The sequence below is a fragment of the Macrosteles quadrilineatus genome, unplaced genomic scaffold (genome assembly GCF_028750875.1).
Source record: "Macrosteles quadrilineatus isolate MER2022 unplaced genomic scaffold, UCM_ALF_1.0 Scaffold_1__1_contigs__length_201487025, whole genome shotgun sequence".
NCBI lineage: Eukaryota > Metazoa > Arthropoda > Insecta > Hemiptera > Cicadellidae > Macrosteles > Macrosteles quadrilineatus.
This window is the reverse complement of record NW_026542594.1, coordinates 100,819,094-101,107,451: the sequence shown is the minus strand read 5'-3', so window position 1 is coordinate 101,107,451 and position 288,358 is coordinate 100,819,094. Positions and strand designations below refer to the sequence as shown.

At 35.7% G+C, this 288,358-nt stretch overlaps 8 protein-coding genes and 1 long non-coding RNA gene across 13 annotated transcripts in view; 6 read left to right on the top strand and 3 right to left on the bottom strand.

Moving 5' to 3' along the window:
* The first annotated feature begins 48,705 nt into the window (after window positions 1-48,705).
* Window positions 48,706-101,953, top strand: LOC128999291 (ATP-binding cassette sub-family C member Sur-like). Its single transcript, XM_054425702.1, has 32 exons — window positions 48,706-48,724; window positions 55,849-56,031; window positions 56,114-56,492; window positions 61,339-61,476; window positions 64,570-64,800; window positions 65,163-65,333; window positions 65,740-65,895; window positions 66,622-66,786; window positions 67,061-67,198; window positions 67,666-67,828; window positions 70,015-70,193; window positions 70,505-70,645; window positions 71,569-71,646; window positions 71,992-72,106; window positions 72,481-72,586; window positions 74,430-74,691; window positions 75,004-75,141; window positions 75,770-75,982; window positions 82,101-82,360; window positions 82,934-83,044; window positions 83,450-83,527; window positions 84,159-84,256; window positions 86,868-87,073; window positions 88,257-88,478; window positions 88,709-88,866; window positions 89,916-90,111; window positions 90,718-90,955; window positions 91,298-91,416; window positions 91,758-91,945; window positions 100,166-100,269; window positions 100,493-100,689; window positions 101,334-101,953. The coding sequence occupies exons 2-32, from the start codon at window positions 55,871-55,873 to the stop codon at window positions 101,478-101,480; spliced, it is 5,256 nt and encodes a 1,751-aa protein (XP_054281677.1). The 5' UTR covers window positions 48,706-48,724; window positions 55,849-55,870; the 3' UTR covers window positions 101,481-101,953.
* A 606-nt stretch (window positions 101,954-102,559) lies between these two features.
* Window positions 102,560-147,400, bottom strand: LOC128998610 (uncharacterized). The gene is made up of 11 exons (XM_054424860.1): window positions 147,275-147,400; window positions 126,602-126,701; window positions 119,480-119,600; window positions 113,797-114,007; window positions 113,075-113,250; window positions 112,266-112,446; window positions 108,792-108,973; window positions 107,902-108,079; window positions 107,433-107,630; window positions 105,943-106,140; window positions 102,560-105,435 (listed from the first exon to the last, which is right to left on the bottom strand). Exons 1-11 carry the CDS (start codon window positions 147,372-147,374, stop codon window positions 105,296-105,298), a joined length of 1,785 nt encoding a protein of 594 aa, XP_054280835.1. The 5' UTR covers window positions 147,375-147,400; the 3' UTR covers window positions 102,560-105,295.
* A 2,586-nt stretch (window positions 147,401-149,986) lies between these two features.
* On the top strand, window positions 149,987-202,923 carry LOC128998695 (probable cytosolic Fe-S cluster assembly factor AAEL012261). Of its 2 annotated transcripts, XM_054424980.1 has the most exons (10): window positions 149,988-150,254; window positions 162,044-162,136; window positions 167,805-167,960; window positions 170,004-170,115; window positions 181,241-181,396; window positions 197,548-197,667; window positions 198,855-198,974; window positions 199,759-199,978; window positions 200,833-200,990; window positions 202,637-202,923. In XM_054424980.1, exons 1-10 carry the CDS (start codon window positions 150,189-150,191, stop codon window positions 202,876-202,878), a joined length of 1,443 nt encoding a protein of 480 aa, XP_054280955.1. In that variant the 5' UTR covers window positions 149,988-150,188; the 3' UTR covers window positions 202,879-202,923. The 2 variants fall into 2 exon arrangements, with proteins under 2 accessions (XP_054281049.1, XP_054280955.1); XM_054425074.1 differs by lacking the exon at window positions 181,241-181,396 and having other exon boundaries at window positions 149,987-150,254.
* Window positions 202,924-204,830: 1,907 nt separating this feature from the next.
* Window positions 204,831-213,277, bottom strand: LOC128998937 (E3 ubiquitin-protein ligase RNF185-like). 2 transcript variants are annotated; one of them, XM_054425320.1, is made up of 6 exons: window positions 213,130-213,277; window positions 211,415-211,581; window positions 209,962-210,093; window positions 209,047-209,101; window positions 208,569-208,680; window positions 204,831-205,905 (listed from the first exon to the last, which is right to left on the bottom strand). In XM_054425320.1, the coding sequence occupies exons 2-6, from the start codon at window positions 211,570-211,572 to the stop codon at window positions 205,796-205,798; spliced, it is 567 nt and encodes a 188-aa protein (XP_054281295.1). In that variant the 5' UTR covers window positions 211,573-211,581; window positions 213,130-213,277; the 3' UTR covers window positions 204,831-205,795. The 2 variants fall into 2 exon arrangements, with proteins under 2 accessions (XP_054281295.1, XP_054281356.1); XM_054425381.1 differs by having other exon boundaries at window positions 204,831-205,893.
* A 908-nt stretch (window positions 213,278-214,185) lies between these two features.
* On the top strand, window positions 214,186-220,756 carry LOC128999080 (uncharacterized). The gene is made up of 3 exons (XR_008491234.1): window positions 214,186-214,499; window positions 218,094-218,245; window positions 220,514-220,756. It is a non-coding gene; the product is annotated as an uncharacterized LOC128999080 (long non-coding RNA).
* Window positions 220,757-229,399: 8,643 nt separating this feature from the next.
* On the top strand, window positions 229,400-251,622 carry LOC128998877 (glutathione S-transferase theta-1-like). Its single transcript, XM_054425252.1, has 5 exons — window positions 229,400-229,589; window positions 243,289-243,376; window positions 244,673-244,823; window positions 247,045-247,225; window positions 249,637-251,622. The coding sequence occupies exons 1-5, from the start codon at window positions 229,475-229,477 to the stop codon at window positions 249,795-249,797; spliced, it is 696 nt and encodes a 231-aa protein (XP_054281227.1). The 5' UTR covers window positions 229,400-229,474; the 3' UTR covers window positions 249,798-251,622.
* LOC128998794 (uncharacterized) lies at window positions 233,432-236,254 on the top strand. Its single transcript, XM_054425180.1, has 2 exons — window positions 233,432-234,573; window positions 235,631-236,254. The coding sequence occupies exons 1-2, from the start codon at window positions 233,494-233,496 to the stop codon at window positions 235,793-235,795; spliced, it is 1,245 nt and encodes a 414-aa protein (XP_054281155.1). The 5' UTR covers window positions 233,432-233,493; the 3' UTR covers window positions 235,796-236,254.
* Window positions 251,623-252,693: 1,071 nt separating the features above from the next.
* On the top strand, window positions 252,694-272,286 carry LOC128998427 (G-protein coupled receptor Mth2-like). 3 transcript variants are annotated; one of them, XM_054424667.1, is made up of 8 exons: window positions 252,694-252,787; window positions 261,724-261,913; window positions 262,911-263,158; window positions 263,327-263,512; window positions 263,863-263,941; window positions 266,680-266,855; window positions 269,291-269,477; window positions 270,203-272,286. In XM_054424667.1, the coding sequence occupies exons 1-8, from the start codon at window positions 252,739-252,741 to the stop codon at window positions 270,423-270,425; spliced, it is 1,338 nt and encodes a 445-aa protein (XP_054280642.1). In that variant the 5' UTR covers window positions 252,694-252,738; the 3' UTR covers window positions 270,426-272,286. The 3 variants fall into 3 exon arrangements, with proteins under 3 accessions (XP_054280642.1, XP_054280563.1, XP_054280720.1); XM_054424588.1 differs by having other exon boundaries at window positions 261,718-261,913; XM_054424745.1 differs by lacking the exon at window positions 252,694-252,787 and adding an exon at window positions 257,795-257,822 and having other exon boundaries at window positions 261,718-261,913.
* A 2,904-nt stretch (window positions 272,287-275,190) lies between these two features.
* The window catches only part of LOC128998336 (roundabout homolog 2-like), a 281,028-nt gene continuing 267,860 nt past the window's right edge, over window positions 275,191-288,358 (bottom strand). Inside the window, exons 10-18 of the mRNA XM_054424476.1 lie at window positions 284,396-284,731; window positions 283,954-284,179; window positions 282,691-282,806; window positions 281,658-281,848; window positions 280,388-280,554; window positions 278,940-279,181; window positions 277,045-277,138; window positions 276,772-276,851; window positions 275,191-275,769 (exon numbers count right to left, since the gene is read on the bottom strand). Coding sequence (XP_054280451.1) covers window positions 275,572-275,769; window positions 276,772-276,851; window positions 277,045-277,138; window positions 278,940-279,181; window positions 280,388-280,554; window positions 281,658-281,848; window positions 282,691-282,806; window positions 283,954-284,179; window positions 284,396-284,731 — 1,650 coding nt within the window. The 3' untranslated portion in view covers window positions 275,191-275,571. The remainder of the gene's footprint in view (window positions 275,770-276,771; window positions 276,852-277,044; window positions 277,139-278,939; window positions 279,182-280,387; window positions 280,555-281,657; window positions 281,849-282,690; window positions 282,807-283,953; window positions 284,180-284,395; window positions 284,732-288,358) is intronic.

Here is a 288,358-nt window from a genome sequence, read left to right as displayed (position 1 = left end):
TTAGAGTTTTGTCTGTACATTGCTCAGAATTATATATTTTTAGGTTATTTTTACGTCTTATACATTAAATAAGCAGAAACGAGTCTTATCTCAATTTCTGTCTGTCTGTCTGTCTTTCCCTTTGTCTGTAACACTCAAGATGGCATTTTACGCTATCTTCTCCTGGAAAACGAGAGTACCTATCAAGATCCAAGTCATTTTAATGTATTCACTGGATTGGCGAGATTGTCTTTAGCCATTAAAATATGGCCTCACTACTTTGTAAATAATATTACGAACGTTCAAAAATGTAGTTTTGTGCGATTCATGTCAAGTTTTCGTCCAATTTTTATTGCATAATCATCTATGAAATAACGAACAGCTGTTCGGATCAAGATTATTTTTACTAGCTGTCACTGATATGTTTACAAATGTTGTTTACAAATACCGCAACCTTTTTCAATCACGTTTTGAATGTAAATCCCAAGTGATTAAAAACGTTTTTCTTACATAACGGATTTAATTAATCGAAAGTGCAATAATATAGTGTAATAGTTTAACCGTGTAAATGAAATTAAATAACTAGGCATCATCCAGTTCAGGAACCAGAGATTCTTTGTGTATAAATTGTTCTTGAGTTTTGATAACCAGAAAGAAGACCTTGAATCAGTGTTGTATACGGCTGGGAAACTTTAAATTTAATAATGATCGTCGCCAATGGCTTAGAAATATGGTTTCCACTCATTGACACGGCGCTTCAATGGCGGTTGTGTAAAGTGGTAAGTAAAAAATCACAACTGCAGTGGTTGATTGTAACAGAGGTTTACGGATGATGCTAAACTCGCTTTTCTAATGTGTTATTTTCTGTTCCTACCATTGACTATATGTATATAGTCAATAGTACCTACTCACCGTGTGATGCAATCGCTGGACCATACAGCCATGCTCTTGGGTACGTACGCCTACCCAATTATTCATAACAAACTGTTCGACGACGATCCTTGATACCGGTACTTTTCCCTAGAATACACGGCCTACCTACTTAAGAAATAAAATTACAAACGTCCAAAAACCCAACGTTGTGTGATTTTTGTCACATTTCCTTCTAAGATAGTCTTTACCAATCATTGTTTAGAGAATAGGTACGTAGGGCCTAATCTATTAAATAACAAAAAGTTGTTTGTATGAGGTTGTTTTTTTTTTTAAACTGACACCGATAAGTTTACATTAAAAGCTGCTTACAAATAAAGCAATTATTGGGAAATAACTTTGATTGCCGTTTTAAAACGTTTTACGAGAAAATCAAAAACCAAGAGATCAATAACCTCGGGACTTGATTAACTCATATAATTGGTCGGCTGTACTATAATTCTCAACTGTGAACGTTGGTTTTTGGTACCGGTTCTATTCCTTAGAACCGTTGGTACTGTTGGTAGTAGCAAGAATCATTTTTAAGTACCAACACATCACTGTACTTTACAAATTAGTTATCGTTGGTGTTGCACCTTATTTATTATTACAGGCGTATTCAATTTAATTGATGTCTTAACTGTACAATTTTTGCTTTTTCTTTCTTGATTCCAAAATGTTAGTTTATGCTAAGAAAACGATAACGCACTTTAGTAAAACATTTATTCAGCTAACCATAATGAATTGTTTAAACGCTTTACGTTGTTTATGTATCAATAGTTCGTGGCCTATTTTGGTAATATTTACTATAAATTACCAATCGTCTATACCAGGGTGGCTGGACCACCCTGGACCAGTCGTCTTCATTTCATATAGTAAGCCGCCATTTCGGGTCATCATCGGTCCAAGCAAATATACATTGTTATGATGAAATTTGATGACATTAACAAAATATTTTAGATACTAATTTTACAAGTACTTTGTTATGCTTAAAGCGTAGCAAACCCCCTAATTAAGTTCTGTATTTTTGTGTGTATGTCTGTTAGTAAAGCATTAATGTCCTTATTTCTCAGTGTTTCACGGAAAGGACAAAAGTACCTTTATAATGAAAATGTCAACACGAATAAAGTGTTAAATTGGGAGGTTGAAGTAGTACCTTAAATACTTTTAACCATTGTGGAAGGTAACTTTCAATTATAGGCCTACATTAGGGCTATGCCTCATAGATCTATAAAGCATTTTTTAGTTTAATCATTGGATTTAACATATGGACCAACACGACCCAGGTTACATTTAATTTCGAAGCATTTGTTTTGGCTTGAAACTGTCAGATACTGTATTTGCGAAGGTTTATATACTGTATAATAGTTTTGCCAGCATATCTGAAAATATGCAAACCAAATTCTGTTCTTAATAAAAAGGTTTCAATAACTGACTACAATAAGATCCCCGTGCGTAGAACGGGCACACAGCTAGTACTACTATAACTGCGTGGAGCTGTGAGGCAGCAGACGATATACTACGATAACTGCGTGGAGCTGTGAGGCAGCAGACGATATACTACGATAACTGCGTGGAGCTGTGAGGCAGCAGACGATATACTACGATAACTGCGTGGAGCTGTGAGGCAGCAGACGATATACTACTATAACTACGTGGAACTGTGAGACAGCAGACGATATACTACGATAACTGCGTGGAGCTGTGAGGCAGCAGACGATATACTACGATAACTGCGTGGAGCTGTGAGGCAGCAGACGATATACTACGATAACTGCGTGGAGCTGTGAGGCAGCAGACGATATACTACTATAACTACGTGGAACTGTGAGACAGCAGACGATATACTACGATAACTGCGTGGAGCTGTGAGGCAGCAGACGATATACTACGATAACTGCGTGGAGCTGTGAGGCAGCAGACGATATACTACGATAACTGCGTGGAGCTGTGAGGCAGCAGACGATATACTACGATAACTGCGTGGAGCTGTGAGGCAGCAGACCATATACTACGATAACTGCGTGGAGCTGTGAGGCAGCAGACGATATACTACGATAACTGCGTGGAGCTGTGAGGCAGCAGACGATATACTACGATAACTGCGTGGAGCTGTGAGGCAGCAGACGATATACTACGATAACTGCGTGGAGCTGTGAGGCAGCAGACGATATACTACGATAACTGCGTGGAGCTGTGAGGCAGCAGACGATATACTACGATAACTGCGTGGAGCTGTGAGGCAGCAGACGATATACTACTATAACTACGTGGAACTGTGAGGCAGCAGACGATATACTACTATAACTACGTGGAACTGTGAGGCAGCAGACGATATACTACGATAACTGCGTGGAGCTGTGAGGCAGCAGACCATATACTACGATAACTGCGTGGAGCTGTGAGGCAGCAGACGATATACTACTATAACTGCGTGGAACTGTGAGACAGCAGACGATATACTACGATAACTGCGTGGAGCTGTGAGGCAGCAGACGATATACTACGATAACTGCGTGGAGCTGTGAGGCAGCAGACGATATACTACGATAACTGCGTGGAGCTGTGAGGCAGCAGACGATATACTACTATAACTACGTGGAACTGTGAGGCAGCAGACGATATACTACTATAACTACGTGGAACTGTGAGGCAGCAGACGATATACTACGATAACTGCGTGGAGCTGTGAGGCAGCAGACCATATACTACGATAATTGCGTGGAGCTGTGAGGCAGCAGACGATATACTACTATAACTGCGTGGAGCTGTGAGGCAGCAGACGACACACTACTATAACTGCGTGGAGCTGTGAGGCAGCAGACGATATACTACTATAACTGCGTGGAGCTGTGAGGCAGCAGACGATATACTACTATAACTGCGTGGAGCTGTGAGGCAGCAGACGATATACTACTATAACTACGTGGAGCTGTGAGGCAGCAGACGATATACTACTATAACTGCGTGGAGCTGTGAGGCAGCAGACGATATACTACTATAACTGCGTGGAGCTGTGAGGCAGCAGACGATATACTACTATAACTGCGTGGAGCTGTGAGGCAGCAGACGATATACTACTATAACTACGTGGAGCTGTGAGGCAGCAGACGATATACTACTATAACTGCGTGGAGCTGTGAGGCAGCAGACGATATACTACTATAACTACGTGGAGCTGTGAGGCAGCAGACGATATACTACTATAACTGCGTGGAGCTGTGAGGCAGCAGACGATATACTACTATAACTGCGTGGAGCTGTGAGGCAGCAGACGATATACTACTATAACTGCGTGGAGCTGTGAGGCAGCAGACGATATACTACTATAACTACGTGGAGCTGTGAGGCAGCAGACGATATACTACTATAACTACGTGGAACTGTGAGACAGCAGACGATATACTACGATAACTACGTGGAGCTGTGAGGCAGCAGACGATATACTACGATAACTACGTGGAGCTGTGAGGCAGCAGACGATATACTACTATAACTACGTGGAACTGAGAGGCAGCAGACGATATACTACTATAACTACGTGGAACTGTGAGGCAGCAGACGATATACTACGATAACTGCGTGGAGCTGTGAGGCAGCAGACCATATACTACGATAACTGCGTGGAGCTGTGAGGCAGCAGACGATATACTACTATAACTACGTGGAACTGTGAGACAGCAGACGATATACTACGATAACTGCGTGGAGCTGTGAGGCAGCAGACGATATACTACGATAACTGCGTGGAGCTGTGAGGCAGCAGACGATATACTACGATAACTGCGTGGAGCTGTGAGGCAGCAGACGATATACTACTATAACTACGTGGAACTGTGAGACAGCAGACGATATACTACGATAACTGCGTGGAGCTGTGAGGCAGCAGACGATATACTACGATAACTGCGTGGAGCTGTGAGGCAGCAGACGATATACTACTATAACTGCGTGGAGCTGTGAGGCAGCAGACGATATACTACGATAACTGCGTGGAGCTGTGAGGCAGCAGACCATATACTACGATAACTGCGTGGAGCTGTGAGGCAGCAGACAATATACCACGACAACTGCGGGGAGCTGTGAGGCACTAGGCAGCAGACGATATACTACGATAACTGCGTGGAGCTGTGGGGCAGCAGACGATATACTACTATAACTGCGTGGAGCTGTGAGGCAGCAGACAATATACTACGATAACTGCGGGGAGCTGTGAGGCAGCAGACAATATACTACTATAACTGCGTGGAGCTGTGAGGCAGCAGACCATATACTACGATAACTGCGTGGAGCTGTGAGGCAGCAGACGATATACTACGATAACTGCGTGGAGCTGTGAGGCAGCAGACCATATACTACGATAACTGCGTGGAGCTGTGAGGCAGCAGACAATATACCACGACAACTGCGGGGAGCTGTGAGGCACTAGGCATCAGACGATATACTACGATAACTGCGTGGAGCTGTGGGGCAGCAGACGATATACTACGATAACTGCGTGGAGCTGTGAGGCAGCAGACGATATACTACGATAACTGCGTGGAGCTGTGAGGCAGCAGACGATATACTACGATAACTGCGTGGAGCTGTGAGGCACTAGGCAGCAGACGATATACTACGATAACTGCGTGGAGCTGTGAGGCAGCAGACGATATACTACGATAACTGCGTGGAGCTGTGGGGCAGCAGACGATATACTACGATAACTGCGTGGAGCTGAGAGGCAGCAGACGATATACTACGATAACTGCGTGGAGCTGTGAGGCAGCAGACGATATACTACGATAACTGCGTGGAGCTGTGAGGCAGCAGACGATATACCACGACAACTGCGGGGAGCTGTGAGGCACTAGGCAGCAGACGATATACTACGATAACTGCGTGGAGCTGTGGGGCAGCAGACGATATACTACGATAACTGTGTGGAGCTGTGAGGCAGCAGACGATATACTACGATAACTGCGTGGAGCTGTGAGGCAGCAGACGATATACTACGATAACTGCGTGGAGCTGTGAGGCAGCAGACGATATACCACGACAACTGCGGGGAGCTGTGAGGCACTAGGCAGCAGACGATATACTACGATAACTGCGTGGAGCTGTGGGGCAGCAGACGATATACTACGATAACTGCGTGGAGCTGTGAGGCAGCAGACGATATATTTTGTATATGAATGTGAGTCCCCGGCAACACATGTATGTTACATAACGTCGCTGCGACTTCACGAGTCCCATTGTTAACCTGCAACTTGTGCAGTCAACTCCTTGCAACCTAACAACATTACCAACTGAAGCGTAAATACGCCACTTAGTTGAGATGTTTAGAAAACCTCCTTGTATACGGGAAGTAGTTACTAGTAATGGTCCAGGCTCGAGCCAACATACACTTTTATTCTGAATTTTGAATATCATACATTTGCTCGTAAAAACAACCATGAGTGGTTATTTATTAGCCTAATAGTTATCTAGGCTGTATTGAGAGTAATCGTATATGATTAATTTTGTATTAAGGAATTGTATTAGTCAGAGCTAAAAAGTTCGCTTAGTTATTTGAAATATTCTATTGTTATAAATCGAAAAGACAATTGAATCTTGCAATGATATTTTCCTACAGTCACCTGACAAAGCGAGCTTCCTTGCACTGATTATAGTACAGAAAGTTGGTAATTGTTGCTTTTACTTACTTTTGCCGCACTCTTTTTTTTCGCACACCAGTATTCCAGACAAACTACACAAAACAACGTGCTTTTATTATACACGTAATCCGTGTACGCTTGGAAATAGGTTGGCAACACTAAAGATTCTACGACTACGATCAGCTGTTGCAGTGTTTCCCATTTCGTTCAACGCTTGGATTTAACCTAACCTAAAACGTGCTGTTTAGTGTTTGAAAGACTAATTATTTCTATAATTAATAACTATTAATTATTCTATAATTCTATAATTATTATTCTATAATTATTTCAATTTATAATAACTATGGGAAATTATAATGTGTAATACGAGTGCAAATTGCCTTTGGTGCACTCGATAAACATTTTTCTCGTGTGCAGCAAAGTGTCTTTTGGCCCTCTAGTTAGACAAATAACTAAACAATTGTATACCTACTGTAAATGTCAAATTCGAAGTAAAATTTCTTCAGCCGTTCAAGTTTCAATTAATCTTTTAGGGCTGAATTTAATTGCACACACATCTTTTTATAAAATTTAAAACTCACATAAAATAGTACAGTGCCATAGTAGTAGTTATCCTTCCCCAATCACATACTCCCTTAGTGTTAGTTAGTCCATGACAGTACCTTTCAGCGCAGATAAAGGAGTGCCTACTTAAATGTATATTCGATTAAATGCATCAAATTTGTTCTCGACCTCTTGCTTTTATGCAACCACAGCTGTAGGGGGAGGGTTTGGCTTTTAAATGGTGCGTACAATCCGATAGTGCGTAGAAGTCATTAACGGCACTAGCAAATTACACGCGCTTTATAGTTATATTTATAAACAACAAGTCAAAATATTTTAAATTTTCAAATAGCCCTAACTCCCTTTATCGTAGAGCATTTTGCCTACCCTTTGAAAAAATCAAACCCTCTTTACATAAATATCGTACACTGCCTACCCACACATAAGCAGTAACATAGCAGATATAGATAAGTATCACGTCTAAAGCGCACACGGTAGATTATTTGATCGGCCGATAACAAAATCAGCCTAATATAAATCGCCCCTGATTTATGTCTTGGCGCACACGTTGCGATTTTTTTTGTCGAGAAAGGAATTTTTTCGAGTGCGTTAAGCTATCCTGAAATGGACTTTTGTTGAATTAACCTGTGTTTGTGCTCTTCTAATTAGATCAAAGAAAAAAAGAATACATTGTAAATATTGGGTTCCTCCGATAGTAAGTCAGAGACTTTTAAATGGACTGTTTTATAATCTGTACACTTGTTAACATGATGACGGTAAAATTTATTTAATTACTATAGAATGTATTTTGAAAGTTGTGATAAACTGTTACTAATAGTTGGACAACGGATTTTTGACAATCTTTTTACTAAAAAATACCTGTTAATAATATATGCTAATCCAGCTTTGATTGAATAGGGGTAAACTCGGAAATAAAACTTACAAAAGTTTGAGTAAACATGTTTTAATGGTTGTAAAGTAAACGTGATGCACAGATTTGCCGATGATATAATTGCCTCAAAATAATCGCTCGTGCGCGCCTTTACATGTGTATTGTTATGTATGTAGCTTATTTTACCTTATTACAGTGACGTGACACAGTAGAGGTCTACACTTGTGCAGTACTCGCCAGTCAAGGTTGGCAGTACTGTATTGGTCACTGGAGGCCAACGAGACATTCCCAGTCCGCCTACTGAACCGTCAGAATTATCCTCATCAGTACACTCACTGTACACACGTCTCAAGGCCTATTTGTCTGAACCCACTACAACTGCAGCTCGAATAGTCTGGGCACGGCTCCCTGCCTTGGAATATTCGTCCTCCCGATATAGAAAGGGATTTCAAGAATCCGGAGTAATAAACATTCTTTAAATTCGTAAAAAATAGGTTTGATGCATTTTATGCAGTATAGCTATTTGAAATGACCGATAAACTGTAAAGTAGTTTGGTAACATTTCATGAGAATAGCAAAGATTGCAGGTATTCATTGAAGAAATTATCTAATGGTAACGTATGAGGATAATTACGTTAAAGCATATTTAAGTCTTACTCGGTCCTTCTAGAAATATTTTCATACAAAGCTTATTATATCGGCTCTTAAAACTGTATTTCTAAGATGTAGTTTTGATTTTTATTAAACATTGACTACAGAGTTATCTAGACGGAATAGAATATAGGAGCGATGACGTATAGTGGATTATTAACAACACACATAATAATAAAGATAGCTTTTAACTGCCGGGATGATATCAATTAATAAGAAATATATGTAGTATCTATATATTAATGGGCAAGCATGTTTCTTTAAAACCTTTTTTCTCAGCTTGTGTGCATCACATGTAAAATCTAAGCATACTGTTAGAAAGATATTTTCTTGCATAAGTGCAGAATAAGTTATGGGGTAAAATAGAGAGGTCTGTACATTATTTTTGGTCGAGTTTTCGACCATTGTACGACCTATAGTACAATAAAAATATTTAAGTAAAATTACCAGGATGTAGTAAGCTATCTGATAAGGCACCACCCACCCAAGGGGGAGTCCCCATCGAGCCAAAGACGAGTATATGTAGTTTACAATATAAATATTTAAGTAAAAATAATTACTCTATTTCACTTTTTCAGGGTTTCGATTAAGATCTTGCTCTGAATATTTGGAGGAAATACTCCATATACGCTGACATAACGGTTATAATAAAGATACTATACAGTTTACGTATTCTGCGATGCACGACGTGCCTACGTCTACAGACAGAGCAGCGCCGTATCCCGACAGACAGCTGGCACCATGACCAATATACACGAGCTCAGCTAATTAGTACTGTAGTTCCTTCCGAGGTGTTACTGAATAAAAAATTAATGTCATTTTTATAACACCCTTAACGCCCGTTACCACTTAGGGCACAAGCCCATTTGAAGTGAGGACGGGGCTAAAAAACTTGATAATTAAGACAACCTGAACACATGTTACACGGTTCACGGGATACAACACGATGATACAGATGGCTGCCGGAAGGAGGAGATAGGAAGTATGTTTTGGGGGAGCAGGAGATGTATTTTGGTCCTGACCTAGGCGAGGGCTCGTGCCGAGTCTCTACGCAGCTGTGCAGTGTGCACCAATTTGGACCATTGCTACTGCTCTGCTCCACGCACATTGTGTTGTGAAGGAAGACAAATGGCTAGTGAATGCGGTGTGTGTGACGTATTTATACACTACTATAGACGCCCTTTGATAAAAACTCACTCATACTAATTATTCGTACCTGGTAACCAACTGCGTTGTATAATAGATTGCATTGTCCTTGCAGAGTACCGTCTGCGATATGGTTCTCCTGTGATTGGAGAAAATTGAATTTTGTATTGCCTTGAAACAACTCTTACAAATATAATATTTGAAGATCTAATTACCAATCATAAGTTAAAATATAAATGAATACCTTGAAGTATATATTTTTGTATCTGATATAACCACTGACTTTTGGTGTCCGGCAGTTAAATCTCCACAGTAATGACTGATGAGTTTAGTTACTTGTTTGCCAGCATTGTATTATACTACAGTGGACTGTCCTTGTAACTGGAGACCCGATACAAGAGTGTATCATACACTAGTACACTGTATGCTGTATAACGTATACTACACAATGAACACCTTATAATGTACACGGTTAGTTTTCTTTTAGTTGATAAACCAAGCAATAATCCTGTAACGTTTTAACGCAATGTATTTTACTCCAAGTGGATTGATAATAAAAAAGCCATTAGCGACGCTCAGCAGCGAGACGAAGTGGCGAGAGTGAAAACCCTTAGCAATCTTATTTCGAAAACGACTGTGCACGATTAAATATTGTATCCGTTGAATGTATAAAAAAATGCAATTGTTCTGCATCGTTTGTTTGCATGACTATGCATTCAAAAAGTCCACTTAGCATATTGAGTATATTTTAATGGCAGTTTTGCAATACAAATATACGAAAAAATCCCGCATTAAATCAATTATACCAAATGAGTTTTGAATAGATTTTTGTCACAGTTTTTTTTTTTTATAATATGAGGCATAATAGTTTTCAATTGTTTCGGGTTACAGCTTTTAACGTCGACGTGAAGCTTTGGTACTGTGGCATGTCTTGAATATATGGCCGTTAGATCATAATACTGTAATATGCACTCATTTGTATCCCACGTTTAAAATGTTGTGCAAATAGTCTTGCCTGTTTATTTAAAAATTGCCTATGCTGTCGAAGATTTATACTGAACATGTGATTCTTTCAAAATTTAAGACAAATAGAAACTGACACATGCATCATGAATGCATCAGCGAATGTTATCCTTATGTATTTAGTATACTTATACTTCCCCAGCGTGAGAAAAAAATAGAAAGTTATTTTGTATTTAGGCCTACTCACCTAAAAAATAGTCATTGAACAGTAGCAAAAACTTTGGACTGTTCACGACAACTACTTACCAAAACATTTATGTATTTACTGTAAAATACTCGTATTACAAATAATTACTGACCAATCACAGAAACTCCTTTCTCATGGAGCAAAGATGAGTGATTCGTGTTTAAAAAAATCGTAATCACAATGTGATTAAAACGACGACAATGTCACTTTTTGTGGCCGAAACAAACTCCAAGGATCAGAGGTTAACAATTTTGTATTGTTATGCAACACTAAGTGACAATTGGCAAGGTTGACAACAATGTTACAACAATTCCTCGTGTAACAATGTGGCTATACCTATGTAAACAAACTTAAATAAAATAAATACTCTTTACTCAATGGAAAAAAATACCCCGGCGTTGCTACAGATTTGCTAATCTGCAGCACAAGTGAATTTCTTGTTAATTTATTTATATCAATCAACTTGTTAACAGGAATTTTACACTTGAGATACATACTAAGATGCGAATTTTTATAATACCTTACACTCAGATACGAACAATGTCTGTCCGTCTCTACCAAATTTACCTCGTAATCCAGCGGGAGCACTTTCGTAAAGGTTTGAAATTAGACTTTTTGGGTACAAAAAATATTGGAGACAGCCAGACAGCCACCACCTTAGAAAATAAACAACTCATTATAAAATTTACTATTTTTTATTTGGGCTTGTGGGTTGTCACGGTTAGGAATAATAACAAAACCTTTTTGAAATCAGATATTTTGGTGAGAAAAATTATTGAGACAGTCACCAGCTTGGAAAAGAAACAACTCATAAAAATACTAAAATAAAAAAAAATAAAATAAGATAAAATGTACTATTTTTGGATTGGGCATAATGGGTTGCAATGGCTACTGAATAATAACAAAACGTTAAAAAAAAGTATCATGAGTATTTTAGTCAATGGCATGCATAATCAAGCCAACTATACTTAATTCGAAGGTAGGTATTTTAAGCCAAGTATGAATGGAGATGAGTGTAGGATGAGTGGTGCAATCTGGTAGTCTTGTTACTGACTAAGGCTATTAGCACATTACAAACACAGTAATACATAATAGGGCCTACACAATTTAATGGTGCCTAGACGTTGTGGTACATATGAAGCTAGTTTCAAAGTGTCTCTGGATCCATGGATGTCGAGGTGTGAGGGCGGGAAGGAAGATGAGAGGTCGCAGCCATGGTCGTGGTCGTGGTCGTGGTCGTAGTCTAGGTCGCGGCAATGTCGAGGCCCTGCAGGTCCTTCCTGTTAGGCGGAGGTCGACCACACGCTCCCACGGACCATCGACCAATTGTGGACTACCTTGGATTGTAATATGTGTGTGTGTAGTAGGTAATACCGCTATACGTCTAACAGAACATTACCTCATCACTTTCACTGTAAAAAGGCCAATAAAAAGTCCTTTATCGTCAATGTATTACCACAAACCGCCTGTCTGATCGCCATAGCACTTTGTGAAATTGTTCTATGAATGCATAGGAAGTGCTAGAGTTATTTTCAATTTTAAATATATTTATTTATATGTATTTTATTATTAAATAAAAACATAATTATTATTCTAATATCTAATAAATACAATAGCTTACATATAACTTTTTATAAAACGATGAATATAAAAATAAAATATAAATAAATCTTTGCTAAATCTTAGCGCCTTGTCCTAACGTGGCTTTAAAGTCACCATATGAAGCTCATTCTGATAATTTTATGTGTATGCTTCAATGAAATCAGCCGGAAATAATAATGTCTACCTACATTTTGAATATGTTTATCTCATCTTGCGTTACACCATGTTGTGTACTATATAGCTAAATTAAACGAACCAAATAGAACACTTAAGACTAAGTCACACATTCAATTCCCCTACCATTGTTTAACACTTGAACAGTATGTTTAGGTTTATTAACATTTAATTTCGTAATTGAACACGGAGGTTTCATGTGAAGATTTGCCATTCACTGTACTGGTTTTAAGGGTATCCTAGAACATTTGTATAATCAATGTTCACACGCTCGTGTGTGTTGCGATGTGTTTTGTGGTTCTGTTCTACAAACACTTCCACATCCGTCATTTTTGCTTTAATTAAATCCGTTAAAGATTTAAATGTAGAACACTTTACCAGAACGATGATCGACTAAGTGTTATCAAGCAGACTGGGGCTTTTAATGCTCTGTTATATTAAATAAAAATTCTGTCGCTATAAACTAAAAAAAAACATTTATTTAATTTGTATGTTGTGTTTGTCAACGTTATACGGCAAATACCCCTTTTATGTTTTTTGAGGGTGGTCTAAATCCAGGTCTTGTTAATATCTAACGTCGACCTTGTGGCAGATCATCGCCAAACTACATTAGGATCCAGAATGTATTCTACTGGGGTCAAATCAGCAGCCTTCAGATTTAAATGCGAGAATGAACCACTTACATAACCAGGCAATAAATCTTCCTAATTATAGGGTGGTTCAAGGGAACCCTGACAAACCTCGGGAAATTGATACTTGGACCAAAACTAGACAAACATGTCCTATAAGCATACTTTCTTAATTCACTAGTTTTCTATGTATACGTAAAAGAGGTTTTTTGGGTTTCAGTGTATCTGTACATTTCGACATCTAGATTGAAAAATTGACGATATTTTGATAAAACCCTTACTTCTAGAAAGAAATTTAAATTGCAAAGAGATTCGTCAATTTTCAATCTAGAGGTCAAATTTTACAGATACACTGAAACCCAAAAACAACTATTTTTACGTATGAATAGAAAACGAGTGAATTTAGAAACTATGTTTGCAGAACATCTTTTCTAGTTTTGATCTAAGGAAGTTTGTCAGGGTTTCCGTGAAACACCCATACGTTCACCTAATCTTCATACGCTTGAATTATGTACAATATTCTTTAACGAAACCCCTCCAAATTGTAACGAAACAAAACCAGTTGCAGACTCGTCCCATTGAAAGTAGACTTTCGCTGAGCTCAGTTACTGCCCCAGTGGCACGGTCGTCAATTACCCTATCAAACTGTGCCTATCATTGGTCCATTTCCCTTCAGTTTCACTTTCAGTGGTTTCACTTTCGTCTACTAATGAGGTGCAGGAAAGTGAGGGTGAAAGTACGAACGACTTTCCGTTTCTGGGTCATCTCTGACTTGTTTCCTTATCGGGCGGAATCCAACACAAGTTTTACTTTTGATGAAAGAACATGATCACACGTGATCACTCCATGACACACACTTTTAACGCTCGGGGAGAAACATATCGTATGATCTGATGAGCTAGGATATAACTGTGAATCAGTATACAAGTTCTCGCAGATGTGACTTATGTGTAAGAGGATTCAATCGGAAGTTTACAATCATACAAACATTTAGAAACTATCGCTTAGAAGTTCAAGTAAATGTAGTGTTGTAATTTATCATCCCTATTGGATAGGAGAAAATTATAAAAATCAACTCCTCTTTATCAAAAACATTGTTTTTAAAACTTCCAATTCGCCCATCGGGGATTACATATGTATATACTTGGATCCTTTTGCTATTCAAAAACGTAAATAAACTAATATGCTTAATACTGTACAATAAGGGGCTCTCTACAACTACAACATCCCTTTTCAGCCGTCCTACTTGACAATTTTTTATGATTAAGGTGTCTTTCATAACGGCTTATTATCCATTGGAGTGACAAACGGGAACGAACAAGACTGACTTCAGGGCTTCGCCCCTTGTGTTTAATTTATTTCTAGAGACCACTTTCAAAGGTCCAAGGATGCTGAACAACTTTCTTTATAACGATATACACTTTAATTGTACTTTAACAGCTGACCCTTAAAGTTGAATGTTTAACTACAAAATAAGATAATACTAGCTGTTACCCAAGGGCTTCACCCCGTTTGACTTCATAAGTATTAATAAAACTATTGATTGGTTAAGTTAAGCTGAAATTAACAAAACAAAATGCAGTAATACAAACAAATAATCAAACCGATTTTAATAAGGTAATAAATTTAAAGAATAACATACAAATAAGTGCAGCTGAGGTATTTTTAGCGAATTTCCCTATAGGGAAGTAGCTATTACCGTAGGTCTTATGGTAAGACCTGGGCGCGGGACCGATTTACTTTTTCTTTTTGATGTCCCCAGAGGCCAAAAACACTAATCGTTCAAATTCATATATATATATATTTATATATGTGTCCGTTAGCGCGATAACTCGAGCAAAAATGATCCGATTTCGATGAAATTTGGTATAAACGTGTAAACCTACGTTTATTCGAACGACTTCGCGAACCAGCATGATCGGACTATGGGAACGGGGGTTTACGGGGGGTATTATGGGGTAAAAATGGGGTTTTCCCATTTTTGACCCTAAAAATAAAAAATTTTGCAATTTCTTTTTAAACCGTTTTGTAGAGCTTAAAAAAATAAATAATTTAGTATATTGAAGCGCTGTTGTATGCCTAATGGTCACGGAGAAAATTAAAAAATAGTGTAATTTAAAATTCCCATGTTATTCTTATGGAGAAAATGAAAATTGTTGTAGTTTACTTGTTTATGGATATATATTGATAAAATTTGGCAAATTTATTTATTTCATCCTATACTATTGACATATAGTCAAAAAACACTTTTTACCTTTCCCGTAACAGCAAACCTAAGCACTCGTTAAATCTAATGTTATTTAAATAGGGGATAAAAATATGTCTTATTTATGGAAATATTTGAGCAAAAATGTAATAAGACGAGTTGAAATTCGCTTAGTCTGCAGGTTTGCTGCGGCGGGGGTATTTACATTAGTTATATGGAAAGTTCGCTTTAGAAATGAATAACGACCTTTAAGGGGATATGCCTCCTTCTAAGACTTTTTTAATTATTTATTTTAAATAGCTTTTGTGGTTATATTCTGTTTCTACTTCACCAAATTAGAGGATTTATATATAAAAAAATGTTATCCAAGTCAATTTTCTGTCACTTTAGAGTAACTTTAAAAATTTTATGATTTTTTAAAATTTAAATTTTGAATAACTTTTTTTGTTTATCAACATAATGTAAAAAAGTAAATATATTTTACTTTCCCACATAACAATGAACATTTCTGTGTATTGAAACCATGGTAACTCAACAAATACAGCTTTAGTAGACCTTTTTACAATAATAAGAAAAATGTTACACACAAACATTAAACATTAAATTTTATTGGAATAAATAATTGCAGGATGTTCTATATACACACAAACCTTCTAAATACTATTAAGAACACCTGGTTAAAATTTCATTTAAAAATAATTAGTAGTTTTAAAGTTATTCAAACTTACGTAAATGGAGTAAATAGAAAACGTAGTTTTGAGAAAACGAAAATCACTGAAAAAATTCTCAAAATCAAATAAAAGTTTGCACACGTGTTCAGTAATAAATAAGGAATAAAAAATTGTCACTTTTAAAAAATGTCAAAATATTTTATAAAAAGGCCTATAGATAGATGGAGGCATATCCCCTTAAGGACAATTTATGAAATAATGGATAGTTTTGCGCAAGGTTTCTCGTCATGACTAAGATTTTAAGTATATGGTTTAATACGGTTTATGGTTTTGATTTGTAGTTTTATCAAAAGGTCATGGGTAATCTGGGATTTATATTTACCATCTTGTTTAAAACAGTATAAGTATAAGCAAATGTTTCAATTTTTATTTGACTCATTTTTATTTACCCTCCGTTAACCGTTAAGCGACGAAACAGCTTATGAATTTTTATTTCGAATAGGCAACTTTTTTATAATCTAACCTGATTGAGGTAATCACTCTTGCTGGTGTAGATCTAAATCAAACAATTTATTTATTTTTTCAAATTAGTAGTTCTACTATTATATATCTGGTGTGTTCTACTATTAAGACTTAGTTTACAGACAAGAGACAATAAATGTATATTAGCCTGGGATGTTTTTTACCTTGACCTTGTGGAGCGTGGGGATGGCGTTCCCCCTCTGTTTTTTCCAATGGTCTTATATATTTTAACACTAGCAGAGCACCCGTCCTTCGTACGGGGTTGGCATATAAGTATAAAATGCTTATTGCAGTTATACTCAAGCTTTGCGTTTGCAATGGGGGGGAGGACACAGTTTAATAAAATATGTTTCATAAATTTACTGTATGATATAGTATAACACATCTACAATTGCCATAATGTTCTACCATTGCACCTACACAATAGAAAAAAATAAATGATCAAAAATTCGCAAAATATCACAAATTATTCATTAAATTAAAAACTCAAACCTAACTGTTAACAATCCTACTTTGACAGTTCTCATTGTGTATCGCAGCTTTTTGTTGCTGCTTGGTTCAAATTAGCTGTTGTCATATATGCACAAACAAAATAATAATAGTGCTGCACCCTGTTGGGAAACCTTATAACTTTTTATTACTATTGCATAGTATAGAACCAACTTGTAAAGTTGAAACAGCTGACTAAATTCTTTAATTCCCTTTAAAAATGAATACTCATAAGGTTAACATGTGGAACTACGGACCCACTGGGGCGGAGCCCGAAAGGATTTTTGAGATAAGAATATGCCTAAATGTTAATAGGGAATGTGAGCTATCATCATGCCAAATTTCAGCCCAATCCGTCCAGTAGTTTATGCATGATTGAGCAACACACAAACATACACACAAACTCACAAACTTTCAGATTTATAATATTAGTAAGATTATGTGTAAGTCAGTTTAGACGATGGCGAGCGTTGCCAGACTGGACATTTTACGACTACAACACTCATCTTGGGGAGATAACTAACAATCATCGGTGTCATCTCTCATAGACCAAGAATTGATAGCTCACTTGCACCAGGAGAGCTTACTTTTTCAATCCATACCATACTATCCAAAATATCAAGAGATCAAGGTGGGATGAATTAGACCCTTGTGAGTAATTTTAAACTGACTTAAAATACACAATTAATTCGGAACGGAATTTTACCATTTTAACCGTCGCAGATAGTATAGTACCAATTTGAGAGTGAGTTTGTTTCGTTCACCTTTGTAGAGCAGGTGTTGGTGTTGGTGTTGCCATTGTGTGGGGGGAGGTGGAACTGGTTTGCGTCATTTTTGGCAGCGGAGGCGAACCAAAGAGCGCAACGACCGAGAGTTGAAGGTCAGTGGGCTCTGGACAACATACTGGAGTCACTGGAGTCGCTGGAGGCTCCAGTATCTCCTGGTCTTGACACATGCCTGGCACACAAACACTACAGAGGAACTTATTGTAGACTGAGTTTATCTTGGTAAATAACATATAGAACTTAATCGTAGAGATTAAATAACAATATGTGGTACTTAACAAAACGCATTACATGTATCGTGAGACTAGAACATAATATTTTGGAAAGCAACTACAAATCTTACAGTGCATTTTTTACTAAGTAAACACATTTGATGAGTTAAGTAAATATATGTATCAAAACAAATGTACACCTAATTAATATTTGTAAAAAAGATGGGGATCGGAAAGGTTGAGATAATAATGAATTATCTAAAGGTTTGTACAGTATCATGGAAGGTGAACTCTTCGAAAGATAGATAAAATAATTAAAATTTGTATTTTTATTAGTACATATATTTCCATTATTAATAATTGTGAACGATAACACAATCTATAAAGAGATATTTTGAAATTTATTGATTACCCCATATTCACGTTTTACGCCATTTAAAATATAAAAACAAAAAAATATATAAAATGACAACTAAGAAAAACGTAAAAAAAACTTTCTTAAAAAAAAATGCGTACAGTATTATGTTAACATCTAAAGTACACCTTATGATAACACTATTTTTATGTACGACAAACAATCAAAAATTATTACGTATTGAACGATACTATAATATAGGTACAATTGAGCTGTATTTTCCCGCGTTATCGAACATGTGGCGGAACTGCACCGGTGTGGGGGAGAGGGTAGGGGGGTCAAGGTCAGGTTACCATGACGACGGTGAACGCCCGGAGGTGGCGGACGTCGACCTTGCCGCCCCCGCCACAGCAGCCCCCAGATCAATGCCGCCCCCACCGCCCGCTGGTGACCGGGTCAAGAACTGCATCCCTGCGTAACTGCAACGCATCTCCGCTACCACAACAACGACAAGCGACAACATTGAACCAAGTCCAAGAACAACCACGTGTCAGGCAACAACGACAAGCAACAACATTCAACTATGTCACAGAAACATGGAAACATCCACGTGTCAGGCAACAACGACAAGCGACAACATTCAACCATGTCACAGAACCATCCCGTGACAGGCAACAACGACAAGCGACAACATTCTACCATGTGACAGAACCATCCACGTGTTAAACAATAACGACAAGTGACAACATTCAACCATGTGACAGTTGCATCAACCATATCCGTGTTAGGCAACAACGACAAGCAAAAACATTCAACCATGTCACAGAACCAACCAAGTTTCAGGCAACAACGACAAGTGACAACATTCAACCATGTCACAGTTGCAACAACCATCCGCGTGTCAGGCAACAACGACAAGCAACAATTCAACCATGTCACAGAATCATCCACGTTTCAGGCAACAACGACAAGCAACAACATTCTACCATGTCACAGAACCATCCACGTGTCAGGCAAAAACGACAAGCAACAAAATTTAACCATGTCACAGAACCTACCACGTTTCAGGAAACAACGACAAGTGACAACATTCAACCATGTCACAGAACCAAACACGTTTCAGGCAACAACGACAAGCAACAACATTCAACCATGTCACAGAACCATCCACGTTTCAGGTAACAACGACAAGCAACAACATTCTACCATGTGACAGAACCATCCACGTGTCAGGCAACAACATTCAACCATGCCATAGAACCAACCACGTTTCAGGCAACAACGACAAGCGACAACATTCAACCATGTCACAGTTGCAACAACCATCCGCGTGTCAGGCAACAACGACAAGCGACAACATTCAACCATGTCACAGTTGCAACAACCATCCGCGTGTCAGGCAACAACGACAAGCGACAACATTCAACCATGTCACAGTTGCAACAACCATCCACGTGCGAGTCAAAAACGACAAGCGACAACATTCAACCATGTCACAGTTGCAACAACCATCCGCGTGTTAGGCAACAACGACAAGCGACAACATTCAACCATGTCCCAGTTGCAACAACCATCCGCGTGTCAGGCGACAACGACAAGCGACAACAAAAATAAACAATATCACAAGTAAACAAATATATGTGCATCAATGAACAACTACAACCGGCACTGTGATGGTCACAAGTGCAACAATTATGATGGAGACTGTTACATCACTCAGCAATACATTGCCATCAATAATTAATACCATGCGGTAACAACATGTTGGGAAACAGAGACCAAAGCGCAAATTAAGCATTTGAATTTTGTTCAAAACTTGTTTCTGACGCAAAGCGAATAATGCGTTACCCTTTTAATTTTCTAAGATTATGTGGTACAGTATTACTAGAGTCATTAGGTTAACCAAACCACTAATTTATAATATAGTAAATGTGTTGATATCTACCTTAATCAGGTTACAAATATCAAAAAGGTAGCCAACTTAAAATCCATTTTCATACATTGTTTTGTCTCGTATTGACTGTGGTTATACATTCAACTGAACGATGAATTATTAAATTATTATAATTTACACATGTATGAAGGAAGTGGGTGAGCATCACTGAGTTTAGGAAAGCGAACTTTGGAAATAAAGAGGGGGACCCTAAAGGAAATTCCCTCTTTAGTTTAAACCCATTTTACTGTCCGCTTAGTCATAAGCTTTAAAATAACACCTCAATTCTAAAAAATCTGCTAAGTAGGATGACTGGGAAAGGGATGTAACTCTTATTGCGTTAGGTACTGCTTACCATTGTTAACTATCCTTATTTTGTCAAATTTGGCCCAATTTTATAACAATATGGTCGTCAATACCAATTAGTTCGCTTCCCAAGACAACTGCATAATAAGCGTTATTGTATAGACTACATACACAATGGTATCGGATTGATTGTGGTTGTTCTAGGCATTCAAGTGCATGGCACATTGCGGATGCTCAATTATTAGAAATATTTTAATAAATTAAGTCATACTAACTCGACCGGCTTAAAAAGCATCATGTTTATTACATCGATCTCTATTACTACAACGTTTATTCACATGACAACGCTTAGCTGACAACGTTATCAAATACTGTACCATTTTAACTTGTTGACCCTATACAAACATAACATGTTATTTATTTATTTAAAATTTGTACATCTACTAGCATTTAAAACTTAAAAATGGTAGATTATATGAAAAATGTCAAGAACACTTTTGTATGCATTTACAATTTCCTATCAAATATCAAATTCAAAGAGGTTGAATATCAAATAGGAAAAATAATATGGTTTTTAGTTTGAGTCTAAGCTAGTCAGAATGCGTCTCATTTTTTATGTTGTTGTACATCTAAAAACTGTGATATTTCAGCTATTTGTTCTTAGATATTTTTCAACTTGGTGTGGTTTGACAGAAAATTTAAAATGATCAATGAAAGGGTTTTTGGCATTTAAAAAAAGAATTTGGCATTATTTTTGCATTTTAAACTATATAAATTAAAATGGCCGATATTTCGGAACCAAAACATATTTTTCAATGTTTAATTTTTCATACATATATGGTTTATATTTTATTATTGGTACTTCTAATTGTATACTAAATATCGTAAAAATATCCTTAATAGTTTTGAAAATATAGGCTACATTTGAAACAAACAAAATGGTGGATATCTCGCTTACAACTGGAAAATATGAAGTTCTTGATTTGTGTATAATTTTGATTCATAACACCCTTTATTTATTATTTTGTACTTGCTTACGGAGCACCCTGTATAATATGGTAGTAAAAAGAGAAACAAAACCACGGAAAAATAAATAAAGGTAATTTTTTCATGCAAAGAAATCCAGGGTTTTGACCATACTCGTGCAGTCAGTTAACTCTTACTACTTATCTGTTGTGATTTTTACCACCCGTACTGTTAATTGAAATTCATTATACAGTAACATGAAAAAATAAATTACAATACATTTAATTTAATTTAACTTAATGTTTAATTCAAACCCATTAGCTTTTCGTTTTATCGCTGACACAATTAAAAGCTTTTACCCCGTTACAATGTTGTTCCGCCCCCAATATTTAAAATATCGTCAACACCACTTTACGCTCTCAGGTTATAAAACAACATAAACATCACTTAATGGATCTGCCTCGGCTGTACAGCTTTATCAGCTCCTGACTGCAAGATGAATATACTTTGGTCAAGTTAACATCATTAAAATTGTCGTTTAACTAACAAGACGTGATTTAATAAATTCGAGCCTGGCCTAGTTACCTGCCCTTAGTTACTTGAGTCCAATTAACTAAATACTCAGGATTATAAGGAAACATGCACTGAAACTACTTATTACTATTTCAGTAATGAGTGTGTTAACAAAGCGTATCTCGATTAAATAACTGGAAATATTTCAAGAACGTGCATAAATAATATTTTAAACTTAAAACCTATCAATCAACAAAATATTTCTTTTTACTAAAAATAGTGTGCAAAACATACTTTTACACGAAAATGGGTCCGGTAAGCGGAAAAGTTCAATGGGTGCTCGAATGATAAAGGTAAAAATGTATTGTGTGCCTTGGAGATACTCGAAAAGTCGCAATGACAAATTGTACCTAATATAATTTAGTAAAATAAGTCATCGGCATCTGACATTTAAGTCTAAAAACTCAAATCACAATAAGGAAAAAGAGACCTTGAAGTGTTAGTCAAAATTATAAATGGCGATAGACAAAGGAGAGGAGATCTTACAAGGTCAAGGTCGAGATAGAGCAACTACCTCGAGAGGCCAAGATGGCCACCAAACCTGGCACCAAGATGGCCACCAAACCTGTGACCAAGATGGCCTGCTGAGGAGATATACAACTCCTAGTTAGTTATGGATTGGCCAGATCAGAAACAATCCAGGATGAATACATTAAGAGTATAAACAATCATAAATTGGTATTTAAGTAATCAATAACAAAATATCACTGTCAAACTAAAAACAGCCATATTAAAAAAAAAATTAATAAATAGACGTATTTTCACAAATACACTTAGTTTGCTGAATTTTAAGCTAACATTTTACAGCTTGCGTTGAAAAGATTACAACAACTAATTGATTGTTGTTGTGTCTGAATTATATTCTCGATGATTCTTCGAATTATTGGTCAAAATACATATTCAGCAAAATGATTCGTGCTCGTCAAAATATCTATACAAGAGCTTACTTAAAAAATCATTAATAAACAACGAGTAGTGTGCATCTATGCTAGGGTTGAATCTCGAAGTCAGCTATGCTAGGGTTGAATCTCGAAGTCATCTATGCTAGGGCTGAATCTTGAAGTCATCTATGCTAGGGCTGGATGTCGAAGTCAGCTATGCTAGGGCTGGATCTCGAAGTCATCTATGCTAGGGCTGAATCTTGAAGTCATCTATGCTAGGGCTGGATGTCGAAGTCAGCTATGCTAGGGCTGGATCTCGAAGTCAGCTATGCTAGGGCTGGATCTCGAAGTCAGTTATGCTAGGGCTGGATCTCGTTGTCAGCCATGCTAGGGTTGGATCTCGTTTTCAGCTATGCTAGGGCTGGATCTCGAAGTTAGCTATGCTAGGGCTGGATCTCGAAGTCAGTTATGCTAGGGCTGGATCTCGAAGTCAGTTATGCTAGGGCTGGATCTCGTTGTCAGCTATACTAGGGTTGGATCTCGTTTTCAGCTATGCTAGGGCTGGATCTCGAAGTTAGCTATGCTAGGACTGAATCCCGAAGTCAGCTATGCTAGGGCTGGATCACGAAGTCAGCTATACTGTGCTGGAGCTGTAGGATAATGGCAGCTATGCCCGATCATGATGTCAGGTATGCTTTACTGGAGCCGAAGGATGAAAACATCTGTGCTATACTTGAAGCCAGGTATGCTATGCTGGAGCTGTGGGATGAAGTCAGCTATGCTATGCTGGATTATGAAGTTAGGTATGCTACTTTGGAGCAGGAGCGAGTAATGTATCAGAGGGGACAACGACAGCGAGAGGTAGAGGACAGAGTCAAGGTCAGAGGAGCGCAACAACCCCAGGTGAAGGTCGCAGTCGCGCGCCAGAACGCCCGGAGGATGGCCGAAATTCGACCACGAAACGTCGCTCACGGACACTGGGTCGGGTGTGGAGAGATTGTCACTTTCAGCCATTGTGGTTTAGAACAATCCTCCCACTTCCCACAGAGCGACATTACTTTCGCCCCGAAACTGTTTTAGGTGTGGGTAATTTGATATGTAGAAATCTGGGGCTGAAGTGAAAATATTATTGAGTCAGTAGGCCTACTTTGTGCTGTGGTAAATTTGGTAAATTGTGGTAAATTTAGTAGAGGACTAAAGTAGATCTGGCAATTCACATCTTTTCACCACAAAATGTAAATAATCATCGATCAAACATAACTTCTATTGCTATTCTAGTTTCTGGTACTGTTTATACATTCACTGTAACGATTTAATAAGAAACATCCTCATAGAATAAAGTCAGTATGCATTGTATTGAAGACCTCATAGGCGCGTGGTACACGGAGATTTGGAGACATTGTGTTTAAAATTTATGGTTTAAGTTTATAAAATTGGTACTGATATTAAAACTGCTCAATATACAGCTAATCATTGTACGTAAGTTGGCTTATTGTACTCCAGAACATATGAGAACTTTACGCTATTAGCGAAGGCTACTGAACCGCAATTCAAAAGTTAGTTCAGTAGTCATTGCTATTACGCAAACAAAAGAGACCTGCACAACCTACCACTTCTTTCGCTATTGGTCGTTTTTTTTCGTCACCTTCGTAGAAGCGATGTTTTATTAGAGTTATTAGAGTAGCAGGCTGCAAGATGGCGGCTAGACTGGTTATTGCAAGGTCTAGGTCTAGGATAGAGTACAACAACCTCGCGTTCTCTCTCTCTCTCTCTCTCTCTCTCTCTCTCCCGTCATAGTCTAGGCGACAAGGCAGTCTGCATCGCGAATTTATGTGCAGCATAACCGCGCCAATGCCACACCAGAGTGCACTGCTTCCATAATAAACAGTGATTACCTCACTGTAGGGGCGTCACGCCTATCATGTCGTAGACGAAACTATCAATGTTTATGACCAACATGTCGGAACAAAGTCTTAAATGAGTTCCGTAATCACATGTAACCTCGTTTGTACACCTCACGTAGCTTATTTCTGCAAATACAAACATACTTAGCCGAAGTAATAGGATCTGATGTCAGAGACAACAAATTTACTTCTGGTATATTTATTTAGGATTTAGGAGAAAATGTTAAAACATAAAGTTTTATGTTCAAAACATAAATCTGATAAAAATGACATTAAATAGGTATAAAATCAAAATTATAATATTTGATATAAAAAATCCAACGTTTGGAAAAATATTTAAATTTACTGCAATATTTTTATGAACGGAAAGAGTTGTATTTGACTTTTCTTTTCTTTCTAGAAAAACACTCTATACATTTTTATATCGATTGTTTGTTGTACGAGTTAGTTCACAATTGCTTACATGCCTCATTATTTTTTAAAGGGTTTTAAATTGTGTACCTAATAATAGTTTTAAAACTTCTCACACACTGCTATATTGCAGTTGTCTGGCCGAGTAGTCAGATTTATTGACAAACTGGTAAAAGGTAAGGGTGATTATATATATACAGGGTGATTGATATAAGTGTGCCAGCTGTTTTATTCGAAAGTTATAAGAGATATTAATAAATGTTAAATTGTAACTGCCTTGGATTTTTTATTTAAACGGTTTTGGTCGTGTTGGAAAAAATATTTTAGCTTCCATTTTTCCATTATGGCTACCAACTTTGATTTTTCTTAAAGAAGACCCTGTATTTTATGATTTATTTAGAAAGTAAATGACATTTATAAACGTTTTTATTCCTGGTATTATTTCTCTAAAGCTACTCATTTAGGAGTTAGGCTTACAGCGTGTTAAAACTAAGCAAAAATTACTTGCGGTGTATATTCTGCGCCATGTAGCTCCTAAATGAGTAAGTTTAGAGAGAAAATGCTAGTAGTAAATAAGTCTTAAGATTGCATCTACATTATAAAAATACCTAAAAATTTTGATTCCATTATTTCAAAAATTGCCACCATTTTCAAAAATGGCAGAAAATTTTAAAATAAGAAAACTATGTATTTTATGGGGTCTTTAAATTGTTAATATTAAACGGGTAGTCATTTAAGTCCTTCTCTGTCAAGTTTGTAACGGAGCAAAATCTTAGGCTCTACCTGTGTAATAGCATAAACCCTCACACTACTTCACGTTGCGTTTTTCTCTCTAAATTTGGAACTACATATAAGTGTCCTCTTTATACTTTTTTTTGTATTCATTTAACTAGAAACAAAATAGTACTTCATGCATTTTACAAAACGTAGTAATAATAATCATCAGAAATCTTTAAAGTATTTACTATAATATAATTTATGACAGAGACTAACCAGCTAAATGAAATATACATTAGCAAAGATGTAGAGCTTCGGAATTTTTTTTTTTAAATAAACACCACGTTTTATTAAAATTGCCCATGAAAATAACTTAACTTTCTCATACTATTCTATTCTTCCTTTTTTTGTTATTTCCATGGGAAATATGCCATGCATTATAATAATAATTTTAATACATAGGCTATGTACATAAATCGTGTTATCAGTTTTGTTGGAAAGAACTTTGATTGCTGATCAGTCGAACCAGCCGAAACATTGTACAAACATTTTTGGTCGTGGTTGTTTGTGTAATTCAAATAAACTTACAACCAAATAAAGTAAGAAAAAACAATATTTCTTTGTTTGAAATTCATTGTTGGTGATGGTGAGTTAATGTTGTTCAAAGGTTTATTGCGGACATTTTCCATCTCGATGGTAAAATAACAATACACAACGTTTCGGGATCTGGAATCTGATCCCAGAAATCAAAAATCTGATCTGATCTGATCAAAAATGATTTATTACAAGAGTTATAAATTGTATATTTCTCAAGAAAACCAATAACAATAATAATAATATTTCGTTGCTAAGACTACATAACATCAGCTGGCGCTACACATTTAACCAATGATAACCTGCCGCTTTAACTATGTTCATAAATTGAATTGAATAAAAATACAGTCTATCTTTTCAATTGATACGGACAAAAAAATATTCTATGTGGGTGCTGCAAGTCTTCATAGGTCGGAGTTACAATATGTTGGATTAGTTTTAATTAACTCTTCTGATAATTGAATTCACTCTGTCTTGAAGGTAGTTTCCACTTTTTTTATTTACGAAATGATGGATACTATACAGAGCTGTGATCTTTTTATATATACAAATAAATTGATAGTTACGGTTGAGCTCCCTATATATTACAGTGTTTACAATTTTTATAACATTGTAATGTTCAATATTGATATACCACCTTCAATACAAATTAAGCATCTAGTCACAACTTCAAACTAAAACATAACCAATTAAGAGAAAACGAAACTGTCTTAAATAGTGTAGGTACTCATATGATTTACATTTCTGCAGGAATGTGTAGAATATATGGGGGGAGTTAATATAAATGAGCATTGCGTAAGGGTATATACTTAAACATTATGTTTAGAAAATAATAAGGAAAATGTAACGTATTCATTAGATATAGCCCTACCAATATTTTATCGTGATCAACCGTTCAGAAGGTAATTGAAGTAAAAAAAACCTCTCTTACTGAGTTACAGTTAATAATAATGCCACAATCCCGAGTGACAGATATCGTAAGTGAGTATACTGCAGTTAGTAGTATTTCCTTTGTCCCAACACCTTGGGTTCGTGGCAGTTTTGATCTCAGACTGAGCAAGGGCAAATTTTGGGAGTGCGTGTTGCCAAATTGCGATCAGGGCAATGGTCTACTGGCCTTGAATGGGGACGACTACTAGTCAAGGTTGCCTGCCTCTGGATCCCGCCAACATCCAACAGTCTACATACAACATACAACATACAACATACATCCAATGACGCATCCACGAGAAGAGGATGCTACAAGAACAGTCATGTTTAAAACCGCCGTGTTCTATGATAACACAATTATGATACTTAAAGTTTCGCTGATAGAAGTATTATAAAAATGTTGTGAAGAGTTAAAATCCTTAAAGGTACCCTTTCAGTAAGTAAAAACCTAAAGAAAAAATTATTTATTTTATAACTTAATCGTTATTTTATAACTTAACCCCAGTAAAAATTGGTTTTCCCATTTAAATAAAAAGTGTCCAACAACAACAAAATACCAAGGTTGTAAAAAAGGGTTTGTAAATGGAACTATTTGTTAATATAAAGAAATAAAAATTTATCATAAATTTGCTTAGAGCCCTGTAAAAGTGCGTGTCATAAGAAAAATAGGCATGCGAAATAAAAAGTTGCAGAGAAGTAAAAAGAGTCACGTGAATTAAGGCATGATAATGATTACTGCTGTCTGCACGCACTTCCCATGTCATGGGTTAGACATACATGTGGCAGCTTTATGTTCATGAAAGAATATCTTATTGAAAGACAAATTTACCACTAGGGAAAGTATAATATTATTCTGAGACCGTCCGTCCATGCATGCTAGAAGTTCGTTATCTATGGTTGTACTTTCTCATCTAAATACTCGAACTGTGATTCAAAATAGTGTGTATAATTCTTTTCTGATCCCGTCCAAAAGGAATCATCACAATATGCCCGGATGTAAGTTTAAACACATTTTACAGTTAGTTTTATTGTTAACTTACATTATTTGGGTATTGTTTAACAGAGTGTACAATTAAATAACACTTTCGCAAAGACTGTGAGTACAAAGGGCAGTAAGTTATATCTCAGAGTTCGTACGTTTGCAGTAAAGTTAATATGTGTTCATAAACATGGTGTTACATGTTTACTTATTTCAGCAGGTACTAATCATACTAAGCCTAATCCAGCAGTATCAACTATGTATATTATGTAACTGATAATTAGTTGTAATTGTGCTCTAGTTAAGACTCCGCCTTTCTTCCAGGGCTTTCAAAGTTACTATGTTAAGCTACTGGCATTTAATTTAATGGCCGGTTCCATTAATCAGTAAGAAAGCTACATAAGGTTTGTTTACATTTAAAACACGTATATATATATATACTTCTATAATTATTATTTATACTTTGTGTATTACCGTTATTAGACTAATTTATAATTTTCATAATTTTAGACTCATGATTTTTCTCAACAAGGTTAAAGATACTGGTTAATATTATTAATAATAATGGTAATTTATTTATTCCTTTATGAATATTTTACATTATAAAGTGAATGTCAATATGATACAAGATGAGAAGCATAGAATACATTTAAGTAGTTGCAGATACTCAATTAGGAATATGTAGGATAATTTTTCATACAAATCTTATGTGCTTTACAATGAGTCAATTTTGACATATTTCTATTAAGTAATAAGATATTTTTTACTCGACAATGTTAACTGCTCGGACGATAGATAAAACAATTAATTCGTACTTAAGAAAGATCCAGAGAATTCGTGTAAAACAGTAGAACAACTAACTAAACCTCAAATAACCAACGAACAAAGCGTACTCCAAAGTTTACTTTAGTCTGCAGCTGCGTTTCGGGAATCGACTTTTGCCCGATTGACGATTGGCTTGATATTTGTCCGTGCTATTTCGGGTCGGACAAAGAGTACAGCTGCTTTGGCGCGGCTTTATCAGTTTATGAGGATTTTAACGAGGCGAAGAAAATGGTCCAGAGAGTTTTTGGCTCAGACTATGCGGCCGGGCCATGGCGCGTGCCTCGACGTGGGCTCAGGGCAGAGAGGGGCCCTCTGAGTTTATGACCAGAGACTGTTTTGACTTGGGGTGACAATTGTATATTTCGTACCTAGGGCCGAAAATAAGGTTTTGTCGGCTCGAGACAGTTTTTAAAACAATCGAGAGCTGCAAAACCATTTTGGTCCGTGGTACGAACGCTATGTTTCTCCACACAATACCCTATTACCACTTTTCACAACAATAATAATGCACACTAACGGTCAACACTTTTAAGGTTATGGGAAGAAATAACTTGAGGAATCAGCAAAAATAATAATAAATAGTTGCTAGGCAGCGGTGACAATATACAAGTTTACTAACTGCAATGCTGTGGAAGCTGATTGTGTATTTATGCATTAACGTTTTAGAGGTTTACAAGTGGCTTTTTTAAATAACGATGACAGCTGGCATGGCCAGCAAAACGTAACATTCAGCCACCAATTAACATATGTAAAACAGCTAAAAACATCATAGTGTGGTGAAAAAAGTTTAACTATAGAAGAAATAATAACAGTTAAATAAACATAATGATTTACTTATATTAGTTGAATTCTTTTTACATTATACAGCAACTACTATCATTGATGATTTTATAGCTGCAAAGGCTAGTAAAATCTCAACAAATACTGAGAGATTAGTTTGATTAGTTTTGACGAAAGAACAACACCACAACATATGAATAAGTAGATTGTTTTAACAGCTTAAAGTTGTCTAACATGTTTATAGATTAACCTGACTTTGTCGTACAAGAGAGTCAATCGTAAATTTGTCTAGAAGTTCAGTTTATCAAACGATACCAAGTACAAAAATATCAAATAAGAAATTGCTGAAATATTAAGATTTTTAGTTGTAAACTGGGGCAAACCTGACTAGATTCTGCCTTATTCCACCCCATTTTACAACTAAAAATCGTATTATTTCAGCTATTCCTTATTTGATATTTTTGAACTTGGTATCGTTAAATAGAAAATTAAAAATTCCAAATAAAAATGTTTTTGGCATTTTTTCATAAAATCGGCCATTTTTGAGTAGGCTAATTTAAGCTAAAAAAAAAATTAAATTGGCGCCGTTTTTTAATTTTAAATTGAATATAGATGATTTTTTACATGGGCCTCTTCTACCTAAAATAAATACCAAGTTTAATAAAAATCGGTTGAACATTTTCTAAGATAATAATGTTTATGTAAAAAATAAAAAATGGTGGATATCTGGATAACGAAGCGATTTTAGAAAACATTCTAGACTTTCTCTTTATTTTGAACCAAGGAATCACTACGTAAATTATGTCCCCACCTTTTTTGAACACCCTTTAAATATTGAGATGGACGAAATTTTAAATGGAAAACGTAGAGGTTATTTTTAACAATGTTATTGAACAGCTGGTCGGATAATATTACTTATTGATTTGTATGTTTTAGGTTATGCTCGAAATTGATTGAAAAATACCAGTTTGAAATTGATGATACAAAAGGAAGGCTATGCATAGAGTGACTGTGAGCGGAACAAGTAGTGCGATTCATCTTATGAGAGAAGGAGCTCCTGTCCCTGGCTCCTGGTGCTATTTGCAGCTAACATCTGCTCGGAGTCTATTCGGGGCGAGGACCTAGGACAACGACCCGCGTGGCGCGTAGTCACTCCTTCTACAGACCTCAGGGTGGGGGTTCTGTCACCACCCTCTGGCACGATTGTCTCTTAATTGTTCTATTCTTGAGTTGGTTTGATTAAAAGAGGCGATAATAAGATTGTTTAGGAACGTCGACCCTTATATCGAGGGCGAGAAGATTGTAAGAGTAGTTAGATGAATGATAGGGTTACAGTTATTTAGAGATGGTTTTCTTTTCAGTTAAATTATCACGTAGCACGCTGAAGTGAGTGAATTTCAAAGCTGTAAATGCATTTGGATTAATTCAAGTGATTGGAACAAAGAGGGAATGAATATGGGATTGGGGGCGTAACACTGATTAGTTACTATCAATAAGAGCTTCCAAGAAATACAGTGCAAATAGGAAAAATTGCCTTACACTTGTCTATTTTATATATTGTATTACCTTAAACCCTTATAATTATGCCATTATTTATAAGTGCAGACAAATTATAAAAGTGTTAACAAGTGTATCTTGTTAATTTATGATTGTACCAATCGGATTGTATTTAATTGCATTTTTATGCTTTTCGTCCTAAAACCCAGAATGTGTAAATAAAAAGTAGAAAAAAATGTTCTCAGATTTGTTCATTGAGATCAATTTAAAATTATTATAAAAATTACAGTCCTTACACTTAAGGTCTTACATTACTAAGTCCTTACAATATTATATGTAGATATAATTAGCCCTAAGGTTGCGGTTATTGTCCACAGGGGACCTCCCTTAAATGACACAAGGGGGCCATAATATGAGCATTTATGATTTACCAGGCTTGGGTTTAACCGCATGGGTCATAACAACAGCTTATTTTCCACAGGGCATCGCTATTAAAAGTGCCAATAATGTTTTACAACCACTCAATTAAATAATAATACAGTATCCCGTTTTCTAAAACAACCAATGAATTTAAATGAACTGGAATCGAATAATAGAATAAAATTGAAATCTATTCACAGACCAAAATTATTTGCTATATTGTTTACTGAGTGATTATGTGTACAAGTTACTTAGTAAAGTATATTTTACTAATTTATTCTATTTGACATGAGCCAAGACCCAAACAATACTCATTCGACTATCCTATACATCTTATATGTGCGGGATTTTTAAATTTTGAAATTCTAAATCAACGGCTTGAAGGATTTTTAACAATGAAAAAGACTAGCAGAGTAACATAAAAACTTTGAACACCTGTGGGACATAGTCCTATAGGATGCTCACAACTGTAGTATGCCTATGTGTTTCTCAAAACTATCAAGTACCTCTCGGCAAATGTCAGCTCAATCAGTCCAGTAGTTGTCACATGTTGAATTCAGAGTTACACACAAACATCCATAATTTGTAATATTAGTAGGATTTATGAAGCCATAATTCTAATTTTGGGTTGCTGTTTTTTTAACTAAATTTTAATTTGTATGAGTCTTGCAGCCGAGATCATTTTAAGTTTTTTTTCAGTGTCCATAATTTGGTTTAACTTGCAGCCGGTTTCAAACTATAACTGAAATGTGTTAGAAGTAAAAATTATTTGTAGGTACCACCCCTTCTGATAATTCTTTTTGGACATTTTAATACAGTTTTCTGGTCAGATTCGTGTACTATTAAATATATAGTTGTAATATCTAAAACCTAAATTATGAGTATTTGTTTGTGATATTTTGGAGATAGAGTCCTTTTATATATCCATTACATTATAAGATTTAAATCTATTTAAACTGACAAACTTGCCTTAAAATAATCTTGTGTAGATTGTTTGAAGAGATCAATTAATGTTTGAAGTGAGATACCTCCAATAAAGAGGTTCTACTTTTAAGATCAGCCTTACTACATATTTAAACGTTGTATTACGTGTAGGAGGTTATTGAACAATATTGCCATTTTTGTTTGTACAGGGCGACATGATATGGTTAGAATCTCCGAGTTATACTAACCTCTATACGACAGATGTTGTGTACGATGTCCTTTGAAATACCAGAACCCTCGTTACAAAAAACGTGCAGGTCAGCCAAACTTATAGTTACATTACTGGAATTTACGAGAAATTTCTAGTACCAAAGGATAATTGACACTTGGAATAGTTGGAATATACTTGACAAAAAGTGGCTTTAATGTTTTTACCATCACTATGAAGGTACAACTTTGATTGCTTTGATAGGTTCAGAGTGAAAACTGCATGACACCAAAGGTCAAAACCACCCTTAACAACGATGATGGATATTATTTAGAAACAAAGCGTTCCCCAGGTTCAGGTGGGGCGAGGGCGTTGCTACGAGACCAGGAACACCCTTCCTACTGCCTAGGGGGAACTACCCTTGATGGGGGAACGGGGCGAGTGGAGTAGGTCTGCATGGCGATGGTACCGGGACTGCTGCGGGTAACACACACACATTGAAACTTTGGATACCGGGTTGTTTGTATAGTTTATATCTAAATACGAGTGTTAAAGTCGGATGCTTCCTTTGAAATGATAAGAAGCCTCTAAATTGTACTACTTAAAAGAATAAAAGTTAATTTGTGGAAAAATGCTTACTAGAAGGTCTTTTAAACCGTTAGACATAAAAATATTGGAAAAAATCATTAGGAGAGACGAAAACCCCAATTTCTTCAAAAATTAAAGAAAGATGTCCGTTTTGACTACTGCGATACTGATACAAATACTGTTTTAGACACTTTTTAAACATTTTTGAACTGACAAAACCCCACATAACTAATCCGTAAACATTTTCATACATCAAATGATTTTAAAGTTATTATTCATTTTATTACAATGCGTGTTATTAACGTACCAATGTTCAATATAATTATAGGACATATTTCACACCGAGTGCCGGAATTGAGGGTTTGCAGGTTTGAGAACGTGTTTAAAGCACAGTTTGTTGTCCATAGTAGAAAAGTTTAAAGGAATGGAAGCGGGCTGACGCTTTTGCACTACTTTCCCCCCACTGTACAATTAACATGAAATTGTAAAAAATAAATTGAGAAAATCACAATCAACCAAAAACTTAAACCACTTAGTCCACCAAAATCAATTAAGCAATGAAAATATGCCAATAAAACTGTTTCGAGTTTTGATGTTACGGGGTTCTTGAAATGAAAACAATGCAAATAAGAGTTAATGCAAATTCATATCATAGTTTTCTCTATTGTGTATGCTTTATTGCTCGGAGGTTTTACCATCTATAAACAGTTAATTTTCGCTCCAGACCTGCAGCTTATAAAGGACTTTTTTAATCCTACAAAGATATTCCAAACGAGGGGAAAACAACCTATTGTGATGAAAAATTATTCAAAACCATAGACAGTATCACTTTCGGTTGTATGTATACTTAAATAATTTGTTTATGTCATAACCATAAACGCTTAAAATGTTTCAGCATAGAGCCACGTTAGATAATTTGTGGTTTAATTTAACACATATTGCTCAATAGGACTTGGCATACACAATCTTTAAATGTTAAACAAACTCTACTCAGTTCCGTTAAAGCGTTATAAAGTCAATGGTTATGCTCTGCGTCTGGACGGAGAGCGCCGTGACATATCAGAGTAGGCAATCGAGGTACAGAGTAGCTCCCGCCAACCGCCCAGTACTGCCACTGCAACACTGTAGTTCTGGCTATCAATCCAACGTCGCTTTACACTGACAACTATTTGTTTGTATTATGCTTTCTGTGTTACAACAGGCCTTACACATTCGTTGTTTTCAGGCATGATTGTAAATATATTAATAAGCAGTGCAATCATAGAAATATATTTTGTTTAATTTGTAATACAATGATAATTGAATGCTACTATTATTCATAAAATGTATCTTATTCACCTATTCTAAACAACGATATTTTGTTTTAAACATATCTTTATCGTTTCAATTGAAGGACAATCTGATCGATAAAGGTTAAGAAGGAATATATTTACTCTGAACCACAACATTGTTTGTGCGATTGGCTCTCGGCTAACGAATGGTCACACCAGGCAAGTGTGACTTTCCTGCCACACTTTGAGTTGTTGTTGTGGGATTTTGAGTTGTCGTGTTGTTAAATATGATCGTCAAGTTCTTAAAGAGTATTTAGAAACAATTTATATTTTGTTTGGATTACAGTATATACTTAGTGTCTCTAACAATTTTTAGACTAGTGTAATACAGTTTACAGTATACAGTTCCCCTCACACACGGACTTGTAGCCCATTCGGGGGAATAATATTCTTAACAATTGATTATGTATTCCTGTATATTTCATGTTGAATAAAGTGATTTTTTTCTCTTGATTTTTTTGGGGGTTTACTGTGATGTATTTCTATAAATCTTCACAGATATAATTATAAGATCTAAAGAAAAACACTTAGTTACACTGGTTGGAATTAAGACCTTCATAGCTTTAGGATTACCTCTTAGGAAATCGGCACATAATTAAATTGTGATACAGGTATACGATTTATACCCCGAGTTTTAATTGTGTAAATTGTTGATCTTCCTGATTGTCCAAAGGGCAAACAGAAAAAAACATTTCTAGCAATTCTATGGACATGTTATTGAACTTCTGTAAGAAACCTTTGAGGATTGCTATCGCTGGCCCAGTATGGCGTTGTATTGAACAAATGCATTGACTAAAGATATATAAAAACCGATAAATAATAAGTGTTGTAATGCATATTCTCACAAAAATAGGGCCTATAAAACAGGGGATGTACGTACAGAAAACGCCCAAGGTCAAAATGTCTAGACTGAGTGACCTAGACAGTAGCAATAGGCGCAGAGCGCAGAGCACTCATAATGTTATAGCATGGGGTTGGCGGTGGTTGGCGGGGGCGGGGGGGTGACACACTTCGTGGTCGTTGCACCAACCTTTGTACCATTATGTGCATTGCTAGCCAATCGGAGTTAACCTCGTATAAATACATCGGTCGGAATTTAATCTTATTTATAAAGCTAGAGCACTTTTGAGACTAACATTTATACATTTTGTAAACCGTTTTTTATGATTTTAATGCAGTTGGATGAAGGTTATCTATTATTGAGAGTTATTTCTATCGTTATTTCTATTGAGAGTTGAAAAGGTTAATCATATTTGTAAACCAGCAAATAGTATTAACATTCTCGTTGCTGGCTAGTCAGATGAACACGACTGAGGAAGACGAACCGGCGAACGCCATACCGGACTGGAGGGATATTATTTGAAAATTCAAAATTATAATATTATTGTATACCATTATCTTAAGCAAGTGATCGCAATAGTCTTTATACTTTTTAAAACCCCTTTAAAAATATTATGTTTGATCTAAAATGAGTTAATATTCTACCTTTAGCAAAGCTCGGGCGCTAACTACTGTAGGCCTACTGCTAGGTACAGCAATTACCTCAAACCACACTCTTTTATTTGTATTGCATGTCGGATGTACGTAAGTCATTTTCAAATATGAGCTCTAAATAATTTCAATGCAATTAAGGCCTTAGATAAAAATATAAGCCTTAGAAGTACTAAGTTAAAAATATAATACTAAATTGTTGAAAAGGGGTTGACCGCGCCCGTAGAGAAGTGTATTTCCCTACTTTATTCTGCTGTTGACTTGTTTCATGGGATAGAGAGCTATTTGAACAGTGAACGTCCAAGGAGCAAGGTCAGAGTGTCCGAATGACCCTGACCGAAGCGATGGACTGAGTAGGCCTAGTATGTTAATTTTTGGATCACGGTTTTAAAAACGAATTTGGGATGTATCTACAACATTTTGATTTCTTGTTATGGTCACCACAGGTTTATTCCAGCTTATGGCTGAACATATGATATTGAATGGATAAATAAAATTGCATTAATTTATTTTGCTCTAATACATCACATTTTAGAACAACTATTAGCAACTAATACATATTATAACCAAAATTAAACATCGTCCCAAATTTCAAACTAATGTAATGTGTGTGTACCATTGACTTGGAGACCAATAGTCAAAGGCTGTACTTATAAATATTCACAATGTAAAACAAAATATCAGAAACACAAGCAACTGACTATAACGTTATAAAATAAAGTTATTGTACGAAATGGGAAAAGTACACAGCACAAAAAGTAAATAAATTATACAGGAAGTTCAATTATGTTTAAATAAAGTATAGGTAACACCTATGCTTAAAAGTTTACTTTTTATTTGTATCAATCCAGACCTTATATGACAGATAATTACTGGGGTGCATTCAATTAAATTACTGAAAGTTTAATAAATTATCAAAAGTAAAGTTGTTGCAGACACTGACTATGTGGGGGGGGGGGGGTTGCTGATCAACCCCATAGAGCCCCAGCTATACGCAAAAATTTCATTTGTATCAATTCGTAACAACCAACAATGAAGATGGAGAGTAATTAAATACTTCAAATTTAAAACGGGTGTATCGTTTGACAGTAAAGAGTAAACCATTAGCTGAGATGTTCGATCAAAAATATAGTAGAAAGACACAGTCAAATGTAGAACTACAGAGGACCAATCATGTTAATGAAATATAAAGATAAAGTAATTTATTTCTTAGTTTTTTAATTAGTGGGTTTATATTAATAGTTTTTCAGCAATGATTAACAAAATTAACCGGTCAATCGCTGTATTGCAGTTAAAGTATTTCTTGTTCTTATTAAATAAAAAACTACTCTTTTGTCAATAAATTAAGCAATTATTTATACAGAAAAATATTTGCAGGTCTACCCACTACATTGTGTCATAAAAATAAAAAAATAATACTACGATAACAACTACTTAATTGGGTTTAGGAAATGTGTAATCGAAGGCAGATTAATCATAAACACACGTGAGAAAATACTCGTATTACACGGGTTATACGGCAATGTTAATGGTAATTTTGTTTATCACATTATACAGTTTTATGAATTTTACATAATACTATAACAAATATTGAAATATTCATTGCAAAGAAACATGTATAAACCGAGTAATTGATCATTTCCTTATCAAAATATCTACTACTACCTCAGTGGGAATCAAACTGTGTGACATAGCTTCACCTCCCTGTACATCCAACAGAATTTGTAAAATAAATATTTGGTCTATAATAAAGTTGGGATTAAAAGTTTTATATATAATTAAATTTTACATCAATATCTGAAAATAAGACATAAGTCAGTTAAACGTACCAACTCGTACTTAGCAAATAAAAATGATAAAAGTTTTGAAGGAGGCAATTTGTATAACAACGTTCCGGTCGAGAGGCTGTAGCTGGAATGGCGTGAATGACGAGGTAGTACGATGTATTAGCGAGGGGTAGAGGTGGGGGTAGCTTAGGTCATGGTCGTGAGGAGGGGTGGCCCGGGATGTAACCTTGACCTAGCCTCCACCCAAACCCACCCTCCAAACCTGCACAACATACCCTGCCGTACCAATCCAACCTTGGCCATTCACACTCTGTAATAACACATTTTGTAATAGATTGTTTATTTTAAACCTTCTCAAATTTACGTAAATACATGTTTTTATGATTGTTAGTAAAAAACAATTCGTAGTACATACACAGGTACAGTACTGGAGTATTCGATAAGTTATATTTTATATCAAATCGAAACTTTTAAATGTCAACAGGGAATTCGTATCGTATCCTACAAACAATAAATTCTGTAGGCAGGTCATTGTATATTCAAGTGAAGACATTTCTCATTATTTAGGATATATGTGCGAGTTTAGTTACTGTAAGTCATTACTCCGATAATTTACTCAGATACAAAAGTATAAAAGTATTGAAAAGTAGCATGGGGTGGTTCACGGTAGGTATTGCCTATTATGGGGTTTCCATAGCTAATTTGGCTTTAAATCAGGTTACCTTGAATTACGTAAAAACTAAATCAATGAAACTATTTATTATTTTCGAATGTACATTTTTGTATTGTTAGGTTTCTAAATAATTTTCTAAAAAGCACCTGAAAATAAGTCCACTACTACAGGAAGGGGTTTATTTAGTCATGATACCGTCATAAAAAGTACTTGTGAGGCTATTGGGTAAAATTTCCACGTAATTAATTGCAAACACACATCTTAAACATTACATAGGTGCGTAATGGTACAGTATGTCGAAAATAACTTTGCAGAAACTTATTTTTCTACATTTATAGCGGTTTAAAGGATAAGGTTAGCTATGTATTGAAAAATACTTTTAGTTTCATCTCCCTATTATTAGAACCAATATTCCCCTGCCCCCCTCCCCCCGTTATACAGCCTTGACCCCCTGTTGCGAGCTAGGTGCGCATGTCCGCGGCCGCTGCCGGCCGACCACCTTACCAATGAGTATTGCAGCATCCCCCGGGCCCAACGTGTCCTTGTGCATTTCAAGAACAACTTTTACCTTCGATCATTAGATTGTCAAATATTACAGTCAAGAATGACAGTCAAATATGTCTCTGTCTAACAACCTTTCCACCAAAGCCTTGGTCTTCTTTGTAATGTTTATGACCAGTATAACTTCATCAAGTATTTCTCATAGTTCTTTTTTTCTTCCTTTAGAAACTATTTTTCTCGCCTGCCCTATTTATAACCAACGGTGTCCTTAAAAGAGTAAAATACCACCGTACAGTATAGACAACTACACAAATGTATAACAATGTCTGCTCTGTGAGTACTTATGTAAATCCAAATATAGGTAAACTTACAGTACTCAACAAATAAAATATAGTTTTCAAATGTTATAAGGGGTTTGCTGAGTAAATTGCAACTTTCTAGTAAGAAGAAGGACATTTCATCAACACCAGCCGATTTCTTGTATTTAAGCTTTTGATTGTATCTAAGATCTCTTCCTCAGCTGTAGGATACAGAAACATGGAACTTGTGTATTTGCAACGTGTAATTCACGTGTGAATTTGGACAGCTATTTGAGGAGAGGGTAACATATATCCTTATGTCTGCAAACAATGTATTCAGATTGTTGGACACTTCTTTGGAGTCATTGATTGGCTCATCATTCTCAATTATTATATCGGAGGGTTTCATATTAGAGGACTGTCTACTCTGGTTTATTATACCCCATATAGCTTTAGCTTTGTTGTCGGAATCCTCTATTCTGCGATGAGTTGCCTCAGACTTTTTCCCTCTCATCAATTATCTGTACTGGGTTTTCATTTTTCTTTAATTTTGACTCAAAGAATGGGAGGATTCAAGACGTTTTGTCTTGTTGTATAAAACATGTATCTGTTCCTTAAGTTTTGATATTTTATTTGAGTGGACTTTTTCTCTGGGTTTATTCTTATTTATTTTGTTTTTTTTCTTCGGAAAAAAATTTTTGAACCAGTGGGTAGTTTTTGACAAAAACTCTTCTAACTTTGTTTAAAAATATGCTGCATATATATTTTATCCCAAGTTTCCTTAGGTAAGTGATACGAAAACAATTTTATATTTGAGTTTGAAAGAAGCATCTAATATTTATAAATGGCTTTCAGAGTTTGAACTATGTTATTGACATGAAAAGTTGCAGTTTGGGCACTGTGGTCAGAGAGTCCATGTAATAACTGAATTATCAACGCTGCTATTATTAGTTAACAGTCAATGGGGCTGCGAGATCCAAGTGCTTCCCTAGTATATGTCGTTATTGTATTTTGTAAGCCAACAGATGCAATGTAGGTAATGGTCGCCAATAGTATTCCGGCCAAAACCATTATGTAGGGTGTTCCAGAGTGAGTGGTCGCTCCTGGTGGAAGGACAGTAATGTTATAAATGAAAATCTTTGAAGTTTATCAAAATCAAAAGTTGTGTCATGGAAATTTTGCAGTGGGGGAACGGTGTACCTGGCCCAGAACATAGGTATAGGTTGCCCCACCACCCCTCCACACAACCTCACCGTAACTACACGTAACAGATTTGTTTATGTTATGGTGTAAAATTGCCCAATTTAGCAGTTTTACTATTTGAGTTTTTTTTATGCTGTCTGCTAACTTGTGTCAAAACTTCCATGTTTAGCATGAAATACTGTGGAAATAATACAGACATACTCACCAGAATATTATATTTTACCAACGCAAATTGTTTTAGCTTTATAGTGTATTTTAGGTTAAAATAAAAAATGACAAACACTTTATAATGCTGTTAAACAAATAAATGCTATTGCTTTACAAATATTTGATTTTAGTGTATAAAAATACTTTATTTCATATAGTTCATGAAACAGTGTTCTGAATAAATTCTTTGATGATTCTTAAATTACTTTTCATAACTTTCCTAAAAAAAAATAAAACAATTAGATTTTTTTCTTCCTCTGATTGTTTGAGTTTGCCCGACGTGTTCTTGTGTCATCCATCTATATAGTGTCATCAGCTGCAAGCGTGTTTCTTAACCATGTCTTCGCGTAAAGTTCATATTCCATTCCGTAATGAGTGGTCCATGGCGTTTTTTTATAAACAAGATTTGACATACTTTTTTCAACCATCTCAACCGTAGATCAGTTACGATTCCCCATTCAGCTTCTGTTGAACTGCACGGTATGAGTTTATGTTTAGCCTACTCATGTCGAAGTGGTGTAGTTTGCCAGATTTTGCCAAATTTATGTTGTATTCATTCTTTGGCCTACGTTAACTACATTTTTATGTAAAATAATACATACAATTATTTTTAGTTCTTTTCAGGACAAAATTGTTTAGTTTTTTGGACGGAAACATATATTTTTTATAATTAAGTTTTCAATCACAGTTTTTATTAAATTTCCACTTTCGTCAAAAACCAGTGCCGGAACGGCGTTTTCCGGCACCATAACACCCCCGAAAATCAACGTTATATTTTTAAACTATCTATATGCATCATGTGTTTTTATACTATTTTGTATAAAATAAAACATTATGCTTTTAATTTTAAATTTTTGGGAGCAAAGCTACGACGTGTTGTGCTAGTTCCCTTATAAAAGTGGAAAACGACAAGACAGTGCTGCTGCGTGGCCGTGGCGGAGATGCCATCTACTATCAACGGATAGTCAATTGTATAGAGAATTGTATAATCCATAGGGGGAATTTTTTAATTCATTGGGTAATGAAACGGTATTACGTTTTAAAAAGTACTCCAATATATTGTTTTGGATTTTGATTTAATAGTTTTGGATATTTAGTTTTAACATTTCATTTAATTAATTTGCTTAACGACAGTATTAACTACTCACTTTAGTAGTACAGCATTTCATCTTCCAATAACATCCTACAGCCAGTTCTTCCATAGCTTTATTACAACTATTATTTATCTTAAATTATCATTTAGTAATGTAAAAACATCGCACAGTTTTTTTTTGTGGTTTTCATAACCTTCTAAGGCACCCATCTGCAGGTCTACAGTATCCCACCTACAGAACAGTAGTACAGTAGCATCAGTCTACAGTAGTATGTTTTCACCTAGTGGAATATATACACACTAGCTGTTGTACCCGTGCTTTGCAACGGGAAGAGGACACAAAATAGAAACATTTTATTCTTTACATCTGTTGCATATAATAGTTACACATCCGCCAACGCTTTTAGAAACAAAATTCAACTTATGGCCTTAATAGAAACGTTTAAGTTATGACTTTTAAATCTGTAAGTAGTGGATACCACCATTTTGGTTTTGATTAATTTTAAATCTTGTGTAGGCTGATATAAGAAAAACTGACCGAATCTTCGAATAAAACTTTGACATACATGATTTACCTTCATCTCCCTTAATTATTTATCTCTTAATTTATTATAGACATTTTAAATTTTTATTTTGAAGTTGCAAAAATACTAATTATTAAATTTAAATGAATTGTTTTTCACTCTTCTTTATATTAAACCACAAATCCTTCCATCTTCAGTTTCTTCACTCACAATAAATCATTGGCAAAACTAAGTCAGCTGTTATAAACTTTAGAAATATTGCTGTGCCTTATCAATACAGTCTTTAGAAATATTAATGAAACTATATCTTTAGGTACTATAAAAAATTTAAACAAATAATTTAGCATTGAAGACAGCAGAAAAAACTAATATGATTATGAAAGCATCAAGGACTAAAAAAGGTAATAGCAAATACAGTACCTATATGTTTCATTGCATCTCTGATTCTACTCTACAAAAATATCAACAAACAACTTAATATACAAACCAGTTCTTTTAATCAGTTCCATCGTCCATTGCCTTCATTTTCACACTTACCCATTAAGTAAACATAGTAACAGATATTTCATCGATTGTAGAAACAAAAGAACACTGTGTACTGCTTAGTTTTATGATAATTTCCTTGGTTTAATTTAATCAATGGTGTGGCAAAACACAAATAATAAATGTATCAAATAAAGTAAATGTGAACTGAAAGCTATGTTAAGATAAAATAAGAGTATTTTGTATTACCATTTGATAATTAAATATAGTTACACATATACAACAGATTTTAGAAAACAAAAAATCAACCACGTACAATTTAGTTATTGATTATATTCTAAAAGTTTAATTTAAGCATAGGTTTAGCAAAACACAATAACTTAATTTACCTAAATATACATATAAAAACAATGTGATGTGCAAGTTATGTTAAGTTAATCGAACACATGTTAAGCAGTTAGAATTTATTTAAAGTAGCCTCCAAATTCTTACAAACCATCTATACATCGTAATTTTCATACTGTGTTTCCATGAAAACATATCAATAACATTATTTTCATAACTTAGACGCTTTAAAAAATCCAGCAGAGCCGGAGTTGATATAGCAACGGTTATAGAATCTTTTTTTCTATAATCATTGACATAGTTTAAGAATAAATAATCCATGATAAAATGTTAGATGAAAATAAACCTACCTCAGTTATAGTTATAGTTATATACAGTTATAGTTACACCTATAGTTATAGAAAATATTATATTTAATTTCTTTGTATCAGCTGTCTGAAATTGTGAAATATGCAGTTTAGTAGTTCTTCTTGTTTAAATTTAAATGTCAAAGCAAATGTAAACAAACATTGTTAGTGTTCTCATCGCAGCCATGGAGACCAATCAATATTTACTTTTAAAATGTTCACCACAGAACTTTCAAAGCCAAAGGGGCAAAGCCTACGGTCAGTATCGAAATGTGAATAGTCCTATAATGGTCCTTGGTATGGTAGCTATATTTTTGTAAAATTTAAGCCCAGTTGGTTCAGTAGTTTTTTCACCTATTAGTAACACACATACAGACAGACACCATTAGATTTTTATATAATAGTATGGATAAAAGTGTTTTTCTTATCTCTATTAAAAGGCATTCATTATTAAAACTTGATTCATAACATACATTTAATACATTTCTCTAAAAAAAGTTTGTAATTATTCGCATCAACCGTTAAAGCACGGGTCACACTAGGCTGGCATCAGCGGCGAATTGAAAGAAGCCGCTACTGTCAGCTTGATGTGACCATAAAATTCGCAGCTGGCACCGTCAGCCGGCGAGTATTTGTCAGCGGCTGGCGAAGTTGGACATGTTCAATTTTTGGTAGCGAGGCAGCGGCGAATAGAGGTCACGTGACCACTCGCACTCGCTGACGCCAGCGAGCAGCGTATTCTGACCACTTTTAGAAGCGTGCCAGCGGCGACCAAAGATAATTTCCAACTTGGTTTAACAACACAAAAGGACAAAAGCAACTGTTTCAATTTTTTAATTAGAGGTTTAACTAATTTTAGTAATGCCTAGAATGTATGTGATGGTGACTGGTGACATTCGTAAAACATTTTGGTATGTTTCTGATTCTTTTTTTTAGTGCGTTTAAAAACGTAGCATTTTTAAAAAGTATTTTTATTTATAAATTATTTGTATCCATGGCCTGATCCACTAACGTCTCTTCTTGCGGTTAAGCATCTTTTAATAAAATTATTTCTCTTTCATACATCCTCAATTCAATATTAAGTAGTGCTGGATGAGGACCCAAAAAAAAGGACGAAATGGCCTCAAGAACTGAGCTTTAAACTCGGCGATTAAAGTAGTATTTGTAGCATAGAAATTACTGAGCTTAGGTGGTCGGGAAAGCAGGTTATTGATTTCTTTATTCCAAAACTAAACGTAGGCTACAGTACTTGTGAGACGTTTCTTAAAAGAAGTAAAAACGTCAAATAAGCAGCTTACAGTGATTTGTTACAAAACCTCACAGCTGTTCTGTTCCTTCTCACACATCGTTAATATCACGATCACCAGCGGCTAACAAGCAGCCTAGTGTGACCCGTGGAAAAGCCGCTGCTTGGTGGTGCTGGTGCCAGCCGCTGATCACCAGAGGCTGCCGAGCAGCCTAGTGTGACCCGTGCTTAAGCACGAGTCACACTAGGCTGGCATCAGCGGCGAATTGAAAGAAGTCGCGACTGTCAGCTTAATGTGACCACAAAATTCGCAGCTGACACTGAGCTGACTCAGCCTGGATTGGTGAACCGGTGATGCTGGTGCCAGCTGCTGATCACCAGCGGCTGGCGAACAGCCTAGTGTGACCCGTGCTTTAAATACATCACATTATCTGTCAATTATGTGAACTACGATTAATTTTGTCCAGCAAAATACTCATCTGCAATTGCATGATTGTTGCAGTCATTATCCCAGGAATGGGGTGATATTTTGCTCATCAAGAACTTCTGATCTTCTCTCTTGAGCACTCATTATAAATTAAGTCACAAGAGAAGAGTACCTATCTGTTAAAATATTAGATACGTTATTTTTTGTATCTATTAATCTATCTATTACTAATAGGGCCATCAAAATGGAAAAGTTAATCGGTCCCTGGTGTAGGTCTTACCGTGCCACCTACGGTAATAACTACTTCCATATAGAGAAATTCGCTAACAGCAACCGCGAGTGGATAGTGCTGCGGAAGTCGCGCAGCGGAGGTACCAGGAACTACACACAACGTCGGTATTGAAGATTACTCCTTTCCAATAATAATAATAATAACCCCGATATAACGGGGAGGGAGCCGTTACGGATAGCTCATTTTTAGTGAATTTCCCTATAGGGAAGTAGCTATTACCGTAAGTGGCACGGTAACACCTAGGCCCGGGACCGATTTACTTTTTCATTTTGATGTCCCCAGAGGCCGAAAACACAATTCGTTCAAATGTTCTTGAGTAATTGTTGTCCGACTTTAATGAAATTTGGTTTGAAGGTGTAAGGCAGGATACACTTGAATGAGTTTGCAAACTAGCATGAACGGACAATGGGAACGGGGTTTTATGGGGGTAAAAATGGGGTTTTCTCATTTTGACCCTCAACACATAAAATTTTCCAATTTCTCTCTAAACCTTCTTAAAGAGCTTAAAAAACAAATAATTCATTATAGGCTATCAATAGGTTTTTGTACGGCGATTGGTTACGGAGAAAACTCAAACAATTGTAAATATAAATTCCCATGCTATTCTTATGGAGAATATTGTAAAAGGTTGCAGTTTGCTTGTTTATGGACATAATTTGATCAAACTTAGCAAGTTTATTAATTTTATACTAAGCTATAATTTTTTACTTAAAATACACGTTATTAGTTTCTTTGTAGGAGCAAACTAAAGTACTCCTTAAACCTAATGTTATTTGTTATAGATTAATTGCAAATCATTTCAGGCAAATGGAAATTTGCTTAGACGGCAGGATTAGGGGAAATGGTATAATTAATTATGGTTTTATTAGTAACATTCAATTAAAGAAGTGTGTGTTTTTATTGACATAAACAGTTTTTTTGGTAAAGATTGTTTTGACACTTATATTGAAAAATATGCACAAAACAGGTTCATTTGATTTAATTTAGTTTGTGAATCTTGATACGCTAATAAATTAGTTACGATCTTAAATAGCCTACCCGTGTTTCGCAATGGGGGGAAAGAGAATGATGCTGTCATTTAGATGTGCTATATGAAGTTGGTACACATACTGTATATTATTTACCATAGAAACCAAACCCTTATTTTACTATTTAGTGTAGTTAAGTTCTTTAAATTCAGATAAGGGTTCTAATTCTCTAGACAACCAAGTACAGTAGGAAAAGGCACCCATGGAGTCTAAAATTTAATTTAAAAAGATGAACTCATTTCAAAGTGTATTTATACATTTTGAACTTTCAAAGCCCCAATATATTGGATGTCAATACAGCTTTAAGAATCTAATAACATACCGTACCAATAAATGCAATGTCTTGATATTGTTAGTAGGTACTGTACATACAAAGGCTAATTTAGTCAAACCTCTTTACCTGTAGCTTATTATATATATTACAAAGAAAACTATGAGCGAATAAGAACGAATGTCGCAAGTTGCGACTTCGGATTGGGGGGGGGGGATTTTAAGATTTTTGGGGGGATTCGAGCCATTGGTTGGTAGCATATAAACGATTTTTACGACTTCCTTAATTTATTCCTGGGGTAATTATGCAGTCATTGACATTTTATATTAATAAATAAATCATTTTATAATTGCTATAAAATATATTAATACGTTTATTTGGATTTCCACTTTCTGACTCGTTTAAGGTTAAATAAAAAATAATCACTATCATGGAACAAACAACAGATTTATTCGAAAAATACACTGTCTACTTACTCTTCATTTAGGCTATAAAATAATTTGATCGTTAGAGTATTTTTACATGAAATAGAAACATTACTACCAATTCTAAATCTGCTAAATCAGTGCCCCCAAAGTTTAAATTCTGATAAACATTTAAATAACCGAACCAATACAAAAAAATGACACTTCTTTGACAAATTAATACTCTCAATCATTATGTTAAAACAGTATTGCGGATCTTTAAACCGAGATACAAGATAAACTATTGGATTATTGAATATTTTTGTTTGAAAAGGTTTGAGTCATTGACGTAATTAGCCTATTTTTATGATCCGTACAGTTTATGTTCTGTTCTAATATCCAAGATTAAAATTTAAAAAAAATTCTCTTAGCTATTTCTTGATGTTTTAAAATAATTGCTTCAGCCGTCTAGGAGGAGTTTGCGTAAACAAAATGCATAAGAGTCGACGAATAAGAGGTTCGCCAAGATTAAGACAGGCTTAGACAACTTTAAATGAATGAACGAGATATTCACATACCGTCATTGATGAAGCGGTCATAGTGTAACGGGGGGGGGGGGGGAGCACGATGGGGGAGGTGGAGGGGGGGGGGAGGGCGCATTTCAGTTTTCAGTGTTCACGGTTCAGTGTTCAGTGATCAGGTGGGAACTTGGCAGCGGATCATAGGTAAGTGGTGTTCAACCTGTGGCTAACGTGTTTCAGTTACTCGATAAACCATTTAATTACAATAGATATTTACGCTCTTATTTGACTGTAGCCTATCGCTGGGACTTTACATTTTTTACCTGCATTATTGAAGAATGTTCCATTATTCATCCTCAAAAATACAATATAATATGAATAAAAAAATACAATTTTTAATCGAAAAATAAAGGTCATTATTTGTATTTTTAAGGGAAAATTGGGCCAACTTTGTCAACACCATATTTGTACTGGACCTTTTTGTTAAGATGTTAGCTGCTAAAAATGTATTTTTGCTAATCTAATAAATTGTCTATAGTAGACCTACTTGTTAGTATAAAACAACTTTTCATACACACAGAAAAATATAAACAGTGGAGCCTCGATAAGAGAACCCTAAAAAACAAGTGGCCCCTGATAACAAGTGTCATTTTGAAATTCCCTTGAACTTATATTGCCCTTAAATGCATGTTATTGCAAACCTCTAAAGGAGTCAACCATGATAACGAGTCATATTTGATTATACCCATAAGAGTCTTCTTATCAAGGTACTACGATAAACACTGTTAAATTAATATTCAAGAACAGTTTCACAAGGAATAGAAGTCAAACAGTTAAACAGTATGAAGTCCATTCAATGCATGTCGTGACATAAAAAAGGTGATAATCTTTTACAAATAATTTATGAGAACTCAGTCAAATTGTCCATGAGACCTACTTATGACCCCCCATATAATCAACACGTTAACTGTGTGGTTGAAATTTATCTACTGAGTACCTATAAAAATAATCTTCAAATATAGTTCAATAATTCCAATTACGCGAAAGAAACGATTTAATTTACGCAATTAAAAAGTGAAGGTTCACTATTCATAGCCACACATTTAATAGCTTTATTGAGTGTTAGATCCAACGTTTTTTTTAGTATTTTAACCAAGTAAGATATAACTATTAAAATAAAATAGTTCGTACAGTATGTAATATCTGTTGGGTCATTCTTACCCATACAGATGATATAAACCGCATTAAGGTTTATAAAATCTTTATCGGTAAGAATAACCTACTATATTACATACTATATGGGAGGAAATCAAATGGCACCATCACCAAGAGTACAGTAACTAATAGAACAATTAGGCTTACCTAAGAACTAGTTCATATGCATATCATTGAGCCTATAAAATGTGTTACTACAACTTCAAAAGGGTGCTGTAAAAATATCAGCATTTGAAAGAAGAGCCAACTGGCCTTTAATTAACTTTGGTTAAAATTAATTAATACATTAAATTTGTAAACGAAACTTGTAATAAAACCTGTAGTTTCACTTTATGTTTCATTCGTACTCATAACTTCCTGTGTGTAACTTGTTAATGTATCGTTATCATCGTATATCACTTGTTATTATTAACACTTTTACGATGCCATTGTTACTTTTACGAGTTTTAGCGTAATCACTACCTGAGCGTGAGCATTTAAAATGCAAAATACCTCATAATGCATAGAAGTAATTGTACCAAAGATCACAACCTCCTTTGTACTTAAACAGGAATGGAAGTAGTCTATTTTTCCCTTAAATATTCGACTGTATCTGTACATACAAAAATATGTGGACACTATTATTAAAATACGCGAAATTGAACATGTTCCCCACTGAAAACAATATGGGTAGTCCCGTTTGGTAATTCCATAATACCCATAAGGTGTAGGGTTGATATTACAAACCGATAATTTACAGCTACGATCGTTGGTCTAAAGATATACAAGAACACTGCTAGGAACATAATTAGCTGTTTTTTTATTATTTTAAAAGTCTAATAATTGTAATATTGAGGTTCATCTATCTGTAAAAGTGGGTTTTTGGGATTGGTCTCTCAAATTTCTTTGTTTAAACGTCTGTTGCGGCTCAAGCATTGGTCCGTTTGAAAAAAGGGAGAGCACTACCAGTCACTAACTTTTCACGATCTACAACTTTGTAATTTAACATTTTTTCCATCTCCAACCCTTTACCCCCAAATTCAGGCTTGAACTTGAAATGTTACCTTATTTTTCCTGTTTTTAGTGGTTTTGGCTTCCCGGAGTACGGTCTTCGGCCCAAAGAACCTTTAAGATAAAAAAATCCCCATGTTCCCAATTTAACCCCTCTCTATGGATAAAAAATCTCCCATGTTAATATTATGGAGAATAAGAGAGCGGAAAATAAAATGTGGTTTCAAGCATATTAAGGTCTTGGTAACCATTAGGTAAGTTGGTCATGGTCATAAATCATTCGGAAATGTTTAATAGAGACCAATCCTTTCTAAAATCTACCCTCCTTCAGTATCCCTCCTATAGAAAACTGATGTTCAATGTTTCTAGACGTTATAGATATTTTGAATTTTTGTAGGTTTGATGGTCTAAAACTGTATTTTGTTTAAATTACAACAATTTTTGAATTAACTTTTATGTTAATCTCTTATATTTTGACCCCTCCCCCACTCTTCCGTAGAGGGACAAGTGACAATAATATTAAAAATTCTAATAAGTGTACTTTTAAAATGTTTTGATCACAATCGGGGACCTAAGATTTATCTTCTTACCGATGATTTTAAAACCGAAGGGGGCCTAAGATTATTTAAAATATTGTTACGTCCCTCTTACTCTTAAGATTATACAGGGTGACACAAAGGAACCGGACGTTTTTTAAACAGCTGTTCCATTGTTGTCGCAAGTGGTAGGAAGATTGAAGTTATGTCATTACCTTCAGTGAGACTTGCCATTTTTGTTGAAATGGCTCAGTGGACCCTAGGCCATCGCGTTTTCGCACACGATACTTTGGTCCGAAATGGTGAATCCGTCGTCAAATCTAGCGGGATTTGAGTCGATATTTTAACATTGAACGCCATGGAGAACGGTTCCAAGCCGAAATACGCTATTAAGATGGGTTTCAGGGTTCAGAACAACTGGTAATATAACAAAGAAGATACCACTAGGCCTTGTTAGAACTTCGAGAACACCCGAAAACATCGCCAGAGTGAGAGCAGTATTGAATGAATGTTTCATAACAAGGAAACAAGGTGATTTCTCGCTTTAGTGACATACCGTGGCCGCCGAGATCACCTGACTTGTCCACTAGTGATTACTTACTTAACCACGCACTCTGGAGGATTTGAAGTTGCAATTACAGAAGATATCAATGGCATTGAACCAGACCTCCTGACCCGAGTTTCAGATGATTTTCAGACCAGAATGAACATTTGTAGATAATTACATGGCCGCCATATGCATGACGTCATTTAAAAAAAATACTTTTTTGTAACAAATGGCAAATGTTTACCTCACTATGTACATTATTAAAACCATTTTATTCCTTTTAACTACTGTGTACTACTTGTTTAAAAAACGTCCGGTTCCTTTGTGTCACCCTGTACATGTATACCTATACTAATTGAACTAGAGAAATTTTTACAGTTAATGAATTTTTCAATCAGAACATTTCATTCGTTAAAGCACCAACCCCATATCGGGACTCCAACATGTCAAGACTTGTTTGATTCTCCCATAAAAAAAACCCAAAACAAATAATTAGCAACTACCAAGTTATCATTTGTTTTAACGCGAAAACATTCCCAGGCAGCATCCTGTCCCTCGAGGCACTTTCCCAGGTTGGCTCAAATCGAGCCAAGGGCGAGGTATACCTTCCGCAATAATTATTTGTGTAACTCATGTTCGAAGTAGCACTTTGCTGCACATGAGAGAAATTCTTACGTACGAACCGTAGGCTAGTGTGGAAAGTTTCTAAAATGCAGCAAACGCCCTTTGCACTCGCGTAACATTATATGTGTCCTACAGTTACTATAAATCGTATAAATAATTGATCTTTCAAATACTATCCAAGCCGTTTTTAGGTTATGTTAAATCCAAGCATTGGACGAAATGGGAAACGCCTCACCAGCTGATCGTAGCTGTTATATCTTTAAGTGTTGCCAACTTATTTCCAAGCGTACACATACTAAGTGCCTATTAAAAGCACGCTGTTTTATGTTGTTTGTTTGAAAAACTGGATTGCGACAAAAATGAGTGCGGTAAAAGTAAGTAAATGCTGCAATTAGCTACTTTGCGTGATTTAATCAGTTCAAGGAAGCCCACTTTGTCAGGTAACTGTAGGAAAACTTTGTCCTGAGAACTAACACTAAGTTAGTGTGATTTCCGATTCAAAATAAATTTGGAGCCACTCATTGTTCCCTGGAACGGTGCCTATCGCGTCGGCGGGTGACAGCGCCTAGAAAGTTTCCCGCCTTAACAACAGCTTATATCAGCTGATTAATTGTTATGGCTGTAGCATTCGGTGTATTTTGCCTTGTCTTTAACTTTAGTGGAAAGCAGATTTTCTTATAACTTCCGATTGCAAAAATAGAATGACCATCTCGTTGTTTGAGGTCACGACATCAATTTATTTTACCTCCAGCCATACACCATAACTTTATTCGTATGTTATCATCATCTATAGTCTACTCCGTGCAAAATTGCCTCCTCTAAATTGTCAATTTTCACCTTTGCGCAAGTATTAGTTGTTGGATTGTCCTATTAACGGATAATAAAGATTGGTTGAATAATGACAACCCTACAAAGTGATGATACAGTTTATTTCATTAATATAATCATTATAACTACCGTAACTATCATTAATTATTTCCCTAGGTTATCTTTTTCATTTAATAAATGACTTTTCTACTTTTTAAACGGAGACATACTCTGCGATTCTCGCATAAACCCGAACACAAATAATATTTTGCGAAAACATATAACGCATTATATTAATTTCCTGTTCAAAAACGTATGTGTAAATGGTTTATTTGTATCATACCGCAAAACTACTGCCATAATATACATTCCCTTCAATTACAACTTTCCATTTTGGTAGAAGCATTGTTAGAAACTGATAAGGGAGAAGTTAGTTTCGTGAAGTTGGCAAGATATCTAACGAACAATTGTATGTATTTCATATTGTGTGAATCAATTAAAGCACTTAGGCTATGTACAGTTGTATTTTAAACTACAAGCATTTTCGACAATGAACTTCTTTGGCTGTTGTACTCTACAATATATTTTGTGTTTTCCATTAAATACAATGGTTTGGATTGAGTTAGGTCTCTTAGCGACTTAGCACGTCTTAGTGACTGTGTTGCATTACTTACTAAGAAAAGTTTATTTTAGAAGAAATTATAATCAATTTAGTACTTTAATTGGTTTTATAACATTCGGCAGCTTAATCACTCCATTTTATAAACCATACTAGAATCTTTTTTCTAAGCCCATCACATAATATCAGCCTATTTGGTAGTAAACTTACTTATCTGATGCATTGGCGAATTATTTGTGATACAATTAGCTGTTAATTGTCATTTAAATCGGTCAAAACCTTCAGTACATATAGGCTTCTCTCGTTTCTTCCTTTGGATTCTGAGATTTTAGATTCTAAGGGATTTTTTATCCTGGCCACTCGAATGAAACCTTTTAAAAGATGCATCTATAATTTAAGAGATTTAAAACTAAACAAGCCATTTATAATTCGAACAGTTTATCTAGTATCTCAGGCACTAGAACCGTACTCCTTATTCTTTTAATATAATGATTAACAGTATAAATTGTACAACAACATTTAATGGCAAACAGCTAGTAACCTATTATAATATCAGTTAGTTGATGTTTTTCGAAATAGACACTTAAAATTTGGAAGCACTAATATAACAATTACTTATCGTTAGTTGATTTGTATGCATTACGTTTCTAATTCACGGTAAAAACACTCTAATGGTCAAGTTATTTTATAAAAAAAAAGGTACTTGTATGTAACTTTAATATAACTGTTTGTTTTTGTTTAACCTTGAAATTTGACAAGTATGAACACGTGATCAGCCTACAAACAACGAAGATCATTGTCAAAGATAGTCCAACATTCCTTTACCACTTCTTTAAAGATCCAACGGTATCAAAATAAACACTACGTATCGAAGTATACTGTATTTGTTTGTTTACTGTGTGCGGCTCGTGCTGGTAGTTCGTGCTCTGTGGCGGCGGCGAGGCACGAACGTCACACACATATAGCGTTACTCTATGACGCCCCGGTTATTGAGGGGAACTCTAATTCGGAAGTTGGTCCTCTCGGCTGTCACTCTGCTATGAGGGGAGGTGAGATGAGCTTTTGATGAGTAAAAAGCCGCAATGCTGTTACTGACTATGCATTCAACATGATTTATGGGAGGAAATATAGGCTACTAGAGGAAGAGGAAAGTAAAACATTTACTTTAGTGGAGTAATGACAGTAAAAAACACGAAATATTTACGTTAGCCTATCAAATAAAGTATTGTATATTACATTGCAATTAACATACATAATCTAAGAAGTACCAAAGCACATAAAAAGAGATAATAATGTAGCAGCTTTTATACCTGTAAACACATAGTCAAAACTACAGTAAAATATAGTCCTATCGCATTATTTATTTAAAATATCGCTCTTAATCTGTGTAAAAGTAAAACACTTTTTAATACTTTTAATACTTGTCAATGAAATGGCGACCTTCTAATGAAGTAGAAACTCATAAAGTATAATAATATATTCAATAAAAACGAGGTTACGTTAGAGCTACTCTAATTTATATAACGAAGAGTAGAGAAAGCTGTCGAGTTTTTTCAGGGAATACTTCAACATTTAAGTGCACCATAGGTGGAGTCTGATAGTATCAATAGATAAACGTCCGAATGACATGAAACCTATTTTAAAGGTGATCAGTTAGAAGGCAACAAGGCGCTGGAACTATGTAGTTAAAAAAACAAAACAAGATATGGTACCCCACTATCTGTCTTGTTTTTTTTTCACTTCATAGTTCCAGCGCCCTATCACCTTCTAACTGGTCGCTTTAAAATAGTGTTCAGATCGTTTGGACGTTATCTATAGATCATCACACCTGTAACCCATCCAAGCCAATGTAAAGTGCAGATTGTAATTTAGGTATGATTCAGTAACAATCGAACTCCCATGGGTTTCTGTAAGAAAGTAGCCTTCTTTTCATAGCCTACATTTTCACTATAATATCCTATCAAAGATTCACTTTACTATGCGTGTTCAGATTGTGGTATGTGAGGCACGAGATGGACGATTTGTGCGGCCTCGGTACCAGCGGCAACCACACGGACAGCCAAGAGCACAGCCGCTGGCGCTGTCACCTGGACCTCCTCAACACCGCCGTGTACTCCTGCTTCGCCTACCTCGCACTGCTCATCCTGCTCTACCTGCGCTGCTCCAGCATCAAGTAAGTATCAATGCCACTCAATTTAGACGCATGGCACGGCTTATTTAGTTTTGTTATCTCTCTAAATGGTCCATATCTTCAGGAATGAATGCCTCAGCAGCCGGAGGTTCGTTGGTCACTCACTACGCGCGCTGTTGTCACTCCTGCTGCTCCTCACTCATGCTGCTGAGGTCTGCGCCGCTGTCCTCGGTGTCCGCGGCCTCCTTGCCGCAACCTCGGCCCTGCTAGCCTGGCCACCAGCTCTGCTGCTCTACTGTAAGGCCGAGGCCCGCTACCAGCCCAGGTACCTCCTCGTCACCTCCGTGTTCTGGCTGGCCTGTGGCCTCGCCCGCGCCGCCTCCCTGTACACCGCCCTCGACTCTGGACTAGGCACCTCTCATGTTGTTCCCTTGACTGCTGGGACTGCCTCTCTACTCTGTCATGCCTTGGCTGTTGTTGATGTAGTCGCTGTCATTTGTGAGGTAAGTACAGATACTTAATTTAATATATAGTTTTTCAAAAGTGTTGAAAGTATTTGTTTTTCGTCTGAGTTCAAGGTTGTGTTTATTTTTGTGTGTCTTTTAGTTATAATAATATAACTAAAAGACACACAAAAATAAAAAAAAAGTTACAATCAAAATTATAAATAGTTAATACAAAATTACACATTCTATAAAGAATGTGCAGTGACTATAACTACTAATATGCACAGTGACTGTGAACACTGTAAATTATTCAAATTAATACAATCTTATTCTCCATTTCATAGATCTGTCACAATTTGTATAGTATCAAATTCAGTAATAGCATTGACTATATAAACTTAAATACTATACTTATAGGGTTTATATAGTCAATGGTAATAAGCTACCGTACTGGTGTTACTGCTGATGGTTGATTCCTGTGTAAGTTGTGGGACTTAATACTACTCCTGCCATCTCTTAGTTAGCTTAATAAAAACTACATTGATGTATGTTTTATGACTTTGCGTGTTAAGGACGAAATGTATGTTTAAATTTATTTTTACAGGCTCCAAGGGGACGCTTTAGGCCCTGTACCCCTTGGAGCCACCACTGACTCGCGAGCTATAGATAATTGGTTATGTTTGTTATTTGTTGTTCTATATAACTTCTGTGTTGTTCTTTAATGAGATTCGAGAATGCTACTAAGAGATGGCTTAATTATTATAATATTTTTGCGGCCTGATTACACTTTGGTTTAGCTCAATAGAATCAAAGCAATCTGGAACTCTTGCTAAATAAATGTGGTCTGGAATGAAATTAATTACTTCCACCCTAGAACTTTGCTTTTGTTTCCAAACTCGGTTTTCAACCCTCAGAGTGGTATAATGCTATAATGTAACCGCATTCATCGACATGAACGGAGTTAACGAAGCTCTGATAACTGTGTTAAGCTCCAATGTGGTCATAGTAAAAGAAATTACGTAAACTATCCATTTTCTGTTAACAAGAATCCACAAAAAATTTATTATACTGTATACTGCTTTTTGAAAAAGACAAATGGGAATCTTCTTGTTGTTTTTACGTAGATGTCAATCCTATGCTAGTCGATAAAAGCAGTGAAAGTAATTTTTAGTTACAATAAGAGATTGTATCGGGAGGAACAAAGGGCGGTGTTTTGTTGCTCTGCCTGGTTGTTTAGTTCCTCTACGAGCGAGTTGTCACCATCACTGGATCTTGAAGAGAGTCCCTTTAGGGCGAAGCCCTATAGAAAGTCACATTCTTCTTTACCATTCTTCCCTCCAATAACACTAGACTAAAAATTTTTACAAGGTTTGAGATTTCCGAACAAACAAAACTATCATAGATAAAACATACTCCCTTGTGTTGGTTAGTCTATGCTACCATTACAAAAAAATGTGTTAACTCCTTAAAACAAGGTGATGAATTAAAATACTGTAATAAAGTATTATCATGTGGTGTGTTGTATAATGTGCTGGAACAATTCAGTTAGAACGCTAGCATGATTGACAATTGACATACAGTAGATGAAAATGGCATGTATACAGTCAATACTCGTTTCATTTGTTGTTATAGGAACAACGTTTTTTAATTTATTTAAGAAACTTGTAACCGACGCCCATATTTATACAACATTTGAGACCGACATGTAGGCTACACTGCGTTGTTTTACGAGCTAAACAATAATTAAGTGTTGAGAAACCTTATCTATGACTAAGAGACAATAAAGTGGCTCCAATGAAGCAAACAGAGGGCTTCGCTGTAAAAGCATTACCAACCACTTCAGCACTGCTGGCATACAATTGATGACTCATCTGGTAAAACATATAGTCATGGTGAAGTGATATCCACATCAACACGAACTAGGTGGATATGTCATTGTAACATTTGGCACAAAGTGTAGTTCAACGCACTTTAGGAAATTAGTAGAGTGGCTTGTGACAGGATGTAGGTGATGTAAACCGGAAGGAGTCACAGTTCAATCGTGTTATCAGTGACATCCAACCTCACTGTTATCATTCCACGTGATATTTATTGGTCACCTGTTTGGAAAACAAAGTGTCAGGAAACAGGGTACGATTTGGGGTATACAAATATACATAGAGCCACGGTATAAGGTTGCACCGTATAGCTCGCAACTATCGAAGGATAGCCTATGTTGATTGTTGAAGACACTTTAAATTACGAATTCAATTACCTATACTTTGACCCTTATGGAACACATTTTATAACTAACCCTTTATATCAATAATTTCTTATGTAAGCCCACTAATTTTTTATTCCCATATACAAGGTAGAGGTGTTTTCTGGAGAAAAGAACAAATTATAACTGTTATTGAGTTTTTTGTAGCTTCCTGATAGAAGTAGCAAAGTGTCTCATCTTCCGTCTGAATGCCAAAGACTTGGGCCTCTAAAGTGGAGATGTGGTTTCCACAGATAAAACCGTTTGATATCGGTGGGATTGACGGTAAATTATGGTCCAATACATTTGGTGTTATTCTTGCGAACGTTATGCTGAACCACACGAAGTGTTTGGAGAATAAAATAAATTGGTCGCTATGGCTAAAGTAAAAAACAAGTTACTTAATACAGCAAACGATTTGAGAAATTATTCATAAAAAAAAGTTGTGATTAATTTAATTCACCTTATAAATATATCATCGAAAATGATTGAAAAAAATTATACTTTAAAATACTTTTGATGATCAAAAAAAGTTCATAAACATTTGTAATTCAAATTTTAAAAATGAAAAAATAAATATATTTTTTCAAGAAACTCCTGAAGTATGAGTGAATTATATATTTTACGGTGTGGGGGAAGATTAAAGCTTTAAAGTTACACCTTATTTATGAAGAGTGATGCAGAAATAAGGAAGTAATGGAGTACCGACATAAAAGCAAATTATAATATAAATCGGTTCATAGATTTTTGATTGGCGTTTTACTGAACAACCAACAAGCATGATTTTGTGGGCAAAATGATTCATATAACAAAAATATACATTATTTCCATCAAAGATTATTATTTGAAAGTCAAATTGCCCATAAATATACTGTCTCTACCACTTTTGCATTAATTTCATCTTTCTTCATCGGTTTGGCCTCAATACATTCGTTACAGTGTTAACTGCGCTAGACATATAAATCAATGTCAAGAAAGAGAAAGTGTCTCTTCTATACTGTCTTGTACACAGTTTCCCGCGAAATTCCGCCAACGTGTCAGGATCAGCTGATGCATTGTTGAGGTGGCCTGCTGGCGATGACGTCATACTGGACCCACTGCTGTTGAATGATTAATTAACCACTCTCAACTTGGCCCACCCTTTTACCATTTGCTATGGTTATTTTCAGTTGATACCACACATATAAGGTGACAAGTACAAAAATATAGGCCAACATGATTCGAAACTAATAAAAAAATCAAGTTAGTTAAATATCAAATATTACAACAATAGTGAAATTATTCGCATTTCCTGTACTTCAAAATACGTACCATGAGTAGAATTGCGATTTAGTTATGGCATTAGCCAAATCAATACTTTTTCGAATAAATACATAATTCAATACCTAACATTTTTTTACTAAACAGGCTACATTCTTGATACAGACATTCGAGACCAGCTATCGTGTTTATTCCTGTCTTAGTACTTTAGAAAACAGAACATAATGTGCAATAGCTTATTTGCTATATGAGAAATTTGTTCAAATATCTACACACAATGTTATCGATAAAAATATATTTAATACAAAATGGTGTCAATTTTTCTCTTTATACGTTACGTATTACTATTCAAAATAATCCGATTTTCAACTTTTCCTGACAAAAAATAATCATAAACAGAGATTAGAATACACGTAGCTAAATAAACTGAACAGCTTTCAGGGTAACGTTTGATGTTTAATCAAGTGACGATTACTTATAAGCAGCCATCAAACGACCAGCTGTTAAAGTTTGTTCAACTCACTCCAGAACATAAACAGCTGCTTCGTGACGTCATTTGACTTGCAATAATTGTAATCTGTCACCTGTCGCTCAAATATACAGGCTACATTGCTACATATCACTGTCGGAGATCAGCTGCATGTATTGTTACAGCCCAATTGTTACAGCTGATTCAATCTGAATTACGATTACAAAGTTCTACGAAAGGTCTGTTTACACCAGTGTTAGCAGTAGGGGTTCTTAAGTTATCTCTCGATCAAATTTCAAACAAATAACCACACTTTTTGCCTATTCAAACTTTAACAAAATTTCAATATCTGTTTGTAATGTCTATTGAGTTGTAGTATATAGACCTACACATTCCCAACATCAAAGTGCCAAATACATAATGTATAATCGGAACATCTTTACGGGGTCTACTCTAATTAGCGAATGAAAAATGTCATAGCTTTATTTGGAACTAAACATAAGACTAATAATAAACTTAAAATCAAGGCCAATAAATATGTTAATTTTAAATAGGACCAGCCAAGGAATTTTTGAAGCGGAACGTATCTAATTGGAATAAATAAAATTCAGCACAGTAGCATAGTTTTGTACAAGATGTTGACGTCAAACGATCGAATAAGTTTACTATGTTTTAAGCTTTTTAAAATTCAACGAACTATTTTTTTAATTATATGCTTTATTGCCTTGATTTCTTTGTTATTATTAGACTACATTATTTTAACCTCACACCTCACAATTTCATCTCTCGAATCAGTAACAAAAACAATTGTGTCCTGATATGTTAATTTTACTGGGCGGAAAGGTTCCCCTTACAGATTACATTAATAGACTGTAGGGATAGTCAATGAACTACAGTATATCGATACGGTATTCTGTTCATAGCTCCTGTTACAGACCCGACCTTTGATGCGACCTTTATATGCCTCGCCAGCTGTTTTGGACTTCGGAGATCGACAATCAAAGCAGTTTCCTCTTATTCTGATGAGTTGTATAAGTCCCACCCCTCAGGGTATAGGGGTTGTTATTAGTGAGGTACATCGGTGTGATGTTAAGTTTATTCAGCGTTTGGCGTAGTTTCAAAATTAAACTAGAATGACTTAGCAATTACAATAAAGTTTGTACACTTGGGTTGAGAATAAGTAATTCTTTACTAAACGTTCGCATTTTATATTGACAGTTTAGAATCTTGTTCGTGGTAGTTAGAATGAAGTCTAGGACTACGCTAATGTACATGTTTGCACCTTACATTGATGTTACATTCTCATGGTTTCATTATGTATTTGATGCATCCTTAATAAAACTTACAATCTTATTCTCTGGGTTGTTTCTTTTAAATTTTTCACTTTTCTATAAAAACTATAAAATAACGTATTCTATTAAAGTTTACTTCAAACCAAGTTACACATTTGAAGTTTTACAAAAAATAAAAATTAAGGCGTTGATAGCCTATTAAAACCCCTATTGCAATTTTTATTTACTCTAAAAGCAGTTACTACGCTAATGAACATGTATTGTGTTATATTCTCTATAGTACGTTAAAACGAACCATTCAAAAGAATAATGTTACATGAGTTGAAAATGCAGCATTTCATCGTCTATTTGGTGCGTCCTTCATAAAACTTACAATCTTATTCTTTGGGTTGTTTCTTTAAGATTTTGCAATGCCAGCAGGGAATGGCCGTATCATTCCATTTCCAAAACTCCAATATTGATATTTTCAAATTGTGAAAATCACAATTAATTGTTTATGGTTACAGTTCATAAAAACTGTTTATTATGACATGTCAAGTTGAACTTGAGACATATTCCTGTAACTCATTGAACGGTATGCAGCATGCTTCTTTTAGGTAATTTGCGTATATGATTACTTAACCAGTCAAAATTTGTGTTAAACGTAATTGGTAATTGCCTAGATCTCCAGAAATAGCCTACTTTGACAGTTTATAGTTTCATTAGTGTCCTGTCTCCGTTAGAGACCCACAACAAGCTCATGATTTTTGTCACACAAATTAGAGTTATGGCTTCAATTTACTAATTCCCAGATCGTAAACACAAGCAGTGGCTAACCCAGATCTGACGCCTACGTCACTACGCCACTCACTACACCACTACACCACTACGCCACTTCGACACTTGGACAACTTCACTTGATTGGTGATCAATGTTTGTCGGGTGAAAGAACTATTTCTCGCTACAATGCCAGCGGTTATGCTATTAGTTATTCTGGGCGCGCGCTAGTGTATTATTTCGATATTACATGACTACGAAAGTCACTGACTAAGTTGTCAACCACTGTGGCTTTTTGCCTATGATATGTAATAACAATTGGATTTTTTACCCTCATTTACAAACTCTGTATGAGGGATGAGTTCAGAACGATTGAGATGGAAGTTTGGTTTCTTATAGATAAAAACTATAAAATTACTGTTTCATGTAACTACAGTAATTCAATTAAAGTTTACTTTGAAGTACAAAGTAAATTTACAAAAATAACAATTCGGGGGTTGGTTGTTTTTTTAACCCCTATTGCAATTTTTGTTTACTCTAAAAGTGGTTAGCTACATATATCCCTCCCTATTTTATAATGAAAAGAAGAAAATGAAAAGAGAAAAGATTTTATATGTATGAAAATGAATGCAAGGAAATGTAATTGGAGAGATGATGCGATGCACCTCACCACAGCTCTGTGTGTTTAGTGTTTGGTGTGTAAGGTAATGTAGTCGCCCCCGCATAGCCCTGGGTGTGGTGGGGTTTATTTCATCTCGTCCTTTATGGTACTAACTAAATCTTAGTCTTCGTGTATGTGTATACGATTTGCTCAGCTCACTTGTGTACTTTCTTTTCATCACTTTCACAGATGTGGGTTTTTACTCACCTTTACATGATCTTTTTAAGTAATTTTTAGCTTATTTTAAATAACAAATAAACATAACTAAACATTGTAGCTTGTATGCTATGTATATTTAAGTATACAATCAGTTCTACACTCTACGGACTTAACTTGCAAAACAAGTCTTATTTTAACAGGTGTGCTTAGCGAAAAATAATCCTGCAGCAAGCAAACCTGCAGACTAAGCAAATTTACATATGCCTGATTGGGTTTTCAATTAAATTTATTTAAATAACAATAGTTTTAACAAGATAGGCCATAAAGTGTTAAATGGGAGTTATAGCAATCATACAAGTGCTTTAATTACATACACAGCAACTTGGGGCTAAAATTAATACATTGAATAACTATAGTTCTGTACTTATATAATGTATCAGTACCTTATATAACATTCTGATATAATATAATGAAACATCATTTGGTTGACATCCCATGAGATACCTGAATCTAAATTTGAATTATTTTGATTGCATTTCCAACAATAAATACATTTCAAAAAGAGGGTAATATTTTAAAATGATTATGTTATTTAAAACATAAAAATATTGCATTTGTATATTTTTTATTTAGTGTGTTCATACACCAGTGGCATTATTTACGTTTGGAAAGGGAACGGTCCAAATATTGTTAAAACAAGGGATGAGGATGGATTTGGAGAGAGAGATGACATCTGCCTGGTGACTTGTCTTTTGGCTTTTCAATTAAAGGATTTGTTCGACTTGTGATGAAAGGTACACTTTCACACTATAATGGTTGCCTTATGTAGTTCAACCTTTGACTATAAAATAGTATTAAACACTATTTTTCCAAAACCTGTCACATATTTTATGTTGGTGTTTTCTTTATTAAAATTAAGCGATTCTGTTTCATATATTACCTATTTTCATTAAATCATATTCTTTTACGTTGGACTTACAATCATGTATAGGGGCAATCAAAGGTTAAAATTTATACTAGAGGTTGACTTTAATGGTTGGATGATAATATATGTTATACAATAAATATAGGTATTTGTACTGAAATGATAACATAAGATTTGTCCTCTTTTCCTCTCCCTGTTCTGAATCCTCTTCATATCAATGGTCAACATTTTTGTCTACTCCTTCTTGGAAGCTTCTTCCCTGCTAATTACTGTAGTGAAATTTGCACACTACATGTTTTGTATTCCTAATATCCAGATCAAAATTAATTCTAGTAATGTAGCCATATAAAAATATGATTGTTTTGTGACAAAGCTGAAGCAGAATGGAGTGAAGAGGGATGATGAGGTGATGGGAGAGGTTGGGGAAATGTACAGCCACCACAGCGCCCAGTGGTTCTCCCAGGTCACCTTCTACTGGCTGGTGCCACTCCTGAGGGCTGGGTACTCCCATCCTCTTGAGCTGGAGGACCTAGGAATCCTTCATCCCAACGAGACAGCTGCTAATCAGTTCAGTCTGTTTAACTCCGTCTACCAAAGGGCTAAGGTAAGTTTCTCCTGTGTTGCCTGCTGAAAAACTACTGTTTGTGTTTGGCATTGTCCTTTGATAGGATTATTTTACATTAGTTTAAGGATAGACAGAAAATTTGTGTAGTATTTGGGTTTAAAAATGTGGAATTATTAGGGCCGCTTTAGTACATAGTCTTGGTGGGCCTGAGCTCAGGGACACCCATATTTTAGGGGGTTTAGAGGGGGAAAGAAAGAAAGAAAATTTTCCCAAAAGGAAATGGGGAAAGGGGGCCTCATTTTACACCCTCCTTCCTTCGCCTATAGCCCATCACATGCAAACCAAGAGCCTGGAAATTAGTATGAAAGATAAACTGTACATTCATTACATACATTTTACAGGCTACAGGGGGCCATCCTGTGAGGTTGTGGGGTTGTTACATGAGGTGCTACTGGACAAACTTTGTCCTGGGAGGACTACTCAAGCTGCTCGGTGACTGTGTTGGCTTCATCCCTCCTCTCGGCATTGCTGTCGTAATCAACTACATCTCTGCAAAAGATAACATCACTCATGTAGGTGTGTTACTGTTGGTACTTCTCTAGAACTTGTGTAAAGATACAGTTTACTTTTGTTTGGGTGGGATGACATATTTTATTGACTTTACTTTCGATGTAAAAAAGTGAATACTGAATACACATTATAATACATGTAGTATAAAATTGCACTTAGTAGAACATGACAGTAGGCCTATATATTGCAAACTTTAATACCTTATAATTGACACTTGAATGAAAGCTGAAGCTTTTGTAAACCTAAAAGAGTGCTTTGTTTCGCAACCAGTTCAATTTTTGATATTTTTTGTAAACAATATTTATAACAATATATATAAATGACCATAATTGATTAATAAGACTATGCATGGTTACTGTCGGACCTAGTGAGGATTTGATGTGTATACTAACATGAGCCCGTGTTCAGCCAGAGCCCCATGATGTGACAGTGGAGGAGTTACTGGGTAATGGCTATGTGATGGCTGCTGTGGTACTGGTCAGTGTAATGGCACAAGGCAGCTTCTCTCAGGCCAGCACTCACATAGTCAATGTAGAAGGCATCCGGCTCAAGACAGCTTTACAGGTATTGCGTTGCCTTGAACAAATAGAATAAATATAGACTGTTAAAGGAAGGTTCCGCGATGTACCGCTAGAGAGTGCTCATTGTTCACTGCTGCCGTCGTCGTCTCCGTCTCACCGTCTTCTACCAGCACTACCACCCTTGCAAACGGAATTCTACCCACGTATCAGACCCACTTTTCAATACGGTTAAAGTACAACATTCTGGAATGCCGTAATTTTAACGGAAAAGCCCGAAAATCCCTGGAAATATTTAAAACACAGATAAATAATGGAACAAACTCCTACTCCCGTATTCCGGGGAACTATCCAGAAGTTGGCAACCCTGGCTCTAACTAATAAATTATCATAACAATGCTCGCTAGCTCTTGATGCTACAGCGATGTGCGCTGAGCAGGCCCGGACTGGGACCATTTGGGGCCCTCAGCTACATGCTGTGAAGGGGCCCTCTACCGGGGGATTATTTTTTATTAGGTTCTTGTAAACGAGTTCTTTTCAGTGAAACTACACAGCACTCCTACGTGGACGTAGACGCCAGAGATATGCTAACCGCAGCACTGCTGTCGGTCTATATTTAATCGTTTTGTCCATGGTGTAAATTCCATTGTTTAAATTCAGTGGGTAATTTTGTCAACAATATTAAACTGTCTAAAAAATGAAGCAAATTGATCTAAACAATGTAGTCCTTGATCAAAAAGTTGACTGGAATTGTGGATATAATTGTCCACAGGCATTAGTCTATGACAAGGCCCTGAAGTTACGCAGCCTATGCAAAGAGGATGACTCAGCCCAGGAGAGCAGGACGGGCAACTTGACAAACCTCATGTCCGAGGACACCTTTAACATCATGTCCTGCTACTGGATAGGCCACTATGTCTGGGCCATCCCTCTCAAGGTATGTAATAGTACATAAAATACAGTTTCATCAATGACTACTCAATTTTTTATATGACCCATATTAGATACAAACAAATAAAAAAAGATTGTTATTGGCATTGTATCTTTTAGTTAGAGGGAATAGAAGAAAACCAAAATAGAATTAACTACTGTATCAGAAAATGTAAAGGGACGGATGTATGGTGTATGTAATGTGTAACGTGTATGTGTATGTAAAGGGACAATGGGTGTATATTAAGCTTCCCAGTGACGTACTTTAAACTTGATTCCAGATTGGTATCCTGATGTACTTGCTTTATTGCAAGTTGGGCATCAGTGCCATTATTGGGGCCACCTGCTGCATCCTCATCTTGACACCTCTCCAATTTCTTGTGGGAAAGAAGATGTCTGTTAACTCTAAAGATATATCAGTAAGCCAATAGCCAATATTATTTCTTTACAGTGGAAATTTATTTAGATCAGTCCATTACTTGTGTTTATCTCTTATTTTAAAGTTTGTCTCATAGACATATTGCTGGAATAGACGTAAAATATTTTGATGAATTTCACAGAGATAAAAATTAAGAAGAGTCTAAAAGGTAATTAATAATTAATTTTGGTTCCTTATCACTAATACTTTGAGGTTATGTTAGAGTTTAGGAAAGATGGTAATAATGCTAAGCAAATTGGCAAAATAATTATGTACTTTTTAGTACCAAAAACATATCCAAAAGAAATGTGATTTCATAGGTAGGCCAAATTATAATTTTGAGGCTCGCCAATTTTGAATTTTGCCAAGCAATTCTCTTATCCATGATAAATAATACAGTCCAAAATAAGTTCAATGCATTTTGAAATAGCAGTCTGTCCTAAACTAGTTATCTGTTTGTTATATCAGGACTGGAGTGACGAGCGTCTGCGGCAGACCAACGAGGTGCTGCAGGGGATCAGACTGATCAAACTGTGCGGCTGGGAGACTGAGTTCACCAACAGGATCCTCACCACACGGCAAAAGGAACTTGAGTTTCTGAACAAGGACTCTCTGTACTGGGCGCTCATGAGTAAGATATATCTGTGATAAGAACAGTGGATAAATAGGTACCTAAATTTGAAGCCAAGGTGCTAATTCCTCCAACACATGTATTAAAAATAGTGTAAACATGAAAGTATTGTAGAACTGTTAGGGATTACAATGTACAGCTTCTGCTGTACTGCTTTTTGAAACAGTCATCAGCAGTGGTGTATATAAATTTTGCAGTTTGGGAACACTCACCATTAAGTACAGATTAAATAATACAAAAACACCCTATAAACAACAAAATTGGTACATTCATAAAATTCCTCCTGTGAGTTTTTGAGAAATAAAGATAGTAGTCTTACCATGAGACCTACGGTACCTAATAGCTTATTAAAAAAAAAGGAAAAGGAAAAGGGGATGGATTAAGTTGTATATCATAAAGGTTATTACACAATAATTTCTAGTTCAAGGTAGTGTGATGTATTTTTCATTGTATATTTAATGCAATTCTATTGAAACCAATTTCAAATTTGATATGTATCTTTCTTATTTATACAAATTGAAAATTCTAAAAAAGATTCATTAACAATTTAAACAGTTGTAATTACATAAAACCTTACATTACAAATTAAAATGAAATACTTAAACCAAAGCCATTATTCTACAATTCGCGTAGTATCTCTACAGTTTCATCATCACAGTAATTATTCTCAGGCAACTCATTAGCAATTTCATCAAAATTGGCAACTTATCCATCTTTACCGATTTTGTCCAATTTGGTATTCAAGCAGAATTCTCCCTCACAAACCTTACAGATTGCAGAACAGGCAACACCAGTCTTGAAGCACGAACAATGTGATGTGGTGCAAAAACACCTATCATACATATACTGACGTTTGCAACTTGTATCTTGAGTTCCTCAAAACCATTATTAATCAACAAACACATCAAGTACGGTTGTCGTAGCATCGTCGGTATAAGCATTTTTGTCCTGAACCATGTGAACGGGGTTTTATGGGGTAAAAATTGGCTACCCTCAAAACACAAAAGTTTCCCAATTTATCTTTAGACCATTTTAAAGAGCTTGAAAAAATAAATAATTTACTATATATTAATGTGTTTTTGTACGGTTGTTGGTTACAGATAATTCAAACATTTTAAATTTAATATTCCCATGTTATTCTTATGGAGAATATTGTAAAATGATTTCACTTGCTTGTTTATGGAAATAATTTGATTAAACTTGTAAAACCTATTTGTTTTATACTAGGCTCTTAATATTTCACTAAAAACCCATTTTATTAGCCTCCATTTTAGCAGCAAATCTAGGTAATCGGTACCGGTAAACATAATGTTATTTAAATAGATTTAATTGAAAATCAATTCAGGCAAATGGAAATTCGCTTAGTCTGCAGGTTTGCTGCGGCGGGGGCATTTAAGATTTTCTCTTCCTCTTTGCGGTCCTTCCCCCTTATTTAGTAAAGAATTTACAGTTATTTTCAATAATCCTCTTTTATGTAGAGCTTTGAGGTAACTAATTTTATTACTTTATGAATAAATGTGATCGTAAAAAAGTAATAATATTTGTTGAACACCCTGTGTATGGAGTGGTTTAATACGCTTAAAACTAGTCCCAATCGTTTTAAAATAACTAAAACCTTCGAAAACCACACCTCACTCGACCTTAAACGTAAAAACAACATTATTTAGGAATTACCCCCCTTCGAACAAAAAGGGTCCAAAAAGGGGCTTAGGACGCCCAAAATTTTGGGGACTCATCGGATCTTCATTTCTAATATTACAGGTGAAATTTCATGAATGTACAAATTTTGTTATTTATAAAACTGTATTTTACGTGTAGTAATTATCAAAAATCTGACAAACATATTATAGAAATAAAATATACAATTCTTGGAAAAACGCAGCGTGGGATCGCCGCTGCCACACGTTCTCGCCCCACTACACCACTGGTCAACAAGTATTGAAACTTGATTTTACTTACTTTATATTACTTTACTTACTTTACTTTTATTTAAACTTGACAGGTAGCAGCTTGATTTTTAAGGTTTATTTGGTAGAAATGCATTGCTATTTCACATTAGAACATGGATATCCCCATGTTAAATGTTTTATTTTGTTTTCATCAAAATAACATCATCGTCAATAGGTTTAAAGCCTCAATTTATGACTATGAGTAATCCAAGCAATCTCTCCTATTTGTTTCTCCAGCGTTCCTGACTCACACGTCCTCTGCCCTCATCACTCTTGTCACCTTGGCAGCGTTCTATTGGCTGGAAGGCTCACATCTCTCTGCCGCTGATGTCTTTACTGGCCTTGCACTCTTCAACCAACTGACTGTGCCTCTTTTTATTTTCCCTATAACAGTTCCTATTATAATACAAGCATTGGTGAGTATATATTTTGTTAAATTTTATTTACCTTTTGTGTCTACAAGATTTACATTCACAACATTCAATTTAATTTTATCTAATTTACTGTACTGTTGCACATATACTTTGGAAATCCAAAGGCTTTGAAATTGTTTTCAAACTGAAAACCTCATAGAAATAAAAAGTATTATCTATTTCCTACAAACACAACAACCTTAACTGAGGTTCAAAATTGTTGAGCTAAAACGTATTCTTAAAATGAATACTCATTATACAATTAAGTCTAACAAGTTACGTAATTGCTAAGCTCACAACACAGTGTTTGTCAGGTCAGTACAAGAAGACTAGAGGAGTTTCTTGATCTTCCCGAGAGTCGGCCTTTCACTCCTGTAGATGAACATCAAGTAAAGCAAGTTGATGTAAGACCAGTCATGACACGTCAGCCAGAACCTGATGTGGTTGAAACAAGTGTAAGCATTATGAAGATCTTAAATCCATCAATAAAATACCCAACCAATGAATTATTGATTGATTTACTAAATTAATATTGCTTGAATGGGATATTGAAAGGAAGGAGATTTTTCATCCTAACTATGTATTTGAATCCTGTTTTGTTTGTTTGTTTTTGACTGAGGGTGTGTTGGCTATTGAAGTTGGCTGAATATTTTTTCTTACTAAGAGGGTTTTTTAAACTGATCACTTCATTAATGGGCTAGAATACCAAAAGACATGCATTATAGTGTGCATGTAGATAGATAGATAGATAGATAGATAGATAGATAGATAGGTAGATTTATTTGATCATTAAACATTATACATAAAATGCAATAAATCATGTCAATAAATAGTAAACAAGGTAATCAGAGAGATATACATACACAATCAAGCTATTTGATTAAGGTTTACATGCACAAAAAATAGGTACCTATAAGAAAAATTATAAATAATACAGACAGGCTTACTAGATAATATATGCACTAGTAATTAAGTGTAAAAAAGTTAAATCACAGTGGGCGACATACTTGAATAAATAATACACTAGGCAAGCAGCTAGCAATGAAAGTTTTGATGGCATATAGGTAGCTCCATTTGGCCTTAGTAGTTTACAAGTAAGTTAGTAAAATAGTAATTGTTTAGTTGAACATCAAACCCACTCCAGAAATAACTGAACATATATCAAACACACTGTATTAAAACATGTATTCCTCTGCTGATTTATAAGGAAGTACCGCTTAGGCCTGATGTATGCCATGCTAAAACAATTAAAACATTTTTTTTTTCATAATTTACGGTCCACATAAAAATTGTATTATGATTTTTTATATAATAGACCATTATTTGAATAAACAGATCAATATTCTGAATTGAGTATAAAACATGTTAATATTTGTAGAGAGCCAGTAGAGCAGATAGTGTGTTCGGTTTGGGCAACATCACGGAGCTGGATGAACCTGACGAAGATTGTGATGAGGTAACTGTATTCTATTTTTTGTACAATATCAACTTTTAATTTGGTAAGAATTACAGAAGAATTACAATCTAAGATAAATAATTCTTAAAAGGGTATTTTTAAACAATTCCGTACACTAAACTTTTTTTATTCTTTGAAAAAAGTAGGAGTACAACCATCAATTACATCATAATTAAAATGCATATTGCCTTGTAAGATTGTACTATGAATAAAAATTGCCCAGCAGTAAAATCGTTGTAACAAAACACTACCTTCTTGAGGCAAACTTAAAATTTCAACCAGTAGGTACTGTCATAAAGCATCATAAATGTGCTTTAGGTCATGTAACATTGGCGTTTGTCACAGATTGAACCAGATTTTGACAGATTCATGCCCGTAGTAGCCATTGAAGCTGCCACATTCAGCTGGGCAGCGCAAGAAGAGGCAACTCTGGTCATCCCCTCCCTTCACTTCCCTCGAGGTAAAGTGACTGTGTTGTTAGTTTGAAAACTGTTTTTAAAGGTGGAACAAATTTAAAATAAGTACTAAACTAAGTCACAATTTCAACTAAATGACCCAACCTTCATGTTTTGAGGTATATGCCTGAAAAAATTTTACATTAAGACTAACTATTGAATGCCATGGAGTATAAGTTAAACTACCGGTGTTGAATACACGTTTTCTAGTGTAAAAAGCAAATGCAAAGGATCGTTATTTGGGACAAAATATGACAAAGCTCCTATTAAATTTCAATGAAAAAATTTGCAATTGAGTGGATCTTTTGCTAAATAGAGCAAAATGTAGATCTCTAAATGAAATAATTTGATGCAAGAATAACACTCTTTGTTGTTTCAGGTAAACTGACTATGATAGTTGGTAGCACTGGCAGTGGTAAGAGTTCTTTGCTCTGCGCCATGTTAGGAGAAATACCTTGCATTAAGGGAGCTGTTAGATGGACTAAGTAAGTACTTTGGGCTCTCTACTGTGTCTCAAATAAAAGTCTACTTAAATAGCATTACTTGCTTTTGCATTATCAACCCAGGGCCGCGTTAAGGGTCAGTGGAGCCCTGGGCAAACACAAAAGCAGCGCCCCCTTTTTTCCTAGTGTGGGCAGGCAGTGGTTGGGGGACACCCGGTGAGCGCCCCCAAACCTCTGGCGCCCCTGGTCATATGCCCAGTCTGCCCGTTTATAAAAGTGGGCCTGTAGCAACCTCGATAGCATCAGTAGTGTAGCCAGGACTGTGTAAGACCTAGCTGTGTTGCAGACCAAGGGAAGGTGGTTAAGGCAACCCACGGAATCGTTGGGACAGAAATAGTGGTATCAGCGAACCAACACATACTTTCTCTCATTAGCTTATTAACAACCCTTATAATGGGGAAGCAATATTAGTTATATGATACTGTATAATAGGGTCTATGGATAAAATCACACAAGTTACCACAACTGCTGATCCCATAATTTGTACAACATTGGAGATTGTACCATGTTGTTTTAAATTTAAAAGACCATAGCATACTTAAATTTTAACAAAATTGTTCAAATTGTGTTGGTGACAATCCAGTTTTTCTATTTTTATGGATTTTTATTGATAAATCATCATTAGAAATAGAATTTCTAAAAATAAAAAATAAAACTGGAGTATCCATGGATTAGTACCCACATACAAAGTTTTATCTAAATCGGACCATAGGTGTGTCTGTAGCTCAGTACACATCCACACACACACAGACATAACTTCAAAAACCATTTTTTTAATTCAGGAATAATCATTATTTACATCTTTCACTGTCACTGAGACATCATGATTGGCTCACCCAATCACAACACAATACGGTACTTAACATTTTTGCTATCATGGCATAATCCTCTCGATAACAGGGGGGGGGGGGGGGGTGTTGTAACCCCAAAACCTCCTTCCTTGGCTACACCACAGGGTAGCATCGATGATAAGCAAATTTGGAACACTTGTCTCATGTTAAGTATTATACAGGGTGACAAAAAAGTCTGGAAACGGCTTAATATCTTTTTAACTAAATCCGTTACGAAATTCAAACTTTGCACATCAACCCACATGCACAAAAACTACTTTTTTCAAGCATTTTCATTTTTTTACCTCCACCAGGGGACAACCCATGAGGAGTAGGTACATAATCTTTAAAGTAAGCATAGGTTGATATGCACATCATTTTAAAGGTCTAGTCAAGTGGAGTTCATTGCCGGAAACCGCGTCAAAAAAGGTTCATTCGTTACAAAATGGCGGCATTTCAAAGTTCTTGCGGAATATACCTGCACATGCCTTGGTAATGGTAAAATGTCATAGTCAAAATTAGCCGGGAAATCTGAAACCCGGTTAAAATTGTTTTGAAGATTGAATAAACTTAGACAATGGGCTAGTTGACTTTAAAATACAGTTTCAGCTCTCAAGATAATGTTTAATACGAGTATTTACCAATATTAAGGCCTGTAAAGGTATATTCCACAAGAACTTTGAAATGCCGCCATTTTGTAACGAATGAACCTTTTGAGACGCAGTTTCCGGCAATGGACTCCACTTGACTAGACCTTTAAAATTATGTGCATATCAACCTATGCTTACGTTAAAGATTATGTACCTACTCCTCATGGGTCGTCCCCTGGTGGAAGTAAAAACATGAAAATGCTTGGAAAAAGTAGTTTTTATACATGTAAGTTGATGTGAAAAGTTTGACTTTTCTAACGGATTTAGTTAAAAAGATGTTAAGCCGTTTCCAGACTTTTTTGTCACCCTGTATAGTTTACTGTATAATGTTTTTACATTTTCCAGAGGCTGCAGTATAGCGTATGTTTCTCAGAAGCCCTGGCTGCTCAACTGTAGCTTGCGAGACAACATTTTGTTTGGCCGGCCTTACCGCAGCAGACGATACAACAGAGTCATTGCAGCCACAGCTCTGCAGCCAGACATAGACATTCTACCTGGGAAGGACATGACAGACATCGGGGAACGAGGCATCAACCTCTCCGGAGGGCAAAGGCAACGAGTGGTCATAGCTAGAGCTCTCTACTCCCGAGCCAATGTTGTCATCATGGTAATTGAACACTATATAATAAATGAAATCACATTCAACTTTTGTTTCTGCTGTTTATACCTTATTGGGAATTTTTTTTAATATAAACACTATAAAATGTATAAAGCCTTTAGCTTTAAAATTAAAATTTTTGAACTTGGCATCCAAACAGCCTATTTACTGTAATTGAAAATTTTGTGAGTCACCACACATTGGTTTTGGCAAAATAAATGGAGGGCAATTAGATTATCAGAAACATTTTTGAAAGTCCTGCAATAGACATAGTTATGCCATGTAGTTAGCGATGTTGAATAAAAGATTATGAATGTACAGGACGATCCTCTGTCTGCCTTGGACCAACAAGTAGCCCAGCAAGTGTTTGAGGAAGGCATCAGACGACTGGTAATCAAAGAGAAGAGGAGTGTAGTGATGGTGACCCACTGTGTTCAGCTCATCTCCCTTGCTCATCAGGTACTGTACAGCTTCCTGCTTCACACACAAGTACCCTAACCCAGTGTTTCCCAACCAAGGGGTTGAGGCCACTGTGATGTTACGTGGTGCCTATCTAATACCTAACGAGTAACGAGTGTCAGGATAGTTTGAGCTGTTTTATTATCAGTTTGTGGTTCATCAGCATCTGTGTTATTCAATAACGCTAAACATTTCACGTTCAGGAAAGATTTAATCAGATCAGGCTTTTAATTATATCAGCAAAATAATAAATAGAAAACAAATTTTGTCTAAGATCACACATGACTAAGTGGCAAGCAAGATCTTTTTATCTTGTAAAGTGTTACGTAAGGAAAAAGTAACTTTGGAAACACTGCTTAACACACTAAAAAACTTTCATGAATCAAGCATTTGGGTTTTCTTTTAATACAATAACAATAAAATAACTGTTGGTTGTGGCCAAAATAATTTCTTTTAAATTATTCTGTGAATAATACAAGATGACTCTTCATCAAACAATTTCTGAAACCTTAACGGTTTTATTTCCTCCTATCGTCTAGAATGAAACGTATGCTATTTTTAGTACAAATGTAGGGCCTAATTGGTATAGAGTCCTATCAACACTGACAATACGGCTGTGTTTTACAAGGTGGTGGTGATAGACAAAGGTCGGGTGAAGGCGTGTGGGTCGCCAGCAGAGCTAGAGAGGGCAGGAGTGACTGTCCTCGGCCGCTCACTGGGGGAGACTCACAAGGGCCGTACAGCTCGTGAGAGGTGGCAGCTCATCAAACTGGTGTCTCGCATTGGCTTACAGCTCAAACAACGCAACCTGGCTGACGGAACATGGCACGCTGATCATATTGTAAGGTTTCAGAAAAAAAATATTATTGTAATACAAGTAGCCAATAGGCTCAAGCTGTGTTTTTTGGCTGTTCTAAAAGATTACAACCGATGTTCCTCGTAACATCTTTCATCTTGTTAATACTCCGATTTCCTACATATTTTCTTACCTGTATTGTTGATATGATATTCAGAAAGGGTTGTATGTATTGTAAAGTTCATTACTAAAAAACATGAACTATTGGATTATTTTTCAAGAAATGGCCCAGATACTTTGTACGTGTTATATTGTAGAACTTCTTGAAAACTTCCAGGTCACACACTATTGTTTGTTGCAAATAGGGTCTCACAGATATTTTAGCTCATCTGTTTTTGTAAAACTTAAAGTATATTTGAAATCTCTATGTAATGTTGTTCGATATGAGAGTTAATAGAGAGTAGAAAAAAACAGTGTCACATACCTTTCAATAAGAAAATCCAACACTGGAAAGTAGCAGGGGGAATGGGGATTGGGTGAGCTCACCACTGAGGGACACACAAGAAGATCTGGAAGTTCAGATGCACTACACACTTCGAAATGGGGAATTTAGTACTATTATTCACTGATTAAGAGATAGGTTTTAAAGTGGGGACACTTCCACCACGAGGTGGTCAAAAGACCGAGAGATTGCCAGAAAACGGCGCGGCGCGGCACATACGTCCGATCGAGGAAGGTTTTAGACGCTAACTGAATAAAATCATGGTGGGGAAATTTGAATTTTCCATGAGAGGGAAAGAGACAGAGATAGATCACGCCATATGACGTAGGCATCGTATGATTTTAAGGAGAATGTGGGGGAGGGGAATTGCCGTGGTGTGTGTGTGTGTGTGTGAGTAGAGTAGAGTACATTTTACAGACTTAAAATAAGTAACTAATATACAAATAAATATAGGCCTTCGGTATGTACCCTGGTTAGTGCGCACGTCTACTACACGAACTATACCACCGTCTCCGGGATGTGTTGCGGTGATGCATCCCAGGGGCGACTGGAGGGGGGTGATGACTCCTGAAGTAGGATGAGGTCTCCAACATGAAGCTGTGGAGAAGGAGTAGTCCATGTCAAAGTCACAGAAAAAACCACCAGGGTCGTAAATCCTTGTGGTGTTGCTGAGTAGTTGACGCTTAGTACAAGCGCCAAAGGGTAGGTCCAAGTGATAGGAGAAGGAATCCGTAGTAGGTGACCAGTTTAGTCCCAAGATGGAGTAATGAGGTTGCTCTGGATCTTGCAGAAAGACAGGTGTCTCACGATGATCTTCTGGAACTGCTTCCAGTAGGCGAGGGGAATTTGACGACCACTTCCGGAGTTCGAATCCACCTTTCTTCAGAAGGGCGATGAGTTGACCCTGGAGTTGGAGGGCTGATTCTTCGTCAACAGAGCCTGTGATTATGTCATCAACATAGGAATGAGAGATGATGATTCTGGCTGCGTCAGGGAAAGCTTCTCCTTCATCCTTCACCAGTTGTCCCAAGGTCTTTATGGCAAGATAGGGGGAACTATTTAAGCCGTAGGTCACTGTTGTCAACTTGTAGATGTCAAACTCGTGAGAGGGGTCTTCACGCCATAGGATCAGCTGAAAATTCTGGTCTTCTGGGCGGACTCGAATTTGTCGGTACATTTGCCGTATGTCACAGGTAAAAACAACATTATGGACTCTAAAATTAAGTAAAATGTCACAAATGTCTGTTTGGAGTTTTCGTCCAGTGAGAAGGACGTCATTTAGAGAGATACCTGTGCTAGTCTGCGCACTAGCATCAAAAACTGTGCCTAGCTTTGTGGTACTGCTAGTTTCCTTTAGTACCCCATGGTGAGGGAGGAAATAATGAGGTTGAGATAAGTCAATGGTGGAAACCTTTTCCATGTGACCTGCTAAGAGGTAATCACTCATAAACTCATGGTAAAGTTCCGAGAAATTAGGCTGAGATCGGAATTTGTGTTCCAATGCGCGAAATCTGCGCTCCGCAGCAAGCTTAGAAGCTCCGAGAGGGGGGTGAGCCTGTTTGAACGGAAGACTGACTATGTAACGTCCGTCTGAATCTCTAGCGTGAGTGGCGTCAAAATGTTTGTCGCAAAGTTCTTCTTCCGCTGTCCGTTTATTGCATGGAGGTAGTTCTTCCTGCAACCAGAACCTTTGCAACGAGTTATGTAACTCTGTGTCATTGACAGAGAGCATAGATACAGAATAATGTGTTGAAAGAGGAGTGATTGACGTACATGGTGCTTGTCCCATTATGATGAATCCAAAATGGCTGCCTACAGCATGGGGGAGGTTGGGACCAAGCGAGTGGCTTTCGTTAGTGAGTAACTGTGGGAATAAAAATCCACCTAACAGAACATCTACACCGGTACTAGGTAAGTGGAACGTAGGGTCAGCTAGTGTGTAGGCTTTGGCTTACATCTAAAATGAGGAAGGGGTGCTGAGTTACCATGGTGAGGCCTGAGAGAGTGGTTAAGGTCAAGTGTGTCAGTCCTCGGGTAGAGGTAGCCGTTTGAGCAATACCTGTTATTTGAACAGAGGAATGTGTGCGCTTGACACCCAGCAATTGAGCAGCACGCTCAGAAATAAAATTACACATACTTCCCGAGTCTAAGAGAGCCCGGAAGACGTGAGTAGTACCTTGAGGGGAGGTCAATTATTGTACTAACAAAGTACCTAGGAGCACAGTGGATTCGCAACTGTACTGAGATTGAGAAGTCATGGCTGTAGCTACTTTAGCGGGAGAGAAATTGTCTTTAGGTACCTTATGAGGTTTAACGTCAGCTGAGGGTTGTTGAAAGTGTGAGTGCAACAGGCTATGGTGTCTCTTATGACAAATGTAGCAAGTAGCCTGAGATTTGCATAACTTGCTATCATGGTAGCCGAGACAAGAGATGCATCTGTTCTCCTTTTTTACGATTTGATATCGTAGTTGAGGGGTTTTACCCTTAAAGGAAGGGCAAACATAAATTTTGTGGTCTGGTTTACCACAGTCAAAACAAGAGGTAGACGATTGCGTCTTGTGAGTGGTAAGCATAGCCACATTCTTGCTGGGACGGTCAGAGGAGAATTTGACTGACTTTGTGCCTTTGAATTTAGAGGGTTGACCACAATTAGTCTTTATAGAAGAGTGAGTTAGGTGCAAACCAGCGTCTTCCACTTGATCACATTCGATATTGAGGAATTTTATAATTTCCGTCACTTCCGGCAGAGTGTGTGCTTCATGGTCTTGAGTAGACCTATAAGCTTCGAGTTTTTTTGCGAAGGTCCGAGTCTATTTTATGCAATATCAACCGGTACTGAAATTTGGCTACATTAGACACACTCACATTTTTGTGTACACTAGAGTCAAAGAGGTTAATAAAACTAACCCATTGTAATGGATTGCCATCAAAGTGTTTTAGTTCAAGCTTCGGGAGCCTAATATTTACTGACGCATGAGTAAAAATTGAACCTGGCTCGCTATGTGCAGAAGGGGTGCGTGGTTCGTCAATTGGATTCAAGGATTCAATAATGCTTTGAATTTTGATATAAACATCGTTGATATCATCTTGATCAGTAGACAGTTGTGAGGTTGGAGCTTCTTCAGGGGCCAAACCTTCAAGAACTCTTTGAAGGTTACCTTCAAAGTCAGCACGTTTTTTAGTTATTTCTTTTGCATAACTACTTAAGGTTCTTAAGTTGACCTGGCTGAGAGGAGGGGGTAGATTAGCTACAGCTTCTACTGCAGTGAGAATTTTCTCAAACCTTGCTTTGATTAAAGCAGTGGAGCGTTCATAAGTGGAAAACTTGATTGGTCCAGGCATTGTTTAGGTTATGAATTACCTTACAATAAGTTCAATAAAATCTACAATGATGAAACCATAAAAGAAAAAAAGTTATAATAAGCATTAAACATGAATAAATGCTAAGCAATGTTGTTAACAAAGAAACGTTAGTATCAACAATACATAACAATAGTGGATAAATGTATTACTCTAATGGTTTGTTTTGTATTCAAACGTATTTATACAAAGTGGTTAGCCTATAAAAATGTTTTACGTTAGCCTCTTTATGTACAATCAGTGACAAATAGAAAACATAAATGAAAAATTAAAAACTATTCAATATTGTTAAGGGGACACTATTTGTGTTCAAGAGCTGTCAAACGAATATTTAGATGAGCGAAAATAAAATATCAGAGGATTTATAGAACTGTACGGCTTTTAAATGGAATGCCGTAGTTTGAGTCAGTTCCGGATGTTCCACAATGAACACCGTTTGGCTTTGTACTAACAGCTGACTATCTGAAACAGCTGACCTAGAGAGGCTATGAACGGATATCAGCTACGCTCACCGCGTGTTATGATCTCAGTGATCGGTAATAAATAAAGTGTGCTATAAATAGATAGATCATAAACTACTTAAGTTCAATTAACTAAATACGTAATTTGACGATAGAACAATAATTAACAAAATATACAAATGTAAAATTAGGTCATTTACAACAGTGAAGTTAAATCAGTTGAGTCCTATTAATTAACTGTTTAGCAGAACAACAAAATGCACCTAACAAGTATATACTATGATTACTCAGAGACAAGAGAATAAGCAAGAAAAACAAGAAACGTCAATAGTGAAAGGGCTACTAAATATTGTGTAATTAGCAGTCGAGGATTAAATGAGTTACACGAGTGAACAACTAATAATAAACAATTGTTTAAAGACAATGAGCATTTATGATCACAAGAGGAGTTAGCATATTAATGTGGAATATAATTAAATGAGAAATAAAAACAAATAAAAATTTGCAAGGTCAATAACAAATTACGTTATGATCAATAAATGACAGTAGGCCTAGTATCAACAATAAATAAAAATTCACACATACACTTATAACTAATTAAAACTATTGACAAAGGCATATGTGTTGTTGTTATTGTTGTGAGAGGAAGGAGAAAAAAGGAATAACGTTCACATCAAATGCACAGCTGATGCGCTTTGAGTTCGGTCAATCAGCTGATCGATCAGAGGGGGGAGAACGTTCACGATCGATACGATCACCAAATGAAGTTCGCGCAGGCGCGCATATCGTCCAATACAGTTCAAGTTGATTTGCAAAGAGGGGGAAGCGTCGTTTCCCTCGTTCATGTACAACCGACGCAACCAAGAAAAAATGGCGATTCCGGGCCAAAACGAAATAATTAATTTCAATAAGCACTTGTACTACAAAATGTTCAGAGTTTATGCACAATAAAATTAGTGTTTACCGCACAGAAAATTATGAGAGAGAGTTTGAAACTTGAGTTCAGTGAAATAATAACGAAAAATAAACATGTGGCTTTTCAAAGGACGCCGAGTCAAAGTTCAAAGTTGCAAAGTGGCAAGTTTCCAAAGCGTGATTCAAAGCACATCCGGCTCGAAGGACCAATATGTTCGATATGAGAGTTAATAGAGAGTAGAAAAAAACAGTGTCACATACCTTTCAATAAGAAAATCCAACACTGGAAAGTAGCAGGGGGAATGGGGATTGGGTGAGCTCACCACTGAGGGACACACAAGAAGATCTGGAAGTTCAGATGCACTACACACTTCGAAATGGGGAATTTAGTACTATTATTCACTGATTAAGAGATAGGTTTTAAAGTGGGGACACTTCCACCACGAGGTGGTCAAAAGACCGAGAGATTGCCAGAAAACGGCGCGGCGCGGCACATACGTCCGATCGAGGAAGGTTTTAGACGCTAACTGAATAAAATCATGGTGGGGAAATTTGAATTTTCCATGAGAGGGAAAGAGACAGAGATAGATCACGCCATATGACGTAGGCATCGTATGATTTTAAGGAGAATGTGGGGGAGGGGAATTGCCGTGGTATGTGTGTGTGTGTGAGTAGAGTAGAGTACATTTTACAGACTTAAAATAAGTAACTAATATACAAATAAATATTAAACCCTATGCACACTGTTAATTAAATGTTAATAAAATTAATGATTGATGATGAGACTACTAATTACGCTATTTACAGAACTGTACTGAACAAATGTAATGAGTTCACAGTTTTGAAACATGTACTAATTTTCCATTAACATGGTATAAGTAAGTACTAGTGTTGAATTATAAGCTAGTACTTATAAAAATTTCAGACACCTCCAATATTTGTGCCGTTCCGCCGCAGACTAAGTAAGTTCTCTGGCTCCCGATACTTTACGCATGATCTGCCGCTGCCGACTGACGAGTGTGATGGGGAGGATGTAGTATTACGTCGACGTCGAGCTGCTTCCACCACTTCTCTACCTCAGCGACGCGCCGTAACACGCACATCGTCCCTACAGACACCGACGTCACACTACATCTACCCTGTCAAGCGCCAGGCTTCATCTCCCACCATCAACAATGTTCCTAGGTACTGCAGTCCTGCAATTTCATTATCTTTTAGACTGAATGAAAAAACTAAATTATAGATAAATTCCTTGTAGCAGCAAACCTAATTACGTTAATCACTAAACCTACCGTTATTTAAATTTGGAATAATTTTAACAGGTTTAAGGAAATATTTTACTGTAAATCCGATCAGTCAAATGGAAATTAACTTAGTAGGCCTATGCCAGTTTGCTGCAGCAGGGGTGTTTATCATAACTTAAATGTTTTAATTCTCGTTTATTTTGTTAAATGTTTAATGAGTACGTAGTATATTTAAGAACTGTGTCCATAGGGTGAATCTTGTAAGAAAGCCAGTTTTAATTTGAGACAAATTTTTAATTTTACCATCGTAAGACCAATGGTTTGTGGAATCATTACTGGGCATCTTACGAGATTCACCCTGGGTCATGATATTATAAATGTTCCATTTATCACAAAGACAATTACTATTCTGTTTAATTTTTTAAAGGTTTTGTTTTGTTGTTACAATAAAGTTTATAATCATTTTATTTTGCCCTCTTTTGGTTTGTTTTTTATTTTATTTATTATAACTCAGGACCAGAACGTATACGTTTGACATATCATCATCATCATCAGCTTCCGAACGACACCCAAGTGCAAGTGGAAGCGGCTTATTAAGGCAATTGTTTTCAATGTCAACACAAAGGTAAACATAGAAATGGTAATAAAGGTAAAGATAAGAATGATTTCCTATAGAGAACTTAATGTCAGCATACTCCATCAACATACAGCTTCAAAGGTCTAATTGAGTTTTGAAATATTTTGACTCTAACTGAAAATATTAGACAAAACAGATTAAAGGTTTTGCATTGTTAAATTATATAGACTTTGATTTAAATTCATGCAATTTTCTGATCATAATATTTTTTAATGGTAAGCACCTATTTCAGGGAATAAATCAGCTTCAACGTCTTTAAATCAAAGAAATTACCTATAAAAACTACGCTAGCGAAAATGCAATGCACAGACTATGTACAGTAGTCAGATTTATTAATGCAACCGAAATTTTTTAGAAGAGTTTATCAATTCACCAAGTCTTATTTTTACACAGAAACTTACCTTCAGTTGCTGACACCACAGTCAGGGAACACACTCTCTTGAGAAGACTTATATCAACATCTTCTGTTAAGTAAGTGCCTTTTTTAAACTTCTAGAAAATTACTTTCTATTTTTAACATATAGTATTTCTATTTATATTACAAAATTTAAATTTATTTCTAACAGTTATTTGTGTAACTAGTGAGCGAAGGTGCGGCAAAGTACGAGTATGTAATTGCAGCAATTAGCAGCTTTAGGAAAATAGGAAAATACTTTTCAATATCAGCAAGATTTCTTCTGTTTTTTGGAAAAATTTTATTCCTAAATTTTATTTTAAACTAAATATTGAAGCTTAGTGCTGATTTATTTATTTGTACAGTATTATCACATTTTTAGATTTTTTGGTATTTCCTTTTCATAATTTATTTGTATATAATTTGACATTAGTTAAAATTGATAATTAACTATCAGTTAACTGTAGAATTCTTGTAAGGACAAATCAACCACACTTACTGTATGAAGATGCACTTCAGAAAATATACTTCCCATATTGTTAAGATATCCATTTATTAAACATGGAATACATCCATAAATATCAATCAATCAATTTTTATTAATCTTTTATACAAAAAAATGGTTAGGTACTCTAAGTTTACACCTAAGTTATGAAATGTTTCAATCCCCATTACTTAATTATTTAATAGTTTAAAGTCCATCCCCAGATCAGCTACCATTGTGGAGGCTGAACGGCCGCCTCTACACCGCTTGTCCTCAACTACCTCAGACTGCAGTGATGACTTCCTTGATGAGGACGAGACTTGTAAGACTCATTCAACCTTTATAGTTTAAGTGTGATACATACCACACAATTTGACCATTATTTATTAAACTTAAAATACTCACTGTTGTAAATTTGTATTTGTAAATTTGTATGTTGCACTTTGCTCATTAATGCACTTCAAAATGAACTTACAAGAATTTGTCACAAGAGAGAGCATACACAACCACGACACAAGAGGGAAGGTGAGACTTGATATCCCAATGCATAGATTAGCCAAAACTGGGTCATCTCACAAAATCAACTGCATTAGACTTTTTAATAAACTTCCATCATATGCTAGAACTGCACCAGTCAATGTTTTCAAGAAGAAGATTCACGATTGGTTATTAAAAAATCCGTTTTATTGTTTAACTGAGTTTTTAGACTGTCCTGTGATCCTAGATTAATTTGTAGATAGAATTCACCAAGAAATGTTGTTGTTATTGTCAGTAGTATTATATATATAGGTTTATGATTGTTATATGTGTAGATTTTCTTTTCCTTAGTATTATGATAGATTTAGCCTATATTGTATGACGAAGCCTATTTCATGTAATATGATCAATGATGAATAAAGATTTCTGATTTCTGATTTCTGTCAATTAACTACTCATACATACATACAGAGTACCTCTCTGCTTTTCTCTTGTCTTGGAATAATTTAATATTATATTCATATAATATAGTAGTAGTGTTCTTTCTTTATGAGTATTTTTATACTGATTTGTTATACTGAAAATACATTGTTACTGTTGTAAGAAAGACTTAGTAAACCAAAAGTATGGCTTTTATTCATTCAAAATTACAACCATGTTTTAGTTAAGAACAAATACAATATTTACAAACAAATCAAATAATAAATATTATCAGGTGATAATGTTCACATCACCACATTCTCCCCCACTAGTTTTCAAGGTAGGTATAGCATATGTAATCCTTTAGATATGACGGAGGCTTGACATTCCTCTTTGGACGTAGTTCCCCCACAGCTGTCTCTGAAGTTGGGGTCTGAGATACCGTTTGTTGAGTTTCATTTTGAACTTCATTGTGGTCAATGTCTGAATTTATATTTTCAACAATCTCTCTCTCAGTAGTGTTGTCTTCATGAGGTAGATCACCAGGAGGTAGGCCAGCGGGTGCAAGATGTCTCAGGGATACTTGTGATTCTGACCCATCTCTTCTTCGGACGAGAGCGTACTGTGGATTTGATTCCAAAAGTTGAACTGGCTCCACAAGGTCATCATATTTATTAGATCTTACAAACTTTCTAAGCAGGACAGGACCAGGAGCGGATAGCCAAGATGGTAAGGAGTCTCCATTGGTAGATCTTCTGCTATGTATAAAGAATCTTTCGTGCGGTGTGCAGTTTGTCGCAGTGCATAAAAGAGATCTGACTGAGTGAAGTGCCTCCTGTAATACTTCTTCCCATGAAGCAACTGGCAGGTTGTGGTTTTTCAAAGCTAGTAGGATGGTTCGCCATATTGTTCCATTGAAGCGTTCAATCTGAGAGTTCCCTCTAGGGTTATAAGGTGTCGTATGACTTGTAGCTACTCCGTACTTGTGAAGAAAGTCCGTCAGCTCTCGCGACATGAAAGATGAACCTCTATCTGAATGTACAAAGGACGGGCAAAGGACGGGGCTCCAAACATCAAAAATAGATCTGAAAAACATCTGATAACTGTTGCTGAACTAATGTCCTTACAGGGGTAAGCAAATACAAAACGAGAATACTCGTCCACCATGGTTAAAAGGTAACGGTTTCTGGTTGTTGATGGAAGAGGGCCCTTAAAGTCAATATTTAGACGTTCGAAGGGAGTGGTTGCCTTTATCAATTTGCCTTGGAATTGGTGAAATCTTGGCTTCACTTCTGCACATGTTTGACAAGCTGACGTCATCCTTTTTACATCTTCCAGAGTGTAGTTTAGATTTCTAGTTCTAATCCAATGAAACATTCGAGTGACTCCCGGATGGCAGAGAGATTTGTGTAATTCAAACAACTTAGCATTGTCCCAGCGAACCGCACATGCCCGAGAGAGCGTATCTGCTTTTACATTCTCCCTACCAGGTCGGTACACTATTTCATATTGATAAGGTGTTAGCTCTAGTCGCCATCTCATAACTTTATCGTTCTTGATTTTGCTTGTATGCCTCTTGTCAAAGATAAATGATAAAGCTTGCTGATCCGTGTATAATCTGAAGTCTCTTCCGATAAGAAATGATAAAATTGTTGTAAGAAAGACTTAGTAAACCAAAAGTATGGCTTTTATTCATTCAAAATTACAACCATGTTTTAGTTAAGAACAAATAGAATATTTACAAACAAATCAAATAATAAATATTATCAGGTGATAATGTTCACATCACCACAGTTACTTCACTACTTGCAATGATGGCTTTTAAGAAAGTAAAGTGGTTCCAATGACGGATTGACTTATAGCCTTGTATAGGCTTTCTAACACAACATCTATTTAATGAGTTTTGTCTTTTTATGTGTAAATGATGTTTGTAGTGTAAAATTATCAACAAGTAACCTGAAAAAAACTTGCATTTAGACAAAACTCTTCAACTGTCACTACAAAAATAAACTTGAATCATGTGACCTGATGTTCAGTAGAGACTGTTGAGTGGGGCCAGGGTGGCGGAGCCCGGGAGGAGAGAGAGTATGGTCAGATACAGCGACGCATCTACCTGTCATACCTGCAGGCTTGCGGAGCCTTGGCGGGGGCCACATATCTACTGGCTACAGTCTCGTGGCAGGGGCTACGTGTGGGAACTGACTACTGGCTCAGCAAGTGGACTGAGGAGTCATCCAGCAAGGTATGTAAAAGATAACATCTACCTGTTACATGATACCTGCTGGCTACAGACTCCTACCAGGAACTAGGTTTGGGGATTTTACAAATAAATGGCATAAGAAATAGTTTTGAATTATTATTTTAATGGTCTAATTAAATGTTATTCAGTTAGTTTTGTGATGTCCAGGGTTGGGGAATTAAATTATATTCATAGAACAGGCTAGGCCTGTCCCTACAACCAGCCAAACTAAAATACCTTCCCCTGAGTGCTCAGAAAGAGCCAATAAATTCCAGGGATCGATACAAAAGGTGGTTCATGGTTTTAACTGACTTGTTTTGTAATTTAGTTGAAGAAGCGCTCAGGAAATCCTGTAGACGCTGAAGTAGAGCTATATCATCCGCACCCTCGCAAAAGTGTTTGAAGAATTTTTACTAGCTTTTAGAACAACTCCGCAGGCCAGATGAGTATTCTATGTGGCCTATTTGATAGAACTACTTGTCTTAAACTCTATACGTACCATAATTAAGCGAAAAGTAATAAAGAAAGATGAATGTACAGTAATCACTGCTGAAACAAATGCATAATTTCTACAGGGTCTTCTAAGGGTAAGTTAGTATAACTACAGAAGATTTTCTTGAGGGAAGATCTTCTTCTTCAATGTATGGGTTTTCTACAAAATTTCTTGTGGCACAGATGAAAAAATTTGGATAACTTTTATTCAGATGTTTTCAATCGACATTCTCCCAAAACTTAATACTATCACTTACAGCGGGTTATACTTCTGGTAACAAGTCTCAGGGCATTTAACTCAAATAATTGTTATTAGTATTTATTGATGTAGCTAACTGTCATTGCACATAGCTTAAGCTAACAATAGAACTAGGTGTAGGCAAGTTGTATTAGCAAGTTCTAGTTTTTACCTCACATCCACCTGCTTCTTCTTTTACACCCAGTAAGTTTTATTCCCCTTCTGTGATTTCATTGGCAATGAAAATAGTATACTGACACAAATTCAAGTTTAACAGAAATGAGATACGAGATATTTGGTTTGCTTTGATTTTATCAGTTTTCCCACATCCCTCATATTGATGGACTCAACATTTGACTTAATAAGATTCACTGCAGTTTGACAAAAACATACACTAATCCCATTGGTGTAATATACTTGCTTACACAATGATATATCTTATAAGGTTTTTTACAGATGTTGTACTACCTGGTGGTGTACGGTGTGCTCTCTGTGGCTTCTATCCTCCTGTCCCTAGCTACCAATGGCCTGGGCCAGTACTGTGGGGCCAGAGCTCGCCAACGTCTACATGACTCCATGCTAGATGGTCTGCTGAGCTGCCCTGTCCGCTTCTTTGAGACAACACCTCTGGGACGCATCATGAACAGATTCTCCACTGATCTGGGCATCATTGACAAAGTGAGTACTGTAAAACTATATGCATACAAAATTTACGTTAATATTAGGACATGTGAAAAAAAATTTAATATTACACATGTCCTAAAAAATTCTTGTCCATACAAAAGTTTTGTGCATAAGAAATTATGGTTTAGAAATAGTTTAGTTCCACAAACCATTTACAAATAATAAATTTAACTATGACTTAAATGTTAGAACCATACCAATCAATGTTTTTATGTTCCTTAAAGAAAATAGCAACATCTTTGCAAAGACTGCTGCAGTTCCTACTGTTGTGCTTCTCTGCAATTCTTGTCAACTGTATTGTTACTCCGTGGTTCATCGTGCTTGCTCTTCCCATCTGTCTTGTCTACTATACTGTCCAAAAGTTTTATAGAAGCTCAACCAGGTAAAAATGTTAACACCAAAGATTATGTTTATAAACAACAAATTTGCATGATTTCAAAAATAAAAAAAATAAAAACCATTATTAAGAATTAGTTATGGCACAAAGTGTGTTTATTACCAAGGCCACACTAAAAAAAACAGGCCGTAATGCTCGTGAAGCATGACGTCACGATAGAAGACGGCAATGACGTAGTTTGCCATTTGTGATCACTCGATCAGCTGCTTGTTTTCATCTTTCCTTGGAAAATAAATAAACAAATACCCTTTGTCACAAAAATATTAAACAATACGTCATTGCCGTCTTCTATCGTGACGTCATGCTTGCCGAGCATTACGGCCTGATTTTTTAGTGTGGCCTTGTTATTACCCATATAAAATAAAAGCAAAAGCATTCAAACAAAGATTTTATAATACTAGAGGTCCTATGTAATATAAAAAGTATTGTGCTGCAATATTTTTTTATAAACAGTTATGCATTAAACATATAGCTTAACAACTAAAGTAAAGTTAAAGTTTATAATTATTCGTATTAGAGCATAGTTTTGTGTGAGCACAACTCCTCTGTTATTTATGGATCAACTTTAATGTTTAGGGTGTCAAACATTAACTTTTCAAATTATGGGTGATTGCATTTATACACTTGAAAGCATTTTACTTCTGTAAACATTTATCAAAAGACTGTGAAAATAGATAAAACATCATTGTACTTAGCAGTGGCGTGGACATGGAGCGCCCTGGAGCAGATATGGCTTTTTTCACTATAGCGGGATACGATGATGATGTTTTTGCCATTGTAAGGGGTGTGCTAGATTTTGCCGCAGTAGTTGGCCGAGAAAATCCTTGCAGTTGGGATAACTAGCTGAGGGGACACTGCATGTCAGAGCTACTCTCTTCTACTCTTAAATATTATTTATTCGTAAGCCCGATTACAACAGTGTATGACACAATAATTTATCTAGATTTTTCATTGCTATACTTCAACAGTTTTTTATTCACTTGAATTTAGCAAACCCCAATGAAAACCAACTGGTAATTTAACAATTTGCACAGGGAGCTGCAGAGGCTGGATAGCATTTCTCGGACCCCGATACTGTCCCACTTTGCAGAGACTCTGTCCGGCCTAGAGACCATAAGAGCGTTTGGTCAGCAGCAAAGGTTTGCTGCTGTGTTGTTTCACAGACTTGATATCCACACCAACGTCTTCCTGCTCGGGAATTCATGCAACCGCTGGCTTGGAATCGCTTTGGTAACTTTACTTCTTGATTTATTGTGGGGTTTTAACCTAACTACACAACTACACTATATTAGATACAACTTTATTCAAGGGCTTTGATTTCTGCAAATCTGTCATGTTAGCCACAGCGAGTGATTTTGCAATCTCTGATTAAGGACTCAAGAGATTAAAAATTGTCATAAGGTAAGAATGTGCATATGACAACATTTAGAATGGTTTTAAGTTTGTTATTATTGTTTATAGAGGATTTTTTAAACTTAATTTTTTTTAACTTTTCACCATAGTAAGAAGTGTGAGTAAAATTTTAAATTAAGTAAAATTGGTGGTTAGTCTTCTTTTTAGAGAAGAAGATTCTATAATAATAATAATAATACTTTTTTGTCTTGACAATATTCATTGTATCGACTCAACATTACAATTAGGTACTTAATTCTTAACTTAAGTTTACTATTCTACCTCTATTTAACTAATGAACATACCATATCCTCACGATTTCCAAATTGTACACCCACTCCAGAAATTTTCAGCTACACTGTATTACCTATAAATACATTGATCAGTATCATAAATAATTTTTCAAATTCTCTAAGCTTTTAATGTAGGCTATTCTGTTTTCAGGACTACCTTGGTGGGCTGATAGTGTTCATCACAATGATCACATCTCTAGTGTCTGCAGCTCTGTTCTCCAATGTTGTCAGTCCAGCACTGGTGGGACTGGCTATCAACTATACCCTTCTTGTGCCCATCTATCTCAACTGGGTCGTCAAGTTTTTGGCAGACATGGAAATGTATATGGGTTCAGTTGAGCGAGTCACCCAGTATGCCAGCGCTCCTTCTGAGGATTATAGACATTCCAGTAAGTTTGTTTTCCGTTACAAATGATTGGGGAGGGGATAAAACCAATCAGTAGTTTGTGTATCCAACTTGCAAGAGATGAATTGGGTGAATAATCATGATCCTACAACACAGAATCTTCCTGATGACTCGTATTCACATAATCTCACAATTTAAATATAATAATATTTAAGTGTCCTATTAAGTTGACGAGTGTTGTTGTGGAATTCTTACATGGCTATGAGTCAAATGTATTATTCAAACAATCTAATGGTCACAGTTAATCTTTGCACTGTCTTTAGCAAAAACAGCTCCAATATGTTATCTTGGAGTTCTGAAATTATGCACTAAACATATTTTTCAGGATTTGTTCCCAAAAATTGGCCAACGAGTGGAGATATAAAATTCCAAAACGTTTCTCTTCAGTATGACTCTAATCGGGTCATCACAAATTTGACTCTTCATATACCTGCTGGACAAAAGGTTAGTAAACTCAACCATTGATTACTGTTATTCTTCTATATTTATTTTAAAGCTTTAATGTCAAACTTAGCTGAGTTCTTAGAGTCTTTGACTTACAGGTTATTGGAGATACAAATTCAATCTTCAGGGTCGTATCGATAAAGATTCGAAGGACTTTCTATTCCTTTTTGTTAACAAATAAAACAGTTATCAAACCTAGTGCTACTCATATTGTATGTAATTTTAATTGTAACCATCTCATTATTCATACCTTTAGATTTAATCAAGTTATAAAAGGCACCTGGCAATATAAGGTATCGTTTTAGTTGAAGATAATTCCGTAATATTTGTATTGTGTGCAGGTAGGGATCTGTGGTAGAACAGGCAGTGGCAAGTCCTCTCTGGTCATGTCATTGTTCCACATGGTGCCTATATGTGAGGGAGCCATCTACATTGATGATGTCGACATCGCAACTCTTCCTCTCAAAGTTGTACGTTCCCGTCTCTCCATTATTCCACAGGATGTCATCATGTTCAGTGGAACCATCAGGTATGTTCAGACAAAAAATAATTGTGTAATAAATAATTATATATTTATAGCGATGTTTAATAAGTATGAAATAATTGCACCACTGTATGAACGAATATTTTGATAACGTTTTATTTACAAACGAATGAAGAAGTGTCTAAACCATGACATTACTTAGTCAAAACTAAACATTTTAACAATCTAGCAATAGCTGTTACATAATAAATATTAAAATAAAGTGAAGACCAAAGGCATCACAGCTGTGGCTAAGTTGACGCCACACCAGACCCCCGCAGAGACTGGAAGTCCAGGAAGCTTGAGCTTTACATTTCAACCAGACAGAGTTGTATAGCTTCTGAATAATGATGCCGGGTTTGGAGGTTTGAGAGATGTGTTTGAAGTTTGCATATTTTGAGGTTCTATGATTGTTGGCTGATTACATTTGTCGGGTAACACATATGCAGGCTTCACCCTGTCTAAGCTCACTCGTACTTGTTTGCCATTCTATGATATTATTAAGGATTTTTTATTACGAGACATTACAGGATATGGTCCGTTGTAGGGAGGCTGTAGAGCACGTTTCATAGAGTCATCTCTTAGGAAAACATCGGTGCACTTTCTAAGATCCTGAAATATAAAAGTTTAAGGGTTGACTTGGCAAGAAGCTTGGACAGGTCTGATTGAAGACATGTGTTGACAGAGTCGTACAACATAGTCAGAAGAATCTTCATGTCTGGGTCCGTGAACAAGGAGATCAAAAAATTCTTGATGTCCGAAAACAATATTTGCCGTTTGTTCAGTAAAGGCCAGCTGACCATATGAGCATATTAAAATAATCCCCACATGTCAACAACAATACAATAATAAAATTTTAAAAATGTAAACATTCCAAGAAAAACATTCTGGTTCAAGAAGTGCAACTTTTCTCTCTTGTAATATCGTTTCTTTGTGTAACATAATTCATTTCTCTCTCCTTTTATTTTGACTTATTTCATTTACCTTTTCCTTTTGTGTTCATTAAATAAACCCTTTTTAATTTCACTCTAAATTCTGTGTCCCTACTGTGAGAACATTTGGACATTAATGAAACATATTATCTTCTCAACTAGAGCCAACATTCGACCAGATCTTCTTTCAAGACCTTAACGTCATGAAGTGGTAACATAACTATAGTTCAGAATTAAAAATTATACCAAAAGTCCATTATTTTCTGTTGTCAAAATTAAATTAATAACCCATATACAGTCCACTTTATTATTTCTACAATAACCTTTTGATTACGCTACATCTTTGGTCCTTCGAGCCGGATTGTTGATTAACCAATTGATTGGATTAATTATTTGGACTTTTGGTGAAGATTAAAGACGAACATAACCTCATAAACTCTCAATATTGTCGTTCACGCATATTTTGTACTCCCCTCTACCTCTATCTCTCTCAGTCTCTCGATCACATTAGTCTAATAGGCCTACTCCAATGACTGAAAGACTCTGTGACATTATAGTCATTTTGTAAACATTATACCAATCCTTCAGTGTTTATATTTTTTGTTGATTGGTTCCGAGTTAAGGCCCACAAACTGTTTAATTGAACTAGCCTAATTCATTTTTTTATGTAACGAAGTGAAATAACTTTTGTGTCTTGTGTATTTTGACTGTATTTGTGTTCAATGATGGCTCCTGTGAACCTAGCCCCGATTAAGGTTTGTACTTATAAAAGACTAACCAAACAATTCAAAGTTAGGCTTGGAAAAATTCAAGAAAATATAGATTCTATTAATGAAAGTGCTAAAGCAAACAACCTATCCTCTGTGCAAATAAAATCACTTCATAACTATTTAGATGAAATCAGGAAAAAGCGAGACGACTTTGAACTAAATTTCAGGCGCGTTTTAGAACATTGTTCTGACGAAGAACTCGATGGCATTATTCTAAATGATGATGAAAACACTATTGGTGAATTATGTATACATCTTTGTAGTACTATAGAGTCACTAATCCCTATTGACGAACCTCAATCTCCCCCTCAAGAAATGGTGAATGATTCCAACTGTACTGCTTTCATGCAACCTGTCCGCCTACCGCAACTTGACTTGAAAACCTTCTCGGGAAACTCAGCCGAGTGGATTAATTTCATCAATCTTTTTGATAGCGCTGTACACCTCAACACATCTCTGTCTCCAGTATCAAAATTTCAATACCTACTAAGCTGTCTAACTGAAGAACCTCTAAATTTAATTAAAAACTTAAACATCATAGTGCATCTAACTACAAAATCGCATACAATTTGTTGCGCGATCGATACCACAATCACAGACGCTTAACTTCTTTACATTTAAATGCCATATTGGATCTTCCCATTGCTACATCTGAAAATACAAAATCAATACGTGAATTTCTAAATAATTTTCTGGAACATACACAATCACTTATTGCTTTAGAAAGTGACATCACTACCAATGACAATCCTTTGCTGTCAGCTCATTTGCTCCGTAGACTTGATAGAAATTTACGGCAAAAACTTGAACATTACCGCTCATTCAAATCATGTGAAACTCATTCGTTACCATCTGTGGACGAAATCATTAAATTTCTCAATGAAGAATGCTCAAACAGTGAAGATGCCAACCTACACTCTTCAACTTTTTGTCACAAGGCTAATTCAAAGCCTGCCCTCACATCTAGTAAAAATTACTCCAAACCAAACACCCGCTATACTGCACTTGTAAGCTCAGATGATCACTCCACTACTGTAAAGAAATTTCCATCATGCTTTGCCTGTCAGCAAACCGATCACAAAATCTACATGTGTAAGGTTTTTGCTAAAAAATCTCCAAACGAACGTAACAAACTTGTAAAGGAGCAAAATAAATGTATTTCATGTCTTGGCAATCACACACTCAAAGATTGTCGCTCAACAGGCACATGTCTTAAATGTAAACAAAAACACCACACCTTGTTACACTTCGAAAATGTTGTAAAGTCTCCTCCTGTAGCCAAACCCTCAAAACCTTCAACTGCTACACCTTCTGTAGTCGCTTCTGCTCAACCAGAAATGTCGCTCTCAATTTCTCAGCCTGCAACTACGGTTCTGCTAGGCACCGCTCTCATTAAAATTACCGCTAATAATGGAATCTCTCATGTCTTTCGATGTCTGCTCGACAGTGGAAGTCAACTCAACTTCATGACAGAGAGGGCAGCACAGCTATTAAACGTCTCTCGTCACCGCTCTACTCACACAATCGTGGGAATCTCTGCATCGCAATCCTCGACAAAGGGACATGCTCTCCTAGAACTATCCACACTAGGCAGTGAAGTAATTGCTTCAAATCAACCTTTCCATATTCTAGACAGAATTTCCGCTCCTTTGCCTCGTACTCAACTCTCTTTTGAGGTTTACGAACTGGTAAAACCTTTTGTCCTCGCAGATCCGACCTTTCATATTCCTCAGAATATTGACATTCTCATAGGAGGTGCTTTGTTTCCAGAACTTCTTACTCATCAATCCTACCCATTGGGCTCAAACCTTCCATTCGTTATTGGAACACGATTGGGATTTGTGTTAATGGGCAATGCACCAACTTTGTCTAACTCTTCTCCCACCTCATGCGATTCATCTCTACTCTCCACTACGGACGAGCTACATAATACTCTACTTCGCTTTTGGCAACAAGAAGAGGTACCGCAGTGCAATCTTATCTCTGAAGACGATCGCATCGCTGAAGATCACTTCAAATCAACTCACTCCCGCTCTCCAGATGGAACATATGTTGTTCAACTCCCTTTCAAGGACCAACATCAACCTCTGGGCACTTCAAAATCTGCTGCTGAACATAGACTTCACTCAATTGAACGAAAGTTTGAATCCAACTCTAATTTCAAGGAATTGTATACACAGTTTATGACTGAATATGAAAATCTCGGACACATGGTCAAAGCATCCCCTTCCGATCTTTCGCAACCACACTACTATCTGCCTCATCACGGTGTACTGAAGGAAACCAGTAGTACAACCAAACTTCGTACAGTTTTTGATGGTAGTTGCAAAACCAGTACCGGTGTCGCACTAAATGATATTCTTTTAACCGGTCGCAAACTTCAAATTGACATTTGTGACATTTTGTTGAATTTTCGTTCACATAATTATGTGTTCAGTTGCGATATAAGGAAAATGTATCGTTGCATTCAAGTTCATCCTGACCACCAGAAGTATCAGTTAATTCTATGGCGTGATCCAAAGACTCAAGAAATCTCCACATACAAATTAACGACAGTTACATATGGTCTTAGCAGTTCACCTTTCCATGCCATCAGAACGTTACATCAACTTGCTGACGACGAAGGAGGGTCGTTCCCAGCAGCAGCCAAAGTTTTACGGGATAATACGTATGTGGATGACATCATCTGTGGAGCTCATACACTCAACGAAGCTAAGCAACTACGAGATCAGCTGATTGAACTTCTTGCACGTGGTGGTTTTGAGCTAAGAAAATGGACATCCAATTGCCCAGAAATACTCCAAGATTTGCCTCAAGATCATCTAGAAACACCAGTCTTTTTGGAAGCCACTAATCACCCTCATTTTGCCATTCTTGGACTACATTGGTCACCCATTTCAGATTGTTTCACTTACAACTTAAGTCTCCCTGATGGTCCTCCTACAAAACGATCAGTGCTGAGCATTATAGCACGCATTTTCGACCCTACCGGATTTTTGTCACCCGTGACCATGTGGGCAAAAACCCTCATGCAAATACTCTGGTCACAGGGTATCCAATGGGATGACACTCTTCCAAATGAACTTGCCGAAAAATGGCATATTTTTGTTGACGAAACCTCTCTACTTTCGCAGATTAAGATCCCTCGCTCGTTTCATTTCACTACCACATGTTCCTTACAACTCCATGGATTTTCAGATGCCTCCGAAGTAGGATACTCAGCAGTCTTATACTTCCGCTGTGAGTTTTCAACTGGAGAAATCATCACTCGTCAGATTCTCGCAAAAACACGTGTAGCTCCTTTGAAACGTGTTACTCTACCCCGCTTGGAACTATGTGGTGCACACTTACTTGCAAAACTCACAACTTATATACTGTTGTACAATTTTCAAAGAAAAGATTGACCTCTCTCAAACTACATTGTGGTGTGATTCATCAGTAACCCTCACTTGGTTACACACCCCCTCATATCGACTTAAAACGTATGTTGCCAACAGAGTTGCTCAAGTCCAAGAATTGATCCCCTCTCACTCCTGGCGCTACGTTCCCTCAACAGACAACCCCGCTGATTGTGCGTCACGTGGTTTGCTTCCCGCTCAACTCATTGATCATCCTCTATGGTGGAATGGCCCTCCATGGTTAATTCTTTCAGATGATCATTGGCCATCTAATCGCTTCGTTCCCATAAACTTGCAAGACACTCAAGAATGTAAAACTACTCCTCTAAATGTCCTGGTTGCAACCCAACCTCCAGAATGGGATCTTCTCTCCAAGTACTCATCGTGGTCCAAACTACTTAGAGTAACAAGCTATGTCTTGCGGTTTATCCACAATGCACGTAGCTCTGACCGAAGACATGGGCATCTCACTGTCTCTGAACTTAAGAACTCAGAGCGTACCATCATCAAGTGTGTACAAGCTACATGTTTTACGAATGAATTGACTCTACTTCACAAAAACAAACCCAGTACCTCTAATCTTCAACGTTTAGACCCTTTTCTGGATGCTTCCGGCATAATTCGTGTGGGAGGCCGGCTTAAGAAGCTATCGCTGAAATTCAACGTCAAACACCCAATAGTACTTCCAAAGAAGCACCATATCGTTGATCTTCTCATAGACTTTGTCCACACTACTCACTTACATTCCGGACCACAACTGACCCAAGCAATCCTTTGCCAAAACTATTGGATTCTTTCGGCTCGTCAAGTCATACGGACACGTATTCATAAATGTGTAAAATGTTTCAAAGTGAAACCAAAGAACATCACTCCACTCATGGGAGATCTTCCTACCGCAAGAGTAACTCCAGCTCGACCATTCACTACCAGTGGCGTTGACTATTGTGGCCCTTTTGACATGAAAGTTGTCAAGCTCCGCGGAATGCGTCATATCAAAACCTACATCTGTGTTTTTGTTTGTTTTGTGACAAAGGCAGTGCACTTAGAAGTTGTAGAAGATTTAACAACTGAGGGATTCATCGCTGCACTCACACGATTCATCTCCCGAAGAGGATTCTGTAAAGATATCTATTCCGACTGTGGCACGAACTTCGTAGGCGCTGATTCTGCACTGCGTCGAACAATCAAAAACACCCTGAGCACCAAAGAATCTGAAGAACACCTGTTGCATTTCACTTCATCCAGGAAAATAAATTTCCACTTCAATCCTCCTGCTTCGCCCCATCAAGGTGGTCTGTGGGAAGCAGCAGTGAAAAGTGTCAAATACCATCTGCGCCGTGTCATGGGTGAACACATTCTTACTCTCCTAGAATTCATGACTCTGACTACACAAATAGAGGCAATCCTCAATTCCCGTCCTTTGACACCATTATCTAACGACCCTAATGACTGTTCAGCACTCACTCCAGGACATTTCCTCATAGGATCTCCGCTGGCATCAATTCCAGAAGAAGACCATACTGATATTCCACTAACTCGGCTCAAAAGATGGCATCTAGTACAAGCTCTCCACCAAAGGATTTGGAAGCGCTGGCAACTAGAGTACCTTCATACACTCCAGCAACGATCCAAGTGGACTCATAAGACAGAAAACATAAAAGTTGGAGATCTAGTCTTGATCCACTCCTCATCGCCTCCTTTGTCCTGGCCCCTTGCCCGTGTCACACAGTTGCATCCTGGCACAGATGGACAAGTCAGGGTTGTTGATCTGAAGACTCAACATGGTTACCTTACTAGACCAGTTGTTAAAGTGTTCCCTCTCCCTCAAAACTAAGCCATACAACTTGGAAGGACCTGTAAATAGCTGTAAATAATATTCAGAATATTCTTCAGTGCTCCGTTTTTTACACAATTTGGTGTTCATTGTTATAAAACTATCGTTTTATGGAGGCCGGTATGTTCAGTAAAGGCCAGCTGACCATATGAGCATATTAAAATAATCCCCACATGTCAACAACAATACAATAATAAAATTTAAAAAATGTAAACATTCCAAGAAAAACATTCTGGTTCAAGAAGTGCAACTTTTCTCTCTTGTAATATCGTTTCTTTGTGTAACATAATTCATTTCTCTCTCCTTTTATTTTGACTTATTTCATTTACCTTTTCCTTTTGTGTTCATTAAATAAACCCTTTTTAATTTCACTCTAAATTCTGTGTACCTACTGTGAGAACATTTGGACATTAATGAAACATATTATCTTCTCAACTAGAGCCAACATTCGACCAGATCTTCTTTCAAGACCTTAACGTCATGAAGTGGTAACATAACTATAGTTCAGAATTAAAAATTATACCAAAAGTCCATTATTTTCTGTTGTCAAAATTAAATTAATAACCCATATACAGTCCACTTTATTATTTCTACAATAACCTTTTGATTACGCTACACCGTTAATGCTTGAAGATCCTCACGGTACGCACTTCTTATACCTAAAAGAACAATCGGAAGAGTTTCCAGCCAGGATGAATCGTGATGACACATCTTAAGATGACGATGGAATCTCTCCACCATTGGCACAGGGATGGTAACTGCAAGTCGTGATTCTTTCAGAGCCGAAAGTTGTTCCAAGGGACTTGAAGAGGGATGATTTAAATTGGCGGCCTTGATCAGTAGTTATTCTTGAAGGAGTGCCATAACGAGAAAACCAGCATGAGACTAGACCTTTGGCGACTTCTTCTGCAGTAATGCTCTTTAAAGGATGAACCTCAGGCCACCTATAGTGTAACAGTCTATGACTGTAAGACATTATTTGCATGGTCCTGCTGGTGGTTAAGGCCCAATGATGTCAACATGGGTGTGCTCAAAACGTGATGATGGCAAAGAGTATAATGTTCCTAGTGGAGTATGAACATGTCGCGTTACCTCGCATCGCTCACAAGTACGAGCCCAATTGCGACAATCTTTTTGCATACTTTGCCAGACAAATCGATCTGCTACTGGTACAAGTTTTGCAGTAGCTTTAATTTCTGGGTGGCTGAGGTCATGTAGCGAATTAAATACTCTTCTCCGTAGTTCAACTGAAATATAAGGTCTTTGGATGAAGTGTTTGTTTTTTTTTTCAGACAGAACCTAGATCTGAAAGGTCAGTTCACGGACGCTGAACTCTGGCAGAGTCTGGAAGTAGCACAGATGAAAGATGTTGTCGCTAATGATCTCGGAGGACTTGGTTAGTAGCAAAACAAAATAATTTAATAACATGATGATATTTTTCAACTTAAACAAAATAAACATTAACTAATTGCTTGGTCTGATAACCTAACGGCTTATTAGACTTTACAATTAAAATTCTAGTTTATGCCAAATGTAAACATTAGAATATTTATAATTGGACTACAGTTTTAAATGGTAATATAATTTAACATTTATAACAAACCTTGTTGATGCGACAGATGGGCCAGTGAGAGAGGGAGGTAGCAACCTAAGCTGTGGTCAACGTCAGCTGATGTGTCTGGCACGAGCTGTGCTGCATCGAGCAGCACTACTGGTCATGGACGAGGCTACCAGCTGTCTGGACCCTGTGACTGAGGCTAGGCTGCTACAAGTTGCAACACAAGCCTTCGCCGACCGCACAGTCATCACAATAGCGGTAACTTTTAAGTTTCTTCATTTACTATGCATATTCAATATTGATACTAAGTTTATGGGGAAATAATTCACTGTGGCCTAAAAGATTTATCGCGCCTCCCAAATTTGTCTCCAGTCCTACCAAGAGCCTAGAGCACCCACACCTGCCCTAAAACCTTGCCAAAATCCACTATCTCACAGGGGAATATCTCCAATTGTTACCTGATACAGCCAGACTCTTGGATCTCTGAATGCCTCGTAATGCCAACTGATGGTTTTGGGTTTCCATCTTCTGATTGGTAGAATCACCATTCATACTCTTGTGTTGTAGGTCCACCGATTTTCTTGTGGAGTCCACTTATTATGTATGCAATGTCCAGTTAGAAATCCTGTTAGTAATCTTTATAAAGTTTTATTTAGTCTAATAATTCAGTCTGATTTATTGAGTCACAGATCTCCTGGTTTTGAAACCACAATAAAAAGGGACATTAGCTTGCCTAAATCCTCATAGAGTTCCCAAAATTGTTGATCTTTTTATCTTTCTTCTTGCTTAAGCTTCCTTTTGCAGAGCCCAGCGTGATTCTGGCTCCACAAATGAAATAGTTGCCCCTCCCTTTTTAAGCTTATCTGCCTCCGAACTGTGTATAACAGTTTATATGTTTGCAGCATCGAGTATCAGGTCTGCTGGGATGTGACCGGGTGCTGGTGTTGGACCGAGGCAGAGTTGTGGAGGATGCTAGTCCTGCAGAGCTACTGAACCACAAGATGGGACTGTTCTCATCAATGCTTCGCAAGAGTGAGGACCCATTGTAACACTTCATATGACAAAGTGCTTTCACATTGCCTAATGTACAAACTATTAGAGTTACCAAAACATGTTTCTATTACTTTTAAATTTTACTTATAATTAAGTCTTTGTCTCAGGGAAATATAGTATTTTTGTATTACCGTTTAACATCCGAACTTAGTACAGTATAAACACAATATTATACATATTCTTAGTTGAATTTGTTAGAAAACAGTTGTGCTTTGACTGTTTGGTGATATATAGCCGCATTTACATGATGCGTAGGTGGCCAGGTTAAATACCTCAGGTAACTTGAAATACATTGTGGCAGTTAGGTACTCGCATAAATGCAGCCAATATGCTTGGTTCTTTCGCACATATTTTTAATCCCTAAACTGCACATAACATTTTATAAAAGGTAAATGAAAATCATCTATAATGACATATGAATGAAATAATGTAGTAATTGACATTACAAAATGTATATTTGGTCAGTCCCATAACCAGGGGGGGGGGTTTAGGGGTTGAACCCCCCCCCCCCCTTAAACGTGATTTATTTACAATAAAAATTTTGTTTCTGCAACTAAAAAATCTCTTTCATACTCTTTCATTCTAAAAACGCAAGTTTGCAGGTCTAATTTTCAAGTGTACCCGGGGGAGGGCTCCCTGACCCCTCGGTGTAACCCCCCCCCCTTAGGATCATCCTAGTTATGACTGGTTGCCTTTATTTTTTATTAATATCGTAACTTTTGTAAAAAGCTGTAATGAGGATGTCCTGACAGGTCAAAATTAATTTGTATCTTTTTGATTATGAATTAAATAACATTTTAAAAAGGTAGTTTTTTTTGTGTGTGATTTTATCCCTCAAGATTAATACTTGCATTACTTGTTTTAAGATGGACGTTTCTTTGTTTTCTCCATTAACCATATAGAAAAATTCAAACTAAATTGAAAATGAGAAACAAAATTACTTGTCTGAAGTGAACTGGTAGATTTAGAACTTATCCTGTGACAAGCATTTAGGCATTGTGACATCAGAAATGAGGTTAAAGAAAAGGCATACTTGTAGAAAATAATTTTAATTTTATTTACACAGTAGTTTAGTAATTATTTATAAAACTACAATAACACAAAGTTGAGACAATGCCTATATATATATAATCACAGATTGACTTATTCAATTTTAAAATTATTTACATTAAATAATACTTACAACTAGTTATTGAGATTCTACGTCTTGTCAAACTTTGCCTATTAAATTACAAAATGAATTTGAACTTTCAATCTGAACTTTTTTTTCTTCACCTTATTTATAAACTGAAATGTTTCAGAGGTAAAAATACAATTGTTTGGATGTAAAGCTTTTAAATTTGATCATTTTTATTATTGCTTCTATTTGCAAAACACATTAAACGTTTTATCCCTGTACAAATTGTTGCATTTTGTAACTTTAAAAGTTTCAGAACCTCTGTAAAGGCAAAATAGGTTTTAGGTTTATTGGGGATGCAAGGAAGAGAACAATTCTCTGTGGAGGGTGGAGGGGGGCAGGCACAAATATCTCTCGGGCCCATAGCTCGTCACATGCAAACTGCGGGCCTGGTATTACCGTAGGAGTATGTTTCCAAAAGGTTACAATCCAAAAGGTCAAATTAAAAGACTAGCTTTATTGTCATGTATTTTGAACAATTTGGTGCTTTTTGCATTTTTAGTTTTGCTTCAATATACTATGAATTATCCTAAAAAATATCATGGATTCTTTGCAACATTAACCATCAATTGAGACATAATATTTACAACCCGACAAGTAAACGACTATAGTTACGTCTTCCGTCTTTATTATTTGAGCTTCTCACTACCTCACCTTGCTCCATTCTGTGAAGGGCCACATCACAAACAGATCTCCATGAAAGCCCTAAATGTTCAGTAAGGAAATTTTAAATTGGCAATAAGGTCACTTATGCTTGTTTCCAATTCAGTAATCATGCAATTAATTGTACTATATAGGCTATATACTATATTGTGTCTATATAGGCCTAGACCAGCTGTAGCCGTTTTTTTATTTTTTATTTTTTTATTTATTTATTTATTTTTTTTATATAACATAGGTAGTTGAAGGAGACACACATTGATTGTGATTACTCTACCGTCAAAGTTCTGGTTTCCTCCTCAATTGCTAATGATAGGTTAATACAACACAAAAGATGTCATAGCTTACAATAAGCTGTTCTATCAGTTTGGCTTGGTTAAAAAGTTGGTGTGTTTGAACAAAATCTTTCATTTACACCAGTGGACTCAGTGGCTCGATTTAACTTAAACATGGGAATAAAACTGAAAGTCGGAATGTACATTTTACATCTAAAACTCATCAAATGCTCATAATTCAGTTTTATATCCTGAGTTTAGGAAAACACTTACTGTGAGTTATACTTTTGAAAGTATATGCTGGTACACCGTGGCGTATCCAGGGGGTGGGGGGTTAGGGGTTTTGTTTATTGCCTAACGTTGTCATGGTCATGTCTTCAAAGACGGGTAGCGGATATATCCGCATCGTTAAAAACGAGTAAAAATTTATTTTGACAGTATTAAGTGTTCCATTGTGTTTATTTTATGTATACTTGCACAACAAAACACAAATAAGGAAAATTAATTTTAATTTTTTCCTATAATTTTTTCCCATTCTATGTCACGATTTCGCCCGTCCGGGAAGGGTTAAATACTGGAACAGCTTACAATTCAGTTTTATATCAATATTCAACATTTTTTAAACACAAAGAAATATTGGCCACTAAATGTTCTAATTAATGTAATATTCATGTTTATTTCAATGTTAAGAGTTTCATTTATTTTAATGTTAACGTAGTTGTTTCATAAAAAAGTATGTTATTTTAGGTTTGAAGTTTATCCGTCACATTTATGTTATTATAGTTATTATGTCTGGATCAGGAGTCAATCTCTTTCAGTTTTGATCGCATAATCATAATGAAAATGTTATCATTACAGTACCTGTATTTTTAACAACTTGACCAGTTACGGTACCTAAAAATTTCACGTTCAGGTTTTGAGATTCGAGACTCGGGATTTGATTTTTTAAGTTTCGGTTTTGGTTTTGAGATTCAAAATTTCTGGTTTTGACCATCACTAGTTCTTTGTGCAACGCGTGCTAGCAGAAGCTTTGTCTTGAGCTACAATGGTTTTAATGGGACTGTACACATGTGAGCGTTGGAATGTGCGTTTTGGTTTTGGAGTAGGAGGGAGTAGATTTTAAGTATGTTTGCTGTGTGTTTACTTCAATTTACAATAAACTTACCTCATGGTAACTATGAGGTTCTTATCGTTGAAATTTAATCCCTAACAATGTTCTCACTAGGTGCTAGACAGACCTGAACTTTTGTTAAATATGTAGAAGATAGTATTCTCAGGTAATTACAAAAACAAGTTAATATTTTCATAGATTAGGGTAAAGAGTGGAATGGGGGCAAAGAGCTGCAATGGGGGTACTTTGAGTTTGTTTTCGTTTTTATATCTATGGTACAAGGCTCAAACAGAAATGGCCTCTTCAACTTTTATGGCTGTACCGGGACATGCCATGAGACAATTATTGATCCAACGAGCAATGCAATGCTGTCATGGGTTTTAAAGGCTTATCTGAAGCGCGTTACAGTGTGCGGTGCAATGCTCCCATGTGTACCTAGCTTATCTGTCACAGTGGTTCTCTTAACACAGTATTTCCAGTTTCAGAAATCTACAGCACCTTAGAGTTTCAGGCACGTTTTCTGATTGTTGGAACTCTACTGGGCTACAAATCCTAGTAAAGCAATGCACTTTCTCCTGAAGGATTATTTTAAATTAGGAAGAACTCTGGCCCTACAAAGTCGCCACATGTAGGGAAGTTGTCAGGCAGAGGTGGTGTGTCGGATGTGGAGCCTACACGGAATATCACCCCCAACCCTTGCCACCTCTCATCATGCAGCAACCAGTAACCTGGGCGGAACAGAGAACATGTATATGTAATATTGCAACATGTACTCAGAATATCAGTTGTAAACTGTATGTGCATAAACTTAATAACACAATTATTAGTACCAAACTCGAATCCTAAAATTTACAGTTGATAATAATTTATAAGAATGAGATATATTGTAAGAAAATCATAAGTGTAGGTGATGTACAGTTCAAAGTATTTAATTCTTAAATATATTTATGTTCTGCGAGTTCTCACACTTTTGTGATTCCACCTAATAAGTTAACTACCAGGTAAGGGAGAAAAGAAACCCCCTAGTAAGGATGCGTTTTAGAAATATAGAGTAGAAAAAACATACAATCTTTGTGGGGCATACACTACGAAGTAAAATGAAAAAATTGAATTCACTATAGGGTTTTGGTGTAATATTACCTCTTACTCTGAGGTAAAATGGATACTTAATAGAGATATAATTTAGTGCTACCATTTAGCAAATAAAATTAAAATAATAATGGATAAAAACTTACCAGGGTTGTCAGCCATAAACCGCAGGGCCACAGCACCCCCAGCAGGGACAGTGACTGTGTCTTTAACCACAGGATTGTGTAGTTGACGCGGCAGTCTACCATACTCTGCACCACGCCGCACTCCTTCCCCCCTCCCCGCCACCCCCACCACATGGAAACTGTGGCCGTGCAGGTGGAATGTGTGGGATCCTTCACCACCTGAACACACATGGTTCAGTGGTCTATAATTCTTATTATAGGTTTTTAAAACAAAGATGGCTAAACGATCATGCACAAAGTGTTTGATGAATGAGATAAAGCTTTGTTACTGACAGATCAACTAGTTACTGTATTTACTTTGGATCTGGACAAAACTGGACATTTCTCAGGGTACAAACCAGTACCATTCTATTTAATGGGCGAGCACTAGTAATCTGTTCAGCTACACGGACATTAATTTGTTGATTTAGAAATGTAACCAACCTTAAATTTAAGAATGTGTTACACATGTCTAATTTGAAAATATTTTAATATGATTTTACATGAAAAGCAATATCTGTAATTTTGCTTCTATCATAAAACTGAATATATGGTCAGTAATCAGTGGTGGATTTACCACTACGCCAATCATGCCAAAGGGGAGTGCAGTGTATTCTACAAAAACAAATTTTTCAGAAAAAATTTGATTTTTTGTTTTTTTACTATTAATTTGTTGCGGTTGCGGGTGTCAATAATGATGACTCAGTGACTCATTATTCGTGGTCGTGGCTATAAATTAAGTTGTTCCCTTGATTTAGGGAAAATGTTCACGATTTCTCCATGATCGAGGGTGACTATAATGAACCCATAGGAGATTTTCTTCGTGACTATTGCCGTGGTTGCAAGTGACAATAATGATAATGGTCCATTGATTCAGAGAAGGTATTAACAATTTCTCTGTGTTTACTGGTGACAGTAATGATGGTCCCTTGATTGTGGGAAATTTTGACAATTTTGCCACAATCGAGGAGAATTTCCACCTTCGGGGCGGGGACCGCTTCAGGTCATTTAACCTGGGGCAGCAAGTACCCTAAATCTGGCACTTTCAGAACTATAGCTTCAAAACAGTGCTACTGAAATATGGGGCAAAACAAACGGATATAATACATTTTCACAATGTTGCACACTCTTTAATGTTTGTATATTTTGTTTTTAATTGTAATTTAAAGTATTTAAACATAATTTGAAATTAACTTAGTTTTAACATCAGTCTAATATATACAAGTTTTAATTTGTTGTATACATGCCATTTTTGGATGGTAAAACTGTTTGATGGAAACTTTTTCTGCAGTAAAGTAACTGTTGTACACAAAATGATTCAAATACCTAATTTGTTTTAAATTAGTCCAACACCATAAAAAGTGTGTAAATTCTGCTGGACAGTGATAGATCAATATATTTTTCTGATTTACTAAAATATATTCTGATATACTATAAACAGATAAGAAACAATAATGTCAAATTAATTGTACCTTGGTCAATGAGCATCAGTTCGACAGGAGTGTGTAAAGGCACTTCTACAACATGGACACATTGACACATGGCTTGTTCCTCACAAGGCGACGGACGGACATTGGAGTTGCAAACCTCCAGGTCTGCTGCATGACTCAGCAGAGGCGATGAAGGGAAGGTGAGAGTGAGATTGTTGAGGCGAGGCAGTCTCAGAGAGTCTGCAAGTATAAGATTGGTTACTCCATGTTGTTCTATGTTTCAAAACATAATCTTACCTAAAATGTTATTTGTCTGTTTTGCAAATTTTTGCAAATGTTTGCAACAGAAAGAATTATCCATTATTCACTCTTTTAGAACAGAGTTAAATTTAATGCCAAATGTTGTCTCGTAAAGTAAATTTGGACGATTTTCATTCATTAAAAGTAGAAGTGTCAGAGGTAAATTAGGAACTTATTTCTATAGCTTGGTGTTTTTTTCCATTAGACATACCATCAAAGACACTGTACTGGGGAGGAGGCTTGACAAAGTCGAAGGGCAAGAAGAGCGTGAAGGGTAATCTCTCGGGGGTGAGTTCTGGGGGGAGTTTAGTCAGGGATTGTATCTTGGAGAGACACAAGAACTGAGAATCACTTGTGCTGCAGTCTCCATTCCCTACTGTGCTCAGACCCTGTTGAAAGAGAAGATACAAGTTATCAACTTAACAAAGACCATTATTGTAGGTACTTTACATATTTACAGGTATAAAAATAGTATTATTGTTCTTGAACTTTATCCATAACTATGTACTTCCATATTGTACTTACTTACTTACTTACTGTCGTGGCTCCACAAATCTCAGTTTATTCTTCGCCTCGTGTACCAGCCTCCATATTGTACTAATTTATAAATATTTATAAAACATTGTGAATAAAAAATATATATGGTAGTAGAATCAATATGAGTTATTAATTCCTTGAAATACAGCATCCAGCCTGTGTTCAGAATGAAGCTGGAGCCTGGACTAGTTGGAGTTTAAACATAGTTCTAACAATGATAATAAATTTTTAACAATAGCTCAGTCATGAAAATATGTACCCTCTAAAAGAAGAAATAATTTTCTTACGTTGAATAAGATATTAGGCATTTACTATTTGTTGCAATAATGTATAAACTTAAAATAAAAACTTATTTTAATCAGGCTGGGTTTGTTAAATTAAAAATATTATTTTAGAACTGATGCTGATGTACGGTAAATGTACTTGAAAATCACAATTTCATTCACCTTATTCTTATGTGTTTTGTTGATTAATGCTAATGATTACTGAAATTAATGACAGTGTTTATGTCCTACATCTATTAGTTAGTTATAATAGTAAACACTGGTGGTATTTGGGACCTACCTTGACCAGGTTAGGTTGGTGTTGGGGGAGCCTTGTGAGAGGTGACTGAGCGCTCTGGTGAGTTTGGTAGCTGACTAGGGCTGATCCTTGCAGCTTGGTGGTACATTCAGCTGTTGTGGTCACCTTCAGCTGATAGTCACCAAGGTCTTGATCAGCTGTTAGTACAGCATCTACTCTCTCTCCTGGTGAGTCCATGAATACAATTAAATTAGAAATTGGGTAAATAAAATATCAGAACAAAGCAATATTGAGTTTTACTTGAAAACTTATATTTGTTAAAGATGTAATTTATTCATATTATAATGTCCATAATATTTATGTTAGAAAAGAACATATGATGTTTCCTTGGCAACAGAGTTTAGTTGTTTGTTATATTTTGATGAAGTAAGATGTATACACAAATCTAAGTTTTTCATTCTATCAGTTTTACTATTATTAACTTAATTTTTGATCCACAAGACGACTTGTTATTTTAGACGATATTTCCAACATGGTAGCAGAGCGTGGTTAAATTAATTGAGAAGAAGTTAATAGAATAGTGAATGATGAGTAATGAAAAACAGATTGAAAAATTAAGAGGGACTGAGAATTTCACAACATGGAAAATAGTCATGAAGGTAATCTTAGAATGTGAAGGAGTTTATGGAATTGTTAGTGGAGAATTCGGAAAACCAACAGCAGGTACACCAAATTATGACGAAAAATTGGTAAATTGGTCAAAAAATGATGCAAAAGCCAGAAAATATATTGTTTTATCCCTTGAGACGAATCCTCTACTTAGAGTAAGCAATTGCTCTACAGGAAAAGAGATGTGGGAGAAACTTGTCCACATTTATGATGTCAAGTCAACTGAAAATATTGACATATTGAGAAATAAGTTCCATAACATTTCTTGGGAACCTACCCTTGGAATGAATGGTCATCTGGAAAAGTTTGACGAAATCCAAAACCAATTAACAATATACGGTAAGCCTATTAATGAAGACGATTTGTGTGCTCGACTCCTTCAAACTCTACCAAAGGAATATGATCACATATATGTGACTTGGCACGACTCACCAAGGGAGGTGAAGACATGGGACATTCTACAGAAGAAATGTCTCAACTTTGAATTACGTCTAAAGGACAGAGACGAGATGGATGTAGCAGTAGCCATGGTTTCCAAAATAAAAGTAAGTTCTAAACAGCCAAAATATATGGGAGCCAAAAATGCCAAAAAGGGAGACTTGCAAAAATTAGGAGCGATAAAATGTTTTTCATGTGGCAAAAATGGTCATCTATCTAAAAACTGTAGAACAGGTGTAATTTGTTTTAAGTGTCACACAAAAGGACATAAATCAAATGAATGTACCCCCCGTGAGATACAAAATGCTGCAATGATGACTCGATCAAATCTAGAGGTAGGCCTAATTGATAAGTCATTTTTCAGTGAATGTGACAACTGGCTTGTTGACAGTGGTGCTTCTCACCATGTGACAAACCGCAGGGACTGGTTCGCCACTTACAAACCATTTGATACTCCTAAAAAGATGGACAGTGCTCGCCAAGGTGTTCATATTCAGGTCTTGGGGTCAGGAAAAATAGACGTTATGGTTTTTGATGGTAAACAGTGGACTTACAGGTATTTCGATGATGTTTGGTACTGTCCTGATGTTGCTTGTAACTTATTCTCTGTGAGGAAAGCAGGTGAAAAAGGCATTCACCAGACTGTGAAAAACAATGGTAAGTCATGGGTGTTTTCTCAAAATGGAACAATCATTGCTTTGGCTATATTTAATACAGCTAATCAATTGTATAATATGGTTGTTAAGGTCATTCCACCAAAAGAATCATGTTTTATTTTGAAGAAAATAAACAATAACGATGATAAACACTACTTTAACATTGAAGAGAGTAGCAATGATATCGAGCATGATCCCCTTGACAGTAGGCAATCAATTCTAAATGATGAGACCAGAAATCAGCTTGTTGACAGTAATCAGGACAATATATTCCATGAAGATGAGCAAGATATTGTGTATCCAGGAACCAATGATACTGATGAGCAAGACATGTTGTGTCCTAGTGATGATAACGCTATTCCAGGTGATATATTACAAGAGGAGACTTATAACCTGAGAAAACGTGATGGAATAAAAATACCTATGAGATATAGAGATGATTCTGTCATGTGTGTCAGTGACAGAGATAAAAATGAGCTTTTAGCTTCTGCAATACTTACAAACGAAGTACCGGAAAATTATGATGAAGCAATTAGATCTGAGCATGTCGTCGATTGGAAATCCGCTATGGATGAAGAAATAAATTCATTAATAAAAAATCAAACTTATGATTTGGTTGATCAACCAAAAGGAAGAAAAGTCATCGATTATCGCTGGGTATTTGCACTGAAAACAAATTCTGAGAACGAGATCATTCGTTACAAGGCGCGTTTGGTCGCAAAAGGATTTACTCAGCATCCTGGTATTGATTATGGTGACACTTTCAGCCCTGTAGCTCGGTTTAAGACGATGCGAACTATGTTAGGCTATTCAGTTCAGTATAATCTTGCTATCAAACAGTTTGATGTTAAAACAGCATTTTTGAATGGCAATCTTGATGAGACTATTTGGAAGAGTAAGCTTCAACGGTGTGTTTCCCAATCTTCAATGGAAGCAGAATATGTTGCCGCTAGCGAGACCTGTAAATCCCTTCGTCTTGTGAAAGAGATTGGCGCAATTGAAGAAAAGTCTATTCCTATACTACATGTGGACAATCAAAGTGTGATTAAACTTATGAACAATCCAATGTTCCACGATCGCTCTAAACATATTGAGACGAGATACCATTATGTTCGACAGTTGGTCTCTGGGAAACAGATCACTGTCAGATACATTCCAACAGAAGAACAAACCGCTGATATTTTAACAAAGGGCTTATCATCATTGAAACATGTTAAAATGAAAACTTTCATTGGGATGGTGACCTCTTAACTAAAACTTATTTTTCTAAAATGTATTATGGACATTACGGGGGTGTGTTAAAGATGTAATTTATTCATATTATAATGTCCATAATAGTTATGTTAGAAAAGAACATATGATGTTTCCTTGGCAACAGAGTTTAGTTGTTTGTTATATTTTGATGAAGTAAGATGTATACACAAATCTAAGTTTTTCATTCTATCAGTTTTACTATTATTAACTTAATTTTTGATCCACAAGACGACTTGTTATTTTAGACGATATTTCCAACAATATTCATAGAGAGGTTTCAGGCTTGCAATCATTAATTAAAGAAATTATTTCACCGCTTGCTCCTGTAAACTTTGGTAATAAAAGTCGCAGCTCGCAAAAGATTTTTTAGAGTTGAGGAAATATAAAACCTATCTATTCTAGTGTCAAATAGGGAAATTCGCTAAAAGACAGAGTAACCAATGGAGTAAATTTCATCAAAAACCTCTTGCAATTGATTGTTAGTTTGCCTCACACTCACCAGGAGCCATGACTACACTGAGAGCCTCCACAGGTCTGATGGGGTGACCGTCCAGTGCTATGACCAACAGTGAGTGTCTGTCTATTGCCACAGTTACAGGACAACTAATAGATGCTACAGCATACATCAGCCGTAGTCTGTGTCTCTTGTATGACGTCACATTCAACTGAGCCTCGCCCTCCTGGTGATACAGAAAACACACAGTTGTCTTATATTTTGAAAACGTTTTCTGGTTGAAATATGCATTTATATCATGTACAAATTTTCATGTTAGATAAACTGTGTATGACTCATAAATAGATGGAATTGCCATGCAGAATTTGTAGGTAATAAAGTCTAAATGTATACAAAATCCCTAAATGGTCCAGATCGATTTAAAACCCAAACAAATTGAGGGTATACTGTACAGAAACCTGAGAAGATACCTCCAAGTCATAGATTAGGTTTTCCTATTCAATACGTGGGAAGCATTGGATGTCTGAGAAACAGAAAAGAGCCAATATTCTCTGCTTTATTACTTAAGTGGGCTTATCTGGGTACAATTTGGAACCATCAAAATACTGTATGCTTTTCTCAGGTTTAAACTAACAACTTTTGGATTGCAAGGAGGGTTCTTTAACCACTTGAAAACTTAGCTATTAATTAATAAATGTATCTGGAAATAACATCAACCGGTCTGTCAGTAACAGGGGGGCCAAAGGCATCTCACTCCCTACACTCATCTTAAATATGCACAATTTGATTAGGTATATAAGACCAATTATTAAAATTATTGATTTATAAATTGGACAAAAAATTCAATCACTAACCTGGCTAAAAGGTTTTCCATTGATAAGAAGGGCTCCAGAGCCCAAGTTATCAATAGAAGGAGACGTGCTAATAAGAACAAAATGATCATCTTCGTCATAAAGGTCATGATGAGGTTCTTTCTTAGGTGACTGACGGACTATCAGGGCTCCAAATAAGCTGTCCAGCTCTGGGTTACCTGTAAGGAAAGAAAACCCAATGCATAGAAATTAATTATATTTGGAATATTTGTTTATTTAACTTATCTATATAAATAAAATTGGAGTTTTGTCTGTACATTAATATAAAGACATGAATGAACATTAAGTGATCTGATTTAGTGATTTAGAAAGTTTAATTTACCCTGTGTGACTCTCAAAATAAATTGTACTATTGCTTAGTTTTTTTTTTGTTTTTGTTTACTAAAAATTAAACCTCCCATACAATTAAAAATATAATGACCCTATATATTCTTGAATTTTTTATACAAAAATAAAATCCTTATTGATGTCACAAAATAAATTTTTGAGGCGTCGCTAGATGTGTTGAGAGACATACAAAATAAACTCTGTTCCCAATATGATTACCTAACAAAATTCCTCCACCAATTGTCACTGTTCAGTTATTTACAATTTATAATGTGTTTATTTGCTAACACGTCTTAAGTTCATGTTCCAACTATCTTGTCCTTATAGACAGTGTTGAACAAACCCTCAAAGATAGAACAACAAAGATAGATACCAACCTGTATGTACCTGCCAGACATGTGTGCCAGGATTGGTAGCCCTGAACTTGTACTGGAAAGTCGTGAATGTGTTGACGGGACATTGGGTCACCATGGGGGCTCCGTCCATGTACGGGGTCTCTCGCTGGGCCTGGCCGCGCCAGTGGACTGACACTGCTGCCCCTGGTGCACGGTTCACCACGTCCACTACCAGGATATCCTTCTCACATACCTGAACATAGTCATCCTTATCATGGTACCATACTTCAAATCACCGTTACGATTAATTATAGCTGTAATAATAATGTTAGGATGCAAAATATGTACTTGAGTGGATTATTCATCCTACAATTATCCTACACGAGTTCTCTGTCCTTGCATACAATCAAGTACTGTACAGGATGACCGACAGGAACCAGATTTTTTTTAAATGGCTAACATGTGAATGACTTTGATTGTTGCTAGGGGAAAGTGGGTGTCACTGTTGTATATGATGCCATTTTAGAAGCCATAGAGTAAAATACGGTACAAAAATGTATGTGCCTATGATGCGTATGTGCAAATGGCAAGTCTATATCAAAAGCGAAGAACTTTTTGAGTTTACTTTGAATTTGGACCCCATGATATCATTCCTATCTTAAATACAATTTCAAAAGAATTCTCAGGTGAGCTTAATCCCCAAAATGTGATTCATCTTAAGGACGTAATTTTACGGGAAGTGGCAACAATAAATGGTGCCATAAGCTGCTGGGACATCGACATGTAAAGAAGACCTTAAGGATAAGATTGGAACCTGCAATTAAGTGGACTTCAGCTGTCTGACATTGTTTTCCATAAGTAAAAGACCTCTGAAAAGCATAGCAAAATATTTTTACGTTGAAACCAGATACAATACGTTAAGACCACCCTTAAGCTTCTCCAGTCTATACTCGGAAGATATTAGTGCCAACGGTTTTAAGAACATAAAGTGTACTTGTTCTATTTCTAATACAAGAATATTAAACACACATCTTGTTTCAACAAACTCTATTTCCAACTAAACTAATGTTTACCAAAACATGTTTACAAAAATCATCTGTCAACAAAAGATATTTAAACACAAATAAATCATATGACTAAAAGAACATACTTAATACAACATCCCGCCTCAAGATGTCTACATCTTCATGAAGCTCGGTACCGCCTCGGTATCTTGATGGACCTTCCGTAACGGGTAACTGTGCTAGCGTCTGGACGATCACATGAGTTAGATGGACAATTAAGGACCATAGATGAACAGTTTGAAAGAATGCAATCTTCTCCGTAGTATGGTGCAGGAACTAAGAACTTCTGGTTTCGTCGAATGGTTTTCTTGTCAATGTCCACAAGGTAGGAACAAGGTTCATTCAATTTCCTGACTACTTTACCATGTCTACGTAGATCTGTGATCCATACCATGCTTCCCTCTTCTAATTCACTTAAACCCCTCGTTCCATGTCGTTTATCAAATTGCATCTTATACTTCGACTGGTACTTATTCTCCCTCTCAAAAAAGTCTTTATTTTCCACAGGATTTCCAACCAAAGTAGATGGAAGATTGTCTCTTATTTTCCCTCCAAACATAAGTTCTGGAATCAATGGTTCACTGTGATTAGTTGAGTTCTGAATACACACTGGACATGATTTGCTTTTTCTTTCTATTTCTTGAGAAATTCCAGGCCACCACATGGTTTCCAAAGCACGTTTCCTTGTTTTTGTGATTCCCAAGTGTCCACTGTGAAGCCTCTCGAGCATTTCCGCTCGTAGTTCCTGAGGTATTATCATCCGAGTTCCTCGAAGCAATAACCCATCAATACAACTTAACTCGTCTTTCACGTTAAAGTATTCTTGAATCTCATTAGGTAAACTTGATTTTCCAGGCCATTCGTCTAAAATTTTTAGCTTGAGTTGTGCACATATTGGATCCCTCATTTGTGAGTGAAGTACTTTTGTCACATTTTCATCTGTAGTGTTTATTCTAATCATACTGATTTCATGGACGAAGGCTTCCACTTCTTCTGTCAATTCGCCATCTTCATTAGCCGGAATAGGACATCTCGATAGCAGATCTGCTATGGCAAGGTCTTTTCTTGGGGTCCAGGTCATGCGATAATCGTATCTCATCATACGCATTCGGAATCGCTGTAGCCTCGGTGAGAGCTCGTCCAAATTTTGTTTTTTGAAAATTGAGACAAGCGGTTTGTGGTCGCCCTCAATTGTGTACATTTTACCCATCAGGAAACATTTTAAACGGTCACTTGCCCAAGTGCACGCAAGCGCTTCTCTCTCAATGTAACTGTAGTTTTCTTCAACAGGCATTAGAGTCCGAGATATATATGCCACAGGTTTCTTGTTTTCTCCTTCAACTTGTAGTAAAACCACTCCAAGACCTTTTTTTGAAGCATCACAAGAAAGAATCGAGGGCTTTTCCGGATCGTAAACAGTTAAACATGGCTCTGATGATAAAATCTGTTTCACTGTGACAAAAGCTTTTTCCTGAGTTGGTCCCCAAAAGAAATCGTTTTTAGTCTTTAACAAGCTCGTAATTGGCTCTAAAATTTCACTGCAGTTCGGAATAAATTTAGCCAGAAAAGTGATCATGCCCATGAATCTCTGGACTTCATTAGCATTACTTGGGGCTGGTAAGCCCACAACTGCTTGTACCTTGCTTGGATCAGGCTTGATTCCTTCCTTAGACAGCACAAACCCCAAAAATGTCACAGTCTTCTTGCAGAACTCAGACTTCTGCTTATTCAAAGTGATTCCATTAGCTTGCACTCTCTCTAGAACGGCTCTAAGACACTCGTCGTGTTCCTCTTTCGTTCTTCCCCATATCAAACAGTCATCAATGTGCACTAAACAGTTCTTTGCCCCTTCTAAAGCTTTTGACATACGGTGCTGAAACTCTTCATGAGCAGATGTAATTCCAAAAGGTACCTTACAGAATTTATACCTCCCGAAAGGGGTGATAAATGTTGTGTAATCTTGAGACTCCTCTGCAAGGTTCAGTTGCCAGAAACCGGAATTTGCATCAATCTTGCTGAAGTACTTGGCTCCCGCGATCTGGGACAATGAAAGTTCAATCTTTGGAATAGGATAAAACCGACGTTTCACACTGTTGTTGAGTTTGGATAGGTCCACGCAGATCGTAACCCCACCTCTCTTTTTTGCACAAACTACCATTGGTGCGCACCAATCAGTCGCGTGTTCAACTGGGACAATCACTCCTTTTTCAAGCATATTCTCTAACTGCTCTTTCACCTTGCTTTTTAAAGGTATTGGTACAACCCTGGGGGTAGATATAGCATAAGGAACTGCATTCTCCTTCATTTCTATCTTGTACTCTCCTTTCATATTTCCCAATCCTTGAAATAAATTAGGGTACTCAGTAACCCAGTCAATATCTGATGAATCTACAGAAAAGATCCTCTTCACCAGGTTCAGCTCTTCACAGGAACGTCTGCTAAGAAGTGGAACAGTGATCTCCTCAGAAATATACGCATGATCATAAATTGATACACCCTTATGTTCAAGCTTCAGCCTTAAAGTTCCCAAAATATTGATTCGTTCTTTCTTCTTTGCACTGTACACAGGGGATTTGCACTTTCCTAGAGGCAGAGTCTTAATAAAATCACCAAGAACTCCTACTGGAATCATGGTTACATCAGCGGCTGTGTCAAGTTTAAATTTTATAAGCCCTAACACTTGGTTTCCACAGCTTGCTTTTGCCTCCTGGGCCCAGGCTCTGTCATTGTTTTCTATATTCCCGATGAAAATCTCAGGAACCTGTAGATCTCCACAGTCTGAAACTTGCTGTTCGATTTCTTTAACAACGTTTTTGTTTTTTCTCATCCACTTTTCGCGGTAGGGACTGCATCGAAAAAAATTTCCAATCTCGGAACATTTGTCACATTTGGCTTTCCTAGCAGGACATTCGGCCAGTGATCCGTGCCAATCATAACCACATTTCCTGCACTTCTTTGTATTTTCTGCATCCTCGATGTATTTCTGGTCACAAACTCCTTCTGTCCGATTCGGTTTACCGTTTTGAACTGACGTTTTATTTACCAAAAAAACATTAGTATTAGCAAGTTCACGTTTTTGGCGTTCTAGCTCCTCATGTTGGTGCAAGGTATTAATTGCTTTCTCCAGAGTCAATTGAGATTCCAGCTGGAGTCTATCACTCAGACCCTCATCTTGCATACCAATAATGAGGACGAGAAGCATCATCTCATCATTTAGTTCACCCCATGCACACGTTTTCGCAAGGCCATGCAAATCTGTTATAAATTTTTCAGATGGATCACTCCCTTGCTTGTGTCTCAAAAATTTTGATTTCTCATAAATTATATTCCGTCTTGGCACAAAGTATTCATCAAAGGCCCTAAGAGCCTCGTCATAAGTATTAGGTTTTGGTGAAAACGAATCGAAAATATCTTCACTTCTACTACCCATTACAAACAAAAGTACATCGATTTGCCGAGCGTCGGAAGTGCTATCCAGACCGCAACCCCGTCTGTACCTTTGAAAGCGATTCCTCCAGGAATGCCACTCATTCGGAGTAAAAGAGAACGTTTCTGGAGTTGGTAAAGTGATATTGATCATCGGAGTAGGAGTATACATAGCTGCATCATTTTCTCGGTTCGTATGTCCCAATGCAAAACCTCGTGACTCATCTTTAGTCTTTCTAGAGTCCCTTTCTGAAACGTAGTTGAGTTCACTTTGGGTGTCGTCCTCACCGTTATCCTCATACCTTTGCCTCCGAGTATTTCGTTTTTTTCTGCCCTTACTTGACATTATGCGTGGTTTTAGACTTTCAGTTCGATAAAAATCCACTAAGCTGCCACCATGTTCTATTTCTAATACAAGAATATTAAACACACATCTTGTTTCAACAAACTCTATTTCCAACTAAACTAATGTTTACCAAAACATGTTTACAAAAATCATCTGTCAACAAAAGATATTTAAACACAAATAAATCATATGACTAAAAGAACATACTTAATACAACAGTACTCTTTGATTGTTTCAGCAGCCCTGCAATTAGGGGGTTTGCTTGAATTAGGTATTTTACTAAGTGTATTCACATTATTATAACATTGAAATGAAGCAAAATGTAGAATTTGTTTTACCTGAAGAAAATTTGTGTCTGTTAACAATTAATGTGTGTAGAATGGAGTGATATAACTTGTGTGGCTTTTTTACTAAGAGAAGATGTGTCTTAAGCCAGGACCATTTATCAAAGACAGCTAGGTCCAGTTCAAAGCATTAAAAAGCTACTGACATCCGTCAGGATTAAACCAGCAACCTGATTACTAGATGAGCATTATAACCATTATAACCATAATAACCACTTAGCAACCTAGCTAAGACATGAGCAAGTGAACTAAGTTAATTGTTTCAAACAGATCTCCATTTACACTGAAACAATGAATATAAAGTGATGATTACACCACCTAGCATGATATTACAAGCTACATTGCCTGTTTCTGTTTTGTTGAAACAATTTCCTAAATAATTAAATTTAATTATTGCATGAAATAAATAATTACCGGTTCTTAAAGCCTTTTTGGACTAATCCATAGAGGATGCAATATGTGAGTTAGGATAGTGTTATTTTTTTAGGTGACATGACATAACATGACTAATACCAATCCTAAATTATGATCCACGATTCCATCACCTCAATCGTAGGTCCAGGTGCGAGGCCGTTAGCTGTGAGCAGCTTGGCTTTGATTGGTCCTACTCTTCTGCCACATCCCTCCACACACTCTGTACTGTTGTGGCCACAGGAACTGCTGCTCCTGAAACATATAGGTACATAATCTACAGTTATGGAGCACTTTCCCTTGGTGTAGGTCTAGATAAAGGCCATTAGCTGTTGGGTACAGTTCAGTCGTCTACACATCCATCACTAAATTACTGAGAAGGTTCTTGAGATGCAGTGGCCGTGATAAGAGCTTGTGCCCCCCCCCCCTCCTCCCAATAAACTTTAAAAACATTATCACAGGTATTTCCGCCTAAACCTGCACTTTGCTTGGCACAGCATCTCCCGAGTCACCGAGGCGTCATCATCGTTTTCCACCATGATAGCGGAAAAATCGTGATTACTACCAGTAGTCATGAAAACATTATCATAGCCTACCGTGGTTGCAACCAAACCTAGGACTTTCAGATAACAACATCACCATCTCCTCCATTCGTAGCCCAATCCCTAATATCTCACGCGGGGACGGAAACTATACTTTTTTTCTGCAATCGCGGGAAAATCCTAGATATATCACCAGCGGAAAAAGAAACGTCATCATCGTCTTCTGCAATAGCGTAAAAATCTAGAATACCGTGCATGGTCAAGGAAACATTACAATTTTATTCCATTATCGCAGCAAAATCCTGAACGTCTCCTGCGGTCATGTGGACATCATTATCTTCTTCCGCAATCGCGGCAAAAGATTGAAAACCTCACACGGGGAAATGATCTCGTCCATATCCGCGATCGCTGCAAAAGCGTAACTTTCAATCTCGTGAGGGTGATCCTCGTGGAACAGCTTTTACTTTTTTTCTACTTTTTAATCAGGTATTATTGTATTGAGTATTGAGAAAATCGGCTTGAGCCATATTTTCTGCCTTTGTGCTTGATCTCTCAATCTTGTAGGCCAGACTCTGCTTGGCTCAAAAGTAGGTAAGTAACATTTTTGACCTGACTCGAAGTAAACAAATCTAAAGTGCAGCCTCCTAATTAATAGTATCAATGAAAGAATGGAATTATTTATTAGCTAGTTTATAATCTCCTAGGTTTAGTAGCCGATTTGATCGCAAGAAATGGTCAAGTTCATTTGGTTGAATTAGCATAGAAGGCCATCTCTGGTGTGATCTGGAGGCCATATCGGATCTAAATACGGCCCTATTATAGCGCCTTAACACAGTCCACGAGGACAGTTGATGCAACCTGCATGACTGATGAAAATTCTTTTACTTATGTTAGTATAGAATTTCTATCGATCGGTCATGGGGTCAAGTGTGGTGCCAGTTTAGCTGTTGTAAACTACTTGTCCTAGCGGTTTTAAAAATTTTTGTAAAAAAAAACTCATGGTAATTCTCATATAAATATTGTTATGAGCATCAAAATTATCATGCGGGCAGAGCACGTCAAACTGTCACGGGCCTGGTAAAATTTCCCGAAAATCCCGGTCAAGGCTCGGGGCCCCCCCTAGTTCGCGGCGTCCCCCCGTACCACGGGCCCGCTATCGCCACCACTGTTGAGATGGTGAATTTTGCAGAGCAAAAGTCAAAGACAATATACAAATTAATTAATGGAAATAAACAGTCATTGATGAGCATCAATCTATCCTAGGTGTTCTATCCCTGGTGTATGGTCGGGAGCCCAATCAGACTATGAGAAAAGTGTTACCTGGGAAGAAGACACTGTTGTAAAAACCCATGGCATCATTCTAATTTTATATTAAATTTATAATTTGTGGAAACCCATCAAAATTGGCGGTTAACCCTTAAGGTTTTGCGCCTATTCAGCTAAATACAATACAGTGTGATTGAAAAGTTCCGGAACGGTTTAATATACTTTATACTTTTATAGGTAAAGAAATGGAACTTGGTAAATCAGTTATAGCCTTAAATGTCTACTATTTTAAGCTATTATTACTTTTTTACCAATTAAGGGGGGCGGCCAAGGAGGAGTCAGGCAAAATTCTTAAACAGCAGCATACTTTATACTTTTATACTTTATACTTTCTTATGAAATGGCGACCATACTATGTAGGTATTTTAAGCCAAGTATGAATGGAGATGAGTGTAGGATGAGTGGCGCGATCTTGTAGTCTTGTTAGTGACTAAGGCCGACATACCTTAGACACAGCTGTTAATTAATAGCCCAAACAGCTAATGGCAACTAAGGGACCTACAGTTTATAGTGGAATCCGAACCACATTTTTCCTTGGTATATACGAATTGGTCTAATTATCAGGATAGTACTGCGGATAGTAGTAGTACTCACTAGTGCGGACGTTAATCCACACCAGGGAGTATCCCATCCACAGTGCATGCCTATAAATATCCACAATCCGTGACCTCCAAGTAGCTGGATTACAGGACGACGCCACCCGAGGTCGAGTTTGGTATCAATTCAAGGTGTCTGTTAGTAAAACATAATGCCACAAACCCAAACGGACAATGGAGTAAAAAAATGACAGCCGTTCAAAGATTCCTTAAATTTGCAATGCTGTGGGGTCGCCCGCTAGAAGTCGGAAGAAAATCATTAACGTAAGCATAGGTCGATATGCACATCACTATAAAGGTCTTTATTAGTAGAATACAATTCCGCAAATTTGAGCTCAAAATAACAGCTGGGTAAAAAATGGCAGCCGTTCAAAAGATTCAAAATGGCAGATTCTAGAAATATTTGAACGGCTGCCATTTTTTACTCGGTTGTCCGTTTGAGTTCGGGTTTGCGGCAATGTGTTGTACTAAATGAGACCTTCAATTTGATACCAAACGTGACCTATGCTGCTATTATAGAATTTTGTTTTACTTCTCGTGGGCCATCCCCCTTAAAAAAGGTAAAAAAGTAATAATAACTTGAAAGAGTAGCAATTCATGTTTATTATTGATATACCAAGTTTTATTACTTTATCTAAAACGGCAAAAAATATATTACATTGTTCCGGGACTTTTAATTCACACTGTATACAACGCATACAGATTAATTTCACTTATTAATACTTACTTAACTTAGGTACAGGCACAGTAGATAAAACATAGTACCTAAGTTAATTTAGGTCTGACAGATACGGTGTCGTCAGATATGGATGTGGTCTATTCTATTGCAGGTTTTCTTTTAATAACATTCTTTAACATTAACTAAATTTGGAAAAATATTGTGCCAGCATTATTGGACTTCTTTTTAAATAATAATTCCAGGTTATGATGAGCTGGTATTGCAAAATTATTGTGATTTCTAGTAATAATTATTAGCATGTGTGGCTCCCAATGGCATTAAATTATTATTTTTTTATATTTGAATTGTATGATGGTTTATTGATAAAAAATGAGCATTCCATAAACTGTGATCATTTTAAGCCTAACAAAGTACTCCCAAATTAATATTTTTCTTACAATAAACCTTTTTTTCCTACAGTCACCTGACAAAGTGCGCTTCTTTTGCACTGATTATGGTACAGAGAGTTGCTAATTGCTACATTTACTTATTTTTGCTCATGCTTTTTTTGCTGCATTGCTGCATACCAGTATCCCAACCAAACAACACAAAACGGTGTGCTTTTATTAGGCACGTACGTACCCTTAAAAATAAGTTGGCACACTTAAAGATATTACGACTTCGATCAACGATCAGTTGGTGCAGCGTTTCCCAATACACTAATCTATATATATAATTCCGTAAGTCAAATTTTTGTAAAGAAATTGTGAGTGACTGGATGGCCGTAGAAGGATGGGAGGGGTCTTATTTTAAAGGTCTTGACGTGAATTTTGAGGGAAAACTATTCATTTTTCTTATTTTTTTACCATAAATTCGCAACAGAATAAAACTTTTCCCATTAAAACAACATGGGGTTTAATTTGTTTACATCTTTTGAAATTAAAACAGCTGTGCCACAGATTTGAAAACAGTGATCAATACACGCATTTGGTTTACTTTTAGCCAGTCAACTATGAAATGTATACTATAATAAAACTGAAATATTGAAGATTAGTCGGAAAAACGTCTGCATTCTTTGTTTATATTTAAATCATATACTCAAGTTTCATTTTTTCATGCTTTTACGTTATTGTCGTGTTAAGGAATAAACGACATAGAATAAATATTCTGTATAAATAATCAAAGAGTCGAAATTAAATCTAACTTCTGTTTTGTTTTTATTTTCAAATCATATGTTCAAGTTTATTTTAATTTTTTTTTTCTAAGATTTTATTAACCGATCAGCATTACATTGCTATACAGGTTAGGTATAATACAAGAAAGACAAAAATAACATTATTAATTACATTAACATAGGTAGAGGTCAGCTATGGCTAGCCCCTCGGGCACTTATTGTCACTGTTTTAGCGGGTCGGACTGTAAAGGCACTGTCCACCAATGAAACACAAATGGAAAAAAAAATGGTTATAACAAAACATCTTGAGGCAATCTGGGTTTTAGTCGGAGTCTCTGGATTTCAGAAGGTTGGCCTGTGTTATAAAAACCAATGCTGCTGGTTAATGGAAGTTTTGTAAATAATTTTGATGTAACTTTCTTGATGAAATCTTCTATAGGTTTTATTCCCAGTTCTAAATGTATTTGGCGGGTTCGAAAATACCAGGGACATTTTAGAATTATCCTTAAAACTTTATTTTGCAGTTTCCGAATCGAGCTTGATGAAGCAGTTCCCCATACTGGGCAGGCGTATAACAATAGTGGACGTAGAAGTGTTTTGTATAAAAGGGTTCCATTCTTCATAGACATACATGATTTTTTGTTGATTATGGAAATAATTTTGATAATCTGCCATAAGCCAAATTTAATTTTTTATTTATATGAAATTTCCAATTTAACTTTCGGTCGAAGTATACACCTAAATATTTTATTGCTTGGTCAGGAGGGTTCCATGCAATCTGTTCATCTAGAATTTCTAAATTTGGAGGATCTAACGGTTTTCGGAGGGTAAAAATCTTCGCTTCACTCTTCGTCGGATTTATGGCAATTCTCCATTTTGTGAACCATTCTACCAAATCGTTTAAGGAAATTTGAATGTTATTGGCCACAACTTCGATGTCATGGTGTGTAGAGTAGAGTAGGGTGTCATCAGCAAACACGGCTGTTTGGACATGGTTTGACAATGGCAAATCAGAGGTGTAAATGTTATATAATAGAGGTGAAAGAATTGCACCCTGTGGGACTCCGGCTTGAATTGGTCTTATTTTAAATTATGTTGTTTTCTTTATATTTCTACACATTTTAAGGTTAAGGTTGTGTGAATATATACAATTAAAATAACCTATAAATCTAATTGGTTCTAAAATGGTGTATTTGCATTCATTCGTAAGTTAATTTTTTTAGTACAGTGAATATACAACGTAGAGTAATCATATTCGATCATACTTTTATAAAATCACCATGGATTCAAGATGTTTTGGTATGTAGGCTGCTGGATAATATATTCTTTTCATTATAAGTACTGTAATTAATATGAACGCCAGGGGAATACCACAAAGGCGGGGAACTGTTCATAGGAATGACAGTGCGCGTAGCAAGAGTAGATAATGACGAACTTAATCAAGATATGTTACAACCCCTTTTTAGGAGACCCATGGTAGACGAGAGAAATGTAAAGATCCATGATGCAGGATTATTGGACCAAGAGTGCATTCAATGTAGTGCTCTTCATTTTAGAGAAGAACTAACGAATAATCATTTTATGACATGTTGCCATAACGGACTTATTAACCTTCCTCAGTCAAAAACTAATGTAGAACTTAAAAGTTTGTTTGAAGAGAGCACACAACTGTATAAATTCATTCGACAATGCAACAGTGCGATGGCTTTTGCTTATTTTTCAGCCAGTAAGAAAGATATTCCAGGAAAAGGACCATACTGTTTCAAAATTCAAGGACAGATTTATCGTTCAATCTCAGATTTGCTGCCTCAACATGATGAAGACCCCGTGTATGGCCAATTGTACATTATTAACACGGGTCGCCGGAAGACTGCCCCCCGGAAAACTACCCCCCCGAGCAGGTTCCTACGTCATATTGACGTCAGAGACCGGGGGGGTAGTTTTCCAGTCACGGACACTCAAATTTAGTTGTCAAACAGTTCTAATCTAACCTAACCTAACCAACCAAACTTGCTGTAACATTTCGAAAATCTGTTTTATATTCACCACATGCATTTTCTATTATCCAACGGAATTACTTGAATTAAAATTTAAATTACATAGCATGATTTGTCTAGGGGGGGTAGTATTCCAGTCGCGGACACGGCTTCCATATTGGTTAGTTAGCAGATTTTGTGACGTCACGTTTCACCTGGGGGGGTAGTTTTCCGGGGGATAGTATTCCGCATCCCCATTAACACATCAACAACAATTGTACATTATTGACACAGCAACAGAAATCCGTCAAAGGCGTCGAGAAAATAGTGACTTAAAACCTGAAATATTGTCAAAACTAGCTGAAATTCTATTAGAAAATCCATTTGCACAAATTTACAAAAGAGCTTCGGAAGAAATGGTTGTACAAGGTGACAGTGAATTAGAACTTAGGTTTGTAGACAGGATAAATATGGATCGTCGTAGGTATAATAAGCCTACTGCAGATGAAATTGCAGGCGTCTTCAATTCACCTGAAGGCGAACCTCCAATGAATTTTTAAAATTCCAAACAGGGAAGCTTTTATTTATCCTCATTAACCACAAGACCAAAGCTACCTTAGTAAACCAGTATTTATTCACAAACAATGATATGTTTGCTGCCTTTTCATGTTAAACCACTGGAGTGATTCAAATTATTTATTGAAAATGACATCAACAAAAGCAAACAAAGAAGAACAACAAACTGGTTTTTACACAAAAGATATGGTGTAGGGATGCCTATTCTGACACATAGATAATGTTATTCTGAGTTTGTTTAAATACCGGTATTGCAAAAAGTTGTTTTACATTTGAGCTTTTTAGGGACTTATGTCCCTACAAGCCACTAGTACACTATAGTTACACAAATAACTATTTAAGCATTAACTTAGTAGAACACCTAAATATTTATGAGCCTCAATGATGTAGTGTCTGTGTCTGTTGTACCTTGTTACAGCTGACGAGACCTCCAGTACCAGCTTGACACGGCAGATCATCGGCCAGTCCAGCTCGTGGCACTGCCGCAGACATGATGCGTGCTGCAGCTCTGGAACAATACAGTTCATTATGTTTAACACATCATACAAGGGCAGCTACAAATCCTTGTACAAGTCCTAGGACAGTTAAATATAAAAAACAACACCTACGAAACTTGGAACAAAGTTACCTACTAGGCATAGAGGAGTAGCGGATTTTTATCCCCCTGGATTTTTACCCACTGGGCAAACGTGACGTCACAAACCAGGGGGTAAAATTCCGGCCGCGAACTTTTGAGTTTTGCGACATCAGCTCGATGGATTAAACGTGGAATTAAACATATATTTTCACGGTTGTGAACTTCATCAGAACACATCAAATTATAAAAACCTAGAATGTACGGCCCGGATTTTTACACCCGCAATTTTACCCCCGAAATTTTACCCCCGGAATTTTACCCCCTGGCCAGATATATAAACTAGTGAGAATGATTGATTATCTTTATTCAGTTTTAATTTAATAGTAAACATTTTATCATTAAGTAGCCTATCTTAAATTATTTGTAACATTAACTAATCGAACAGGTTTTTAATTTTAATTTTGAGATTTGAGTATCAGGATTCGATCTTTGAAGCCAACTGTTAGTTAATATGATCAAAATAAAACAGCGAATTCTGTTTACTTAGTTGAGATTACAAAATAAATAAATAAAGATAGGCTACTAAATAATGAAATGTTTACAATTAATTAAAAACAGAAATAATAAAATCAATCACTCAATTTCTAAAATCTGCCAGGGGGTAAAATTCCGGGGGGTAAAAATCCGGGGATAAAATTCCGGGGGTAAAATTCCGGGAGGTAAAAATCCGGCCCGTACATCTTAAGTTGTCTAAACGCTAGTTATATGGACAGGGGGTAAAATTCCGGTTTTTATCGCTAATCTAATTAATCACGCTCTGACTATTTTCATTAGACTTCCAAATCCGCGGGGGTAAAATTCCGGCCGCGAACAAACTTTTGGCCACTCAGGCTACTACGTCATAGTGACGTCAGCTTTGCCCAGGGGGTAAAATTCCAGGGGGATAAAATTCCGGCGACCCGGAATAGAAACTATTTTAAAACATTATTTAATGATATTTTACCTCCTCAGGGAGACAAGGGGCTAGAAGAAAATTATCAATGAAAATCATAGTTTGATAATATGCACATTTAGAATTAACATTAACAATTTAATGTTAAGGGTTTGAATTTGTTGAATAGATAGTAGAATAGAATAGCACAAGCCCAACTTAAACGGATACTGTAACTAAGTCAAAAAATGGCAGCCGTACAAAGGCTCAAATTAAACCTTGTTAAAATTTTAAATAGTGGTCAAATTATATCGCCTTTGGTATTTAAACAACATGTGGTTGACGCCATGACACCCACAATAATTATTATTAAGGCCATCTTACACATAGAGCTCGGGACCATGACCATCATATACGTTTTATTTTATTACATTAATCCTACTTTACAATAACACCAATATGCATGATGGTTTACATCAGTAGGCGCTGCTTGATATCACTATCAGTAATGAACTACTATGCAATCCATTGTGTAACTCAAGGACGTGTTATGACGGAATGCTAAGGCTAGTTACCAGGAACTTGAGTAATTACTGAGATAATAAAGAAGTACTAACGCTAAGGAGCCCAGAACCTACGTTGAGTAAATAATACAGCAATCAGCTGCGACAGAGTCTTCGTGGTGAAACACTCAAGCGTATACTAATGACAAATCCATAATACTAATTGTGATATTTTCTATAGCAAGTTCTTGGAGTGTTATCAAAATCGTATGGATTATGATTGCCAAATAGTCTCTATAGCAAAAAAGGCGTTAAGTAACTGAGAATTCATCACTTGATGTAGTCCTGGTCGTTAACTGCAAAAGAAAGAATTGATTGAGTGTGCGTGTGTGAGTGAGGCACGCGATCATCATCACGTGACGGACTGATGATAGTTCTAATATTCGTCACATCGCCACTGACTACAATGCATACTGCGCTCGAAGGTGATAAATATTTATAATGGTCTCCGGCACAGAATAAATCATAGGCATTATAGGTGTCTACATAACCACGAGAGCAAAATTAATCTTGGGTAGAATGCAATCTAATTTTCATTTTACGATTCAAAAGGGTGACGATTTTAACTTTAAAAAATGAATTTGCATGTGCATTTTCATCCTCACCTTTATTATTTGTATCATAAACTCCGAAATTATTAAATATAAATCTACTTATTATAGGTAGGTATGTATCTTCTTAATTATTTGTTTGTAAGTAAACTTTGAATTAAGTGTAAACTCAAGTTTTTGTTACGAAAGTCTATGTGGTTGTCTGCAAAGAAAACATCAGACGAACACCGCGGACACGTCAGAGACAAAACGTACAAACCATTACAGACTACGTGCTTAATTTGACTGAAGTTGTCTTCTGCACAATCAACAAACTACTCGGACGTGTTTCCCTCTTTTCCAGCCTGGTTCGTTGGTTCCCGCCAAAATACACGTCATTGTCCATCATGATGATCCATCGAGTAATCCGTAGAGGAATCCCGCCACAGAGTACATCGGCGGCCATTACTGCCAATCATCCAATCAGCGAGTCAACGCGCTGAAGGAACAATAACTGCGTTGTGCGAGGTCAACTGGGACCGGGACTGGCACATGTACGCCTACAGCACCGTCCATGAAGTAGCTCAACGTAGTCGCTCAACGTAGCATGTAGTGAACAATCTCTGGGACCTCGACGACGACCCAAACCTTTTAATTTCAGCCCCGTTTAGTAATTTAAAAAAGGATGGTATAAGATTCAGTCAGTGAGGTTTCTTTACACGAGAAGAAACGTAAACTGTAATGGACGTGTTGAAAAGATCCAGCTTCCCGTGTATGCTGATCCGAAAGTGCAATGAAATAAATTCAAAAGTGATAACAGCATGTATAGCTTAATAATACAGATAACGCCGCCGCAAGCGGAGTCAGAGTCAGCAATGAAGGAGGAATGTCTGATGTCTACCATCTCATTACTGCATCTTACAACAACGAGCCAGTCAGTCCATGTCTGCAATGAGAAGATGATGGTTGACTCCACGATGGTGCGGTAGGAGCGGTAACTTGTCAAAGCTAATTATTGTGACGTCATCAAAGGCTTTGACGAATCCAAACGTTTATTATTGCATGTTTGTATTTAACGGGACTAACATCAAACGCATGCATTATTATGATCTATATGTCGTCGCATTCGATATCTTACAGAAATAGAAAATTTAAATGATAATAAATGATAGAAATTAAAGAAAGGAAAACACATACCATGAATCAGTAACTTTGCGGAGAGTGGTATTTTCAAGAAGAGGACTTCCACTCTTTTGGGCCTACAACAGTGCGCTGTGCGCTGCACTACCATGACAACATAGGAACGTCGTTTAATCGCATTATTTCAGAATACTATTGATCAAATCAGTTCTATTAATACGAATAATAGTATTTTTTTTAATCCTATCAACCTATACTTGGCAGCGAATATGTAATACCGGTACTTATAAAGTGTGCTCCAACAAATACATTACAATGTATCATTATTTTTTTTATTCTTAATTTCTTTCATCTTTAGGCTTACAATATTTACTTGTGCACGCAAGAAGCATGAGGGTAGTTTATTTTTCGGTCGATTTGAAAAACAAATCTTTGGTTTAAATCATGTGTGTGTTTGATATTCATGAAAGTAAGAAATTAGCATGGCAAATGGTGTCAATGTCCTGATTATTGCTGGCACGCGGGACAAACTGCACCTTGATGACCGGGCGACAGGGTTTGTTTAAAAGGTCCGATCACCCTTCACTGAGGAAGGAGCTTCTCACTGCGACCTCAGACCAGAGGTCAAGCCAAGGTCACAGAGACGTCAAGGTCACCGACTCCGAGGATGACTATAAGTAAGTGCAGTGGAGGTGAGGCCGAGAATACAGGTTTCTTGTACTGTACTATTCAAATTTTGCAATGAACTGCTCTTCCACATGGACCTAGGACCTCAAGTTTATCGATCCAGTTATAAGCAGGTTAACCTCAAACAAAGTGTATACATACGTTACAGCAAACCGACATGCAACATAACGAGCTCTCGCCACGCTAGATAACTTAGATGATTATAGAAAACAAATATGTACCATATTATTCGCAGTGTAAAAAATGAAAATATGCAATACGCTATGGATTTTGTAATATTTGGTAATTAATAGCTGCTTTCTACATGTGCGCAGATTTTTTAAACTTGAACTCCTGCTACATTTTTTGTACTATGAAAATTAGAATATGATTGTTGATTGTTAGCTACATGACAGTGACACGGAAATAGAGCGGTTACTTGTATAGTTGAAGGAATGACTGAAGTTTATGTGAACCTCAAATAGGCTACCAGTTGATTAACTATAGCTCTAGCGTGTACGTTACGGTGCATTTGTCGTTGGTGGTTCTATGTTTTATAATTCAAAGTATGTAGACGATAGTGGTGTGACTTTTACTAACTTAAACACCACTTTTTATTTGGTCTTGATGTAAATTCATTACGCCACCGGTGTGTAAACAATTTCAAACAGTGAATTTTTATTACAATACTGTATTGCATATTAGGAATTTATAACAGTTTCCTATAGGGATACGGTTATGTATTTATTGAATATTACTGGACAGTAATTAAAACTACGATAAAAGTGTCTTGTGCTGAAAACTGTTTTCCACAACAAGTCGCAAGCCAAGTCATGATCCAATCTTTGTGTTAATGATAAGCTACCCAACTACTATAATCTGATTGGTGACTTTGATATTTCCGGACAAACTAATAAACAGTTCCGAGGACAAGCACGTTTTCCGACAATATAGATGATAGACTTTTTAATTTTGGAATTATTAGTTTTGACCTAGATGCATTCATGAATGGGAATTGTTAAGGATAACTTTTAAAAGTTAATATTATTATTGGGGATAAGGTTTGTTTACTACGACCGATTATAATGAAATTTACGTTATTACTGTGTAGAAACGTTTAAATAGTGTGATCAGAAGTTACTTTTATATGAAATAAATTTAAATTGTTTGAGTGTGTTCTGATTTTTTTTTAATTTGAAACTACATCCAACGGTGAGGTATTAAGTTTACGGGAAAATTAATTAAAAATTTGTTAATAGTAAAAAAGAAAAAATCCACATTCGATTATACAAACTTCTATTATTAACTAATTTCAAAATTTTGCCCTTGCTTTTTGTTCTCCACGCTCTTGCGTTTGTATGTTAGTGATAGCATGGACTAACCGTGGTATTTTATGTTTGTGACATTACAGTTACCTACATACACTTGGCTTAAAATACCTACTTTGTATGGTCGCCATTTCAATGAAAAGTATTAAAGTACTATAGTGTTTTATAAGCATGCGTAGACACCATTGGAAGTAAATCTCCCAAAGTAAAATGAGAAGATATATCAAATTAGTTTAAATGTTATATTGATCATGTAAAATGGTAGACTTGTGCACAGCTTTTAATGTTCGAATTTGTCAACTATCCTATCATAGTGCTTACCTTCAAATCTTGGTATGATTCCTGGCGAGATCGATTTTGGTGGACACAAATAGTGTTATTTACCATCGGGGCATGTATTTATGATGCTTTGGACGCAAAATCGAGAATTGATGTAAACAAGGCCAGGGTTTGGATATTTCCTAAAAAAATCCAACACCGTAGATAACACAAATACAACAAATAGAACAACACTATGCCGCACTGTTATCATCATCGTTAACAATTTTTTACTCACTGGGTAATGGAGTGCACCACAGAACGAAGCCGGCTAGTGACGCCAGCAACAAGACCCAGGTGGCGCGAACTACCAGCTGAGTTACTCCTGGGATCTCCAACATCCTAGAGCTGTAGGCCTCCGCCCCCTGCGACGCAGTGAGAGTGACGCCGACGATGTGTAGCGAGTGCCGTCGAGAGGGAAAGTTACGACCATTGTCAGATAACTTCCGTCTGGACCGAGACACCGACAGCGTGGGTTGAGAAACGTCTTACCAGAGCGTAGACAATCGTACATTGACTAGGTTATGTTGTCCAGGGTTTGGCCAATATGTATGTGATAACGTGGACTACACACATACAGTTGTGTGTGTTACAGTGACTAATTGTGCATTGGTCAGGTTACGATGTCCAGGGGTTTGCTAAACTCATGCGATATAGCGTGGGCCATAGAGGTGTGATGACACATCTTGCGGGGTTTCCTAAACTCATGCGATACAGCGTGGGTCATAGAGGTGTGATGACACATCTTGTGGAGTTTGCTAAACTCATGCGATATAGCGTGGACCATAGAGGTGCGATGACACTTCATCTTGTGGGGTTTGCTAAACTCATGCTATATAGCGTGGGCCATAGACGTGAGATGACACTTCATCTTGTGGAGTTTGCTAAACTCATGCGATATAGCGTGGGCCATAGAGGTGTGATGACACATCTTGTGGAGTTTGCTAAACTCATGCGATATAGCGTGGGCCATAGAGGTGTGATGACACATCTTGTGGAGTTTGCTAAACTCATGCGATATAGCGTGGGCCATAGAGGTGTGATGACACATCTTGCGGGGTTTGCTAAACTCATGCGATATAGCGTGGGCCATAGAGGTGTGATGACACATCTTGCGGGGTTTCCTAAACTCATACGATACAGCTTGGGTCATAGAGGTGTGAGTGATGACACATCTTGCGGGGTTTGCTAAACTCATGCGATATAGCGTGGGTCATAGAGGTGTGATAACGCTTCATCTTGCGGGGTTTGCTAAACTCATGCGATATAGCGTGGGTCATAGAGGTGTGATGACACTACATCTTCTGGTGGGGTTTGCTAATCTCATGCTATATAGCGTGGGCCATAGAGGTGAGATGGCACTTCATCTTCTGGGGTTTCCTAAACGCGTGCGATATAGCGTGGGTTATAGAGGTGTGATGACACTTCATCTTCTGGGGTTTGCTAAACTCATGCTATATAGCGTGGGCCATAGAGGTGTGATGACACTTCATCTTGTGGGGTTTGCTAAACTCGTGTGATATAGCGTGGGCCATAGACGTCAGATGACACTTCATCTTGTGGGGTTTGCTAAACTCGTGTGATATAGCGTGGGCCATAGAGGTGTGATGACACTTCGTCTTGTGGGGTTTACTAAACTCATGCTATATAGCGTGGTCCATAGAGGTGTGATGACACTTCGTCTTGTGGGGTTTGCTAAACTCATGCTATATAGCGTGGGCCATAGAGGTGTGATGACACTTCATCTTGTGGGGTTTGCTAAACTCGTGTGATATAGCGTGGGCCATAGACGTCAGATGACACTTCATCTTGTGGGGTTTGCTAAACTCGTGTGATATAGCGTGGGCCATAGAGGTGTGATGACACTTCGTCTTGTGGGGTTTACTAAACTCATGCTATATAGCGTGGTCCATAGAGGTGTGATGACACTTCGTCTTGTGGGGTTTGCTAAACTCATGCTATATAGCGTGGTCCATAGAGGTGTGATGACACTTCATCTTGTGGGGTTTGCTAAACTCGTGTGATATAGCGTGGGCCATAGACGTGAGATGACACTTCATCTTGTGGGGTTTGCTAAACTCGTGTGATATAGCGTGGGCCATAGAGGTGTGATGACACTTCGTCTTGTGGGGTTTGCTAAACTCATGCTATATAGCGTGGACCATAGAGGTGTGATGACACTTCATCTTGTGGGGTTTGCTAAACTCTTGCTATATAGCGTGGGCCATAGAGGTGAGATGACACTTCATCTTGCGGGGTTTGTTAAACTCATGCTATATAGCGTGGGCCATAGAGGTGTGATGACACTTCATCTTGTGGGGTTTGCTAAACTCATGCTATATAGCGTGGACCATAGAGGTGAGATGACACTTCATCTTGTGGGGTTTGCTAAACTCGTGTGATATAGCGTGGGCCATAGAGGTGTGATGACACTTCGTCTTGTGGGGTTTGCTAAACTCATGCTATATAGCGTGGGCCATAGAGGTGAGATGACACTTCATCTTGCGGGGTTTGTTAAACTCATGCGATATAGCGTGGGCCATAGAGGTGTGATGACACATCTTGTGGAGTTTGCTAAACTCATGCGATATAGCGTGGGCCATAGAGGTGTGATGACACATCTTGCGGGGTTTGCTAAACTCATGCGATATAGCGTGGGCCATAGAGGTGTGATGACACATCTTGCGGGGTTTCCTAAACTCATACGATACAGCTTGGGTCATAGAGGTGTGATGACACTTCATCTTGCGGGGTTTGTTAAACTCATGCGATATAGCGTGGGCCATAGAGGTGTGATGACACATCTTGTGGAGTTTGCTAAACTCATGCGATATAGCGTGGGTCATAGAGGTGTGAGTGATGACACATCTTGCGGGGTTTGCTAAACTCATGCGATATAGCGTGGGTCATAGAGGTGTGATAACGCTTCATCTTGCGGGGTTTGTTAAACTCATGCGATATAGCGTGGGCCATAGAGGTGTGATGACACATCTTGTGGAGTTTGCTAAACTCATGCGATATAGCGTGGGCCATAGAGGTGTGATGACACATCTTGCGGGGTTTGCTAAACTCATGCGATATAGCGTGGGCCATAGAGGTGTGATGACACATCTTGCGGGGTTTCCTAAACTCATACGATACAGCTTGGGTCATAGAGGTGAGATGACACTTCATCTTGCGGGGTTTGTTAAACTCATGCGATATAGCGTGGGCCATAGAGGTGTGATGACACATCTTGTGGAGTTTGCTAAACTCATGCGATATAGCGTGGGTCATAGAGGTGTGAGTGATGACACATCTTGCGGGGTTTGCTAAACTCATGCGATATAGCGTGGGCCATAGAGGTGTGATGACACTTCGTCTTGTGGGGTTTGCTAAACTCATGCTATATAGCGTGGGCCATAGAGGTGAGATGACACTTCATCTTGCGGGGTTTGTTAAACTCATGCGATATAGCGTGGGCCATAGAGGTGTGATGACACATCTTGTGGAGTTTGCTAAACTCATGCGATATAGCGTGGGCCATAGAGGTGTGATGACACATCTTGCGGGGTTTGCTAAACTCATGCGATATAGCGTGGGCCATAGAGGTGTGATGACACATCTTGCGGGGTTTCCTAAACTCATACGATACAGCTTGGGTCATAGAGGTGTGATGACACTTCATCTTGCGGGGTTTGTTAAACTCATGCGATATAGCGTGGGCCATAGAGGTGTGATGACACATCTTGTGGAGTTTGCTAAACTCATGCGATATAGCGTGGGTCATAGAGGTGTGAGTGATGACACATCTTGCGGGGTTTGCTAAACTCATGCGATATAGCGTGGGTCATAGAGGTGTGATAACGCTTCATCTTGCGGGGTTTGTTAAACTCATGCGATATAGCGTGGGCCATAGAGGTGTGATGACACATCTTGTGGAGTTTGCTAAACTCATGCGATATAGCGTGGGCCATAGAGGTGTGATGACACATCTTGCGGGGTTTGCTAAACTCATGCGATATAGCGTGGGCCATAGAGGTGTGATGACACATCTTGCGGGGTTTCCTAAACTCATACGATACAGCTTGGGTCATAGAGGTGAGATGACACTTCATCTTGCGGGGTTTGTTAAACTCATGCGATATAGCGTGGGCCATAGAGGTGTGATGACACATCTTGTGGAGTTTGCTAAACTCATGCGATATAGCGTGGGTCATAGAGGTGTGAGTGATGACACATCTTGCGGGGTTTGCTAAACTCATGCGATATAGCGTGGGTCATAGAGGTGTGATAACGCTTCATCTTGCGGGGTTTGCTAAACTCATGCGATATAGCGTGGGTCATAGAGGTGTGATGACACTACATCTTCTGGTGGGGTTTGCTAATCTCATGCTATATAGCGTGGGCCATAGAGGTGAGATGGCACTTCATCTTCTGGGTTTTCCTAAACGCGTGCGATATAGCGTGGGTTATAGAGGTGTGATGACACTTCATCTTCTGGGGTTTGCTAAACTCATGCTATATAGCGTGGGCCATAGAGGTGTGATGACACTTCATCTTGTGGGGTTTGCTAAACTCGTGTGATATAGCGTGGGCCATAGACGTCAGATGACACTTCATCTTGTGGGGTTTGCTAAACTCGTGTGATATAGCGTGGGCCATAGAGGTGTGATGACACTTCGTCTTGTGGGGTTTACTAAACTCATGCTATATAGCGTGGTCCATAGAGGTGTGATGACACTTCGTCTTGTGGGGTTTGCTAAACTCATGCTATATAGCGTGGTCCATAGAGGTGTGATGACACTTCATCTTGTGGGGTTTGCTAAACTCGTGTGATATAGCGTGGGCCATAGACGTGAGATGACACTTCATCTTGTGGGGTTTGCTAAACTCGTGTGATATAGCGTGGGCCATAGAGGTGTGATGACACTTCGTCTTGTGGGGTTTGCTAAACTCATGCTATATAGCGTGGACCATAGAGGTGTGATGACACTTCATCTTGTGGGGTTTGCTAAACTCTTGCTATATAGCGTGGGCCATAGAGGTGAGATGACACTTCATCTTGCGGGGTTTGTTAAACTCATGCTATATAGCGTGGGCCATAGAGGTGTGATGACACTTCATCTTGTGGGGTTTGCTAAACTCATGCTATATAGCGTGGACCATAGAGGTGAGATGACACTTCATCTTGTGGGGTTTGCTAAACTCGTGTGATATAGCGTGGGCCATAGAGGTGTGATGACACTTCGTCTTGTGGGGTTTGCTAAACTCATGCTATATAGCGTGGTCCATAGAGGTGAGATGACACTTCATCTTGTCGCAACATATCGACGGTTTATGCGAGCGCAGATATGAGTAATTTTCGGCCATGTACACATGGCGATGCAGAATTTTTTTGTGTATAGTGAACAAAGTATAGACTTCACAATCGCGTAAAATGTTCCTGAGTTCAACTTCTAACTGCTTTCATTTGAATACATTTCCCATCCTGCATTACACCTTGAAGCTTGAAGACTGCGTTTCCTTGACCCATAGATTAAAGAGAAGACAAATTTATGTACACTCTTTAATCTATACTTGAACCCACTGACATTCTTTCGTAAAAATTGTTCTACCTTTTCAATATAATCTATGAACAGTATGAACTTGTTTCAATTCTTTGCACTTAAATCACGTGGTTCAAAGATATTGAAAGAATTGTATTCCTTTAGTTTGATTCCACAATTTTGCCAAGGCTGAATGCATGTGAGCATCAGTTGCATCTTTTCGGATACCTAAAATGTTCGTTGGGTATTTCCAACGTTATGACCTTTGAGTCGCAGCGCCCGTCTGTCATACAAAGACTCGAGGTTGGCTGACGGATGACAAGACGAATAAAAAATATTACAGAGCATAACTCACGAAGGCCAAGAATGGCCAAGACAACCATTAAATTCACCTGAAGAGTCGAAACTCCTTTTTAAGTTTAAGATTTGAAAGTAATCTAAGTATAATCTGTAAGAACCGTAAATATTTCATTGACAGAAGAGACATGTAGAATCCTAAATCGTATTTTTGAATGTTGGTACGGTACTCACGATGAACGATTTATTAAAAATTTACCTTATTTAAATTATAAAAATATTAATTGATAAATTAAAACCTACGAAAATTTGTAGAGTATTACTAGTGTTGAACACTAGAGAAGTCTATACAGTAATCTATACTTATTAAATACGCAAGCAGGTTTTTTGTGACAATTACTCCTCCGAAACTACTGAACCGATTGACATGTTTTTGGTGTCATTGGAAAGAGGGTAACGTGAAGTTGTGCAGGAAACTTTCTTTTTAGGGAAATAATGAGATATTGAGGCCCTGGAGCCCTTTAAAGTTTCGTATTTCTCCATAAGGATAACATGGGAGATATTTTTTATTTACAGAAACATATGTTTGCTACTTGAAAATAGTCAAAGTCTACTACATAATAATTGCTGTGTATTATGACTCTTAATGTATACCTACTACATTTCAATCAAGGATTGTGTACCTTAAAGTTTACCCATAATGGATCTTAATACTTTATTTTAATGCTGGGAATAGTAAAATTTAGTGGAGAACAAGTTACCATGATTTAGAAAACTTTACTATAATAATTTATGTATTTAAATCACAAATCTTTGACATTATTAATTCATTTGAAACTAAACAGCTGATCGACAAATCAAACAAATCATCTACTTCATGTGAATAATGTTATTACACATAGTTTTTTTAACCATTCTTTTTTACTTGTGGGTGTATTTTGAGTTTGCAGTTATGAAAGCACCAAGCCAAGTAACTTTTATCTAATTTTCTTTATAAACTAACAGTATTATTGAATTACTACATGAACTTGACAAGTCAGGTAATTAATTGTCAGTATACCAAGGGGAAGAAGAGTGGGTCCTTAAAAACAGACGAAGGCGGAGACACCTATCTAGAAAATCCAACTGAGTTTTTAAATATAGAGGTCAGTGGATGGCCAAGAAACAGATTAGACTAATAAAAGGGGGCAGTGGTTTTATTGATGAGGAATATTAATATATCAAAAATGGCACAAGGCTTCATGTGATCAGAATCAATGGTTAACAACTTAATAGAATGTAAAGTCTTAACTGGAACAAGTGAGTGGGGACATATTTTGATTTCGAGGATAAAGATTTTCCCGTCTGAAACAAACTTACCTTTCAAAATGGAAAGATGCTAATTTCTGTTACCTTTGGCATTTGCAGCGCTGTTCTTACCCAGACCAATTGAGTCATGAGCAACTAGGCCTATATTATATGTTGTTTTAAGTAAGGCTACATCTTTTAATAGGATACGCATATTCGTTACGGAAAACTCTGACCAGGGTAATCTTCCTGAAGGTAACTTTAAGGCTAAAATCGTAGTATTCATGGAAGTGGTTTTGTGATAAAGATATTGTTTTTTAGTGTTTATTTTTAAAAGTGTGTTTTCTTCAAGCAGCATTTTTATGACCCTCAAAATATGCTACATAGGCCTATTGGTTTGATATGATAAAATTTTTTGTTAAATGTGTTTTAAAAATCTTTAAAAAATAACTACCCTATAACCTTGCTCGCTGCCTATAACATACTTGAACCTGAACACTTATTAATTTACTAAATGTAATACACATACAGCTAGAAAATGGCTGAACTGCTTCCCTTCCAAGGCTTCATTATTACTGCATTTAATTTTCGACGTCGAGTCAATATATAATGCGATGAATTTGTTTTCTAAATTCATATGTCATTTTGCGGGGCATTGAACCGCACAGGTCCACTAGTATTAAATAATTATGAACAATTAAGTAACAATTATGTAACAAGAATTAAGGTAAAATGTCCCTATGAGATCATGTAACATACGAATTAACGTGTGAGAAAGTATAAGTAGCCAAGAAGTTATATATGCAACAAGATATGGCGTATTGTTTCCATCTGAAGTACACAATGTTGCCTCGGCCTTGGGAGAATTTAATGAAGTTACCTTGGTATGTGTATGGTATTCAGTAACTCAGTTATCAAGAAACACATACCGTAGGCAGTACAAGTGACCGAGGAGAGTGTTAACTCGCGAGAGATTACGTACAAAAATGTAACAGATCTCAAACTCTTTACAAGATCATTAGTGTTATAAAAATGCTTCTCTTCATCTCTACCAGTAATATTCTCTCAGTTTAGCATTGGAGTTGTTGTGAATTGTTTTTGGTTGTTAGGTAATTATGCCACACAAAGTTCTTATTAACGCACCTGTGTATAGATATATAGACACGTATTTATTATTCGTTATTTTTACCGTCTCTTATACACCAGGTAGGCAATAAACTAACGCATCAAATTCGGAGGGCCCTTGTGGGATCGGGTACATACACCTGCACTCGCGGTCAAAAATCTGCCAAAGATTGCATAGGTACCCATTGTGCTCAGCAAAGTCCTTAATTGGTTGTGGTTATTTGGGTTTAATAATTAAATCAATATTATAATCAGGCACAATTGATAGTTTACGAAAAATAATTTCTTGCAAACCATAAAAGTTTAATCGCTGAAATAATAACAATCTTGTATTGTAAAGATATGTCATAAAATGTAATTAACATAAAATATCATCTTACTTAAATTTAAGCGCTACTCAAACAGCATTTTTCTCCCATCATTTTTTCACGTACTCCATTGAAATCAGAAGAAAAGTATGTAATACAAAATCATATTAGTTTCGAAATGGCTCCCAAATTTCCTCATGCAACCAGCAACCCAATGTATTCATTTCACGGCGGTGACGATTATATCCCGCTTTTGCGCGACTACTGTACTTCTAATCGAATCGAGATTCTGCTATTTTATTAGGTTTTAGCATAACAGTTTTATGTCAATTAAAACTCCCTTATATTATAATTGAGTATCAGGGGACCGAGCCTTGTGCTCGGTTGTGGTTGATTGGTTTTAACAGTTAAAATAATATACATGATCAGACACATTTTATCATTACAAAAATAGTTTTATTACAAACCAAAAACATATACTGAAATAATATCAACTGTGTAATGTGTGTTTAATTACACCAGTTTCACAGGTCATAGCATTTAGATTATGTTTTTAAATTTAATAGATAAATAATTTGTATACAGGGTGCTTTTATTTTTAAGTGCATAATTTATCAACTTATTGAGTTTATTTTTTTTCACAAAGTGTATTGTGTTCGTATGTTTTTTAAAAAACACAATGCCTGGGAAACGGAGTAGCCTGTTAATACTTTTAGTTAATTACCGATTAAGTCAATGACTTAAATTGAAGGAACTAATATTATAAGTAATTGAGCTGGTATTTTGCATGAATAAAGCTAATGGACCACAGGCTTAATAGATATGTAGGTGGCACGGTAAAATCTATGCCCGGGACCGGCTATACTTTTTCTTTTCGATGTCCTTATAAGGCCTTATAGAGGCCAAAAATAATAGTAGTTAAAATTTTTATAAATGTATATATACGTCCGTAAACGCGATAACATGAGTAGTTGTTGTCCGATTTTGTTTAAATTTGGCTTGAAGGTGTAGGGCGGGATAAACTTGAATGAGTTAGCGAACCACAATGTTTTGAATGTTTAAATTAAAAGTTGGATGTTTTGCTTATAGAACAAATATTGGAATAATGCAATAATTTTCGGTTTGTCACACTTCGAAGATCACAATTGCCTCAAGAGATGTCGAAATTTACAGAGAACCCGTCACAGACTTCTGCTTAACGAGCACCCGTCAACAACCACAGCCGCCGTTATCACAACACGATATGAAGATGGAGGTCGTGAAGCACGTCTCCTAACCTCTCTTCCGTAGAAAGTCGCGCGGGAATGATGGTGCGGATTTGCGCGGGAAAGTAAAGTCGAAAATGGAGAAAGGTACTCAAGTCCCATTGTCAAGTCATCTAGTGCCTATATAGGGAAGAGGGTACGAACTGTCTGTCATAAACCCGTACCGCCCAACGTCCAACGAAACAATGCGCACTGAATAGCATAGCAACTGGATTGCATTCAAGATTGTCTGTGATTCAAGGCTCCTTCGATGAAGTTCAACCTCATTTACCAACAAATCATCGATCGCAGCACGATTCGCTGATCGAGATACTAAATGTACGTGGTTAGTAACCCTAAAGATAAGAACATTTTATTTATTGTAACAAATACTGGGAAGATTATGTTCCTATCATTACAGTACTACTAATTAAATAGATTAGAGACAACGAGACAACTAACGAATCTAATGTTTGAGTGGTCAAACCCCCATAGGTACTTAATGGGTATTCAACAGAAACGCAATGGATAGTATCGATATTGTATTTACATTGGTCCAATCACAGAAGGCATACAAGTTTCTACTGATAGCCACGTCTGTGTGAGAAATGATCTTGAATTTAACAACAGTTGAAGAGTTCTCTACTGTAATAGAAAAACTGAGAACCGCGTATCAATCTTAAAAATCAATAGATATTATCAGATGGTCAATCAATGGGGTGTTTTATATTAATTTTCGCAAGGCTGTTGCTAAAATGACGTCATTTCACAGTGCATAGTCGCGGATTGATTCACTATAACGACAGATATCATTATACAGTGTCATGCCGCCATACATAAGTAACTTACTCTATGGACCTGTAGTTTGGATTCACAAGCGGTTGTTTAACACACAACCATAGTGACATTGCTACGTATATCAGGATTGCTACCAGAGTGGTAGGGTAATACTATGGTTTAAGTAGGAGGAAGCAATCTACTTTGATTGTAAAATCGGGATGGACGATTTGGCATTCAAATAAAGACCACGATGACGCTCTCAGGCCATCTAGGCCCTAGGGTGAGTTTTCTTTTTCTTATCATGTAATCACTTTAACAAATTGTATAGGCCCAATTATGGAGCGTTGGAATCGGAACACAGTAACACAGTTCATCTTCTCTCCGTCTCCAGCCCTGGACAGCTGACTGGTCATGAATGCTGCATGTTTCAAAATGAAACTTTTATTATATTGTACAACAATCTCGACACTGGTTTCACACGTTCTATTAGATTCGGATGCAGACAATGCAGAAAGCAACACGAGTTGACTTTCCTCCTCGGCTGTATAGATTGTCACTTTCACAGGTGACATAGAGAGGATATGGATACGAAGCAACGTTCTGTCCTTAGCGTAGATGCCTGGTGCCACGGGAACGTCGTAGAAATCTGAATAAAAGCACAGTTTCACAAAGATGTCAAAAGAACACATCCGATAAAATGTATCAATTTTTGCCGAAAGTATCTCACGGCTCGGCTTGGCCGTTTATAAGTATAAATGTTAATAGCCATTGTCGACTTTGACAAGCAAGACTACACCAGCTGTGTACTACCATGCTACACTCAATTTACAACATAATTGGCGAACTTAACCACAGAGACAAACAGCACCAGATTAAATGTTGTAGTTTTATTTTGTACAAATCAATATGTTAGTTGGGTAGGCCTATCAATGTGGCTAGCTTTAAAGTAATGATTAAACGTTCGGAGATACAACCCGTACTCATTCTTGGAATTATATATTCAATACAAAATACTATATCGCCCATATCCAAACATGAAAATAAAGTTATGGTGGAATCGGTTATAGTAATGCTGTAGGAGGTAAACTCTTAATTTCCTAGTTCTATCAAAATGCACATGTATGAATAAACTATAGATAGATATGTCATTATAGATCATTTCCAGGGTTTTTATTCGTCAGAATGCTACGAATGGAGACTTTATGATTCATTTAGTTGAAACCCCTACATACGTTTCACTACGTAAACAATAATTACATTTTCGATGATTTTTAAGCCAACACGGATAAGCGTTGAAACTAGTAGTTGGAAAACGATGAATGTAAAAAGGATACCAAGGAGATCAAACAATGCAAATTATAAATTTATTTTATTTTTAACTTGTTGATAATTATAGATCACGGGTTGTAAATGACACTTTCTCCTTTTAGATTAAGACGCTCGTAATGATATGTGAAATCAATTAATAACCTAGGTTTCTAATCAACCTTTACAGCTAGTCTATTAGAGGGTTAATTATCCCTTTACGTTCAAAGTGCATTAACTAAACTACCAAACACTTACACCGACAGGAAAATTATAATTAGATAAACCAATTTGAAAAAACTTCGACTATGGTATTACACAGTTTAAATGTTAAGGTTTTAAACATTTAATTGAACTTAAGGTAGGATACTTCGATCGAATATACTTATTCGATTTAATTCAATTAAAATCCATGTTTTAGCCCCTGAGCAGTGATTTAACTAAAAATAGATTTCAGCTTTCGTCAACAGCTCAATCAGTTGTAATTTACGCTACGGCCATTTCAGCACTAACATGACGTCATCAGACATCTTCAGCTTAACAGCGTCGTCACAGTAGAAACACACGGACACATTTTTTTTACAATTACAAAAATACGAATATAAAATTAACAGGCCTGTTGCACACGCGGTACCGGTTGAGATTATCTGAACTGGATGCCGACTCAATTGTGTTAATTTAATGTTCGTATTTTTGTAATTGTAAAATGTGTCCGTGTTACTGTACCTATGTGTTTATAATGACGACGCTGCTTCAGCTGAAGATGTCTGATGATGGCATGTTAATGCCGAAAATACCGTAACGCAAGCTATAACTGATCGAGCTGTGGACGAAAGGTAGAACCTATTTTTAGTTTTACAATTCCATATCTAAAAACCAATAAATATGTGTTGCTTGTACAAGCATAAAATACATGCATGTTTTGGCTCTTTGAGGACGACACGTCCTAGGTGTGATGAGTTAGTCGTATAGCAAGCTCATTGGCAGGAGCTGAAAAGGGAACGTAGACGCGGAAGCTGAAGTGACTTTCGTTTCATGAGGCAATAGCGCCTATGGACCAGACCTATCTGGGTCAACCCGCGCGCGGCACGGCACTAGACCACAAACCAGTCAGGTGCTGTTCATCAACACCTGATTTTAGTGTAATAATCAGCTGTCTTGTCACAAAAGTTCACGTGTTTGATGCATTCACTCACGGATCGTGCTGTGGGAACTCCGTACCAAACATGCACCAAATCAATCGTAAAAAATACTATCAACAGTAAATTCTTAACAGCACATATTTTTTCAATATGCGATAGGGGTGAACTTGTGAACACATAATTAACATTTACTTGAATATCCTTAATATTGTAGTGAATGAACAGTGTTTCATAGTAATCTACTTATCATAAGATTATGATCACCCATTCTTGGTTGATATTAAAATTAATTTAAAAAGATTTATAAATACCCCCACCACAGCAAACCTGCCGATTAAGCGAAATTCCATTTGTCTGAATTGATTTTTAATCAAATCTATTTAAATAACATTAGGTTTAACGAGTACCTAGGTTTGAATAAAATAAATAAATTTGCAGAGTTTGATCAAAATATATCCATAAACAAGCAAACTACAACACTTTAAAATATTCTCCATAAGAATAACATGAGAATTAGAAATTTAATTTTTTTTTATTTCTCCGTTACCAATAACTGTACAAAAACACTTTGATATAGGCTACTAAATTATTTGTTTTTATGCTCTTTAAAAATGTCTAGAAAAAATTGGGAAATTTTGTTTTTTGAGTGTCAAAAATGGGAAAACCTATTTTTACCCTATAACCCCCCCCCCCCATCAACCCCGTTCCCATGGTCCGATCATGGTGGTTCGCGAACTCATTCAAGTTTATCTCGCCTTACACATTAAAACAGAATTTCATCCAAATCGGACAACAATTACTCAAGTTATCGCGTTCACGGACGTATATATATATATACGTATATATAAATGCCTCTGGAGACATCGAAATGAAAAAGTAAATCGGTCCCGGGCCTAGGTCTTACCGTGCCACCTACGGTAATAGATACTTAGCTATAGGGAAGTTCGCTAAAACAAGCTAAGTTTATTAAGATCCTTATAAAATACCTATTTTTAAATGTAACAAACTTCTGAAACTTAAGGATAGTATAGAAGGCGTCCTAAAAACTATAAGTATCTCGATTACTGTATGTATGGCGATGGACTATGGAGTGGTGGTCTTCCACTAACTGGAAATTGGAAATCATTTGAAAGATAACTAATCAACTGTATAAATCAAAGTATACCGTACTACCGCAGTATACTTGGCTTGGATGTCGATGGGTTTTCAATCAATCTACACTGCGTTTGATTGGTGTTCAATTATGGTAAAATCATGTTTCGTCAAGTTGATGTAGTCGACGTCAAATAACAGTATTGTTTAATTTTTAGGTGAAGGTAAAATTTCATTATCAAACGACTGTAATGACAAGACATCAATAATTTGTTTTCGCCCCATAGAGGTATTGATCAAATTTGCCGTAAATTTTAATATTTAAAAATCTTACTTTGTAAAGCCCAAATTCTAGTGTGAAGTGAAATCTGTGGCCAAATATTTTTATTGACAATTATAGTTTAAAAAATTCCTGTAAAATTATTGTATTCTGCTATGTAGACCTATTTTAAACATCAGTTCTCAGGTTTTAATTTTGATGGTGGAGAAGATTGTGGTAGGCTAATGAGGCTTTTAGATTCTTTCATTAGTCTCAGATAATATTTATATTAGATTGAAACATGTTTAACGCATTGTGTATTTATGCAGCAAATAATATGGGTGTTTTCATAATACATTTATTTATACTGTATTGTGTATATTCTAAAATAAAATTTAAGTAAGAGTACGTAATTATAACGACCAATACGAATTTCCATTGCAAACAACAAACAGAAAATATTAGATAATCATCGAAGTCTATCAGTAAAAAATAATGACTACTGTAAGGATTTTATAAAATATTAATTTAACAGCTAGATAAAGAAATTCAGGAAATATACTGGAATAAGATATGGATTAAAAAACTTTTAATGGCTAGTAATTTTTCATCAAGTTTTTAACCTTCTGTAATTAAATATAACCCTATAATAAATTCTCACCTGGAATTGGCGTGAGATATATAACGGTTACAACCGCAGATAATAAACCGACAAAAACACTACATCTAAAAATCCAAACAAACACGCTCTTATCATACATCGTTCACTCCCCGAGATATCGACTCAAGTGTCGTCTGCATCTGAAACTGACGTATGTTTTTTTTACATCAGCTGTACCACACTGGACTGGGAGAGAGAGTAACGTACAGGCTGGACAACGTTTGCGCAAAAATATATTTATAAAACAGTCATGGAACCTTGACAAATCCATTCAAACAAATAATGGATAATTAGTAATCCAAGTTCGGTAAGAACATTTCTTCAGCTTTTACAATACATATTAATAATAGTTAAATACTTTTATTTCTTTTTAACTGATCGGTAAACACTTAACAGAGCTGCCAGTGGAAACAGGAGCGTTTGGATATAGTAGTGCCACGCATGCGCACTAGTAGACCATACCAAGTAAACGCTCCGGCTACTTTTAATGTAACGGTTGTGAAACGTCAAACTAGTTATAGCGGGTAGCTATTTCTGTTACTTTGGAACGAAACCGTATGGCGTTGATGGGTAATGGGTATCACTGTATATTGCTTGTAGCCTGCAATTAATAGTCATATACTTATTATTAATTTATTTATTTTGAAAGACTTCGTCTCAAATTCACTAACGGCAACTAAAGCGGTATATGGATCATACACGTAAACAAAATGACGTACCGGTAACTGGTTCGAATTCTATTATAATAATAACATTAACATAATTTCATGGTTTGGACAGTTCTATTTCAGTTATGTTAAGTAATGTTTACTTTCGGACCAGTAACACAACACCATTTGTTTATTTTAATGACCCACCACTTTACTGTTCTAATATTCGTGGGGAATCTACAAGTTAGTTGTGGTTGTAGGTTGTAGCTAGAGAGTAGTAGCCTATACTTAATCACTATAAGTATAGTGAGGGCCTAACGTGACTCTTTTTGACCCAAGGTCGAGTTTTACGATCGTGGCGAAGCCGAGGTTGGAAAATGAGCGATGGTAAAAAACACTTTTTTCCTGTGTGGTGAACTATATTTTTCGTCATATTGCATAATTTTAACAAAGGCTAGAAAACGAAATAATTTTTATTTGAAGATTAGGCTACCTCTCAAAACGACTTCCAGCTTGTTTTCAATTCTACTAAAAATGCAAATAAGTTGCTGTTTAGTAAGTGATTCAATCATTAGTCTATTACGATTATGTTACATTACCATCGATGTGTCGAGCGATCGACAACAATAAGCTAACACTTTACATAATAAATCAACCGATAAATAGTTTCGATCGATACGATTGCCATAATCGAAATTTACAACCGTTTACAAAAGCCGATTTACTCCCTAGAGACTAAAAATATGCTACTTTAGACCCGCAACGCATGCATTAAAAACGGCTGTTTTTGCTGCAGAAAAATTGATTTGGTTTATACAGGGTTAACAATTAAATCTTAGGACGAATTTATAATTTTAAAAAGAGAAGAGATATCATAACCAAATTTAGTATATCATCATTACTGGTAATAGAAAGCTACTTTCTGTGTACATGGTGATCGGATGACACCTATAGGGAGCGGCCCCTTTAGGAAGTAAGTTTAAAATCTTAAAGTTAAAGGTAAGCATAGGTTGATATGTAGATCAAATTGAAGGCCTTATTGAACTAAAAACAATGCCGCAAACCAGACCTCAAATGGGCAATCGAGTCAAAAAGATGTTTGAAGATCCGTTAAATTTGCAATGCTATTTATACGCTATCTCCTCAGGGGGGCCCGCTAGAAGACGGAAGAAAATCATAAACGTGAGCATAGGTCATATGCACATCAAATTAAAGGTCTTTATCAGTAGAATACAATGCCACACATTTGAGCTAAAAGAACAACTGAGTAAAAAATGGCAGCCATTTAAAGATTAAAAATGGCAGATTCAAGAAATCTTTAAACATCTGTCATTTTTGACCCGATTGTCCATCTGATGGTCCGGTTTGTGGCATTGTTTATAGTTCAACAAGACCTTTAATTTGATGTGCATATCAACCTATGCTTACCTTGAGGATTTTAAACTTACTCCCCAAGGGCCGTCCCCCATAGTTGACATCCGATCACCATACACAAAAAAAGTGGTTTAATTACTATTACCAGTAGTCATATGCCGAATTTGGTTGTGATATGTGTTCTAGTTGTAAAGTTATTAAGTCGTCCTAAGACTTATAATTGTCATCCTGTATAAAAAAAACATGAGGTAACTCAGCTGAATTTTATTACCCTGGAATTTTTTCCTAAGCAAAAACTGACAACACAAACTAGGGGTAATCCGGCCTCGGAGTTGCAAAACTTGAGTTAAATAAATTAAAGGTGAAATTAAACGCACCTTTCACGGTTGTGAATTTAATGAGAACAAATTAAATTATAAAACCTAGAGTGTAAATTAGTGGTGTCAGCTCTGCTCGGGGGTTAAGTGGTAACACTCCCGTGACACAAAAATAGAAGTTTGGAACAAGATAACAAAATACCAGGCACTCGTTTCGTTATGTAACTGGTACAACACGTGACATTTCACAACCGTTACATTAAAAGTAACCGAAACTTTTACTCAGCATTTCTTCAAACAGACGTTCCTGCTAGTGTGAAATGCGAATGCGCGGCACTTACAGACGCTCCTGTTGGAAATACTGCTTGACCAATCAGTACAATCGTTCCGTCCGTGGTATGGTTGGTATTGCTATTTCATAAAATGTCAAATGTCAAGCTGTCAAGCAAGGAAAAACAAGAGCAAGACTGAAGGAAGAGTTAGGTTAGGTTACGTTGTTATTGATAGTTTTAGGCTCCTCAAAGACATTTTATTCCTATATGTTTGGTATCCAAGAGATCGCGTGAAAGGATCATGGCATCAAGGTTTAGTGGAGTACTTCAACTCACAGATCTAGATGATTTCATTACACCATCACAGGTGGGCTATCCAGCAACTCTAGGCTGACAAGTAAACAACTCAGGACAAAACCTAGGATTTAAGTTGTAGCTATTTTATTCCAACTGATTGGATTTATTACTAAGTTATTACAATGATATCAACTTACAAATAACAAATTTTAATTGGCCTTGGTTATGTTTTATGCGGTTGGTAAATATATTTAGAATGTTGAAGGCCCTATGTCATCAATTGTTGTGTTTGTGTGTTGTTGTAACTGTCAGTCAATGTTGTTCTCGCAACTACGCCTATCCCTAGCCTTGTGAAGTCACCTACAAGCTTAGGAAATTTAAGTCTATTCCCCTAGGACAAACTATCAGATTCAGCATGATGCAAATCAAAATGTTAAGTTAGTGATAGGATTAACTTATTATCTTGATCTTAAACCAGACAGGAAAGATAGTGGTACTTCCCTTTTAACACGTTCGCTGCTGACCGTTAGATGCCGGGACGGCACCAGGAGCTGAACTAACGCTCGCCGCTACGTAAATATTGCTGCCGATACACTGAATTACAGTAAAAACAACAGTAGTTGTACTGGATGGCAATGTTCTGCAATAAAACTGGCTTTGGACATAGTACTCTAGCCCTCCAAGTGTCCATAGTTTAGGCCTTAATGTCCACCTATTTTTGGCGCATTTGCAAGGTTTTATTAAAACGGATCTGAGAAGCTTAAAACAATGTTAATTCTAATGTTCTATATACCATTTTGTTTGGAAAATCATGGGCTTCAATATTATATATAAAACATAAGGAACATTTAAAAAAAAAAAAAAATTTTTAGGTAAAAAAAATATAATTTCGAAAATTTTCAAAAAAAAAATAAGTTTGCGCCTAATGAAATTGTATAAATTATAGGCCTATAAATATTTGAAAATAGCCACTTTGTTCTAAATTTTATGAGGATTACAAATATATAATAATACTAGCTGACCCGGCGAACTTCGTATCGCCTAAGTTATAGGTTTCCCCTAAGACAAACCGATGGAAAGAAAGTACCGTTACGTTTAATTTTCAAGATGATCTCGTTCGCATCGCTCAATCACGTCCTGGTTGAAGTTCGTTCGCTACGCTCACTCACCTTTGGGTTGGAGCTCGTTCGCTACGCTCACTCACCTTTAGGTTGGAGCTCGTTCGCTGCGCTCACTTGCCTTCAGGTTAGCTCGTTCGCTACGCTCACTCGCCTCCAGGTTGAAGTTCGTTTGCTACGCTCACTCACCTTTTGGTTGCAAATTAGCTGTTGTCATAAATGTAAAAGAAATAATAGTGCTGCACCCTTTTGGTAATCCTTGTAACTTTAATGCTATTGAACATCATAGAACAGAACCAACTTGTTTAATTGAAACAGCTGTTAAGATTCATTAATTCCATTTCTCATAAGGTTAACATGGGAAACTCCAGAGGCACTGGGGCGGAGCCCTTTTAAGAATTTCGAAACGGGAAATAGTTTACGTCCGATTCGCATACCTACAGAATTTACACACCAAATTTCATAACGATCGGTGAAGTCGTTCCGGAGGAGTTTGCAGACAAACACTGTGACACGAGAATTTTATATATTAGATAAGGAAGTATATTTGCAAATAAATAAGTTATGGGCAAAAAACTGATTTCAGTACATAGCGTTTAGCTAAGAATGCATAGCCTAACCATAGCTAGGAATCTGGCTGATAATTTACATCAATATCACTACCTACTTCTTCAGGATCATCAACCAGCACTTCAAAACCACTTAAATCTTCTTATAATGCACCACGTATATCACTACTTTTGATTTTTAACACTAAAACAATGATAAACGTAATAAAACACATCAGTCATCGGTCCGGGGGAACCTAGCTGTTTACAAATACACGCACGTCAGCTGTCTGCTACAATATTTTCAGAACTAAAATGAATAGCGCTTAGAGACAGACATCTGGAGACAGCTTAGAATGTAACGGAAAGAACGATACCTAACTCGATCCAGTTCAATCCGATTCAGTCAGTTATAGAGCCTTCGCCGTAAACGATGTCTGCTTGTCGAAAAATCGGCAAGTAACACTATACAAAGTGTGGTGCTTGCCGAATTTTCGTCAAGTAACACTGGGAGGGCTAGAGAAGTGATTCTGATAGATAGCAGCACTGCCCAGGTTGTAGTTGGTAAATTAGTGTCGCTATCTAGCAGGAAAGAGGTGGGACAAAGCCCTGTTCTAAACGACCCTGGTGGTGATTTTGGGAAACTATATTTTTTATTGTTAGAAAAGTACGTCCCCACGAGCTGCAAAGAAATATAGGACGCTCGTGACGAGCTGGCTGATCCATGGTAACGTTAAACATCTGGCGCCGTAGCCGGTTTGACGTTCCGGAACGTCCGTAGCAGCGAACTTGTTAAGGGGAACATTCATTATTATCGATGATTTTTTTCGATATTTGATATTTTAATATAATTTAATCAAAATATCGATAATCGAGATATCGAAAAAAAAATCGTCGATAATAATGAGTTCCCTTTTAACAGGAAAGTACCAAGTTAGTTTTGAGATGATAATAGGGTTACCATTATTGTAATTTGTAAAAAAAAGATTTCAGCTAGCGGTCCCCACTACTTTGTATGGTCGCCATTTTTTTGAAAAGTATTAAAGTACTATAACTTAACAAGAATACGGGCTAACAAATTTGTATAGCACAGATGTCATAACAGACACGGTATGGGGACATAAGAAAATTATGTCACTGGCCCGAAAGTAAACACGTGTTTTTATTAAAAGCCTATTTAAATGGAACTGTCTAAAAACCGCCAAACAAGTTGTTACGGCTATTAGTAACCTTATAGACATTCGGGCCAGTAATTAAGCCCCACATTTACTAACTTATTATACATTAACTAACTTACTACCCTACCTAGCTGATTAACTTACAAAATGGAACTGTTCTAAACTAACCTAACCGTACACAAACATGCCGTATGTGAGTAACTTAAATGTGGGGCGTAAACTAAAGTGCAGACTAGATGTGAAAGCAAAAAATGTCTACAGCATCTTGCTTGTCACATCTCACTAAACGTAACAAATAACAGAATAACGTTAACAAAACGCTCTGTCTGCTAGACTCGGTTCGGCTTTGTAGGGAACACCATGGATACCTTCAGTCTGGCCGGCAGATGTGAATTGAAGGACTGGGAGCAATAAAACAGACGATAAACTAAGGACGTTGCTGGCCATGAAGTGAAACTGAGTGAGGAATAAAAAAAACGTTGTCAGTAGGTAGAGAGTGCGAGAGTTGCATTTTTCAGTCACTGCATATTTTAATGACACAAACATTTATTTTATTCCAAAAGTGCTGTTTTATGTATATATATATATATATATATATATAGGTAGGGCCTAATGTCTTTTAATAGAGAGTAAAAACAAGGAGATTACTCACTTTTTGCAGAAATCCCCCGGAGCTAAATTTTTAACATCAAGATCCGGTATTCTCCGGGGATATGGGAAAGAGTTGATGAGGAAAAAAATTACTCAACTTAATACCATGGGAGTAAGGAGAGTGTCATTCTACTAAATGCCTCTCTTTGGGCTAACTTAAGTGTAGCAATGACAGAACTGGCAAGCAGGGTGGCGGTGTTGCAGTTTATATCAGGGAGGGAATCAAATTTAAACTGGTAAATTGCTCAAACTCTGAGTACTCGGCAAAACCGGAATTTTTAATTATTGAAGTTAGCCTATCTGGGGCTGAGAATTTGCTGTTATGTGTATGTTATCGTCCACCTAGAGCAGGCAATCTATTGGATTTTGAAAACGCTCTCTTAAATTGTTTGTTTGGATACAGTCATGTCTTGATCATGGGGGACTTCAATATTAACCTTCTTTCAACCAATGAAAACTATGAATACAGACAACTGACTACATTGTTCGACTCATGTAACTTTAACATACTCCCACTTGACCCTACACATCATGTAGCCGAGTCTGACACTCTTCTTGACTTAATCGTAGTATCAGATGTTGTAGACATTGTACATCATGGGCAGCTTCCAGTTCCAGCAGTATCCAAGCATGATCTCATATTTTGTGTGTATTCAGTTAAGGCACCTAAACCCAAGACTAAATTTATAAAATATAGGGATTTTAAGAATATGAATCAAGTTGAGTTTATGTCAGATATTCAGAAAACACCATGGCACTTAATAGAAAATTCTCAATCTCTTGATGAAATGTTAAATGAACTAAACAGCAAAATTATAAATCTGTTTGACAAACATGTTCCAATTGTTTCAAAACGTTTGACCAAAAAACAACCAGTGCCTTGGATTACCCCTGAAATACGTAGCTTGATGGCTAGGCGCGACTGTCTTTTCAGGAGAGCAAAACGTTCCCGGAATCAAGAAGAAATGGAACAGTATCGTTATTTTCGAAATAGAGTTAAACAACTTTTGCGGAATTCAAAATTACGACATATTCGTATGCTTTTTGAAAACAATAACCAACCATCTAGAGTTTTATGGCGTAACGTAAAAAGTCTTGGGCTTGGGAAACAACCTGAAGCACAGAGAGTCAATATTCCTCTGAATGAATTAAACGCTTTCTTCTCTTCCTTTGGTCAAAGCATCAATCAACAACAAGTTGAAAGTTATATAACGGAGTTAAGAAACTCCCCTGTACAAGAATTAGGATACCCCAAGTTCACTTTCAAACCTGTACTGCAGTCTGATGTTCTGAAATCTATTCGACGTATTCGCAGTAATGCTATTGGATCTGATGGCATTCCAATTCGCTTCATTAAGGACATTCTCTTTGCTATACTCCCCACTATCACCTGCATTTTCAACACATCTCTAAGGCAAAACATATTCCCGATTTCTTGGAAGTCTGCCCTAATTCGTCCCTTAAATAAGATTCCAGCACCTGCTTCTTGCCAGGATTTCAGGCCGATCAGTATATTGCCCGCATTATCTAAAGGCCTTGAAAGAATCGTGCACTGCCAAATCACTGAGTTTCTGACTGAAAACAATATCTTATGCAACTCACAGTCTGGCTTTCGAGCAGCTCACAGTACAGAAACAGCACTCTTACGTGTGACGGACGACATTAGACTAGCAATGTAACATCGGCAGGGTACGATTCTTACCCTATTTGATTTTTCTAAAGCCTTTGACTGTGTAAATCATAAGCTCCTTTTGGAAAAGCTAAGGGCCATAGGGTTTTCAAATGGTGTATTGGACTGGCTGGGATCATATCTGTCAGACAGGCGGCAATGTGTTGAGGTTGATGACTTACGATCTGACTGGGAGACAGTTACTAGTGGTGTACCTCAGGGGTCCATCCTTGGTCCTCTGTTGTTCGTACTATACATAAATGACTTGAGCTCAGTCCTCACACACTGTAAATACCACATGTATGCTGACGACATACACATTTATACACATTTTTCACCCAAACAGATCAACGAAAGTGTTCTGAGAGTGAACGAAGATATTGAGAAAATCATTACTTGGACTAATAAACACGGACTCAGACTTAACCACGAAAAAACTAAACCGATCATAATTTGTCATCCACGTTTACGGAACTCTATTGACTTTCTGACGACGAATCCAATAACTATAAATGGAACAGATTTGCTTTACAATGACAAGGTCAACAACTTAGGGCTTACTATCAACTCGACACTTACTTGGGGCGATGCGGTAGTAGACATCCGTAAAAAGGTGTTTGCATCAATCCACTCACTTAAAAAGTTACAGAATTTCTTGCCTTTGCACATAAAGTTACACCTGGTTAAATCACTTGTTTTTCCCCACTTCACTTACTGCAGCTCTGTGATCAATGACATGACTGTAAACCTCGCTGATGCTCTCCAACGCGCTCAGAACTACTGCCTAAGATTCATTTATGATCTAAGACGCAGTGAGCGCATCACACCTTTCTACATTCATGTTATGTATCAAGAAATAAGTCCATATGTTTTATTTATAACATCTGTCAGATGACTGTTTACATTATTATGTTTTGTTTACTTTTTAGTTTAGTCTGATTTGTGAGTTCAATAAATTCAGTTGTGTTAATTATGTTTTAATTTACTAAACTGGCGACGAGGATAATTGGATAATGGATCTCAATAAGCCTGATCGTTTTGACCCCCATACAAATCCTGCAAGTGTCGCACAGCGTTGGGGTACATGGATTAAGCAATTTGAGAGGTATGCTTTAGCTGCAGACATTACCAGTGATGTAAGGAAAACTGCACTAGTACTTAATCTAGCTGGTGAGGAAGTGGCTTACATTTTTGACAGTTTACCACAACCTAATGAAATAACGTACAAAAATGTTATAAAACTATTAACTGACTATTTCGCTCCTACCAAAAATGTCCTTTTTGAAATATTTAATTTTAGGAAGTGTCATCAAGCAGAATCAGAGTCGTTTAACTCTTTCTATTCTCGACTAAGAACATTAGCTGTGAACTGTGAATTCAAAGACTTGGATAGGGAATTAATTATGCAAATTTTGATTGGATCTAGAAGTGATGAGTTAAGGAATAAAATTTTGAAAGAACCTACTATTAAACTTCAGGATGTTGTTATTGCAGCTAAGTCAAATGAATTATTTCAAACTCAAAGTAAGGAACTTTCTTTCAGTAGCTCAAGTTTTGCTAATGCACATAAAATTGACCATTCAAACAGGAAATTTGTTGCATTTAACAACAATCCAGCTCACTCTGTTACACCTAATGTTTGTCTTGGTTGTGGACTAAGACATTTTAGAAGGGATTGTCCCCATCTTCAGACTACTTGTAATATTTGCAAGAAAATTGGGCATCTAGCACGAGTTTGTTAAGGAGGGAAACCACGCCCCAAAGAATATTTTAGCCAAAAACACGGATCAAAGGGACAGCGGGCTCATGAAGTTTTGTCAGAGGAAACCAATTATGAACAAGAAGAAACGTTTCCACCTCTATCAAATAACGAAACAACTCAATACGTCCAGGAAGTTAACTGCACTAAAGTACCGGAACTGTATACAACTGTCAACATAAATAATCACAAAGTTCTAATGGAAGTTGATACTGGTGCAGGTGTTTCTATCATAGGAGGAGAACTATGGAATACAATTTCTCATAAAAACTGTAAACTACAACCTTCTCCTTGGAAACTCAAGGATTACAGTGGTAAACCTGTAAGTGTTTTAGGTCAGACTAATGTTTATGTGAAATACGGTAAGTTCAATGGTTTCCTTCCGTTAGTCATAACTGAAGGTAATAGAAATAGTTTATTGGGGCGTAATTGGCTAAAAAGTCTTAACATTGAAGTAAACGGAGTACTTTCAATCAACTGTCATGAATCTGAAGTTCTTAATAAAGCTCAGCTGGATGTTCAACATCTGAAAAGTGAATTTTCCGATGTATTTTCAAATTCTTTAGGGTGCTATAAAGGACCTCCGATCGAACTGAAAATTGACCAGAATTATAACCCAATTCACTTAAGAGCGCGCCCTTTACCTTATGCATTGCAGGCCCCAGTAGAAGAAGAGCTGAATAAGTTAGTTAATCAGGGAGTGTTAGAACCTGTTCAGGTATCGGATTGGGCCACACCAATTGTTGTTTCCGTAAAAAGCAATGGTAAAATACGAATTTGCGGTGATTATAAGGCAACGTTAAACAAAGCTATCCAAGATCATCTGTACCCTATTCCACCAATCTCTCAGCTCTTAGCAAACTTAAACCAAGGGAAATATTTTGCTAAGTTAGATTTAGCCCAAGCTTATCAACAACTGGTTGTTGACGAGAAGTCGGCACTAGCTCAGACACTAATTACACACAAGGGTGCTTTTAAACCAAAAAGACTACAATTCGGTATTAGCTCAGCTCCATCTATATTTCAACATTTTATTGAGGGTTTGCTTTCGGGCTTGGACAATGTAATCCCTTACTTTGATGATATTTTGGTTAAAGCAGGAACAATACACGAATTGATTACCACATTAAGACAAGTATTCACTCGTTTTAGAGATGCAGGGATTACACTCCAAAGCGAAAAGTGTTCTTTGTTATCTACATCAGTTGACTTCTTGGGATTTGTTGTGAGCTCTGACGGAATTCGTCCTAACCCGGACAAAGTCAAATCCATTCAAGATGCTCCTGAGCCGACTAACAAGGAACAACTGCAGGCATTTTTAGGTTTACTTAATTTCTATCACTGTTTTTTACCCAACAAAGCCAATGTTGCAGAACCTTTACATCGCTTATTGGACAAAAATGTTAAATGGCGGTGGGAGGAAAAACATAAACTTGCTTTCAATGCTTCAAAGAAGCTCCTTTCTTCCGATAGTATACTGGCTCATTACAATCCCTCCAGCCATCTTATACTAACTTGTGATGCATCTCCTTATGGTATTGGTTGTGTGCTTAGTCAGGTTCGAGGGGAAAAGGAAGTTCCAATTGCGTTTTATTCCAGGACAATGAGTCAGTCAGAACGAAGATATGCTCAAGTAGATAGGGAAGCACTTTCCATCATTGGAGGGGTTAAAAAATTCCACAATTACTTATATGGGAGGCATTTTGAAATTAGAACAGATCATAAGCCACTTCTGGGTCTTTTCACTGTGGATAAACAAACACCAAACACACTGTCACCTCGAATGATTCGCTGGAGTATCCTTTTAAATGGATATGACTTTGATCTTGTATACAAACCGGGGATTTCTATTCCGAATGCTGATGGTTTGAGTCGTCTTCCATGTTCCTCCAATGTTGTTGATCAAGAGATAAATGAAGTCTTGAATGACGTGCTATACATTGAATCCGATGAGGTTAAACCAATCACCGCTAATATAATAGCAAAAGAAACAGAAAAGGATCCACTTCTATCTAAAGTACTATTATGGACTCAACGTGGTTGGCCAACTCATAACTCAGATATCAACCTTACGCCTTTCATTTCTCGTCAAAATTCAATTTCTCAATACAAACAATGTTTACTTTGGGGAACTAGGGTGATCATTCCATCCACTCTCAGGCAACAAGCTCTGAAGCTTCTACACATGGGACATGAGGGCATTGTTCGAACAAAGGCGTTGGCTCAAAGCTATTTCTGGTGGCCAAAACTTGATCAAGACATAGAAAACATAGTGAATTCTTGTCAAGCATGTCAACAAAGTCGTCACAACCCTCCAAGAGCAACAGTTCTTCCCTGGGAGAAAACGAAACAACCCTGGTCTCGTCTCCACATAGATTTCGCTGGGCCCTTCCAAAACAAGTTGTTTTTGATTGTTGTCGATTCTTTCAGCAAATGGTTAGAAGTAGTTTTGGTGCCTTCTACAGATTCAAGATCAACTATAAAGGTCCTCAGAAGCCTTTTCGCAACACATGGTGTTCCAGACACAATAGTATCTGATAACGGGTCGGCTTTCACTTCACAAGAATTTCGATCGTTTAACACGTTCGCGGCGGCACGTCAAATGGCGGGCGTATCCCAGGTCCGGCGCAGCCCTCAGCATCGAACAAACCCGATTGCCGCGTGTGATTAGCTTTCCAATTTCGGGCTGACAAATAGCAAATAACGTGCGAGGATGTCCTGCTTTACAACAAGAGTCGACGTAGTTCGCTAAACACCAACAGATAGCAGCACTGCTTGTAACGTAGCCGGTCCCATTGGAATTGTATTGCCAAATGGAGGGAAAAAGACGGGACAAAAGTAGGATTTTGAGATTGCCAGACGGGGATTTACGGGAAAATTTACTACCAACCAACACCACAACAAAATACAGTATACTATTGAGAAGTGCTGTGCGAGGTTTCAAGTTTCTAGCTCTAATCCTGGCTTAAAAATAAATCATTTCGTACTGCCTTGCAGCTTGGGAGCGATCGCACCCACCAGGATGGCATTAGGGTTCCGTATGGGAGCGATCGCTCCCATGCCGCCGCGAACGTGTTAATGAAAGCAATGGCATCCGCCACGTCGTGGTTGCACCATACCATCCGTCATCGAATGGTCAGGCAGAAAGGATGGTCCAAACGACAAAAAATTCTTTGCGACGAATACTTCAAGGAGATTGGCAAAAAAGATTGGCTCAGTTCCTAATATCGTCTCATATAACGCCAAATTGTTCTACTAATATGTCACCGAGTGAACTGCTGTTCGGAAGGCGTATTAGAACCATCTTAGACAGAGTTTACCCAGATTATTCTTCAAGTGACAAAGAAGAGAAAATCTTGGATAAAGCGCTTCACGATTACCAACAGTCACCTCAGAGGAAATTTAAAGAAAATGACTCCGTATTTGCAAGAAACTATAATCAGCGAGGACCAAAGTGGATTCCTGCTAAAGTCACTAGAATAACCGGGCCACTGAGCTACCATTTGATAACAAAAGAAGGCATTGAAATACGACGTCATATTGACCAATTGAGACCTCGCTCAGAAACATCAAAAGCATCTACTAACTCACACTTGGATAATCCTGAATCTCCAGTAAACCCACCATTCCACCCACTACTCCAGAATCCTATTCAAATGAGAACACCAGAAGCACATCATATCACTCCAGTGCAACCACCATCAATGGTTCGCAATCCTATTATGATGAGAACACCAGACGTACAACCAATGCGACCATCAGTGATGCAACAATATCGCAATTCCTTTAGTGGTATAGAAGGATCAATTAACCCTCATCAAGAAGATGCTGGTTTCAACGTTTCTGGTTTAATTCAAGACTCCACTAGCATGAGCACGAGTCCACAACCTGTTCGGTCACGTGTCTCTAGATCAAACTCCCAAAACACTTCAATGAGCATGAGTCCTCGACCTGTTCGTATCCGTCGACCACCGGCATATCTGAAGGACTACCTAACGGGGGGAGGAGTGTTATGTATCAAGAAATAAGTCCATATGTTTTATTTATAACATCTGTCAGATGACTGTTTAAACATTATTATGTTTTGTTTACTTTTTAGTTTAGTCTGATTTGTGAGTTCAATAAATTCAGTTGTGTTAATTATGTTTTAATTTACTAAAATTCATTCTAAGTTATTAAAGCTATGTGACCTGAGATCAATCAAAATTCTTTCGCTAACCTATTCAATATTAAAAAACAATTTTCCAAAATATTTTGTAGATGATTTTAGGTTTGTAGCTGAAGAAAGTGTCAGATACTCACGCCATGCATCATTAACTTTGCGTATGCCTCACCATAGGACCGCAGTTTACGACAGAGCGTTTATTGTAACTGCTTGCCGTCTTTGGAACGATCTTCCTTTAGCTATTAAATCCCTCGATAGTCGTTCCCGGTTTGTGGCAGCGCTAAAAAATCTCTATTTTGAACGTATGGCCATGGTAGGTTTGTCGTAGGGGCCTGTGCGCATGGCGGTCGCTGACTTGTATGTATGTGTGAGTGAGTGTGTGTGTGTAAGTATTTTTAAAATTTACTGATTTTTGATAAAAGTTTCTGTATCTGAGTTTCTGTAGATTTCTGTTTTGTTTTATTGTATAAGCTGATTATGTTAAAATATTTATATTATGTTTTAAAGTACAGGTTAAGTGTAAGAAAGGGCCATGTGGCCCTAACTTTGCCTGTATAAATAAATGATTTTTCATTTCATTTTTTCATTTCATTTCATTTCATTTCATTTCATTTCATTTAAGTGTATGAAAGTACTTAGTGAAAATTAAAATGATATCGTCTCAGTGGTTTGTCATACTTAGCTCACAGCATAACTTAACTTACCTTTGCATAGTCATGTGGCTAAATCTGCTAAATAGAACAGACTAACAAACCTATGTGATTATTTCAGGAGTGTATAAAACCTATTAAAATTGACAAGAAATCAGGGACTGGTGCAAAGATAAAGATTGAAGAGGATGGCTCATACTTGCAAGTTAAAGAGGTGAGTTTTTATGGTGATGCTAATATCACTAGCCTACATAACAAACTAGCAATGTAGCCTATAGTAAACTTGTGTTTAGGTCATTCCCTATAGGGCTACTGAACCTTTTTAACCATTAGGCTACATTTGTTTTTTATAATAGGTAACTTCTTGATCAGCATTGTACGTGTTATTAAATTTACGGAAGGTAAATAAAAGATACGTCTTATAACACTTAAAAAATATTTACGCTTTTACTGTTACTCACAAGACGGTAAATATACAAAAAAGATGGTAAGTGGTGATCGATTTTGATTGGACACTCCAATCATTGGGTCTGATGATAATTGGAGTGTCCAATCAAAATCGATCACCACTTACCATCTTTTTTGTATATTTACCATCTTGTGAATAACAGTATAAGCGTAAATATATGTTTTAAGTGTTACAAGACATATATTTTATTTACCTTCCGTTATAATAGGTCTATCAAAAACAAATGTATTTTAAAAATTCTAAAAAGCAAACATTTGATTTACTCTGTTAGAGTTAGAATATATTTTTATATTGTAATTGAGTGAAAATTTAAAAACGTACGTTTTCAGGAAAAGCACTTTGCAAATTTTTTTCCCCTTTTTTCAAAACTTTTATTATTTTTTTATTTTATTAGCATTTGAAGTTTCATAAAATGTCCATGGCAACGCAATATCTTTGGTAGTTATTTTTTAAAAGAGCATCTTTAGTGGAAAAACACAAAATCCTGTCACGACCATAACGGACGTTTAAATGAATATTAAAAATTGTTAATATTATTTTTATAACTATGTTTTGCTATTAAACTAATTTACTTTTATGACCATTATACAATAAAAAGGTCACTAAGCTTTTAGTATATTTGGTCTTTCCAGAAAAAAATAAAAAAAACTCAAAAAATTGAAAAAAAGCCAATAAAATCTTTTTAAGTTTGTATAACTACAAAAAACTTACCTGAGACCCGAAAAATCGTTATGTTTGTATAGAGGTGTGCTTCTTTTGTGTATAAAACATTGAAATATGACGATATTTTAATTTTTGAAATTGTTATGATAGAAATCATAAACGTGATGGTCAGGGACAAGCGGTACGGTCGTGAATTGTCTGGAATAATTTAAATCTTTCTAGGCAATCCTTCAATTATACTGTTAGTTATAATAAAAATATGTGTTTCAATTGAACTAAACTGTTCAATTCACAATTATATTAAAGTTATTGTCACGACCAAACACACTATAATCCATAAGGCTGGATTGGTCGTGAAAAAACCCGCAATGGTCGTGAAACTTTGGTCGTGAAATTACGTGTTATTTGGCTCTGTTCTGGCGGTAGCCCTGCACCTCATGTTCGAGGATACAAAGTGGACTTCTAGGTTAATCTAGCAATTGAAATATCTTATAAACAAAAATTAACACCATGTCTACTTCATCGAATGACTACGTACGGTCATGGACACACCAAAATTACAAAAAACACAATCTTTCCTTTATTAATCTTGTAATTCCTCCTTTCAACTCGAAACGACCGGCACTACAATCCTGACGTACACCCCGAACTAGTCTCTCAAACCAACTGACTCCATCGACGCCAGGCTTACCACTGTCGGGCTCCAAAGTTGAAAATTTTTCCCAAATGGTCGTGACGCCAAATCGAGGGACAGACTTATTTTGTCATGGTAGTCAGTTTGCAATGACAATAAAATTATAATATGCTCCTTTTTTGTAAGTTTAATAACCATTGATGACATAAAAATATGGCTTTATATATTTCGGCATGAATAATTAGTCTAAAAACAGCGTGAAAGTTGGAAAATGTACCCTAGGGACACGTCATGGTCGTGAATTTTGAGACTTTAAAAATACGAAAAAAATACCTAGAACCTATTTAAAACCAAATAAATGTGTGTAACATATTGCCCCCGACCCAAAAAATATTAAAACACATAATAATAAACTACAAATCCAGTATCTACGAAGTAAAAGGCCAGGGACATGAAAACGTACGTTTTTAAATTTTCACTCAATTAGTAGGTTTGTGCAAGTACTTGAGTGGTAGATTTTTTTTGAAAGGGTATTTCATTACTCGGCTCAACTTGAGCTTTTCTAAATGTGTTTTCTGAAACATATTTATACACAGTATGGCAGAATCGACCCACTTTCTTTACTCTTATTTTATAACTCTTACTGCCAACTGACCTTAAAAACATACTAAATAAGTACCGGTAGTTGTTTCTTAACCTTGCAGAACTCACTTTGAATTGAAAACGTAAGTACTCACTCAAGGTCTTTTTGACCGGGGTAAAAAAAACTGCCATCATTTTTTTTTTGTTATTGATTTTCAAGTAAAATTATATAAGAAAGTCCAATAATATAGGTATTTTATTGGTGTTAAAACACTTTTAACACACTTAAACTGTTAAAATACCTTTATTATTGAACTTTCTTATATAATTTGTTTAAGTAAATGTGAATTTTCATTGTTAGGGAATGCCATATTTTATTTTAAGTATACAGTATAAATGGCCATAAGTACCGCGGTGACAGACACGATGCAACTAACCGACTCCTGTCTGTTGACATTGACTTTGGAGTAAAAGTCAATGTCAACAGACAGGAGTCGGTTAGTTGTCACAATGTTTTTAAGAGGCAAGAGGCTCAACAATGAAACCTTGATGTTTCGAAACTAGTCGCCATAGACTTATTTTAGGATTGACGACGTAAGGTATGTAACCTATTTATATTGTCTATAATCAATCCTGGAGGCAATGATGAATAAACTATAAAGTTACTTCACACTATTATGTAAAAAATAGCCTTTAGATATAAAAGCAAAACTTGGATATGATATGGTAAATAATCATAAAATCACTATAGAATAGGATAGAATTAATTAAGTGGAAAATGAACACATTCAATAGAGTCCATTTTTGCACACATATAGTAGGCTAAAATTTTCTCTTTGGATTTGCAGCAAATTTCATCAAGAGAGACATAAACTAACAGACCATATTTTTTTCAAATTCAAATTTTAGTTATTTATTACAAAGTATTTATGATATTTTCAAGTAAAACACAGCCCAAAAATAAGTAAAAAACTAAATCAAATTCATAATACTACGATTTGACTTTCGGGGTCCCTCACTCACGGTCGAACAAACCGGCACCACACTAACTCCGTCACTCTTACTTGGTCAAACTGAACAGTCCGTTATGCGAACAAACAAGAAACTAAATGTAAGAGGGTGAGTGTGGAAAATGATTCATGTTCCCAGAAAGATATGCGAGAGGTACAGTGGCGGTGAATACTGCCGAGGCCCGTTAAATACAATCTTTACTAAAATTATTACCAACCCGGAATTTCGACCAGGGCCCTTTTTCATAAAGATACTAGTCTAGTAATTACTAGTCTAGTAAATACTAGTCCTGTATTTACTTGTCCTACTAATTTGTGTTTAATATATGTTTTTATACCGCTAGTAAATACTAGTGAATTTTACTAGTCACGTGACCGAAACTACTAGTCACGTGACCAACTTTACAAGTGAACTCTCAAAACAAATTTCTAACCTCAATCACGGGTTTTCTGACGCTTCATAAAGCGTTTTAATTTTTTCTTTCATTTGATACTAAAAGTAAATAGTTGTAGAAACGCAGTGTTTTCTTTTAATTAATAACTATATAGACACATAGGTAAAACAATCACACATTATTTATCAAACCGCTATTATTTATGTTCCTCAATGAGCCCGCCGACGCGCCGGCACATTGCGGCGTCGCGTCGCTGCAATCAACATGGTGATTGTAGTAGCCGGTTGTAGGCCTAGTTGCGGCGCTCAACAGAGTTGGGTGGAAGTTGATCTGTTGCTGCCGCATTCGCTGTGATTTGTATAGTTTTTTTTTTTTTATTCTGACATATAAAATTAAGCTTGCTATGAGTAAAGAAAAGAATGCTCGAATTTTGAATGTAATTAAATCGTGTTAGGACATTTTGTTTGGAACGTTTTCTGTTTTCAAATATTCGAATGCATAAGAATATTTTGGTTAAAAACCATTAGGTGATATTCTAATTTTGAGTCTACAAACCATGAATAATAAGCCTAAACGTTTATTGATGTAACAAATAATTGCAACGACGTTACAAGCAATGGAGAAGTAGGTTTTCAAGTATAGTAAAACATGGCATAATAGACGCTATTGCAGGGCGTAGGTCAGAGGTAGAGTTTTCGCTTCTCACGTGGTGGGTCGCTGGTTCAAATCCGCACCACTCACTATACTTTTGTTCCATTAATTAAACTTTTACATGTTTTTACATTAAAATAACAGCTCTAATCAACATCTAATTTTGTTTATTACTTTGAATAACAAATTCAGAATGCCAAAATAGATTAAAAGTAATGTTTTTATGATAAGCAGTTCAACGCCCAAAAACCAAATATAGGCCTACAAAATTGTTAGTACATCACAGGGTTTTAGCTATTTAAGGAAGTAAATAATAAGCACCTAAAAAAGTACAATGAAACTCCTCTTTAAAATTGTCTTACTTTCCTATTAAAATGTCTTTAAATAAAACCAAGAGCCTTGGGTGTAAAATAATCTGATTAATGTTGCAATGTTGGATACATTTTGTACATCTTTGTATGCAATACGGTATGCGGTTTTAATTTGGTTTCTCTCAAAGATTAAAAATCTTTTATCTGTCATAACTAAATAGTTGATATAACCATGAAATTTAACTCAAGTAAATTTAGACCAAAATATCACAGAAATTGATAACTTATAATAATTATAATTATTCTAATAGGGCGATTGTACATACATTATAAAATTCAATTTCACTAATTTTGTACTACGCCACATTTATTGATTGTAATTTACATCTAATAATTATCATTTTAGCACTCACAGATCTATTTTTATCTTAAATTGCAAACTTGAGCCAATTCGCACTTGAAAAAATAATTCAATAATTCATTTTTTTTGTACGATGTGAGTAATGAAATAACTCTCTTTCCAAAAATACTAGTCTACTTCAAATAATACGGGTGTAGAGAGGTTGTTAGAAAATGGCAAGTATTTACCAGTGTAATTTACAAGAGTAAAACTTTATGAAACACATTGCTGTTTACACTAGTAAAAAACCACTAGTAATACTAGTCCCTACACTAGTAACTAGTATTTTACACTAGTAGGTTTTTGAAACGTAGACTTGTAAAATACACTAGTATTACTAGTCCACTAGACTAGTATTTTTATGAAACAGGGCCCAGCATGTGAGCCCTCCCAGGTTAAAAATGAGAAGAGAAGTATAAATTGCTTAGAAAGACTTAAATATATGATATATTTTTGGGATTAAGACGTAGAGACGGACTTTTTTATGTGAGTGACATATTTTCTATTGTTAAAGGTAATAAGTTAACAACATATAACTTAGGGCCTAAACATGAAATGAACAAACCAGAGAGTCAAAATGGAAGATATTACCTACCAATACTAACAAAATGAACATGCAGCATTTAATTTAATCAAACATTTAGGCCTAGCTAAAAGAGTTCCCTTTCCAGCAATTGCAAATAAGTTATGATGATTTACGTATAATAATTGTATTTCCTTTTTTGGGTATGAGGTAGTCACACAGTCTATACAGTTTACTATTGCAGGACGGTTATGCTCAGAAGCTACAGCGGGTAGACATATCCCTGACAGACTGCCTTGCGTGTAGTGGATGCATCACATCTGCAGAGAGTGTCCTCATTACTCAGCAATCTCAGGACGAGATGCTACGTGTTTTCAATGAAAACAAAAAACTGAAACAGGTAATGTTAGTGGTAAAAATCAAATAATCCGTGACTCTAGTCAGCTATGTTTTCTATTCTCCAGTTGACCACCGACTCCGTCCCGTGATCCACATGATGTCCTCCCCCGCATGCGCGAGAGCCAAGTCTTGGGTTGGTCAATGGCTTGACTTAAAAACTAAATTATTCATACCTTTTGGTAAAATATTGAAGTGGCTGTGGAGGTTGAACTCCACAAGATCTCCCCCCCCCCCCTTCCACCAGCAGCCAAAGAGAAGAGAGTGGGCCCAGGGTGGGTGTTGGCTCACGTTGGTCCGGTTTAGCAATGAGAGAAATTAAGTGGCATACAAGAAAAACTGAAAATTCAATATATAGCCATAGAGGCAAGATTCAAGAGCACAAATCTACTTACGTATTGAATATAAATATATCATGCACTTGTACACTGTATGCAGTAGGCTTATATGTGTGAATAAATATGGAACATTGAACAATAATAAATGTACAAAAGATATTGTACAATATCTTTGTATAAAAGATATTGTACAAAAGATATAAATGTTTAGTTATAATACAAAAAACATTTAACAAAGATATCCTTATAATTATCTGTGTGCGTGTGTGGAAGTGTATGTGCGCGCTTGCCTTCCTCTGTCCATAAGTCACGGTTTGCCGGCTCGAGCTGTAGAAATTTAAAAATAAAAATTATGGCTCGACCGCAAATTTTAATCAAGTAGGCTACATAAAAAATAACTAAGTCGTGACTTCGGTTGGAGGTTGGCATGTAGGTGTAAGTGTATGTGTATGGCTGCCGGCGCGACCGCAACATTGGTGACCGGTACTGTAGGTGACACCTTAGCGAAAGGGCACCTTGGACTCAGCTCGGTTCGTCACTGTGTGAGCCGGCGACAGCGTGTTTAGTTTGGTGTGAGGGTGATTGGATTGCCTAATAAACTAAACTAACCTACTTACTATCACTGAGCCTGGTGTGCAGTTGTGTCTTAAGTTTTTTTTGTTGGAAAAAAACTAATGTTATCGTTATTATCGTTGTTGTTGTCAACTGATATGTCCATTGAGAGCATTTCTATTAGTTACACAATCTTTGAGTTATTTCTATTAGTTACATAATCTTTGAGTTGACTCTTTTAAACTCATCGGAAATTGTGGCTATTATTCATTTTGAAATAACTCCTGTAATACTTTACAGTTGCACTAATTCAAGCAAATGGTACACTAGTTACAGTTTAATTACTCTCCATATAAATAACATGAAGATTTTAAATTTACTTTTTTTGAATTTTCTTCATAACCAATAACTGTGCAAATACATACTAAATTATTTGTTTTTTAATCTCTTCAAAATGGTTCAGGGAGAAATTAGGATTTTTTAAAGAGGTAAAGAGGTTTAGAAGCCTGAAGTACACAACCACTCTATTTTACCTCTTTATTTAGCTGTATAGGAAAATTAACTTTACGCCACACTACATTATTTTGACGAACTTCCCACGCAAGGATTTAGTCCAGAAAACAGCTGTTTGCCACCAGCTTATTCAAATGGGGTTTCATTGCGTAATACTGTACTGTAATGAGTTTTGCCGGACACCAATCAGCTGATTATACTGTATTTAGGTGGCAATGAATGTTTATAAACCAAAACATAACCTCTCTTAGAGGTTATGACTAGTGATTTTTAGTCCATTAGTTGGTGCAAATATATAAGGATTCGTACAGATATAGTAGTATAGCGTAAACTATCGTACGTAACTCGTCCAAAATGTGTGTACCGGACTCGTATGGTAATCCCGTACTCGACTTCGTCTCGCACGGGAACGACCACACTCGTCCGGTAAACACTTTTTTTCAGGACTAGTAACGTAATATACTATTACGTGGTTGATTTTTTTCTATTTTTTGAGACATTGATGTAAAGTGTTTTCACAAGTTTTAATTTAATGTTAGTTCATTTATTTGCTTGTTATTCTCATAAATTGAGTGAACAAATTTTAAATTTTACTCTGTGGAATAACATTTAAGATTGATGATGACATTTTTATGTTTTGACAGACAGCCAGTGATGAGGCTAAATTGATCATTGTATCAGTCTCCATCCAGCCTGTACTCTCGCTGGCAGCTTCACAGTCCTTGTCACCAGAAACTACTTTCCGCAAACTTGCAGGTTCTTCTTTAGTTACTTGCATGTTTATCCGTATGTGAAGTTCTGGTTTGTAAATATTATCTATATATATAAAATCCAATGTATGTTTGTTTGTTTGTCCTTTATGGACTCCAAAACCGCTCAACATATTGTAATGAAACTTTCAGGCATTATTAAGCATTATTCAAGGATAGTTTGTGTGAAGTTTGGTGCAGATCTGTCAATAGGGCTCCACCCCAGTGGCTCTGGAGTTTCCCACATTAACCTTATGAGTACTCATATTTAAATGGAATTAAAGAATCTTAACAGCTGGTTCAACTAAACAATTTGATTATGTTATGTTCAATAGCATTAAAAAGTTAATATGTTTACTAACAGGGTGCAGCACTATTATTTTTCTAAATTTATGACAACAGCTAATTTGCAACCAAAAGGTGAGTGAGCGTAGCGAACGAACTTCAACCAGGACGTGATTGAGCCATGCGAACGAGCTCATCTTGAAAATGGACGAGCAATTCACATAAACAAAATCATCAAAATCTAAAATGCCACTGCAGCAAAATGTGAATTTTTTAGGTATAACTGTCAATGAAAATCTTAACTGGAAATCACAAGTTGTTAATTTGATTAAACGATTAAACCGCTGTATTTTCTCTCTTCGTGCAATCAGACAAGCTGTTGACTTGAAGACTCAGCTTATAGTTTATCATGCTTATTTTTCTTCAATAATGACATATGGTATTCTGGTTTGGGGAAACTCATGCCACTCCAACAAAATATTCAAACTTCAACAAAAAACAATTAGAATTATTGGGCGAGTTCCTCGTAGAACTCATTGTAAAAGTCTTTTTCAAACATTTTCGGTTTTAACTTTTTATGATCACTATATTTTAGAAATTTCAAATTGGGTTAAAGACAATCTCTCCTCATTCATGAACCAACCCATTCATTCCCACCACACTAGATTTAAGAGTTATATTAAGCCTGAAACCCATAGATTAGAGAAATTTCATTTATCTCCCCAATATATAGGCCCACAAGTTTACAATAAGTTACCACTCCGCATAAAAAATATTGATAGTAAAACACAGCTCAGATCCACCCTGAAGACCTGGTTAAAAACAAAAAATTTTTTTTCTATAGAATGTTATTTAAATAGGGACGTTAAGTTAGATTAATAATTTAGTAAGACATTTTTGTTATTTCTTAGTTTTAGTATATCCTGTATATGACTTTATGTCCTGTCAAAAAATGATGTAATGACATGTAGTAAATAAATAAATAAATAAACCACATTAGGACAGGACGACGTCTGTCGGGCCAGCTAGTTTATGATATTTTACACTGTAGGCTTCATGAGTAGAACCCTTCTAATCCTTCCTCAGTTGGTCTACTGATTTGGTTAATCTGACTGGAGACTTAAGCTCTTTTTTCGGAGGGATGGCTGTCCTGATAATTGCGTTGACGTGTGGATGGCCCTCTTCCTATCGCACATTATGCACTAGGTCTATTGTTTGCTTGCCTTTTTGCAAGTCCTACCTTGCTGTGCCTTATCTCATATTGTACCTGTCATTGTGGATGTGTTATGTTTTGTACTGTGGTGTATTTTGTGTTCACATTGTACGTTGATGTCACGGAAGTATTCGTCTGATTAACAGCTAAAAATATCAAAATTAACAACAAAAGCTTTTTGGGTAAACAATCACATTTATTCGTAATGTATGTGTTTATGTTGCATTAAAGTTTAATGAAGTTCTGAAGTTTGGTTTACTTAGTGAAAATTTTCAAAGTTATGAGTTGATTTAAAAAACCTAGTTTTTGCATTATGAAATGAAATGAAAAATCATTTATTTACACAGGCAAAGTTAGGGCCACATGGCCCTTTCTTCTCTCATTACACTTAACCTGACATCATTACAAATTTTAATTTATAAACGAGTGAGAACATTTTAAACTCGTAAGAAAACACAGAATAAAACAAAGAAAATGTTTATATTCTCTAAGTTAGTCGTTTTGTTACTTTTCTGAGAGCTTTAAACTCAAGAGGATAAACGTTTTCCCAACATTACCTAGTTTTCACCACAGACAATGGAATAAACCCAGACGTCTCACCGCGCGATGCGTAGGGCCCCGTCACATCCTGCCTCTAGCGGAGAATCGAGGAAACACGCAGTCTCGCGCTCGCCTCGCCAGTCATGGTCGGCGGTCGCTGGCTTGCAATTAATTGCAGCACTAGCAGTTCAACTCAATGCCAAATTCTTGTCTATCATTCCTCCTCCACAACTCGCGCGGTACACCGATACCGTACTCCCTACGACTACCCGTGCATCCATCTGCCTGTGGACAGAATTTATTTTTCATTGTGTGATTATTTTAATCACATTTGCGACGAAGTTTAGCAATAAATTAAACATGGTGTTCAAAAAAGGTGGGGGACATATTTTACCTAGTGATTCCTTGGGTAAAAATAAAAAATCAAGAATATTTTTTTCCAAAATCGCTTTGTTACCCAAATATCCGCCATTTTGTATTTTTGACATACACTTTTTTATATTTTAATGTTTTTTACTGATTTTTATGAAACTTGGTATGCATGTTAAGGTATAAAATACCCGTGTTAGAAAAAAAGTTCATCTGATTCAACCTACAATTTCATAATGATGGCCATTAAAACATTTAAGCTTAAATTACTCAAAACTGGCTGGTTTTTTGAAAATATTCCAAGTACAATTGTAATTATCTATTATTTTAATTAGTATTATTTTAATTATCCTTTAGCATTTTTAATTATCTATAAAACGATACCAAGTTCAAAAAGATCAAATAAAAAATAGCTGAAATATTATAATTTTTAGTTGTAAAAGGGGCAAACCTGACTATCTTCTGCCTTATTCTACCCCATTTCAGCAATAAAAGTTCTAGCAATAAATTTTATTCAGTCTGTAGTACTGTAATAGAGAGGAGCGAAGCGAAGCTTGTTGGGATCGGCTTCAATACAAACTTCCATAGACACAAAACAAAAACACAAATCACTCAAAATGGCTTAACTTATTTTAGCCAAACTTTCCAAGATGCTTTGTTTCCACAAATAGGAATTCGGAAGATTTAAGACCAAACAATTTAAATTGTTGATAATCTATATAAATAAAATTACAGTTTTGTCTGTACATTGCGTAGAATCATGCAGTGTTTGGTTAATTTTACGTTTCATAGCCTAAGTAAGCCGAAACGAGTCTTCTCAATTTCTGTCTGTCTGTTTGTTTGTCTGTCATTGTGTCATTCTGTATGGACTCCAAAATGTTAGTTTTTACTATGAAAAAGATAAAACATTAAGTGAAAGATTTTTTTTAACAAACCATCATGAATTTTTAAAGCTTTACGTTGTTAACGTATCAATTTTTTGTGGTCTTTGTATTTATTTACTTATTTATATATTTGCCAACGGATTCACACAAATTTTACAGTTGGATTACAAGTTGTGAATTGCTCAATATGACTAAATAGCCTATAAATAAAACGAATATCAAAAGTAACAATAATAAGAATACAGTACATGCAAATACTTGGACAAAGAAAGAACTAAGAGTAACGAGAAGTAAATACACAAGTTGGTTGAATAACAATAATAATGAAAATATGTATACAATTAATGTCAAATTGACCAATCTAGCAAATAATAAATAATAAAGATAACAATATCCATGATGAATATTTTCGTGAAAACAAAAATAATATGGTAATGATAAATATTTGAAGTGAATAATTATTGTACATTAATACCCATCTAAATCTTCTTTTGTACTTCGTTTCATAATTTATGCCGTAATTTCAACAACATTTCGAGTCATTTTCGGACTAAGCAAAGCAAATATAAATTGTCATTCCATACGGCATTTTCACTGCACGATAAGTAGGCCTAAATACGATTATCATAAAATTTGACGACACTATCAAACATTTCAAATAATTATTTTGTAAATACTTTGCTTTGGTTGGTTAAAGCGTAGCAAATCCCCTAATTCATTTCTGTGTTTGTGTGTGTGTATGTATGTTGGTAACGCATTAATGTCATTATATCTCAGTGTTTCGTGGAAAAGACAAGAGCACCTTTGTTAATGAAAATTTCAACCGGAATAAAGTGTGCATGGTGAGGTTGGGGTAGTATTTTAACTACTTTTAAACAGTGTGGAATGTATTTTAAATTATAGGCCTACCTTGAGGGAATTTTTTATCATTGGATATAAAATATAGACTAACACGAGAGGGTGACATTTAATTGTGAAGCATTCGTTTTGTAAACATTGTAAACCGTCAGATATTGTATTTGCGAAGGTTTATATGTATTCCTATAAAGTAATAGCACAGACCACGGAAACCTATTACAGTATTATATTGTCTGTGGTAATAGTTTTGCCAGCATATCTGGAAAATGCACACTAAATATGCAAACCAACTCCTGTTCTGAATTTAAAGGTTGAAGGTTTCAACTTGCTAAAAGATCCCCGTACGTAGAACGGGCACACAGCTAGTGCCTGTATAATTTTAAAGAAACTCAACGTTTTTAAATTTTAACATTGGCCTTATAGGTTGCCATGATGGTTATAAAATAACGACGTATATGTAAACAAAACAAAGAATCATAGCATATGCTTAAAATCAAGTTAAAATATGACCTAAACATAGGGATGGTCAAGTCTCGAAATTTCGGGAAATTTTAAGTCTCGTTACACGAGACGAGATTTCTTTTTGGCCGAGATTTTTATCGAGACGAGAAAAAAAAAAATTAAAAACGCCTGCAGAAAGTCAATGCAATACCCGCAATACAGGACCGTGTTGTAGTTGCGTTTCCTTTGCGAAGGCGTTCTTATTTAATTAATTCTTCAAATGTAAATATTACTTTAATTATTTTAATAACATTTGAGAAGTTTTGTTAAGTGTTAGCAGTGTGAGGAATGTTTTATTACTATAAAAAAAAGTCAAAACCAGTAACTATTTTATAAAAATTAATATTTTATTTTATGATTTATTTTATTTTAGGAAAAGTTTAACTCTATCCTAACTGATATCACTGTTTCCTAATCGTAGGCATTTTTAATAAGTTAGGTGTGATTAATAAAAAAATGTTATGCTGATGTTTTTTAATAACAGATTGTAAATATTCTTGCCTATTATCATTATTTTTGTATTTAAACAGTCATCTAACAATGTTACAAAATCAGGTAAAAATTCTGAACGTGCATTTCCCGTTGTGTATGAGAAGGAAAATCCCGTCTCGATCTCGTCTCGAAATTTTATGAGAAATAAAAAATCTCGTCTCGTCTCGTCTCGAACTAAAAATCCAATCTCGTCCATCCCTACGAAACACAGTACAAAGGATAAACATTCTGATGATAGGTTGACAGGTGATGACCACTGATCAATATGGTACGGACAGTCGTAAGTTTACATTTACGTCGCCATTTGGTAACTACCACTGATGGAATAGGTGCATTTTATGAATTTTTGTAACTCCAATCTGGGGCGAGAGAGGTGCCTTTTGTCACCAGCATCATATTTTTAAGCTCACATAGCTTAATCATTGAATGGCTTCATATAGGAAGGGCAGATCCAGGGCACGTATTTCACTACTCCTAATATCACATTTAGTTACAACCGCATTAGTTTTGATCTAACATTTTATTCATCACAGTTTCCTAAAAAATAATACCCCCGCCGCAGCAAACCTGCCGACTAAGTGAATTTCCAGTTGCCTGAATTGATTTTCAATTAAATGTATTGAATTAATATTAGGCTTTATGAGTACATGGGCTTGCTGCTACAGGGAGGGTAAAAGAGTGTATTTTTTTGTAAAATATTAATAACTTAGTACAAAATAAATAAACTTACCAAGTTTGATCAAAATATATCCATAAACAATCAAACTACAACATTTTACAATATTCTCTATAAAATTCTTAATTGCTACTTGATGTACATCCCCAAAATGGGGGATTTTGGGGAAAAATAAAAAAATAAGCCCCATCGAGTGACGCCTCATTTAAAATAAAACTAATAACGCAAACTAGAGGTCTCTATCTTAACACAGTAAAATATGGCAGCCAATTGAATATAAAATTCCAGGTTATTCTGATTTCTAAAGATTTCAACCAGCTTCCATTTTTACTGGATTGAGATATAGACCTCTAGTTTGCGTTGTTAGTTTTATTTTATCACGACCTTCAAAATGAGGGGTCACTCGATGGGGCTTAACTTTTGAAATTTTTGATTTTCCCCCAAAATCCCCCATTTTGGGGATGTACACCAAGTAGCAATTAGGCTCAAAAAGTACATCATAACATGCCATAAAGGTGTGTAGAGTTTATTTTTCCTAGTGTGAGCCGTTTCAAAATTTACAGGGGGTCTCCAGACTTGAAAAACTGTAAGTTAAATTTAACTTCTGAGAATTTCAAATGGCTGCCATTTTGAACTGGAATAAGATAGAGACCTCTAATTTGCGTTGTTGGTTTTCTCTTACCAGGACCTTCAAAATGATGGGTCAATTGATGGGTCTTACCTTTTGAAATTCCTGAGTTTCCCCCAAAATCCCCCATTTTTAGGATGTATACCAAGTAGTGGTTATGCCCAAAAAGTACTTCATAACATGCCATAAAGGTGTGCCGAGTTTTGTTTTTCTAGTATGGGCCGTTAAAAAATTAACAGGGGGTCTCCAGACTTTTTACTAACCCTGTACATATAGTCAATGGTAGGAACAGAAAGTGACACATTGGAAAAGCGACTTTAGCATCATCCGTAAACATCTGTTACAATCACCCACTGCAGTGGTGATTTTTTACTTAACACTTTACACAACCGCCATTGAAGCGCCGTCAATGACTGGAAACCTTGTTTCTAAGCTATTGGTGACGATCATTAATAAATTTAAGTTTCCCAGCCGTATGCAACACTGATTCAAGGTCTTCTTTCTGGTTACCAAAACTCAAGAACAATTTTATACACAAAGAATCTCTGATTCCTGACCTGGATGATGCCTAGTTATTTCATTTCATTTACATTGCACTTGCGATTAATTAAATCCGTTATGTAAGTAAAACGTTTTTAATCTCACTTGGTTGGGATTTGCTTCCAAAACGTGATCGAAAATGGTTGCGGTATTTGTAAACATCATATTTGTAAACATATCAGTGACAGCTAGAAAAAATAATCTTGATCTGAACAGCTGTTTGTTATTTTATAGATGATTTATCTTCTATATACATAAAATTAGAGTTTTGTCTGTACATTGCTCAGAATTATATATTTTAAGGTTATTTTTACGTTTTATACATTAAAGAAGCTGAAACAAGTCTTATCTCTATTTCTGTCTGTCTGTCTGTCTGTCTACTGTCTGTCTGTAACACTCAGGATGGCATTTTACGCAATATTCTCCAGGAAAACGAGAGTACCTCTCAAAATCCAAGTCATTTTAATGTGTTCACTGGATTGGCAAGAGTGTCTTTAACGATTAAAATATGATCGTCCGTAGTTTTATTTACAAAGTAGTGATGCCAAATTTTAATGGCTAAAGACACTCTCGCCAATCCAGTGAATACATTAAAATGACTTGGATCTTGATAGGTACTCTCGTTTTCCTGGATAAGATGGCGTAAAATTCCATCTTGAGTGTTATAGACAGACAGACAACATTTTTCCAATAACATATATTTTTCCACACCTCAAAATTTTCTTAGCCCATTAAACTGTTTAAAAACACTTATATCTCGAAAACGGCTTGAGATATGGCAACCTGTCTAAATTCTGGCACACTACGTGGGTGTCAACTTTTGATTATAAAATATATTACAACATAAAATAATAAAAAAATAACATTATTTTATATGGGTACAAATAACAGTTGCCAAGAAAATGTTCAAAGTCCAGACTTGTTGACACTTTTTCACACCTCAAAATTGCAAATATAATGGAAATTACAAGTCACAACTTTTAACCTGTAGTCTTGTAGTGCGGTGTTTATTATGAAACAGGTACCTGACCTGTTCAACTAAATATCCTCATTTCTCAGCTGTTTGTAATGGGATCGTTTAAAACTTGGTGGCGTATGATAGGGTATTTTAAATGCTAAATAAAAGTCTCCATGGCTTTTTTTCATAAAATCAGCAGGTTTTTTGTAATTAAAGATATAAAGTTTAAAATACCCGTATTTTGAAACAGAAACATATTTTCAATGATTATTTTTTCTTAAATACATTACAACGTATTAAAACTGTATACCAAGTTTCATAATCATATCTTAAATATCTTCAAGAAGAACTGGTAATATTGGAATTAATATAAATTTGAAATAAAAACTTCACCAATAAATTCAGAAATATTGGTGAAGTTTTTATTTCAAATTTATATCTTAAATAAGACATAAGACATAAGACATAAGACATGTTTATTTCCAGTAGACATATTACAAATGTATTGGAAGAGTCAAACATTTTTCATGCAGAGCAGTTGTCAAATTAAGAAGTAAGTTACAAAGTGTACTTTGAAGTCTACGAAAAAAGAAAATTGCATTTTAAGTTATATAATTGGTCTTAAACTAATATCACAGAGTTTATCACTATTGAGAAGTAAAAACAACCATTTGAAAGTTAGCAAAACATTACAAAATTAGACAGGTTGTTTGTTAGAATAGTTTTCGATCCCCCACCCCTACCCTGTTAAAGGGGTTAAAAAATATTGTTGATGTAAAAAAGTTGTGGAACCTATGTTAACAATTAAATCGACAAACAGAATATTTCTATCATTTCGGTTTTACAAATACAGATTTGTTTTTATATTTTTGAAATTGGTGCTTTTTCACATACATTAAATCGCATTTTGAAATACCTGTCATTTTGGCTAGGGGTGAGATATCCACCAAGGGTTTGCGTCATTATGTTTCTTTTGATAAACCCTTCAAAATGAGGGGTCACTCAAAAGGGGTTGCTATTTGAAAACAATAAGTCACCCCCACCCCCGCCTACCCTGTTAGGGGGTTAAAAATATTTTTGATGCAAAAAAAACGGAACCTTTGTTAACATTCAATGCCACAAACATAATATTTTAATCTATTTCGGTTTAAAAAATACAGATCCATTTCAAGACTTTATTTACAAACTTTATATGAATTTGAACGGTTGGTGATTTTTGACTCTAGGGACCTCAAAACGAAAAATAAATCGGTCCCAAGTCCAGGTCTTACGATAAGTACTACGGTAATAGCTTATTCTATGTATGGGGAATTCGCTAAAACACAGCAATTTTGAAACAGGATCACATTTTTTAATGATTATTTTTCCTTAAATACATTATGACGTATTACAACTGTATACCAAGTTTCATAAAGATATCTTAAATAGTTTTCGAGAAATATCTCATTAAAATATTTCTTTCATTCAAATTTAAATAGAATCCCACGGCGCCACTCGAGGAGGAAACGCTTCGCGTCTTCCGCTACAGTGGCGTGGCAATACAGCCGCATCATGAAACAGCGCCTAGCGCAGATCCAGCTGACCGTCTGCATTAAAGTATTATATTGTCTGTGGTTTTCACCATCAACTATGGTTTATTTATTGATTGTGTCTAATATTGTCTTTTTCTGGATCATCTGGCCCTTTTTGAATGCCAAATGCATCCCTATAGTCTCAAATATGTAGGATTAAAGGATTTCTACTGTGATTATATTGCAGGATTGTTACATGTCTAACTCTTTAATTTGGTCAAAGAATGTGTTTGTGTTTTTGAAGTATGATATGAATGTATTTGTGCAGGTTAAGGTTTAATGTATAAATCAATAATTCGTACAAATAAATCATATACCAATTATTACACCTATGAAAGAATAATATTTTTTCTGTTTTGAATGAAGCAATTTAGAAAACATAAAAATAAACGTTCTTGTGATAGCCAAAGATCAACTGATATTTAGAAAACTAGCATGTCTTGATTTTTGGATTATTTTTGCAAACAAGTGAGTAGAACAGTTAACACTCTTATGTTGAATTTTACAAGTTTAGGCCTATCACTTAACACTAGCAATTTTGAAAATTATACTGGGCATTTTACAACACAAATTTTAATCCATCCAAGGTTTTAGTGTCATGTGTCTGATCCCTTCTTTTTGTAAAGCAGTACCCAAACGTAACAAGCTCACCCTTGTAAAGAAAAATAAGAAAAATACTCTACAACAAACACATTCAAATATAAATATTTAAGTATGTTTATTTGTAAAGAAAAATAAAAAGGCTCTGACTTCTACTTTTATATATTTAAATATTATATTTAAATATATTTACTCCTTGCAATGCTCTCAAAGTGAATTCTTTACAAATCTTGGTTGCCCCTAGGTTGGAAGAACTTGGAAAATAATAATATAAGACAGAGCTTTGGCAGTGGAAGCTTGGTGTTAAAAAATATTTAAGTGGGCCCTGTAAAATAAATATTATCCCCAGAAGTCCTTATGGGACGTCCCTGGTACTGTTTGAAGTTCTTCAATTTTCAAATGGCGGCTCGTGTTGGTCGGTAAAAACGAACTTTTGACACTTGTTTCGCAAAAAAACTGATTTTGTTTTCCACAATTATATCCCTTCGGGATATAGGCTAAATGATATTAAGAAAATAAAGATTTTATTCAACCAACACCGCAAAATGAATTTAATTTGCACGATACGAAACTTTTCCGACTAGCTACAAGGAAGGCAAAGGACAGACAGACTCGTTGCTGGCGGCTGGGGCCCTACCCCTTCCACTTGTGTGGTTAGATAGCATTGTGGGTACCTTATTGTCTGATCAGCTGACTATTTGTAGTGTCTGCTACATTAATTCTTTGTATTATACGACGAATCGGTGCACCCACAAACTAAACTAGCTTCCCTGAAATCTAGATTACTACAATATGGCAGGCTTAACAAATGATATTCGTATGGTCGCCATGTCAGTTAAAAGTACTGTACTAAGGTATTAACAACAAGTTTTTTAAATAATCAAATAAATTACGTTTATAAATGTCCAGTAGTGGATATACAAGCTTTAAAATTTAAATTATAAGAAGGAATACCCTTAAGTAATTTTGACTGATGCCACTTCACCATTAAGTTTTGAAGTGTCATTGTGTTTAAAGGCTACCTGAAGCGACTAGGGGCAGACATGGTTCTAGACATGACTGTAGCAGATGATCTGTCCTTGACTGAGGCTCAGCTGGAGTTTGTTGAGAGATTCCGTGCCAAAGAGGCGGGCAACAAACAGGCACTACCAATGTTGGCCTCCTCCTGTCCAGGTTAGTCAGCATATCCATCATATCTCATACCCATCTATCCAGGTGCTGAAATATCCATACATAAATCCCAAAGTACCCATGAACTTTTGAGAAAACTACAAGTCACACCCCCACAAACCATATACTTAAAATGTTCGTCATGACGAGAAACCTTGCGCCAAACTATCCATTATTTCATAAATTGCCCTTTAAGGTCGTAATCCGTTTCTAAAGGGGACTTTCCATATACCTAATGTTAAAAATACCTCACCTTTTCTTACTTGTTTGTTATTCTTTCAATGTATAAAATCAGTTGTGAGTATTTGTTTGTATTACTGTATTCTGTTTTGTTTATTTCAGCTTAAATACTTACCAATCAATAGTTATACTAGGTGTACGCTTATTCTTCCCGTATTGGGACAAAACGAAGACAGTGAAAAAGGCTGCACTGGTAAAGGCAACCAGAATACACAGTAGTACCCTAGTTGTTGCTGCACATAAAAAAATATTATACTGGATCTAGCAGGATCTAGGCATGGAGTAGTATTTTTTCTGTGGCATGGATCAGCATGGATGCTCAGTGTCTTGGAGAGTAGATCATTTCGAGAATGCTAAAGGTCTGGTGTGGTTTGGTGCAATAGGTGTGGTGAATATCTGGCCCAAACTCATATGATGAGTAAATAATAATCTAGGAGATAGTCAATATCCAGAGAATTTTATTTGACGCTAATGATTTTCAACTTCTTCTTGGTGGGATTTAACATTATCTTTGGTCAAGTCTTAGCTGAGAAATCATCAAGAGCCTTAGGCAAGGACTCAACATCATGGAGGGAAGCAACTTCCACAAACAGTTTTATATCATCAGCGAACTAAATAAAAGGGATTTTGATAACTCTCTTGATGTATTTGAAGAATATGTAGTACTGAAAATATCTGAAATTTTGTTGGATGTTTTCATGATAAATATGCTACAAATCCATATTCACACCACAAAACCCATGAAAACCAGTTCACATAATCTAATCAAGACAGTTAGTAAAACTCAACCTGTTGAGAGAGTGTTTATTGTATTAAACCAAATTACAATAATAGTTATCACACATCCTTGTCAACTCCTCCTTATCCTCAGTCAAATAAGGACTCAAAACTATGGTACATTCATGATATTGGCAATTTTATCTCTAACCCTTTATCAAACAATAAATTATGTCAATTAGTATTTGTTTGTTTTTACTTTTAGCTAGGGTATTTTAAAAAGTTTCTGTTAGTAGGAATTAGGAGGTTTTCAGAGTAAACAAATCTAAAAACACTCATATTGTGCACCACAGCCCTCTAAGAAAGCCTGTCACCATTGGTGGCCAGAATGCACCCACTTTTCATGCTGGATAAGTGTTTACCGACTCTCTTACATTAAATCTTATCAAAATTGGAGTTTGATCAATAGTAGAGGGTTAAAATTTCATCGGGTACAAATTTTACCTATAGCCTACCTCCATGACCCTTCATCGGGGAATAAAAAATTCTATATACTACTTGGTTTATTTTTCAAGCTATTTTTACCACATGCGCTAAACCCATAGAATTTTGAGGTTTTCAGAGTATAAAATGGCAAAAAAAAATTTATTTTACGCCATTCAACCCTCGGTAAAGTCTGTTTTTTCATAGTCTGGCCAGAATGACTTATTACACTCATCATACTATAGATATGTGTTTACTCTCTTTCATCCAGTCATATCAAAAGTGGTCACATTAAATATCATGGGATACTATTTTTTACCGATACCTTTGGACTCTTTTGCATTATGTGTCCGCTCTTTATTGTGTATTATAAATGGAAAAATTAACTTAATGGGGTGTCTCCCGTATTACTACAAATCACATCAATAGTGGAGGATTAAACTGCACTGTAGAACTATATGGGATAAGATCCCCATATTGATGCATTATGTGTAAACTTTCATACACTAAATATTTGTTTGTTTTTTACGCTCTTTAAAAAGTTTTGATTAACAAAAATGAATTTGGATGTTTTAAAAATAAAATACCACAGGCAGCAAATCTGCATAACAAACTAATTTACAATTGAAGTCAGATTCATTTTCACTTGAAAGGTGAACACACACCGGAGCGGTAGCGGTGCAATATTCGCGCGGTGAATTAGTATATTGGAAGTAAATGCAAGCGGAATGGAGCGGTAGCGGTTTACTGCCCGTACAAACCACACTGCTGAGATGCAAAATGTTCCATTTGCAGCATGTTCCAGCGGTGCCGGTGCGACGAGCCTGGCATTTGTGTTTCTTCTCAATTTTAAGTAAAGGCATCAATGTATGGAATTCGCCATGCCTGAAATTGCCTTTCTGAAATTGCCTTTTGTTGATGTCATATACACACTTCCTATTTTTGCGATCGTTGTCTTCAGCTACAGCAAACAATAGCAAAATTTCTTCCTCATCGTCTGATGTAAACATATTTCTAACTAACAACCCAACTAACTTGTTGACTGCACACTCATAAATGAGGACAAAAAATTACTGTACTCTGCTGTCATCGTTGCAATGCGGAATCGTTCTGGTGTACAAGCCCCAGCTATACCGCCACCGCTCCGGTTTGTGCAGGCCTTCAATTATTTAAATAACAATAGGTTCAACGACTACCTAGGTTTGCTGCTACAGGGAGGACAGCTTAGTAAAATGTGTTTTTTAGTAAAACATTAATAGCTTAGTATACAAAAAGATTATGTTTCCATCTAATATATCCATAAATAATCAAACCACAACAGTTTACTAATTCTCCATAAGAATATACCAGGAATTTTTAATTTACAATTCTTAGAATCGCCAATAACCATAGGCCTACACAAACACTTCATTATAAGATGTTTTAGAGATAAATGGGGAAAACTGTTTATGATAAAAGGTTCTGTAGGCCCTTTTTTATGCACAGTGGTAAGGGTTGACTTAGCCTATCATTATCATTGATAAGTCAATGATAATAAAGTGTTGTTGTATGCCTTATGATTACGAAGATAATTCTAAAAATTGTAAATTTAAAATTCTCATGTTATTTACAGTATTTGGAAAATAAATAAACTGTTGTAGTTTGCTTCTTTATGGATATATTTTAATACAATTTGGAAATTTTGTTTATTTCATAATTCATACTAAACTAACTAACAACATAAATTTAATTATTTCTCGGATTTATGATATTTTATTTCAACGCTGCAGAGCAGCATGAGTCCTCTAGTGTTGTTTGAATGGGAACTGAATCTGACAATTTTAAGGGTATATTTTAGTAGAAATTCAGCCAGGTAAATGGAAATTAGCTTAGTCTGCAAGTTTGCTGCAGCAGTGGTATTTATATCTACCATGGTAGGGTAAGTAAGTGCTGCAAACATTAATCTGTTATGTACTCACTACCTAATACTCGGTTGAAATTGACTCTTATTTGATTGTGGTTACCAACCACCCTCCTGTTCAAACTAAAACGTCCAAAGCCGCTGCCAGTTGCACGACGTCCAATACTGTAGCTCAGTGCTGTCGCAAGACGTCTAGAGCTTATGCTTATGGAGCTAGGTTAGGTTAGGTTAGTCTGTACTACAGTCGGTAAAAAAGTATTCACAGTGTGCAGGTGCTCTGGACGTTGTGGGACAGCGCTGAGCTATTGGACGTCACAAATGAAATAATGAAATGAAATAATGAGTTTATTCCTTCAAAACAAATAAATACAAAATAATACAATCACTTGGAACTACGTTGCCACATTATCCAGTAATCGTGACAAACGTAAACAAAACTGGCAGCGTACATTTTGAAGAGTGTTAAGTGTGCTGTTTCTCTACAACCAATCTCATGACGTCCAGAGCTTGTAGAAGGACTACAGTATGTTGATTACAGTTCCTGTAGTACTTTTGGCCATGATGAGATTTGGACGTCATGCAACAGTCAAATATTTTATAGGCTATTGGACCTTGTGAGATAAATCAAGAATTTTATTTCGGATATTATGAAACTGACTTATATTATTCTACAAAGTGACTCTTGTATGTCATGAAATGCATTCTTATTTATACTTGATAGCAGTGGCGGATTCAGAGGGGGGGAGAAGGGGCGACCGCCCCCCCCCCTCAGACATACATACTGTATATATTTTCTACTGCATGTTATACAGTAGTGCATACACATTGCATAAAATAATTTGTCACACTAACTTTGGACAAAGAAATGGTTGGTATAAAACTGCCGTTTTGGAGACTTAGTTTACACAAATTTTTCGGGGGGGGGGGGGGTACCCCCAAACCCCCCCTCAGTTCGCCCCCCCCCCCTTGTGACAGTTCTAGATCTGCCACTGCTCTTTTTAGCAAGTCTGTCCACAGTATTGTGGGTAATTTCCTGTTAAAGGGAACATTCATTATTATCGATGATTTTTTTCTCAAAATATCGATATTAACAAATTGAAACATATCAGCTGACAACTACGATAAATAAATATTGTTCAGAATCAACAAACAAAAATTTTAAAATTATTGAAATAAAACTGTTCTAAACTAACCTGACAGAACTAACCAAACTTGCTATAACATTTAAAAACTCCATTTAATATTCTCCACTCGCCTTTTGTGTTATCAAACGGAATTTTTAAATGGTACAGCAAGTTTGGTTGGTTATGTTAGGTTAGCTTAGAACAGATTCATTTCTTTCCATATAATGGACTATATTTTAGCCTAAATATCAGCTGTCAATTTGTAATGTATAACTTAGTAGGTAAAGGGAAAAAATTGATATATCGAAAAAAATCATCAATAATAATGAATGTTCCCTTTAACAGGAAAGTACTGTATTGTGTTACCATGTTAGCCTACCTCTGAGTAATGATGTGCAATCCTGGTCAGTGTGTCATTATTGCGTAGCGATATGTATTGGAACGGGATGTATCAATACCTAATCGTATCCAATCCTCGTGCATATATTTTTACGTGTAGGCTATCAGATGAAATACTGTATCGGTTATTTATAATTTCTAGGAAAAAATGTAAATATCTTAAATATAACGAGCTGCAGAGACAAATACTATGTTACTTACAAGCTTGTAAAGAAGGTTAGTGATACATTTTACCTCACAAAATCCATTTCCTGTGTCTTTTTATTAGTACCGTATCAAACTCCTGGACATAACCTCTTAATTCCAGTAAACCCTCAAAATTAAAAAATAATTATTTTATTGTTTTCCTAGTTTTTGCAGATGGATAATTGATTAATAGAAAAAGTACTAATAATGCTTGTGGGCAGGCCTACTTGCACATTTAATAGTATACCCTATCATAACCAAACTTGATTATAGCATAGCATAGCATTTATACAATACTATGATTATACGCTTCCACTTACGGTTCATGTACCGATATCTGAATCGACACGTCATCGATACGCACATGAGCATATTTGAAAAATCTTTAAGTTGCTTTTTTTAAACATTCATCATGAAGAGAAGGTTTTATGGTTAATACGGCAAATTATGAGACGATAACGACATGTGAAATAATGTAGCCGTACTGTAGGTAATTTAAGAATAGGCTTTAACTTCTTATTCCAAAAAAAATTATGTAAACATTAAGTACGTAGGCCTACTCTAATTTCAGATAAGGTCTGTTAGTAAGAATTACCGTGGTACATCCGGCCAAGCACGATAACAAAAATGCAATAATACTGCAACTTATGTTCTGTTATAAAACAATCAATTGCTGTATTTGTTGTGCCAAGGGGGGTTATCAGTTATTACAACGGGAGCAGCCTGTGTCGCTGTGCATAAAAGCTCTCATAAGACTAAATGTGTGTAGCCTAGTTACAAACCGCTACAAAGTTGCAGTTCCTAGGGCCTCTACTCTGGACTTTCAGGCCTCGACTATAGAGGATGCCGCCTCGCGGTGCATATAAGCCCCCATTTGAATCAATGTAATTTCTTTGTAGACTTAATACTTTATTGCTTTCAATACTTTTCTTTGAAATGGTGACCATACAAAGTAGGTATTTTAATTAAATTATTATTTTTTACCTTTCAATATCCGTTTGGTGTTGGTAGATAAACAACTACATGTTTCGTGGCGACTGCCACATCCTCAGGTTATCCTCTTCTCAGATTCGTCATCAATTTAAAAACATAAAACACTGAACACACGTAGAAAAACACATTACATTTATTTCTGTACAGTCACGGTGCGTGCACGCGTTTGGTCGGGCCGGCGGCGACTGGCATTGCAGTGTCCAGTTCAAGGTCACGTGACGTGTCGATCAGCTGATTCCTGGTTTACTCTAATTATTGTATCAAACAATGCGTTGGCCTGGGTATTTAATTTATCATTTAAAAGGTTGTTGCTGACGGATTTTGCTGCTTTGTAAATTTCGAAATTTTCTAATGCTGTTATTCTGTTTCTGTTGTTGCATCTATGGAGAATTTGTAGGTTTTCATCTATTGTAGAATAATTATGGTTGGTGTTAATTAAATGTTCAGCATAATTTGAAGTTTGAGTTACTTTGTTTTTAGGCAGGTGTTCATTGAACCGTGTTTTGAAAGACCTCCTAGTTTGTCCAATGTAAAATTTTGGGCAGTCGTTGCAGGCTATTTTATACACCCCGCATGTTTCGTATTTATTTTTTATTTGTGGCTTTTTGTTCAAAATGCTTTCTAGTTTATTTGTGGTCTTGTAAGAAATTTTGTAATTTCTTTTCTTCAAAATATTTGAAAATTTGTGGCATAATTGGTTATCGTAACTGAGAGTAACATACCGTTTTTCCCTATTTGCATTTGGGCGTACATTTTTCTTTCTATGCAGTATTTTTTCGAGCAGTGTGGGGTCGTAGCCATTGTCGGCTGCTATGTATTTAATAATCTCTAGTTCTTTGTTGTAATCGTCTTCATTCATTGGGACGGTTTTCAATCTATGTATAAATGAGTTGAAAGCTGCCATTTTGTGTGAGGTTGGATGGTGTGAAGATGCATGAATTACTTGGCTGGATTGGGTAGGCTTGCGGTAAATACTGTATTGGAATTTGTCACTATTGCGTGTGATGGTTAAGTCAAGATAATTAATTTTTCTGTCCTGTTCTATTTCATTTTTGAATTTGATTTTTGGGTGTTTGTCATTCAGAAATTTGGTGAAAAGATCGATTTGTCTGGCATTGCCTTTGAATACGCATATTGCGTCGTCAGCATACCTCTGATAGAATATAACTTTATCTTTATATTTTGATGTTTCGTTGATGATATGCTTAGTTTCAAAGTCGTTAAGAAACAATTCGGCTAATATGCTGGATAATGGTGAACCCATTGCTAACCCTTCCTTCTGTATGTAGTAATTGCCTTTGTATTCAAAGTAATTTTGTTGTGATATTACTTTGGTTAGGTCTATCAATTCTTTGATTTTGTTTTGGCATAACGTGTTGTTTTCTGTCAATCGTTTCTCGAGTATAGCAATAGATTCCTCAACAGGTATGTTGGTGTACATGTTCTCAATATCAAGAGACATGAGAGTGTGTCCGTTTGCGGGTTTGATTTCATTTAACTTGTCAATTAGTTCAATGCTATTGCGTAAGCTGAAGTTGGGGTTCAATTTTATGTTGTCTCTAATTATTCTGTCAATTTTCTTAGCTGTACGGTATGCTGGGGCTGATGTGTAATTTACTAGTGGTCTTATTGGTATGTTTGGTTTATGGACTTTTGGGAGTCCCCTAAATTTTGGGGCGTGTGGGGCTGTGATTTTGAGGTATCTTTTTGTGCCGTCTGAAAGGAGGTACTTCGACTTGTTGATTTTTGAGTTTATGTCCTTGAGGAAACGTGGGGTGGGATCATTTTTTAACTGTTCTATGTTATTGTTGGCGATGAACTGGCTTATTTTTTGGTCGTACTCATTTTCATACATGATTACTGTGGTGTTACCTTTATCGGCTTTGGTCAATAATGCCCAAATGCAAATAGGGAAAAACGGTATGTTACTCTCAGTTACGATAACCAATTATGCCACAAATTTTCAAATATTTTGAAGAAAAGAAATTACAAAATTTCTTACAAGACCACAAATAAACTAGAAAGCATTTTGAACAAAAAGCCACAAATAAAAAATAAATACGAAACATGCGGGGTGTATAAAATAGCCTGCAACGACTGCCCAAAATTTTACATTGGACAAACTAGGAGGTCTTTCAAAACACGGTTCAATGAACACCTGCCTAAAAACAAAGTAACTCAAACTTCAAATTATGCTGAACATTTAATTAACACCAACCATAATTATTCTACAATAGATGAAAACCTACAAATTCTCCATAGATGCAACAACAGAAACAGAATAACAGCATTAGAAAATTTCGAAATTTACAAAGCAGCAAAATCCGTCAGCAACAACCTTTTAAATGATAAATTAAATACCCAGGCCAACGCATTGTTTGATACAATAATTAGAGTAAACCAGGAATCAGCTGATCGACACGTCACGTGACCTTGAACTGGACACTGCAATGCCAGTCGCCGCCGGCCCGACCAAACGCGTGCACGCACCGTGACTGTACAGAAATAAATGTAATGTGTTTTTCTACGTGTGTTCAGTGTTTTATGTTTTTAAATTGATGACGAATCTGAGAAGAGGATAACCTGAGGATGTGGCAGTCGCCACGAAACATGTAGTTGTTTATCTACCAACACCAAACGGATATTGAAAGGTAAAAAATAATAATTTAATTAATATAAAGCAATATCCAGAAGTAGGACAATGAATTCTAATTAGGTTATGTTTTTAGGAAAAAGCATTTAGCTTGGATTAAATAAATAAATATAGGATGGAGAGGACACAGCTAACTCACCTGATGAAAGGTTGCAGATGAGTCAAAGAACACATAAAATCACACACATAATTTACTTAATATTTCGCCTCTTTCAGAGGCTTCTTCAGAAGTAGGCCTAGATGGTAGTTACAAAACAACAGTTTAAATAGGATGACACAGTTTGAATTCAAAATGTCTGACAGGTTGTCCAACTGACACTGCACAAAGCACTAAATACAGGCACATTGCAATATTGTATTTACATATAATATGTACATTGAAAAGCAAATTAGTTTTGTCCATGAAAATAAATACTTAAGAGTTAGCTGTGAGGGTGAGGATATGAGGATATTATCTAATGTTGAGGTTAGGTGGGGTTCTGGAGTTGGTCACAAACTGGTAAGCTAATTCCCATCTTCTGAGCATTGAACTATTGCATTGGTTCTTTGGCAATGATTTTAGAGCTTTTATGGTGAAACAGTCATCAAATAGAAGTTGGTGGGATAAGGCATGTTGTGCAACTGGTTTTTCTTTGCTAGTTTTAACATCATGTCGATGGCCGTTCATGCGTTTTCGGAGAGTCTCGGTTGTTAGGCCTATGTACTGGGCTGGACAATGTGAACATTGAAGCTGGTAGATAAGGTTCTCTGAGCTGCAGGTATGATGGCCTTGGATTCTGTAATTTTTATTATGGTATGTGCTGGTAAAAGTTTCTGTAGGATGGTGTATCTGGCAAGATTTACATCGGTTTTCATTGCATGGGTATGAGCCCGGTCTTGGTTTTGATTGCATTGCACCCAGTGGGTCTTGGTTTTGATTGCATATGCTAGTCCACCCAAAACTCCCAAATCCATCAAAAATACCATCTGAGAAACCAAGACCGGGCTCATACCCATGCAATGAAAACCGATGTAAATCTTGCCAGATACACCATCCTACAGAAACTTTTACCAGCACATACCATAATAAAAATTACAGAATCCAAGGCCATCATACCTGCAGCTCAGAGAACCTTATCTACCAGCTTCAATGTTCACATTGTCCAGCCCAGTACATAGGCCTAACAACCGAGACTCTCCGAAAACGCATGAACGGCCATCGACATGATGTTAAAACTAGCAAAGAAAAACCAGTTGCACAACATGCCTTATCCCACCAACTTCTATTTGATGACTGTTTCACCATAAAAGCTCTAAAATCATTGCCAAAGAACCAATGCAATAGTTCAATGCTCAGAAGATGGGAATTAGCTTACCAGTTTGTGACCAACTCCAGAACCCCACCTAACCTCAACATTAGATAATATCCTCATATCCTCACCCTCACAGCTAACTCTTAAGTATTTATTTTCATGGACAAAACTAATTTGCTTTTCAATGTACATATTATATGTAAATACAATATTGCAATGTGCCTGTATTTAGTGCTTTGTGCAGTGTCAGTTGGACAACCTGTCAGACATTTTGAATTCAAACTGTGTCATCCTATTTAAACTGTTGTTTTGTAACTACCATCTAGGCCTACTTCTGAAGAAGCCTCTGAAAGAGGCGAAATATTAAGTAAATTATGTGTGTGATTTTATGTGTTCTTTGACTCATCTGCAACCTTTCATCAGGTGAGTTAGCTGTGTCCTCTCCATCCTATATTTATTTATTGAATTCTAATTAGGTATTTTAAGCCAAGTATGAATGGAGATGAGAGCAGGATGAGTGGCACGATCTTGTAGTCTTGTTAGTGGACTAAGGCCGACATATTCCTTAGACACAGCTGTTAATTAATAGCCCATACAGCTTATGGCGACTAAGAGACCTACAGTTTATAGTGGAATCCGAACCACATTTTTGCCTTTGGTATATACAAATTGAAATTGGTCTAATTATCAGTTTAGTACTGCAGATAGTCATAGTACTCACTCGTGCGGACGTTAATCCACACCATGGAGAATCGCATCCACAGTGCATGCCTATAAATATCCACAATTCACTTTTATGTTACGGACACACAAAAGCCTAGCTGGTAAACTCTTAGCCAGCCAATCATTGTAAGTTTAGCTGTATATATTACGGTATATCAAAGTGCCAAAGCAATAATACTTTTTACAGAGTATTTATCAAGCGTTCGAAAAAAAACTTAAAACAATTTTCAAGTAAATTTAAGAATAATTTGTTTGTTAGGCCTTTATGGGTTGATATCAATTTACATTAACTAAATATTCCCAAGCACATATGATGTGCCCTTGTTAATTACAATAGGCCTACATGTATGTGTATGTAGCTAGCCTAACTTATTGGTTAGGGTTACAGATTTTAGTGCGGAAAGGATGGATTTGATTTCCGGCACATACAGGTAGGCCTAACTCAACTTACGCGTTTGGACCGCTTTCCCTAAAAGCGCAACTTATATTTTGTCTGTCGTCTAAAATGCCACTGTTGTCATCTGAGACCACAAACTAACTTAAGTTACTAACTCCCTCATTTTAACAAAAGGGGCTAGGCGGTTGCACTTTAGTTTACGTCATACACTCATTCGAATGAATATATCGATCTGAAATCAATATATTGATTAGCCTATTTCATTCGGTTAACTTAGTTAGGTTGACATAACCTAACTAAACGAATGAAATACCGTAATCAATATATCGAATAGTCTATATATTGATATTCTTCATTCGAATGAGTAGGACGTCACAAACTAACGTGCAGCCGGCTAGGCTAGAGCAAATTTGGGGTTTTAGGTATAAATTTTCTGTTAAAAAGGATGCCACTCGTTTTATCAAAATTATGTGCAACACTTTTTAAAATTAATGCCAAGGCCTAAGTTATCTAGAAAATAATGTGTTGTTTTAGCTCAAGAAAACAAATAACTTTGTAGAAGTTAAATATTGTCTAGGTAGGCCAAAAGAGAGGTTGTTATAGAGCTCAACTTAAAATCTACAGGTTGCTGATTTGATTCCAAGGGAGATTGTTTTCAGACGCAGATACTATTTGTAATTATGAATAACAAAAACACAGAGGATATGCTTCCGAGAACTGGACCTGGATTAGGCGTCCTGCAGTTACTGTCATAGCCTAACCAAACCAACCCAACTTGCTGATGATGAGAAAATCAAATGAAAGTTAAATTCTGTTCATAAAATAAAATTATAAATAACAACAATTCGAACAAAAGATGTACAGTTAAGAAGAAATTGCATTCAAAGCAAAATCTGTGACAAAAAGTTAAAGTTACCGATGGGATTCGAACCAGCGACCTCTTGCATATTAGCACTCTATCCACTACACCACGAACACCGATGGCTGTACATCGTATCGTTGTGGTAATGGTGTTCCGGGACCCCACAACCCGGTCGCGTCACTGCAGGACGCCTGTCGCCTATTAATCCAAGCCCGGTTACCGGACGTGTATAGGTAGGCTACTCTGTGTAACAAAAAGGTGTAAAAAATATAAGGTTGTTGGGTAGTAACAAGACCATGGTTTGGATCGTTCACTTTCAAAACATTTAAAAAAACACAGAGGATACGCGTCCGGTAACCAGACGTGGATTAACTTAGGCGTCCGGTAGTGACGTCACCGGGTTGTGGGGTCCCGGAACGCCATTACCACAACAATACGAAATTTGGCCAGCGTTGTTCGTGGTGTAGTGGATAGAGTGCTCGGCTGATATCCAAGAGGTCCCTGGTTCAAAACCCATCGGTTTCTTTAACTTTTTGTCAAAGATTTTGCTTTGAATGTACTTAATTTCTTCTTAACTGTACATCTTTTGTAGAATTTTTGGCATTTATAATTTTATGTTATGAAAAGAATTTAACCTTCATTTGATTTTTTTCATTATCAACAAGTTTGGTTGGTTATGTTAGGTTATGACAGTAACTGCCGGACGCCTAATCCACGTCCTGTTACCGGACGCGTATCCTCTGCGTAAAAAAAAACATTAGCGTATATATCACACAAAATAAGTTAAGCAACCTCAGAACATAGGCCTAATTCAGCTTCTTAACTGTCCTAGCTAACCCTAAAAATTTTAGCTTACAGTTAATCTAACCCACATACCTAGGCCTAGGCATACATTTTAGGGCCAATAAACTGAACAATAGGCTAACTTACAAGATGATTAAGTTAAGTTAACACTATAAGTTACTTAATGGGGTAGGCATAGGCTACATTCTCAGTCTCTGCTCAGCATAGCCTAGACCTTTTTTCTTGGGATCATAAACTAATGTTTTATAACTTAGGCTACTAACATGTGTCCACAACCTAGGGTAGCTGGATACCGGTAATAATTTTGTTATCTTTGGATTCAATTAGACTCATTGACTTAATCATTAACCAAACCAGATCTTGGAAACTATGTACAGGTTTCCCATGGATGTTCAAAGGTTCACAAACACACATTTTTACCCTTATCATCAGCCAACCATAATCTTTAAGTTAGTTAGTTTATCTTCACTAAGTTCAGTTATTTTAGGTTAAGTTAAACTTAGGCGTTGAGGCCGATTTGTTTGAGACTTGCATTGTTAAGGCGTGGTTAAGCCTATGCCATTGAATTGTTTACTTACGTGATTTTATTCTGTTATTGTTTTAATCAAAATGCACCAACTTATCTTGGTTTTTGTTTACCGTACCACCAATCTCTTTCTCATCAATCTCATCCACGACTCAGATTTTCACTCTCAATCCACCAATCCACCTGGCGATCGACGACAGAAAATTTGATTGAAAAAATACTTGTAAACCAATTATTTTGAAATTTGTATATCAGAAATAGAAATACCTTAAGCCGAAATAGTAGTTCCTGTTGTTGACAAGACATAGACAAGGACTTATGTTATGTTACGTTGCTGACATTTCTAAACTGACGTAAGCTACGCTAGTCAAATAAACAAACCACGACCACAAAAGTCGTTAATTTACTTAATAACATTAAATCGAAAACATAATCGTGAATTGTTGAAATATACCTTAGAAAGAACTACACAACAAAATAAATCTGTGGTACAAGAATCAGATTTTTTGATGTTTTAGTAAAAAAGCCTTTCCGTAACAAAAATTTAGCAACCAAATTCTTTAGTGGAGTATGAGGACTTCACTTCGTTTCGTCCAATTAATACTAGTGATGGGTTGGTACCACTTTTTCCAAGTGTAAACCCTTCTTATCACATCAAATAACTACCATATTTAAGGTATTATATAGAAGTGTGCCAGCCTGATATTTTCAGTATGGTTAAACTCAAAGTAATATCGGTACTCTGAGATCACTGCAAAATCCAAAATATCTTTCTCAATTACTGAAACATCATCACTGTTTTTCACGGTCGCGGCAAGATCATGAACATCTTCAGCGGCCATGTAGACATCATCATTGGTTTTCGGATGGTGACAAAATCATGAAAATCTCCCGCGGCCCAAGTAGACATCATCATCATCTTCCACGATTGCGGCAACATCATGAACATCACTCACAGTCGTGTAGACGTTATCATCGTCTCCCGCCATGGCGGCAAAACCATGAACATCTCCTGCGGCAATGTAGACATCATCATGAACTCCGACGGTCATGGAAACGTCTTCATTGTCGTCTGCGACTACGGCAATATGAGCATCTCTTGCGGCCATGTAGACCATCGTCCCCTGGTATCGCAGTAACATCATCGATGTCGTCCGCAATCGCGGCCAAGTCATCTTCCGCGGCCATGTAAACATCATCATTGACTCCCGCAGTCACAGAAACGTCATCGTGTAGACGTCATCATCATCTCCCGTGATCGTGGCAAAATCATGAACCGTCGCGGAAACCTCTTCGTCTTCCTCTACGATCGCGGCAAAATCATGAACATCTCTTGCGGCCATCTAGATGTCATCATTGTCTCCCGGGATCGAGGTAACGTCATCGTCGTCGTCCGCGATAGCGATTGTGGCAAAATCATCTCCCGCGGTCACGGAAACATCATCGTCATCTTGTGCGATCGAGACAACATTGGTACCGAAGGTACCGGTACCACCATTTCACCATCGGTTCTCGATTCCGGTTCTTTTGCCAAGAACCGGCGGAACCGACATTTGACGTGAAGTACTGACCCATCAGTAATTAATACCTATGAAGTCAAACGGGGTTAAGCCTATGAGTAACAGCTAGTATTATTCTAAAATGTATTTAGCTGACTCAACTTACAAAAGCCGTTCCAAAATTAACCTGGTAAGTCACTGAGGGAGAACAGTGGGGGTAGCTCGGCCATTCTCGTATAGATCTGTGTGTCAGGGCAGTCTCACTGTGGCCATGGTAGTGTGAAGACAGAATGGTCGCTCATTTTGATTTTACTGCTCCTCAAATTCACTGACATAATAGTAGATCCTGCCAAGTAAAAAGTGCAAACTCTGACAAGATTTTTATGACAAAAAAGTATTTGGTTGCAGCTATTCTTTGGAAATTTTGTTAGGTGCATGATACCTAATAGGATGATCGAAGGAGTAGTTCGAGAATAGATTAATTAGCAAGACAGGCCATTACTTAGTAAGAGGGCTTATTAGTGAAGATGTGGGGATAGTGAAATTTCCTTTTTAATCAGATAGTTAAGGCTCAGTTCGAATCGGATCGGATATGAGCCGTCAGGTACTTAAACGTTCAAGTACTTTATAAAGTAGGCTAATATTAAGGCCACACTAATATCACACTCCTAAAAAGGGCAATAAGATAACAACATCAAAATGTTGTTGTTCTTTCTCTTAATTTTTCTATTCTTTCTCTTCGTCTTTGCATTCCACAAGTTGTTATGGTTACTGATCATCCAATCAGAGACTTCCAAGAGTTACGTCATCATCAGAGGAGCTAATGAGATCTGTTGTGACGTAGTGCACAGCAGGAGCAGACGATTGTTAACGCAAGCGTGACATCACCTTGGAGCTCTGCAGTGATATTACTTTGTTCTGCTTTTTATTTTGTATTTTCATCAAATATGTGATGTTTTAATAACAATAATATGAAAGACCTACCACTTATCAATAATGGTTAGTTTAACTCAATACATTTTAACACACTAGCATTATAAAATACAATTTTTTTATTGACTCTGTATTTTTCATGAGATACTATTGTTATGTAAGTAATTTTAGATGTATCTTTATCAATCATTGTTGACCTGCCCCTATATGATTGAGTTTCTACTGTATCCTGTTTGGTGACAAATAAGTGCAGAATAAGGGTTAAAAATTCAGTAAATGTGTAGGCCTAATATAACACTTTACAGAGTTTAGAAAGTGCCAAACGACCCTCTTAAATATTTCTTCTCAATAGTTAGCAATGTATACTTTAGCAAAAATGTATTACGTTATTTACTAACACAGTAAGGGCTGGCTATGTTTCAGGATGGGTGTGTTATGCAGAGAAGACTCATGGCAACTTTGTTCTGCCATACATCAGTACAACTCGATCTCCTCAGCAAGTGATGGGCTCGCTCATCAAGGACCACTTGGCAGCTAGTGTGGGTTAGTATCATCAGGTGCCTACTTTACTCTATATATCAATGATGGATGAGTAATGAGTATAGTAGCACCCATTACACAATAATATAAATAATTTGTTTACACAATTAACCCAAATAATAATATCTATGTGTTTATTTAGTCTGATTTTAAAGAACTAAACAATTACCATGTACAACAGAAGGTTAGTAATACTATATTTCGTACCTAGGGCCGAAAATGAGGTTTTGCCGGCTCGAGATAGTTTTTAAGTTCGAGACGAAGTCGAGAACTTAAATCGATCGAGAGCTGCAAAACCATTTCTGCCCGTGGTACGAACGCTATTTTTCACCACACTATACCCTATTACCACTATTCACCACTATAAATAATAATGCACACTGATAGTCAACACAACTACAACATTAAGGTTATGTAAAGAAATAATTTGAGGAATCAGCAAAAATAAAAATAAATAGTTGCTAGGCAATGGTGACAATAACACGATTCTATTGCAATGCTATGGTTTTTGATTGTGTATTTAAAATGCATTCATGTCATTAAGTTCATGTTATTAAGTAAGTAAGCGGACAGCTGATTTTGCGGCTCCGGCCTGTAAAAACCTGCTCGGTCCCCAAATTTCGATGACAGCTGGCATGGCCAGCAAAACGTAACTTTCAGCCACCAATTAACGTATGTAATACAGCCAAAAACATCATAGTGTGGTGAAAAATATTTTTACACAAGATGTTCAAGTTTAACCCATTGTAGAGCTAAATATTTAGAACCATCTTCTAATAATGTTGTCATAATTTAATCATCAACAATCTTTTTTTAAACTCAATACAGTATTCAGTTTCTAAGAAGACAAGAGATGACACACTTACTAGTGCAGAACTTGAGTGTTAGCTCCTTGTGACAACCAGCTAGGTTCTGCATGATATATTTGCCCCATATCTTACCCTTCTATTAGTTTTATCTAGATGGATCTTAATAGACAATATGTGGTCTAACTAGAACACTATAACAAGTACAAGGGCATTTGTTTTGGTTTAGTCCCCTAAAACCACTAAAACCCATTTATTTTTAATTGGCTTTACCTTAAAAATCAAAACTGAGTAACTATGTCCTAAAACGTCCTGAGGTGTTTTACTATGTTTAGTCTTGCTATTATTGCAGAAATCTAGCAAAAATCTTTTGAATCATTGCAGGCAGGCCAATCTACCATGTCACAGTCATGCCTTGCTATGACAAGAAACTTGAAGCTTCCAGACAGGACTTTGTGAGCAGCATTGACCAAAGTAGAGAGGTTGATTGTGTTATCACTGCAAGTAAGTTCACCACTTTTTTTTAAGCTTTAAAATGTATTATTAGTGCCTTACGTGGTTTACTAAGATCAATTATTAATTATGTGTTCAAAATCTTCAAAAAGTAATGACATAAATAATTCCTGCAAAATCTAGTAATCGTTGTTTTTTTTTCTGTAAAATTTGTTTGTGCCATAATTGTGTCTTATAGTTTATTTCACTATACTCCATTCATAATTGAGGGGAAGCAATTCCATCCCCTCCGTCTCACCCGAACCTGCCGAACTTTGAAATAACAGCCAACAGCTGATCAGTGTATGTATACATTAAGCTAGAAAACTGGTGGGGGAACACAGGAAACCTTTCACTTAGGCCTACACCACCTACATTTTGAGAACAAACTGTATTTCCCCCTTTATCAAGATTTAGACAAATTGAAATGTTACAGAATTTCAGTGTGAAAGAACCTTCCACCAACAAAAAATACAATACATTTTAATTCTAAACAACAGTAACAGCCGTTTGTATACAACTTTCTTGTTTTGCCACAAAAAGGAAACCATTTTGAGAGCTAATGGTTAACAATGTGCAAAATTGAGTTTTTGTGAATTATTTTATTAAGTTCATCACATGGACCAAAAGTGTATTATGGACCCTGGCTCATTCAGAGCTATGCTATAGAGATATAATGTCCACCTTTTGCACAAGAAATTTCTTTTTAGATCAACCTTTTCCAGAGTATGTCACACATTTGTATTTGCTATTGGAATTTCATTGTTGATTTGAGTTCATTGTGGTTGTTGTACAGTTGAGCTAGAACAGATGCTGATTGCTGAGGGCCGCTCTCTCACCTCAGAGGAGGAGGGGGAGGTTGACTACCCCTGGACCCCCTCCCCTCCCCTACACCACTACCCCCTGTCTGCCTGTGAAGGTAGTGGCTCTGGAGGCTGGGCTCACCAATTGTTCAGATATGCTGCATTAGAACTGTTCCCAGACTGCCAGCCTGACCTTACTTTCAGAACTCTCAGGTTAGTTAGCATCAACCTCAAAAAACCGTTGTTGTTTTCTGTACATCATAAAAATTAAATGGATTACTCAAAATATTAGAAACACTTTTCACCTTTACACCTATGCTTTTTCTATACAATTTCTCAATTATTGATAAATTTGTTCTTTTTCTTTCTTCCATTTTCTTTCTGACCCTGTCAGGATCTATGTGGATGAATTCTTCATAATTTGTAATTTTAATGTTGTAAGTTTAATGACTTATTTTACCTACTTTAGCTGTTTGCAGATTTTTCATAGGCTTCTTAGTTATGAATACTAATACTGTATGCAGTATAATCCTTACAAAGCCATCAAATTTGGATTTTGCAAAGTTGCATGATAGTATTAATAATGCAACTTAAAATAAACTCATAAAAAAACACTCCTCTATTGAAAATTTCAATCTCGTTTACAGTTTTTGTGGAAAATGCATCAGACATGAAATATTCACTCCCGTAATGTTTCAACACCATTTTGAACACCAGCTAAATGTTCAGAAATGTTCAGATCTACTCACATTCCTAATTAATTTGTCTGCAGTAAACTACAAAGTGCATAGATGAGTTTAAGGTTAATCCTTCCTTAAATATCCAATCATAACTCATAGTTTTAAGTTGATATCAGCAATGTCCTCTACTTTCCTCTAAAAATGTAATATTTTCATTAATAATCAGAGATAGTTTGTGGACAATTGAAAAAATACTGGTAACAATCCCAGATGATTCAATTAATGAACTATTTCTTTTTAATTGGTTGGTTTGCTAACTTTTTGAAGTGATTTCTTGCCATTTGGTAATTTCACGGTTTTATTATTCTTTGTGTGTTTGGCCTACAGAAACCAAGATCTCCAAGAAGTAACATTGGAAAAGGAGGGGAAAGTTTTGCTCAGATTTGCTATTGCGAATGGTTTCCGCAACATTCAGAATCTTGTACAAAAGCTTAAGAGGGGAAAATGTCCTTATGATTATGTAGAGGTCATGGCTTGTCCTTCAGGTATGTGTGTTTCATCTTAAAAAAAATTTAAAAACCAAGATACAATTGCATAGGCCTACTTATGTTTAGAATTAAGATAACCATTTGTCAAGGTTGTTCCATCTTTTAGAAAATTTCCCATATAAGAAAATTTCCATTGTAGGGAATATAACAAAGGTCTCATCGCCTCATGGTAAGACCTGGACCCAGGACTGATTTACTTTTTTGTTTTTATGTTGTTAAATGTAAAACCATCGTTTCATATTCATATGTGTGTGTACATGTCCATTAGCATGATAACTCTAGTAAATATTTTAGGATCTTAATAAAATTTGGTAAGGGTTAGAGAACCAGCGTTATCAGACTATGGGAATGGGGTTTTATAGGGTAAAGAATGGTTGTTCTAATTTTTGACCCTAAAGACATAGAATCTCTCAGATTCTCTATAAACCTTATAGATCCTAACAAACAAATAATTTAGTATTATGAAGTGTTTTTATGCAGTTAATATGGAGAAAATAAAAAAAAATTATGGAAAAATAATTAAATTGCTGTATTTGATCAAACTTGACAAATTGATTTATTTTATACAAAGCTAGTAACATGTAACTAAAAAATTGTTACATTTTCAAATAATAACTAAATTAGTTCAGTTGAATCAAACTCATACTTTAATGTAAACAGAAAAACTAATACAAACAAAGCAAATACAAAATAACAGGTGATCATTAATTAATTCATATACACATATGGTCTTAATAGTACATCAGTTAAACACATCAATTCTCCCCTCTGAAATGTTTTGGTAAAGTTATTTCGCATTTGAGTAGTTGGTCAACATGACGCCTCCAGACAGTTCCATCGTCCATTTGTACTTTATACAGAAGGTTGCTTTCCCTTTCCAATATTCTTCCAAAACTCCACTTGTCTTTAGAGTTTGAATAATTTCTAGCTTGTACTCTGTCTCCCTCCTTAAAATATCTTGTTGCTTGCTTCACATGTTCAGTTTCTTGTTTACATGTGGGATGTAAAAGAGCTATGTGTGTTCGAATCTTCCTGCCAAACATCAAGGAGTATGCATCTACATCAGTTAAACACATCAAAAATACACTTTATTACCCTACCTGTAGAAGAGAACCTATGTACTAGTTTAACTAATCCTATTTAAACAGGGAATAAATCTAACTTGTTTAAAAATATTACTTTCTAATTTATAATATAACAAATTTATAAAAAAATGTATGCACCTTCTAGTAGCCAATAATTCAATGAAATTGAAATTATTGAATACTCCTCTAGTTGCTTTACTAATGATAGACTTTGGCGTGCAAAGTCTGTTTATTCAAATCTTCTTGGTTTTGATATAGCAACTACTCATTGTAACATCGAAAAACTTGGCTTCTAAGTTGAAATAATTGTAACATTGTGTAAAATTTAATGCACACATAATATGTAGGCCAAATGCAAACAAATTTCTGCAAAAATTAAGTTTCACTTAATATTTGCATTTGTCCTGTGCTAAATCAACAATATGTTGATTTACAACTATGCTACTATGTGATATAGAAACACAGCTTATTTTATATGTAATTGAACCTTTAAGATAACGATTTTGATCATATCCTTTATTTATGTTTACTGTGAACATCCTGTGATTGTCCTAACAGGATGTTTGAATGGAGGTGCGCAGGTGCGTCCCAAAGACGGAGTGTCCCCAAGAGAGTGGACTGGTCAGTTGGAGAGCTTGTACAGATTATTGCCACTACACAGGTCCCAGGACAACTCCACAGTTGAAGTCCTCTACAAGACATGGCTGCAAGGACGACATTCAGACAAGACTAAAGCAATGCTACACACCACTTACCATGCGCTTGAGAAAAACTCAAATGCGCTCAACATCAAGTGGTGAAAGAGTTTAAATGAATTTGTACAGTGTAAAAACTAAAAAAATATAATTTTATTGTAATGTGAGTATATACTTAATTCCTTGAGACCGGTATTTTTTTCTTTAATTTTTCAATATCAATAATTTAAGATGGGGACGCCACTATGTGCGTATTTTAACCCAAATATGAGTGATGGATGAGTTTAGGATGAGTGGCGCGATCTTGTAGTCTTGTTAGTGACTTAGGCCGACATGTTCCTTAGACACAGCTGTTAATTAATAGCCCATACAGCTAATGGCAACCAAGGGACCTACAGTTTATAGTGGAATCCGAACCACATTTTTCCTTGTAATTTACGAATTGGTCTAATTATCAGGATAGTACTGCGGATAGTCGTAGTACTCACTAGTGCGGACGTTAATCCACACCAGGGAGCATCGCATCCACAGTGCATCCACAATTCGTGACCTCCTAGTAGCTGGATTACAGGACGACGCCACCCGTCCCAGTTGTTTGCTCATGGGAAACCATGAATTAATTTAAGTCTGTTGTTGCAGTTGTAAAACCTCTTAATGGTCTTAAAGCAGGCTACAGGTTAAGGGTGATCTACTGATATTCATGATGATTTGAACAGCTGTCATTTTTTACTCCATTGTCCGTTTTAGTTTGGGTTTGTGGCATTGTATTTTACTAACGGAGACCTTTAATTTGATACCAAACTCGACGTATGCTGCTATTTGTCTGACTCCTTGTGGACCGTCCCCCAAAGGAGTTATCCGGTCAGTAATTGGGCAGATGTGTGAGTTACATTAGTATAGAGAAGGACACAGATTTCTTTTTAGCAAATTTCCCTGTGTAGGGAAGTAGTAGCTATTACCGTAGGTGGCACGGTAACACCTAGGCCCGGGACCGATTTACAGTACTTGTTCATTTTGATGTCCCTAGAGGCCAAAAACACCATTCGTTCGAATTCTTACATTTTAAATTGAGTTATATATGTTCCTGAACACAATAACTTGAGTAATTTTTGTCCGATTTTGATGGAATTTGGTTTAAAGGTGTAAAGCGGGATAAACTTGAATGAGTTTGCTAACCAGCATGATCGGACCATGGGAACGAGGGTTTTATGGGGTAAAAATGGGGTTTGATTATTTTTTTCCCTCAAAACACCAAATTTCCCAATTTCTCTCCAGACCTTTTTAAGGAGCTTAAAAAAACAAAACATTTAGTGTATCAAATGGTTTTTTTGTACGGTTATTGGTTTATTGGTAAATTGGAGAAAATTCATAAAATTGTTCAATTTAAAATTCCAATATCATTCTTATGGAGAATATTGTAAAATGTTGTCGTTTGCTTGTTTATGGATATATTTTGATCAAACTTGGCAAATTTATTATCTTATAACTTATAGTTATTTTACTAAAAAACACACTACTAATTTCCCTGTAGCAGCAAACTTAGGTAAACCAAACCTAGGGAGCAAACTCGTTAAACCTAAATGTTAATTATATAGATTTAATTGAAATCAATTAATGCAAATGGGAAGAATTCGCTTAGTTGGCAGGTTTGCTGCGGCAGGGGTGTATTAGTATTTACTTTTATTTTGGTTAAATATGAACATATTGTGTTGAAGTAAATATGATGTAAAATAAAAGCCATAAAAGGACAACCTTAAAAACAATATTAACAGAGAAATAAAAAATAGGCTTATGCCTTTGAGTGCTAAGATGTGTAATAAATTGATTTTACCTGCACAGTTGTTTTCTTTGTGGCTGATTAAAGGTTACTCTTATTTTCTAAAAACATTCAGCACTTTGCCTGAAAGTTGGTTTTTGTTCTTATCTCAGTTTTAGCCTCAGCTCCACATTCACTATTGTGAGAACATGTTCAGTTTATAATTGTAAATTTCTTTTAGTTTGAAATGTTAACTAAATCAACTGAGAAGCAGAGAGTAGGATATAAAATACATCAAATGAACTCACAAACTTTTATTCCTACTTCAGTTGTACAAACAGGTAAAATTAAATACTGGTACATAATAGCTACAAGTGAGCAACTGAAGTGTATAACATAATATTATGATATGCTTTGTACACAATTATTGACTATTTACACTCCTTTGATATCCAACCCACATTTCAAAATGCCACAAATAGTAAAAAAATTACATACTGGTATGAAATATTTAAAATAAAAAGACATGGGAAATAAGCGAGTAGAATAATAAACAAAATAAATAACATAAGAGGACCAGAGAATGCAGTAATTCAAATGGTGTAAACTGCAACACTATTAGAAATAAATAAAAAAAACCAAAAACATGGTTTTTGAAGAGAAAAGTACTGTATTGATCATCACTCAATGGATTTTACAAGACATGAAATTATCTTAAACCTATTCAAAATACAGACTAACAAGGCTCATAAATATCAATATTATGTACAATTTGTGGCAAATTGTGATTTCTATATACATAGCATGTTATCCTAACAATCACAGCAATAGTGGCTTTGATAAAGCGTCTCTATAATTCCAACTCTCCTGATATTTACCCACAAGACCTTGTGGTGTAAACGTTACACTCTCCAGTCTCCATGCTAAACTGCCTAAGCTCAACTCTGAACCAAGTATTTCCATTACTCATTGTCTACGAAATACGGTATCAATATGTGACACTCACTATTTCAGATTAGGCCTACTCCATAAAAGCAAATCATACATTAAATATATTGAGTGCAAACTATATCCTTTAAAAAAATCTCTTAAAGAATCTAAACTATTACAACTTAATTTTAATACATATTAGACGTAATAAAAATCATCCAAACACCCTACACACATTTTGAATTATTAAATATTATAAAGATTAGGTATATAACATTTTCCACAGTAAATTGGTACAGTGAGCGATGTGTATTGCCAATATAGGGGAAGGCAGCACTATGCAAGAAGAAGCCAACACACAAACAGGATTGCGACCCACAAAAACACCTTGGACATGAACTGTTCATCTTCAAATGGAGTCAGTCCTCTCTGACCTGCAACATGGCCTAAACATGTTTTACTTAACATTTTTAATATTATTTATTTACTTAAAATTAAGTAGATCAAATTAATGAAAAGAACATTTAGTTTCTATTAAATTAAGACTATTCTGTTAAGTTAACGTTATAAATATTAAGCCATACTATTAAAAAAAAAGTACAATTTGGTTTTGTTCAATCTACAAGACAACACTCTAAACAAGCGAAAATCAAATATTACTTGATTAAAAATAAATCGACTTTACCAGTGCAACTGGAAAAGAGGTGGTATATTGTCAACAATTAAAAATCACAATGATTTATTACTTAAACTTATCATACTGAACACATCAATAAATCATTCCAAATAAAATTTTCACTAGTTTAAATAACAAAATCTTCCTAACCTAACCTAACCACCCTTAGGTTAGGTTAAGTGTGAACAGTATAACACGTAAGTACGAATGATTTTGACTGGTAAAAAAATAAATGGCACAAGTTCCATTAAAGGACCACAGAAAGTATGATAAGACCAAGTAGCCTAATGCAATCAAATAGTTTACTTTTAAAAGGACCTGTTAGAATAAACACTCAATAAAGCAACAGAAAGTATGCTTTGTGTACAGGTTCGCTATGGCTGGGGTTTTTAAGATATTTTCCTGTTATACAAAGTAAAATAATGATTCTTCGCTTTACATGTAGTTCCTTAAACAATACATCACGGCCACCTTTAACTCCAGGCCGCGGACTAGTAGAATTGGCAACGTCGCAAGTAGTGTTGTTTAGCGCCAGACTTCCCATAAGATAACATAGCAGACATGTGATACCAGCTCATTAGCTCGCATTATAATCATTCAAATTTAAATTTATGATCATAAATTTATTAAAAGTTTAAACTAAAACAAATAGAATTGAAGACCAAAACAAACAATATAAATTGAAAATCTATTTCTGAACATTTAAAATGGAGTCAATATGTTCATAGCCCAGTAACCAAAAAATACCATTAGCTGCAGGGCCGATTTACCGAATAGGCAAGGTAGGCACGTGCCTAGGGCGCGAGGCGATTGGCTTTTTTGAGGGGCGCCAACAAATTGGAAAAGTATGGGGCTGTATTTGTATGTGATTGCGGTAAACTGACAATCCCTTGCGGCCGTGTAGACATCTTAACAGTCTCCCGCAATTGCGGCAAGATGGTAATTATTTCCTGATGTTGAGTATACATCATCATCGTCCGTCTCCCGCAATCGCGGCAATATTCTGACTATTTTCGGTGGACGCGTGGACATAATTATCATCTTCCTTGATCGTGGCAATATATGAACACATCCCGCGGTCGTGATGAGATGATCACTGTTTACACGAATGAGGCAAAATTGTAATCTTTTCCCGGGGTCGTGTGGACATTATCATCTCCTTGCGTGATCACGATATAGGCCTAGTTCTGATAATCCCTCACAGCCCTGAAGACATCATCGCTTCCCGCGGTCGTGAGGCATTGTCATCCTCTCCCGCCATTGTGGCAAATGGTAATCATCTCCCGTGGTCGTTTAGAGATCATCATCGTCTTTTGCGAATGAGGCAAAATTCTGATCTTTCCCGTGGTTGAGTAGACATTATCATCGTCTTACGCGACATTGCGGTGAAATTCTGATCATCCCTCGCAGCCCTGTGCAGAGTAGACATCATTATTGTAACTCCCGTGGTCCTGTAGACATCATAATAGTCTCCAATGGTTGTGAAGACATCCTTTAATCATCTCCTGCGATTAGGTCAAAATGTTAATAATATCCCGCAGTCATGTGGAGATCATTATTGTCTTCCGCGATCAAGGGAAATTTCTGACTGTTTCCTGCGATTGTGTGGACATTATCTTCGTCTTCTGTGATCGCGGCAATGTTCTGATCATCCATCGCAGCTCTGTAGATCTTATTGTAGTATTGAGCGATCGCGGTAAAATCATGATCATATCCCATGGTCGTTTAGACATTATCATCGTCTCGCGCGATTGCGGTAAAATCATGATCATATCCCGCGGTCGTTTAGACATTATCATCGTCTCATGCGATCGTGGCAATATTCTGATTATCCTTCATGGCTCTGTAGATCTTATTATCGTATTTGTTCTTTTGTTTTTTCTTGTATTTGTACTTTTGTTTTTTCTTGTATTTGTATTTCGTTTTTGTGATCGCGGTAAAATCATGATCATATCCTGCGGTTGTTTAGACAATATCATCGCCTCATGCGATCGCGGAAAAGTTCTGATCATCCCTCAAGGCCTTGTGGAGACATATTATCGTCTCCCGTGGTCACAGAAACGTCACTTTTGTCATGCACCATGGCGGTAAATTGACGATTCCAGGTAGAAATACAAAATTCACATATAATTCCCGGTCCAAAAACATGCACGCTTAATTACCAGATTTCCCGGTTGGTGGTCACCCTGTTATATATTGCAAAGGGGCGCTACTATGTTGGTTGTGCCTAGGGCGCTGACATAGTCAAAAACAGGCCTGATTAGCTGCCTCCAAACAAAACAGCTGTAACAACACTACTTGCGACGTCGCCACTTCAAAGGCCACGGATTGGAGTTAAAGCTGGCTGTGCAATAAATACCAATTAAAATTGCTTTATTAAACAGCTGTATACAAAATTCAATTTAAATGAGAAAATTTACAGACTTCACATACCAAAAGTTCTGTCCCCAACTTGGAATGATGAAGTGAAGAACCCAAATGGAAATGCTCCAATCCCAAAAGACATATGGAAACCTCCCTCTCCAAATCCAAATCCTGGGAAGCCCTAAAAATAAAATAAAACCTAATAAAAAGAAACATAGAATGAAACTGAATGAAATTCTATTATAAGTTAAACAGCAATGGAAGAATTTGACAATAAAACTGGTCAGATAAAAATCTTTAACCTTATTTCCAACAGTTCTATACCAATAGTCATTTAAGATCCAAATTGAAGGTGGGTTAGACATTATGCATTTACTAGAAATTTGTCTACCAACAAATATATTTGCTTTTAAATAAAATTATTGGTTACCATCCACTCTTAAAACAAAATTTAACATTGAATTTATAGCAAAAACAGATTTCTGTAATGCCATATTTTCTCAGTAACAATATTAAATATTCTCATGCTTAAATACATAATACTCACCCCATTATTTTCTGGTTCAGATCTCTGGCCTGGAGGCCTAGGTGGTGTCTTGTTCCTGAAAATTAAATAAACGGCTGATAAAGAATTGTGTGCTGTAACAGCAATGTCTCATGAGTTAAATGCATGTTAAACTGAGTGGTAATGGTAATGAGACCAGTAATTGAAGCTAGAAGCAGAGCCTCTTCGAGGACTCATTTTATGTGTCTGAAATTTGATAAAACAACTGAATTGTAGGGATTAATATTTTGTTTGTGAAATCAATTATCTATTATGAGTTGTTTCATCATCAAAATGACATTTGTTTCAATGTCATTCGAAATTGACTTCAGACCTTTCTTAGAAGAAGGTACAGTTGTTTACACAGTACCCTAATTACCCATTTTTATTAATTTAAGATGAAGAATTCTTTAAAGAACTTAATACAGTCCTAAATACACAATTTCATTAATCCATTTGTCTAGACAACTCAACTGTTCCACATAGGTCCCAGATAAAAAATATAGATATGGGGAATTTTTCCATGTATCTAATCATTCTCCAACTTCTATTCAGGTGTCTCAAATGATAAAAACCCATCTAATTTTTTAATTTACCGTATGTCAAAAATTTCAAAAAATTACCACCCTAACCCCCAGAATGATCCCATTCTGCAATGTCCCACCCTACTGTTCAGGTAAAGCGCCGCCAGATATATATATATGAATTTGAACGAATGGTGTTTCTGGTCTCTGAAGACCTCAAAACAAAAAGATTAATCGGTCCCGGGTCAAGGTCCTATCATGAGACATATAATAATATCTTATTCCCTATATGGGAAATTCGCTAAAACCAGAGAAAGTAACACTGAAATTAATACTTTAGTTCTTTTTTTACACGTAGGCTAAGACTAATAGGAAAAGGAAGCAAAATACTAACCTAGGGTCATCTTGTTTTGAGCTGCCTCTGCCATACAGCGGGATCACCTTTTCCTTGGATATTGCAGCTTTGCATACGGGACAGACTTGTCTATTTGGTCTTGTGTCCAGCCACTGGTGAAGACAAGGCCAGCTGAGAAACATCAATTTATGGTTAAATAAACAATACAGTCTCAGATCTTCTGTAATCTATATAATTAATATGCCAACACAAAATTTGTCCTTTGAACTCCTCCGCCATTCTTAACCGATTTTGACCATAGACGTCTCATTGGAAAGAGCGTGTCATGAAGATTTGCAAACTGACCTTACATTTTTGAAAAAAAGTCCCTTGGGCTTGTGTATTTGGGCCAGTGGCTTTTAAAGTTCCAATGTTATCCTTATGAAGAACATAAATGTTTACATTATGATCAGCTGGATAATTTAATTGCTGTTAATAATTAAGGAAATGCGTCTAACAAAAACAAAATTTTACTGACCAGGTTAAAATGAAATTCTTTGAATTTGGGTTTGCTAACATATTTACAGTGGATAAAAGTGAGAAAGCCTGTAGACAATTTGATATATTATCCAAATAAATAGGCCTACATAGAATTGACAATCTTGACAGTCATTGAATGAACCGATTTGTAAACTATGGAAACATAAAAAGTCATAGAACACCACAAAGCAGAAGAAATAGAGATAATGTTTTTATAAGAATTTATTATTGTTAGCCTAATAATGAAGAACACCTACAAGATGAAGATTCTAAAAACGATGACGGAGGATGTTAGTCGAAGTGCTAACTCGAATCGACTCGACTAAAAAAACACTACTCGCCCATCCCTACATTGAATATTTTAAATCTACTTTGAAAAAGCTTATTTCACAACTAGTTCTGTGTGCCCGATACAAATAATACAAATAATAGTCCATTACAAAAATATCTCTCTTTTTACTTTTAATGGAAGAGTTAAAAGTTTATTTTAATAAGTTACTATTAATGAGTAAAATATACCAAACACCTATCTTGTCCGATAACTTACCCTTCATCCCCCCGAAAATCCCCTTTCCATGGTCAGATAGATTTAAGACTGATTTGCGATTTCGTAAAAATGGTAGTTGGATTACAGGTTTAATCAAAATTCAGTTTGGCTACAGTAAAAGCTAAACATACTATGCGTAACCTAAGTTTGCAATATAAAACCATATAAATTTCATAATCATAAAGTGTTAATACTGTATAGGTAGCCTACTCTAAAATTAAATGTGAAACACTAATATAGGCTAGGCCTAACTATAGACAAAAAATATAGAGTTCTCACAAAAATGAAATAACAAACCTTAGGTTTGCCTATTTGCCATGTGAAGCAACTAATCCAACTGTAGCCTATACAAATTTTACTAATCAGCATTTTTTGCAAAGAATTAGTTAAGCAATCCTAATTATATGAGCTTAGAAGATATCTTACCAAAACAAATGACCGCACATACTGACAACAGCTTCCTTTGCTGTATCCAAGCATATATTGCACTCAAACATTCGCTCATCCTTTTCTTTATCCTCATTAGAATCCTTTCTCTCCCTTGAGGAAGAGCCTGAAGTAGTTGCCTCTGCTTCAATTACCATTTTTGACCCCTGAAACAAGTGAGTGTCACGTACATTTTTGTGGAAATAGTTACTTTTAAAATACACCAGCCGCAACAAACCTGCAGACTAAGCGAAATTCCATTTGCCTGATTATATTTTCACCTGAACCAACATTGTCTCTTTTGCATACTGACCCCGTTGCAAGGCACGGGTAGGCTATAGTGGCGAGTTTGATTATAAAACAGAGTTTTAAGAGTTAACTTTATTTTCACTTTACTTTTTAAAATTATTTAATCAACTGTAATGTCTTTAACACACAACTTGGGTTTTCAACAAAAAAAATTCCCTGGGAAATCGGAAATACGGACAATCATTTTTGAAATCTGATTGAAATTACGACCATTTTGAACAAAAAAATTTAATTTTGTAATATAAATAAATTATATTGGATTATAGGAGGTCGATATAATTAGGCCTACCTTAATTTTCAGCAAGTTATTTACCGCTAAAATATTAAAATTTTTTTGTAGCAGCGAATGTGTTTTGTGCTTATGTTCAGCCCTATTTTGGTTTTTGAAGAGATAGGCTAAGTTACCGTATTGAGTTTTTTTTTATTTCTTAAGGTGGTAAGTTAGGGAACTTTAGGCCTATTGAAATCTGTAGCAATGTTGCCTTACACATCCATTAGGAGTGTCTTAACCCTTCCCGGACGGGTGACGGATACATCCACTTAAGTCTTTGGCGATACCGTAATAATAAAGGACGGGTGGCGGATATATCCGCTTATGGTTTTTTATGATAACCGCCTTCTCTTCAGACAGACTGGCAGGTGCTTTGGGCAGTAACCAGATGTTTCGCGGTACCAAGGTGCCACTTTCCTGCTCTCTCCATGGCTGCGCTCTCTCCCGAACTCCCCCCTCTCACGCGCGTCTCCCCCTCTCCCGCGCACCACCCACCTCTCCTACGCTCCCCCCTCAACATTTTGTGCTCAATACTACGTTGTCTTTATTTATTGTTTACATACTTATTGTTCTTTATTTAACTTATTGCCTAACGTTGTCATGGTCATATCTTCAAAGACGGGTGGTGGATATATCCGCTGCTTTTCTACTCATCCGTGGACGGGTAGGCAATATACCGGTATCCGCATAGTTAAAAACGAGTAAAAAATTATTTTGACAGTATTTATGAAGTGTTCCATTGTGTTTATTTTACTTAGCCTACTTGTATAACAAAACACAAATAAGAAAAAATAATTTTTTCCTGTTCTATGTCACGATTTTGCCCGTCCAGGAAGGGTTTAAAATATTCGTGCACCAGTTGGTCAACCTAAGTTCTGGGCCAAGGTTGGACTAACTTAGGCTAGTCAGTCTTGGTGGGTTAGGATAATCCACTTTCAAAGTGAGCCATGTTTATAATGGGAATACATTATGAAAGTATACTTTATCACAGTTCTTAACACCTACATAGGGAAAATATAGGATAAATTGAAATACCTAGGCTAAAGTTATGCAGTGTTTATTTAAGTTTCTGGATGGTGTAAGTACTGCTACAAATTCTAGACTAAAGAGGCAAAGCAAAGCAAAATCAACTTACCTTCAAGTTATTTATTTCTCAAGACGCTTGCAAAAATTATAACTAAATCACGTTACGTTATCAACTCATCACTGTGATATTTGATTAATTAGCCAAGTCAATGCCATCATACTATACTATACTACTGACGACAAATTTTACAGGCAGGGCATTTATTTACTTGATTACTTACTTCTTCTTAACTAACTTATCATCATCAACACAAACACCACAACAGTAACAGACAGGTTGATAGCAAGAGGAAGGGAGTAGTCCTAAGGAGGGTGCCTGCCAGAGCCAGTCAAGGCCACACTAAAAAAGCACTAAAAAAGTTTTTTTTAGTGTGGCCTTGAGCCAGTACATTATTATGGGTGGGTTCCATCGACAACCGTAGAAATTGATCGAAACTGAATTATTCCCAGTTTGTCGACACTGGAATATTCCCATTTAACCGACATCCCAAATAACCGACGTCGCAAATGATCGACACCACAAATTGTCGACATCCCATATTGTCGACAATGAAACAGTTTCACTTTGTCGACACTGAAATAGTCCCAGTATATCGACAAGCTATTCATTAACTATTATAGTTTACATCTTTCAAACAAGCTATTTTATCGTTCATCAGTATGCCTACATATTTCAAATCAAGTCGTGGGGTCTCATAGCTTATAATGTCATAGCTTATAATCGTGAATTTGTTCCATAGCTTATAATGTTGAAAATGTGGCATAGCTTATAATCAGTTATAAGCTATGCCACACTTTCACGAAAAATTATAAGCTATGCCACAATTTCTCTAAAACGTTATAAGGTATGAAACATTTTCAGTGTCACAACTTATAATGGTCAAATAGTGGCACAGCTTATAATTCCGAATCTGTTCTATAGCTTATAATCCTGATTTTGAGTCATACCTTATAATTCTGATTTTGGGGCATAGCTTATAATTGAGGAGAATGTTGCATTGTGGGAATGGCATCAGCTGTTCGCTTCAGTCAGGTCTACCATACAATATACGATATTTTATGGTAGGATACGATAATTATTGTAATTGTAATTGACCGTCACCGTACTGACGACTGACAACGGCGATAATATGGTATTTTATAACCTAAACATTTATTTATTTAAATGTTATACACGATTTTTATACGAGAAATGGCAACAATTACATGCTGTATGACAATGAAAATGCAAGAAATATTTATAGTGAGAAGTTAAAAGATATGAAAATGAAGTGAAGTGAAGGATAACGGCATTGAAAATTAATGAATCTTGTCAATGGTCTGGCTGGTGTTGACAGAAGATAAAAGAGAGGAACAATGATTATTAATAAATTGTAAACATCAAAAAATTCCAAAACTATATTGTGGTGTTGAAATTCAGTAAGTTTTAATCCAATCCTGTTCCTAAGCCTTGTTATTCAAAGTAACAAAATGCAGTTGCAGTAGGCTATTATTTTCTTGAGTGTTATTAATTAGGTTAAGTTAGTAGGTACAGTTGCCTAGCCTACTTAAGCTTAAGTTAGCTGTGACTTAAGTTACAGATTTCCTGTGACAGGCATAAACAATTAACTTAATAAAAATATCAGTATATGTAGGCCTAACGGCTGCACTTAAGTTTACGTCCTACACACATTCGAATGAATATATCGAATGATTATCATTATATACGATATAGGCCTATATACGATATAAGTAGGCTATCAAGTTTGGTTATTAATGAAATAGCCTAATTGAAATATCGAATAATCTAACTGATATTTTTCATTAGAATGAGTGTAGGACGTAAACTAAAGTGCAGCCTATTCAACTAATGACTTAGGCCTACATTCATAAACAAGGTGTAGGTGTATTAACTTAAGATAGGAATTGTCTGTTTTTGAAGCAGCGTGCTTAGAAATATAGGCTAACTAACTTAGGTACTTAAGTTACTGTTAAGACATAAGACATTTATTGATCTTTAGGCAAAATTACATGCAATCGATCTTGTCATGGATGCTTGAAATGCACAAGACAGTCATAAGTACAATAGTAAAACATGCTGACTAAAGCAAACATAAAAATAAGTGTTCATTCTACAAAATTAAATGAGAGTGGCTATTTTGGAAAAAAACTAAAAACATCATGCAAAATTGATGGAGCTGAAGTCTGCTTCAAAATATTCTTTAAGGCTGTAGAAGGGCCTTACTATCAACCATGCATATATCACATTCTTAAAACTACCTAAGCTAACATGCTGAGCTGAAAAAGGCACACAATTGAAAAGGTCAATACCTGTAGCTTCGAGGCCTAACTTAGTATGTAGCCTATATAAAAAATGGGTAGCCTAGGCCTATGGATGCTTGGATTTACTGATAGTAAGCATAGGCTATGTTCGAAATGGGTACACTTCCATATCTGTTGGCACAAACAACCGAATGAGTAATAATGATACCAAACGATATATCGAATAATCGATACCGTATATCGATCGATATTTTCATTCGGTTGTTTGTGCCAACAGATAACTTATGGAAGTGTAACCTTAGAAATGGTAAGCGTGATAATACTGAGCCAAAAGATTTAACTTGGGTAGGCCTATAGTTTCTTAACACGTTCGCGGCGGCACGTCAAATGGCGGACGTATCCCCAATGCGGCGCGGCCCTCAGCGTCGAACAAACCCGATTGCCACGTGTGATTGGCTTTCCAATTTCGGTCTGACGTATAGCAAATAACGTGCGAGGATGTCCTGTTTTACAACAAGAGTTGACGTAGTTCGCTAAACACCCACAGATAGCAGCACTGCTTGGAACGTAGCCGGTCCAATTGGAATTGTATTGCAAATGGAGGGAAAAAGACGGGACAAAAAATACATTTTTGAGATTGTCAGACGGGGATTTTACGGGAAAATTTACTACCAACCTACACCACAAAAAATACAGTATACTATTAAGCAGTGCTGTGTGAGGTTTCAAGTTTCTAGCTCTAATCCTGGCTTAAAAATAAATCATTTCGTACTGCATTGCAGCTTGGGAGCGATCGCACCCACCAGGATGGCATTAGGGTTCCGTATGGGAGCGATCGCTCCCATGCCGCCGCAAATGTGTTATCTGGGCTACGCTAACTTAAGTTATTTTTTATTGAACTATCAAATTAAAAATATTGATTAATAATTGATATTTTAAAATACCGTATAAAAATAATAATTAATTATAAAACCCTAAAAATACATTTTTAAATTTGTCCCATAAGAATAACATTAGAAGCTACCTTCTTCTACTTTTTATTTGTTTATGTTTTGCGACCAAAAAAAAGCTTAATTTATATTTTACTCTATATAAATATATAGGCTATATTTATTATAAATCAAACTTGATAGCTTTATTTTATAGTACCGGTACTAAGCTATTTTTTTTTTTTTTTTTTTTTTTTTTTGCATCTACGCCAGTGGCATTTTTCTAATGAAGTCAAAGTAAAACATGCTGACTAAAGCAAACATAAAAATAAGTGTTCATTCTACAAAATTAAATGAGAGTGGCTATTTTGGAAAAAAACTAAAAACATCATGCAAAATTGATGGAGCTGAAGTCTGCTTCAAAATATTCTTTAAGGCTGTAGAAGGGCCTTACTATCAACCATGCATATATCACATTCTTAAAACTACCTAAGCTAACATGCTGAGCTGAAAAAGGCACACAATTGAAAAGGTCAATACCTGTAGCTTCGAGGCCTAACTTAGTATGTAGCCTATATAAAAAATGGGTAGCCTAGGCCTATGGATGCTTGGATTTACTGATAGTAAGCATAGGCTATGTTCGAAATGGGTACACTTCCATATCTGTTGGCACAAACAACCGAATGAGTAATAATGATACCAAACGATATATCGAATAATCGATACCGTATATCGATCGATATTTTCATTCGGTTGTTTGTGCCAACAGATAACTTATGGAAGTGTAACCTTAGAAATGGTAAGCGTGATAATACTGAGCCAAAAGATTTAACTTGGGTAGGCCTATAGTTTCTTAACACGTTCGCGGCGGCACGTCAAATGGCGGACGTATCCCCAATGCGGCGCGGCCCTCAGCGTCGAACAAACCCGATTGCCACGTGTGATTGGCTTTCCAATTTCGGTCTGACGTATAGCAAATAACGTGCGAGGATGTCCTGTTTTACAACAAGAGTTGACGTAGTTCGCTAAACACCCACAGATAGCAGCACTGCTTGGAACGTAGCCGGTCCAATTGGAATTGTATTGCAAATGGAGGGAAAAAGACGGGACAAAAAATACATTTTTGAGATTGTCAGACGGGGATTTTACGGGAAAATTTACTACCAACCTACACCACAAAAAATACAGTATACTATTAAGCAGTGCTGTGTGAGGTTTCAAGTTTCTAGCTCTAATCCTGGCTTAAAAATAAATCATTTCGTACTGCATTGCAGCTTGGGAGCGATCGCACCCACCAGGATGGCATTAGGGTTCCGTATGGGAGCGATCGCTCCCATGCCGCCGCAAATGTGTTATCTGGGCTACGCTAACTTAAGTTATTTTTTATTGAACTATCAAATTAAAAATATTGATTAATAATTGATATTTTAAAATACCGTATAAAAATAATAATTAATTATAAAACCCTAAAAATACATTTTTAAATTTGTCCCATAAGAATAACATTAGAAGCTACCTTCTTCTACTTTTTATTTGTTTATGTTTTGCGACCAAAAAAAAGCTTAATTTATATTTTACTCTATATAAATATATAGGCTATATTTATTATAAATCAAACTTGATAGCTTTATTTTATAGTACCGGTACTAAGCTATTTTTTTTTTTTTTTTTTTTTTTTTTTTGCATCTACGCCAGTGGCATTTTTCTAATGAAGTCAAACACTTTTAAGGGAAAGCGGTCCAAACCCATTAAAGTTTAGTTCTGTTTTTACTTTTAACAAGAAGTAGGCCTGAATGATGTACACTGCCTATTTTTGTTCCAGGTAAATTTTCTTGTAAAGCTTGGAGCATTGCAAATGTTTGGTGTTAATGTATGAGAGTACTTAACATGTAAACAATATTGATGAAGTTGTCTGCTTATTTGGGGCCAAATAAGGAGAGAAATTTTCTTGGAAAAGAATCAAAAGCAATAAAGGTAAGTAAGTTTGGCTAAGCTATCAATATGACTAAGAAGCATTTTCAGTCCTTGTTTAACATTAACTTATGATGTGCTGTGGCGGTTAAGTTTTTATATTTGGAAAAAAATACTCTTTAATCAACTTACAGCACTGTTCGAGTTTCAGAGTTACCTATGGTGACAGAATAATACAAGGCATGTTATTTAAGAAAGTACTGTTTTTTAATTTCTCCGTTTCAGTGCTGCGATTGGCATTCAACTAAAAAGGTTGGTTCTATGATATGCAAAGGCATTAAAAGTTGATTAAGTTGATTAAAGTTGCATTAAGTTGGTGAGTCGGTGGCTCAGTCGGTAGCGTCGCGGACTTCGGGCCCAAGGCAGTAGTGTCGTTTGTTCGGATCCTGGTCACTGCCACTAACTTTTATCAGTACAGTTCACCTTTGTACTGTACCGGCTCACCCCTTGCTTTGCTGGATACGTTCCACGCACAGATCTGTAGTCTTTGTGGACGGGCAAATGCAAGGTTAAAAGAGGCCACAAACCTCTTTAAAAAAAAAAAAAAAGTTATAAGATTTACCAACAGGATAAAGCACTATTATTTTTTTTCATTTATGAAAACAGCTAATTTGAACTAAGCAGAAACAAAAAAACTGTGATACACAATGATAACTGTCTGTTTACAGTTATGTTTATGTTTTTAATTTCACGAATAATTTGTGATATTTTGTGAATCTTTAATAGGCTAATTAATTTTTTTCTTTTGTTTGGGTGAAGTGGTAGAACATTATGGCTATGGTAGATGTGTAATACTATAGTCATAGACAATAGAGTAAATATAGACGGTCAAAGAAAGGTTTTGCGATCTGCCGCTTGAGCGTTTTTGCCGTTCGATATCAGTTATCGGTATTCAATTCAGTGTCGTCGTCGACTACTCGCCAGCTGTTACCAGCACTACCACTCTTGCAAACGAAATGATTACTATTCGCTATTGTTGTCTTCTGCAATCGCGTCAAAATCATGAACATCTTCCGCGGCTGTGTAGACATCATCTTTGAATGCCGTGGTCACAAAACGTCATCGTCGTCCACGATTGCGGCAAAATTGTGAACATCTTCAGCGGCCGTATATACAATCGCCTTGCGCGATCGCAGAAAAGACGTGATCATTTTTCCCGTGGTCCGTGGTCACGAAAACGTCGTCTAGCACAGTCGCGGTTTAAGAACATCTCCCGCGGTCGTGTAGACACATCATCGTCTTGCGCCGTCATGGAAACGTGATCGTTGTCTAGCGCGATCGAGGTAAAATCATGAAATTTACCGACTTTGATATGAAAATAAAGACTAAATCCCAACTTTTCAAGACCATTTTGAAATTCGATACTAAGTTAATACGTGACTTTCCCGTTTTCCCCGACTACTAGACATCCTGGTTAAATTTTATTTTGACCTTGCAAATATAAAACAAAACCTTCCAATAAACCACTTCCTAAAATTATGGATTAATAAAGAAAAACTTTGAATCATTGTAATGAAACTACAAAAGTATAACTAATATATGTTTAAAAAAAATACAATAAAAGATGGCATTTAAATTAATTTATTGCTTATTATTAAATAAGTCAGTAAACTCGAATTCCAGGGGATTCCTCCAAAGTTGGCAACACTACTCCCAACTACCAATTTGTTATAGAAACGGTCGCTAGCGCTTGATGCTGCAGCGGTGTGCGCTGTAACTACACATTACCCCTGGCGGTCGGCGCCGGAATATACGCTAACCGCAGCACAGCTGGCCACTCTACTCCTGCCCAGTATGGTCAGACCAACTAGCATATGATTTTATATGATGAAGCCGTACTTGGGCTACCGCTGTATGGTTTCATCATGACATGTATTTCAATCATTCACTGGGTTATAATTTGTATGTATTTGAATGGATACATTTAATACTTAATTGATAAAAGACTATGAAAACCGTTTAGTGCTCTATGGTGTTCTATAATGCTATGGTGGACACAAGAGCGTAATCTGATTTGGTTCTACAGTACTTTACTTTACTTTAATTTTAATAGTAGCCTGCTGTTAGCAGGTTTGTGCTGTGCTGGGCAAGTGTGTGCAATATCCATGGAAAAATTATGTTGAATCCTCTCACCTTGTGCAAGGATCCTTTAAGTCAATCTCAATTTCTCTTGCAGCAAAGTCCAGGACAAATTAACCACCAAGTTAACAAGACACCCCTTTCTCTATTTAGTTCTGATTACAATTTTGAGTTATTGCTTATTTGTTTCAGGATAGCATGACAGAAGAATGCAGAAGGGTTGCTCAGCTATTAACTTCGCCCTATAATCTTTATTTATTTCAATTGTGTTGTAAGAAGTATTTTTTAAACAGTAAAACTTTCTCCAATTTATAGACTACCTATTATGATTCATTGTTGTGTTTTATTAAGGTCCCTACCCTTATCTAAAAAATATTTTATAAACCAAAATGTTTAATGCTGTTCGCCTATTATTCTTTATGAAACATTAAAATACACTCCATTATTGAGCCTAATCATATTGATTTTCAACTTTAAAAAAAGTAAGTAACACAACCAAGACCAGTCCTTAAATAAAAGTACTTAATAATTATCCCAGTAAGACATAATGGATTTCCAAATTCCTCCCTAGGAGTTAATCTGCATCCGGACAACCAAATTTTTAAGATTATTATATTTAAAGAATAGGCTTGCTAATTCAAATATTATGTTCATTTATAACTTTTTTCTCATTATATATAAATAAAATTGATTAAAATATGTGAATGCGACTATTATTACTGGGGGGGAGGGGGCGCCACAACCACGTTTGCTCCGGGCGCTGCCAACCCTAGGGATAGCCCTGATATTTACCTTAGGCCCCATTTATGCTCAAGTTTGGGTTGCAACTAAGGCTTGGTGTGTCGCCCAAAACAAGCGACAAGCAAAATTTAAATTTCATTCTTTTGTACCGAATGTGATGCAATATAAACAGCAAATTAGAAACGCAAATCCAGTCAGCTGATTAGACATAGGCGACTTACCCAACGGCCCTACGACGTGGTGGGGAAAGCTTCTAGCCAAGGGTCTGTCTCAGTGACCAGTGTGTCTCCAACCTTCCTATGCGTGGGGTGAGTTGTTAAGTGGAGTCGTGCAAATCAATTCGTAGTTTGCAGTGTTAGTTGGCAAAAATTTAATTTTCAACAAACCCTAAAGCCTATATCCTGCAGGGATATAATTGCCACGTGTTTGGAATTAAATTAAGTTAGGAAAAACTCGTTTCATCCTCACCAACTTATACGTACCGCTCCCGAAATTTCACGTCTTAGTTCAACCAAAATTCAATTTGTCCGTATTTTGGAAAAAACTCATCCGTATTCTCTCTGATTCCTTAAGTGTTTTGTGTCTGACGTCCAATTGTAAGTAACTATATATTATTTATTGTATTAGTGTTATAATTACTCTTAGTGGGTCGTACAATCCGTTACATTTTATGTTATGTTTTGTCATTTCCTGTTCTTGAGCACATGTTTTCAGATTCAGATACTAATAAGTACATTTTGTATCCATTTTGATCTAATTAATTGGTATTGATACATAGTCATAGATATTATCATTATTCTAAAAAATAAATAAATGTTCAATTATTTGTGATAAAATTAACGTAATTTGATTAAAATGTTTGTATTATAATCGTCATTGCAAACACATTGTTCCCATAACACAGTATTATTCCAAACAAAAGGTTGCAAGAGTATAATTGCCAATGGTGAAATTAATTTGAAAATTTAATACACTTGGAAGGGCTGCAGGTTCGATTCTGGCTTGGGATTGTAGTTAGTGGGAGTGTATTCCAATATAGACGTATCCGCCATAACACTCTTTAGCTATAAATAATAAAAAAAAATCTTTCATACCATTGCCTTGAGTTACGTACAGTTATACTGTGTAACAAATTGGACAACGAGATCTACACTTCAATTTTATAGTCTTTCAGGGTGGCTAGTGACCTGGAAAACCTGGAAATGTCAGGGAATATTAAATATCTGGAAAAGTCAGGGAATTTTGTCATAAGTCAGGGAAAATTGTAAAATGTTTAAAATAATTGTTAGTGAAGGTCGATCTGGTGAGAGTACGTATGCAGTGTCGGGGAAAACTATAAAAATATGTTTGTACGAATAAATTTTGTGTTTTTGTACAAATTAAATTTTGTTATAAACTGCGTATCATCTTATCAAACTCTGTTTAATTTTATTAAAGCAAGCTGCAAAGTTTGAATATAAGCTACAAGCCTGTATCTATAGATTTTATGTATTTTTTTCATGTCAACAAACATAGATATTCTTCAGATAAAGATTAGTCCTTTTGAAGATTTAGTTAGCATTAAAATTGTAATTTTGAATTTGTCGATCAGGGAATGTTTAAAAAATCATGGAATCGTCAGGGAAAAGTCGGGAATTTTTCAATGTGATTTCACTAGCCGTCTTTGGATTTTGTGAGTGTTGGATCGTCTCAAACATTAAAATTTCACACCTTAATGTCACAGTCGCGGCTATATTGTAACCGCGCCAATCACTTCTTCTACCGAGAGGTTCAATATATAGTAGTGATAACATTAATGGCAAATATATTAGGGTAAAAAGTCCATACATTTCATAACACATCACCTTTTGTCATCGTTATATTATAATTATATTCTCCACTGAAGTTATTTTTAAATATATGGAATTGTGATTTAATTGCTGATTATCATTAACCTTTGGTATTTCAATCCTAGCATAAATAGCCTATAGTTCTTTCAAAGAGTCGTGATTATAACCAATAAGAATCCACTACAAAAGATACACCTTGGGTGCAACACTAAGTTAAGTGTGGTAGTGTGCAAGGTTAGTGTAGTCTTAAGATTGTTTTCAGCCTTGGAAGAACTAAACACTACCAAGAACGTCCCCTATAAGGACTTCTGGGGGGAATTTTATTCCACATGGCCCACTAAATTTTTATTTAACATCAAGCTTCCACTGCCAACGCTCTGTTGTAATATTTTTGTTCACTTAGTTCTTCCAACCCAGGGGCAACCAATTTGTAAAGAACCAGTCAGTCGAGAGGTATTTGAGAGTATTTACCAGTAAAAATATATTTGAATATTTATATTTAAATATGTTGTTAGAAATCCGTTTTCTTCTTTACACTTTTACTTAGTACTGAATCACTTGATCAATACAAATAAAATCTTAAATGAACTTATTACTTATTCCTTATTACATTATGACTATTTTGGTAACTAAGTGCCTTCTTGTGTTAAGTTTTGCTAATGACATAGAGTTCAGTATGGATTTTAGAATTTTAGTACTGTTTATAAATACTTGGATATATCATTTTTGATATTACAGAAATTACATCAATGGACAAAGCTATTGTCAAACGTATGTTTCCGATCTTTGGGAAGAATATTTTAATTTTTCTTGCAATAAAAAATCATGCTTGGGTTACTTTTTAACAGAAATGTTGCATTAACTTTTGAAACATAATTTTTACAGGAATGGGGGTTGCACTATTTTGTGTAGAATTATAAGGACCTTTACTGACAAATTTCAATCAAAATTGTTTGGTTTTTTTTTCAAACAAACAAACAAAACCAAACTTGCCGACAATCAAAATGAAATTTTTAATATAGAAGGAAAAGTAATTTAAAACAACACAAAATAACATCAAGCTATAATAATGGAGTAATTGGAACTGTTTTAAATTTACAATTCAGAATGTGTATTGTCATCGCAGTTCATTTGACAAAAATGAAATTGAAGCAAGACAGAAATATCCATCAATAGCTTCAAGGTCAAGCTATCCGCTTTTGCACCGACAATCGTCTGCTCCTTAACACATCGGTCTGCTATGTCACAACACTGCAACCACTGCGACAGTTTGTGGTTGGGTGATAACTACCCTAACTACCCTAACCATGTGGTCTTTCATTTGATATATCACAAGGGGTACCTTGCTATTAAAAAAAAAAAGTTCCGGGGAGGGGGGGGAATATCTCGCAAATTTATGAACCGATTTTCAATTTTTATCATCAAACATTTTCTTTTTTCATGCTCTTTCATTTGATACGTCACAAGGGGTAGCTTGGTATTTAAAAAAATTAAGTTGGTGGCAGGGGGAAAGGGGGGGAATGTGAATGTAACGTTGAATTCAAAACAATTGGGCCCCCTACGTCAATAGATGATTCTGGCAAACTGCATATTTCTATCTATTGCGGTTTTTACATAAATAAAGATGCAAGTTTAAAAAAAAAAAACCTGTATATCTATGAATTTATACAGCTTATATATATAAGTTTTTAGGCATATGCCTAACTACCACCACGTGAGCACGCAACATGCAGCTGTCCGTGTGAAAAGCATGAATTTTCTAAATTTAAGCCGACCATAGTCAGAGATTGCCCTAGTCCTTTACAATAATGGTAATTGCAAAAGCAAGACACAAAGGAAATTGTAGTTGCTTAAATTCAGAGGGTAATTCGAATGAAATCATCAGTATTCTTGGGATTAAGACTATTTTTCTCCTTTAAACTTACAACTGATAATAATGACTAAAGGTATGGACGCACCAGATTTGCCATCAAGCATCGACATTCTTTTTGACGTATATTTCTGGTTATGCACAAAATGTGTACCAGTACATTTATGGGAGTTAAATTTTGTGTTTTCGAGTTCGTTTGGCTTTTCTACCCACTCGATTTTGATAATTTTGGTCTTCAAATAAAGCTATGCAAGAACATATTTGTCATCAAGCATCATCATTAATTTATCTAATGTACTACTCAACGAAAAAATATAAATTTTATTTTTTACTTCAATTAAAAATGTATTCCAGCAGTAATTACATTGCCCTATATGTTTTGGTCTTAAAACCTTAGTGAAATACGTAAATTTCAGCTATCCTTATATATAATACGTGAAGGCGATTTCTACGAAACACTACTCCTCCGTTAATAATGGACGGATTTTTACAAACGACGTGTCAAAATAAAGTATTATTTGTTTAGACGCCCCCTTTCACCAATTCCTGTAATAAAAATCCTCGGGCTTTGCCCCACAGGCCATCAAAGTTGGAGTTTCTCCCATAAGATTAACATGGGGGAATCTAAATATTTAATTGGAAACTTTGTCCCCACTAATTTGAGAGAACGGCTGGGCGTAGAAACTTGGTAGAGGTGTCCAAAGAAAGATCTTGGTCTGTAGATGAGTTATCAAAAATAAAACTATGGTAAGACTATGTCCCAGAAGCCTTTAAAGATCCCTCCACAGAGTTGTTTACATTTTGGCCATGTAAATAATACTTTTTAATAAAACAGCTGTTCATTTTTACTTTCTCCCCCTATACCATAGTATATGGAGAAAGTATTGTTTTCGTCAAAATTTTTGAGTTTGAGTTTTGAGTGGATATATTCGTTTTTGGTCCCCCTGGACCCAAAACAGTGGTTTTCGAAGTGATGTCTGTGTGTCTGGATGTGTACAGAGCTAGGGACTACACCTGTGGTCCGATTTCGATGACAATTGGTATGTAGGTTCTAATCCATGGTATCTCCAGGCGTTTTATCATTTTTTTGAAATTTTCATTTTTAATGGAGATTTTCCGATAAAAAACCGGAAAAATAGGATTTTCTCAAAAATGGCCCGAACGATTATGAAGAAAATTTAGTTTGTTGTAGCCCTTTAAATTCTGAAGAAAATGGTACAAATCCCATTTCTGTAAAAATTACGGTTCAAAAGTTATTGAAAATTATGTTATTTTCCCATAAAAGCTCCATAAAATAACGGAAGAAATTGATTTTCTAAAAAATGGCCCAAACGATTTTGATAAAAATTTAGTATGTTATAGTCCTTTAACTTCTGAACAAAATTGTACAAATCCTATTTCCGTATATTTACTCTCACCGCTTACACATGATAATCGACACACATGTATTTGTTGACAAACTTATGGGGGAAAGTATGTGTCAGAATGCTGATACCGTTTATTAAATTGTATTTCAAACAAAACACATTTATTGGGATCTACTGAATTCTACCAAGTAAGTATTTGCAAGTTATTTTCTGATTTTAAAATTGATTTTCTTCTTTTATCATGTCATGCTTTGCAATATAACGTTTCATTACGAAATCAGAGGAAAATCCTTTTATCACATAAATTTTTAAATTATTTCTTATTGAACTATCTTATATATTGTACGGATTGTGTGGGTGGCGTGAAATTGTAGACCCAAAGGTAATTTCATTCCAGAGGAGGAGTGATAAACTGTCAGTGGATAAAAATTGCATTTATGGGACAGTAGAGTGGTCCATAGCTAAGAAATTGCAAGGTAAAGTCATCCTGATATTGCATGAAGAGTAATACTACTTTCTGGCTCCCTGTATTACCATTTAAAGAAACTAACCAACGATTTATCGACGTTATTATCCTTGTGTGCCATGGTGGCACCTTAACGCGCTCCCATAAAAATATACTTTACAACCATAATCAGGTCTCATATCTCACTCGAGGGCCTAAGTCTAATACCACGTATCTTCAAAATATAGGGTTTTGAGATTTATAGTTAAAAAAATAGATTTCATTGTCTCCCACCTAATTCTAAAACCTCGCAAGTCTATAAAAATTGGAAATAATTGAAAAAATTGGAAATGTAGATCTCGTATCTTGCAGTATTGGTAAACCTTCCTTCTAGCAACACGTATCTTGTATTGTTTACAGTGTGCAAAAGCTGGTCAGCTGTGCCGGTCTGTTATTGTTATGCAGTTTCATAGTGAAAAAGTGAATTTCAGTGTTCAAAATGTAGTAAATATAAGATAGAGATAAGAGACAAATCTACTCAAGTAGACTATGTCTCCCTAGTCTAGTGGCGATGATACTAGATTTACATATAAGCGGTATTGAAGACCATGGTTGTTCTACTGTGACTATCAGATTCATAGAAACGATGATAACGATCAAATATCGATAGAAAATAACAAAATGACTATATTGCAAAACAACAGCGACTTCCCGAATCGATCGAATCTACGATGACGTTACGACCAGCTTACAGCAATGTGAAAATCTGCCCACCATCGCTGTGTCGGCGTCAGCTTGGACCAAGGCCACACTATTGGACCTGTGAGCAGGCAAAGCTGTTAGTGACGTCATAACGGCACCTGAAAATCTCCCGTGTGCCACACCAGGCAAGTGGTAAGTCATTTTTCATTTAATTATTTTTTTTTCATTCATACGAGGTGTTAGCCCGTCTTACGTACGGGAGTAGTCAGTTAAATCTGTGTAGGCCTATAATTCAGAACAGCTAGTTTACACGTATAAAGACAGATTTTATTACAGCCTACAGTAGAAAGAGTAATTATCAATTGAGAAGTGTATAGGCCTAGTCAATGATATCACCTTCCATCGAAAACCTGGCTCTTCCATAATCAATATCACCACAATGCAATTACTCATACTATACACAATTTCCAGTAGGTCTGAATTGAAACTCCCTAAAATAAAAAGAAAACATCCAATAAAATCAACAGTACACATAATTATAACGTTGGTGTCCTGACATCATTAAACAAATCGTCCACACATATCCTTTATGTCAATTTCAAATAAATAAGTGTAAACAAAGAAAAGTAAACACAAGAACATATTAGTTTGTTTTTTAAACAGCTGAGTCAAAAATAAAATAATATTCATTTGAACAAAATAACTGGTCACATGTTGAAGGAATTTAAATAGTAAAAACGCTAGTAAAGCTAGTGACGTAATTAATTGTCTATGTTTATTATCCATTCCGTTATCAGTTCTAATATCCTTGATAACTAAACCACCCTCATTGAATCAATGTACATCGTAATTCCCCATATTAATTTATTAAAACTATAAAATAATATTCAGCGCCTCCAAACGTAACCACAACTAAACACACGCCAAACAACTTTTTAGATTTCATAAAAGGATGGTTAGTGTAATTATTGCAGTATCCTAAGTCAATGATGACGTTGTGTTCAATCTATGTCATTCATCTATATATTTGGATAAACCCCGTCTGAGGTTGTGGTGATAATTTAAAATCGTATTCCTGAGGATTCTTGATCTCCATCTTTATGACATCAATATTTCCGGGCCTAATCCAAACAAAGTTCAAGCATTCAAAAACATTGATTGTAAACAAAAAGCTGCCAAGATGAATTAAAACTTGTAAAAATTGTGATTTTCCTACCCTTTCCATAAAAGTTGAGCAGTAAAATAATTCGCATATATTTTTTAACTCGTGTACAGAGCCTCGACTTGTACACATCGATGGTGTTACTTATCTCGGTGGTCTACTAATCTTACTTATTTCCTATAATCAATGACAAAATCAGAGTATAGTTATATAGTATAGTATAGTTATAGTTCTACAGGGCATTTTTATAATTAACCAGCTGTTAGTTAAAACAAATTATATTGCACAACAAACCGAAGATTACAAAGATTACTTAAAAAAATAATTTGAACATCCTAGTATTTTACTATGAATATTTAAATAATCCGCCATCCTCTTATCGAAGGATTGAACCTGTCAATGATTAGCATTACACATAGTATAAATAAGTCAACCCTTAGTATGTCTTTTAATTTGTTCCAAATGCTGAATTTGTGTTACAAACGCTGAATGTTTACAGCTGTTATGTTAAGCAAATTATTTTATGCCAAAAGCTAGTTTAGAATCTTAGCGTCGGCTGCTAGACTTTTTAAAAATTAAAACTTAATTAAAAAAAAAACTGGGGCCCTAAACTAAAATTATGGCTTCGACATTCCCTAGTTCTCAAAATTATCTTTCTTTCAACACAAAAATCATGAAAATCCGTCGAGTGGTTGATTCAGAATCGTGAAATAAAAAAACACTGTTTCGTTTTAATATTATGTAGATAATAACAAATACATAACCTCTAATCGCTCTATCCAACTGAGTCACTGCAGACTGCACATTTATTTAATTTTTATTTATTTATTTATTTACGGCAAAATCGCCATTTTACAATCAATTACATGGATAACAATTTGTGGATCAATAAATAACACATAACTGTAAATGTTATAAAGTAAATGATATTGATAACACATAACCGCGAACTAAAAAAACTGCCAACATAAAAAAAAAACATTATCATAACAATTATTTTAGTAAGTTCAACACACGCCATTATTGTAAATAATTAAATGGGTAAACTACGGCTGTTCTATGATACCCTATCTCAACCTTCTAGAGCACTGAAGTTATTTTTTATGACAAATCGGATACCTTATGATGCTGTAGCTGTCAATTTATCAAAAGGTATGTAGTGAAGACATAACTTAATTAAGTACTGTAGAGTATTGTTTGTTTTAATTTTAGTATGTGTTAAAACGTAGTGTACGAATTATAAATAATATGAATCGTTGGGGGAGTCTTAGACTATGTGTACAGCCCCTTTACAAAACAAATAATAAGTTAGGTAGGCTTACATAATTATTAGAATTTAAATAGGCCTGGTCCTAGCTAGGGTATATACACAGGCAGCGGTCTTCGAAGTGGTAACGTCGCTCGCAAGTGGGGCGTCTAAACAACCCTACACACCTGGGACCTTGCCAATTCTACCAGGCTGGGCCCTGGAGTTAAAGGTGGCCGTGGTATATGGGTAGGTATACTGTTAGTAGACCCCCACTTAGTTTACGCCTTGGAAAACTACGGTTTAACTTAGTTTACGGCCTTGGCAGGACCGGAGACCGAACCAGGGACCTAGGCTGGATAACTCAAAAGGTCAATTAAGTTAAAACAGGAAATCTTAACCCTCCGAGTGTTATGTGTCGTAAAAGCGACTCATAACACATCCACTGTAATGTTATGTGTCGCTTTTGCGACTCACAAACACTGTTTACGGCGACGGCTCTGGGACTGACTGAATCGGATTGAACTGGATCGAGTTAGGTATAGTTTTTTTCAGCAGATTCAGAGCTTTCTCCTGATGTCTGTTTCCATACGCTTTTTATTTTAGTTCCGAAAATATTGTAGCAGACAGCTGACGTGACGTGCGTATTTGTAAAAAGCTTGGTTAACCTCGCACTGATGACTGATGTGTTTTATTACGTTTATAATTGTTTTAGTGTTAAAAATCAAAAGTAGTAATATACATGGTGCATTATAAGTAAGAAGATATAAGTGATTTTGAAGGGCTGGTTGATGATCCTGAAGAAGTAGGTAGGCCTAGTGATATTGATGTAAATTATCAGCCAGATTCCTAGTTATGGCACAGAAAACGTACTACTATACCCAGAATGCCAACCGCATGGTAAAAAGCATTAAGCGGTTTGAGAGAGCTTACTAGCGTCTAGCGGCACGACCTTCCACAGTGGTGCACAACTAAGTCGGGTGGTGGGGTTATGAAGGGGAGGTAGGGGAGGTGACGACACAGCCGACGCGACGGCTTGCTTGGGGGGAACGTACAAAGTACCATCTATGGTACAAGCGTCCAGCCGTCCAAGCTACGTACAAGTTCAACTCCAGCTCAGCTCGACACTCTGACAGACGACACAAATTAAGATGTTATTGTTTTTGCCTGTACGAATAATTAAAATATGACATGGTAAGTAGAAAAAATATTACTACTTAGTTTATTATTACAATATGAGTGGGCAGAACAAGAAAAAAATACGAAGTTACAAACCTAAGAACAGTTTCCATTCTGTCTAGGCTTCCTTGCTAGCTGCTGTTTCAGTAGGCAATCTTATTACTTTGGGTTGATACTCCAATATTTTTGCTTGCTTTTATATTGAATTGGAAGTTAAATATGACAATTAAATAATTTGCCTATCTAAAACAGGTGGCGCTATCCACAAATTAATAGGTAACTTACCATCAATTTGAACTCAAACTTAGCTATTTTAAACAAAACCCTTCTGGGAGAAATGTCATAAAATGCTCAGGCCTTTAGTCCAAGTATTTAATGTTTGCCAATATAGAAGACACAAGTTATTCAAGCCTAAAACACTTTAATGGGTAGGAAACTAATAACATTACTATATAATTGTACCTTCCTTCCCTTTGCAGTCTTAGTCACCATCATGACTTGGACTGGACTCGTCCATTAGGCCCTATTCTAAATATTAAGACTTAAGCATATTTTTAAAATGTAAAATAAGGTGCTTTCGACCTCTTATGTAAATAAACAATTATAAATGTCTGGAGACGATCTCGTTTGGATTTGGTGAGCGCTTCGATCTTGCTTCAGATTTGAAGGTGAGCACTAAAACCACTCCGCTACCCAGACAATGTTTTGTACTTAAAGAAATAAAATACAACATGTTAACAAACGTAAACTAATCTTTTATACATACTAATAATAACTTAATGTAGGTCCTACACAATTTAATTAATTGTGTGAGTATTATTGTTAGCCTAATTGGGAGTAACTTATGATGTGGCCTAGCCTAATAATAAATTTGTAATGATATTTTACACCTTATTAAGTTAGGCCTTTATATTTATACCTTACATGTTTGGTAGTGACAAACATTAACAACAGTAGCCGGATCCTTTTTATATTAGGCCACAGAAAAGTAGGCCTAACTTATTAAGTTAGGCTATTTTGAAAGTGTGAATGTTAATTTATCATTTGTCTTTCCAATGTCACATTTATGTTCTTAGACATATGTGCCTAAAGGACAAAACTGATTGTGGCATTGATTAATAAATTATATGGTTTCATAAAATTGTGCCTTTAATCATTGCAGAGAGGTGTGTTAAGTTAATACTTGACTATCTTTAATAATATTTTGTTTTGTTTTTAGATGGAGAAATCAATTGCAAAGTGTGGGTTCTGCGGCAAAGAATTTAGCAAAACAGCCTACCGCAACCACCATGTAAAAGCAGTTCATCAACAAAAGGATGAAGAAAAGCCCAAGACGAAGTACACTTGTGTGCTTTGTGATAAAAAGTACAACCAAAAGTGTAGCTTGCAGAGACACATCAATTTAGTTCATCTACAACAGTCTGACCAGTATTTTAACTGTGACAAATGCATCTACAAGACTGTCCACAAGTTTCATTTAAAGAGGCATACACTAAAGGTTCATAAAATAGCCAAAGAAGAAGTTTCGAAAAGGAGTTTTCCCCGACACAAGTGTTCTTTGTGTAGTGCAGTGTATAAAGATGTGCATCGCCTTCGATACCATGAGAGGAAAATTCACAATCATGGCGAACCTCCGAAACTTGTGTTGAAAAGACAATGTCCCATGTGTACTTTCCATTCAACAGGTCCAAAAGCTACTAAAGATATAAAAAACCACTTTTTGGTCACACACAATATACATGTTCAAGTTGAAAAACTAAATTTCCCCACTGTAGATAGTTTTTTTGCATGGAAAAAGGAAACTGAACGAAAAACTATTAGTTTTTTTGTTAAAAAACTCTCAACCTCAAAACTTATGATTTTTCGTTGCCACCGATGTGGTACATACAGAAAAAGACACTCGACTAATAACAGGCAACGCCATTTAAAAATTATGGGAACATGCAAAGTCGGAGCTTTCTGTCCAGCTAAAATGAAAGTTAAAATACTGGAAGACCAAACAGTAGAAGTACACTACACTTCAAAACATGTTGGACATAAGCCAGAATTAAAGCATATTCATCTGACCAGGGAAGAACGAGAACTAATTGCAACTCAGATTGCAACAAAAATTCCACACGACGAAATTTTAAAAGGGGTCAGGGGCAGTCTATCAAATAACACACTGAATCGAATACATTTGATGAACAAAAAGGATATATTGAATATAGAGCAGAGTTTCAATCTCAACAGTGAATCTATGAAACACCCCTTTGATCCAGTTAGTGTGGATGCTTGGGTTGAAGAACTCAAGACCTCTAAAGATGTCACTTTGTTAACATACAAGCCTCAAGGGGTATCCAATAATGAATTGCCCCAACTTAATGAGAATGATTTTTTCCTCGTGTTTATGACGAATGCACAAAGTGAAATACTTAAAAAATATGGAAACGACGTTATTTGTGTTGATGGCACTCATGGGCTAAACAACTACAATTTTCAATTGTATAGGCTACTCTATTAGTCCTGGATGAGTGCCGAGAAGGGTTCCCCTGTTCCTTCATGTTTACAAATAGAGGGGATGAAAATGTTCTAACAATTTTTTTTGAACAGATAAAAAAACATGTTGGCAACATCACACCGAAAGCTTTTATGTCCGATATGGAAGAAGGGTTTTTTTCTGCATGGCATAAAACAATGGGTCCCCCAAGTATGCGTCTTTTCTGCACCTGGCATGTCCAGAAAGCTTGGCGGACAAACTTAAATGGAAAAGTAACCAATAAAGAAAAAAGAGAAGAAGTAAAAAAAATGTTATTTACATTGCTGTATGAGCTGGACGAAGATACGTTTAACGTACTGTTGCCTAAAGTTATCAAAAGGTTGGCTGATGATGAGGAAACCAAACCATTTGGAGAATATTTCTCTAAGCAGTATGTAGGCCAAGAGAAAAGTCAAGTGAAATGTTGGGCATACTGCCATAGAATCAACTCAGGTATAAACACGAATATGTCAATTGAAAATTTTAATAAGGTCTTAAAATATTGTTATCTGAAAGGCAAAAAAGTCAAACGTCTTGACAAGACCCTTTTTGCTATCCTCAATCTGATCAAAGACAAGCTATTTGATTTAATTATCAAGATTGAAAAAGGAAAGCTTGTTCGGAAACTGCAATGCCTAAGGAACCGGCACAAGTCAAGTCTAAGCCTCGACAGTGAAATGATTACAAAATTATCAGATGGCATTTGGCAAGTTTTGTCATCAAAAAATGAAGAATTTTACACGATAAAAAAAATACAAAATTGTACAAACTGTCAGTTGGTATGTACACACTGCAAGTCGTGTTTTCATCAGTACAACTGTTCCTGTATTGACAATAGCATAAGGAACAATATGTGCAAACACATCCATTTATTATGCAGATCCATGTGTGGCGTTGAAGATGAAGTAAGTGTAGGCCTAACAGAAAATCAGGAAGATTTAATCATTGATGTGGATTGTGAAAGTGCTAACAAAATGGAATTTACATTACTGGATGAACTCAGTGAAAATATGCCTGTTGCATGTTCTAGTTCATCATTGGATGAAAAAAAGAAGGCTCTATTAGAAGAATTAAAGGCTATGGTAGAAGAGTCTATTGAAACAGAAGAAGAGTTGAATTTAGTGAAAAGTCATTTTAAAAAACTAATGCCTACACTGAAAGCAGCGAAGTTGGCTTCTGCAAGACCATTGCAGGTACAGTAGCGTTTCACTGTTTCAATTACTTTATAAGGAATGGTGGTCCTTGCGTATTATAACCAATAATTTTATGGGCAGTACTTTTAATATATACATAACTGACATATTCTGAATATTACTTAACCCTCCAAATGTCTCTAGTTTTGGTCTTAATGTTCACCCATTTATTGCGCAATCGCAGGGTTTTATTAAAAAATGTATCTTAGAAACTTAAAAACAATGTAAAGTATACTGTTTTATATATCATTTTGTTTGGAAAATTATGGGCTTCAATGTAACATATAAAACATTACAAAAGAAATGTTCAACAATTTTTGTGGGGTTAACATTTCTCAAAAATAATAAAATAAATGAAAAAAATTTATGTTTGCGCTCAATAAATTGTTATAATTTATAAGTCTACAAATTTTTTAAAATAGCCACTTTGTTCAGAATTTTATGAGGATTCCAAATATATAATAATAAAATAACTTATAATAATAATATAATAGCGCAGAGCTGTCGCCGTAAACAGTGTTTGTGAGTCGCAAAAGCGACACATAACACTACAAGGGTTAACATATTTATCATAACCTTACCTAAGCTAACCTAACCGCTGTTGCTATTAGGTAGTTTGGCTTCTACCTAATACCTAAGTACCGGAATGGAATTTTGTTTCACTCAAATACAGGGTAGGCCTACGGTATAAAAAACGTACGTAGCACCCACCGCATGATTGTGCTACGCAACACAACTTCTCCATGTCGCCTTAGTTGAAAGAATGCGCGAAACTGCCACTCAGTTGTAATAAATTAATTCACTACTATTTAAATCCGACTCAATAGCAAACGCACGTAACTCAAACGACCACTGCTCTATGACTGCATATAGCCGAATGGCATTGTGTTGACCACCCTCAGACAACGTTTCGCTGCAGAAAATTTATCTGTTTTTTGCCTCACCCTGTACAATTTTCCTTAATTAATAGTACCATGACTGCAGCTACCCTGTAGATTTAGTTTGAATGTAGGTCTTATTAATAATTTTTATACTTATTTTACTTATTTTTTTACAGAAAAGTGACAACCCTGGTTTTCCTGCAAACTCCAAAATCGAAAAACAGAGGAGGTTTTTAAGTACAAGGAAGAAGAGGGGACTCAATGTAAAAGGCCCAAGTAAATTAACCAATGAGGAGCGACAGAAGATCGCTTTGGACTTGCTTAAAGATGATCAAGTTTAGTAGTGTTTTATAATAGGCTAGTAAGACTATGTACATATAAATGTTTATATTTTTATTTACAAGTTTTACATATTATACAGCTCCATCCCTTTTTACTTCTTAGTTTTTTAACAAAAGACTTCTTTTAATCTTTTATAGATGCAAATGTGTGACTAGATTACTTATTGACAAAGCGTCAAAGACCGATTCACAAGTGTTCAAATTTCATATAGGCAATGCTCAGTAGATACTCATTCTTTCACATCATCGAGAGTATGTAAATAATAAAACTAAATTAACTCGCTTTTTTATTTATTTACTTATTAAGTGCAAACTTATTATCCATTTAACTGCTTGACTTAAAAACTTGTTATCCATATTGTCGATGTTGATGGCAATAAATGGATTTGATTTGTTTGAAAAGAAGATTGCTTTGGACTTGCTTAAAGATGATTAAGTTTAGTTGTGTATTATAATAGGCTAGTAAGACTATGTACATATAAATGTTTATATTTTTATTTACAAGTTTTACATATTTTACAACTCTATTCCTTTTTACTAGGCCTATAGACTTCCCAGAAACAAAACAACCCTGGGCCTATTCGCGCCGCGCAGGTTTGTAGGGTCCGTCACACCCACTTGCGCGAACGACGTGATTTTTTTGTTTCTGCGCAGGTTGTTTTGTTCTTGGGATGTCTATACCTAGTTTTTTTTTTTTTTTTTTTATAAAAGACTTCTTTTAATCTTTTATTGATGCTAATGTGTGACTAGATTACTCGTTGACAAATCGATTTTAAAAGTCAAAGACCAATTCACAAGTGTTCAAATTTCATATAGGCAATGCTCAGTAGATATCCATTCTATCACATCTTTCAGTGTATGTAATCTAAAACTAAATTGACATCTTTTTTATTTATTTACTTATTAGTGCAAATTTGTGATCCATTTAACTGCTTGACTTAAAAACTTGTTATCCATATTGTCAATGTTGATGGCAATAAATGGATTTGATTTGTTTCAAAAGAAAATTGCTTTGGACTTGCTTAAAGATGATTAAGTTTATGTGTATATTATAATAGGCTAGTAAGACTATGTACATATAAATGTTTTTTCATTTACAAGTTTTACATTTTTCACAACTCCATCCTTCTATCCACCATGTAATCTTAGGTCTCATGGAAACCCTCAACAATTTTAAAGATATGTGGTTATGTAAAATGTAAATGCAAAGCATTATTAAACACGAGTTTTTGTATTATTATTTACTGTAATAAATATTGTTACCATTGAAATATTTTTACTTAAATAACAAAAACAAATGTTAAAAGTCTACGACCGGTGTGGTACAAATCAATGTGTTCTGTTCTTCACTGAACACTGTGCAGTAAGTTCTAACCATAGACTAACCAACACAAGAACACAAGGGAGTAGTTTGATGATGGTTCTATTCCAACACTATGTGGGGAATACTCAGGATAAAACAAAATATTGTAAAATGATCTACAGTAGTGCAAAGTGGTAGAAGTAGGCCTATTGATTTCCATCCTCAGAAGTCAGAGTACCAGAAGAATTGGTCTTATAAAATTTAGGGAAAAAAGACATACAGGTACAGTAGGCCTATATTTTTGGTAGGTTGGGCAATGACTAGACGTATAGACACTTTTTATTTAATCTTAGTCACATGCTAATTCGAATGATTGAAGATAGAATATTTCAATACAGGGTTGTTGCCATAAGAAATAATTTCTTCTTAGTTAAAAGTATGCCTAAGTTAAGACAGGTAGGTACCAAAATAAAAATATCTAACATTTTAGCAAAATTGGCCAACAGTTACCCAAAATCAAAATGTGATCAAGTCAAACCTTGGAAATCAATAATAAGTTTGATTTCTTTTAAAGCCACACTCAATTCACAGATTTCAATTTTTGATAGAAAATAAGGCCTAAACTTACTACAGTATTATTTATTTATCTAGGTCTGAGTTGAGATAGTTAAACAAAGTGATAAGTTAAAGCAGTGTCAGTGTAGCCTAGGCTAATGACTACCTGACAGATATTACTATAGCCCACGTCTATTATTTTCCTTTAATTTTATATTTTATAACTCAAATCATTCAATTTAATATAATTAGGATGTATTGTTTTAGTTAGAATTATAACATTTTTCTGGTGTTATTAACACTTCTCATACCTATTAATTAAATAGACAAAAGAAGTATTACTCAAAGTGAATAATAACCCTTTTTTATTGAAGTACATCTATAAAGTAATAGTAAATTTAATAACGTTTTAGAGTGATATCGTATTGTTTTGGGGACACGTCTCTTTTCTTTCCTCCTCTCAGTTAGTTAGTCAGTTGTCAGTTCTCTCCCTCCGCGGCTCATCTCCCCCTTATCCCCACCACAATCCAACTTAGCTGTGCACCACTGTGGAAGGTTGTGCCGCTAGATGCTAGTGAGAGAGCTTTGCCTGTCAATCCGTAGGCAGCGCCACCAGCGTTGCCATGCAATAGCATAGCAACGCTGGTGGCGCTGCCTACGGATTGACAGGCAAAGCTCTCTCAAACCGCTTAATGCTTTTTACCATGCGGTTGGCATTCTGGGTTATAGTAGTACGTTTTCTGTGGTTATGGTTAGGCTATGCATTCTTAGCTAAACGCTATGTACCGAAATCTGTTTTTTGCCCATAACTTATTTATTTGCAAGCCTACTTCCTTATTATTAGGCCCTATATTATATTTTTGGAATTCTCATAAAATTCTGATCAAAGTGGCTATTTTAAAATATTTGTAGACCTATAAATTATAACAATTTATTGAGCGCAAACATTTAAATTTTTTTCATTTATTTTATAATTTTTGAGAAATGTCAACCACACAAAAAATTTGAAATTTTTTTCGTTATGTTTTATATGTTACATTGAAGCCCATAATTTTCCAAACAAAATTATATATAAAACAGTATACGGTACTTTACATTTTTTTTTAAGTTTGGGTCAATCCATATCAAGTGGTCCAGAAATAAATTAATTGGTTGCTCCATGATTTTTATTTTTTACGGAAAATATAATTTTAATTTTTATTTTTTTTCATATTTTTATCCTTGAAAGTACAAATCATAAGAAGTACAAAAATACAATTATTTTATTTTTAAGATACATTTTAATAAAACCCTGCGATTGCGCAATAAATGGGCGAACATTAAGACCAAAACTAGAGACACTTGGAGGGTTAAAAACTGAAAAAAACTGTAATGATTATTCTAAAGTCGTGAATGCATTATTTTACAAATAAACTACACTATCTCCTTTTTAATAAGTATTGACAATAAAAAAGTCACAAATAAACCCAAAAGACTGTCAAATACATGTAGTAAATTAAATTCTTTTTGTTGGTAAGAGTCAGTTCAAATTCTTAAGTTATTTTATGCCTCTTAAACACTCACCCTGACATCTGCTATGCAGTTAACTTAGTATGGTGGCACAGCATGTGATTAGTCAACCATCAAAGACTGGAACCAAGTCAAGAGCATTCTTCGTTACCTATGGTTCTAAGGACTAAGTTCTACACTATACAAAGCGGAGCGATGAACTGAAGATCCTTCAATGTTACACCAACGCAGACTTCGCAGGGGATGAAAACAGCATAAAGTCACGTTCAGGATGTTTATGTTTGTTGGTTTTCGGGTACGTTTATGGTTTTTATGGCCGTTGTGAATTTGGATTCAGTATTCCACATGGCCCATGAATCATGTGTTTTTTCACAATTTCATGAAGCTCAGGATATTGATTTTGATCTGGAATTACCTGGACAGCAGTTGGTTTTCTAAGAAACAAAATTGTATTCCACTATCCACTACTGAAGCGCTACATTACTGCTAGTGAAGCTGCTAAAAAAGTAATATGGCATAAAGGCTTAGTTAGAAGAAATCAGTGGTTCTTCAATCGAAGTCACTATACATTGAGAATACTGGTGCAGTAAAATAAGCACACAATCCTTTAACGCATGGAAGTACGAAGCACATCAGTGTTCGATTCCACTTTTTTTTAGAGAGCAAGAGAGCACTTCTACAAACGATGATTCAAGTGGAACATGTACCTACCTGGAAGACTTCAGTTGGCAGACTTCTTGACAAAGAGTTTACCTTCTAGTCGACTGAAAGAACTTTTGAACCTCTCAGGTTTGAGAGCAAATTGAAAAATAATTTGAAACCTTTGAGTTGGTATCAAGTTAGTAAAAAAAATGTTTTGTTTATATTGAAATAGTATAAGGATAAGGATAAATAAATATAAGACTTTGTTTAAGTAATAAACTTATTCTCTTCATCAAAGTTTCATTGTTTTTATTTCTTAGCGTAACCAAAAACCAAATTTTTATATTGATTGTATCTACCTATTGATTATTACAATAGAGTCGTACCTGTATCAAAGTTCTGCCCATTTTTTTGTGGATAGTGGTTAAGTAAGTCTAGTTTGCCTATTATAATTTATAACAATGAAAGATAGATAGGTTCCAAGGGTCTATCCATATCAAGTGTTCGAACAGGGGCTGCTTGACCATTTTAAAAATAAATAATATTTTTATCCTAGATACCTTTATCAATTCTGGGTTCAAAAGTGATTTTAAAATTTTTTTATCTATTTTGTTACTTCTACGGCGGCCATTTTTGTTTTGCGGAACACGCAAATTTTTGCTCATGTGTAAGGGTTTGCGTTAACTTGCACAACTCGGTAACCATGAACACTAGAGTGATGAAACAAAAAGCATTTTAATCTGGAAGAAACAGCCTAAATATTATGTTCTGTACATATTTATTGAAATGTGTATCAAAAACTGTTTTAAACCCTTCTCAACATTTCATAAGAAAACGGAAAAATTTCAACTTTTGAAGGCGTATTACCATTGGAACGAATAAAATCTCAGACTTGATTTTTTTTTGTGTGTGTAGCAACTCAGTAGAACTGTTTGTATTTCAAATATCAACCATGAGACTTAATTCCTTTAAAAGTTATCATTTTTCAAAAACTGAAATTTTTTGAAAAATTCAAATTTTGAGTCTCAATATCTTTGTTGGGACAAAGTTTAAAAATCTGAAATTTTGACCAAAAACCCCTCTTATGGTTGTTATACTGCTGTATGAATTTCATCTTTGAGATTTACTTTTAAGCTAAGTTACAGTATCATGAAAGTCGCAAAAACCCCATAAGCTCGGCCAACGCGGCTAGTACTGTAGGTAGCTTAAAAATTAATTTATAGGTGTAGGTAATTATTTTATTTAATGTTAACTTACCTAACTTACTTTAAAGTAATGTATAGCCTTTTCTTGCAAATTTCTTGTCTTATGTGAAATTAAAAAAAACTTTTTATCAGATTATTTTCATTCAGGTTTACACCTTTTTTTCAATAGGCCTAAATATTTTGAACTCATTTATTAATTTATTGAACCACTTTCATTTTAATAAAGAATATTATAAATTTCACATACAAAAGCTGTTTGAAAGACAAGTTCTTAAAGTATACAACTTTTTTTTTACTTGTTAGTGTTTTTTGTTCTACTTTGATCATGCTTAGGAAGTTTGGATGTTTCTTAATTCAGTTTGGGTTTGTCCTTCTAGTGGTTTTTGTCAGTTAAAAGAGATTTAATTTTATCAAAACTTTGTTTATAGGCACCCAAGCTTGGTCTTTCTAATTTGTTTTAAAGGCGGTTGGTTGTTGGTCCTGCTGGATCTTTATTTTGATAACTGATGTCAATCACCTCTGCCACCCACCACTGTCATACACAAATGCAATAGAGTCTTCGGTATGAAGTGTAATTTTTACAGCTTTCAGTTGCTAGTGAGGTTACGAAGCACCTAACATTACTACTGTCCGGTACAGGAATAAAACAATGGAAGCTTCTTGTTCCAGTAATCTTTAAACAGTTCTCTAATCGGTCCAGGAGTTTGTTGTTGTGGTGTTAAGTGATTTATTCATCTGTTATAAAAATGAATTATTTTGTTAAGAAAAACTGTGTTTTGTGACTCATTTACGACTTCCTGTAGGTACTGGAGACTGTATCAGTTCCCACAGAATATGAGTTATTTTTTTTTTTCAAAATACCACAGTAAACACTTTATTGATTTGTGTTAGTTACGGTACATTAAATCTAAATGGAAAATAAATTTTAAGGCCTCAATATAAATAGAATTAACTAAGTTTTATTTAAGTTAAATGATGAATAAAACTTAAAATTTAGCAGGATTTTTTTTATTTTTAGTACCGTAGCGGTACATATAGGCCTAATTTGTACTTTGGGTACAAAGTTTAAGTTAAAAATCTGTTTTGGATTTTTGAAATGTACATTAAGATAAGTTTACATTAAATAAAATAATTACCAATACCTACACCTATAAATTAATCTTTAAGCTACCTACAGTACTAGCCACGTTGGCCGAGCTTATGGGTTTTTTGTGATTTTCATGATACTGTAACTTAGCTTAAAAGTAAATCTCAAAGATGAAATTCATACAGCAGTATAAAAACCATGAGAGGGGTTTTTGGTAAAAATTTCAGATTTTTAAACTTTGTCCCAACAAAAATATTGAGACTCAAAATTTGAATTTTTCAAAAAATTTCAGTTTTTGAAAAATGATAACTTTTAAAGGAATGAAGTCTCATGGTTGATATTTTAAATACAAACAGTTCTACTGAGTTGCTACACACAAAAAAAAATCAAGTCTGAGATTTTATTAGTTTCAATGGTAATACGCCTTCAAAAGTTGAAATTTTTCCGTTTTCTTATGAATTGTTGAGATGGGTTTAAAACTGTTTTTGATACACATTTCAATAAATATGTACAGAACATAATATTTAGGCTGTTTCTTCCAGATTAAAATGCTTTTTGTTTCATCACTCTGTGCAAGTTAACGCAAACCCTTACATGAGCAAAAATTTGCGTGTTCCGCAAAACAAAAATGGCCGCCGTAGGAGTAACAAAAGAGAAAAAAAAAAATTAAAATCACTTTTGAACCCAGAATTGATAGAGGTATCTAGGATAAAATTATTATTTATTTTAAAAATGGTCAAGCAACCAATTATTTTATTTCTGGATCACTTGATATGGATTGACCCCCAACTGTCATTGCATGTTGGTTTCCATTTCAATAAAAATTATAAAGTATAAAGTATTCATAGGTGTCGCTACCATCGTGACAGATAATCTTTGCCTGTGACATGTGCATACTTTCTCAGACCAAAATTTTGTGTTGCATATTTTCATAGAGCCAAGTTACTGCTTTTATTATGTCTCAATTATCATCTATTGTTTCCACATGAAAGATTCTGTTTTGTTGTGTATATGCTTAGAAGAGCTCTAAGATTAAAACAATTTTAAAATGTAATTGTGCAATTACCTAACTTACTTTGTTTGTCTTGTACTGCAATATTATTAAGTCCTTCACAAAATACAAATCAATATTTTTGAGAGTAAAATAGCCTGAAAAGGGTGCAATTCAATGAAATAAATCTGTCTGTTTCAGGAGAACACCTTCAATCAGATTTTGAGGAATTAAATCCTTTCAAAAAAGTACCAGTTTTGGAGCACAATGGTTTTGTGCTTACTGAAAGGTAACTTTCTTATAAACTTCAGTCAATACTCCTAATTATTATAGTCTTATTTTTCATCTCTTTTACCTATTGGTTGTAGCCTAAAATCTTAAAATCTTATATATATTTAAAAAAAATTTGTTTTTCTTTTCCGAGTTCCTTTGTCTCTTCTACCTGACCGATTTTTATGATTGAGGTCTCAAATTGAAGGTATGCACACACAGATTTCACATCAAGCATCCGAATATATTTATCTACAGTCCCACTTGGCTTATAGGCCCTACGTACACAAAATTTACTCCCCATGTATGTCTTTTTGGAGTTAAATTTGGGGTTTCTTTTCCGAGCTCATTATAATTAAAAATATCTTGGACTTGATAATCTACCTAGGCCTATCTATATCTATTAAAATACATGAAGCTGTTTTTTCTGAACACTATTCCTCCCTTATTTGAGGACCAATTTCAACATTTGAGGTGTCAACAAATCGTGTCTTAATTTGTAATTTTGCAATAATATTTTAGAATTTAAAAGTTCTTACCCTTAAAAGTGTGCAAGGCACTCTCAAAGGTGGATTTTTCCCCATAAGTTTTACGTAGAACAAATTTAAAAACAGCTGTTTATAAAAAGAAACTCAGCAGCTTTTTTGGGATTTTATATTTATGTTTGTAATATTCAGGAGGTTATAGACCAATGTAAACGGTTAATCAGGCCTAAACCTAGATAGTTATAGCGCTAGGCCAATTGAACAATGTATGATGACTTATATATAATCTACTTTTTCCGTGCGGAGAGAAGAGTTTGTTGAGGGGATGCCTCAAATCGAAGAATGAGCTACTGCTCAAAGAAACAAAGTGACCCAACTTCAATTTGCTTTACACAGATTATCAGTAAGGCAACAATTAATTGTTTTCAGTTCTTCATCTGAAAAAGCTTGGGTGCAATATATTACAGACATGTTCATTTGAATGAATTAAGGAGAACGTTTAGCATTCATTAGAAGGAATCAGTTGACACAGAAAACAGAAATTTACGTGAACCTTCACGACAAAATTAGAGATATTTATACTCCTATAAAGTTTTCAGACAACTCTAATAATCTTACTGCAATTAACTTGAATTCAAGCAGCAAGTTTTCTTCCTCAATGCTGTGTTTCTATGTTTCTGTGTTTCTATTAATGTCTGATAAACTAACTGTAATCATAAAGCAAGCTTTAGTTTTTGAATTAGTTCTAGCCGACAGCCAATCTTAAATCTTGGCTTAAAACTTTCCTTGGTCGATGATGTATCTATATTTATAAAATAACTTTGTTTCAGTGTGGCTATTTTACGTTACATCTGCCGGGAGCTCAATGTACCAGACCACTGGTATCCTCAAGACAGCCAGCTACAGGCCAGAGTAGACGAGTACCTTGAATGGCAACACCTCAATACCAGGCTGTTTTGTGCTATGTACTTCCAGTATAAGGTGGCTTATCATCCAACCTTCTTAATGATGTTAAGATTATATGAACATTTTACTAAGTGGCCTCAAGAGAAGTGTGGTTCTGATACGTACTACATACAAGGCTTTAAAGCATCCTTGCTTATTATATTTTAAGCATTTGTGTTTACGTAGCATCTATAATTGATAGCCGAATGACAAATGGTTGTGGATCCAGAACCCACCACCACCTAGCTGGAGATTGAACCAAGAACCTTCAGATTAAATAAAGTACCCCACTCTAATATTTTTGCAAACTTGGTTTGCTAGACCAAGTTTGTGCAAACCAAGTTTGGATAGGCATGACCGCTTAGACGCTACGATATTTGACTCAAACCTTCTTTTGATTTGCATACACCAGTACCTTTTGTGATCGCCTTGAAGGAGGTGCTGTTGTGGTCTGTGTATGCTGTTTGGTTAGTGATAATAGTTAAACTTAATAAAGGGAAAAACTAAATTAAGAGTTAATTTTTTAACCACAATTTCACGATTGGTGTTAAATTTCACTTACTTGTGACAAAATTCCGGGTAGAGACCAAATTAATTTTAATATTGTGGTTTCATGAAATAATGCGTAATATTCGTCTCACCTAAAATTAGTCACACCTTCAAATTTGTCCAGATAACCTACAATGAGACAGTCCAGGATTCTAACGTGTTAGTAGATTAATTATCGTTTGGAGATCATTGGCTCAGAATAAACACAACAACAATGCTAACAATGTTTAAATTACCTTTAACATGATCATCAATGTCTGATTGATGATCATTATAGCCACTCAGTATAAGAGTTGAGATCGAATTTAGAATTTAGAATGAGCTATATCCTTATGAACTATATCCTAATAAATTACGGAATGAATACACCGCAATTAATTTAGAAACTTAAATAAAACGTGAATCGTTCGTTGTACTTGGTTAATACCAAAGTAAAGGTGCCGGGAAAATAAATTTGGTTGAACATCAGAGTCAATACGGCGTTTCTTAGATTAAATTATCGTAAGCCTGTTCAGGGTAGTTAAATAAATTCTGCGTACATTGTTCTGGTAACTAAAATGATTTTCGATGCTGGTTAGAGTCAAAAGGATGTGTGCTCACACGGGACACGGAACAACTGGCTCAGTAAAATTAAATTATAATAAATCTTCTCAAAAAATGAGATTAAAATAAATAAACTCGGTAGCACACTAAGCCTAACGCCTGAAAACTCCACCACCAAGGGGAAAATATTTTGAACTCACCAAATTATCGTAAGGTAGACTGCTGTGTTAGTCTCCAAACGCTCGTGGTCACGATTCTGTGACGGGTGGTCAAATGATCTTGAGATGAGCTCCTCTGGCTGTTCTTCGCCACTGCCGGGGTAGCTAATTAGCGTCCTCCCCTCTACCATGATGTCGAACCCCTCTTGTCCTACTCCTTTGATGACTTTGCCAACGTGGGGGCAGTTTACTTTGAACGTAGAAAATTATAATAAACTACTGTAAATAAAACTTAAAAAAAACAGATTTTTACCCCTTGGGGGATTTTGGGTCGTTACTTACTTTCCTCGTAAGCAAGATCTTTCTTGTTGCAATCAGAGTAGTTATTACTTTTGATGTGCCACGGGTAAGGAAAACTACGGTGTATAGTTCAATGAAATCGTTTAAAAATTCTTGAGACTCCGCCATGATGCTTTGTCTTCCTAGGGTACAGCAGCATACAGTGAAACTGACTGATGTGTGGGATGGAAACACCAGTAGACTATTGGGCCTAGGTTTGAGCAAAATAGCATGAACATCCGTTTACACAAAAAACCGTCGCTCAAACCTTCCAATCTGATCGCAAGTTTGATGAAAATTTTCATCAACCTTTCAACCTCACTCCCAAATCAATAGCTTCCACAAATCTGCCGTTTACACGTTACGATGGTTTGAACAATTATATGGTTTGTACAAACCAGGTTTGCACAAGTAAATTGCGCAATTGGATCATGTAAACGTTTCATGGGGAAAATAGATTTTTCCAATTTTGGTCTAGAACTTGTTTTGACGCAGAATTTAGTTATAACGTATGTATAAATGCGTTTCTTGGTGCCGATTCTGAGATTGATGTAACAAATATTCAAACATTATTCATATTAATATAGGATACTGTCTGAATTGAGAGTCTAGACTGTTGTAGCAGATAAACCTCACCAGAACACAGCTCTTCACATTGAATGTTGCAGGTACTAAGACCCGTAATGTCTGGCAAGCCAGCTGATGAGAAACTCGTCAAGTTTTATTACAATGGGATGCAAGTAGTGCTTGATCAGCTGTGCAATGTTTGGCTGAAGGATCGTAACTACTTGTGTGGTGACAAAATCAGCATTGCAGACTTATTGGGTCTGTGTGAACTGGATCAGCCGAGTTAGTAAATATTTTAAATTTATTTTTAATTGTTTATACAGGGTGACAAAAAGTCTGGAAACGGATTAATAGTTTTTCAACAAAATGTATTAGCAAACTTAAATTTTTCACATGAACTTATGTGTATGTTAACTACTTTTTGCAAGCATTACTATTTTTTTACCTCCACCAGGGGATGACCCATGAGAAGTATGTACATAATCTTTAATGTAAGCATATGTTGATATGCACATCATTTTAAAGGGCTTGTCAAGTAGAGTTCTTTGCTGGAAACTACGTCTCAGAAGTTTCATCCGTTACGAATGGCGGCTGTCCAAAGTTCTTGCAGAAAATACCTAGGCAGTTTTGTAATGGATTAACTTTTTGAGACCCAGTTTCTGGCAATGAACTCCACTTTACAAGCCCTTTAAAATAATGTGCATATCACTTATGCTTACATTAAAGATTATGTAGGCCCTACCTACTCCTCATGGGTCGTCCCCTGGTAGAGGAAAAAATGGCAATTCTTGCAAAAAATAGCTTTTATACATATAAGTTGATGTGAAAGATTTTAACATTCTAACAAATTTAGTCAAAAAGATATTAAGCCGTTTCCAGACTTTTTTGTTATTCCGTATATTGAAGAACCTCTATTAAAAATATTAAAAGACAGACAAGACAACAATTGAATAAAATGGACAATTTTTGTATTAGGACAACAAAAGTCAGTTACCCAGGCTTAATTAAGATGTGTTGGACAAAAATGAAACTATGACACATATGCAATCAATCCTTTTATAAATCCCAAAGTGTGCATGAACTTTTGAGAAAACTAGTCACACCCTCATAAACCATATACTTAAATGTTCGTCCTGATGAGAACCCTTGCCCAAAACTATGCATTATTTCATAAATTGCCCTTTAAGGTCGTAATTCCTTTCTAAAGGGGACTTTCCATACCTAATGTTAAAATACCTCAGCTGTACTTATTTGTTTGAATGGATTTCATGAATGTTTGTTCATTAATACTTATGAAGTCAAACGGGGTGAAGCCCGTGGGTAACTGCTAGTTTATAATAAATAACATTCGGTTTAGGCCTATTTTACGTAGTCTCTCCTCTTAACAGATTAAAATGTCACTTTGGTTAATGCTCAACAAAATGTTAGGCCTAATTTGATCATTGCTCAACAAAATGTTAGGCCTAATTTGATCATTGCTCAACAAAATGTTACTTCAGTTGTTGTAATATTGTCAACTCTGGTTTGTCCATGTTGATTTGAATTCTGTAAGTGGATGGTGTTAGCTCACGGGGTCATGTATTTTTTTCTATATTGCCTAGGTATAGGTGTTACTTAAAATTTTGATCCAATCATTCTCTTTTTAAAGAGACAAAAAACAATCTCTTTGTTTAAAAGTCACGATATTACAAGATTTGTATAGTGAACTGAAAAGTATGCTTCTTATTAATGGTGAACAGGAGAACTCCTTGTTAAGACCAGAGATAACATTTTTCAATTGTCATATGTTGTATTTGAATACGGTATCTGCTTTATTAAGGTCATGCCACACGAGGTCCCTCCCGCAGGGGATGTGGAGCTCATCGTTTTAACAAAAGGAACTTGTCACACAGGGCACCCGTGTGCTAGACTATCACAGTGGTGTAGTCGAGCCTCAACAGTGTGGCCAAGGCTATTCCAGTGCCATCACATTGCTTGTGCTGGACATGATACTTGGTATGGCTTGCGGTAAAATGTTTGTATGCTACCATCCGTGGGCAGTAGCAACTAATATCAGTTTGGCAAGGCCTTCAAGCCCATGTCTGTTAGTCCTGTTGTTTTTATGCAATCAAACATCTCCCTTGTTGTATTTACTTTTGGTCTTGTCCATCTTTTAATATGTTTAACAACTTCTCTTCATGTTGAAAACCTTTTGATAATAATGCACGCTAAATTTAAAATTCCATTATATTTTTTTATTATTAATGCAGACATCTTGTTAGAGAAAACACTAACTCATAAAGGTTTGTATCAAAGTTTAAGCAAATAAAACATTAGGTATCTTTAGATGTTTTAAAATGAAAACTAACTATGCACAGGACCTGTTTTCTTTATTGCAGAAGTATGATCACCTCTTAGGAAACCAATCTTTCCATTCTAAATGTACAGATTTTTTAAGTCTTTTCCTGAATGAAGGGAATCAAATACATTATCTTAGTCAAAAGAGCATTAAAGCTCAGTTGACAACTAATATGCACTTAGCATCTTACCTATTAACCATTCTAATGTTTTGTTATTACTGGACTTAAAAACATCTATTTGTGCACCACAATTTCATGAAAAGAACCTTAAGGTACTTCATATTCCAAAGAAAAAATGATTATTTTTTCCAACATTATGTTCGCCAGTAACTAAAACCTTTCCGTCTTTACTAGGAATGGCAGGCTATGACCCAGGCAAGGACCGGCCAATTTTGAAAGCCTATATGGAGAGAGTACGAAGTGATCTTGAACCTCACTACTCTGTTGTGATGGAAAGAGTTAATAAGTTCATCACAAAGTATTCCGACTCCCACAGTTTGACTGCTAAGTTATAAGGAGATGCTCAGCCACTAGCCACTATTGGTTTAATTACTATGAGGTTGGTTGTTTTGTTTAAGATAATACAGTAACCATTTTATTGAGCTTATTTCTACCCCAGGGCTGTCCCTGGATTTTATCATTAAACTGTTTACTTTTGTTGTCAGTTTGAGCTTTACTTTGATTTCTTCAATGTGATGTAGCAGTAGCATCCTGTGTAGAGACATGGTTTAATTTTACTTTTTAGTAGATTTAAATTACGGTACGGTGATGAAACCTTTTCTCAGAAAATTTGTTTGTGATTATCATAGACAGAAAGGAACTCAAACATTTAAAGTTGTGTATAAAGTGTAATCTTTCATTTACTTCTAAGCATAACATGAGAGACAAATAATATTACAATAATAACAGTAGTTATACTGTATGATAATCAAAGAAATGTAAGTTGATGGAAACTTATGCAATAGTCCCAGTTTAGTTCGTCATAATAGGAAACAAAAAAGTTTATACTGGTTATCATGAGCAGAGACTGACTATTTCATTTCAATCACATTCCAAAGGCTTTACAGGTTTCTAGTTTTTTGTTTGAGTAGAAGTAGTTTTATGCTTAGTTGTACTTGTAATTTACCCTAAATCACTGTTAAATTTGTTGCTGGTATGTGGGATCTAACTTCTTTAAAGTATGTAATGGTAACAGATTCCTCTCCTAATTACAAAGTTAGTAGTTTTGAATTAAATATTATAATTTAATAATATATATTATTTTATGCACCTGTTGCCTCTCTACAAAGTGTTATAGCTACACATACTGGGTCTGTGATATTTTTTACATAGGAATGTCACATAAAATAAAATAGATAATTAAATCAATAAATGCAAACCTATAATCAGCAATATTGACCATTACATGGAAGATTTAAAAGATTAAGTTGTGATTGCAAGAAATTATGAGAATATTCCGTGACCCGAAGGAGACAATAATGATGTCTACAAGACCGCGAGAGAGGTTCTGGATTTTGCTATGATAATGGCTTCTGCCTTCTTTAATTAAGATTCTTATTACTATGGTTTTAAGGTTTTTAAAGTCTTTCTGAAAGCAATTCAGATAATTATTGGTGATTCAAATGGTTTGGATAGTTGAAATTCTGCTGTATGTGAATGTTGGCTGGGTATGTTTTTTTGGCCTCTGGGGACATAAAAAAACAAAGTGGTCCAGGGTATTGTTGTTACCATAAGACCTACGGACCCATGTTATTTTCCCATAAAATAACTAAAAATCGGGGAAAAAACGGTTTTGATTAAAATAAGTTTTTATGGCCCTCTAATAAAAAAAAGTGCAATCCCCCATTGCTGTACAAAATACCGTTTAAAAGTTATTGTAATTTATGTAATTTTCCCATAAAACCCCATAAAATAACGGAAAATCAGATTTTAGACAAAAAATGTATTTGGATTAAAATTAGTATGTTATGGTCCTTATTCTAAACTAAACAATATAGTACAGGATTGGTGTTAAATTTAAGTTACGGTTCAAAAGATATTGCAACTTTTTTTATTTTCTCTGTAAAATAAATATTATGGTGAGTACAACTTCTTTCCAATGATTAAGGCTGTGACAAGCTAATGGGAGAAAGTATGTGTCAGATTGCTGAGACGGTTAATTTATTTTAAAAATCTTAACGTGTATAAAGTATACTACTTAATTTCAAGACACATAATAATCAGGGGGTGTTATAAGGTATGTTATGTATTGAATAAGGTTTTAGATAATTATATTCTCTGTATCACTTTTTTATTTTCTGTTAAAATATTTACTGTTAAAAATATATTTTATATTTTCCATTGACCTGTTTGATTTCTTGTCCTTCCGGTCCGTTACTTATGAACTCTCATCACAAATCCATTACCAAAAATCTAAATTCTTAACCTTTTACACTTCATCCCGTTGGTCTGAAGAGAGCATGTTATCCTGGACTGTTTATACTGACTCTGGCTAGCCCACAAAGCCTTCATAGATTGAAACTGAAACCCATTTCAAAGTCCATCAATCTCATCACATCAGTTTAGTCACAAATAAAACATAGTCCCTGTGTAGATTTCTCATCTTTATGGAACAGCTGAAGCCAATTTTATTTTTAGTTCTGTACGGTGCAATCTAGAGGTTGTTTTTGTTGAAAATTTGTTTCTTGTTATTTCGGTCATTTAAAACTTTGTTTAACCAAATAAAACAATCTAATCATAAACAATAACTCGTCAGAGTCATATAACCAAACAGTGAAGCACAAATCATGAAATTAACCCTAAAATAATAGGAACAAAATTTTGTCGACACTAGCACCCCATGTCACCGTACATGAACTTAACACGAAAATTGAGCTTCAAAATTTACAATGGAACGAGAAGTCTACTTGTGTTGGTTAGTCTGGGTGATTTCGAGCCGCGCAGGTTTGAAGGGTACGCCACACCTACCGGCGCGAACCACCTGATCTTTTTGTTTCTGCTCATGTGGTTTTGTTCTTGGGATGTCTATAATGTGAAAAAAGCGAGACCTGTATCAAAGTTGTGTGCTTTTAATGTGATACAAATTTTGAATTGTACTGCAATCTTAATATTGAAGTAGGTTGTATAAAATAACTTAATATGTTTTAACTCTAGTTGGAGGTTAATTTAATGTCATGACTAAAATTTGTGTTTTGAATTTTTTTGTAGCAAACTAGTCAGAACAGTACTTAAAAATGTTTTTGGAAATTTAGCACTCTGGGTATAGTTCCCCCCCAGTCAGCCCATTTACAAAGTGGGCCTGCATGGAGTAACCTGTGAAATATCTGGTCCAAACAATAGTCCATATCTCATCAGCCCCCCTCCCCCCCCACACTCACCTACAGGTCTCTTATCTCAGGCAGTCACTGTCTATCTAGCTGTGTGTCAGAGTCAGTCTGGCTGTGTGTCTGTGCCAATATGGATTTGTCACCTGTAGTTGTTTCAATCTGCCTGGCCGTGCTTACGGGTGAGATTTTTTTGTTAAATACTTAATACAGCAAAATTATTTGACGACCTATTGTTTTGTTATGGTTCTAGTTATAGTAATTTTATTATTTGATTCTGATTTTGATTTTATCTCTTATCCGACTTGTGTCATAAATGTATTGTGTCAAAATCTAAATGTCTATTTCATGGTTCCAATACATGAAAAAACAATTATTGATTTTTAATACAACAAAAATACATTTGTGTATGTAGTTGGTTTAATTAGTGGTAAAAAATAACTAATCAAATTAGATAATTATGTTTAACTTATCTATGTTTTTGTGCCTACTGTATTCAAATTGAAACTATAACTTAGTATAAAAATCAATTTATGTCATAACAATCTAATTATTTTATAATAATGGGGCCCCAGCTTTCACCGTTGTAATTCAATTAATGCATTGAAATATCAATTTTATGAAATAGGAGGAAACTTGTTTAAAAAAAAACTTGAATACAATTAGTTAAGTTTTTAAATTATAATTTTTCTTTTTCTACTTGAACGTTAAACAAGTCAGTATGTCATGTCTAGTTTGACGTTCTTTAAATCATATTAAAAATAATTGTTTACCGATACAGTTTTTTTTTACTTTGTGTCAGAATTATTATAGTTAATGAATTTGATGTATCAAAACGTATTCTCCAGTTTAGTGTTTAGGTTGAATCCATATTAACTACAGTAATATTTATTGATACCGTAGTTTTACACTACAGGTACTGATTACTTTAATCTCTAGTATCAGTCAACTGAAGTAGTTTCTCTCATTTCTGGTGAACAGTGAATATAGCCGTGTGAGTCAGGTTAACATTCTGTGATGAATCATTAGGTGTACAGTACCTGCTAACTGCTAACTCCTTACTCGGGAAAAAATACTTTAGACTTACGTAAAGTAGAAACATTTTAACAATAGATTGGAAAAAAGTACTTGGCAGTGTTAATGTAGAATTTTTTTTGTATACAAATTTTATGGTAAAAAAATAAACAGTGTAGCCTATAAAATATTTGGGTTATTGTTATTGCTGCTATATCTCTGAGTTAAATAGCCCTCTTGCAACAAACATGCATACCAAGATTTTTCAAAGTAAGGAAGAGAGTTAGTAGGTTTTTATCAGAGTTTTTGTGCCTACTTGGCCTACATTTATATACAAATTTCAAAGAACACATTTATTTTGCTTATGGGAACCCTAAAATGAATGACTAATCAATCAAGCACCATAAATGTAACGGTATTAGCCTAACTATTTCCCTATCGAGAAATATGCTTAAAAGATTCTTGCATCAACTACCTAAAATTACTTTTTACTCGTTTTTTGGCTAAATATAAATACATGCTAGTTTGTCAAAGAACCCTGGGTTTCTGTGAAACACTACTTGTTCAAACACTGATAATAAATAGTTTTATTCATACAACAATCATTAATTTCATACAATCAGTTGTTAGAATTATTAATTTTCAACCAGTTGTTTGCTATATGTACATCAATACTCAGTGTTGGGGAAGCTACTTTTAAAATGTAGCTAGCTACAACTACTGCTACATTTCCAAAAAAGTAGCTTAGCTACAGCTACAGCTACAGTTCCGAAAAAGTAGCTAGCTACAACTACAGCTACAATGAAATGTAGCTACAGCTACAATTTTAGCTACTTTTCTTCCAAAGACGTTACTTTTTATTCCACGCACATTAGGTAAATGTAAAATCAATTGCAACTACATTTTTATTGAACAAACATAAAAAAAAATGTCAGTATTGTATCTAACATTACTTGGAAAACAAATTATTCCTAGATTGTATTTAATTTGTTGGCATTATAAACCTAAAATTACAACAACAGAACCAAATAGTTGGGTGTCCCATCATCATATTTAGTACTTATTTTTAAATATTGCATTATTTTTAAGCATCTTATATGTAAATTTCATTAAGTTCAAAGGACATACAAAAAACTATATTTTAAAAGCTAATTTTATTTCTTTAACATAGATTCATTTATAGATGTATTATATCAACAATTAAGACCAATAAAACTGTAAAACGATTATTTAAAAATACTTTTTTGTGTTACAGAGACTAGCCTCCTGAAATTGGAGTTTATTGCATTTCTTTACTTTTAATGTTAAAAACGACATTGCTATAACTTTTAACCATAGTGATAAGTTACTTGTTCTATGAATAACTTTTTTCAATATCAAGAAATCGTCCTTTATTGTCATTATGCATAGGGCAAATTGTGCTTCAACCTAGTTGGTACAGAAAACAGTATTCAGCAACTTAAGTTATCCTGAAATCGGCTTTTGATTTTAACATGTTGAAATTTGTAAAGTAAAAATAACATGTAGGCCTACTTGGCTATGTAACAAAGTTGGCTATAGTAGGCTTGTTCTTGCAAAGGACTAAACAGATATATTCCTAATAATTGAACTTGGTATTCGTCTTAACCCATAGCATAGCCTAGGAATAGGCCTATACAAGAGCTGTTAGCAGGAGTAAACTATGCTATTTTTTCAATCTAAGTTTCATGTTATATGGAGATTTTTTCGTTACAATTATCATGTAGTCTAGGCATATCTTAAATCTCATCAGGTAATTTCCTCTTTGTTAATTTAGTAAACCTTAGAACAATCTTCGTAATCTAACCAAGGAAGGGCTTGTGATGACGAACCACAATCAACAGCTGAAGCTAGACCAGCTTTCTCATTACTTTAAGGTTTAGTGTTGGTTTCCATTAAAACCCAAGTTGATACACTATCAATATAACAAAGAAACTAAATTGATTACTAATTTCCCTGTCAATCACTTGCAAGCATTCAATAGCTTCTCTTGTCACCGGTATCGTTTAAACGTCGTCTGCAACTAGCGATTTTATTTTATCTGACAGTAATCATAGAGTAGTAAATTAAGGAAATGAGAGCCAAAAATGTGGATAACACTCATTTAATGGCCTCCATGTCCACACAACGTTGTAATAGGGAATGAAACGGCTGCAACCAGCTGTATGAAGCCAAGGAAGTAGGCCTAATTTTTTTGAAAATCTCAGTTTGAAAGAGGTTGTTTCACGTAAGGTTGAGGTTATGATAAAAATCACTATCTCCAACAATGTTAATGTAGCGAGAAAAGTAGCTAAAGTTCCGCTACAACTACTTTAAAAATGTAGCTAGCTACAGCTAAAGCTACGAAATCTTAAAAGTAGCGTAGCTACAGCTAACGCTACAAAAAAAGTAGCGCGCTACTGTAGCGTCGAGCGCGCTACTTCCCAACACTGTCAATACTAAATATACCTACTATGTATACCTAATATATGTTACTATGTAAATATACCTTAAATATTTTTCAGTTGTAAAGAAACCTGTGTTTTCTCTAGGTAGCATATGCAGGTGATAGTAATATGTAGGCTAATAAGGAGTTAAGGTTCTTATTATTGAGCATTGTGTAATCTTAAACTATTTTTAGGGAGATCCCTTACAAACAAAATTTTATCATAATTCACAGTTAAAACTGTAATTAATTATCAAATAGCTTTATATGGCTACACTTTATATCAAAATAGTGTAATAAATTTGGGAGTCAGTAAAACATTCTACATAAGTCGAGTTTTAAACTAGTTGTATAGCTTGTCTAAACCTATAGATATACCACGAACAAAACAACCTGCGCAGAAACGAAAAGATCACGTGGTTCGCGCAGGTAGGTGGGCCGTACCATTCAAACCTGCGCGGCTCGAAACGGCCGAGGGTTCTTTTGTTTCTGGTATTACTATAGTTAAAAAAATAACTCCTCATTTAACAACTCAATTCTTCAAAAACTGCTTTCCATCCAATAAAGAATATTGTTCTTGTAAACTTACAGTCATAAGTAAAACGGCAGAACAGTAGAAATATAAATTGTTTAGTTAAATTATTGAATTTGAAGTAGATTTATTGGATTGTCAACTTCCTTAAAGCAAATATTTTGGCAGAAATTGTATTAGTTAATTATAAGGATTAGTTTAAAGAAATTACGCATGTTCAATGTACTAACGCTACAAAACAAGATTAAAGAATGTTTTGACTTTGACTTTGACAAACTAAGGATTTTACAATAATACTTGGTAATAAAAGCATGAGTTCTTTTTACATGATTTCAAATGTATTAAACACAAACAAATTTACTAACCAGTTTCAAAAGGTTTCTGGTGTTTACAAGATCAACCTGAATCTGCTGTTTATTATGGTTTTGAGGCACATACTACTGGTTTCTCAAGATGATAAATAAGTTAAGTAAAACTAAATTAATTTTATAATCAGCCTTGACACCTTTAATAATATTTTTACATCATTACATTTGACACCTTCAGGCAAAAGTAAGTACTGTACAGTCTTACCTATAGTAAAAATAAAAAAAGTAAAACACTGCAAATAGCTGTAAATATGTTATATGTAGACCCATCATAAAATTAGTTATGGATTAATCAGTAAAATTAGAGGAAGTTCCACTGTCTCATGAGGGTTGGTCTTATCTAAGCTTGTCATATCAGCAATTGTAATTATCTATCTTTATCTTCAGTAAATATAGAGATAAAGGAATTGGCATGTGCACAAGAGTGACTGGCTCTTGAAGTAGTAGGGTTTTTGAGAAAACTAGAGAGGAATGCAAGAAAAGCAAATCTACTGTCTCACCTTCTGAATCATTCATTGAGAATGAGAAACGGAGAAAAAGTCTGCCTGCTATACCAATATTGCTAAAACCATAGACATAGCAATCAAACCAGTTTCTTTGTTGTAACTATGTAAATATCTAGACTTCACAAGATAATTTATAATAAAAAGGTCACTAGTTCAAACATGAAAAAGACAGAAATATATTTTGAAGGTTAAACATTTAACCAAGCTGTCGTTAATCATTGCGCTTTCAATAAATAAATTACAGTATGGTTAAATAACAAGCCAATATTAGTCAGGAACAGGATTCAGCTATTAGCTATTTTATCCAACCGAGTAGTGGTGGACACCCTGCTTCACACAAAGGAATGCATACAAGTAATTTTTGGTTGTACTTATTTATTTTCAATATAAGCATTGACTTTTGTTTAGTCAAAGATTTGAGTTATTAAAAGAAACACTTGCCTAAGAGAGTCTACTATTATACCACTTTGCAGTGGTGTAAGTACTTTGAAATTAAATAATTTGTATATAAAATGAGTCATTACCGTAGCCTATAATCTATATTATTAATACGCTACATGAATCTTTGTGAATATTATTAATACGCTACATGAAACTTTGTGAACAATAAGGCTTTTTTGTTTTTTAAGATTTAACCCTACATAATATACCAAAATGTTTGTCTAGGTGTGTGTGGTGTGTAGATTTGCAAACTGACCTTACATTTTTGAAAAAGTCCCTTGGGCTGTGCCCCAGTGGCTTTTAAAGTCCCCATGTTATCCTTATGAAGAACATATTTGTTTACATTATGATCAGCTGGATAATGTAATTGCTGTTAACATTTTAGTTGCAATTTAAGGAAACCTGTTCTACAAACATTTACTGACTTGGTTGAAATTAAATATTTACTATTTGAATTTGGGTTGGTGTAAATATTACAATGGAAAAAAGCGAGAAAGCCTGGACTATTTGATAAACTAAAAAGAAAACTGAATTAACACTGTGCTGCATTTCTTGAGCAATCATTAAAAGAGCCGATTTGCAAACTATGGAAACATAGAAAAGTCATAGAACACCACCTAGTAGAAGAAATAGAAACAATGTTTTTTTTTTAGAATTTATAACCCTTATTATACGGACAACCTAATGGGGCTATAAGTGGTAAATATGTGTAGGAAACACTAAAATCAAGATTAGCTTTTGAAAAATTATAAGATATTTAACCCTTTGAGTGCCAACGTCCGGGGAACCGGACGTTTATAAAACGAGCCAAAAGTGCCGACGTCCGGCCGACCGGACGTTTTTAGAACGAGCCAAAAGTGCCAACGTCCGGCTGACCGGACGTTTCGTAATGATCGAACAGTTGTCATAACAACCGAATGGATACTCGGATTCTTTTAACCCATATATTAACATTGAGTCGAAAGTTACTAGATGCAATACATCGATTTTCGTTGGTCGAAATATCGAAAATTCGATTTTTACGAAATTTTAACCTAAAAATCGCCAGATCGCGCTCAGCATTTTTAGTGCGACCTTCGGGAAAAATCATCGGCATTTTTTGAGCGTTACTTTTATTTCTCGCCTGGCACTCTAAGGGTTAATTACAAGACTATCAATTTGTTATGTACGTCGTGAGTATTTCCATAATCTTTGAGTCGACTCTTTCAAAGTCATCGGAAATTATTACTGTTATTAGTTTTAAAATAACTTCTGTAATACTTCGCAATTGCTCGAATTCAAGCAACAGGTACACTAGTAATTTGGTTATAACGATGACTAAAATGTTTACTAGTTATGAGATAACGTTGTTGCTGTTGTGTCCTCCCAGAGTTGTTCCTACCAGGAACATGATCATGATGGATCACATGTTTATCAACAACTTATGAAAGCTTAATTTTGTTGATTATGTCAGTCATATCTTATCACATTTTCTAGTAACACGAACACAAATTAAATTGATCTTGTCTCCATTTATATTGGACAAGATTGGCTCTTACCCGCCTGATACATTCTGATTAAATTGTACGGATATTGAATTGTGTTTGATTATAAAGCTACTCAGTTTCACTATCTCTAGGCAATTGCTTACACAGCTATAACAACTATTAAAACTCAAAGTTGGTTATTGATCAAATAATTGACAATGGGTATATAGTCAAATTCACAAATTTGCAAATAGTCAAACTGTAATCTACACAAGGCTCAAAAAATAAATGTTGAGGTGGTTTCATCGAGTAGACATAATTGTTTACAGCCTCTTCAAGAAATTATAATTTTAAATGAATACTAAGAGAGACTGTTTATGTACTCAATAACTGTGAGGAACAATCCACATTCCTATACCACAAGTAGCAGAGGGGAATTCACATGCAAATGTGTTGTATTTGTGCTGCTAATGGTTGAACAAACAGCTTCTGGTTCCTGCATTCATTGATGGAGGTCTTCCCAGAAGCTGCACTCACCTCTTACACTCTCGAATAGTTGAGAGAACCAGCTGATGACTGTTACTTTGGTATTATCTGTTCTTGGTTGAGACTAAAGCATCTGTAGTCTGTAGCCCTTTTTAAATAATTTTACATCAGTCTATGTGACTATCTTTTATCTAATAACCATAAAATATTCAGTAACAATTGAAAACGGATTAATAATGTTTATTTAAGGATGTTAGAACAAGTGAACCATCAGAACATGATACCAATTTTATATGTAATTTTTTTGAGAGAGCTTTTGACTGGTACCAGTAAGTTTTTACATTGCTGTAAAAAATAGTACCCGATAACTTGTTATTAGGAATAACAGAGAATCAGCTATTACCGTACATTCGTCATAATAATCTTGTAGCTAAAAAATGTTAGTTCAAATTGTTGAATTAATATTTGCTCAAATAAACTATACGTTGCACAATGTTTTTTTTTTTTTTTTTTTTTTTTTTTTCAACGCCAGTGGCATTTTACGAGAGAGTCATGAGAGAATAAATGTTTAGTGGATGTGCCGGGGATTGAACCTGTCCCTCCCGCACCGAAGTCCGAGATGCTAACCACTAAGCTAGCAACACAACCAATGTATAAAAATGCTGTATTTAAATGGGTTTACGACACCAGCCTCATTTTACAGTATGTAAAGATGACTGAGTGGGGAGCATAAGGCTGTATCTAAATTCATTTTCCTCTAGAACTATATTACACTTTTATTCTTTCCTATTAGCCACTAAAAATTGTGAACACAGAAGTTGTCTCCAATATTATCCTTGAAGGGTAAAATAATTAATGTGGATTGCTTTCTGTAAATATATCATTATAACATTTTGGAAATTTATTTATTTCATGACCTTCTTTGCAACAAAAGCACACTCGTGTGTTCCTTATAGTAGCAAACCTAGGTATTCGTACTAAAATTTTGTGTTTATGGTGTTTTTTACGCTCTCTGCCATTGTTTACTCTTTGTGTAAGGCAACTGTCCAAACCCACGTCTTGTTACTATTTAGTGTCGACCTTTTAGTAAATTTCCCATATAGGGAAACTTAGTTGCCAGACTCATCAGACAGGTCCAACCGTTGGTGGAACGGCGGCACGGTGAGGTTGACTACTATCTCACGCAGTTCTTGTCAGGTCACGGCTATTTTCAGTCGTACCTGCACTTGATGGCCAAAATGAATTCACCTGACTGTATTTACTGCCCATGCATTCCCAACGATGCAGAACACACTTTATTCCGCTGTCCACGATGGGATATGCTCTGCCGGGAGGCCACTCAACATCTTGGGGTGCTTTCGGTTGAATCGATTTGCGAGATCTTGCTGGAGGGTGAGGACAACTGAGACTGCTGATCACACATTGTCCAGAATATCCTTCAAGTGAAAAAGAACGATCTAGATCGGATCACAGTCTAGATCTAGTAGGAAATGAACGCCTAGAAACGGAATAAGCCCTTCGGGCGTAGGCAAACTTGTCCTAGTTCTGATGAAGTGCGACAAGTGTTCCCAGGCTAGTGTCCGAAGAGTAGAGGAGGTTTTTAGTGGGTAGTCTCTGGGGTTAGAGTCCCACACTACAAGCTAGCCACCTGTGTTCATAAATGCATTTTCCCACTTCTCCCTAAAAAAAAAAAAAAAAATAGTTTGATACAGTTTCTAAAGTCACATAAATGTACATTATTAACTTGTGTTTCTAAAGCGATTGACATTTTATGTCTTCAAGAAAAAACTATCTAAACCTGTTTTTTGTATTCATTTAAGTTTTAATCAAGTTGATGGTAAAGTGATTATGTTAAGTTTCAGAAGGAAAGGAAGTGTGTGTTGTCCCCAAGTGCTGCCCTCCAAACCAAACTATACTACCAGATGGTGGAGGGTGTTACAGTAGCAACCTTACCTTTGAGCCAGAGTTTTGGAATGGGACGGACAGTCTTCCCCCAGCCAGCTCCATGGAGCCTCTTAATGTCATCGTGGGAGACCCTTGTCAGTATGGCAAGTAGGTTTGAAAAACAAAATTCCCAATTACATGGCATATCAGAATACTTAATACCCATAACTTCTTGAGCTTTATTGTTTTTATTTTGTAGATTTCAGTATTAGTATTTTCGGAGATCAAAGAAGTTGTATTCCTGAGACTGCTATGCATGCTACTCGTAACTTTGCTTCAGATAACACACCTTAAACTTTTAAGGGTTGTTAAGCAAGTTGCAAAAAATTTGTCAAGATATTAATATACAAACATAATCACCAAAAATATGTGCTTTTGTTTAGTTTCTCACAGTTTAGTAGTCAAACATATATCTCTTAGCAAATTTCCCTCTAGGGAAGAAGCTACTTATTACCGCAGATGGCACATCAAGACCTCGACCCGGGCCGATTTTCTTTATAATTTTAATGTCCCCAGAGGCCAAAACATTTATTCCTAAAAATTTATTTGTATTATGTATGTCCAAACGTGTAGGGTGTGATAAACTTGTATAAGTTTGCAAACCATCAAGATGACGAATTGTAATTGGGTAGTCATAGGGTTTTTAAATTTTTAAAAATTTTTCCCCTGTTTCCACAATTAAAATGTTAAAATGCCCAATTTCAATTAAAAAATTGGCCAATTTATTTATTTCATACTATACTATTAACACACTCACTCCCGTGTGATGAGAAACGTTACATACACAGGAGTGTGACGGCTGGGACTGAACCTGTTAATATTTTATTTTACCATAATACACTTTTTCCTTCCCTGTAGCAGATAAACTATAAACTTAATATACTTGTAAACCAATTAATGCTTTTTGAAAAGGGAATAGATCTGACAAGTTTAAGTAAATATTTTAGTAAAAGTTCAATCAGATGAATGGAAATTCTATTAGTCTGCAAGTTTGCTGCGGCGGGTACATTTTTAAGAGTGCAGTTATCAATTGTTTGCATATTTGAAAAATAAAATTGACTTTTAGTTTAATTTATGACACAATCTAATACTTTTTTGTTTCCAGGTTTAGACTTGAGCCAGAAGAAGACAGTAATGATGAGTTCCATATCTTATGCAACGGATCTCTTCTCGTACCATTCCAGTCAGATCAACTGTACGGGTTGAACCACTACTGTTTGGAGGCTTTTCCCTCTCCTCCTCACCCCTCTACTGGAGGCAATGGAGCTGTTACCCTTCCTCTGCTGTGTTTTCCCCCACCACCACCTCCTCCGACCGTCTTTGAGAAGATTGCCATGGCCGTCTACCCTGTAGGTAAGAATGTTCCAAACAAGCTAAAAACTAACCAAACGATTATAAGTAATGTCAAGTTTAACAAAATTGTAGGGTTGAATGTGAACACTAATTAAGTAAATCCGGTACTACTTCTAGAGATATTCTACTAAATTAGGTGATATTGTGTAACATGTTTTGGTTTTTCAGGTTTGTTGATCTCAGTTCCGTTCCTGATCCTGACAACGGTGATATTTGCAGGATTGCCAGAGCTAAGGGACACTCAAGGCAAGAGTCTGGCTTGTCATTGTGGGAGTCTCACCGTTGCGTTTCTAGCTCTCGCGATAGTCAAGTTGGCTGGAGACTGCCTCCCACAAAAAGCCTGTGTTACTTTTGGTAAGTTTTAGTAACTGAAATTGAAATTACTAATTATGGAAACATTTTCAATTTTCTAGATTATGCAGTATATGCAACACAGCACGCCCTATATTATCAGTGTAAAGCCAAGCCCCCCTTACTCAGTTTCAAACTGTAGTTGTTTAAACTTATGTTTGCCTAAACACGCAATTATTTGATCTACCGTACTTGTACTAATCTGACCTTAAATTATTAAATTATTGTTTACTTGCGATTATTGTTTACTGTCGACTTCTTCATTAAATACATAATGGCCTTCTGTTCTTGAATGCAGTTTTGGTATTGAAATTATTAGTTTTTGTTAATTATATATTATTCATTATTTCCAGCCTTTGTCATCCAATTTTCATTCGTTGCATGCTTTTTCTGGCTGAATGTTCTCTGCATTGACACTTGGTGGAGACTAACGTAAGTAATTTTGATTAAACGTCGACTTTAATAAAAGTACTCTTAGTATAAAACTTTTTGAGATACCTATAAAACAATTATTTAAAGTTTTATCTGTTGAAACCAAATAATCTCTGTTACACAATGGAAGGAGATCTCTCTCAATAGTTAGTTAGTTGTTTTTGTCAAAATTTAAATATTTACCACAAATATTTGCTACATTCTTCAACAATCTTACTGTCAATATTTCATGTTGACTATGTCAATCTCTGACTGTATTGTATGACTTTGTCAATGCTTATTGCTTTACGACAATAAAATATTATTATTACTAGGGTGGTCTGCCGTTACACTTTAGACGCATAAATGAGCGAAGCGACAGTTAGTGCAAGTGTAAAATTTTAGTGCATCTAATTCATGTTGGAATTGATTAGCTAACTGCCTATCATTATCAGCTTCTTCCGCTACTGCTTCATCTGTTTCTTCTTGTTCACGACGCCACTCTCTTACAATATTTGCATTATTGGTGCGACGACCAATATTATGACGTGGCCTTTGAGGCATGCTCAAACAAATATAGCAAAACTGTTACTTCCATTGATAAACTGTTACATTCCAACTTTAACCTAGGATAAAAGTAAACATTGAAATGTAAACAAAACAGTTACAAACAATTAACATATGTTTATCTTATTTAAATGAAACGAGATAAACCCATATGTCATAAACCCAATATAATTTTTCTTTCAACTTACATTAAAATAACAAGCGAATAAAATCCAGAAGGAAATTTGCAAATATTTTTTACCATAAACATTGTGCTCAGTATTCTTTAGCTGTTGGCCAAATTTCATATCAATTGGTCAAGCTATTACATTCTGATGCTCTTACAAAGAAGTTACAAAGTGAGGGAAGGTGAGCTTCACTCAATATTATTATTATTTGTTTGTTATTATTATAATTCTTGGCACATTCATTTCATAGGGAACTGGTAGTAACATTACATGATGTTTATTGGTTCAGGATTATTGTATTATTATTTTCAACATACTTTTTTTAGTGATTACACCTGTCCCATTTATAGTAGAGAAACACATAAAAGGGATACTGGTCCTAACTTCTAAAATATTGTGGATTTGCCTGGGGATTTTACTCGTTTCCCTGTCCACCAAAGTCTGAGACAGTAATACTTTAATACTTTTAATTCTAATCTCTAGGCTAGGAATCACCCAACACTACTTATGCGGGGGTTAATTACTTTTCACTAACAGTACTAGGTATCTATAGCTCGGTCCACATGCTCTCATTTGTTTGTGCACATGTGTGCGAAGAGATTTGTGCAACCCGAGATTGTCCACACGCAGAGTTCAAGCCTTCATAGAGGAAGTTTGGCTTTGGTCAACGTTTGCTATTTTAATTGTTAAAAAGCGCTGTGCTAAATAGAAAGGAAACAAGCAATGATGGACAAGTTCATGATGGACAAGACAGTGGTTACGGAGAAGAGAAAAAATTATTCGCATTAGTATACTGAGTAAGCAGAAGATAATAATTTTTTTTTAAGAACAGATGAACAAGTGTACAATAATTTGTTGCAATTGGCAACTCCATACATTCTGAAATAAAATACCTGCAGGAGAAAAGCTATTGAACCACATGAATGTAATAGCGACACCGAGGATTTAGCATAACTAATAGAAGTTATAAGAACGTACACCTAAAATATATCAAAGCAAACCCTAAGTGAAGTGAAATAATTCCTGAAACCTGTCGAGCTATCTACTGGAAAAAGGATTAGGCTATATGGAGGTAATCAAAATTGTAAAATGTATTTTTAATTCAAAACACAAACAATATTTGTTCATAAAAATTACAGGTCCATACTGTATTCTTTGAATTTCATCTGCCACAAACCGAGAAAACTTGTATTAAGTTCAATTAACTCTGAGAGAAATTCTTCTTGTCAAACATCCAGCCAAAATTAATTTTTGGGACAAAAATTTCAAGGATTTACTAAATTAAGAAAATAAAAATAAACAGTTAACTAAAAACACCGTATGTTTAAGGTCACAAAATGTTGATGAAATAGATACTGTTATTTCAGTAATTTTGAAATGATCACATATGACCATTAAATATGATAAGGGAGGGTCTCTTCACCCAAACTTGAAGTCCCACACTCTAACCACTTGACCAGTTCGCTCCCCCACCTGTTAAAATAAAGTGTATGAAATGAGCAAAAAAACTTTCTAAGATTAGGTACTTATAAAATTCTTGTTATAAATTATCAAAACCAATTAGTAAAATAAAGCCCCCAGCCCCCAAAAAAAAACTTTGATTGGTGAAGTGTGTCGCTGTCTCCCTCTCTCTGTGTACCCCTGGACATTCTAATAAAGTAGGATATAGTGTAAAGAAAAAAAAGAAAAATGAGATCTTTCCTACTAATTGATTGATCTCTGCACATAACATAGTCTTGTCTTACCGTAGTAGTTGATACCGTTATGAAGGAAAATCTACCCTCCCAACAAGTATGAATTATGCTCTTTGATTAGGTTTATGTGGAAAGGAAGTCAACCCCTTTTAAAATCCGTTGCTAATTGTGTGATGTGTTATGAATTAAAGTAAAAAATGTGCGGCTCCTGTAGTTTGCATCTGGCCGTACTCATTTGCATGATGAATGATGATGGTTCCACTTTTGGAGTTCCTTCTTAGATACCCTTATTTATGAACATTCAGTGTTTAGTAGTTGTAATGTTCTACAGTCGCAAGCCGTGCTGGTCATCACGTCAGGAGAGGGTGAGGTTCCTGTGGTACTCCTTGTATGCCTGGAGCATGCCTCTGATGTTTGGGATTGTCACCATAGTTATGGAGCTCACCCCAGTCGTGCCTAATGCCTACCTCAAACCCAGTTTTGGTTTGCAGAGCTGCTGGTTTCATAGTGAGTTATTGTTATTTTTCTTCTTCTTATTTGTCTTTAGATTGCTTGTTTCTAAGTAAATATTTACATTGGCTACAATGTACATAAATACAAGTATAAATGACGTACATATAAGTATAAATGGTCATTTATACTTTCATTTATACACTTCATTTAGTAAAACCACACACACATATGAGTACACAGTGTGGTTTGCGGTGTTTACTGTCATGAGGTTATTATTCGGTAACAAAAATGTTATGTTTACATTCAAGAGTTTGATTATGAAGGCGGTATTTTTAGTAAGGGCCGGTTTTGCGTATAAATCCGTAGTTCGCTTGTACACCACAACGAGGCTCCTCACCTTTAACTGGCATCGTTTGTGAACAGAATGAAACAAATTGCAGCTCTGTAGCTGTCATGTATGCTTCGCAATGTGTTTTAAACATTTTTTAAACCTTTGAATGAATCTCCTGCTGCGTCTGAGCTAAGTTCAGTGATACGTTTTTTTATTACAAGAAACATATCTAATGCTACCATTCTTTGCCAGTTGAGTGAAGTTTATGACCCTGATCCAATCTTGGTGTAGAAAGTGCAGAAATAGGCAAGGGGAGTTTAAATGTTCCTCCTATAGCCACGAAAATGTTCATTTCTGATGGAATTGTGTTTTTTGTGGGTACCCAGACTTCTCACAGAAGAGCACAAAGGATTTTGTGGCCATATTTGCACTCCATAACCTATTTCCACATTTTTCCCTCACTCATTGCATTAGGGCCATAGCCTTCAGTCATCTGGCGATGAATGTCAGCATCAGTTATATTTCTTCTAATAAAAAAAACAAAAAAACAAAAAAACTTATCACTGACCATACATTGGACACGGCAGAGATTCGATGGTTTAAAAACTTTTAAAAATACATAGTGTAGTGTACATAGCAGCTATGTAATTTATCTATATATATAAAATCCAATGTATGTTTGTATATTTGTATGTTTGTCCTTTATGGACTCCAAAACCGCTCGACAGATTGTAATGAAACTTTTAGGCATTATTAAGCATTATTCAAGGATGGTTTGTGTGAAGTTTGGTGCAGATCCGTCAATAGGGCTCCGCCCCAGTGGCTCTGGAGTTTCCCATGTTAACCTTATGAGTACTCATATTTAAATGGAATTAAAGAATCTTAACAGCTGGTGCAGCTAAACAATTTGATTCTGTGATGTTCAATAGCATTAAAAAGTTAATAGGTTTACCAACAGGGTGCAGCACTATATTTATTTTTAATTTATGAGAACAGCTAATTTGCAACCAAAAGGTGAGTGAGTGCAGCGAACGAACTTCAACCTGGAGGCGAGTTAGCGTAGCGAACGAGCTAACCTGAAGGCAAGTGAGCGCAGCGAACGAGCTCCAACCTAAAGGTGAGTGAGTGTAGCGAACGAACTTCAACCAGGACGTGATTGAGCCATGCGAACGAGCTCATCTTGAAAATGAACGAGCATGTGACATAAAACCACAATAGGACAGGACGACGTCTGTCGGGCCAGCTAGTGTCATATAAAATCCAAGGTATGTTTGTATGTTTGTATATTTGTATGTTTGTCCTTTATGGACTCCAAAACCGCTCGACAGATTGTAATGAAACTTTCAGGCATTATTAAGCATTATTCAAGGATGGTTTGTGTGAAGTTTGGTGCAGATCCGTCAATAGGGCTCCGCCCCAGTGGCTCTGGAGTTTCCCATGTTAACCTTATGAGTACTCATATTTAAATGGAATTAAAGAATCTTAACAACTGGTGCAACTAAACAATTTGATTCTGTGATGTTCAATAGCATTAAAAAGTTAATAGGTTTACCAACAGGGTGCAGCACTATATTTATTTTTAATTTATGAGAACAGCTAATTTGCAGCCAAAAGGTGAGTGAGCGTAGCGAACGAACTTCAACCAGGACGTGATTGAGCCATGCGAACGAGCTCATCTTGAAAATGAACGAGCATGTGACATAAAACCACAATAGGACAGGACGACGTCTGTCGGGCCAGCTAGTGTCATTATATTCACAAATGATGCCAGTAAATTGGTGAAGAGCTTCATTGCAGTGATCAACGGATTTATATGCAAATCCAGGCCTTACTTAAAAAACCTCTCTCTAAATTGCAAGTTTTTTTTATCTGCAACATTGAACGTGTGTATGAATGAACAAATCAAGTAATGTTCACCATTGATTTGGAAGGCACAAGGAACAGTATGGTACTGATATATGTAGTGGTGGCATATGAATCTCACCAACTTTGCTACCTTGGTTCCCAAGTATTACTAACAAATCACTGTGACAGCAGAAATGCAGGATACTTGCAGGATATGTGTTTTTTTTTAATTAATTTTTATATTTCACCCACTTATTATAAACAACATACAGTTTACAAATCATAAATTTGTACTTAATTATTGTGCTTGAAGGCAAAGCAGCAGCACTGCCGTACTTCTATGCTCCCATTGGTTTGTTGCTGCTGGCCAACATCGGGCTGTTCTGCCTAAGTATCTCCGCTGTACGCTCGGCCGTAGAGCAACGTGTGGAGGAAGAGCTGGGACTCAACGCTGAGCGCAACCCTTGTAGCTACAGCAAGGCCAGCCGCAGGGTTGAAATGTGAGTCTAACGACTATTAGCACTCCTAGATAGGCAGAGACTATGAAATAACTTGATGACAAAATGTCACTTTAGGTATTAAGCATCACAAATGTGGTGGATTTGCTTTGGGAAGCTTTCACACCAGTGTGTTTGAAACTACTACATTTTTTTATTTTAAAGTAACAATTGTAAATTAGCCGTTCTTTTCTTAGATGTTTCAAAATGTATTTAGAAATAACAAACACACAAGTGTTTTTGAGCATAGTTAGTTTTTTCAAACACAACTAAAGAGATGGATTTCAAAGAGTGCTTGGTTATTTTATATTTTTTATACATTTTCTAGTAATGCATGACACTGTCTGTGTGTCTACCATAAATCTTTACACACGCCATTATAAAGTTTATATGCTATTTTAGAAAATTATAATCTAAATTTAAAAACATATTATGCTGTACACTGTACATGTTCATTAGGCAATTCAGTGTCCTACAGATCAGCTGCAGAGCATGTAAAGACAAGATATTTTGTATGCACATGAGCAATACAAAACAAAATTGATGATGCATGCTCTTTGAAAATACTTCTCATTTCTTTATTTATTTTGCATTGGACGTTTTAAAGAATGTGGCACTGAGGAAACAGTATACAGCTTGACTAAATCTTATATCTCAAAAAATTGACTTAGCTACTCTTGGAATTCTCCTTTCTGAATCAGGTTGATAAGATGTCTTGTTTGGTGCAGGTTTAAGCACTGTCTGATCTTGTTTGTGGTGATGGGTCTCAACTGGACTCTAGAACTTCTCTCCTACTTCATCGGAGGTCCCATAGAAGTGTGGTTAGTGACAGACACTCTCAACACGTTACAAGGTGTCATCATCTACGTTGTGTTTGTGGTCAGTGTGCCGAGGGTCAAACACTTGGCTAGTAATAGACTCATGCCTGCATGTGGACAGACTAAAATGTGAACATTTTACAAATCTCTCAAAGGAACCTTACAATTCCAAACCGAAGTTTGTTGTGTGAAGTTATGTTTGAAGTGATGTTAAATACTGTTCAGAGCAAATTAAATGGTTGACGTCATGAGGTTGTTTGGACGCTTCTGAAATTTTAAATTAATTATAATTTTATTTGCTTAGTATATGCTTGAAGTATTATTTAGTTAACTTTTATTAATTAATTGAATGAGTTTAAACACTGCCCCATGTTGAACATAATTATGTAAAGAACATTCAAATTTTACTGATACTTTTTTTTCGGATTGGATGGATGTTGAAACTAGCCATACAGTATGACTTCTGCTTGTATGAAGGATGCTCAAAGGTCAGTATTATTCTGTTACTAGGTGAACCCTTGGGAATTCGCACGAATAACAAATAAGGATATTTTGAATGTTTGAATGAAAATGTATTTGGTATTAAAACAAATCAATGACAGAAAAAAATTAAAGCTACATATAAAACATGTTTAAATAATTAAAGATAAATATACTGTTTCCAAAATCCCTTTAAAAACGACATTAGTTGTAAAGATAGAACTTTCACCATCAACGAATTGTTTCTCTGTTTCTGTAATGAAAACCCTTTCTGCATCGAAGCATTTTGTACGACTGAGTGTAACATATAGTTGGCCATGCGAGAAGACCGGCTTTGGGAGCTTCAGTGATACCTTCGTAAAGGTATGTCCCTGACTTTTGTTGATCGTAATTGCATATACAAGTGTAACTCAGATAGGAAACTGGTATCGTGTCAGTTTTTAATGGGAAAGCCGTATCAGATGGAGAAAGCCTAACTTTTGGAATTAAAATTAGCTGGCCATGGCTCGATCCTGTCAAAACTTCACATCCAGTGTTATTTGCATACAGGCCAGTAACTTTCATTCGGGTACCATTGATTATGCCTTTTCATGTATTTAGGTTTTGCATTAGCATTACAAAGGCGCCAAATTTCAGACTATCCTATGTCGTGGAAGACCACTTCCTTCAAGACTATTAAAAGAATTCAACAGGAAACTGTAATTGTTCCGAAACATCATCGGTGTTGACTGAGTACATGCTGAGATAAATTCTTTCTTCGCCTGGTACTTTTTCAAGGATCACGTTGATTAGCATTCTTTCTTGAACAGCGGTTTCGACGTCGTAATATATATTTATATATATATATTTCGAAAATCTGAAGCCAGTTTGCACATCTACACACCTAGACAAACATTTTGGTTTATAATAAGTGGGGTTAAATCATAAAACAAAAAAGCCTTGTCGTTCACAAAGTTTCATGTCGCGTATTAAATATATAGATAGATTCACATTTATTAGGCGCATTGTCAGTTGTCATAAAGATTTAAGATTTTGCTATGTTATGCAATAAGTTAGATTAATGAAAACAACTGATTCTATTTCTTTAATAATCTGTGGCAACAAAGAAAGACCTTATAAAATGGACTAAAAAGATTGTAATCATAGGGTATTTATGATGGTTCAATGTGACTACTGGTTAGCAATGGAAAAATATTACTTTTTTGGCAATTTTTATAATTTTTGGGACTTTTCAGCATATTTAGGCTATTTTAAACATTTTATTTTTATCAGCATGATTTCCCTACCATGAAACAAAACAAAAAATATTAGATTATGTTTTTTTTGTTTACTCAAAAGTAGTTCCTTGTAGTTTGTCTGTTGCTATCAAGCAGTATTAATTTATGTTTTAAATGTTGATGAACTGGATGGTGATTAATTTCATTGTATTTACTTTTTGTAAAACATCAACATCTATCTATATCTATACCTCAATAGTTAGTTATTAAGTAGACAATGCTCAGTATTAATTTTTATCAAACAGTTATTTTAAGCTTTTAGTTATTTTTGTATTAGTTTTTGTATTTATAATAAATTATATTTATTATTTGTCCTAGTATTCTTTGCCTTGATATTTTTCTTACAATTTGATACATATCTACATATAAATAAAATTTAAGTTTTGTGGTTACATAGATTAGAATCATGAAGTTTTTTGTTATTTTTAACGTTTCATGGCCTAAGAAAGCTAAAAGGAGTTTAATCCCATTTCCGCCTGTTCTTCTGCCTATCAGTATGCCATTGTGTCTGTTAAACCAAAATTCAGATTTGCCAAATCTTACTATCAACAAGCATTAAGTTTCACGAGACTATGTGTTAATTCGCTGTCATTAGTACAGCATCGTAGTAGCAGGTGTGTCAAGACAACCAGCCTAGTTGCCTCAAACTGAGCTTGGATGATACTGGTTAGGTTTCAGGTGTCTGCACTTAATTACATTGACTGTATTTGTTATACTGCGCTGCACACTGCATACCTCCTCATACCTGCATATCTCTCTGCTACCTCTACCTCGTATGTATTAGGGAACAAAGACCAAAGTTTGACTACTAAAAAGAATTCAGGATTTGGTGGCCAATTAATGTCAAACAGTTAAAAAGCAAAAGCAAATACAAACTTTTATAATCAAATTTAAGTAATATTTTAGTTGAATTTGTAAATTTCTGACCTGACTTCAGCCAGATTAGGTCGGTAAATTCATACTATTGTAGTAAATAGATAACTTTCTATACTTAAAAAAAGTTTGTGTGTTTACTTTTCCTTTTACTTTTACAGTAATAAAAAAAACACTAAAGTTGTGGGTATTTTATGATAAACATCATCTATACTTATAATATGACAAGTGGGTATAAAACAAAAACATGTCAACCAAATGTTACGTCTCAAAATTTATTGTATCACAATAATGAAAATATTTACAAAATACAAATGTACATTTCTAGGATACATTTAAACCTCTTACACTTAGCCCTTAATGAACACATATTACAGAGTTCTATGAAAGGCTCTACAATTATAATTTGTTTGGAGAAAAAGAAAATAGTATGTAAGAAAGAGCAAACCCAGTATTAACTGTTCAACTGTAATATAATAAATAAAAATAATGGTAACCAAAAGTTATTGAATCGTGGAAAATGTATAGCAATTTATACTAAGGTTTATTACAATTTGTACAAAAGATTTTTTTTTTCTTTTGATATCATAGTTCTGAATAAATCCTAATATTAGTAACTCAAATCATATACAAAATCAAGCGTTTTTTAACTTTTTGTCTGTAGCAAATACATTAATTTAATTTATACTTCATACATTTCTCGTAGAGTATAATTTATAAAACACCTCTAGCAAAAATGTGTTTTCATTAAAAATTATATAGTTAAAATGAACCCAGCTAAAATAAATTCAAAGTAAAAAGATGTTTGGTTTTAGAGAGAAAAGGTTTTAAAGAGAAGTATTAATTGTAAACCTTTATACCCTTAGCAATATTTAAGTGCCCCTGAAAGCTAGGTAAAATGTGTTCACGAGCACTCTCATATTGCTAAGGGTATAACTGAAGATATCATTTCACAACTATAGTATGTTAAGCTTTTATCTTGAAATCTTTAGTTAATACAGTAGACTATTGCATGTATTCAATTATTAAAAACTTAGTAATGACATTTTCAAGAAAACTTTTTCACTTTATATTATAATTTTCCTCAGCAACTAATTTTATTTAGATTTTATAATAGCCCCTGATTCTTTGTCCCACAATATACAATTTTTAACAAGAGAGTTGATTAGTATATACAAAAGAGAGTGTTGGTTTATGAACTTAAACATTCATCCATCTAAATCTTTTATTGGCAATCCAGTATTTTATTTAGGACTAAGTCTATGATATCAAATAAAAAATCACTTAGTCCATTGACTGGATTCATTGATAGGAAATTTGTATGAAACTTAATTTTGTAAACATCCACATAATGACTAGGAATTTTGTTAACAGCAATAACATTGCTATAGTTAGGCCGCTTAGTAAGAGACCTCCTCTAGCATTGATAGCATCAGCGCGCAGGTAGCTTCCTAAGCGGCTGAACTATAGCAACATCATTTTGGAACAACAGCAAAGCACAGTGAACAGAGCCAGCCAGCAACATGTATGGTCTAAACAGTTTGAAGAAGTCAAATGTCATATAACTCAATAACCATAACAGGAAAGAAATCACATGAACCTCAGAAAGCTAGTAACTATAAACATTTGGAATAGTACAGTCTTTTTTATATTTACAATTCCAGTTACATTTATTTTCCAAGTATGAAAACCAATAAAAAATCTAGTAAATCGTGTTATCATTAGGAACTTTATACAAAAGCCATTTATTAAAGAATTACAACATTTCAAAATTTTGCCACATCAATGTTTTACAAATAATGCGATGTTTTAACAATATGACCAAAATGAACATTTTAGCAGTCCTTTCTAGATAGCATAAAAAATGCAAAAAGTCATCACACCCTAAACATAAAAAATTCCAAAAGTACTAGTCCTATACCTTACACATTTTATTTACATATGTTCACAATATTTGTACATTTTATATCAGTAACATATAATATAAATATTATTGCTTGTCAGTTATATTTTATTATATTTTTACAAAATGACCCTATAAAAAATAAAACTAAAATGTAACCGGTTTTAATATTACAAATATTCAATAGGACAGGACAATGATGATTGGATGGATTTGAGAAATGGTATATATTTATTACTATTACTACTTAGAATTTAGATATTATATTATAAATTGTAATAATATGCCTGAAAGAATAAAAACATTTTCTTTTAGTTTTTAACCATTATCTGCATTAAAGGCATCATATTGTTTTCAAATTAATAGGCCTACTACATTATCACATTTAAAAACATGCATAATATTAATTTAATTGATTAATTTGATTTAAAAGACAGATATGTAAACAGGAATCCTGCATTTTCCCAGCACCTCCAAATCTTTAGAGATATTTAAAAAATCAGAAATTAATAGAAACAATTTTTAGTGGTCAGGTTGGTTTGAACTGCAATATGTATGGCTAATAAACTACAATGACAAACAGGTTTTCCTACTTTTTTAAACATATACAAACAGTATTGGCTACTTTTGAAAAGGATCACATTGTGGATGGTATCAATGAAGACATAAACTCATGGACTGAATCTCCTGTTAGCAATAAACATAACGGTTTAGCCACTCCAATCCTAGATCCTCAGTTACTATTCTTACAAGCGAGCCGCACTTCCTCTAGGTTCACTGCGGCAGCTGTTGTGCTGGTAAATGTGTTGTTGATTGTGTGCAAAGCTGGAGAGTGTGTAGTTGGTATAGTTGCCACCAGGGCTGTGGAGGCGCCACTGCAGCGGCCGATGGTTCAAGCTGGGTGGCAGTGTTGGTTCAGAGCAAGGTTCACTGGGAACTGGAACCTGCCAGTAGGATTTATATAAGTATTTTAATATTTTAAACTTGCACTGTTAGCTATCATCTGGACAACAACATTTGATGTTTGTGTTTTGAATATTATATTTGCTACCCAATTATTTTACACTTATGATTTGTATTCCATTGTGATTAGACTACTGGCTACGATCAAGGGTTTGGTAATAGTAATGGTATGTTTGATATTGGACAGATTTAAGTAGTTCTCATACGTTATAGTTATTTTGTTGATTTGACACTAGTAAAATTGATAATTTTCATCCTATAAATTTTGACGAACCTTTACTTGATATTACCCCTTTTTTACAGTATTATAGTTAATTTTACATGCAAAGAACACCAAGTCTGTGAGATCACAGAGCTTCTTTGGTCAGTCTGTTGCTCAGTAACACGATGCACTGTCACTGTACACCTCCCAGTGCTGCCACCTAACATTTGTCATCATGGTTCCTTTCTCTAATGTACCAGAATCACACCTTACTTTGCTTCATTAATGTGTAGACCTCTTGTGGAGAGTCAATTTTAAGGTAAAAAAAGGCAAAAAACATTATAAAAAATCCTAGGCTATTATGAAATTTACTTTTAAAATCATAAACAGTTTAAATAGAATTGTTTATTTGATTTATTATTATTATTATTATTATTTATTATTATTTTGATTATTTGCTGATTTGATTATTTGTTACACGTAAGTCACAGTTAGACCAGAATTTACAGTGTGTGTTTAAAACCAAAGTTTGCAACAAAGAGAACACTAGTTGTCCCAAAATGTTTTCAACAGTTGTTCAGTGTTCATAAAAATAATTTTGGTTCCACAAGGATTGTGTGGGCAGCGACTTTAAAAAAGCCTTGCTGTCCATAAATGTTTCAACATTCTGCTGTAAATTGTAATGTTTAACTTGGTTTATAGTATCATTTTATATGACAGTTTGATAAACTACTGGTGCCAATTGGCTTGTACAATAATTAATTGCAATGATTTGGCTAACCTGAGCTCTCAATGAACTTGGGCTGTGGTGTGTGGGTCTACGTAGAGATGAAGAATCTATGTCTCCATTACTTTTGTTTCCTGAAACAAATGTAAAAATAATAAATACTCTCTGTGAACTTCATCAAATCTTCGGTTTGATTAAATATTTGTTTCATACTCTAATAATGGTTTTTAGAAATATGTCCAAACTATATTTCTATAATTAATAGAAAAAGTTTGACAATTGTTGGTAAATTAAGGCCATGTTACCAAATGAGTGAATAAGTCTTACCTAAATTGTGGTGAAGGCAGTAGGTGTCAGAATAGAGTCTACTGTGGTAGCTAGGTGGGGAGTATAGAGGCTCCCGACTTGATTCCAAGCAAAACTGAAAAAGGTTAGTGCAAATGAGTTATAAAAACTATATGAAGTACATATTGTTTTTCTGTGCAGATGTTTGTTATCCCATCAATTCCTCCCTTTGTTAACTGCAAGGCTAGTTTGATTATAAACATATTTTGTAACCTTTAGACCCTTATTAGATATTACAAGACCAGGGTTTGGACTGTTCCCTATCAAAACGTTAAAAAAGCCATCGGCATAAAAACACAAAAAAAAACCCTATAAGAATAGGTCATTAATGGTCATTAATAAGGTCAAGTTCACTGTCCATGTCCATGAAACATACTTTCATACAAATGATTAACTGCTTTGGCTTTTGAGGTCCAAAAAAATATAAAAAAAAAAACTAGTGTACCTGTTCCTCGAATTCGAGCAGTTGCGAAGAATTACAGGCGTTATTTTAAAACGAATAACAGTCATAATATCCGATGACTTTAAAAAGGTCGACTCAAAGATTATGGAAATACTCACGATGTACATAACAGTTTAATATAATCAACATTTCTTGTAAATATCTTATCTTTTTTTCAAAAGCTGATCTTGTTTTTTAGTGTTTTCTACAAATGTATCCCACTCATAACCACATTAGGTTGTCCACAATAACTATTATAAATAAAATAAAAAAACAAAACAAGAACAGGCCTATTTCTATTTTCTTCTACTTGGTGGTGTCTATGACTTTCCTATGTTTTCATGGTTTGCAAATCGGCTCTTTCAATGATTGCTCAAGAAAAACAGCACAGTGTTAATTCAGTTTACTCTTTAATATATAAAAATGTCCAGGCTTTCTCGCTTTTTTCCATTGTAATATTTACACCAACCCAAATTCAAATAGTAAATATTTCACTTCATCCAAGTCAGTAAATGTTTGTAGCACAGGTTTGCAACTAAAATATTAATAGCAAAATATAACAGCTAATGTAAACAAATATGTTCTTCGTAAGGATAACATGGGAATATTAAAAGCCAATGGGACAGAGCCCAAGGGACTTTTTCAAAAATGTAAGGTCAGTTTGCAAATCTACACACCCATGGTGGAAGGAAAATAAAATACACTACACACCTAGACGAAAATTTTTGTATGTGGGGTTAACTCTCAAGAGTCCTTGGAGCCTAGACATTCTAACTTGTTAAACAATTAAATAACTACAAAGACAATTTCTAATCTTACAGTATACTAGATATTTAAACTACAATCACTCTGGTGTTTGAAAAAATATTTTGTTATGGTAAATAAATAACTCTTCAGCGGCGTTTGAAATTAACAAAATTAACATTGCTCTTATGGCGGGCAAATCCAAGATGGCCGCTAGCTTCCATGGACTCCCTTGGAGAACAATCCAAAACTACAATGAACATTTCTAATCTCACAGTATACTAAATAAATATTAAAATTATGATCACTTTCATGTTTGAAAAAATATTTTTGGACAATAAATAACTCTTCAGCAGGTGTTTTAAAATATCCAAGATGGTCACTAGCCTCCAAGGACTCTTAAAACAAAAAGTTTCATGTAGCTTATTAATAATATTGATAGTGTATAACAATGCTATTGCACATTGCTAATTCTTCTAAACATAATCAGACTAAAACAGACTAATCTCATGCTCACATACACTTCGGCCTTATACGATACATTGAAACAATATTTTCTTTTATCCTTGATATGTTTGACTGATGTAAGGTACGGTAGTAGGTAGTTTATTTCTTGTGTCTTATCCATTTGTTTGACACTGCGGGCTCAAACCCTGCAAGATGATAGTTTACTACTACAGTTGAGACTCACCCCTCTGTCCCTGGAGCTGTGGGAGGTAGGAGGAGGGACGAGTGTAGTAGTAGCGTAAGCAGCTCCTGACCCATCGTCTACAGACTGGAACGTGGTGACTGTCCGATGTTGGACCTCCGCATAGTCTGGTGTAGTGCGGGACTGGCCGAGGGTCTTGGGTTCTATCCAGAGGGAAGCCTCAGTCTGCGTCCCACTCTTCAGATTGACAGGGGTTGCTAGCACTCCACCGCTGCTGTGGCAGTCTGAACAACACATCAGTATGGCATTTGGTGGCAAAAGTATAAATATGATGTTACACAACAATTGCTTGCTATATTATTTAAACTCTTTTACACCACACTACATTATTTTGATTAACTTCCCACGCAAGGATTTAGTCCAGAAAACAGCTGTTTGCCGCCAGCTTATTCAAATGGGGTTTCATTGCGTAATACTGTTCTGCAATGAGTTTTACCGGACACCAATCAGCTGATTATACTGTATTTGCGTGGCAATGATTGGTTATAAACAAAAACATAACCTCTCTTAGAGGTTATGATTAGTGATTTTTAGTCCTTTAGATGGTGGAAATATTATCAGGATTTGTACGGATTTAGTAGTATGGCGTAAAATATCGTACGTCACTCGTCCTAAATGTGTTTACCGGACTCGTATGGTAATCCCGTACTCGACTTCGTCTCGCACGGGAACGACCACACTCGTCCGCCAAACACCTATTTTCAGGACTAGTAACGTAATATACTATTTCGTCACTCTGTATTCGAAAATAACCCATTTTTTCCATACAGCTGAGATCTTTGAAAATCATCAATCTCCATACACCAAAAACAAATAATGATCAGCTGACTTTTCCTGACATAAACATTACTTTCGCAGTACACAAACAATACTTTGCCTGACATCAACAAAGTTACACCTGAAGTTCCCGAGCGAGCACCATTTTGTTTTAATTAAAAATACATAACAGAAAATTGATTTATATTTAACTACAATTTTTATTAACAGAATCAGCTGAATTTGACATTAAAATTAATTGTACAGCCGTATTGTGTTTGGATTAGAAAAATGAATAGATTACGAAATATCAGACAATTTTTTAAGTTTGATGAAGTACCATGGTTTTTTTCATTGTGATAAAAAGTATCGTTCAATACTCGTCATGAAGTCCCATTTCGGGGCTCGATACTGTTTCCCCATCTCGTCTTCGACTCGCATGTCACTGGGTCACTTTCGTGACTAGTAGTGAAATATACTATTATTATCATTTGAAATATATGTGTTGTAAAAGATTTTACATTGTTTAATTTTGATTAATTTAACAATTTAATAATTATTGCAGGCCCAATAGCAATGTAATGTCCTCCAAATCTTCCAGGGGCAATACTCACCTTCCTAAAATTGTTAAGCTATATATTCTTAGGTTGTTTTTGTTTACTATATAAACATACCTGGCAAATTTGTTTTTTTGGCGAGAAGTTGCCGCCTCCTGACAATGAGCATGGCAGCGAACATGAGCAACATGACAGTGAGCAGTGAGCCAAGCAAGGCTACAAACCAAGTCTCTGTCACAAACTCTGAACTGGACGCAACAGGACTCTCCAATCCTACTGGCCTTCTGGGAAAAGTTTACAATATATGGTTACTTTGTTTTGATTTAGACAGTAATAAAAGCTGGTTTTAGTAGCTTGGAAACAACATTTTTATTTTACATACACACCAAAGGAACACTGTCGAAATTATCATCATCATTATCAATTAATTATTGAGATGGAGATGCCGCCTTGGTGTGTATTTGTAAACTAAAAATATGAGCGATGGATGAGTGTAGAATGGTGTGAGATGATCTGTGTAGCTTTGTTGCTGACTGACTAATATCAGCTGTTTAACCAGTAGGATCGTTTATTTAAAGCACTATGATCAGGGACAGCTGGGTCCATTTTCGAACAAAAAAAAGCAACTGACTTTTCTCAGGATTGAAACGGCAACCTTTTGATTGTTAGGCAAGCACTACAACCAATCAGCTGCCCAGAAGTGAATCATTGTAGGTGGAGTAATTTATTTACAGGATAGAAAAAATAATTGTTAACACTATTAATTCCTTAGGATAGTGTTAATGGTTTATAAAAACAAAAACCTTTACTTTTCTTGTCTGACTGTGTGATTAAAACCACTTTGATAAAAATTGGTGTATAATTTAGGGTGGTCAAATCATCCCCGGAAAAGCCCGGACCCCTATTACTGTCCCTGCTGGATCTCCTGTCCCTAGCCCAAATACGCCCAGTAATAAATAAACCGTTTTTATAATTCCATACAAATTTTATATGCGTACATATAAATGGTTTGTATTCTTCTGGAAAGTTTTAGGGTCCAGAGACAATTTTTCTAAACACGTATACTATGATAAAAATAACAAAAACAACTGGCTCAATCCTAGTTTTTCAGGAAATTTAGACACTCTAGCTTAACTCTGATTAATTTAAATGGTTGAGAAGTTACAAATAATACAATGCTTGTGGTCAGTATTGTAATAAACCTTATCCATAGTATTTGTATTTTACTAAAGATATGATCAGATCTGGGCTTCTATTCATATGTAGTACTATGTTTTCTTCCAAAAATTAAAATAGTTGGGATCTATCTAAAAGAAAAGATTAATCTTCAGTGCCACTAATATGGGAACATTAGTTGGTATTTCCAAACCAATGCTAAGCCACTGACCTGTTGTAAGGCATAGATGGGTCTAGTCTGAGTGTGGCGGGGGCAGTGTAAGGCCCTGCCCCTACCCTAGTGGCCCCCGCTGCCTCCACCACATACACCACCCCTGCTGTGAGGTTGGTCAGCAGCAGAGAGGGAGTATCAGCAGGCACACTGATGTTGCTGAGTACCAGATGACCTGCTCTCACCACCACCTACAGTATAAAATATTGCAATCTTTCTTATTCGCAAAATTTAATTTAATCTAGTTGAACTGAAATGACTCTTGTGATTATCTATGGAAAATTGTACTCTCCCTTTAAAGTATCATAGTATGAAAAATTACTTAATTAAATAGAACTTTAGTTGGGGCAGATTCTACAAGAAGCTGTCCAACCATGTTCTCTGTGAGTAAAAAACCGGATAAAATTGATGGTAAAATGGATGGGATGTATTCTTCAGAAACCAAAGTAAATGTTTAAGCTGAGTGGTAACAGGGACAGTGAACCACTTGATCAGAGTGCAATACACCATTACCTGATCAGATTGCAATACACCATTACTTGATATGAACGCAATACACCATTACTTGATATGAGCGCAATACACCAATACCTGATCAGAGTGCAATACACCATTACCTGATCAGATTGCAATACACCATTACTTGATATGAGCGCAATACACCATTACCTGATCAGATTGCAATACACCATTACCTGATCAGATTGCAATACACCATTACTTGATCTGAACGCAATACACCATTACTTGATATGAGCGCAATACACCAATACCTGATCAGAGTGCAATACACCATTACCTGATCAGATTGCAATACACCATTACTTGATATGAGCGCAATACACCAATACCTGATCAGAGTGCAATACACCATTACCTGATCAGATTGCAATACACCATTACTTGATCAGATTGCAATACACCATTTCTTGATCTGAACGCAATACACCATTACTTGTTATGAGCGCAATACACCTTTACCTGATATGAGCGCAATACACCATTACTTGATATGAGCGCAATACACCATTACCTGATATGAGCGCAATACACCATTGCAGGAGTGAGGTGGAGGAGGCTTCCACTTGAGGAAAACAGCCGTGGAGTTAAGAAGCACCGCCTCCATGTCTCGAGGAGCCTCCGTGGGCACTGAAATATAGGTTTCAAACACCAAATAAAACACCACTGTAAAATAAAACTGTTGTTTAAAATACTGCTCATTTTTACAACACACCATAGTCTCTACACAAAATGTGATGTGGAAAGCGAAAAGGGGCCTCTTGTCGGCAATGTAAAATTTTTAGTACGGCCGATAACTAATTAAGGTTGAAAATATCGAAATTCAGGTTTTTGTCGATTGTTATACCTTATTTAACATAGAACAGGACAGTATCGGTCAAAGTATTGAATTGAAGATGTAAAAGGTTGAAATAAATCATTTTGTTAGCCTCTGCATGGTCTGAGAAAAGGTACCTCTTTTCGCTCAAAGTTATTTCCCCATAAGGACGGTCTCATTTCTAATATTCACTTTACAGACTGACATCTTCACTTTCAGACTTTAGTCCATAAAATGAATTGTCCTGCATTCTAGTGGAAATTTAGAGAACTACAACCAAGTTCAGTTTAGGGAGAACAAAATATCTCACAAATTTTGCGGTCCCAACAAGAGGTATCTTTTTTTATCTTATGGAGGAATACATAACAAAGGGCCGACAAGAGGTCCCTTTTCTGAAATGTGATTTTTACACCATGCTTCGATAAAACAATTATTTAAATGAAAACTACACCTTGGTATTGCCTCTAAAGAGGACATTATAATCTTTCTCCAAAATCGTTTCTTAAATACGGAAAAACTGTTTTTATGTGTATTTGAAATTTTTAAAATAGTTTTTCTCAAATGAAATTTGTTCATAACAAAATTTTAAAGTCCTTTAACTTTAACAAAAAAAAATCTTAGATGCATGAGACTTGCACCAAGTGATTCGGAATTTAATAAGAAATTCAAATACTGTATATATATACAGCACTGTAACTCAAAATTGAAAATTTCCGCTAGTATTTTAGATTATTTTAGTTCGCTTTTCACATCATAAATATAGAACTATACAAATAATGTTTCAATCATACAAAAACAACTAAAGATCTTATTTTGAACTTACTTAGAACAGTTCAACAAACACTTTTTCTAAACACATTATTTTGCGATAAAATGTTAAAACAAATATGTCAACGTTTTCTGAGGAATTACAATCAAAGGAACTCCTGGCCTAAAACATTGATGAAAAATTTCACTCACCGTCCTCCATTGTTCTAGCACTTCTGGAATTTGATGGCCTCCCATCGACGTTCTTGTAGAAGGGGATCAGGAAGAAGAGGTATCTCGTGAATGGCCTAAGGCCAGTGACAAGGAAACCTGAGGCCTCGCCGGCATGCAGCACGGTTAGCATGTTTGTGGACTTGAGATGTGAGTCAAGTGAGCGAGAGTAAATGTAGAAACCCTCCACAAAGTCCGCATTGACAATCTGCAAAGAGAACATACAGCGATGAGTCAATCTATCACAAAAACTAAGGCAAATGAAGTAAAATAATGTACTGATTATTGAAGCATGCTAACGCAAGTTAGCAATCACAGTCAAAAGCATTTGATTGAAAAATGTTTCTTTTCTAATGGGTAAACCTGAAATTTTGGTTTGAAAAACTGTACAAGGTTTTATATTGATCAACACCTTAGAACCTACCTCCCAGGCCAGTTTGATGGATGTAGCGCTAGTGGGTTGTATGGCAGTCAGCTCCACCACATGTCCAGCGGACAGGCTAGCCTGCGCCTCCTTCAACTGATGGTCACCTCCCTCCACACCTCTCACCCCCAGTGACAGCACAGTGGGGGTGGACGGGGGGCTGGGGGGAGAGAGGCCATGAGAGTTCTCCGCCCTTACCAGGAAGGTATACAGCAACCCAGGTCCCAGGTGTGTCTGGGTATATGTAGGTCCTGGGACTCTTCTAGCCACCACCACCCAGCCACTACCTCCTCCACTGCGACCTGACGCATTCGGGTCTCTACTGAACAGTTCCACCTAGACAAACACAAGACAGACAGTCAGCCAACTACAGTAAAATCCCTCTATTGTAACACATTTGATAATCTGGCATCGGTCTCCCAGACTTGGTCCCACTCTATAAAAGCCTTTTGGGCACATTCAGTTTAGTTTACAGGTAATCCTCTTGGTCTATGTTGTTATACTGTATACTGTACATTTAAAGATTATAAGTGAAATTGGAAAGTAGCCTAAACACCAGTAATAGTCCTTTTGACTAATTTTGCAGCGTTTCCACTACTCTTGCAATAGCGTTTATTTTTAGATTACAGCAAAGATTACATATGCTATGCAAAATTTTGCGTAGCATATGTAATGTTTGATTACAGTAATCATTTTAAAGTATCCTACTGTAATGATAAAAAACAAGAGTTCATTATACTTAACTCTAGTAAAGTTTTGCCACAACGATAATGTTACTACAGTATACTGTTCCATCAATCTTACTCTTTTGAAGAAACTTACTTTTTTTACTTTACAACACAGTCAAAATGTTGAGGGGAAAATCTTTTGATTAAAAATGTTTTTATATTCAATGTTGGAGCATCATAAACTTGTCTATGCACCTTATAAAAAGCTTGCTAACTGTTAAAATTGAATCAACTATTCTTTAATAACACTCACACAATAATAACTTTTATTTTCTTATAATCATAACAAAACTAGATATAGGCTATAACATATGATTTTATAAAACAGGTAATAAGTAAATTGGATGATGTTGTAACTCCAACACACCCTCTCAACATCATGCCTAGTAAAGTCCTAGGTAAAAGAGTGATCTTTTAAACACTTGCCCTAGAAGTGGCTTTGTTAAAAGGTCCGCTTGATTATTTTCACTTGGACAGTATTCCAGAAATACTTCGTTCTTATTTATCATTTCTCGGACGTAATGTTTTCGAATATCTAAATGTTTTATTCTGGCACTCATCTTTTCATTTTCAATAAACTTGATACAGCTCTGATTGTCTTCAAATATTACTGTAGGATTTTCTTGGGGGAAGCCCATATCTTTCAACAATAGTCTTAACCACACTACTTCTTGAGTGGCTAAGCTTGCGGCCATGAATTCAGCTTCTGTTGAAGAAAGAGTGACATTGGTCTGTTTTTTGCTAATCCAGTTTATAGTGCTGTTTCCTAACTTGTACATCATTCCACTGATTGATTTTCTATCTGCTAAGTCACCCCCCCAATCAGCATCTACATAGCATGACAATTTCAATTCTTTTTCCACCCCTAATTTTAATTTCTTGTCAATGGTACTTTTCAGATATCTTATTATTCGCTTTACAGCATTCCAATCACTTTGGGTGGGTTTTTCAACTCGTCTAGCTAGAATTCCAACTGCTGACAAAATATCCGGTCTTGATGTCACAGCAAGATAAAGAAGTGATCCTATTGCCTTCCTGTACATTTTGTTATCCGGCAGATCTGGTGACATAGCTGTTGAGTTGATAAATCCAACTTCCATTGGTGTCCTTGCTGGTTTACTGTTTTCCAGCCCATGTTCAATTATGACTTTATTTATTTTTCTTCTTTGGTGAATGTAAAAGTCTCCATCCATCTTATCAATTTCAACTCCTAAGTAGTTGTGAACAACTCCTAAGTCTTTCATTTCAAAGCATTGTGTCAGTTTTTGAAATGTTTTCTTGACATTTTCAATTGATCCAACACACAAAATGTCATCAACATGAACCACTACGTATGTATAATTTCCATCAGTATTACTCGTATATAAACAAGGGTCAGAATTGCTTTTTTCAAATCCCATGCTCATCATTGTTGTATTCAGTGTTTCATTCCAGGCCCGAGCTGCTTGTTTTAGCCCATAAATTGATTTCTTTAATTTATAAACTTTATCTTCATTATCAGATTTCACAAAACCTTCGGCCTGTTGCATATATATTTCTTCTTCTAACTTTCCATTTAAAAAGGCTGTTTTTACATCAAAATGATGCACAGTCAGATCTTTTGTCGCTGCTATGGTTAGTAAAATTCTTACTGTTGTTGAATTAACAACAGGAGCAAATATTTCATCATAGTCTTCTCCATATTTCTGTGAGTAACCTTTGGCTACTAAACGTGCCTTATAGCGCTCAACCATACCGTCATCTCCATACTTTGCTTTAAATATCCATTTACATCCAACTGCTGTTTTCTGTGGAGGTAAATCTACAAGTTCCCATGTATCATTTTTTAATAAGGCTTCCATTTCTTCTTGAGCTGCTACAACCCATTGTTTTTTCTCAGGTTCAGGCAATTTCTCCAATTGTTTCCAAGATTTTGGCTCAATCACATTTCCTTGAGCTATTAATGATAGTCTGTTAGGAGGAACACCTTTTGTTTTTCTTTCAGATTTTCTTACTTTCAAGTTAATATCATTATTCTGATGATCATCTCCATTATTATCCCCATCAATCATATATGGCTCGTCATGTTCAATCTCTTCCATTTCATTTGACATATGTTCTTTAGTTTCATTTGTTAATGTTTGCCTATCATCAAGTACATTTTTCTCATCTGTACCTTTTGGTTGATCAACTTGAACACTTCTTTGATTTTCTTCGACCTTTTCATGTCTTTGGAGTAAACTGTCTACAGGCAATACCCTAAAGCTTGAATTAGTATGATTTGCATCGACATGTGGAAAGGAAGATGTGTCAAAAACTACATCTCGAGTTGTAATGATTTTCCTATCTTCGGGTAACCACATCCTCCAGCCCTTTGATACATCTGAGTAACCAACAAATATCCCTTCTTTTGCTCTTGATTGAAACTTGTCATTTGTCTTGTCTAGGATAAAACCTTTACAACCAAACTTTTTTAGATATGAAACATTTGGAATTTTCCTATACCATCTATGATATGGTAATACACCATCGATTGCATCTGATGGGCATCTATTCCTAACATGAGCTGCTGTTGCAACTGCCTCTGCCCAAAACGTTTGAGGAAGATTTGCTTCAATGAGCAAACATCTTGCCATGTCGTTTAATGTACGATTCATCCGTTCAGCCACTCCGTTTTGTTGAGGCGTTCCGCTACATGTTAATCTTCTCTGAATACCATTACAATTCAAAAATCCATCGAACTCTCTGTTAACATACTCTCCTCCATTGTCTGTTTGAAGATATTTAATTTTTCTTCCTGTAAAATTTTCTACTTTGTTCTTGTACCTATTGAAAGAATCTAATGCATCACTTTTCTTCTTCAAAAAGTAAACTTCAACCCATCTTGAGCTATCATCAATAAAAGTAATGAAATATTGAGATTTTCCATGTGACTCAGTTTTCATTGGTCCACAGATGTCAGAGTGAATAATGTCCAGCACTTCAGATGTTCTTTCACTTTTAGGAAAGGGTCTTTTTGTAAATTTTCCTTGAATACACACCTCGCATTGTGGAATAAGCTCTTTTGTGTTCACTTTAATACCTTTAACCATATTTAAATTGATTATTCTTTTCAAGTCTCCAAAGTTCAAGTGTCCAAAATGTTGGTGCCAAGACAATAGACTTGATTTTTCACAGCTTATATTCATTTCTTCACTACTCTCTTGTACGTAATAAAGTCCATTTAACCTATTCGCATGGATCTTTGTCTGTCCAT

What these genes read in the sequence shown, in the direction of transcription:
- LOC128998427 (XM_054424588.1), top strand. Translation starts at nt 252,739, where the DNA reads ATGGATTTGTCACCTGTAGTTGTTTCAATCTGCCTGGCCGTGCTTACG. An exon ending in CTGCCTGGCCGTGCTTACGG is followed by an intron (nt 252,788 to 261,717) that starts GTGAGATTTTTT and finishes GATTATGTTAAG; the next exon opens with TTTCAGAAGGAAAGGAAGTG. An exon ending in GCAGAGCTGCTGGTTTCATA is followed by an intron (nt 266,856 to 269,290) that starts GTGAGTTATTGT and finishes TTGTGCTTGAAG; the next exon opens with GCAAAGCAGCAGCACTGCCG.
- LOC128998794 (XM_054425180.1), top strand. Translation starts at nt 233,494, where the DNA reads ATGTCCGATATGGAAGAAGGGTTTTTTTCTGCATGGCATAAAACAATG. An exon ending in CTTCTGCAAGACCATTGCAG is followed by an intron (nt 234,574 to 235,630) that starts GTACAGTAGCGT and finishes ATTTTTTTACAG; the next exon opens with AAAAGTGACAACCCTGGTTT.
- LOC128998937 (XM_054425320.1), bottom strand. Translation starts at nt 211,572, where the DNA reads ATGGTAATTGAAGCAGAGGCAACTACTTCAGGCTCTTCCTCAAGGGAG. An exon ending in TCAAAACAAGATGACCCTAG is followed by an intron (nt 209,102 to 209,961) that starts GTTAGTATTTTG and finishes TTTAATTTTCAG; the next exon opens with GAACAAGACACCACCTAGGC. An exon ending in CTGAACCAGAAAATAATGGG is followed by an intron (nt 208,681 to 209,046) that starts GTGAGTATTATG and finishes TTTTATTTTTAG; the next exon opens with GGCTTCCCAGGATTTGGATT.
- LOC128999291 (XM_054425702.1), top strand. Translation starts at nt 55,871, where the DNA reads ATGGACGATTTGTGCGGCCTCGGTACCAGCGGCAACCACACGGACAGC. An exon ending in GAGCCAATGTTGTCATCATG is followed by an intron (nt 74,692 to 75,003) that starts GTAATTGAACAC and finishes ATGAATGTACAG; the next exon opens with GACGATCCTCTGTCTGCCTT. An exon ending in TCATCTCCCTTGCTCATCAG is followed by an intron (nt 75,142 to 75,769) that starts GTACTGTACAGC and finishes GTGTTTTACAAG; the next exon opens with GTGGTGGTGATAGACAAAGG.
- LOC128998695 (XM_054424980.1), top strand. Translation starts at nt 150,189, where the DNA reads ATGGCATCAAGGTTTAGTGGAGTACTTCAACTCACAGATCTAGATGAT. An exon ending in ATTTCATTACACCATCACAG is followed by an intron (nt 150,255 to 162,043) that starts GTGGGCTATCCA and finishes TGATTATTTCAG; the next exon opens with GAGTGTATAAAACCTATTAA. An exon ending in CATACTTGCAAGTTAAAGAG is followed by an intron (nt 162,137 to 167,804) that starts GTGAGTTTTTAT and finishes TTACTATTGCAG; the next exon opens with GACGGTTATGCTCAGAAGCT.
- LOC128998610 (XM_054424860.1), bottom strand. Translation starts at nt 147,374, where the DNA reads ATGTATGATAAGAGCGTGTTTGTTTGGATTTTTAGATGTAGTGTTTTT. An exon ending in CACCTGGACCTACGATTGAG is followed by an intron (nt 114,008 to 119,479) that starts GTGATGGAATCG and finishes GACTATGTTCAG; the next exon opens with GTATGTGAGAAGGATATCCT. An exon ending in ACCAACCTAACCTGGTCAAG is followed by an intron (nt 108,080 to 108,791) that starts GTAGGTCCCAAA and finishes CTCTTTCAACAG; the next exon opens with GGTCTGAGCACAGTAGGGAA.
- LOC128998877 (XM_054425252.1), top strand. Translation starts at nt 229,475, where the DNA reads ATGGGTAAACTACGGCTGTTCTATGATACCCTATCTCAACCTTCTAGA. An exon ending in AGCTGTCAATTTATCAAAAG is followed by an intron (nt 229,590 to 243,288) that starts GTATGTAGTGAA and finishes TGTCTGTTTCAG; the next exon opens with GAGAACACCTTCAATCAGAT. An exon ending in GGTTTTGTGCTTACTGAAAG is followed by an intron (nt 243,377 to 244,672) that starts GTAACTTTCTTA and finishes ACTTTGTTTCAG; the next exon opens with TGTGGCTATTTTACGTTACA.